This window comes from Parasteatoda tepidariorum, chromosome 3, assembly GCF_982258835.1.
Source record: "Parasteatoda tepidariorum strain Cologne lab strain chromosome 3, Ptep-v5.0, whole genome shotgun sequence".
Taxonomy (NCBI): Eukaryota; Metazoa; Arthropoda; class Arachnida; order Araneae; family Theridiidae; genus Parasteatoda; species Parasteatoda tepidariorum.
In genome coordinates this window covers 54748586-55036943 of record NC_141757.1, presented here as the reverse complement: position 1 = coordinate 55036943, position 288358 = coordinate 54748586, and the positions used below count along the sequence as shown (strand labels likewise).

General features: G+C 28.8%; 1 protein-coding gene across 2 annotated transcripts; it reads right to left on the bottom strand.

Moving 5' to 3' along the window:
• Window positions 1-104369: 104369 nt before the first annotated feature.
• On the bottom strand, window positions 104370-248972 carry LOC107453216 (uncharacterized). 2 transcript variants are annotated; one of them, XM_016069948.4, is made up of 30 exons: window positions 248619-248972; window positions 187395-188699; window positions 161090-161184; window positions 158173-158292; window positions 157323-157429; window positions 151567-151628; window positions 144082-144227; window positions 139018-139257; window positions 136988-137350; window positions 136212-136313; window positions 135450-135556; window positions 129991-130188; window positions 128137-128196; window positions 126773-126872; window positions 126146-126304; window positions 125569-125650; window positions 124337-124496; window positions 121691-121743; window positions 120190-120304; window positions 118884-118990; window positions 118687-118789; window positions 117872-118022; window positions 116316-116382; window positions 116142-116208; window positions 115770-115858; window positions 114733-114862; window positions 114570-114611; window positions 113114-113167; window positions 111836-111872; window positions 104370-105471 (listed from the first exon to the last, which is right to left on the bottom strand). In XM_016069948.4, exons 2-30 carry the CDS (start codon window positions 188138-188140, stop codon window positions 104441-104443), a joined length of 4893 nt encoding a protein of 1630 aa, XP_015925434.2. In that variant the 5' UTR covers window positions 188141-188699; window positions 248619-248972; the 3' UTR covers window positions 104370-104440. The 2 variants fall into 2 exon arrangements, with proteins under 2 accessions (XP_015925434.2, XP_015925435.2); XM_016069949.4 differs by having other exon boundaries at window positions 124337-124469.
• Between the last annotated feature and the right edge of the window lie 39386 nt (window positions 248973-288358).

Sequence of the window (288358 nt, the reverse complement as noted above, 5' to 3'; positions counted from 1 at the left end):
TTACTGTTTTTTTTTAAATTTATTTTGAGTATTGCACTTATTCTAATGATTAAATATGATATGTGTTGTTCTTTCGATAGTATTTTTTAGTTACTGATATTTCTGATGAAGAAATAGTACTAATGACATGCTAGATAACAAAAAAACCTATTTGTCGATTTTTCTGAAATTCATACAGAGTCCATTATGAGACCAGAGAGGAAAAAAAGATAACTGTTTGTAGCTAATAACAATCGTTTGAAAGAAGTAATTCTCTCGGCCTGTTATAACTTCTCCAAATCATTAGATTCAATTCATGAATAAAATAATATATTACATTGTATTAAGCTGATAAGATAGTATGACAAATAACGATAAAGAAAGATTTTGCAATATTTACAATGCATTTTCACTGATAAGAATAATATTCAATTCTTGCAAAATCAGAGTTCATTCACTTATGAAGTTAAAACTTATTTTTTGCTCGAAAAAGAAGATAGTTCAGTGATGAGAAAATTTAACGTAACAGATAAAGAGTATGTGATGACATTTTTACGAAGCTTACTTATGCAAAATCAATTCATAACTAAGTCAAAGAATTGGACTTCTCAGGTTCCGTCTAACTTAAATTGTTTGAAGAATGAAAGAGGTTATCGATTGAGGGTAAAAGTAATCGTGATATTTATTATGTTTCAAATGTAATTTATATATATATATATATATATATATATATATATATATATATATATATATATATATATATATATATATATATATATATATATATATATATATATATATATATATATATATATATATATATATATATATATATATATATATATATATATATATATATATATATATATATATATATATATATATATATACAAATTATTATGACCACCCCTTCAGTACGGCGCAATGTGCGTCGAACAGTCCGTTCAGAGACGTTCACAGTTGCTCCTTGATCCTGTTGCGCTGCACAACCCTGGCCAGTCTTCTCTCTGATCGAGCATTCAGTACCCTGTGACGACCACAAGTCTGACAATGAGACCCGGTTTTTTGCTTGATAGTCCATTCTTTGTACACATTAACAACTGCTGCTCTAGAACATTCCACAAGTGCTGCCGTTTTGCTGATACTCGTTCCGACACATCTCGCACCCACAATCATTCCACGTTGAAATTCAGTTAAATCACTTTTCTTTCCCATATCTGAGCAAGCAACACAGTATAACTGATGACTCACTTGTCCAGCATTCCCGTGATATAGTTATCTTGCCCTCTAGCGGCAGCGCTGTGACGGTCATAATAATGGTCATAATAATTTGGCCACTCAGTGTATATATATATATATATATTAAAAAAATATATATTAAAAAAAATATTGAAAAAAAATCCGGAAAAAAAGTAGAAATTTTTTTTTCAAAAATCCGGAAAATGAACGATATAATCTTTTCTTCAGCCCACACGATTATATCAGCAGAAAGATTAAAGATTATATCTTTAATTTTTTAGGACTTTATAAAAAATTTTTATCCTTTTTTTATTTTATTATTTTATTTATTTCCTTTTCCCCCAGTTGTTTGTTATTATTTTTATAATTTTTTTTATTTTTCCCCCTTTTTTCATATGTCTGTAATATTCCTTTGTTTTATCTTCATTTTGAACTTATGAGTTCTATTTACTTGCAGCTTATGCGCAATAAATGAAACTTGTTGTTTTTCTTAATTTCCCTCGTGTTTTTTTGTATTTTTTTATTTTGCTGTATATATATATATATATATATATATATATATATATATATATATATATATATATATATATATATATATATATGTGTGTGTGTGTGTGCACTATGTATTACATGGAAAGTATTTACCAAATTTTTTACAGTGTCCCAATGAAGTTCAAACTATTAAAATACGTTTCAACTAAAAGATAAAACTAAAAAATATTAAAATTTAACTAACATTTCTCGTTTACTATCAGATCAGAAACAGATTAAATATTTTAAAACAAAATTGATTAAATCATAAAAACTAATTAAACGAAGTATGTTTTTTTTAATTGGTTGAAATATTCAATTTAAAAAAGTACCTGCAGAGTATTCGAAATATCAACATTTCCTTGACATCATAAATAATCTAAACGAGTTTTTAAACACGGAATATGTAATTAAATTCACTATGACATACGATTCGCATTAATCGGATTAAAAGATAAATTTATATTCCTTAAAAAAAGTTTTAATTAACTTGCAGCGTAAAAAAAGAAACAAGCAGTATATTTAATGGGTGTTAATGGGAAACTAAGTTTAGAACATTTTTGAGCGAAAGTAAATAAGATAGCATTTTTTGTCTGCTAAAATTCACTGTTATTAAATTGTAGGAAACAAAAAACAATTAAGCGTAAAAAAGTTGAAAAAAATATATATGAATTCATTCAAAGTATCTCGTATATCTCGTATGAGAGTGTTAGTTTATATTTTTATCCAATAATATGTGCTTAATTCCATTGTGATAATCTGAGAACATTGATATATATCGAAATAAGATAGCATTTTTGGCTGCTGAAATTCACTGTTATTAAATTGTAGGAAACAAAAAACTATTAAGTGTAAAAAAGTTGATAAAAATATATATGAATTCATTCAAATTATCTCGTATATCTCGTATGAGAGTGCTAGTTTATATTTTTATCCAATGATTTGTGCTGAATTCCATTGTGATAATCTAAGAAACGTGCAATAGGAATTGACTGGCAACAATGAGTACAAAAATTTTTTAATGTACTGTTAGACAAGCATATTCTTTCTGTTGAGACACTGAAATAACAGCCAGTTAGATAATTAATGTAGGGACTATGAAAAATTGCTACGTATCAAAGCGTTTACATAAATCGTTTTTTATTGCGTTTATATAAAAAAGCTTTCATGGAGTATCTATAAAAATGCTTTTTTGAGTTTACAGGATTAATAAACATTATATCATTAGTTAAATGTTAAAGAAATTAAAGATAAGTCGGGTGAGGGAATTGATTGCTATGCTACGAAAGAAAGTCTGTTAAAAACTAACAAAATAGGTCAACATTTACCTTCTCTCTGCCTCTATAAAAACACTAACAAGCATGGTAATTTTTACCGAAACGCTTTTTTAGTGATTCTGGTAAAATGAAAAATAAAATAATTTTTTAGAACATAAATTTGGTAAGTTAGGTATAATTTGGTAATTTCATCATGATACTTTATAGCACGGTATAAATATATATATATATTTGATTATACTTACTTTTTTTTTCTACTAAATGTGTTGCAATAAAAACGATTAAAATGAAAATCGGAATTTCCGCAAAGCCATTGACATTTAAACTGAAGTCATTATAAAATGAGTGGAAACAGCTACCAAATGGACAGTTTAAATACTGCATATATTTTTTTATTTCTAGGATCATGCTTTTTGTTACCAGAAATGTCATTGCCATGCATTACGATAGTTTCATCAGAATTCTTTTCGCTGTGTATAAGTGCGTTAGAAAAAGACTCTCACTTAAAAAAAACTTCAAAAATGGACAACGTATTTCAAGATCTTTACTTTTTTCTTTCATTTAAAGATTTCTTACCTTTTCAATACAGCATAGAAACGTTATAAAAGATCCATTATAAAAGAGAGAGAGAGATAATTTAAAATTATTACCTTTAAAGCTGCACTTTCAAGTTATCCGAGAGAAACATAGATTTTTAAAACATAAATATATTTTACAAGAGAATGTCCGAAAAATATTACTATATTTGAGATTTAATTGTTTAAAAAAATGCTAGTAGAATAATGGGTTGGTACAGAAACAAGGATAAAATTTAAATAAAGAGGGGAATTTTAGAAACTACATTCTAACTTGGACAGTGACATCTTTATTCCTTGGACATGAATATATTGGAGAGTGTCAGTATGTTAAATGGCGCCATACACTTTATTTGTAAGTTGTTTATTTTTCTAAAAACATCTATCAAGTTGATAAATTTTTTAAAAGAATTCCTGAGAAATTAGTATTGCGTATTTGTGCAATTAAACCCTTATTTTTAGAACATAAATAGTTTTTATGAAAATCATTCTTTATAATTTTCTTGTATGTTTTATAACTGAGCTTTAACCCTAAAATGACCGGAGTGGTCATTTTGATCGCAAATCAATTTCGAGAGGCTCTAGGTCCTAAGATAATTATCCAAGCTAATTTGACTTTCGTGACTTATCCTAACTTTTTTGAAATCTTGAATGCATCAAAGTAAAATTTTATTAGAATATATAATGAACGTATAAAATGACGATTTACCTAAAATGACCATTTGCGATCAAAATTATCGCTATAGAGGTTCGAGTGTACTACTTGGGTTTAACATAAAGTTTCTCCTGCATTGCTTATTTTTATTTTATGTGCAACCAAGCTTGATTAGATCGACACTGTACAATTTTTTTCTCACAAAAAGCCCCCTGCTGTTCTGCATCACTTAGTAATTGTTTAAACAATTGTCAATTGTTTCTCACCAGATTGCTTTGAGGAATGAGCCCGCAAATGGCTTAAAAATAACTAATTTATCCAACCACCGAAAAAAAGTACATTTTTTTTGAAAAATCTGATTTGTATCTTATGGCACAGAAAACTAATAAAATTCAGTAAGTAGCTAGCTATTATCAATAAAAAGTGTGTGCGTTAAAATAGTATTCGTTTCACGAGAAAAAAAGATACTATGAAATTTGGATTAAATTTCTTGCCGGCAGTGGAACATTGTACTAAATATATTTTGAGAGCAGTTTGATACATGTCGAAAAGATAATGACGGAAGTAGCTTGGTGAACTTGCCGTTACGTTCCTTTGTAGGAACGAAATGTTCCGGAATCCGAATGATTCGAAAATCTCTCTCTACTATTATGGGAAAGGCTCAATTTAAAAAGCTGTTAAAATACGGCAGAATTATAGAGCTTGTCTCCCTCCTGACTTTTCTGAAAGTCTCAGTGTCTTTTCTGAAGAAAAAAAAAATAAACACAGTCAATTTTCTTTCCTCCAACACTAAACAAAAATGATCGTCTTGCCTAAAACTTATTTGTGGAAATTCCTAAGTAATTTTCATGACTAACTTTTGTTTCAAATCATATCTACAATGGTAGGTATATGCCTGGGTGTTATTACTGGCCTGGATCAACCAGAGTGCTGAATATCCGTATAAGTAGAAAATGCATAATTCAAAATAGATTTGCAATTGATATTACATGGATGATAATACAGTAGAACCTTGCTAAGTAAACATGTGATGCAATGACCACTCAATTGTATTGAACGCTTTACTGGTCCCATCCAAACTCTCATTTAGATAATGTTATTTTAAAAGCTTATAGTGAACAGCTGAGAAATTTTGAGTTCGGTTATAGTGATCTCTAATTTCATTTCTTTAATTTTTCAAAAAATTTTCAGTCCTCAAACTTTAAACTTGCAGGTGTACACACCCATTTAGAAATTTTACAGAGCATTAAGCTTGTATTTCTGCCTCCAAATACGACTTAGTGTTACAGCCTATGGCCCAGGGTATTATATCCCAGCCTGAAGTTTTACTATAGAATATAACTAGTGATGCGTGCATTAAGAAGTATGAAGAAAATAGCATGGGCACAAAATGCAACATCTCTCTTTCAGAAGCGATCGCTTTATTCGAATTTTTTCTTTTTAAATGGTGGACACTTGGGACATTGACCCATTGGCCACAAGAATGCCAGAATTGCTACTCTCTTTTCATTACCCAGTGGGCACCTGTGGCGAAGTCACGGCGATGGAGCAGCGTCACCCACGTCACACAACCACAAACCCGTTTATAGGGCGGGTCACATTCACACAATCACACACACACAAGGGAGAAAGGACATGGAGCACAGAGAGAGAGAAAGAAACATCCTTGCTCTGAGCGGGATTTGAATCTGCAACCATCGGCTCCGCAGTCAGGCACGCTAACCACTCGGCCACCTGGTCGGCTTATTGCAAAAGTCATGGAGGCAATTAACATTAACAACAATCTCTAAATGTTTCTGATAATCGTAGAATTTTGAAGAAAGATTCTAATATGGAGGACAAAGATGATGAAGACAATTTACCCATCGCTTTGTGGCAAGAAAAACAAGGAATGCACATTATCCTAAAGATGTTACGGAATAATTTGTATTTTGCGATGATTTGTCCCTGAAATTAAACAAAATAAGGTAGCTAAGTAAGACTTGTTAAAGGAAATTGAAATTTCAGCATCATCTATATCTAGGTAAAATGCGCAATAATTACTCTGACTACGTTTTTTTCAAAAAATGTTGATCAGTAAATCCTGAATTGTAGATAAGAAAATTGATGAGTTCTACTTAAAATCAAACTGTGTTCAATCAAAAATCACTAATTTCTTTCATAAATTTAAAATTAAAACAATTTTTTCTAACTTCAATTATTTCTTTTTTAAATGAGATTTTTCTCCTTTAAATTCGATTTATTATCTATTCAATATGATTGATATATTTTTTAGCAAATTATACAAAATCGCAATTCCTGTTTTCAATAATTCAACTATCATATGCTAAAAATTATTTATAAAAATATGTGGATATAGTGAACCATTTATCATATAGATATATTACTGTATTTACATATTACTGTGTAGATATATTACTGTGTCTGCAGTCTGTTTACTATAACAGGATTTGACTGTACATTAAATGTAAAGAAGATGAACAAAAAGAAGTCATGAATTAGATACTGAACTTTAGGAAGAAAATACAGGTGACTTTTACATTTAGGATGCGGAGAAAGCATAAAATTTTTAAGTACACTGGTGTGCAAAACTTAAGCAACAAGTAGTTTTTCGGCCACAGCTCCCCAACAAAGTATACGATAGCCATGAAATTGCAATATAATATGCACGTAATTCAGTAGAAAGGTCATTTGCATGCAAATTTAAGAAATAAAACGTCGTAGGTGATGCAAGTGTACGTAAACCTTGTGGGTCGGCGCGCGCAGGGCAAAGCTGTGATAAAAGGATGAAGAGCACCGTAGTTAAAGACATTAGCTGCAAGTGCAAGTGATTTGTTTTGTGAAACATGTCTTCAAGAAATCATTTAGACGACTTTACTCGAGGAAGAATGATTGGGAAGCTTGAGGAGGGGCGTAGTGTGACCAGTGTCACCGAAGAGTTCGGGATCAACAAAAGTGTTGTTTCTCGTGCTTGGAATGCCTTTAAAACTGCTGGTACAGCTGTTCGGAAGGTTGGTGGTGGCCGTCCAAGAAAAGCAACACCAAGAGATGACCGTTACATTGTCCTCCAGGCGAAAAGAAACCGTTTTCAGTCAGCGAGCGCCATATCTCAGCAACTGTGCACGGCCACAGGACGACAAGTATCAAGATTTACAGTGGCCAGACGCCTCCACAAAGGTTGCTTATTTGCTAGACGCCCTGAACGCTGCATACCTTTAAAAGTTAGCTATCGGCGGCACCGTTTAGAGTGGTGCAGAGAACACGAAACCTGGACACCTAAACAATGGATTCGCGTCCTCTTCACAGGTGAGAGTCGTTTTAGTGCTACAAGGGATTCTCAACATCAATTGATCTGGAGAGAGGTTGAAGCTCAATTTCATCCCAATAACATCGCGGAAAGAGATCGTTACGGTGGTCCTGGAGTTGTTGGCTGGGGTGGCATTATGTTGAACGGGCGGACCGAGCTTCAGATCTTCGACCGAGGTTCTGTAACTGGAGACCGCTACTGCAATTAGGTAATCCTACCCCATGTGCGTCTGTTCCGAGGGGCCATTGGACCAGACTTCATTTTTATGGATGACAATGCCCGGCCACACCGTACTGCTAATGTTTAAGAGCTACTGGAAAGTGAAGATATCACACGAATGGATTGGTCAACTTACTCTCCAGATCTAAATCGTATAGAGCATGTGTGGGATGCATTAGGGAGACGTCTTGCGACACGACAGTATCCTCCTGGTAACATCCATCAGCTGAAAAATGCGCTAAAGGAGGAATGGAGACGTTTACCCCAAGAAATCCTGGATAATCTGGTGCTTAGCATGGAGAGACGATGCCAAGCAACAATTACAGTAAGGGGTGGGCATATCCCATACTAGGGAACATCTGCCAGTTGTACTTATGCTTCTTCAGGCAATCATGTGTAACGCCACTATATGTCAAATAAAGCCTTTTTTTGTTCCATACCCTACTTTAAGCTTTATATTCCTTTCTGAGCCATTATTCTTTTACCTTCGTTTAAGTACAAAATAATGCACATCATATTCAAATTCCATGTCAATCGGATGATTTCTTGTAGAGTTATGACAAAAAACGCACTTGTTGCTTAAGTTTTGCACACCAGTGTAATATCACTGTATGAATGACAATGAAAACAACCTTTTAATTTTATGAATAAAAAACGTTATGTGTAATTTAGACGATTTTAAAATTTATATTTTTAATAAAGAATCAGTCTGGAAGATTTTCTTACGATATCCAATGATATTATTTTAAAGAAAATTATTTCGGCTGCATAAAACACTTTTAACAATTTGGTTTTTAATACTTATTCAAGCAGTTTTATATGTCATTATTAAATAACTTATAATTAAGAATCATGTAAAATAGTTTTTGAGTAATTTGTTTTCAAAGAATTCGACAGAGGGAAAAAATGTATGATCAAAACTACCTGAATACGGTAAAATTTCTTACGCATTTCTGGTCTATGGGAACACCAAAAGACTCGGCAGTTTTGGTAGCACATTGGTAATAATTGTTTTAAAATTAGCAATAACATATCGTTGTATAGTATACGATAAATCTTGGTTAATGTTGCAAAGTTTTGTAATTATACATGATACCTTAGATCATGGCATAAAAACCATTTATTCAGTTAAATTGACTATTCTGTTTTGCATATTTCATTAAATAGGTGGTAATCGGAGATATTGTTTTAAAAATCAGAATTTCCGTTAAATCTTTGCCATATGAAAGGAAAATTTACCAAATGAATGTTTTAAATACCATATATTTTGGTTTCATTAACCTAAATTATGGGGCTTTTTAACCAGAAATGTCATTACCATACAGTACGGTAATTTTACCGGAGTTTCTTTCTCTGTATGAATTCTTTCTTTTTTTATTTTGTATACTCTTTAATGTAATATTTATCATTTTGAAGCAATAAATAAAATCTAACTTATTTATTCAGTGCAATACCATGCAGTTCAATCTATCCTACTTATTGTAGAACATATGTAATAATTATGTATATGTGTTACGTATATAGATGTATAATAATTAAAATTAATATTCAAATTGTTACTCTTAAATCGTGAACCAACTAAATAAATTGACGCGTTTAAAATGGTAAAATGTTTCATTTATCATATTCTTAACTTCACAACAACTGTATATTTTCTTCTCTCTATTTTGATAAATTACTTCAAAACTAAACTATAAATATGTTTCTTAAGTTTAGCACTTATGCGTAAAATTCCGACAGAAGAAATATTTTGAGCACTTCAATACCAATTAAAATATTTTTCATAAGATATCAATTTTAGAAAGATTTAAAATTTGTTTCCCAAGTACATGCTTGGATACATTCCGTGGTTTCTTATTTCAAATTAAATTTCTTGAAAATTTTTCTTCACTTTCTACTTTTTACTTTCTGTTAGCTATGAAATATTACCAGCTATTAAGTGTTCATTCCGGAAAGAAATGCAAACTTGTATATTATAAATTCGTCGTTGCAAGAAATTTTTCATTATATTATAAATTTTCAGTTCAAATTATTTTATTTTAAGGAAATCGAAATATTCCAAACATTTATTCCCGTTTATTCATGTTTTAAATGAATATACTCACAAAAGAATAACATCCACACTGCAAACAATTTGGATCAAATTATGGTAAAAAGTACCGGTACTCAAGGTGCCAGTGTTTTTTACCGCAAAATACAGAACATGTTACGTAGTAAAAAGCTGAAGTTCGTAATTTTTACTGTAATAATTACGGTTAAAATCACTAAATTACTGTGTTTAACTAAATATTAGCGTAAAAGTTACGGTTTAATTTTTAACGGTATAATCGGATTTTACGGATGATGCACCCCAAGTGCCGGTACATTATACTATAATTTAATCTGGAATTTTGTGCTGTCTCCTCATATGTAGCTTTTTTTAAATTAAATAATTTTAATGTACTTATTTTTAAGCCATTACTGTACCGTTTTATCTTCCAAAATGTTTCAGATTCATGTCCAAATACTGCTATCTGCTTTTAATAATTACAGTGTTGATGTAAAATATCATCATCGTTAGATGATTCTTGTAGACTGTAGAAAAATTTCGAGGTTTTCTTTTACAAGTTAACTTAATTTTGGGTGGTTTTACTCAAAAAATTGGCTATGAAAATCAAAACCCAGTTACATAGTTACTGAGATAGAAACTGGTAGCTGCAAATCTCGTATGGATCGAATGTTTTGCACCGGCTATGAAATAAAATATACTGCACTTTAATAATACACCTGAACAAATTCTCAATTAGAAATCAAGTTAATTTAATAAAAATATTTTAACCCCCTTAACTCTTGTATTTATCAGATGTTTTACGCAGGCTCAAAAATATACTACACTTTAATGATACGCATGAATACATTCTCGCTGATAAATCAATTTAATTTCATAAAAATATTTTAATCATGTACATCACCGTAACTGTAAATTCCGTATTGATCGGATACTGTGCACTTTAATAATAGACCTGAATACACACTCAGAATTTAATAAAAATATTTTAATGCGAAAAAATATTTTAATGTGAGAAAAGCTTATTCATAGATAAAAAAATAATGCTATCTACTTCTGACAAAAAATGCTCTTTTGAAAAAAGGAATCAGCATTGTAGAAATGAGATCGTGTCTTGATACAATTTCCGGAATATACATGTCAGTTACAAAAAAAAAAAAAAAAAAAAAAAAAAAAAACTGGGAATTCTTTAGCGGAACAATGTGATAAAAAGAAGGAAAAAAAAGAAACACTGATTTTGACATATTGATGGATAGCGGAAGTATATGGTGTACTTGATTGATGGTGATTTTTTTCTCCCTTCAAAGTTGTATATCAGCTGGTAGATTGATTCAAAAGTGGTTTAAGCTTAAGAGATACAGCACAGATATCTATTGCTACAAGTGCGGGCATGAATAAATTACTACAAACAAAAATATTTTTTCCAAATTTATGCATGAATGTATAAATTTAAAATATAATATTCAGTAAATAAAATTAACATTTCCTTCCAATGCATAACTTATTAAATGCACAAATAGCTAACAAACATGTTTTATTATTTACCAAACAAAACAATTTATGTACACATTTGAACTCCTTTGCTTTGTATAAACGGCATATAATTTTAATTCATTTCAGAATTTGATAATATTTTATCCCATTAGATGTACATACTTTATTTCTACGAAGTAAAAATGACTATAATAATAATAAAATTAAATTTGCTTGTGTATCACTCCTATTACTCCAGAACTGTTTATGTTTGGATTCGGAGACTAGGGAAGAGGATGCTAATAGCCCGTCATTCCATAAATTATTCGAAAATTAGAATTACTTTGTTCGAGAATAATTAATAACACTATTTTTATTATAACCAGATAATATTTTTCTTTATTAAATCGTACTCACTGTACATTTTTCTATGCATCAACGAAATTTCAAGTTTCTAAGTTTAAAGATATTCCGTAATAAAGAAATATGTTACGTAAACTTAAACTAACAAAACAACGGCAGTAATACTGCTCTGAGTCTTCATTTGGGTGTTTTGGGTGGGAGAACATAAAGGGATAATATCGGTGATGTTTTCAAGCCCGCATCTATCTACATTTAAAAGGAAAGAGTCATTTGGTAGAAGCAATACTTGAAAAAATACTTCCCTCGCAAAGTATTGAAATTTGATTTAAATTTCTCATTCCTCGGCTTTGATGGGTTTCTCGTTCATTGAAACTTGCCGGTCATCCGGCATTAACGCAACTCAGTCGCGTTTGAGTTACATCAGGTTGGACCTCAGATGTGGTGAACTTACTTGAAGCTTACTGCGAGTGCTTTAAAATTGAACAGAAATCCTCGTGATATCGGTGTGCCACTCTTCGCTGGTCTTTGCTGTCACGAGCTTTTTGGTGAAAAGTTTATCTATTTTTTTAACTGTGTAGATGTGTCGATCGTCAAAATATAACGATAGACCGAAGAAATAAGACGACTGTAAAATTATCGAAAAAATACTATAAAATCAGTACACAACACAAATTTTAAAGGAAGTCATAGTCAAGATATAAAGCCATTATTAAAGTTACCATTTATACCATTATTAAAGTTAGATTATTCTTTTATTTGGCTTGTGAATATGCATTTTTGAAATGCAATGAAATTAATAACACTAAAATACTCATGAAATATCTCTTTTTATAAAAACTCATAATAACTTCAGGGTCAACGTTATTATGAAGGATTATTTCAAAATCAAATTAAGGAGAAAAATGAAATATGCAAATGTGACATAAGAAGCAGCAAATTCTGCTTGGTTTAAAAAAATGCCTTCATTAAGTATTCAGCAATCATATTTCAAAGCCATGAAAACGTCTTTTTTATGTCTCATAAAAAAAGTTGATGAAGTATTTGTATAAATATAAAAATAAAAATAAATTTAATCTTTGTTTACTTTAGTTCAGTATTCAAAAAATATATTACCACGAAACAAATTATGTTAATGATTCATACCATCATATTTTGGAATATAATTAATAAATTATAAATTAATAAATCAAAAATTAAAATTTTACGAGTAAGCTGGAATGCAATAATTTAAGACACTTCTTTTTACAATTTTAAATGAAAAACTGTTTTGAAAATGTTTAAAAAATTATCTCTTTCAAAAAAAAAGATTTAAAGCATTACTCTTTTGCTTGGGCATGAATATGTTTTATTGTAAATGTAAATGCAAAATTGCAGCATTAAATTTGCATTTACTCATTGCTTAATATTTGCCATTTATATGATAAGTGTTTAACGTTTTGCAATTCGGCCAATCTTGTTAATTTCTAGAAAGGAATTGTATATTTTTTGATAAACTAACAAAAATAAATATTGAATTTGTTTAATCAAAGTAAGTAAAAAAATACTTAGAAAAACGGCTTTTAATTTCGGCTAAACAACATTATCCACACGCCTAAAATAGGAAAAAAATTACTACCATCCTCGATTTTTAAGCAAAAGGCCAGGGTAATCTTCCTCAATTATGGTCAAGGATAATGAACTGATTTTCAGGCACTCTTTTACTTCCTGGAAAAGTTAAAACATGATAAAAAATATTTGTTTTGTAACCACTAAAACATATAAAAAGAGCTATCATTCACCATGCTTTGCCATAGATGAAAAAGTTTACCAATAGTCAAATATGATTTGCATTTTAAACCTGCAATACTTGATATCTGAAATGCTGTGCTGTGTCCCAAGCTTGCAAATATTTTACGTTCTATTCATTTATGTAAGTAATTTCTAGAGTTTCTTGTTTTCTGTATACATTGAGAAAGATGAGCTCATTGCTAATCTACAAACATACATTTATATTTATTTTTGATAGTCCATAAATTAAACGCATACCATTTGTACGCATTTGTACGTCAATTTCTCCGCATACCATTTGAAATTAGTGCATATATAATCACCAGCTTGTTGTTTTATTTTTTTCATATTAAGAAAATACCTCTAACTATACAGATCTTTCCCTCTAAATCACGATATTAATTGTTCTATTATATGCAAATATTTTGCTTTCCATTGATTTATATGAGTAATTACGCGAGTTACTTATTTTCTGTATAAAGTAAATAATACGAGCTCATTGCTGACTTACAAACATACATTTATACTTTTTGTTAGTTCATAAATTAAATTTCTTTATACGCATACTATTCGGAAACAATGCACATACAACCACCTACATTTTGTTGTTTATTTTTTTATATTCTTAATAAAATACCACTAACTATACCAATCTTTTCTTATAAATTACCAATTGCTCTAGTAATCGCAGTCAGAAATAATTTTCAATGAAATATTTTATCTTGAATACCCACTTAATTGTGAATCTTTAAATTGGACTCAAACATAAATCAAGAATTTCTTGTAAATGATTATTGATTTTAGACTGGAATTAAATAAGGAATCAATGGAACAAAATAAATTTATTGCAATATTAACAAACATCAGACAAGAAAAATGAAAAAAAGCGGGTAATCATTTTTCATCGTGAATGGTTATGATAGCATTTATTTGTAATCTTAGAATGAAAGAAACCTTAGCTATTGTCTGTGCCAAAGTCAGCTTAATTGGTCTTCCTAATTGAACACGAGAAAGTACTTCACTTTAGTCTCTTTGTTTCCTCAGGAATAGCCTTAGGATACAATCGTCCATTCCATTAGTCTGCAAATATAAACTTCAATTCATCAGTCTGATCATAAAGAAATAAATTATTTCGATACATATAAAAGATCAAGAGATATACGTGAAATGATTTCAACACGGGTGTTTATTTCAAATGTTATTTTTAAAACTACAAATTATAATTGGGATCAAGGAATGGGAATTATGAGATTTAATCTATTTCCGTTTTGGAAAATAAAGTTGAAAAGAAGAACCAAAATTGTCCACCGTAATTATATATATTTAATAAATTCCTTGGATATGGTTTCTGGGCATATTTTGAGTTTATGAAAACGCAATTTATTCGGTTTTAATTCGGTTATTTTTTCATATTGTGTCTCATACTGTAATGGTTAAGGGTACCACTAGAATGGAAAGTGTAATTTTGTTTTTTGAAAGTATAAAAATTTGATAAGGTATCCATGTATATTTATGTCAATTAATACCTATTTTTTCAATGAAATCACTTAGCGAAAACCATTGTATAACTTTTATTTATTTATTATTTTTTGGTGCAATAAGAAAAATTTTAGACTGAAGTGTAGAATCGTTATTAGCAAACGTAATTACATTTGATGAAATCTCTATCACAAAGTTTCTGGTTTCACAATGTTATTCGAATCACGATATTAACCGGACATCGAGAAAAATGAGTTAAAAAAAGTTTTATTTTTACTAAGTATAAGTTTTATTTTTACTAATAACTTTATTTTTACTAAGAGGAATATTCTTTTATCATCACTTTATCATTAATAATTTTAAGCTATATTTTATCTCCGAAGGTTGAATTCACATTACTGGCGTTAATTAAGTGGAAAATTTGGTTGTTATGCATAAACATAAGCAGAAAAAAAATAAATAAGCCAAATTATGGTTTTCGTTAAAAAGGGAAAATAAAAAGAGCTGCTATAAACGTTAAAAATATCAGCGAAACATAATTCTTCGTTAACAATTGCAATTATTTTATTTTGGTTTGTCCAACGCGTTGGGAGATACTAATGCTTTTTTTAAAAAAAAAAGCATGGCCTTCTCAAAAAAAAAAAATTAAGATAACTTTATTAGAAAAATTTTATTTATACACATTTTTAAGTAAATTGACATTTCTCTTCATTAGTATTTTACTTAAAATAAATTTATAAAGACAATCAAAATATCTAATTATGGATTATTGGTTGAGTCTAAATATAAGAATCGAAAAGTATTACTGGTGAAAGAAAATTATAACTCTCGAAACACTTTACCCTTTTTTCAGACACCTAGGATTCCGAGAAAAAGTATTTGAGAACCTCTGCTCTATTCAGCCTATCGACTGATAAACCTTTCGATTTTTTTTTCAGTCGACTTCTCTTTCTGATATTTTTTTTTAAAAATTAGCTGTGTTTCAAACTGAGAAAATATTTTGTCTACGGACAAATTTCTTATCACTCTCTGTCAAAGCTGCATTAAAAACCAAAAAACGCCCTGTTAATACGTAAATTGATTATTGTTCACGATCGGACTTCTTTGCTGATCATTCTTTTTTTTTGTTAAACAGCTAGCTTGACGAAAATATTTTACCAATATTATATTTTTTGTTTGCTAGGTCTATATTAAAATATTTTTTTTTACTATTAAATGGATTATTGGTTGGATTATTGGTTGAGTCTAAATATAAGAATCGAAAAGTATTACTGGTGGAAGAAAATTATAACTCTCGAAACACTTTACCCCTTTTACACACACCTAGGATTCGGAGTAATATCATTTGAGAACCTCTGCTCTATTCTGCATTTCGACAGATAAACTTTTTGATTTCTTTTTTAGTCGACTTTTCTTTGTGATATTTTTATTAAAAAAATTAGCAGTATTGCCGATTGAGAAAATATTTTGCCTACGGACAAATTTCTCATCACTCTCTGTCAAAGCTGCATTAAAAACCTAAAACCTCCCTGTTAATAGGTAAATTGATTATTGTTCACGGTCGAACTTCTTTGCTGATCATTTGTTTTTTTTGTTAAACAGCTAGCTTGACTATTGACGAAAACATTTTTCCAATATTATTGTTTTGTTTACTAGTTCGATATTATAATATTTTTTAACTATGAAAAAAATATGGGCCATACCCTTTTATTTTACTTTCAAATTTTATTTGATTGATGCGCATATGAAAAATTCTTTTAAAAAGTTTGATTTTGTGTTTTTACAAATTTGATTTTTGTGAAAGAATCGTTTTTTTGTCCCCATAGCTAAGAACTGTATTTCTTTTCCCTCTTATTAATTTTCAATTTATTGAAAATACAAAATATTTTTAAACCAAAATAAATTTTTTTGCATCGTTCACTGTTTATTTATCGATGCATTATTCTAACTGATGCATTATTAAGGTTCGAAGATTTTACGTGATTACAAAAACACTCGAAAGATTAATAAGGAATGAAAAAGAGATTTCAGAGATCTCAATGGTTTAAAAAAGAAGTTTAGGAAGTTTTACGTAAATGGACCACTAGTTGGGAACAAAGAGACTTTGAATTGGAGTAACTTTGCATATTCCTCCCCCTACCAAAAAAAACTACCTTTCGCTATACCCCTGTTCTCTATAACCCAACTTTTAAATTAATTAATTTTTATTAACAAGAACTTCTTCAGAATTAAAATAGACAAGTATAAGAAAAAAACTCTTCAAATACTTAGTTATATTTAATAGTGATTTTATAATGCCTTATTTCTTTTCTGATCCTTACTGTGCACTTTTCACACTTCAATGAACATGTTTTTTCTTGTACTCTTGTTGCACGTTAACTTAATAAATATTAAGAGATTAGAGTTGGTGAATAAAGAGATTAGATTTAAACCAGTAAGAAAATCATTTGCATATTTGAAACTCCAGCAGGCGAAACATTTGGTAAAAAATAACCACAAGTAAATGTAATCCCCATAAATATTTATAACCAGATAATATTAATTAGAATATTAGAATAACTAATGGTGAGGTGGATTAACTTGTTAATCCACCTCAAGTCATTATTACAAGTTTTATTTTCAATTAAATACAAATATATTAATCTTATACCATGAATGATAATGCCGGAATTTATTAGTAATAGTTTCTTAGAAACTTTGACTTAATAGTTTATAATATATATATATAAAAAAAATGAAAAAAAATGAAATCCTTGTTTGTTCTTAAATACGAGAAAAAATTTAATTTAATTTACTTCATTTTTTACTAAAAAAATATTGTTATGACACGTTAATATTTATGCTAAAAAACTTAAATTAAGAACTAAACCTAACTAAATTTAAGTAATTTGTAATTTGAATTTGATTTTAAATTTTAAAATTAATTTACATAATTAAATTTATTACTTTGATTTTTATACTTGCTATTAAATAATATTCATAATTGTAAAGAATTTTGTTAATGTTTTTACAAGCTTATTTATGCCTTTTGCCAAAGCGTAATTGATAAAATATTAATTTTGCGAAAAATAAATACTTATGTAATTTGTAAAATGAATGTGCTCTGCTCAAAAAAATAAGTGAAACATATTGAATAACTTTTGACCTAATGATTGAATTTTCATGTCTTAAGACTAAATCTTAATTATTCGTTGGTGTTAACCCCAAATATGAATATTCATTAGTGCAGAATATATTTTTAGTTAATCAATCAGACACAAAAACAGATTTTTAAAATTTGATTTCTTAAGAACTTTTTGACCGATTTCGCACAAAATTCATTTTTTACCATGTAAAATTACATTTCTTGAAATATTGTAAAAAATTGTATACTCAAACAATTAAAAATGTTTTTGACAACTAAACTGTTTCAACTTTCACGAAATAAAATAATATATATTTGTTAAAAGTTATTTTTTGCGTCGAATTGTCTTTAGATAAACGAATTTTAAAATTGCTTACACAAATTCTACAATTCACTTTAAAAGTTCTTGAGATACGGCTAAAAACGCAAAAATTGAAATTAACAGATTAACATTGAATGGTCCAAACTTTGTCTTCTGACCAAAGTATTGGGACCAAATTTCCCAGATTGCAGCTACCTCCCATACTTTGAGTTTACAAAATGATTAACTGTCGGAAAATTGCATGCTTTTTTTGCTTGACTTCGTAATTTTAAATATCGTCTACACCAATTAATTATCATATTTTAGGTCATCCCCTCAAACCATTAATATTATATAACCAATTATAGTTTGATTAAAATATAAGCAGTTAAAATAACATAGAAAAGCTATCTCGGACGTGACGAGAAAAAATGGGTCTTTCTCAGCATCAGCTAAATGAATTATTATTATGTTTTAGATTAAAACATATTTTGTAGCATTATACCAAAGGCCAACGTGAAAAATTTTTAAATGTAGAAAGAAAATTAAAATCCAAATGGATATAGCAGAAAAATAGAGACTATATTAAATGTCCTCAAGAAAAAACAATACATCATATAGTAGTAAAACAAGAACATATATATATATAAGTTCAAAATAAAGATAAAACAAAGGAAATTATAGACATATGAAAAAGGGGGGAGAGAAGTAATAATGAAAAAAATAACAAACAACTGATAAAAAAAAAGATTTTTTTTTTTAAGAAACTGGAAAATAAAAGATATAATCTTTTCATCAGCCCACACGATTATATCCGCAAAAAAGAGTGCTTATTGTTCTTCTAAACTTTCGTGTTTTCTTGTATTTATTTATTTTGCTGTATATATATATATATATATATATATATATATATATATATATATATATATATATATATATATATATATATATGTGTGTGTGTGTGTGTGTGTGTGTGTGTGTGTGTCTGTGTGTGTGTGTTGGCAAGGGCCGGCAAACGAGGACACACATAGGCAATTTCACCGTCGAACGAGGACCTCGTGCCAACCGAGGACGTCCTCGGTTAGAAAATGGTATTTTCGTACTCAGGGGGTCATGAAATAGTCCCAGAAAAATTTTTAGCAAAATCTAATTTTGTCCTCGATTGGCAGCATTTATCAAAGTTGTGTATAAAGAGCCGAGTCGAAGTGTGTATGCGTGCAAAAACGACGTCCTCGGTTGGTCGATAAAACCACACGTTCAGCGGGGGTCCTCGTTTGCACTTAAAAACCGCCTACTCGGAAACACACACCCCGGTCTTTTTCGTATTTAACGAATAAGCATGAAACAAATAAAGGAAATGCTTAAAACATATTTACGTACGATGTTAACTGATTTCATTTCATTTTTATCAGATAAATGTAGATGAAAGTTCATCAGTTAATGTATAGGAATAAATAATCGTTTCTATTTGAAATATTATCACATCCATATTAACTAGTAACTTTTCCTTAGTAACTTTTTTGGTATGTAAGAAATGCATAGAAACGTTTTCACGCAATTTTACGAGAAATTAATGATTTTCTTTACTTTTATTTCTCTGAAAGTGTTTGTATGTTTATAGCGAAGAACATGTTAATGAAAAATAATACCGTTAGCTAGTCATTATTAATTAAAATGCAGTCATTTAATGTTAAATTGTTATCTTAAAAAGCTCTCCTTTTTTAAATTATTTTTTTCTGTTAAATTCAGATGATTTTAACATGAATTACCTTTCAAAATAACAGCTTTTTAAAAATTCGCCTTAATTTTAATGTTTACACCAGTTTCGAAGAAAACCATTTTCTTAATTTTCTTGTATGATAAGACTTCTAATAATAAATTGTAATCGAATTATTTTTATTTTGTTGATAAAATAATCTAGTGATTACATTAGAAGCTTTTAAAAATTTATATCTGACATTTTCTTAGGACTAAAATATTATTTAAGTCTCTATTATCAATTAGAACTTATTAGAACTATACGTTCGAAAAAAAATAAAATTGAACATATTTTGTAATTAAATTTAATATTCGAAATAAATTGTTCTAAATATAAAAAAAACGATTAAGCTTTTTGCTTTTTAAATGGATTCTTATTGAGATTAAGCTGGAAATCAGTTTTAGATATTTTCTTCAAACTAGAACTTTATTATTTTAAAGAACTTAGCGAAAAACTTTCGTACACACAGCTTACAATACATACAGCCAAGCGAGGACCTACAATACACACAGCCAATCGTGGACCTACAATACACACAGCTAATCGAGGACCTACAATACACACAGCTAATCGAGGACCTACAATACACACAGCTAATCGAGGACCTACAATACACACAGCTAATCGAGGACCTACAATACACACAGCTAATCGAGGACCTACAATACACACAGCCAATCGTGGACCTACAATACACACAGCTAATCGAGGACCTACAATACACACAGCCAATCGCGGACCTTAATTACTCGCGGCTAATTGAGCTTTTTTAAGGGATAATGAGGAGTGTCTAATTTTATTAAGATTAGTGACTAATCATCCATATGATATTGACTTATACTTAGCGAAAAACTTTCGTACACACAGCTTACAATACATACAGCCAAGCGAGGACCTACAATACACACAGCCAATCGTGGACCTACAATACACACAGCTAATCGAGGACCTACAATACACACAGCTAATCGAGGACCTACAATACACACAGCCAATCGTGGACCTACAATACACACAGCTAATCGAGGACCTACAATACACACAGCCAATCGCGGACCTTAATTACTCGCGGCTAATTGAGCTTTTTTAAGGGATAATGAGGAGTGTCTAATTTTATTAAGATTAGTGACTAATCATCCATATGATATTGACTTATACTTTAAGGCTTTGTTAGTGATATTTTTTCCATCAGATTAATTTTAAAATTGCAAACTAACTGAAAATGCTCTAATATTAACTAATGCTCGGCATAAAAATTTTTATCTTTAGGTCATTCAGAGTGTTTTGTAAATACCACCTTTAAAAACTATTTATTTAATATTTGTCGAAATTGAAGACAAAAAATATGTTTATATGAGGTCAAAAGTTATATTAACGCAAGGTAAAAATAAAAATACAGAAATACAGTCAAAATATAACATATCACAGTACAGTGAAGCAAATGAAACAGAGAACAAGGCATTTTTGATTGGGGAATAAAACAGAAAACAGTTGAAAAACGATGGTTAAAAACATTTAAACCTCAATAAAACTTTTTTTTTTTTGCTTATTGGACATTCACACTCCTCTATATTATAGTTAGTTAGATTTCGATAGACTTTCTGTTTTTAATCACTTAAATACTAATTTACAAACCCCAATTACTTGGTTTTCATTTTTAATAAAGATTTTAAATTTACATATAAATTGCGGTTTTTACCGAACACCCTGTACTCTTATAGGTCAAAGCTTAAGAATGAATATTACAGAAACATTATGGAATTAAATTGCCAGAAAATATGCAGCAATCAATTGCAAATTCTTTATTTGAAAAAAAAAGTGTTTAAATTTGGCAAAAGACGAATCAACAGTTAACCAAAAAGATTTTATTTGTGAACAAAAACAATATTTTTTGCATGAAATTTATTTATTTCTATAACATCAAAAGATATTAGTCTTACAGTTTCTTACTGTTATCTGCGCATACTTATTGACCACAAAAATTCTATCTTGGTGTTTTTAACGAAAAAACATCTGAAAAAAGTTCGCCGTCGTCAAGAGGAATTAATAAAAATCATGATCCTACTTTTTTCTTATCTCGTTTGAAGGTATCTTTATTCGGTTCTATTTTGATTACAGAGGTATTTAATATAAATTTATTGAAGATATTTCCAACTTTTTGAACTCTCACAAGCAGTCAAAAATATAAAATCAAAGACATAAAGTCCAAAAAATAAAAGCTGAAGGTGGTGTCCCTTTATTATAATTTCTCATGATGTTATCTAATTACGCTACATTTTTTGATAAGCATGTTATCGGTTTACAATCAATAAACGATAATTAAGTTATATTTGCTTATAAATATTTAAGTATAACTACTTCCTATTAACTAGAATAATAAATAGTTGAAAAACATGCAAAATAGTTGAGCAATATTAGAGAGTTATTTTTCGCACTATTTCTACACTTTTTCTTCAGCGAAAAATATTTAAAATATTTTTATAGTAGCAACAAATTAAGTAGATAAATTGGAGTAAATAATCAAACAAATTTTTACATTTAAATTCCTAAAAAAATAAAATTAGAAATTGTTACATAAATAAAATTAATGTGGGAATTTCATTTATAGAGGATTTAAAAAAGAAATTCGGGATACTTTCATAATTATTTTTTTAATTTGATGCGGTAGCATAGCAAAAATGAATGCGTAGAAGTAATAGGGGTTGATGAGAGAATCGATCAGATCGAACAGATTTTATATATATATATATATCTGTTGGTTGGACGGTATTTCTATGAAGGTTACATAACTTAAATTAGGAATAATATTCTTAATTTTTTTTTTTTAACAGTCGATGAACAGCCAACCCAATGTAGGGTATACGTCTACCATCTCCATATCCTTCCAATTTTTAAACCAAACCAGAAGACTAAGGAACTCATGGATCAAGTTTTGTGAGAAATTTTACTTCGTGAAGGGTTTTTTGAAGTAACTAGACCGCTTTTGCGTTAGATGATGAGGAAAACCACGAAAACCTCTCGCAGTTGGACTAACTGCAAGGGGACTTTAACCCATAATCCGTCTACCACTGAGAATATTAACTCAGCTCTGAGGTCGGTGCGAGCCGGGTGCAAAATTGAAATCTACCAGGCATTGCCGGCATTCGAACCTGGTTCACCTCATTGGGTGGCAATCGTTCTATCCCCTGACCCCAACTGCTCTCCTAATTTTATTATCCTTTTGCTACCACTTAGTAAAATTTTTCTCAATTATCATTTTTAAAGAGCCATGAATGCATCTGCTATGCTAATCTGGTCTACGCCCTTAGAAAGCTAAAAACTGGTTCTAAAATTTCAAAATTAGTGCATGAAATTAAATATTCTTACTAATCAAATAGAGCAAAATTAGATAGAACAAAAATACTTAGCAAAGGTTCTCTAATTATTTTTTGTAAATAATTGGAAAGATAAAGATGTGAGTTTTCGAATGCTCGTTTAAAAAGATTGCTACCGGTTTTTAATTTTCTGAAGAACCTGGTCACCTTACGCAAAGCCGCAGTGCAGTGGTCCACATACCTCTGCAAAAAATGTGGTTTATGTAGATAATATATGAATAATTTCTTTCCTAAGACATAATTTAAGTTTCAAAATTAACATAAATGCTTGAATTTCATAATTTCATAGAATGAGACAAAGATATATTTATATATTTATATTATTATGACACAGATGATAACGCTTTACTTCTTCTTTACGAAATATATTTGTGCAATTATGCTGCAAATAACATAATGTAAAATTACAAGGGGCGAGAGAAAAAATTTTCAGTATTTATGTTCTATTTTTCTTTCATAATTCAGCATTAACCAAAAACAACTTTGCAGTGTAAGACAATTGAAATCAGCAATGGTCACCGTATAATATGAATGGCTTCCCATTTTTTCATCAGAAACTTTCCATCTCGAATTTACTGAACATAAAATAAAATAAAAATTTAATTCAAATTCCATAAGTCCAATTCTATAATTCCAAAATAACTGAGTGATCTTTTATATCCCTGAATGATCTATTGAACATTTAGTTTTATCTAATACATAATAAGTGAGAGCATGAAACCAATATATTTTAGTTGCAAATATTTTGTGTTTCAAAAAAATATTGCTTGTTAACAAAAAATTACTATACATGAGATTTTCTGCCTACGCATGATATACTTATCTTTTTCTTTAAATTTTATCGATCGTTTTAAGATTTTTAGTTGATGAGCTTATCTCTTCATTAAAAACTATCAATTTTATAAAAGAATATTCTTATGCTAGATGTCAAACGCGTTTTTCTAAGAACTAACTTTTTAAAGTTTACAAGCACACTTCATTCTTTTGGATTATTTTACTGCTTATGCACATTGTTTACATAATTAAAAATCTTGGGTTTTAATTTTACAATCGAATAGTATTTCTTACTTATCTGCCATGCGCTACAATGGTAGTTATTTAAATAATATATTTGATCGTTTTACTTGATTTTAACTGCTTCAGGAGTTGTATAATAGTGTTTAAATTCTGCCTTATTACATTATACAGCAGTTAAAAATGTTAAAATATTTCTTAAATAATAATTTAAGAAATATCTATGATGAAAATATGGCTCCTAATTGCCTGTGTTTAAATCTAGATAAAAAAAAATTTCATTCTTCAGATGTTATGTTTTCATTAAATATCATGGAAATAATAATATATATAAATTATTTTTATTAGCTGAGCATTTTTCTGAAGAAAAATGTTTACAATCCTCCTTGAAAGGAGGGGGGGAAGAACGGGGTTGTGATTGTTTACAGTGAGAGACTAAACCATTCTATGCCTGGAAGCTAAAAGGGGAGCCGAATGATTAAACTGGTTCTTCACTGTGCACATACTCCTTTTGCACAAATGACTTTAAAGAGCTTCTTTTTTAAATCCAAGAATTCCAAAATTTTATCGGAATTGGTATTACACACAAAGTGAATAAAATATTTCTTATTACGCTGCAATCATAATCATTTTTTTTTCTATTTTTAATTCTTTGATGATGTATAACTGAGTTATTCGCCAATTTTGTCTATAAGGTTTTGACGTGGGAAGTACGTTTATAAGAATTAACTACAAATAATTCATTCCCCCCCCCTTCAAATTTCCTAAAAATTAGGGAATATGACATTCCAATTTTTAGTAACTTTCTTAAATCCCCGTATTTTGCAACATTTAAGCACTAATGGAAAATAAAATATCAAATGCAACTGTTCTTCATAAATTTAGTTGAAACTATAAAATATGATAAATCAGTTACTTTAGATATTTACTAAAAAATTTAAAAGAAATAAAAATAAATTTGCATAAAATTTATTAAAATATGAACTTTGGAAATTAAAGACGATATTTATCCAAATCACACAATAGATGTGCTAAGAGATTTTTATCTAAAAATTAAATTGACTCGCTGTAAGTTTTTCGCAATTAAGATCTAGAAACAATTTTAAATAAGGTTCTGAAATGAAGCCTATTGTCTGATTCAACTGTAGATCAAATATTTAATCAAATTAACAAAATAGCGATATTTTTATTTCATGAATACATCGTTATGCTTGATGAAGGAGAGAAAAAGGTGAAAATAACATAATTAAACGTAATATATTCAAAAAAAATTATGTAATAATTTGATAGTTCATATAAGCACTTTACATCACTTTTAAAATTAAACGACATAAACATACTCAGTTCCCCACCAACCCAAGGAACTAAAATTATGGTTTGTATAACCCAAAAATGAGACTTTAAGAGACAGAGAAGTTCTAAAATGAATATATACATAAAATCGTCGTACCGTTAATCGTTGTATAAAAAAGTCGATTTCAAAAAAGTTATTGTCTCCAACAATGCAGTTTGAAAAATTTTTGTTTCGAATGTGCTTCTCATTTGCAAAACTTAAAAACGATTGGCTGAAATTTTATAATATCAAAATTTTATTGATGCGCTCTTTAATTTTCGAGTTACTTCATGTAGAAATTAAAGAAATTTTTTGTAGGATTGTAATTTAGTTTAGCGAAAATAACTGGAAGGGAAATTATTATAGGTGGAGAGTTTTCTGCAGTCATGCTATTAAGATTTAAAATTTGGAAAATTAAACTTTATTTAAAATTTATAGTTATGTTGCAAAAACAAATTCGATTCTTATAATTTTAATTATCATGATTTATATTCCATGGCGTGCTTTCAACAATAAATTAGATGCTGTCAATCTAATTATAACACTTACGAAACAATTATAAGAAAAACTGTCTTGTAGCCCTTGTCTTTATTTCAGCAATATTTGAAATGTTGCATTTTGTCAGAAATATAAGTTAAGATTTGAAAGTAATAGGGGGACTGGAAATTAATGTCGTTTTTCCTGCCCATTAAATGTTCGTTAGTCTTAAAAGCCAATTCATTCCTTTTCGATCCATGTCGATTCATTTTCTATCTGGCATTGAGAGGTTGTTACTAATGAGGGAGAATATATTACTGATTAAAAATAAAATCTTGATACGAAATATCAAATGCACCAAAAAGACATTACTTTCTGGTCCCCCTAATATTACAGATTAACCGACTTTAAAATCCCCGTTTTCTAAAATGTATAGGATTTACAAATATATTTTCATTATTTTATACAAACTTTAAAATCAATATTTTATATAATTACAAAAATACTGTATTTCGTAAACCTCGAATAACTCTCTATTATTAGATAACTGGCATCATCAGAAACACTAAGAAACTAGCAATGAAGTTTCTGAAAAAACATTCAAAAATTTACCTTTTTAAAAAAATTATTGTTAGAAAATCTCAGAGAGGGAAAACGTGGGTCATGACAGTGGATTGCAATGTTATTCCGAGTTATCCAGGTGTACCTCAACCTTCCAAAAAATTAATTACTACTGTTTTTAATCATTATACTTAAAAAGTGAGAAATGAAAGTTAGATATGGACTGGGCTACAAATAGATTTTGAATAGAAACACACTAATTTACTAAGAATATTACTTTCCTCTTAGGATAACTTAACTCCAATCTTACTTCTCTCCAATAGGATATCTTTACTTTCCGCCTTCTGTTTGTTATATGAAAATAAATGTAGCATATTTTGGTTATTACTAAACGAACCGAAGTATAAATTAATTCAAATTTTTCTTTTCAAATCTGGTATCATGCTTAATAATTTAAATAACTTTAAAATATTCCAATAACTGATATTTAAATAATGTAGTTGAAATTTTCCTGAAAAGCTTTAAATAGGAATAGTTAACAACAAATTTAACTGCAATCCAACTTAAAATTATTATTGTTATTTTTCTTCTTTTTTTCAAGTAACAACCGAATTTTAAAAATCATGAAAAATTTTGACCGCAATCAATATTATTGATCAATATTTTCCGACGTAAAGTTACCGGAAGGAATTAACGAATAAATCCAATACGAGGACAAAACTAATGAAATAAATTGTTCAATTATAGCAACAAAACAATTTACAAAATAGGACTAAATGTATCAAAAACAATGATAAAAGTACGTCTAAGAAAAGGAATAAGTATATCCTAAAATATTGCATAAGTATTTTCAAAAGAATGGTATGAGTATATCCGAAGAAATTGATTGAGCAATAGCTTAACTTTAAATTATTAGAAATCTTGAAATTACGAAGCAAAGACAGATTTATTTCGTCAATTGATAACATTTTTCAACATTATTATAGGATCACTTAATACATTTGCGTCTTTTTGCTAAAGTTGAAAATTCATTTTAAATCAGAGTTAGCAAAGGAAGAACTAAGGAACTCATGGATCAAGTATTGGGAGAAATTTGACTTCGTGGGGGACTTTTTGATGAAACTAGATTTGCGTTACATGAAGAAGAATATCAAGAAAAACTCCCACTGTAAGCCTGATTGAAGAGGGACATTAACCAATGATTTGTCTATCACCGAGGATATTTTACCTCAACACTGTGGTCAGCGCGAGCCGGGAGCAAAATTCGAATCAACCAGCCATTGCCGGAATTTGAAACTGGTTCGCCTCATTGGGAGGCAAGTGCTCTATCCCCTGTCCCACAACTGATCTCCTAATTTTATTATCCTTTTGCTACCACTCAGCAAAGTCTTTCTCTACGATCGTTTTTAAGTAGGCATGAATGCATCTGCTATGCTAAGCTGGCCTGCACTCTCAGAAAACTAAAAACTGGTTCTTAAATTTCAAAATTAATACATAAAATTAAATATGCGGAGAATAGAAGTACTTCGCAGAGATTCTCTAATATTTTTTTTAAATAATTAGAAAGCTAATGAGGTGAGTTCTCGAATGCTCTTTTAAAAATGTTGCTACCAGTTTTTAGTTTTCTGAGGACCCTGGTTACCTCACGCAACGCGGCAGTGCAGTGGTCCACATGTCTCAGCAAAAAATGTGGTTTATGTAGATACTGTATCAATAATTTCCTTTCTACGATGTAGCTTGAGTTTTAAAATTACCACAAACGCTTGAATTCCGTAGAATGAGGCAAGAAACAAGTTATATTATTATTATGTCACAGATGATAAGGCTTTACTTCTCCGTTACAAAATATATCTGTACAATTATACTAAAAATAACATAATATAAAATTACAAAGGACTGCGAAAAAAAATTTCAGTCTTTATGTTCCATTCTACTTTAATAATTTAACATAACCGAGAATAACATTGCACAGTCAGCAAATTGAAATCAACGATAATCATCATATAATATGATTGGACTCCCATTTTTTATCAGAAACTTTCCATCTAGAATTTAATGAACATAAAATAAAAACAATTTGAATCAAATTCCATAATTCAATTCTATGAATCAATAATTACTGAGTGATCCTTTATATCCTTGAATGACCTATTGAATACTTAGTTTTATCTAATACATAAAAAGTGAAAGCATGAAACCAATATATTTTAGTGGTAAATATTTTATGTTTCAAAAAAATATTGACAAAAATTAATCATAATCTTCAATTAACACTAGATTGCCTAAGGAAGTCATTTTGACTGCTTTTAATTTCAATTCGAAAAACAATGACGTATAAAATGACACAATTTCTAAGAATTTTGTGACTTTTTGAACTACATATAAATTTTTTTATTGTTAATATTTACTAATAACTCGTTTCATAATTGTAAATAATATAAAAAATGTTAAAAATTAATTTTAAACAAATTTATTGACGCATTCACAATTTAGTCATTTTGACTGCTTTTCGGCAATATAGGTACATACTAATTTTCTGTCTTTCTAGTGTTAATAACAATCTTTAACAAAAAATTACTACACATGAAATTTTCGACCTACGAATGATATGCTCTTTTTTTTTTAAATTTTATTAATAGTTTTAAGATGTTTAGTTGGTGAGCTTATCTCTTCATTAAAAACTATCAATTTGATGAGAGATGTTCTATGTTACTCTTATGTTAGATGCTATAATATTCTAATTCAAACGCGTTTTTCTAAGAGCTATCTTTTTAAAGTTTTCAAGCATGTTTTTAAATAAGTCATGAACTAGCTACATTGTCCATAATAAATTCGCACATTACGTATCTTTTTTTAAAAAAATAATAAAGTAAATAATTCTTTTTATTACTTTTTTATAACACATTGCTTCGTTTCATTAGGAAAAAGCCGAACATTTATGTACTAAAGCGAGTACACTATTTCGATATTTAACCTTAAAACAGAAAATTAAAAATTCTCTTTTAATATAATTTTTTTAATTTTATTTTTATTACAAAAATTTAAACGCATCATATAATTCGCAACATAGAAGAAGTAAGAACCACTGATACTATCTCTTATATAGTTTTCAAATAAAAAAAAATTCTTTGTACAAGTTAAGGAATTTTTCATTACTTATTTTGCGACCATTTAAAAACCATTTTTATTCAATCATTCCATGTCAACAACTACGTGTTTACTTAATTAAGCAACTATCGTAGTTATTTAATTAATTTATTCACTCTTTTTGTTTGATTCTTTTAATTTTCAAAACAACTCTGAAGAGTTAGGTTAAAAAGTGTTTAATTTGAATACTTCATAAAGCAAAAGAATAAGTAAAACAACTTATAAAAATTAAAATATATCATAAAAACTAGATGAGAAACATTCAAGTAATTTTCTCTAAAGAAATCATGTTTTATTAATACCCAAGTACAGATCTCGACAGTTTTCAGTTTATCTCTTTTTATTAGATATAATATTATCATTTTGATAATAATGTATTTCAAACAAACTCTACGTATTCCATGCATATTATGTTTAGCGGGTAGTAAAAGGGTATCCTCTTTTCTCTATTATTTTATTCTCAGACTATTTACAATGACGCGTAAGTAACACTCCCTCCTCCTCCTAGTTGAGGGGAGAGTAAAACTGGTTCTTGACTCCCGACCCCCTAAGAATTGTTTCCAAACAAATGCCAAGAGGGCTTTTGGAGACCAGTTTTTTAATGCTTTTATAATTTATAATATTATTTTTATATTATTAGTTTATTTTATTATTAATATTTCATTATTTTCAGTTTATTTGACATTATTATTTTTTTTATATTATTATTTTTATTTTCGTCTCAATGCTTTAGCATCAAAAGCATACTTATTAAAGTTAATTTTTGATATTTTTTTTTCAAATTTTGTAAAAAACTTTAAAATTAAAATCTAATTTAATTTACTTTTTAATTCAAATATATGACACAAAATAAGATTCATCGAACATTTAGGTACTCATAATTACTTGAAATTATCTTCGAATAAAGATTTTTATGAATGTGTGTAAAAACTTTTCGAATAGCTTAAAAACTTCTCGAGATATAACAAGACACGTAAAAAAAAATTAACGTTAAAGATTGCATTCCTACTTAAACTATGAGGGCCATATTTTCCATAGTGGCTACAAGGTGACCAGTGTCCTCAAAAAAACTAAACTGGTAGAAAATTTTTTTAAAAGAACATTCTAAAATTTATCCTTTTACCTTTTCAATTGTTTCAAAAATATATACATCTTTTTCAGACACTCTCGACGAGGGGCTTCTGTTCTCAGATTATTTAATTGCAAAGGTTAATCATTGGGTTTTCAAATGCACATTTTTTAAAATTTTAGCAAAAGTTTTATTTAGTTTTCTGAGGACGCTGGTCAGCTAAGAATACCCTCCATATCTTCAGAAATTCATCAGAAATCCAAATCCGATTTAAGAAAGGGTATACTTATTCAGAGAAAGTAAGTTTTTGTATCTAATTTCAAAACTTAAAATATAGTCTATGCTTAACTAGCTTTCAATACTGAATAATCCTAGCACATAAAATTGTAACCACTAGCCCGAAGTTATTCATTGAATTCGCAATTTCATTTTGCGCAATGTGCGCTTGAAGTTATCACAGGATTGCAAGAGTCTGGAAAATTTTACAAAGTGAAAGAAAATATTAAACGAAACAAAATTTTTCATTTTAATAAAATAAAAAAAATAGTCGTAAATCAAATATGTGTGTTAAAATTGTTAAAATCTTATTTTGAAAGTGGAATTGAAATTGGTGAAATTTTAAACAACAGCATTTTTTAAATATTTCTGGACCATAGTCATCCTGCCGTAACAACACGGTTTACGAAGGTTAATAAAAAATTGCTACTAAGGAGAAATTTAAATTCAACAATATTACAGAGCCAGTTTTCTGATTTTTTTTTATCCTTGTGGAATACTTCATTATTTATTAACTTTATTTACATTATTAAAAATCTTGGATTTTAGATTTACATTAAATTAGGGTGATGTAATGTTGCGATGTTAGTGTGATGCGTTAAAAAATAATTTTGTAAGAAAATTTCTTCGTTAATTAGTCGACTGTTTTATATTTGTCTGAACATTTTATACACAATAAAATTTTAAAAGCTAAACTCGTTTGAAAAGAAAGTCTGCTTCAGAGATGTCTGCTCCGAATTTCTTTATTTTAAAGACCTTAAAATGAAAACCTGATACTAAACAGACACTTGAGATAAAAAATTGGGTAATTTTCCTAAAATACGCCTATTTAAAAATTATAAATAAATAAATTTGAAAAATTACTAATCCGATCTTACTTTACTTATGGATTGATCCATTACGACCTTATGGATTGATCCATTATTTCATCGACATCCTCTTATCCTAAATGAAAAATAAGCAATATAAAATTCATTTGTAATTTTCTTTTCCTTACACATTATTGGAACATTTTATATTTTTTATCGACAATATAGTACATCCATTCTTCATACAATTTAATGTACTTTAATAGAGTGATAAATCACGTTTTGAAAGAGTTACGGTCAGAAGACTTCATAAAAATAAAAACAATAACTTATTTTGAAATTATACAAAGTAATTCAAAACTAGAAGAAATAATAACCTGGTTGGTTAACTCTAATTGGAAATACAATCCTAACTAGATACTTCTTAGAGTCTGACGCAGGTACTGCGTCAACAGTCACGCGCAAGGGCTGTTCGAAATGAAATTAAACTATGATTCTATCATTGGAAGAGAAAATATGGACTCATTTTGGATGAAGTTTGAAAATGCTAAGCTTAAATTAAATTATCATTTTCCTGTTTAAGATTTTATCCGAAGTTTCATATTTAAGGGGCCATTCTTACTGCATGCGAATATCCTATTGTAACAAGCAAGAAGTTTTTCTTGAAGCAGTTTCTAATAATTTTCACATGCACGATGAGAAACCAAATGCTAAGGAAACGGGCATTAAGTCGTGCTCAGAATCTGATGATGAGACAAGCAATGGCATGTCTTTCTGCATATGCGTTGGCATGTCTTCTAGGATCTAAGCAGTGCTCACGTTACGAAACTTACGGTAATTCCATCACTACTCAGAAAAATCATTGCTTGTTTAAAGCAAGATCTTTGGTTTGGTTTGAATTTCTGTTGGATTCCTACTTTATTATCAATATTATTATACCTCTGACAATCGTTGCCGCTTGGGTCGCGATGTAGCATCTGCGTCAGCCCCTAGAAACCTTCTAGCAATGGATTTGTGTTTTCGACACCGCGTATTTGATTTCAAACTGTTAAATGTACAGTGTCACGTACTATTATGCATTCACAATATTTCATGAGGCTAAAAACCAGTATGATAATTAGATTACGTACGGTCACAATAGTTTATGTAGAGAGTGAACGAAAATTTAAGTCCTTTGATGTTAATTTCCTTTTCTGCATAGTATGCTATATCTCATGAACTATTTAATATCTTTGCACACTATTACTGACGGTCAAATATTGTTTAAATCATGAGGTATACAAATTTGTACATCATTTTCAAAGTACGTTGTTGTTATTCATAAAATACGAAATTTTGAGTGAAATCGGCTGAATCGTTTTTGAGTGATAAAAAATTGCTTTCCTAAATTTCATTTCTCTACTAAAACTAAAAGATGCCAAAATTTCTATCATACAAGTAAGACTCAGGAGGATTTTCACAAAAAACGCAAATTTCGAAAAATTTCTTCAAAAAATTTTAATAAGATAAATGGGGTGAACAAATTTAATGTTTAGTACAGGAATTCTTCGCATAGTTTTATATAAAAAAAAGTGCAGTTAGTTATGATTTTTGCAAATTGAATCAAGGAATTCAATAATTTGAGTTCAAAAGTTTATAAAAATTATATTTTAAATACTATTTCCCCGACTGTAAATCTTGTTATTAGAAATGATTTTATTTAATATAGCTAAATTAACACAGTTAAATTATTCTGATTTATTTACTAATGTAGCAAGACTTATTTTAAGAGACATATTTAAAGAATAAAAAAAACTCAATTAGTTAAAAAAAATGTTTTAAAAAATTCGTAAAAACCTAACAAATACCTGAAGTTACCCCACAAAATCTTTGTAAATGGGTTTTTTCTGGAATACAAATCCATTTTTTTTTTTCAAACTATGTTTGAAAGCCAAGTGACTTTTTAAATAACATTTTTTTTTTTTTAACTTTTCTTATTTCCGTTTTAGACAGTATAACTTTGCATATCAGCCATAGTCCATAGTAGCCCAGTAAAAGCTGTTTTTTCTCTTTTCTTCCTTTTTTTTTTTTTTTAATTTTTTTTTTTTACAAAAAAGTGTTACATTGTTGTTGCTCTGCTACACACATTTGTAGCAATAAAACATGTACAAGCCATATTTTTGCTAATTTCTAAAAACGTAGAATAGCTATAAGCATCAAAGCTACTTGATAGCTATAAGCATCAAAGAAGTTTAATTTTAAAGTAAGACTTCTACTAATATTTTAATATGCGTGAAGTATAGTATTTGTTAACAATTAAGGAATGCAAGAATTATTTTCTGAAATATTGAATTTAAGCAACACCGCAAAAATATTATGAGAATGTTGCTCTAATATTATTATTATTTTTCGATTTAACGTTCTAACTTGCCTTTTTTTAATCTAAAAATTATTTTCAACTTATGTATAACGAAACAATAAACTATGCGTACTTCTTATAAGAAAAAAAATAAAAAATAAAGTGTTTTTCTATCAACTTAATGTCAAAGTATTTACGCATATTTACAATTCTTAATAATTTATCGCATAATTGGTTTTTTTGTTATTTCCAACCTGTGTTAATACAATATAATAATAGTTTCTAATTTTACCGTAATCATTTTCCCCCAATCTTTTTAACATACAAAAAATTTTAGTCTGGAGATTTCCTAAAATATATGTTGAAGCATTACAACTTATACTAAATATTGTAAAATAATTTTTTAATCGTAATATTTATACTTGAAACTACTATTTTTATTCATTCCAGTTAAACTGTTAAGAATTAAAAATTCCTAAATCATGAACATGATTATATAAAAACGACTAGTTTTTAAACAAGGAAACTTTCATGTGAAACGCGAAAATTTTGTAGAAACAACGTGTAAACTTCCACAATAGTTTGAAACTTATTTGAATTGTAACTCAATGAAATTTTAATCGCTCCCACGAAGATAGCATTTGTACCCTGAAGGACTTCCGTAAATAAAGTTCAAAATATTTCTATGGTCTTTCCTTTTATTTTACTTAATATGATTTTTTATTAGACGTTCGGTGCAGCGTAACCCCTTTCAGCTTTTTCTCATCAAGCTTTAAATTCAGCCAGCTAAAATGTGATCCACAATACTTAAAGTTATGTTTCTTTAATTCTTAAAAAGAATTTATTTATTCTGCTACAATGCAGTTCAAGAATGGCAAGCCTATTGGGGAAAAGTGTCACAATCAGTAGGGGAAAAGATTATGCGTGACACAATTTTCAGAATTATAAAAATGTGAAAAATAATTATATACTCTGATCAGTCGCGTCTAAATACTTTCAAATCAAATAATTTACATTTAATTAGACTAAACATTTCAATTCGAAGAAAAGTATGCAAATCTAAATAAGCTTCGTTATTTATACTCCGTACTTTTAAAATTATATCTTGTAGAATTATCTATGATTTCTTTTTCAAAGCTTAAGAATCTGCTAAAATTATTATTGTTATTGTTTTAAAAATTATTACTTCAATTTTCAAATTAATTATAAGTTCAAAGATCCAATTTTTTTTTAATAAAATCTACTGTTGCTGATATTTTCAGAGGCATTGGTCAATATTTAACCACTCAAATATATTTCTTGAAAAATACAAATTTATGCCCCCTAAAAATGCACATGCTGCCCCTGCATTTTTTTTTCTTTTTGCAGTTCCTTCAACTTCAATGCGAGCATATGTAAAATAAATATATAAGTAAATCAATAAAAAAATTAATTATAAATAAAAATTTTTTAAATAAATAAATAATAAAAAGAATTGCAAGGAGCATGTTAGCACCTATTATTTCTTGCGTTGTGAAAAACTTGTGCTTAACCAATTCAATGAGAGCAGTATTCTGCCTTACATTAATATCCTATCTAGATTGATTTAATAAGTTTACAAATTTTTAGTATAGAATGAAGTAAAAATGACAACTTTTTGCTTAATTATGTTGACTGAGTTTGAGCGTTCCTAATTGTAGTTTCAACAATTCAATTTTAAGTCATTTCAATAATTCAATTTATTTTTGAAGAAGTTAAATTGGCATTTTATTAATGTATTTTTGAAGTTGGAATTTAAATGTCTACTTGTTACATGAGCTGGAATTTGTTGTTTCTTTTCTTATTTTTGTTTTCATTGCGGTGTTAAAGTAATGCATTCGAGTAAACAAATATAAGTGTAAAGAGTGATTTTCCTAATTTTCCATCAAATAAGAAAATATACGTTTATTCACACAGTTTTAAGTAATATGAAAGTCTCTCGAAAAGGAATTTCCAAAGGGTACAGTACATGTGTTCTATTTCTACAAAAAGAGCTGGAATGCAGAAAGCGCGGGAATTTCTCCGAATCATCTTTTCAGGAATTAGGTAGGGTCCATCCATGTCCATCCGGCACCAACCTTTCTTTGCCCCAAAGCATGGGGGGGGGGAGACTTCCCTCTCTTTTCAAAATGAACCGTCAAAGAGAAGGGCCAAGCTGTTAAATAATATAAGGACAGTGACCTTTCTGTCATAAATGCAAACAGTAAACACTTTCCCTTACACTGAATATTCTAATTGTTAATGAATAATGCTTCGACACCTTTAAAATTATAAATAAAAATGCCAGTATTTATCAATGTTTCGATTTTTTATTATAATTTATTTTATTATTATTAAAATTCTAGAAGCGCCAAATTTCCCAACTATTTCTACAATTTTTTAAATATCCGAGACCCTGTCAAAGATAATTTTTAAACGAAACTATTATGTTTTTCTAGTTATCATTATTATTTATTTTTTATCTAGTTATCATCTAGTTACTTTTTCTATACTGCGCACTAGAATAATTTAAAAAAATACTAGTTAAAAATGAAAAACGTCCTCATCTATATTTTGTAGACTTATAAGACAGTGAGAGAAATGGCTAATTATAAAGCATAAGAAATAAAAAAACAATTAGAAATTGCAATTATAGGGAGACAACAGGAGGCAAAGCAAGGAAAGGAAAAGTTGCTTTAGTTATCTTATTTCTTAAAATATCTTTTTTTCCTTTTACTTATATCTTATCTTATCTTATATATAGTGTTTTATTTATAAGGATATGAAATTTTTTTCACAATGAAATAAAATATAGACCCTTACGAAGTAATTAAAAAAATTTTTCCACTATATGCAAGGCAATGCACAAAATGAAATTTAGTATTTTTTTCTCTAAATTTGAATTCTCGAATAAAAAGTCTTAAAACTTTCATTTTATTTTGAATAAAAATCATTTTTAATTAAAATAATTTAACATTTCTAAAAAAAAAAGTTGCAAATAATCCCACAGAAATTTACACTTACAACCAAACTTTAGAGCATGTATAAAGGCATGAATTTCGTGTTCTTAGGAAGCAAAACTTCAACTAATAATGTTTTTACATTCCAATAATCAGAAACTATTTAGCAGCTACTGTTAAAAAAGTAGAAACGTTTATATAATGTAAAGCATGTGAAGAAAATTTGAAAATCCTAATACATCAATTAAAATGCTAAAACTTTTCCCTCAACGAAATTATCACATTTTAAGCTACAATAAGATAACCAGGTCTTTCTTTTGAGCCGGACTTATTTATTTCATACTTTTTTCATTACTTTGTATTAATTTAGGACAAAATAAATGATTATAATATCGTGCCTTTTAATAATTTTTGGAAATAAAAAACAACATAAAACACCAGTTGTATTGAATTAAAGTCATTAGATCTAAGCTAAACAGTTAGCCATCGTAGAACTTTTTTTTACTTTACAAAATTAATAATCCATACATTTTTGAACATGAATAAAAAAAAAATGTCAGGCCACATTTTTTGGATTTCATATTTTTAACCAAATATAAATCCGATAAACTGACTTTTTTTTAGTAACTATTAAACTGTTTTTTACACTTAAAAAATACCAAAATATATTTTTGATCGTAATTAAAGCGTTAAAAATATATATACATAAGAGACACCGATGATCCATCTGGATCAAAGGGTTAAGAAACAATTATTTCTTAACCCTTTGATGCAGTTGGAAACAATTATATTGAGGAACAATTATATTGAAAAACAATTATTTCAAAGGGTTAAAACATCTTCCTTACATCGGAAAGGTTCTGGGTTCGAATACCGGACAAGGCAAGGATGTTTTTTTCATTTTCTGTGCTATCTGTCCTTACTATGGGAGCAACATTGGTTCACCTAATATGGTGCAACTGAGAGAGTGGCCAACAAATCTGCCTGAATATGACTGAATGACGAATGACAACACAGGGGGGCATTGGAGGAAAAAAATAATAAATATCTCAATCAACGCTTCTGTTTTGGATGTTCAACATTTTGTTACTCTACGTTTTGCTCTCAAAAACTATACGACTTAGAAGCGTGAAAGTTTAGCGATTTTTGTAGTGAACGATAAGGTGTTTTTAGAATGACGTTTAGAATTTAGATCTATGGGTATTTAGAATGACGTAAATTTTGTGTTTCATAATTTTTAACTTATAATTGTGTATAAGAAAGGGGTAGGTTGTTTTGCTAACTGCAACAATATTATTCCAAAAAAAAAAAAAAAATTCGATAACAAAAGAAGCTAATAAACAAATCAACTCCATTATACCAAATGATGCAGAATAGTCCAGCATAACAATCAGTTTTTGCGGCTAGTAAATATATTCCCACTTTGATTTTTGGATATTATTAAACTCCTTTTTTATATTACTCAGACTCAGATTTTAATATCTCAGAATGCTCTCAGCAGAAGAAAAGAAAATGTAATGCTTTTTATTTGTCTTTAACATTGTTAAGATTTTATTCTTTAGCATGCTTTTGTTTCACGAGTATCATTCTATGAGTATCTTCCTTTTAATATTCTTTTGTTATGCTGGCATTCCTAAATTAAATTCTTGAATAAATTTAGTATTAACAAAATTTATTGTTTTATTTCATATTTTTATTTTAATTTATTTAATATTAATCCTTCAATCTTTTTTATTTAATATTTGTTCGCATACTATTGCTAAAAAAACCTGGAAACCTGGAGTGGTAAGATCTTGCTGCAATGTAATAAATAGCTAAAATTTTAAATTTTCGTGTTCGTCGGGAGTTTTTTGCTATCTATATATTACACTGACTAGCCAGATGGTATAATCTATTTGTCCACCTGTTGTTGGAAATATGTTGTATTCGTTTCGGGATTCAGAGCAGAAAAATTACACAATTAATGACTAATCACAGAAAAAGGAATTTTTAAAAAAAATCATTTTTTTATTTAATCTGGGAATTTTTGGCTCTCATACAGCATTTGTTCGGTTAGAATAGCACTGTGATTGATCGCATTAAATTTGTTCCTGTATTTTTAAAAAATGCGTTTTTAAAGTCCTCAGTTGCCGGCGTGTATTGCAGAAGTCCGCGGTTGCCGGGGTGTATAGTAGAAGTCCGCGGTTGCCGGGGTGTATAGTAGAAATACACAGTTGAATGAATGTAAAAGTAGTTTTTGTTCATTGCTCTTCTTATTAGAAATAATTTCGCTGTTCTATATGTTTGCAGTAACACCTTGGTTGCTGATTTACAAAAATCTTAGATTTTAAGAGGTTTACATTCACATATTTAGCTTTCGGAAAAGAAACTAGTAGAATATTTAAGAGTTTCATTGATTTTGATACTTTAAGCATTCCTCTTTCTTCATTCACTACTTTGCAGTTGAAAACAACTTTAGTTATGGACATGTTATAAGTTTCATCAATAAAAAATTTAACACACTTCTTAACTAAATATTTAAAAAAAATGACAAGCATAAACAAATTTTAAAAAAAATTAACAAATTAAATAAACAAATTTTACAAAAACTATAAATCATGAGAACAAAATATCCGTGATGCGCAAGGAACTCCAGTTTTATAGGAATGGTACTGTCATTGTAGTCTGCATTGCGCGCACCGACCGCCTTTACTTCCCAAATAAGTTTATTTTTATTGATCTGAATCTGGATGAGATTTAATCTGCGACCGAGTTTAGTGCCCTAATATAAGCATAATAATGAAAAAGTATGGTATTTGAGAATTGAAGGGATGTATCTTAAATTTTAAGAAAATTTAATTTTTAAAAGCTATAAAATAGAGTCTATTTTGATATATGGTTATTAATTTTCATTCGAGTTGTCATATTTCTAGGACCAAAAAGGTTTTTAAAAAATTCAGCATCGAAACACGAAATATATATATTTTTTTGAAATAACATTCAAATAAAATGTAAAACACAAAGTATAAGCATCTCCTAACTAAATGATTTAAAATTTAAATGACTTGGAACAGAGTAATTCTGCGAAAATGCATGCTATGCGACTTTTTCTACTGAAGGTCCTCGATTAGCTGTGTAAAGTGTGTATGTTGTGTATGGAAGTCCTCGCTTACCTTGCAAAATTGCATACTTCGAAAAAATAAAAATATTTCAAATTTGAGCATAAAACTATTATCAACCATGTATTAGAATATATATACCCAAATTTTATCAAAATACACCCATTATTAACGGAGGTCCTCGGTCGCGGGTACCGGCACACACGTCCCCGGTTGCAGGTTCTTGCGTACCTGTGTGTGTGTGCGTGTGTGTGTGTGCGTGTGTGTGCGTGTGTTGGCAAGGGCCGGCAAACGAGGACACACATAGGCAATTTCACCGTCGAACGAGGACCTCGTGCCAACCGAGGACGTCCTCGGTTAGAAAATGGTATTTTCGTACTCAGGGGGTCATGAAATAGTCCCAGAAAAATTTTTAGCAAAATCTAATTTTGTCCTCGATTGGCAGCATTTATCAAAGTTGTGTATAAAGAGCCGAGTCGAAGTGTGTATGCGTGCAAAAACGACGTCCTCGGTTGGTCGATAAAACCACACGTTCAGCGGGGGTCCTCGTTTGCACTTAAAAACCGCCTTCTCGGAAACACACACCCCGGTCTTTTTCGTATTTAACGAATAAGTATGAAACAAATAAAGGAAATGCTTAAAACATATTTACGTACGATGTTAACTGATTTCATTTCATTTTTATCAGATAAATGTAGATGAAAGTTCATCAGTTAATGTATAGGAATAAATAATCGTTTCTATTTGAAATATTATCACATCCATATTAACTAGTAACTTTTCCTTAGTAACTTTTTTGGTATGTAAGAAATGCATAGAAACGTTTTCACGCAATTTTAAGAGAAATTAATGATTTTCTTTACTTTTATTTCTCCGAAAGTGTATGTATGTTTATAGCGAAGAACGTGTTAATGAAAAATAATACCGTTAGCTAGTCATTATAAATTAAAATGCAGTCATTTAATGTTAAATTGTTATCTTAAAAAGCTCTCGTTTTTTAAATTATTTTTTTCTGTTAAATTCAGATGATTTTAACATGATTTTCAAAATAACAGCTTCTTAAAAATTCGCCTTACACATATTTTAATGTTTACACGCGTTTCGAAGAAAACCATTTTCTTAATTTTCTTGTATGATAAGACTTCTTTTAATGAATTGTAATCGAATTATTTTTATTTTGTTGGTAAAATAATCTAGTGATTACATTAGAAGCTTTTAAAAATTTATATCTGACATTTTCTTAGGACTAAAATATTATTTAAGTCTCTATTATTAATTTGAACTTATTAGAACTATACGTTCGAAAAAAAATAAAATTAAACATATTTTGCAATTAAATTTAATATTCGAAATAAATTGTTCTAAATAAAAAAAAACGATTAAGCTTTTTGCTTTTTAAATGGATTCTAATTGAGATTAAGCTGGAAATCAGTTTTAGATATTTTCTTCAAACTAGAACTTTATTATTTTAAAGAACTTAGCGAAAAACTTTCGTACACACAGCCTGCAATACATACAGCCAAGCGAGGACCTACAATACACACAGCCAATCGTGGACCTACAATACACACAGCTAATCGAGGACCTACAATACACACAGCTAATCGAGGACCTACAATACACACAGCTAATCGAGGACCTACAATACACACAGCCAATCGCGGACCTTAATTACTCGCGGCTAATTGAGCTTTTTTAAGGGATAATGAGGAGTGTCTAATTTTATTAAGATTAGTGACTAATCATCCATATGATATTGACTTATACTTTAAGGCTTTGTTAGTGATATTTTTTCCATCAGACTTTAATTTAAATTAATTTTAAAATTGCAAACTAACTGAAAATGCTCTAATATTAACTAATGCTCGGCAATAATGCTCGGCAATAATAAAAATCAAGATCCTACTTTTTTCTTATCTCGTTTGAAGGTATCTTTATTCGGTTCTATTTTGATTACAGAGGTATTTAATATAAATTTATTGAAGATATTTCCAACTTTTTGAACTCTCACAAGCAGTCAAAAATATAAAATCAAAGACATAAAATAAAAGCTGAAGGTGGGGTCCCTTTGTTATAATTTCTCATGATGTTATCTAATTACGCTACATATTTTGATAAGCATGTTATCGGTTTACAATCAATAAACGATAATTAAGTTATATTTGCTTATAAATATTTTTTAAGTATAACTACTTCCTATTAACTAGAATAATAAATAGTTGAAAAACATGCAAAATAGTTGAGCAATATTAGAGAGTCATTTTTCGCACTATTTCTACACTTTTTCTTCAGCGAAAAACATTTAAAATATTTTTATAGTAGCAACAAATTAAGTAGATAAATTGGAGTAAATAATCAAACAAATTTATTACATTTAAATTCCAAAAAAAAATAAAATTAGAAATTGTTACATAAATAAAATTAATGTGGGAATTTCATTTATAGAGGATTTAAAAAAGAAATTCGGGATACTTTCATAATTATTTTTTTAATTTAATGCGGTAGCATAGCAAAAATGAATGCGTAGAAGTAATAGGGGTTGATGAGAGAATCGATCAGATCGAACAGATTCTATATATATATATCTGTTGGTTGGACGGTATTTCTATGAAGGTTACATAACTTAAATTAGGAATAATATTCTTAATTTTTTTTTTTTAAACAGTCGATGAACAGCCGACCCAATGTAGGGTATACGTCTACCATCTCCATATCCTTCCAATTTTTAACCCAAACCAGAAGACTAAGGAACTCATGGATCAAGTTTTGTGAGAAATTTTACTTCGTGAAGGGTTTTTTGAAGTAACTAGACCGCTTTTGCGTTAGATGATGAGGAAAACCACGAAAACCTCTCGCAGTTGGACTAATTGCAAGGGGACTTTAACCCATAATCCGTCTACCACTGAGGATATTAACTCAGCTCTGAGGTCGGTGCGAGCCGGGTGCAAAATTGAAATCTACCAGGCATTGCCGGCATTCGAACCTGGTTCACCTCATTGGGTGGCAATCGTTCTATCCCCTGACCCCAACTGCTCTCCTAATTTTATTATCCTTTTGCTACCACTTAGTAAAGTTTTTCTCAATTATCATTTTTAAAGAGCCATGAATGCATCTGCTATGCTAATCTGGTCTACGCCCTTAGAAAGCTAAAAACTGGTTCTAAAATTTCAAAATTAGTGCATGAAATTAAATATTCTTACTAATCAAATAGAGCAAAATTAGATAGAACAAAAATACTTAGCAAAGGTTCTCTAATTATTTTTTGTAAATAATTGGAAAGATAAAGATGTGAGTTCTCGAATGCTCGTTTAAAAAGATTGCTACCGGTTTTTAGTTTTCTGAAGAACCTGGTCACCTTACGCAAAGCCGCAGTGCAGTGGTCCACATACCTCTGCAAAAAATGTGGTTTATGTAGATAATATATGAGTAATTTCTTTCCTAAGACATAATTTAAGTTTCAAAATTAACATAAATGCTTGAATTTCATAATTTCATAGAATGAGACAAAGATATATATATATATTTATATTATTATGACACAGATGATAACGCTTTACTTCTTCTTTACGAAATATATTTGTGCAATTATGCTGCAAATAACATAATGTAAAATTACAGGGGGCGAGAGAAAAAATTTTCAGTATTTATGTTCTATTTTTCTTTCATAATTCAGCATTAACCAAAAACAACTTTGCAGTGTAAGACAATTGAAATCAGCAATGGTCACCGTATAATATGAATGGCTTCCCATTTTTTCATCAGAAACTTTCCATCTCGAATTTACTGAACATAAAATAAAATAAAATTTTAATTCAAATTCCATAAGTCCAATTCTATAATTCCAAAATAACTGAGTGATCTTTTATATCCCTGAATGATCTATTGAACATTTAGTTTTATCTAATACATAATAAGTGAGAGCATGAAACCAATATATTTTAGTTGCAAATATTTTGTGTTTCAAAAAAATATTGCTTGTTAACAAAAAATTACTATACATGAGATTTTCTGCCTACGCATGATATACTTATCTTCTTCTTTTATTTTATCGATCGTTTTAAGATTTTTAGTTGATGAGCTTATCTCTTCATTAAAAACTATCAATTTTATAAAAGAATATTCTTATGCTAGATGTCAAACGCGTTTTTCTAAGAACTACCTTTTTAAAGTTTACAAGCACACTTTATTATTTTGGATTATTTTACTGCTTATGCACATTGTTTACATTATTAAAAATCTTGGGTTTTAATTTTACAATCGAATAGTATTTCCTACTTATCTGCCATGCGCTACAATGGTAGTTATTTAAATAATATATTTGATCGTTTTACTTGATTTTAACTACTTCAGGAGTTGAATAATAGTGTTTAAATTCTGCCTTATTACATTATACAGCAGTTAAAAATGTTAAAATATTTCTTAAATAATAATTTAAGAAATATCTATGATGAAAATATGGCTCCTAATTGCCTGTGTTTAAATCTAGATAAAAAAAAATTTCATTCTTCAGATATTATGTTTTCATTAAATATCATGGAAATAATAATATATATAAATTATTTTTATTAGCTGAGCATTTTTCTGAAGAAAAATGTTTACAATCCTCCTTGAAAGGGGGGGGAGCAACGGGGTTGTGATTGTTTACAGTGAGAGACTAAATCATTCTATGCCTGAAAGCTAAAAGGGGAGCGGAGTGATTAAACTGGTTCTTCACTGTGCACATACTCCTTTTGCACAAATGACTTTAAAGAGCTTCTTTTTTAAATCCAAGAATTCCAAAATTTTATCGGAATTGGTATTACACACAAAGTGAATAAAATATTTCTTATTATGCTGCAATCATAATCATTTTTTTTTCTATTTTTAATTCTTTGATGATGTATAACTGAGTTATTCGCCAATTTTGTCTATAAGGTTCTGACGTGGGAAGTACGTTTATAAGAATTAACTACAAATAATTCATTCCCCCCCCCCTTCAAATTTCCTAAAAATTAGGGAATATGACATTCCAATTTTTAGTAACTTTCTTAAATCCCCGTATTTTGCAATAAATGCGGTTTTCTAACATTTAAGCACTAATGTAAAATAAAATATCAAATGCAACTGTTCTTCATAAATTTAGTTGAAACTATAAAATATGATAAATCAGTTACTTTAGATATTTACTAAAAAATTTAAAAGAAATAAAAATAAATTTGTATAAAATTTATTAAAAAATGAACTTTGGAAATTAATGACGATATTTATCCAAATCACACAATAGATGTGCTAAGAGATTTTTATCTAAAAATTAAATTGATTCGCTGTAAGTTTTTCGCAATTAAGATCTAGAAACAATTTTAAATATTCTGAAATGAAGCCTATTGTCTGATTCAACTGTAGATCAAATATTTAGTCAAATTAACAAAATATTTTTGTTTCATGAATACATCGTTATGCTTGATGAAGGAGAGAAAAAGGTAAAAATAACATAATTAAACGTAATATATTAAAAAAAAATTATGTAATAATTTGATAGTTCATATAAGCACTTTACATCACTTTTAAAATTAAACGACATAAACATACTCAGTTCCCCACCAACTCAAGGAACTAAAATTATGGTTTGTATAACCTAAAAATGAGACTTTAAGACACAGAGAAGTTCTAAAATGAATATATACATAAAATCGTCGTACCGTTAATCGTTGTATAAAAAAGTCGATTTCAAAAAAGTTATTGTCTCCAACAATGCAGTTTGAAAAATTTTTGTTTCGAATGTGCTTCTCATTTTCAAAACTTAAAAACGATTGGCTGAAATTTTGTAATATCAAAATTTTATTGATGCGCTCTTTAATTTTCGAGTTACTTCATGTAGAAATTAAAGAAATTTTTTGTAGGATTGTAATTTAGTTTAGCGAAAATAACTGGAAGGGAAATGATTATAGGTGGAGAGTTTTCTGCAGCCATGCTATTAAGATTTAAAATTTGGAAAATTAAACTTTATTTAAAATTTATAGTTATGTTGCAAAAACAAATTCGATTCTTATAATTTTAATTAGCATGATTTATATTCCATGGCGTGCTTTCAACAATAAATTAGATGCTGTCAATCTAATTATAACACTTACGAGCCCTTGTAGCCCTTGTCTTTATTTCAGCAATATTTGAAATGTTGCATTTTGTCAGAAATATAAGTTAAGATTTGAAAGTAATAGGGGGACTGGAAATTAATGTCGTTTTTCCTGCCCATTAAATGTTCGTTAGTTTTAAAAGCCAATTCATTCCTTTTCGATCCATGTCGATTCATTTTCTATCTGGCATTGAGAGGTTGTTACTAATGAGGGAGAATATATTATTGATTAAAAATAAAATCTTGATACGAAATATCAAATGCACCAAAAAGACATTACTTTCTGGTCCCCCTAATATTACAGATTAACCGACTTTAAAATCCCCGTTTTCTAAAATGTATAGGATTTACAAATATATTTTCATTATTTTATACAAACTCTAAAATCAATATTTTATATAATTACAAAAATACTGTATTTCGTAAACCTCGAATAACTCTCTATTATTAGATAACTGGCATCATCAGAAACACTAAGAAACTAGCAATGAAGTTTCTGAAAAAACATTCAAAAATTTACCTTTTTAAAAAAATTATTGTTAGAAAATCTCAGAGAGGGAAAACGTGGGTCATGACAGTGGATTGCAATGTTATTCCGAGTTATCCAGGTGTACCTCAACCTTCCAAAAAATTCATTACTACTGTTTTTAATCATTATACTTAAAAAGTGAGAAATGAAAGTTAGATATGGACTGGGCTACAAATAGATTTTGAATAGAAACACACTAATTTACTAAGAATATTACTTTCCTCTTAGGATATCTTAACTCCAATCTTACTTCTCTCCAATGGGATATCTTTACTTTCCTCCTTCTGTTTGTTATATGAAAATAAATGTAGCATATTTTGGTTATTACTAATTTAACCGAAGTATAAATTAATTCAAATTTTTCTTTTCAAATCTGGTATCATGCTTAATAATTTAAATAACTTTAAAATATTCCAATAACTGATATTTAAATAATGTAGTTGAAATTTTCCTGAAAAGCTTTAAATAGGAATAGTTAACAACAAATTTAACTGCAATCCAACTTAAAATTATTATTGTTATTTTTCTTCTTTTTTTCAAGTAACAACCGAATTTTAAAAATCATGAAAAATTTTGACCGCAATCAATATTATTGATCAATATTTTCCAACGTAAAGCTACCGGAAGGAATTAACGAATGAATCCAATACGAGGACAAAACTAATGAAATAAATTGTTCAATTATAGCAACAAAAAAATTTACAAAATAGGACTAAATGTATCAAAAACAATGGTAAGAGTAAGTCTAAGAAAAGGAATAAGTATATCCAAAAATATTGCATAAGTATTTTCAAAAGAATGGTATGAGTATATCCGAAGAAATTGATTGAGCAATAGCTTAACTTTAAATTATTATAAATCTTGAAATTACGAAGCAAAGACAGATTTATTTCGTCAATTGATAACATTTTTCAACATTATTATAGGATCACTTAATACATTTGCGTCTTTTTGCTAAAGTTGAAAATTCATTTTAAATCAGAGTTTGCTAAAGAAGAACTAAGGAACTCATGGATCAAGTATTGGGAGAAATTTGACTTCGTGGGGGACTTTTTGATGAAACTAGATTTGCGTTACATGAAGAAGAATATCAAGAAAAACTCCCACTGTAAGCATGATTGAAGAGAGACATTAACCAATGATTTGTCTATCACCGAGGATATTTTACCTCAACACTGTGGTCAGCGCGAGCCGGGTGCAAAATTCGAATCAACCAGCCATTGCCGGAATTTGAAACTGGTTCGCCTCATTGGGAGGCAAGTGCTCTATCCCCTGTCCCACAACTGATCTCCTAATTTTATTATCCTTTTGCTACCACTCAGCAAAGTCTTTCTCTACGATCGTTTTTAAGTAGGCATGAATGCATCTGCTATGCTAAGCTGGCCTGCACTCTCAGAAACCTAAAAACTGGTTCTTAAATTTCAAAATTAATACATAAAATTAAATATGCGGAGAATAGAAGTACTTCGCAGAGATTCTCTAATATTTTTTTTAAATAATTAGGAAGCTAATGAGGTGAGTTCTCGAATGCTCTTTTAAAAATGTTGCTACCAGTTTTTAGTTTTCTGAGGACCCTGGTTACCTCACGCAACGCGGCAGTGCAGTGGTCCACATGTCTCAGCAAAAAATGTGGTTTATGTAGATACTGTATCAATAATTTCCTTTCTACGATGTAGCTTGAGTTTTAAAATTACCACAAACGCTTGAATTCCGTAGTATGAGGCAAGAAAAAAGTTATATTATTATTATGTCACAGATGATAAGGCTTTACTTCCCCGTTACAAAATATATCTGTAAAATTATACTAAAAATAACATAATATAAAATTACAAAGGACTGCGGAAAAAAATTTCAGTCTTTATGTTCCATTCTACTTTAATAATTTAACATAACCGAGAATAACTTTGCACAGTCAGAAAATTGAAATCAACGATAATCATCATATAATATGATTGGACTCCCATTTTTTATCAGAAACTTTCCATCTAGAATTTAATGAACATAAAATAAAAACAATTTGACTCAAATTCCATAATTCCAATTCTATGAATCAATAATTACTGAGTGATCCTTTATATCCTTGAATGACCTATTGAATACTTAGTTTTATCTAATACATAAAAAGTGAAAGCATGAAACCAATATATTTTAGTGGTAAATATTTTATGTTTCAAAAAAATATGGACAAAAAATTAATCACAATCTTCAATTAACACTAGATTGCCTAAGGAAGTCATTTTGACAGCTTTTAATTTCAATTCGAAAAACAATGACGTATAAAAGGACACAATTTCTAAGAATTTTGTGACTTTTTGAACAACATATAAATTTTTTTATTGTTAATATTTACTAATAACTCGTTTCATAATTGTAAATAATATAAAAAATGTTAAAAATTAATTTTAAACAAATTTATTGACGCATTCACAATTTAGTCATTTTGACTGCTTTTCGGCAATATAGGTACATACTAATTTTCCGTCTTTCTAGTGTTAATAACAATCTTTAACAAAAAATTACTACACATGAAATTTTCGACCTACGAATGATATGCTCTTTTTTTTTTAAATTTTATTAATAGTTTTAAGATGTTTAGTTGGTGAGCTTATCTCTTCATTAAAAACTATCAATTTGATGAGAGATGTTCTATGTTACTCTTATGTTAGATGCTATAATATTCTAATTCAAACGCGTTTTTCTAAGAGCTATCTTTTTAAAGTTTTCAAGCATGTTTTTAAATAAGTCATGAACTAGCTACATTGTCCATAATAAATTCGCACATTACGTATCTTTTTTTAAAAAAATAATAAAGTAAATAATTCTTTTTATTACTTTTTTATAACACATTGCTTCGTTTCATTAGGAAAAAGCCGAACATTTATGTACTAAAGCGAGTACACTATTTCGATAATTAACCTTAAAACAGAAAATTAAAAATTCTCTTTTAATATAATTTTTTTAATTTTATTTTTATTACAAAAATTTAAACGCATCATATAATTCGCAACATAGAAGAAGTAAGAACCACTGATACTATCTCTTATATAGTTTTCAAATAAAACAAAATTCTTTGTACAAGTTAAAGAATTTTTCATTACTTATTTTGCGACCATTTAAAAACCATTTTTATTCAATCATTCCATGTCAACAACTACGTGTTTACTTAATTAAGCAACTATCGTAGTTATTTAATTAATTTATTCACTCTTTTTGTTTGATTCTTTTAATTTTCAAAACAACACTGAAGAGTTGGGTTAAAAAGTGTTTAATTTAAATACTTCATAAAGCAGAAGAATAAGTAAAACAACTTATAAAAATTAAAATATATCATAAAAACTAGATGAGAAACATTCAAGTAATTTTCTCTAAAGAAATCATGTTTTATTAATACCCAAGTACAGATCTCGACAGTTTTCAGTTTATCTCTTTTTATTAGATATAATATTATCATTTTGATAATAATGCATTTCAAACAAACTCTACGTATTCCATGCATATTTTACCAAATAAAAATGTTTAGCGGGTAGTAAGAGGGTATCCTCTTTTCTCTATTATTTTATTCTCAGACTATTTACAATGACGCGGAAGTAACACTCCCTCCTCCTCCTAGTTGAGGGGAGAGTAAAACTGGTTCTTGACTCCCGACCCCCTAAGAATTGTTTCCAAACAAATGCCAAGAGGGCTTTTGGAGACCAGTTTTTTAATGCTTTTATAATATATAATATTATTTTTATATTATTAGTTTATTTTATTATTAATATTTCATTATTTTCAGTTTATTTGACATTATTATTTTTTTATATTATTATTTTTATTTTCGTCTCAATGCTTTAGCATGAAAAGCATACTTATTAAAGTTAATTTTTAATATTTTTTTTTCCAAATTTTGTAAAAAACTTTAAAATTAAAATCTAATTTAATTTACTTTTTAATTCAAATATATGACACAAAATAAGATTCATCGAACATTTAGGTACTCATAATTACTTGAAATTATCTTCGAATAAAGATTTTTATGAATGTGTGTAAAAACTTTTCGAATAGCTTAAAAACTTCGAGATATAACAAGACACGTAAAAAAAAAATTAACGTTAAAGATTGCATTCCTACTTAAACTATGAGGGCCATATTTTCCATAGTGGCTACAAGGTGACCAGTGTCCTCAAAAAAACTAAACTGGTAGAAAAATTTTTTAAAAGAACATTCTAAAATTTATCCTTTTACCTTTTCAATTGTTTCAAAAATATATACATCTTTTTCAGACACTCTCGACGAGGGGCTTCTGTTCTCAGATTATTTAATTGCAAAGGTTAATCATTGGGTTTTCAAATGCACATTTTTTAAAATTTTAGCAAAAGTTTTATTTAGTTTTCTGAGGACGCTGGTCAGCTAAGAATACCCTCCATATCTTCAGAAATTCATCAGAAATCCAAATCCGATTTAAGAAAGGGTATACTTATTCAGAGAAAGTAAGTTTTTGTATCTAATTTCAAAACTTAAAATATAGTCTATGCTTAACTAGCTCTCAATACTGAATAATCCTAGCACATAAAATTTTAACCACTAGCCCGAAGTTATTCATTGAATTCGCAATTTCATTTTGCGCAATGTGCGCTTGAAGTTATCACAGGATTGCAAGAGTCTGGAAAATTTTACAAAGTGAAAGAAAATATTAAACGAAACAAAATTTTTCATTTTAATAAAATAAAAAAAATAGTCGTAAATCAAATATGTATGTTAAAATTGTTAAAATCTTATTTTGAAAGTGGAATTGAAATTGGTGAAATTTTAAACAACAGCATTTTTTAAATATTTCTGGACCATAGTCATCCTGCCGTAACAACACGGTTTACGAAGGTTAATAAAAAATTGCTACTAAGGAGAAATTTAAATTCAACAATATTACAGAGCCAGTTTTCTGATTTTTTTTATCCTTGTGGAATACTTCATTATTTATTAACTTTATTTACATTATTAAAAATCTTGGATTTTAGATTTACATTAAATTAGGGTGATGTAATGTTGCGATGTTAGTGTGATGCGTTAAAAAATAATTTTGTAAGAAAATTTCTTCGTTAATTAGTCGACTGTTTTATATTTGTCTGAACATTTTATACACAATAAAATTTTAAAAGCTAAGCTCGTTTGAAAAGAAAGTCTGCTTCAGAGATGTCTGCTCCGAATTTCTTCATTTTAAAGACCTTAAAATTAAAACCTAATAAAATTAAACCTAATAAAATTAAACCAACTAAACAGACACTTGAGATAAAAAATTGGGTAATTTTCCTAAAATACGCCTATTTAAAAATTATAAATAAATAAATTTGAAAAATTACTAATCCGATCTTACTTTACTTATGGATTGATCCATTACGACCTTATGGATTGATCCATTATTTCATCGACATCCTCTTATCTTAAATGAAAAATAAGCAATATAAAATTCATTTGTAATTTTCTTTTCCTTACACATTATTGGAACATTTTATATTTTTTATCGACAATATAGTACATCCATTCTTCATACAATTTAATGTACTTTACAAGAGTGATAAATCACGTTTTGAAAGAGTTACGGTCAGAAGACTTCATAAAAATAAAAACAATAACTCATTTTGAAATTATACAAAGTAATTCAAAACAAGAAGAAATAATAACCTGGTTGGTTAACTCTAATTGGAAATACAATCCTAACTAGATACTTCTTAGAGTCTGACGCAGGTACTGCGTCAACAGTCACGCGCAAGGGCTGTTCGAAATGAAATTAAACTATGATTCTATCATTGGAAGCGAAAATATGGACTCATTTTGGATGAAGTTTGAAAATGCTAAGCTTAAATTAAATTATCATTTTCCTGTTTAAGATTTTATCCGAAGTTTCATATTTAAGGGGCCATTCTTACTGCATGCGAATATCCTATTGTAACAAGCAAGAAGTTTTCCTTGAAGCAGTTTCTAATAATTTTCACATGCACGATGAGAAACCAAATGCTAAGGAAATGGGCATTAAGTCGTGCTCAGAATCTGATGATGAGACAAGCAATGGCATGTCTTTCTGCATATGCGTTGGCATGTCTTCTAGGTTCTAAGCAGTGCTCACGTTACGAAACTTACGATAATTCCATCACTACTCAGAAAAATCATTGTTTGTTTAAAGCAAGATCTTTGGTTTGGTTTGAATTTCTGTTGGATTCCTACTTTATTATCAATATTATTATACCTCTGACAATCGTTGCCGCTTGGGTCGCGATGTAGCATCTGCGTCAGCCCCTAGAAACCTTCTAGCAATGGATTTGTGTTTTCGACACCGCGTATTTGATTTCAAACTGTTAAATGTACAGTGTCACGTACTATTATGCATTCACAATATTTCATGAGGCTAAAAACCAGTATGATAATTAGATTACGTATGGTCACAATAGTTTATGTAGAGAGCGAACGAAAATTTAAGTCCTTTGATGTTAATTTCCTTTTCTGCATAGTATGCCATATCTCATGAACTATTTAATATCTTTGCACACTATTACTGACGGTCAAATATTGTTTAAATCATGAGGTATACAAATTTGTACATCATTTTCAAAGTACGTTGTTGTTATTCATAAAATACGAAATTTTGAGTGAAATCGGCTGAATCGTTTTTGAGTGATAAAAAATTGCTTTCCTAAATTTCCTTTCTCTACTAAAACTAAAAGATGCCAAAATTTCTATCATACAAGTAAGACTCAGGAGGATTTTCACAAAAAACGCAAATTTCGAAAAATTTCTTCAAAAAATTTTAATAAGATAAATGGGGTGAACAAATTTAATGTTTAGTACACGAATTCTTCGCATAGTTTTATATAAAAAAAAGTGCAGTTAGTTATGATTTTTGCAAATTGAATCAAGGAATTAAATAATTTGAGTTCAAAAGTTTATAAAAATTATATTTTAAATACTATTTCCCCGACTGTAAATCTTGTTATGTACAGTTAGAAATGATTTTATTTAATATAGCTAAATTAACACAGTTAAATTATTCCGATTTATTTACTAATGTAGCAAGACTTATTTTAAGAGACATATTTAAAGAATAAAAAAAACTCAATTAGTTAAAAAAAATGTTTTAAAAAATTCTTAAAAACCTAACAAATACCTGAAGTTACCCAACAAAATCTTAGTAAATGGGTTTTTTCTGGAATACAAATCCATTTTTTTTTCAAACTATGTTTGAAAGCCAAGTGACTTTTTAAATAACATTTTTTTTTTTTTTTTACTTTTCTTATTTCCGTTTTAGACAGTATAACTTTGCATATCAGCCATAGTCCATAGTAGCCCAGTAAAAGCTGTTTTTTCTCTTTTCTTCTTCTTCCTTTTTTGTTTTTTTTTTTTTAAATTTTTTTTTTTTTGCAAAAAAGTGTTACATTGTTGTTGCTCTGCTACACACATTTGTAGCAATAAAACATGTACAAGCCATATTTTTGCTAATTTTTAAAAACGTAGAATAGCTATAAGCATCAAAGCTACTTGATAGCTATAAGCATCAAAGAAGTTTAAAGTAAGACTTCTACTAATATTTTACTATGCGTGAAGTATAGTATTTGTTAACAATTAAGGAATGCAAGAATTATTTTCTGAAATATTGAATTTAAGAAACACCGCAAAAATATTATGAGAATGTTGCTCTAATATTATTATTATTTTTTGATTTAACGTTCTAACTTGCCTTTTTTTAATCTAAAAATTATTTTCAACTTATGAATAACGAAACAATAAACTATGCGTACTTCTTATAAGAAAAAAAATAAAAAATAAAGTGTTTTTCTATCAACTTAATGTCAAAGTATTTACGCATATTTACAATTCTTAATAATTTATCGCATGATTGGTTTTTCTGTTATTTCCAACCTGTGTTAATACAATATAATAATAGTTTCTAATTTTATCGTAATCATTTTCCCCCAATCTTTTTAACATACAAAAAATTTTAGTCTGGAGATTTCCTAAAATATATGTTGAAGCATTACAACTTATACTAAATACTGTAAAATAATTTTTTAATCGTAATATTTATTCTTGAAACTACTATTTTTATTCATTCCAGTTAAACTGTTAAGAATTAAAACTTCCTAAATCATGAACATGATTATATAAAAACGACTAGTTTTTAAACAAGGAAACTTTCATGTGAAACGCGAAAATTTTGTAGAAACAACGTGTAAACTTCCACAATAGTTTGAAACTTATCTGAATTGTAACTCACTGAAATTTTAATCGCTCCCACGAAGATAGCATTTGTACCCTGAAGTATTTCCGTAAATAAAGTTCAAAATATTTCTTTGGTCTTTCCTTTTATTTTACTTAATATGATTTTTTATTAGACGTTCGGTGCAGCGTAACCCCTTTCAGCTTTTTCTCATCAAGCTTTAAATTCAGCCAGCTAAAATGTGATCCACAATACTTAAAGTTATGTTTCTTTAATTCTTAAAAAGAATTTATTTATTCTGCTACAATGCAGTTCAAGAATGGCAAGCCTATTGGGGAAAAGTGTCACAATCAGTAGGGGAAAAGATTATGCGTGACACAATTTTCAGAATTATAAAAATGTGAAAAATAATTATATACTCTGATTAGTCGCGTCTAAATACTTTCGAATCAAATAATTTACATTTAATTAGACTAAACATTTCAATTCGAAGAAAAGTATGCAAATCTGAATGAGCTTCGTTATTTATACTCCGTACTTTTAAAATTATATCTTGTAGAATTATCTATGATTTCTTTTTCAAAGCTTAAGAATCTGCTAAAATTATTATTGTTATTTTTTTAAAAATTATTACTTCAATTTTCAAATTAATTATAAGTTCAAAGATCCAAATTTTTTTAAATAAAATCTACTGTTGCTGATATTTTCAGAGGCATTGGTCAATATTTAACCACTCAAATATATTTCTTGAAAAATACAAATTTATACCCCCTGAAAATGCACATGCTGCCCCTGCATTTTTTTTTCTTTTTGCAGTTCCTTCAACTTCAATGCGAGCATATGTAAAATAAATACATAAGTAAATCAATAAAAAAATTAATTATAAATAAAACATTTTTAAATAAATAAATAATAAAAAGAATTGCAAGGAGCATGTTAGCACCTATTATTTCTTGCGTTGTGAAAAACTTGTGCTTAACCAATTCAATGAGAGCAGTATTCTGCCTTACATTAATATCCTATCTAGATTGATTTAATAAGTTTACAAATTTTTAGTATAGAATGAAGTAAAAATGACAACTTTTTGCTTAATTATGTTGACTGAGTTTGAGCGTTCCTAATTGTAGTTTCAACAATTCAATTTTAAGTCATTTCAATAATTCAATTTATTTTTGAAGAAGTTAAATTGGCATTTTATTAATGTATTTTTGAAGTTGGAATTTAAATGTCTACTTGTTACATGAGCTGGAATTTGTTGTTTCTTTTCTTATTTTTGTTCTCATTGCTGTGTTAAAGTAATGCATTCGAGTAAACAAATATAAGTGTAAAGAGTGATTTTCCTAATTTTCCATCAAATAAGAAAATATATGTTTATTCACACAGTTTTAAGTAATATGAAAGTCTCTCGAAAAGGAATTTCCAAAGGGTACAGTACATGTGTTCTATTTCTACAAAAAGAGCTGGAATGCAGAAAGCGCGGGAATTTCTCCGAATCATCTTTTCAGGAATTAGGTAGGGTCCATCCATGTCCATCCGGCACCAACCTTTCTTTGCCCCAAAGCATGGGGGAGGGGAGACTTCCCTCTCTTTTCAAAATGAACCGTCAAAGAGAAGGGTCAAGCTGATAAATAATATAAGGACAGTGACCTTTCTGTCATAAATGCAAACAGTAAACACTTTCCCTTACACTGAATATTCTAATTGTTAATGAATAATGCTTCGACACCTTTAAAATTATAAATAAAAATGCCAGTATTTATCAATGTTTCGATTTTTTATTATAATTTATTTTATTATTATTAAAATTCTAGAAGCGCCAAACTTCCCTACTATTTCTACAATTTTTTAAATATCCGAGACCCTTTCAAAGATAATTTTTAAGCGAAACTATTATGTTTTTCTAGTTATCATTATTAGTTATTTTTTATCTAGTTATTATCTAGTTACTTTTTCTATACTGCGCACTAGAATAATTTTAAAAAATACTAGTTAAAAATGAAAAACGTCCTCATCTATATTTTGTAGACTTATATAAGACAGTGAGAGAAATGGCTAATTATAAAGCATAAGAAATAAAAAAAAAACAATTAAAAATTGCAATTATAGGGAGACAACAGGAGGCAAGGCAAGGAAAGGAAAAGGAAACGTTGCTTTAGTTATCTTATTTCCTAAAATATCTTTTTTTTCTTTTACTTATATCTTATCTTATCTTATATATAGTGTTTTATTTATAAGGATATCAAATTTTTTTCACAGTGAAATAAAATATAGACCCTTACGAAGTAATTAAAAAAAAATTTCCACTTATATGCAAGGCAATGCACAAAATGAAATTTAGTATTTTTTTCTCTAAATTTGAATTCTCGAATGAAAAGTCTTAAAACTTTCATTTTATTTTGAATAAAAATCATTTTTAATTAAAATAATTCAACATTTCTAAAAAAAAAAGTTGCAAATAATCCCACAGAAATTTATCCCTACAACCAAACTTTAGAGCATGTATAAAGGCATGAATTTCGTGTTCTTAGGAAGCAAAACTTCAAATAATAATGTTTTTACATTCCAATAATCAGGAACTATTTAGCAGCTACTGTTAAAAAAGTAGAAACGTTTATATAATGTAAAGCATGTGAAGAAAATTTGAAAATCCTAATACATCAATTAAAATGCTAAAACTTTTCCCTCAACGAAATTATCACATTTTAAGCTACAATAAGATAACCAGGTCTTTCTTTTGAGCCGGACTTATTTATTTCATACTTTTTTCATTATTTTGTATTAATTTAGGACAAAATAAATGATTATAATATCGTACCTTTTAATAATTTTTGGAAATAAAAAACAACATGAAACACCAGTTGTATTGAATTAAAGTCATTAGATCTAAGCTAAACAGTTAGCCATCGTAGAACTTTTTTTTACTTTACAGAATTAATAATCCATAAATTTTTGAACATGAATAAAATAAAAAAATGTCAGGCCACATTTTTTGGATTTTATATTTTTAACCAAATATAAATCCGATAAACTGACTTTTTTTTAGTAACTATTAAACTGTTTTTTACACTTAAAAAATACCAAAATATATTTTTGATCGTAATTAAAGCGTTAAAAATATATATACATAAGAGACACCGATGATCCATCTGGATCAAAGGGATAAGAAACAATTATTTCTTAACCCTTTGATGCAGTTGGAAACAATTATATTAAGGAACAATTATATTGAAAAACAATTATTTCAAAGGGTTAAAACATCTTCCTTACATCGGAAAGGTTCTGGGTTCGAATACCGGACAAGGCAAGGATGTTTTTTTCATTTTCTGTGCTATCTGTCCTTACTATGGGAGCAACATTGGCTCACCTAATATGGTGCAAAATAATAAATATCTCAATCAACGCTTCTGTTTTGGATGTTCAACATTTTGTTACTCTACGTTTTGCTCTCAAAAACTATACGACTTAGAAGTGTGAAAGTTTAGCGATTTTTGTAGTGAACGGTAAGGTGTTTTTAGAATGACGCTTAGAATTTAGATCTATGGGTATTTAGAATGACGTAAATTTTGTGTTTCATAATTTTTGACTTATAATTGTGTATAAGAAAGGGGTAGGTTGTCTTGCTAACTGCAACAATATTATTCCAAGAAAAAAAAATTAGATAACAAAAGAAGCTAATAAACAAATCAACTCCATTATACCAAATGATGCAGAATAGTCCAGCACAACAATCAGTTTTTGCGGCTAGTAAATATATTCCCACTTTGATTTTTGGATATTATTAAACTCCTTTTTTATATTAGTCAGACTCAGATTTTAATATCTCAGAATGCTCTCAGCAGAAGAAAAGAAAATGTAATGTTTTTTTATTAGTCTTTAACATTGTTAAGATTTTATTCTTTAGCATGCTTTTGTTTCACGAGTATGAGTATGAGTATCTTCCTTTTAATATTCTTTTGTTATGCTGGCATTCCTAAATGAAATTCTTGAATGAATTTAGTATTAACAAAATTTATTGTTTTATTTCATATTTTTATTTTAATTTATTTAATATTAATCCTTCAATCTTTTTCATTTAATATTTGTTCGCATACTATTGCTAAAAAAACCTGGAAACCTGGAGTGGTAAGATCTTGCTGCAATGTAATAAATAGCTAAAGTTTTAAATTTTCGTGTTCGTCGGGAGTTTTTTGCTATCTATATATTACACTGACTAATAAGATGAAAATAATTATAGTTACATGATGATTATTAAAATAATTTTTAAATTTTGGATAATTTAATAATACAATTTTAGAAATGTTTACAAAAAATTGGTATGTGATTCTCTAAAGTTGAAAAACAACAAACTATTGAACTATCAAATTAGTTATATCTTCTATTATATTGTTTTTAATCCCTTAAGGATGTAAATCGCGTGATTCTTTCTTCACTACCCACGGTATCAAAATTTTCTCTCTCTAGTAGCCCAAAATCACAAAGGATGGGTTTTTTATACGTTAGACTCTTATTACATATTGTATTCATATGTATACATACTCTTTAGTGCGTATACTCTTGGAGTATTTCGGGCTGCAAAAGTTCTTTCTCATTTTGAATTCGGTTAATAATCAATATTTAGATTAAAAATTATATTGTCTCATGTGAAAAAATCTCAAAAGTTCCTAGGTATGTGTTCGATGTATATTAACAATATTGATTTCTAATGATCCTTGATTCCCTAATATAACACCATTTAATATCTTTCAGTCGAAAGTTATTTAACAAGAGGCATTTTGTATTAGTAAGTGAGTGATCAATAAGAACAAATAAACTAATTACTATAATTTAGGAATATAGGAAATGAATTAATGAATGATTAGAAGGACCGGTAAATTTGCAATACGGCTATAAATCTGTGACGAAATCAATGTATTTCTGAATTGGAGAGGGGTCAGTGGCTCGTACTGGGCAAGGGAGTGAATCTGTGATTGAACTAATCAAAGAATATGCAATCAGTTTAAATTTGAATCAATTTGAAAATAAATAAATAGAAAGACTTAATGTAAATCTGCGAACGAATTTGGGAGGCCGCAAATTTTCTCGAACCTATTTTTATAACTAATTCCGCTAAATGAATTCACTAAGTTTAGTCGCAATGAACTTAGATAATAGTTAAAAACTAACTAGAATGTTCTAATCACATTGCTAGAAAGTTGTAATTTAATCGCTGAGTCAACCGTTAATGAATGTAGTTTTTAAAATAAATTGAAATAACTGGATCATCTATGAAAAATTTCAATTTTAGGTTTAAATTCATTATGGATGAATACATCATAAATATTAATTAAATGCTGATTTCGACTTAAATTTCTAAATCAGAATCTAAATTGTTCTAACTCAAGCATGATAAAAAGAAGTAAATTTAGTGTTTCCCGTAAAGTACATTTAGCTAATTATGAGATCTACTGAAATTTTCTTAATAGTGTCCCTCCGAAATACCTTGTTAGCCAACTCAATGCACGTTGCTGAAATATCTGATTTTAGAATTGCTATATATTAGTCTGAATTTACTTCAAATTTTTTTAAACAATTCTTAGAAAATTCGAAAATATGCCTGAAAGTATCATTTATTTATATTTAGTTTTTTAACTTCTGGTTCATTCGTTCAACATTGATTTTCATTGCTTTTAAAACGTACATTTACTTTTTAAAAGGGATCTATACAATAGGTTTTCGAAGCGGATTCTGTGCGAGAGTATTTAAAAGAAACCCCTCTTGACTAGCCAGATGGTATAATCTATTTGTCCACCTGTTGTTGGAAATATGTTGTATTCGTTTCGGGATTCAGAGCAGAAAAATAACACAATTAATGACTAATCACAGAGAAAGGAATTTTTAAAAAAAATCATTTTTTTTTATTTAATCTGAGAATTTTTGGCTCTCATACAGCATTTGTTCGGTTAGAATAGCACTGTGATTGATCGCATTAAATTTGTTCCTGTATTTTTAAAACATGCATTTTTAAAGTCCTCAGTTGCCGGCGTGTATTGCAGGAGTCCGCGGTTGCCGGGGTGTATAGTAGAAGTCCGCGGTTGCCGGGGTGTATAGTAGAAATACACAGTTGAATGAATGTATAAGTAGTTTTTGTTCATTGCTCTTCTTATTAGAAATAATTTCGCTGTTCTATATGTTTGCAGTAACACTTTGGTTGCTGATTTACAAAAATCTTATATTTTAAGAGGTTTACATTCACATATTTAGCTTTCGGAAAAGAAACTAATAGAATATTTAAGAGTTTCCTTGATTTTGATACTTTAAGCATTCCCCTTTCTTCATTCGCTACTTTGCAGTTGAAAACAGCTTTAGTTATGGACATGTTATAAGTTTCATCAATAAAAAATTTAACACACTTCTTAACTAAATATTTAAAAAAATGACAAGCATAAACAAATTTTAAAAAAATTAACAAATTAAATAAACAAATTTTAAAAAAACTATAAATCATGAGAACAAAATATCCGTGATGCGCAAGGAACTCCAGTTTTATAGGAATGGTACTGCCATTGTAGTCTGCATTGCGCACACCGACCGCCTTTACTTCCCAAATAAGTTTATTTTTATTGATCTGAATCTGGATCAGCTTTAATGTGCGACCGAGTTTAGTGCCCTAACATAAGCAAAATAATGAAAAAGTATGGTATTTGAGAATTGAAGGGATGTATCTTAAATTTTAAGAAAATTTAATTTTTAAAAGCTATAAAATCGAGTCTATTTTGCCATATAGTTATTAATTTTCATTCGAGTTGTCATATTTCTAGGACCAAAAAGGTTTTAAAAAAATTCAGCATCTAAACACGAAATATATATATGTTTTTGCAATAACATTCAAATAAAATGTAAAACACAAAGTATAAGCATCTCCTAACTAAATGATTTAAAATTTAAATGACTTGGAACAGAGTAATTCTGTGAAAATGCATGCTATGCGACTTTTTCTACTGAAGGTCCTCGATTAGCTGTGTAAAGTGTGTATGTTGTGTATGGAAGTCCTCGCTTACCTTGCAAAATTGCCTACTTCGAAAAAATAAAAATATTTCAAATTTGAGCATAAAACTATTATCAACCAAGTATTAGAATATATATACCCAAATTTTATCAAAATACACCCATTATTAACGGAGGTCCTCGGTCGCGGGTACCGGCACACACGTCCCCGGTTGCAGGCTCTTGCGTACCTGCGTGTGTGTGTGTGTGTGTGTGTGTGTATTCATTCATCTTATAAACAAAAAGTGGCTAACTAGAAATACGCTGCTTAATATAACTTTTTTTTAATAATTGAATCATTATTATTTTTTTTTCCTTTAAATAGTTCGTTAATATATAAATATGAAGGAATCGATATATCATAGTAGGAAGAGTCAATATGGATTGAAACCACTGATATAGATTTATTTAAAAAGCACAACCATCAATAATAGTTAGCATAACACATTTTGTTAATTTTCAATAATTTATAATTGGCGTATGTTATCCCGTTTGCTCTGCAAAATTTACCAGATCAATCTACATAAAAAGTACTGACATTCTGAATAACGGTATGTTTTGCCGTAAAATCTCTTTTTACCGGAACATGTAACGGTACAAATAATCTGATAATTTATCTAGTAATGATTTCTGTAAAGTCACTGAATCACTCTAATTAAATGAACATAACTGCAAAAATTGCGATATAATAGTTTACGGTAAAAATGCATTTTACGGTAAGATGCATTTTTACGGTAAGATGCACTTAATTATTTAAATAAAACTATTTAGTGATGTGCACACACTTCACTTAGATATAAATAAAATGTACTTTTATTTACTGTTCTTTGTCTTGCCTCTCATTTTGATTTATTGTTTTTGAAGCAAAACAATTATTTTACAGTTTTTATCTTTAAAACACTTTATGTGTTACTTAATCTCCTACTTGCATACGAAGTAAAGCTAACAAGAAGAGATAAAAGAGTTACATAAAATAGAAATCCGCTTTCTTAGCTCCCACTCCACGAGCAAAAAGTTAGAAAGCAAATTCTTATAAGAATTCTTATAAGACTTTTTTGATGGAAGGGAAAAACCTTTGTGCAACATATGCCGCAAATAAAAATCAACTTGGCGTAAAATTGAAATAGTTGTGGGATTTCCAAGTGAGAAAATAAAAGAGACGTCAAAGTTTAAACCTTTGAAAAAAAATAATAAAATAAAAAAACTGAAAAGCAATGTTTTGCGGCAGAAACTTCAACGAAAAGTTTTTATTAAAAGTTCGCCACAAATATAAACGAGTTTTGGAACACAACGAGAGAAATAAGAATCATGCAAATTTGCAAATTTCTTTCTTCAGAAATGTTTGAGTTGTCATTAAATGTATTTAATTGCTTCTTCACAATTATTCTAGACTAGAAAGATAGTAAGAGAGTTTTTCGGCTTTAATATTTTAAGAGAGAATAATGCAAGAATCTGTTGCTTAAAATTTAAAAAAAAAAATAGTCTACGTTGAAAATTTAGAGAATAAGTAAACAAATTTCAAATTTAAAAATGCTTCTGAGGAAAGTAGGATTAAGTAAGCAAGACCTCTTTAATTTCAAAACGGAACAAGTAAGAGTTGAGAGGTGGTTACTTAACATTAACTTCTCATGTTTTTCAATTTCATTGGAAAACAAATTCTGAAAAAATTACAGCACTAATAATAACAACATTTTAAAAAAACGTAGGTTCTAGTAAAAAAACCAAAATATGCGATATCTACTCCATTCATTTGGCAATTTTTCCTTTTATATAGTAACAGTTTAATAGAAATTCTAGTCCTCAAAATTACAGTTCTTATTACCAGTTATTTAAAAAAACATGCAAAATTACAAAGTTAATTTAAGTGAATACTGTATAAGTTATCATGTCATGCTCTAAGGAATCATGATAAAATTACCAACTTTTATCACATGTTATAAAGCCTATTTTATTGTTAGTTTTACGTAAATCATTACAAAAGCATTGGTAAAGATTGCCGAGATTTTTGGTGTTCCCATAAAGGCAGAAACACAGTAAATTTTACTTTATTCCGACAGTTTTCACGATATTTTTTCTTAATGAGCAAATAGTAGTCCTTCGAATTATGACAGCAAAGTTTTGCTTTTTACCTAGCTAAAAATTTAATTTTCAATTCCTAATGCTTGTACATTTACTTTTATGTCAAAAAATAAGAGTAAATGATAAAAAATTTAGCTAAATACTGACCAATGAACAATATTTATTGAATAGACACGTTCTGGACATTAAGTCTTTTTAGACTTAACAACGAGTTGTCAACTAATTGGAACTGATAACAAACGAGTAGTTAAGGAATGAGAGTAAAAATGCTTTGGTTTCGATAATCAAAAATCCCATCTTTCTATTGATCTGAAGACACAATGACTAGATATTATTTCTATTTTAGTTATTAAGTACCGTCTTTGCGCAGGATTTCGCAGTTTTTGAACTTTGACATGTAAAAAAACTATGTTAATTCAAACTTTAGTAAAATTTATCTATATTATATTCATAACTGAACTCAGACGAGTGAATTTGACCAATATTGGCATTATTTGTATGTAATATTTACGAATAATAAGTCAAAACATACCTTGCACAAAGTAGCCCCATTTGGGGGCTACTTTGTGCAGCGATAGGTCTTCAGTTTAATAATCATGTTTTTAGTAAAATATTGATATAAAATTGTTAAAAAAGTAAATTGTTGACATTTTTAAAGACAAAAACATCAAGATATGTAAAGATATTAGTTTGAAAATAATTTTCAGCGTTAAAAAAACATTTTGTTTTGAAGAATTTTTTCTTAAAAAGAATGTTTATTTCAAAACATTTGAGTTTAAACAAAAGGAAACCATATACATTTTTAAACATTGAAATGGATGAAATTTTAAAAATAATAATTACGACATATTCATTAACATTTAAAATATTGTTAAATTTGAACATAACATCCTTGAATGAACATGACAGAACTTGCTCCTCAGTTTCTGTCAAAATCACCTGATGTCCTATAAAATATATTTTTATGTGTTAAATCTTTTGATTAATTCATTAGAAAAATCTTTGCAGAGGAAAAATACTAGATTACCAGGAAGTTTCACGTGTTTCTTGTGAATTTTATTAGAGATAGTATTTCTGTGGATTTTGTACTTCCGAGAAGCTTCTGCAATCGACATACCACCAGCAACTGCTTGCAAACATTGTTGCAGCTTTTCTAAAGTGTAATCACGGTAGTTTCTCGTTCCAGGTATCTTTTTATAACGTCTGACCATTTTTCTGTCGAAAAAAAAAAAACGAATGAAATTTTGCACAAAGTAGTCCCAAAGTGCATTTTTTTTAATTTTCCGTTTATTTGTTATTAATTTTCAATTTTTTTTAGCGCTAACATGATATAATTGTTTATTAATATATAAATAGAAAATTTTGCACTTACGACAATTGTTTTATCAACGTCTTTGCATTTCACAGCTAAAGTTTCCACGCACACTTTTCGACATCCGACGTCCTCGGAAAGTTGTTGACATTGGATGAACGAAACACATTCTGAGATTGTTTTAAAATTCGAAAAAATGTTTGTAGTAATAGAAGAGACTTCTATCTTCAAATTCCACACATTTTTAACGTGAAATAAACATAATACTGAATCGCAGCACTTGAAAAATGCCAAATTCAAATTTGCACAAAGTAGCCCCGAATGACAGTATTTAATGAATTATTATCACTATTTGACTTTCTTTCATGTCCATTGTCGTCATATTAAATAGAAAAACTTCGTTGAATGTATGCATTGTGTTCGTTTGAAAAAATAACTTTTTAATTGAAACAATTTTAACTTAAAATAACTTTTTATTTAAAGCAAATTTAGCAGTCTCTGAAACAAGGTGATTTTATTTAAGAGAGCGCCATATAAAAATTCACTCTAATCATTTGGAGCACTTCCTCTCCTCTAAAAATTTACATGGTGGCCCTTGAGAATCAAAAGATTCACAGCAATTGGTATAAGTTACCAGATATACACTGTTAGAAATTTCTAAAAAAAAGTGGTTAAATAACAATTTATTTAATTGTTAAGTCACCACATTTAAACAAAACAGTCAAATAACCTTTAAAAAACAAACTGTTACGGATATTCAAACAGTTAACTGTGAGAAAATCCTTTTTTTTTTTAACTGATCTCCCCTATTACAGTTAAGCAACTAGTATTTGATCGCACTAACTAGAGTCAGATAATGAAGACACTTGGATCCTGGCAGATGAGTACTTTCTGTAGCTAGGAAAACTAATTTGTTAATTTTATAACTGACAGAACGGGGGTTCGAACCCTTGACAATACAATATTTCCACTATTCTCTTTCCCTCGAAGAGTGCCCTCCACTTCCCCAATATGTGACCCTGCGTTTTTATAATACGATACTCGTATTTACGCTTAGACGGCAGCACCATAAAGCTGATGAAATAACTCTATCAACAAAAAAAAATTATGATTTTGAAACCATGCTAGTTGTAAATAGGTAAAAATCTGTGTAGCTTCGTATTCATGATTTTTTTAACCATACCACTTATAAACGGTTTGAAAACCGTAAAGGTAAAACATGTTCTCTATTTAAACTATACTGTTAATTGGATGGACAGAGTGCTGCTGGTTATTTTACCATACTTTTAGAATTAAAAATCAAACAATTTACTATTTTCATGGAATTAAATAAATTTGTTCAATGTTTTAAATAAATTACTTGATAAAGTATTTATTATTATTACTGTAGTTGTTATGCATACAGAAATATACTAAAGTAATTTAGAAAAAAATTATCTTCATAGAATTAAACTAGTTCTTGTCACTGAAGGCACCAGTTTTTGTCACTATTTTCAAAGCAAATTTAAAATTCATAAATTTCTCGTCCATATAAAAATTTTGTTTTTATTTTTTAATGCTTAAAATTTTTACAATGATTGTGATAAATCATTTAATTTAATTTTTTTCTCCTTTTTATAGACTAAGAAGGAGTCAAATAAATTTAGAAGTTGTACCTGAAAAAGAGCCAAAAATAGTATGAAAAATAGACGATGAAAATTATCGGTAATGATTGATGAAGTAGGTTAAAGGGTCATTTCCGCAGGAAGTTCTGATGACATTTTTATCCCTCTCTATTAAGCTATTGATAATCATTTAGTGCTTTGATGGACGAAAGATGATAAGTCCTCTGCGAATTGCCAAGCTTTTAAATTTATATCATATAAATATTTAACTAAATATACTGAATTGTAATTTTTTTTACGTTTTGTTTTCAATAAAGAAATACGTAGAGCTAATTTTTTACAGAATGATTTGTTCAACTATTGCTTTATTTTATCATTAAACTCCCTCATACTTGTTACCTTTGTATCGTGTAAACTTAAAATCATGAAGATGCTTTTCAGTTACTTTTCATGTTATATTCATATATTGTGCCCTTATCATTAAAATGCTTTACGTTTTACGTGCTACTTTTATATTTTGTGTCCTTAAAACCAAAATGCTTTTAAACTGCATTATCTCATTATACTTTTAAATCTTGAAACCATGTAACATATAAAATGCTTTTTACATTGTTTTTTTTTTCTTATTTTTTCGCATCTGGTTTTATAATCATTACAATGTTTTAGATGTAAAAAAAAAAGCTTCTTTTATAATTTTTGTTCTTATACTCATTAAATTTCTTTCACTATTACTTTTTTGTGCTACTTTTATTTTTCGAATAACAATTAAAATGCTTTTAACATAGTATTTTTCTCATTATGCATTTATATCTTGAAATCACTGAATACGAAGAAAACTTTATACATGGAGGCATTGTTTCAACGCGAATGTATATATTATATGCACAATGATTGCAAATTTTAGTTTCATTAACAAAATTAGTATTACTAGTGCATTAATTTTAGTATTACTAGTGCATTAGATAAATGAATGGATTGTTACTTTAAAACAAGTTATTCATAACGTAATAATACTAGCACAAAACATTATATCGAATTGCTTAACAAATTTTCTTGTTCAACTTTCGTCATTTCCTTAATGAGCAAAAATATTTATTTAGCTGCGTTTGCCCTAGTGTCAGATCTAGGATATTGCTAATGATAATCACCTAAAATCGAAAATGACTGACTTAGTCGGAGTTTTTGAAAATGCAGTCATTCCTCTAGACATTACGATCATTTAAGATGATCTTTAAGATATATATATATATATATATATATATATATATATATACTTATATATTTTAATATATCTGATGTATATCTAGATGTATTGCTTTTATATTTATTATTTTTAATCGAGGAACCAAGTACAACATTTTAAAATTTAATTTCACTTATTTTAATTGAATTAATGATAATGCATGTAAGAATTTATTTATTTTAATTTTAAAATAATTATTTTTAAGCTTTTCCTGTTTTGAAAGAGCGGAATCCATGCTTTATTAAAGCATGCAACTTGTTAGATTCCAAATTCAGACATGAATTGAGAATGAAGAAAGAAGTAGTATATTTTTGAATAATAATATAGCAATTTGAAAGTATTCGTTTTCGCTTGAAGGATGCCACTCAGGTAGCATTTGTTTCTTTCTTTTTTATTTGCAACGAAATTCATAGTGTGAAGTATTCCTTTTATTGTTATATACACTGGTGGACAAAATTAAGAGACGGAAGACATTTTCCCAAATATCTCAAAAAATACTGAATATAAATAAGTGAAATTTGGTATGGATATAGCTTATTCCATGATAATAAAGTATGCAAATCGAAAATTAAAGTGCCAATCACTGGCAAGACCTAGTGCCAATAAATCCAATGTGGTCTGAACTTAAGGATAAAAGATGACAATAAAAGTGAGACTTGTACAGTGTGTGCTGCCTCTAGTATGGTGTATGGTCACCCCTGACAGACTAACACCATGAACAATGAGTATGCATGCTGTTAATAAGGGAGTTAAGGAGGACTTGTTGAAGACCCTCCCATTCTTCCACCAGAGCAATTTTTAACTACAGAATGGTTTTGGGGGGAGGTTGGCGCATCGCAATAGCTCTCTCAAGAGCATCCCAAGTATATTCAATAGGATTCAGGTCAGGGGATTTGGCTGGCCAATCCATTCGTTGAATATCTTCACTTTCCAGATACTCATCAACCATGAGAGCCCTATGTGGTCGCGCATTGTCGTCCATAAAAATGAACTCAGGGCCAACAGCGTCCCTGAAAAGACGCACATAGGGCTCTAGGACCTCCTGCCTGTACCTCTGGGCATTCATGGAACCATTGTCAAACACATGGTATGCGGGTGTCTTGCATGTGCGAATGAATGTGCGAAAATGCTTTCCATCTCTTAATTTTGTCCACCAGTGTATATTAATGGCAGTTCAGAAAATTCAGAAAATGTAAATAATAGCCGGTAAAGTATGAAATCATTAAACATTACTCATATAGTTTGACATTTTATACATTGCACACAAACCATCAGATCATGAAATGTGTAGTGCGTACTTTTAAAAATAACGAATATGATTTTTTTTCTTTCTAGTATTTAATCGCTAGTGATACTTTCAGAGAGAAAAAATCTCACAAAATCACCATATTGTACAGTAATGGCATTTCTGGTTAAGAAACCGAAATATACGTATATTTTAACCATTAATTTGGCAAATTTCCCGCTTGCATGGTAGGACATCACCGGAAATGTTGGTATATATATATATATATATATATATATATATATATATATATATATATATATATATATATATATATAGTTAGCTGAAATCGATTCTGAGCATTTCTAATTGCATTTGAAGCTGAATTTAGGAGACATTAATGTATTCTAGCCTTGGAAAGAAAACTATCAGAATACGGAAAAACTTACCATATTTCTGGTTCAACGTGAACAGTAAAAAGCTTCGTTAATTTTTACGGAAGAGCTATGGTTTTGGTAAATTAAGAAAAGAATATGTCTTTGTTACCAAGCTATTTGGTTGTATATTTTAATGTCCAATGAATGTTAAAACGTCTGTAATTGAATTGTCTAATTATTATAAACTATATTCTTCTTCTTCAAATTTGTTTTCTATTTTTTAAAAAGTATTACTTGATGTTTGAAATACATAAATTTTGTAACAAAGAAATTTTTGATACATAAAGTTCGTTGCGTTTTGAAGAAAAAACCTTTAAGAATAAACTTGTTTTTCTCGAAATAGAAAATTTTAATTGCTAACATAACGAAAATTAATTGTAGGAGATAAGTGAGCAGTCTCATTTTAACACAGTTGCTCTTGTGATGTTTTTGTTGTTGTAAAATGCTTTTTTTCCTCTTAATGATAGAATATGTTTAATTATAAATTTATCACGATCCTAATTTTTGTTAAATCTTAAACTTTTTTCAAAATGCCCCAGATTTAAAAAAAATGAACATCGAGGCTAAAAACTAGATCTAATCTCACTTGAGAAATATGAGTTTACACTTACAAATCATCTTGATTTTGGACTAAACAATTTTAATTCTCCGAATACTTGAAATTCTACTAATTTGAAACCATGTACCGGCTGTGCACAAGTGTCGACTCGTAAATAAAGAAAAAAAATACAAAATGTTTTTTTTCTCTTTTTACAGAAAAAAATTGGACAACTGATGAAGAAAATTTGGCAAAAAAAAAAATTTATTGGTCATGTCATCGAATTGAAGTGTTGCCGAAGTGATAATTTTATCGAAATCAGCTGTCAGTTAAAGAAGCTATAGTTGAAAGGAGTATGTCTGCGAAGTAATTAAGAGCTGTTGATGTCAGTTGTTGGTGAAATGATCGTGTTGGCGATGTCATATCTCAGTCAAATGGCCGTGTCTGTGAAGTGTCGTTAGCTATGAGATCTGTCGGTGAAGTACTTTTATTTTATTTTATAACCAGAGTTAAATAGCCAACTATCAATGTACATCTCCGCAGAATTTTAATTTAGAACACAGCCCAGAAGACAAAGGATCTCCTGGATCACACTTGGGAACAAATTATCCTTCGTGGAGGATCACGATAGACTTCCACAGTTAGTCCGACGGCTAGGGAATTCTAACCCATTACTTTTCTAACCCTAAGGATATTTCACATCAGAGTTAGAGTAGGTGCAAGTGGCGAGCAGAATTCGTATTAACCAGCCACTGCTAGAATTCGAACCTGGGCCACCTATTGGAAAGGGAACGCTCTGTGCTGGAGCCAGCGCTTCTCTCGGCAAATTGATTGTCGGCAATATAAATACGTCCCATTCAGACACTTGTGATATATAGTGTTACTATTTTTGAAGAGAAACTCGTCCCGCATTGGACTGATCTTAATGATACGGCTTCCTTTAGAACACCGAAGTCAAGAATCGCTGAGCTTGCGTACTAAGGTTGCGCGGTATCGGTCCCCATTAAACTGTTCGGCCGTAAAGTGCTCGACTTCGCGCACAGTTCGTCTGTCTACCAAAGCAAGGGAGCCATCCTCTTCGCAGAGAATCAAAATTGCGAAGGCATGTCTTCGGATCATCCTCAGGGATGTGTCTCAGACCGTCGCCAATAGACCATTGTGCGACGTAAATAAAATACATTCCTACCTACCTTGAAAAACTCGACCTTTTTAAATATAGCAATAAAGAAAACGAAGGAAATAAAAACAAAAATATGACCACCGAAGCCGACGTCTTCAGGGGGTACCGGCCTCTACCTTCTTAAAATGACGCTAGGCACAATTGGTGTTCAATCAATCTTTTTGCTTTTCCGTGAAATTCACTCGCTTCAGGATGTTTTTAATTTTTTTAAACCATCAAATATGCTAAATCTAAACACTCTTTGATAGATAAAGTATAAAAACAGAAGATAATATTTAAAAACAGAAAAATGAGATTTAAATGCCAAAAGAGACGAGTATGTGAGAGAAGGTCATTAAAATTTAATGACTTTCTATTTCAATCTTGTACTCCTCTCTTAATGGTTAAACTTTTAGTTTCTTGTAATAATTTGTATTCGGTTTCTTCTGAATCACAACAGTTTTCTCATGCAATCTGTGTTTTGACACTGAAGAATAAGGGGCGTTATTATAATAGTGAAATGAAACACATAGTTTCTAATGCTGATTACAGAACTAATTATATCGTTCATATTTTACTACAGCGTTCCCTCCCAATGTGATAAACCAGGTTCGATCCCAGATTCGGGTTGGTTCCATCAAAAAGTCCCCACTAAAGCTCATATACTAGCACCAATAATCGATAAAGGGTTCCCTCGTCACCTGAATTAGTTTCAAAAACTTTTATTTCCAAATTACAAGAAAATTGCAAAGCTATGGAGTTGAATATCGGTAGTTGAAGAATCAGAATAAGATCGGCTATTCAATGCCAGTATTAAAGGAACAAAAAGTAAAATAAATTACTACATATAACTAATGTAAAAAGCATACAATGCAAATATGATTATTGAAATTAAAAATACTTGGTAATGTAAATATTATTCCCCAGCAAACTTTCTGAAGAATTCTTATTTTAGGAATCCATGCTTATTGAAATAATAGAATTTGAAACTTTTAACATTGTTAAAGCTCAAAAACAGTTTTCGTTTTAAATTTAATAAATTTACAGAACTTTTTGCTCTTTGTCTAGGGAAATTCCAAGTACAATAAATGCAAAATGAAAAAAAAAAATTCTTGAAAAAGGAGCTTAAAAGAAATTTGAAAAACTACGGGTTTTTGTTAATAAATAAATCACATTTATGTACTTTAGAGTATATATTAATTTTTTATTCAAACAAAAACAAACGACTGTCTCAAAAAATTAATTCATTTATAACTAAATAGCTGGAAATGATAAAAAAAACATGAATGAAATAAATACCAGTACAATAAATGTAATTTTTGCTTTTTTACGGATAAATAATTTTATAATTTAATTAATGAATAGATCCGATTCAATCTTCATTATCAATCTGTATTTTAATTTATTTAGTTGTTTTAGTTTGCATGTAAAATGCATATTTATTTATTTTTCGATTTTTTAAAAATTTTTTTTTGCAAATTTATTTGCTACGTTATTAAAGTTGGAGATTATTTTTTTTTAAGTTACTAATTTTGATCGAACTTCTTCGCTAAAAAAGGAAATGGCAAAAACATCAAACAAGATTATAAGCCTTTTGACCAAGTTATGTACATTTTTTTTATCAGATGTGAATGAATGCATTTCTTATTTTTTTAATTTTTTATTTTTCCTTCATATGCCGATTAATTTTTTTTCCAGCGTTCCATTTTTGTTTCTATTTCTTCCATTCATATGCCACTTTAACCAATTATTTCCTATTTCTTGACTTGAAATCTATTTTACTGTTTCTCTTTTTTTAGCTATTGATTTGTGCATGTTTTTTATTGTGTTTGTGCTATGCAGCATTTAAATTGTTTCTTTTTTTCGTTTCTCTGAAAAAGAATATTGTATTCATATTTTCTTCATTCATACATACTTTCAGTTGGATGTGTAATTATTTTTTTCAATGGCATTAAATTTTACAATCCTTTATTTTACAAGACAGATTAATGCTTATATTGTTTCATTAATCTTAACATCTGTGTAATATTTAATTAAGTGCATGTATAATCAATGATATATTAATGTAATTATTTCATGAAATAAAAGTTGCTAGACTTTTATTTGTGTTTTATTTTGTTTTCCTTAAAAACTGTAGCGTAAAAAAAAGCATTCTAAATTAAAAAATAAAACAAATCTTGGGGCTTTTGATATTTTTCTCACATTTCAAGTTGACACAATAATTTTACTAACTTTGCAAATGAAAAATAAAAGAAACCAGAAAATTAACTAAACATACTTTTACTGATAACAGGTTTAAATTCAGGTATATCTATGCAAAAACAACTCCTTACTTTATCAATTTCTCAATTAATGATACATTAATGTACTTATTTTAGAAAGTAAAAGTTACGAAACTTGTTAAGTGCTTTATTTTGTTTTCATTAGAAAAGTTATACTAAAAATAAAGATTATAAAAAAAAAAATTCTTGGTGCATTTTGCATTTTTCAGAAGATGAGATTTCATATGTATGCTACAATTCTTCATTTAACTAGAAGCTTTGATGCTTATATTTTTTTTAATTAATCTTAATAGCCGGGTAGTATATTCATAATCAATGATATATTAATGTATTTATTTCAGGAAATAAAAGTTACAAAACATGTAATGTGTTTTATTTCGTTTTTCGCTTTTGCTAGAGAAGATATATTAAAAAAATTGGAAATTAAAAAAATATTCTAGGCACATTTTCCCTTTTTCTGAAGTTGACACAATGTTAATAATATCGCTTAAATTTCTTTGAATTTTGCAATGAAAAGTAAAAAGCTAAGGGTTAACAAAATTAATATTTATACTGATATTCAAAAGTGAAATAATATATGTTCAAAAAGTAAAGTAATATATATTCAAAAGTAACTCCTTATTGTACATTTTTATCTAAAATTATTGTCAAGAAATATTTTTCAATAATTGAGACTGTCCATTCTTTATTTACATTTTAATGGCGAATTGTTAGGTTCTAAGCTCACAAACTCAATTCAGCATTTTGATTTCATTTTAGAAAAAAAAATTACGAAATTTCATATTTATAGCTGCAAGTAAATGAAAAAAAAATATTTGGAAAAAAATAAATATATTTGACTTCGTAAAAATATAGCTGGATGATATTGTGGTAAACACAAAACAGTTACTTAAGAATAATTTTTCTTTTAAATCGTTTTTACTCTGAATTTACATTTTTAAAGTTCCATTGCCTTGAAGAAATGCCTTACAGAGTTTCTCAAAGTAATCAAACCTATCGGTACTTTTCATGATGGTGTTTATTATAATTTAAAAATTTACTGAGCCAAGTTCTAAAGAATTCTGCACCAAAAGAAAAAAAAATGTATTTGTGTTACGTCAATAAGCAGCACAATACACTGTTATAAATTTCTGGGGAAAATGCATAAATGGTAATTTATTTAATTGTTATTTTACCATATTCAAACAGAGCAGTCAAATGACCGTAAATAAGGTGGCATTAAAACTGTTATTTGTGAGAAAAACTAATTATTAACTGCTTTCTCCAAATACAATTAAACAGTCAGAATTTTACCGCACCAACTAGGACAACCTAATGAAGCCACTTAGTTCCTTGCAGCTGGGTACATACTATAGCCGAGGGTACTGATCTGTCAATCTCATGACTGACAAAACGGGATTTCGAGTCCCCTCTTTGACGACTCAATATTTCCTCCATTCCCTACAACACATGAGGAGTTTCCAGTTTCCTGCACTCCCCAGTTTGTGACCTTGGACTATTAGAAGACAATACTGATAGATCCCCGCACCGTAAAGCTCCTCTACACTAAAAATCTATTATTCCCATCTGTTACAGTTGGTGTACCAGTCAGATAAGCTACTGGAACAACATTCTACGATTCACATAATAGAACACAACTCAACTACCACCTAACTCCCATGTCCATTACCTAACAAAAAGACGACATTTCGCATGCAGAAAGGTAGACCCCGTACTCAGTTGTGGTCTACGTCATGTGGAACTCCTTCAAGGGACTGGCGCGAGCCATCTAATTGATGCTGGGTTTTTCTTGGTAGCGCATAGCCTTAAATTTCAATTTTCAATGGTTTATTAACCATACTAGTTGTCAACGTTTTCAGAACCGTTAAAGTAAAAATGTTTTTTACTGTAAAATTAACAATTAATAGGATGGAGAGTCTGCTGTCGGTTATTTTATAATTATCTAAGAAAATTCTAACTTCTAAATTTCTAGTTCTTCTAAATTTCTAGTGTGGTAGAAAAAAATCAATAGTAAACTACATATATAACTTGGACTCTATAGAAATGTAAGTAAATAAAATATCAAACTCTGCTCTTCATGTGTTTTTTATATATTGACATTCCTCTATGGAGATCCAATTTGAATAACTCGGAAGAAAACTTTTATTTGAAGTATTAGGAATACACTTGACGTTTCTCGTCCTACAAGTTTAAACATGCATTTTTCATAGCCTCATATTTTTATGTCAATCAAGATTACACGTCAATCATGAGTTAAAAAATAACTTCACGAAAAATATATCCTAAAAAAAGTAATAAACTTTTGAAATGGCTTTTTAAAGGTTCGTTTCAGTGTATTGATAAATATACAAAGCAAGTATTTTCTATACTTTTATGTACAAAAAAGTAGGCATTTCTATTTTCCGAAAATATGTTACATAAAATGCAAGAAATGCCATGAAATTAAATATAAACACTTTTATAATTGATCATATATCTTGTGTAATCTTTACGAAACAAAATTGTGAGAAAATCGTATATTCACGTTTAATTTAAAAAAGATGAAAGGAAGAGAAAAATTTACTTTACATAAATACGTAATTTGTATTTGTGCACATAAATACATTATTTTTATTGTGTAATTTTAATTGAAATCAAAAATTATAGAATTACAACATGCACATAAATTTTTAAAAGCTATCTTATTTTAGGTATTATTTCAGCTAGAAAAAATGTAGGATCAAAACTTCCAGAATATGGTAAAATTTGCAGTGTATCTGGTTCTATAGGAATACCAAAACGCATGGCTTCTTTTATCTCTTTGGAAATGATTTTTGCAAAAATATAAGTAAAATATGATTTCACAATATGTGATAAAATGTGGTAAGTAATTTTATCATGAAACCTTACAGCACGAGGTTAAAATCATTTATTCAGTTAAATTTATTTTTAAGTTTTGCATTTTCATTAAATGTGTGGTAATAAGAACTATAATTTTGAAAAGCAGAATTTCTGGCCAACTGTTACCATATGAATGAAAAAATTACCAAAAGAATGACTTAAATACCGTATAATTTGGTTTTTATTTTAAGAATCGTCATTACCATACATTACAGTAATTTTACCAGATTTTTTTTCCTCTGGGTAGAGTAATCTGACTGCAAAAAAGCAAAAAAAAATTATTTCTGACACCTATTATTTGTATTGCGATTTAAGAAAAGTTATTAATGCAGGTTTCAATGAAAATATTTTCTCATTTTTGAAACAGCGCATGTGCTTTTAATATATTGATATATGATTTCCCAGTGTCGCCATTTTATCATTTCTATAGACTGGTTTTTCTCGATACGACATCAAAATATTTACTTATTCTCATTTTGAATAAAAGCAATTGCGGGAATAAAAATAAGGATTTTTTGCACCTTCAGTTCAGTAATAGCTCACCCAGCAGAGTAAACAATCAATGATATAAGATACATTTTCTGATTTAATTTTTCATCCTAAATTCAACGAAGCAAAGCTCATGCCAATGGAATAAATAGCTCAGATTCAATAACATAAATAATTCAAAGTACAAGTTAAAATTTAAATTTTTATTAAGGTGGCTCAACAACCTCTGTGCCGTTCCCATATTCTCCTTTGTTATTTTGTTTTTGAGTAAAACCTCAGTGGAACTTATTGTGTAGCCTTAACCTCCATGACGCGTAACGGGCTGAAGCGGGAATTTGTTTTAGAGTTTAAAGTTTTTTTTCAAGAAATGAAGATAATATAGTTTATAAATTATAATAATTATATGTAAGAACATTTTGTTGATAAGCTTATTGCAACGAAAAGATTGTTTTATTTTACAATTAATCAACTGATCTTGGAAAAAAATAGTTTAACTGAGGAATATAGAATGTGAGACGTAATAAGAAGCAATTTCACTTGTTTAACAACAGTGAACTCACCCAACACTGTTAGAATATTAATTCTAAAATTATGTGAAATAACCGGCGGCAGACTATCCATCCGATTAACCGATAAGTTTACGTTAAAGAACATTTTTACAATTGCGGTTTTGAAACTCATTACAAAAAATATGGTTATAAAACCATACATATAAAACAGTATAGTTTTTTTTAACCATTTACAACTAACATGGTTTCAAAATCATTGAAAAAAAAATTATTTTGACGTAAGATCCACTCTTTTTGTTAGGTAACGGTCATTGGAAAGGACATTACACTGAAACTCCTTATGTGTTGCAGGGAATGGAGGAATTATAGTGGTGTTAAGGCTTGGAACTGAGTTCTGTCCGTCATGAGACTGCCATATTAGCCCTCTCGAAAAATATTTCATTTTAAAAAGTTTCCCTCAGTTTATAGTTTGATTATCATCTTATTTATGGTTGTTTGACTGTTTTGATTGAATATAGTGAAATAACTGCTAAATGAATTGTCATTTAACCATTTTTTTTCTAGAGATTTCTAACAGTGCAAAGTTGGGCTTTAATTCTTGTGGTTAGCATTAACGTTAATAGGCTTGATTACACTCTTAAATATTTCCTTTAAAAAAAGTTTTCCTCAGTTTATAGTTTGATTATCATCTTATTTATGGTTGTTTGACTGTTTTGATTGAATATAGTGAAATAGCTGCTAAATGAATTGTCATTTAACCATTTTTTTTCTAGAGATTTCTAACAGTGCAAAGTTGGGCTTTAATTCTTGTGGTTAGCATTAACGTTAATAGGCTTGATTACACTCTTAAATATTTCCTTTTAAAAAAGTTTTCCTCAGTTTATAGTTTGATTATAATCTTACTTATGGTTGTTTGACTGTTTTGATTGAATATAGTGAAATAACTGCTAAATGAATTGTCATTTAACCATTTTTTTTTCTAGAGATTTCTAACAGTGCAAGGTTGGGCTTTAATTCTTGTGTTTAGCATTAACGTTAATAGGCTTGATTACACTCTTAAATATTTTATTTTAAAATTGCTGAATTGTTTTAATTTAAAAAAATAACCGGTTTTGGGTCATTCTGTTTGACGGAGCTTTAGATTATTTGGAATTTATTTTCGAATATTTGGGATTTAGAAAGTAATTAAATTTAACTGAAAGAAATTGTGAATTTACTTATTATAAGGAATACATTTTGGCTGCTCTTATTTTCGTACTCGTCTAGAATCAAGAGGTGAACAGAGACTTACTTTTCCTTCTTTATTGGAATCGAGTGGAAAAAAGAAAATTTCGTGAATTGGATTAAACCATCTCTCTTATTCATATCTCTTTTAAATTGGATAGAACAGATATTTCGTTTTCTCTTTAGATTGAGCAAATATCTCTTTGCGTTTTTGGCTTAAAGAAGTATTTATTTATTTACATTACTTTACATTTTGAGTTATTTTATTTTTTATTTAATATTAAGGTTTACTTTACAATTAACTTTATTTTATATTTTTACATTATTTTAAATTTTACGCTTTACTTTATATTCTACTCTTATTTTTACTTAATACTTCGAGCTTTACTTTTATATTATGATTACGATCTTTTTAATTTATACGTTATTATTTATTTTATTTGGCTGATAACTACGCATTCAAAGACTTTGCTTCATTTTAATTTACGTTTTGCTTTATGTTACCCGTTACTTTTCTTTCTACTTAACTTTTTACTTTACTTACTACTATATTCAAGGCTTTAAATTTTATTATACTTCACTTTCCTTCATTTAAAATGCTTTTTAAAATAACACACAATATGCACTAAAAGTATTGGATAGTTAAAAGGTGAAAACTGTGAGACCGCGAAAAAACAATAATACTGGAGTTCTGAATACCCTTTGCTTCAGTTAACACCATCAATGTCAGCTTCAAGCTTTGAAACGTTGAACCAGAAATCCAGTTAAGTAATCAAAAAAATGGGTTACGAACCTGCAACTATATCCACATGCTATATAATAATTCAGATTATAGACGAATTTCATCCCTCATGAAGCTTTTATATTTAAAATGAAATATTGTATGAAGATAATAATTAATACCTGCTTATATCAAACCTCATTCTCGCACTTTTTATTTTATTTTATTCATTTATTTGTCAATTTTGAAACCTATAGGCAAGTGTCAACTGGCAAGATGGAAATCACCAGAGATAGAAAGTTATTTTTTGACAGCAATAGGTAAATAATCTTTATTTAAAACAAAAAGGAAATGAAAAAAAAAAACGGTTTACAACAAATCATTTAAAACTGCAAAAGCATTTAAATAAATTGGAATTTCAAGAAAGAAACGTAATATTTTTATAATTGAAAATGTCCCTTTCAGCACGTCAAATTTCTACTCTGTAGTTGCATTTCAATGGGCTGTAGATAAGCTGATATATTTTTATTCTCCCTAGAAGTTTCACAGTTATGATCCAACTAATGGTTGAATTTTTATTATTTTTTTTTATTCTATTAAGATGTCAATTTTCTAAGTTTTATAGATTTTTAGGCAGCAAAACGAAATATGACGTAAAGCAAAAAAGTGAGAAAAAAAATCTACAAAAGCACTTAAACTTGCACTAACTTTAACAACCATTTAGAGTTTCGGAATAAAAACACTGTGTTAAGTTCATGAATAAACATATCCCATTCAGAGTATTAAAGTTTTACTTTATAATAGCCTTCCTGTGGACTGTAGGATGGCCCGTACGGCATTTTTTACCTACAAGTCTAGCGGTTATTAATTCTTGAACCAATTATCCAGTATTATTTTTTTATTCCATTGTACTCTCTTTACATTTTTTCTACACTTCTTCTTTGTATCAAGTTTCTAATTCTTGCTGTCTTTTTTTCCATCAAAACAAAATTCAATCCTATGTTTAGCACCTAAAAATGTAAAATGTCTTTTTTAGCTCCTTAAGATTTTGTAATGAGGGAGATAAAATCATGACAACTTTTACAATAATATTACAATAGACACTTGACTATATAGCAGTGTAAATACGCAAATTTTACAACTTGTTAGTTTAATTGTCTCATTAGATACAATGCAAATTGTTACCCCGGAAACAATGCCAGATTTGTCTAAATAATAATTAGATAACAACTATATAAATACTTTTCAACAGTAATATTTTAATACACAAAAACTTTTGAAACATTCATTCCAGTGACTCAAGGGAAAGTCTCACATTTTTGGATTGCAATGTCAGAGGCGTATACGTATATACAAGTACGTATAAACAAAACGTACAAGAAAAAAATTTACATATGTGCAAAATTGCACTTTTTACGTAATGAACCCTCATTACTTCGAAACTATCTGTTCGATTGTCTCAGGATTGATCTCATTCATGCAACTTTTCCTTACTTACTATGGGGAATATACTTAACAGTTCGTGGCTGATATGTATTTTTTTCTAGATTTGTCAATTTTCAAGCCACTTTTACTGCACTGTGAGTAAAGAACGAAAAAAAACTGTTATATATCTGATAGAAATGAGCATTAATTAGTAGGTAACGGAGAAGAAAAAAAAATAGTACAGATCTTTAAAGTCATGTTTAATACAAATTTAATCCAAATTTATATGAGTCGCTAACGCTTTGTTCTATTCTGTTTAGCTTTCTAATACTCCTAGTCTGAGAATTGGCATCAAGTGACAGAATTACTGGAGCATTCATTGATGTGAGCAAATATTGTAATTACGTCAATCTGACGACATAGAAACAACACAAAAGAAGAAACTATTCTCTTTCACCTAGAGGAATGCTTGCCTTTAACATTTAATTTGGGATATAGTCTATGGAACTTTTCTTACGTCGAAGAAATGAAGGCAATATATCAGAAAGCAGAAATAAGTAATTGTTATCATTTCTAACATCACATCATACATTCTTAGGGTGGGTACAGATATATTCAATTCATTTTCTTTAGTTACGTTTCAGCTGCTGTGCCTTTTTAAATACTTAGAATACCAAACAATAAGAAATCTTAAAATTAAATAAAATACAAGCAATACAAAAGAAAACATTATGACCCACAGACAAATTTTGATAAAATTATCGAGCTGTATGGTAATGACATTTCTTGTAATAAAAACTATAATACTGATTAGTAAAAACAAACTATACAATTTACCGTAAATGAGCATTTGCAATAAAATAAAACTGAAATTTGCACTCGACATGCAATTAATAATTTGCTAAGAATACAAATAACTTTAATTTCATTAATTTAAAGTCAAAATGATTGAATTGAATTTATGTTTAAATGGCAGATTAGAATTTTATTTAAAAAAGTAAGGCATGACGATTTGCATATCACCCAAAAAGTTTTTTTAATTGTAGCACTTCAAGCTTTCTTTCATTAAATATGCTTCTTACTAGTAATTTGCGTTAGATTACTGATTTGGTTTCCAAATTACGTCTTTTATGTGTTACATTGATAAATCTTATCTTTTTAAATATTGAAATTTAATAAAGTAAATTTTTACAAGTGGCATTTATTAATCCAAAGAGTTAACACCAACTTCTAGTTTTCTTACATTAAATGTGCTTCACACCAATAATTTGCGATAGGTAACTGATTTAGTTTCCAAATTACACTCTTTATGTGCCACATTCATGAATCTTCTATTTTTAAATATTGAAGTTTAATTAACTAAACTTTTAGAAGTGACATATTAAGCCTTTATTATTCTAATATGGCCAAGATTAATTGACTTAAATTGATAAGTTTCGAAAATTAACTATAAAGTAAAATAAAAATTGACTATTACTATGAAATTAAGAAAACTTATTAAGAAAACCATCTGGAAAGTTTCAATTTATATTTTATTTCGGATAGTTATAAGAAAGTACTTAATGTTGCTTTTCATGTTTTGTTAATGTATATGTTCATTTATCTCTGGAAAACAAAAAAAAATCCTTAACTTTACTTCCTTAATTAAAGTAATGTTTAGAAAATATATCTTATTATGTTCTATACATATAATTAATATATCCTATTTTTCTATTTGATTCAACTATGGACTAGAAAAAAGACATACAACTAGAAAACTGATAAATATTAATTATGGAAATTAGATTTTTTATCTAATCTGCTAAGTATAATGAAATATACTTTATTTTTCAATAAATAGCAGAATAAAGCAGAAATAACTGCTATAATATTAACATTTGAAACACTATAAAACAGATGTTCGTAAAACTAATAATAAACCTTCATTGTTTTTCTTATTCTTGATGCCAGTTCATGAATTGCTCAATGATTTATTTGAGTTAATCTAACATATTCTTTTTAAAGTCTTGTCCCTTTTGTCTCGAATAAATAACTTCAATTAAGAAAACTTTAAGCTACACAATACTTTTATTCAATAATATATGAGGTATTTTATTCAATAGAATCTTTCTATTCAAATATCTCAGTATCTTTTCTTTAGGTATTAGCCTATTTCCTGAAAATCAATGGAAGTGATAAAGATATAAGTACCTATCATATCCTTTTCAAATAAATAATCGGATTTTATGTAGGTTGGTAGCGAAAAAATCTCCTTTAGGGAACTAGATTAAATCAAGTGATTTTTATCTCTAGAATTTTTTTCCTTTGAATTTGTATGGTTATTGTGGGTAATCATATCGTTTATTTACAAATAAGTTAAGGAATATTCTTGTACATGAGTTTATTTTGAAATGTGTTTTCTTTTCTCTTTACGTTATTTGAGTTTTTTTTCCTCGTATTTTAAGTTTATTTTTTCCCATTCCTATAGGAACATTGTTTTACCCTACGTATTGTCTAAGCTACTGATATTAAATAAAACAAAGTAAATAATAATGATAACCAAAAATGTCAGCATTTTTTTAAATTAATATGTAGCTGGTTCAAGAGTTGAAGACTGTTTGTTGTGATCCATTGTTGCACTACCTTATTTAGTTTGTACTCTTCATAGAAACACACTTTAAAAGCATACAAGCTGTATGTTTTCACATTAGCCACACTACAGTTGGTGATGTCACAGTGCAGTTGGTAAGTTGCAGCATCAAAAAATGAAGATTCAAGTACGGAACTACAAATAACAAACATACTTTGTTTCAAACATTTCTTATTTATTCATTTATTTATTGACATTAAAATAGTATTCATTGTTAAAATTGGAGGCTCAAATTTGACGGAACTTTCAACGCTTTTTACAAACCGTTTTTTGGTAAATGTTCCGTGAAAAAATTTCGTCAAAGTGAAGAAATAGCTATCGTCACTTCCTCAAGGAAATTAATTTTTTCAACTTTAAAAAAAATACATTTCGTCGTTCTAGTTTTTTTAAGGGGTCACAGTACCTTTGCAACAATTTTTTTAAAATAAAGGTATTATCATTCATTTTGAGGATACTTTACATGCTCATTTAAGTTATAATCAATAATTTATCTTCAAAAAGTAATTAAACTGTTGAATTTTTTTAAAATTTTAAAAAAAGTTGAAAAAATTCTAAATTTTTAAATCCCTAAGGCTTTTTTATTTTAACATATTTTCAAAAAAAGTTTTTTTCATAGTGCTTGCAATATTTATCTTAATAATTTTGTGCATTCATTTGTTGATATTTCAATTAGAATATTTTTTATAGATTATTTTGTAAAAAAGTAGAAAAAAAGTGTAAAAATTCCTGTTAGGTATATATAACATGCCGTAAAAATTGTAATACCTCATAAAATGCTTATTCCATGCACAGTTTAAATAAGTGTATTATACTCAAGATAAAAAAGTTTCCTTCAAAGCTTTATCTTAAATAGATAAAATTCCTTAGGGATTTAATTGAGATTAAGACACAAAATTATCATCTATGCGAAAAAGCACTTTAAAGTCAGACTGCTGAGCAAGTTTCTGTATTAGAACAATTTAAAATCATTCATAACTTTTTTAAAAATGTAGATAGAGAGATGAATTTTTTTCTGTACATTTGAAATATTTTGAAGTTTAATTATAAACAATAAAATTTTTTTTGGTATTTTCGTCATTTTTTGGGTACTGTGACCCCTCGTATAGAAAGAAAGAAAATCGTAGCTCCTAATGTAATTAACTTTCTTAACAATCACTTTCTTGTGCATTATATGGAAGCGTCACTGTAACTCAAACAATACAAGGACACATTGAACAGAGAGAGATATTACACGCATGACTGATGCGGGATTTGAACCCGGGATCACATCTCCCTCGCACAAGGCCAACTCCTTGACCCCCATACAAACTGGTTGACTTGTTTCGTCACATTCTTTTCACTCGTCTAGTCTTCATTTCAGTTTGGTCATTCTAAACAACAATGAACAGCGAAGAGGTTACTAGTTGAGGAAACAGTTTAGTCACAAACTTCGTTTCGTCACAAATCACAAGATTTCATATGAAATGATACTCAAAATTAACCACTCAAAGCTGGCTGAATCGTTAAAAGTTGGAGTTTCGTTTCTAAGAGTGTGTAGATAATGTTTTTATTTATTTCAACTTCTAAATTATGACGAGCTTATAACTCTAAAGGACTAAAAGAGATACTCAGCTATAAAGGTAAACTTTCCCGAATCGCTGCAAAAAATAACCGGCTGCTAAATTGTTTCAATTTATGCATATAAATCAGCTAGAAATTCAGTTTTGAGTAAAATGTTTAATGTTCTGTAGTGATTTTTTCTTGTTCTGAACGTAAGCTGTTTAAAATTTCATCACGCATGTATTGAAAGTGGGAATATAAAACAAACATAAAAACATCACTTTTATATACTCGTTTTTCACTAGCAGCCTTCAGCATCCAGCTGTTCCACCATCAAGGACATTCGATAGCATATATATGAGAACTTCTTCAACCTATACTACTTTAATCATTAAATTGACTCACATTAATTAATCTCAAATATTGGTTCAGAGAAATAATAGTCTTATATTTTAATTTAAAATATTATTCGGAATGAAATGATAAAGAAACTATGATATACGATTAGTAAAGGACCTCGCCATTCTTCATTGAACCTGCCGTCTTCGGTGGCACTTGTGGTTCACTTTCGTGGTGCACACTCATGCAGCTCGTAATTGATCAATCTCAAACTTTTTACATAAAATAAACGTAAATAGTGCCTTTAATTTGAAAAGATCTTTAAAAAGTAACAAAAATGACAATAGAGCTCAGAGTCACCGATTCTTAGCGTTGCATCGTTCCTATGGCTGCCTCTATAAATTTGTTAATAGCATAACACTTTGAGTACACATCAATATATGGAGAAATAAAACAGCCTCTTATTTAACTTCATGTTTGACCGTGAAAATAAAGTTAAGACTCAACATACCGTTCTACTCTGAGAACGAAAAGTAAGGTCAAATTTACCAGAACATATTAAAATTTACCGTTTAAAAGCTTCTGGATCTCAAGGAACAGAAAAAAGCTGGGTGATTTTTGCCGGATCGCTTTGGTAATGATTTTGGTAAAATCTTCAATAATATATAGTTTTATAACATGCGATAAAATTTTATTAACGTGGTAAAATTTGGTAACTTCATCATAATATTTTCGAGCAGAAAATAAAAATCATTTATTCGATAAGAGTAAATTTAATCTTCAGTGTGGTAATAAGAACTATAGTTTTGAAAACCAGAACTTCTCAGTTAACTGCTACTGTATGAAATAAACAATTGCTAAATGAATAGTGTAAATAGCGTATATATTTTTTATTAACCAAATTTATGCTTTTTTTTACTTGAAATGTATTTACTGTACGGTGTAGTATTTTTACAAATTTTTTTTTCTCTATGTACGTTTAATTCGAAAATAATTTAATTTTGTACTTCTATGAATTACACGCTACTTCCTATAGGTGTAACATATATTTTTTTATTAAAAGTCTAAGATCCCCGTTCTTAAAAAGCTTCTGAATCATATTCATGCATTGCTTTTAGTAAATTAAAGTTTGAGTACCGTGTAAACAATCTTCCAATGAAATAATAGTAATTTGTGCCCATTTCAAATTAAGTGATCCAAAAAAATAATCCTTGTTGCAAAATAATATAAATCATCCTAAAGTAATATTAACCATGTAAAAAATATATTGACATCAATGTTAAAATAAACTATTAATCTTTCTGATGTAACTAATTTAAAATAAATTCTATTTTAAAAACGCTATGGTAAGCTAAAAGAAGTTCAATTGTTCTATAGCCTCAAATTTTGAAGTCTGACAAAAGAAAAAATTCAATAAAATTCTTTTTCTTTATATCAATTCTTTTTTATCACTATTCCTTTTTTATCTAGATCCCTTTTGTGTTATCCATAAAGGTTGGTAATAAATCTTCTTTTAAATTCTCGAACAAAAATCGCACAGAATTTAAAAATATAGAAAAGAAAAAAAAGGGGAAGTGTTTTAAATCAAAATGATATTTATCAAGTATAGTTTATTTTTTGAATAGTCTAGTTTTCTCAGAGAGAAAATGGACGTGGATCTTTTAAGATGTTTTATTCTATCATTGTGTAAGATTTAAAGGAAGTATAGAAAACGTTCTAAGATAAAGAAAAGCGTGATAATTTCGTTCGACAACAATGAAATTTCATGTTGTTATGGACAATAATTTATAAATGATTTTCAAGGGCTAGTGGCTGTTGTTCATAAGTGTCTGTGTGTTGTTTCCAATTTTTTATGTTTATTTCAGTGCATATTTTGCATTTATTATCATAGCAAACCTATAATCAATTCTATAATAACTAAAGCAATATACCCGTATAAATATATACAGCGAAGAGCCATTACATTATGACCTCCCTGCTAATAGCATGAGGGACCACATTTAGCCCTTAAAACTGCTAGCACCCACACTGGCATTAATTCCACAAGGTGCTGATAGGTAGTCTGAGGTATCTGGTACCAAGCGATCACCAACTGGTCCTGTAATTGCCTCACATTGCTAGGGGGGAGCGTGGCAGCACAAATTTAGTTTTCCAAGTAGGACCACAAATGCTCTATTGGATTAATGTCAAGAGAATTTGGGGGCCAAGACATGACTTGAAAGTCACTGGAATGTTCCTCGAACCAATCCATGACGATTCGACCCTTATGACATGGTGCATTATCCTGTTGGTAAACACCATCCCCCGTAGGAAAAACTGTTGCCATGAATGGGTGAACCTTGTCTGCAACTATGTTCAAGTAGCTTACAGATGTCAGGGATTGTTCATGAAAACCTGGGCGAGGCCCATTGTTATAGATTGTATCATTGATTGCCATTGTAATGGCTCTTTGGTATATATATATATATATATATATATATATATATATATATATATATATATATATATATATATATATATATATATATATATATATATATATATATATATATATATATATATATATATATATATATGTATGTATAATAAATTAATAAAAATAAGAAAACACGAAGAAAGTTAAGAAAAACAATAAGCACTCTTTTTTGCGGATATAATCGTGTGGGGTGAAGAAAAGATTATTTCTTTTTTTCCGGTTTTTTTCAGGTTTTTTAAACAAAATTTCATCCTTTTTTTACCCCTTTTTTTCATGTGTCTATTATTTTTCTTTGTTTTATTTTTCATTTTGAAGCTTTTCAAGCTTTTTAAATAATATTGGAAAATCAACCGACAAGAAGAAGCGTAATTTCCGAAAGAAGAAGCAAAAGAAGTATAATTTCCTAATCTTACCACTTCTTAGTTTTCTATCTGGAACATTGTTATTTTTTTCTTGCTATGAAATTTTAACTAGGAAAAATATTTGTTAGCGTAACATATATATATATATATATATATATAATATATATAATATATATATATATATAATATATATATATATATATATATATATATATATATATATATATATATATATATATATATATATATATATATATATATATATATATATATTTATATATATATATATTACATATATTATCTTCGCGAAACTTAGCATTCTTTTATTTCTATAAATAAAATAATAAAAATTAAAGTTTAGCACATATTTTGCCACATGTTTAAGTACGTATTTTGTGGTCACTAAAATGTTACTTGTTAGCACTTTTTTTCTAATTTTTGAGCTCCTTGTTGAGCGGTAAAGAACATAAGATAGTTATTGACGTTCCCATTTTTAAATAAAATTGTTATTTTTGATATTTTTTGTCTGTTTACTGTCAAATTGACAGAAAAAACTTTCTTATACAATTCACGATATTACACTAAGAAAAAAGTATGGTCATATCTACTAGAATGTGGTGAAATTGACCGTGTTTTGTTTTCTATGGGACTACCAAAATGCTGGAAATTTTTACTGAAGCACTTTCAAAATGATTTTGGTAAAACTGAAAATAAAATATTGTCTTATAATCTGTGGTAAAGTTGGGTAAACCTGGTGAAACTTAGTAATTTTTTGGTAACACAAAAACCATTCATTCGGTTAAATTTAATTTTCAGTTTTTAATTTCTACAAAATGTGTACTAATAAGAACCATAATTTTGAAACTGGAATTTCAGGTATACCAATATCATATATAAATGAAATGAAGTATACAATATCATATATATATATATATATATATATATATATATATATATATATATATATATATATATATATATATATATATATATATATATATATATATATATATATGTATATATATATATATATATATATATATATATATATATATATATATATATATATATATATATATATATATATATATATATATATATATATATATATATATATATATATATATATATATACCAGCTAGAAAATTCTTGTAGAATTCCGTTGGTATGATAAATGTAAAAATATTTGACGTCTTTTCTCTTAGGTAGTTCTGCGAGAGTTTCAAAATTATAAATTTTTATAAAGCTTTATTAGATCATTTAAGCTGCCTTTGTTTAATTTTTCTTTAATACAACACAGATGCTTTTATCTCCAACATAGTTATCCTATGTTTCTAGACAAATATCTCGAAGTTGAATAGTGAAATTTGAAAAAACTGCCCCATGGTCATTTAAAAAAAATATTGTTGCTTTAACGCGTTAACTTACTGAACCATTAACGGAAGTATGTTTCTTATCCCTGTACCAGTATATTGTATACTTGCAAACAGTTAAGAAGTATGAAATGCTCAGAAAAGGAGCTCTGGGAGCGTTGCAAGAACATAAAGGTTCCACTTTAGATATTTAAGATCAAAAAGTGGAGAGAAAATGTATTTATTATTACTTTTATAACTTTACGAATTAACGATACGACATTGCATTTATGTCTACACATTTTGTAGGATTTATTCATTGTTACGCTAACAAATATTTTTCCTAGTTAAAATTTCATAGCAAGAAAAAAATAACAATGTTCCAGATAGAAAACTAAGAGGTGGTGAGATTAGGAAATTATACTTCTTTTGCTTCTTCTTTCGGAAATTACGCTTCTTCTTGTCAGTTGATTTTCCAATATTATTTAAAATGCTTGAAACTTGATGATATTATTTCTTTATAACTTATGCTTAATTAACCTTGATGGTTTCGATTAATTATTGCATGCATCAAATAAAGAGTGCGTAATATATCTAAACGTTCTGATGTAGGTTTAAATAAAAGCTCTTTATTCATTATAATTATAATTTCCGTTCAAATTTTAACGGAAAACTCTTCTGTATACCAAAAACGCATTTTTCAAAATATATGCATGTTTATGCTATTAACAAAGGGAAAATGCCGTTGTAAATCTTTAGAAGTGATTTCATTCCCTTTTTATGATTATTCTAACGATATTCTTAACGTATAAAAGGATCAAGTAATCCGATGTAAATGATCTTTAATAGAAAATACATAAGAATTTAGTGGATGCGCTACCATCCGTGAAATAAAAAAGGGAAAACTCAATTTGGCAATAGATACTTAAGAGCATAATATATCTGATAAATTTGGTCTAAAAATAAAATGATTAGTATTAGAAATATTCTTTAGAAATCTTCGAAGATACTTAAGTAACATTACTGCGAAATAAATTGCACAAAATTTTCTCCTCTGATAATTTCCGGCTATAAAGTTGTATCTTGAGTAGTGCTGCAATCATTATCTTTTGTTAAAGCCAGGCATTTTCTGACTTAATGTGAAAATGGAATAAAGCGGTGGATCCTGTAATGTTAAAAAAAGTAATACCGAGGAATGAAGATGGCATTTAATAATTCAAAATGATTCTTTCAACTAAGTATCTTTTGTAAACATTAATATGTTTCATAAAGTACTAATTTAATTATTTTTTCATATCTCACTGATATAAATTTGCTACAATTCTGTAATATTAATTTGAATGTAAAGTAGTCGATAAAAATAAGTAGCTATGACTGATATCTATATTTATATTAATTGGGATAAAAATATTCAATGTTGCTTTGAAATGTTCAAGTTTTAATTTACGTTGAACACAAACAATGACATCTAAATCCTTAATAATATCGCATGAAGCAATAGTAAGATCATTTCGAAATTGAAAAATGGAAGAGCACATGTCTTTGGTCAAAACTGGACTCTGCATCATGTGACAGGTCAGCAAATGCAATTATTTCAGCACTGTAAGAGGCAGAGCCTAAACAGAGAACAAAAAACATTGCATATATGTGATAAAATCTAGATAAAAAAATCTTTTGTGCTTTATTTTCTATTTTTAGTTATTTTCCTAGAATTAGCCATCATGGCCCTGTAGATAAACTACTGAACGGTAATTGCGAAGTTTGTTGTTTTATTCCCTGAGGCTGTTTGGAGCTCACACACCCAGCTTTAGATCGTAGATCCTAGTTTCTCTGGAAAATAAAGATAGTTGGGTTTCACAGCAATGTTGACTAAATTTCCAACATCGTTACGTCACCCTTGAAGTTGTAGAGACATAACCTCCATCACTCAGCTTGTCCAACAAACGCGCTATTAGGGAACTATTTTACTTTATTCTATTATAAAATTTTACTAAAATATTTAAAGGCTTTTATAAGTATTAAACACATACATTTTCAAAAATCAAAAACTTTTTATCTAAATGTCGTAAAATACATGATTATTTAGAATTAATAAATTATCTAAAGGAAAAAAAATTTCATGCAGGAAATCCGACAGAAAGAAAAAGATTCATTACATACTTTTGTATTTATTTTGAAAAAATTATGTAACTTTCATGGTATGTTTATTATTTCTTTTTTTTATATCTTTTGAAGCACTGAATGTGTACATCTCCGTAAACGAAAATTTTATTTATCTGATTGTCATAAAATACGTAATAATTTAGGATTGATAAATTATCTAATAGAAATAAGATACCATTCAGGAAATCAGGAAAATAAAAAGAGATACATAACATACCTTCGTATTTATTTTGAAAATATTATGTCATTTTCATGGCATGTTTATTATTTATTTTTTATGTCTTTCAATAGCTTACAAATCAAAAAAATTTACATTTCATTCTTTCAAGAAAAATCACGATATTTCAAAACGTTTTAAATATTTATTTCAATTAAACGAAAAATATCATGGCATGTATATATTTTGCATCTGTCAGTAAATTTCTTCATTCAATAAAACAAAATTTAACTGTATGTGGACTTGTCTTTAAAAGAACGTCTCACTAATTTTTTTACTTTTTTAATTACAATATACGTTTACCTATAACTTTCACACATCATTCGTAGATTAATGTCAGAAAATTCTGATAATTTGTGATTGAGAACAAATTTGTAATAATAAAATTTTATATCTTTCTGAAAATAAAGATGAAATATAAGATTTTGCACGTAAAATATTGATGCAATTCCTTTGTTAATGATTACATAATGGTTATTTTTATTTAAATAAAGAATTCTTAACCTGCCTGAGCGAAACATATGTTTGTAGTTACATATCTAATACATTCAAAATTAAAATTTCTTTATCGTTTATAGCATATAAGAAACTTAAAGTTTGCTAAATACTAAAAAATTATATTACTATAGGCCAAGAAACACTGAGACGTTAGTGTGTAACTTATATTACATAAAAAGAATTTAGGTTTCCTTATATTCTTTTGATAAATAGTTTATACGTGATGTACATACTTGCAGACATATTTAAACTTATATCATACGTACGAAATAGTTCAATTGTACGTGTTATACTCAATGTAGATATGATTCTGAACAAAAGGTGGCACTTAACGGCCCTATTCAAACACAGTTGTCATCGGCGGATGAAAAATGAGAGCAGAGTTTGAATAAAAATAGAAGATTTGGGCGATCTGTAAGAGATGTTTTCTTTCTTTTATTGTACTGAAAGGGTGATGATTGATGTTGGTAGAGGATACAGATCACCACTTGAGAAACAGAATTTTAAGAATATAAAATTTTTATTTTCTATTATTCTCCGTTGTAATTTTTTTAAAAAAAGAATTAAATAAATTTTAATGCTTTAAAAGTATCTATCGCATAGCAGTATTTATATATATTTAGAGTTGTATATTTACACATAAAGTTTGTTCAGATAATTGTAAAATCAGGAATGCTTATTAAGGTATGCGGAAGGAGCTTAACCAAAAAGGAAATTCAATTAGAAATATCACCTCAAAATATTTTTAAAAAAAAACTGCAATGTAAAAAATTCCGTTAAAAAGTACCGGCACTAAAGGTGCTGGTAAATTTTGCCTTAATATCCAGTTTTATCGAAACATGTTATAGAACAAAAACTCCGATATATAGTAATTTGTACAGTAATAATTATCGTTGAGTCACTCTTATTAAATGAGCAATATTGTAAAATTTACTGTATAATATTTATGGTACAAAAAGATATTAAGGTGAAATGGATGATGTACCCAAATAAACAATAATTTATACCGTAATTTTATCTGGAATTTTTTTATGGAAAGCTTAACATACCTACTCATTAGATTGCAACCATGAAAAGATATCAAGATTAATATAACTTTTGAGCAAATAAGATATTTTTCTTTTTTTATTAAATAAGCTGTTTCGTATTTAAAAATTTCTGCAAAACTCAGTGATTAAGTTTTTTGACTGCAGGGTGGTTTTAAATTCAAATTTTATGCTTTTAATTTCCAAAAGAAATTTAAAAAATGCATATTTTTCATATTCTACTCCCTGTACTTTCTTTTCGACAACTAAGTGCAAATTTCTCCAGGCAATAAAAAACAAAACGTTACGTTATATTGAACATTCAAAATAGTTGAGGAGGCGCATACAGTATAGAGACAGTGTTTGTATATAGAGATAGTATTTGTAAACATTTAAAGACAATATTTGGGTTGTATTTTTGATATATTGTAATGGTCGAAGCATAGTACAAAATATATATTATGAGAGGTATGTTGTATTAAAACAACGTAAATTACTGAAATTAAACTGGTAATTATAAAAGGTCGTGTCATAAATTTTTTTTATGAAATATTGTCTTTAGAACAAACGTGCCATTTGGAATTAATTTATCTTATAAAAATTTCAGAAGCATCATTAAATAATGGTTTTTAAACAATTTTTGTTCTCCTAAAAAAAGGGAACCGTTGTAATAGCTTTGTCTGTTCCTTGACGATTCCTTTTATAATACATTTTTAAAATCTTTAACCGATATGTAAAACCAATATTCATCTTAGAGACTTTTACATTTATGACGTACATGCTAAATTATTTAGCCCTATAGCTGACATGGTCACATGTTGCAATTACTAAGAAAATGCACATATTTTAAGAAATTGAACAGTTAGGGGTCTCAATTTGCTGTCTTTATTTCAATTGAAATAAAAATTTTAATATTAATTATTGTTTTTAACTTTTTTGAAAATTTTCTCTCATTTCTAGAAGTATTACACGAACAGTAGAAATGGAAGACACTTGAAGATTGAAAACTAAGGTAAATATTAATGTGCCCTTATAAAATTAACCCAACCAAACCCATTCCTTGGCTTGTTATTTTAACAAAAGCCTTTTTAATAGGGACGCTTTTTATTCAAAATAGTACGTAAAAGTCTCTTTTAAATAAATAAAAAATCTGCTTAACTTTTTCTTACAAAATAGTGTTAGATACCTTGGGCGCAATAAATAATTGACAATGAAGAAAACGTGCCCTCAAAAAATAAAAAGACGCTCAATAATAATATATTTCTTTAGTTTAATGCTTATGAAAGAGGTTAAAATATTTTTTATAAATATATGATACAGATTTTGAAGTGGAAAATTGCAACTGCTAAATATACATTCAAGTATTAGTATAAAGGAACATTTTTATAAAAAAAGACAAAAGAAAACTTTTGTAACAGAAAAAAATTAAATTTTAAATAGAGTTCATTAAATTTATACAGAATATGTGACTCTCATATTGTTATAAACTTGAAGAATATGCTAAGTTTAAAAAAAAGTCCTTATCCGACATTCTAGTTTTTTTCCTATGTAAATTTTGAATCTAATTAGTAAATGAATTTTTGCAATGATAAAAGCAAGTCTGAAACTTTGATCTTTAAAATTGCTTTACATTGTCTGGCTTCATTCCAAATTTCTCTTACGCTTTAATTTAGAACGGAGAAACTATGAACAGGAAAAAAATATAAAAGTTATTACATAAATGAGTGCTGCAACAAAATATGCATTTTCCAAAATTGAATTAATTTTCTTTTAAGAACAAAAAACCTTAAATTTCAGATGCAGAAATTAAAGCTTTTGGTTCATAATATTACATTTTCTTTAATTTCAAGACGTATTCTAAAGTACTTTATTTTCAATGCGCCGTTGAAAAGGTTTAGTTTCTTATGAGTAAATCTGCTTATAATTAATAGATGTTGACTTAAAAATACAGGGAATTATCTCTAAGATGCAATCAAACTCAAATTTCTTTTTTTCCTTGTTGATAAAACCATTCCGGCGGGAATGCGTCGAACGATTTTCACGATTTTCCTTAGTTTAAAGATCCGAATTTCTTCAAAAATATTATTCCTATTACAACGTATAGATTAGCACAATTAATCCGGAAATGCGGAGAAAGTAAGTTCACATAAACCTGTACTCTTATGTCATTCAACGAAAAAGGTTTTAAAATCTCTTATAAAAATATTAGGGAACTCTCTAAAACCACTGGTAATGTACACCAGTGTGGTAAATGTTTCCTCAAGCACTTGAAAATACCAGACAAAATGAGGGAAAAAACAGTATCCATAATTGTAACGACTTTATTAAAAAAAGTAGTAGAGTTTAACGTTATTACAAAAAGTTTCCTAACTCAATTGGAAGGTTTCTGCCCTTTTTCTATGCTAATTACTGTAACAGGCTGCGGTCAGAGAGGTCCCGAGTTTGATCCCAGTTGGTGCCAAAAACATCTCTATAGCAATCCCTTTTTATTGAAGTACAATAAGTGTTGTACCATCATACAATAAGCATGCAACTCTTCGCTTTGTCCCATGGTTTACTTTGGTCAGAATAAGAAGTTTCTGACAACACCAAGGACCGAACTAAAGAAAAAAGTTTGTGAGCATAATTTTAATTTACAGTAAGTGGTCATTCATTTTGCGAGCAGCTCTGTGTTTTATGGTCATGATAGCTTTACAGGAATACTTTTTTTTACCGCCAGTGACTGAAGCATTTTTTGCCAGTCATTGTCCGTAATCTAGAGGTCAAAATATCTTAGAGCAGTTGATATGATTTTCCGAAATTATCCATTTTATTCAAAATTGCATTTTATATAGATTCTATTTTTAAAAAAATCTTTATCTTTCTTTTAAAATTTTAAATGGTATATCAAATAATTTTGAATTTTTTTTCAGTCATTTAATCGATTTTGCAAACTTAAATTTAATCAAAGATTTTTGAATTATTTTTTTTTTAAACTTCGATGTGCGTATTCAATCTTACGAACATTTCTTTAAATTCTTATAACGGTACAAAAGAATTTATCAGAAAAGATTTTATTTTTTTTCAAAAAAAGGTTACTGTTTGATTTCTCATTAAATATACGAATAAATATAGACGAATAAATTTAAGTTTTATTCTGTTTGATATATTAACATCTAAGAATTTTGTCATTCTGGAAATGAGAAATTTCTAACAAAAAATGCGGAATTTTGTGAGGATTAATTATGGAAATGTTTTTTTTCATTTTTTTTTTGTTACGATCAGTATTTTCTTAGACATGTCGGTTCTCTCAATATCAAAAATGGGCAGAAATGAAATGAGATGCGTGACGTGGCTTCTATCTGTGAAAACCAATCTTGTTCCTTCCTCCATTTGGCGAAGCGGAATAAAAGAAAGATTTGGCACCTCATCGCCAGGACCAACGGCTCTCTTCGTTTCAAAAGTAAATTACGTAGTCGATCCTTTTATAAGCAAAGGCTTTTGATGCCAAATGCTTCTTATGTTTGATAGATCTTTGTTTATTCCAGAGTTCTTATCACTAGAAGTCTATGATTCGCCAGAAAATATGATATATTTTCTTGACTTACTACGCTTTGTTTATTTTTATGCCAATGATGTAAAATACTTTCACAGTGTAATTTTTTGTTAAAAAAGAAAAAAAATTATATACATGCAATTCTAATGTGTACAGGTGTTAGATATACACAATTGATGATAAGGGCAAATAAAAAAAACATGATATTCTAATTGATGGAATCTTTATAAAATGTGAATTTAGAAAAAAAAAGTTTATTTGCATGCGATAAAATTTCAAATATATAAAAATCAGTAACTTTTTTACTAGACATAAATTATTTGACGTTATACTTCATAAAGTGATTCTGAAATGCATCATGTTATAGCTAGATTAGAGATCTAGCACGTTTGGGGAAATATTGCTATATTAGTTACTCTTTGTTTGTTGTAATTGTAGCGTAACTACCACTATGAAAATTAAACATCAATTCACTGGTATATAAGACATGCTAACTCGATTCTATCATGAGGTACCTTTTGATAGATGACGGTTGGCATGTTCGATAACTCCGCCCCCACATTGGTGACGTCTGGACATGATTTGTACACGCAGTAACGCCCACTTCGCAAAATAACTTGATGGTAACGCCTACTTAGATGGATGATCCACGTTGAACAGTTGACTTGCTATTTGTGACTGCGACATTAACCAATCCTCCTGCTGTTGCTACTCAGTCTCTGTTGCCACTCACTTTAAGTTTAACATTTCCGTCATGCTTTCTTCTAGTTAATTTTGTATTAGAGTTTGTGAATCTGGCAGTTCTATTTTATGTTTATAATATTAAGAAAGAGAACTTACGATACGCTGCGTTTAAGAGAATTCTATACGATTTTCATCTTTATGATGTACGATTATGCTTTCAACAAAGTTGTAAATAATATATTATGTAATATATTACCACTGCGAAAATTAAACATCAATTCACTGGTATATAACACATGCAAACTTGATTCAATCATGAGGTACCTTTTGATAGATGAAGGTTGGCATGGTCGATAACTTCGCCCCCACATTATTATTTTCAGAAGTATTGCACGGAGAAGAGAATTATGGTTAAATTAGAGTACCATATGATACTGGCATTTCTGGTAAAATAATCATAATTGTGGTAAATAAAACCGAAATTTTTGGAATTTAAAACATTATCTTGGAATTTTACCTTCATATGATAACGATTTACAGATAATTCTGGTTTTAAAAATTATAGTTCTCTTTACCAAACATTTAGTAAAAAGTGCAAAACTGAAAAATAAATTCGATTAAATAGTTCATAAGTAAATTTTATTACACAAAATGTTATCCCCACGCTTTTTTGTATCGAAATATATTTTCTCAAAACTTTTAGCCCTGAATTTCTGATAATCTCTTTTTTTTTTTTTTTCTTAATGACTCAAATCATGAACGAAAATTAAACTCCTTTTGTATTTGTTGCATTAAACATTCTTTAAGTGAATAAGTATAGTATTTCGATCTGACCAAATATTCAGAAGTATATTTGCAGTTGATAACCTACTCATATTAATTCTATGATATGTAGCAGATTTTTAATTATTGCTGTAATCATGTTAATCCCATCAAATTAAGCAGAAACTAAATGAATTATATCTTTTTTTAAATGTAGGGAGAAAAAAACAGTAGGATTTATTTTAACATTATTTTAAAATTTTTTCCTTCAAAAATTATGTATTAAACTCAGTTTGTCAAGTGAATATTACTACTTAATTGGAACTCTAAGAGAAATCATGTAAACCCTACTATGTAAATTAAAAATATTTACATAGTACGAAATGAATTATAAATTAAAAATTAGATACGAAATGAATTATAAGTGAAAAATTAGATACGAAATGAATTACAAGTTAATTTTTTTAAATGTAAAAAAAAATACAGTAGGATTTATTTTAACATTTTTTTCTTCAAGAATTATGTATTAAACTCAGTTTGTCAAGTGAATATTACTACGAAATTGGAACTGTAAGAGAAATCATGTAAACCCTACTATGCAAATTAAAAATATTTAGTTTGTATTTAAAATCTTATATCCACCATTTAAAACTGTTTTCCTTAAATCAGTTTGTTTACCGGTTAAAAGAACGCAACTTTTAATTTTATGTCTCACAAATTGATGAAAAATTTAGAGAAATAGTTGTTGACAGTAAGTTATAAGTAATTGTTATTAGTTTAATGAGTATAAGTGTTAGCTTTAAATGTAACTAAATCGAAAAATATATTATCATATGTTGTTATTTTTCTTGTTTTAATTTTTAATATTATATATTTAGATGGAACAGAGTCATTAAAAGCGCTTTTATTTGACCGATTGTACTGATTACATTTAAGGCTTTTTATTTAGTAATTTGTTGTAAAATTTCGTATTCACTTGCATTTCTCAGAACAATTGAAATAAAAATATTTTTTTTGCATTAGTTTCATTATTATACTGTCTTTAAATATTACGTGCAGCAATCGAAATAATTATGATATGTTTTTCTCGGAAACGGATATTAAATCTGCGCAATATTAAAGTAACGCCTTTTGGGAATTGTGATTCTTCCTTTTTCTATAAACTTATCTGAAAGAGATATGCAAGAAAGCAAATATTTATTATCAAAAGAAGTTTGCTTTTAGCAAAATTATTATTAATTAATGTGGGGAAGATGATATTTTATTTCCCAAGGTATTAACTCAATTATTTTTATCTGTTCTGCTCTGAATAAGAACTAGTTTATACAAATTTATATTTGTTAGATAAATGAGTATAGTTATTGTTTATATAATAATGTTTTGATAAATAACTTAATTATATATCTTTTATTATTTTAACTTCCAGATCATAGATATAATACATTTGTAATTATGATTTTTATATTTAAATGAAAATGATAAAACAAAATGATAAAGTGAAAATGATAAAACATTATTTAAGCAGAAGTTTTATTTAGGTAGTAAATGCAAGTAATATCGCGCAAAAAACATTTGTATTAAAGGAATAGCAAAGAAAAATGAGAAAATAGTTAAAATTAGTAGCGAATTTGAATAACATGTAAATGCAGAAAAGGTCATAATCTGGTCTGGTTTTGTGACCATAATTTTTTAACAAGTATTACTTTTGAAATTAACTGTTTCGCTAATCAAATACATAATAAATGATAATTTTTATTTTTCTTAGACTCAGAATAATCCCTTTAAAAGAATAAATTAGCAAAGTCTCTTTTTTTCTTTTTTTTTAGGAAGTTTTTTTTCAGTTTCTTGTAGTTTCTATTGTTGTTCTGTGTTGCTTATGGAAAGGAAATAAAATGCTATGTGGTCCTATGCCAGGTACACATATTGTTTTATAAAGACAACATAACTCAGCAATAATTGATAATGAAAATACTTTCATTTGCTCCAAAAGTACTTAAGTTGGAAAAACCTTTTTATTTTGAGTAATCAAAACAATTCACCCAATTCTAAGACCCACGAATCGAGAACTTTACATCTGGTGGATCCTTAGAATAATCTCGCGAGGCACTCTTATATCGCTTTTAGAACTTATGATACAACTGAAGTCTTTATTTATTTATTTATTTATTGTGATGTTAATTTTACCGTTAAACTTTCTTGGGGTAATTTTTCTTATAACTTCAATATAATATTCTAGGAGTCTTCGGGATGAAAAGAAACTGGTTTTTAGTCTTCCTGTTTAGCTTTTAAATATTTTATGTAGCCTATAAGTGATTCTGAAAAAAAAGCCTTAGATAAATGGTCTGTAGCATCAATAATAAATCGTAAAATTAATAAAATAGCTACATCATTACAAATCGCATTTCAGAAAATATATTTAATGGAAAATATATTTATAATCTTATACATAACTTTCCGTCATATCAGCATTTAAAACATACTTATACTTAAAGAAATATTGTTTTCATGCAAGGAAACAGGTTTTGATTTTTAGAATTTCCCTTTTCTCAATAATGCTTCTCTAGATTTTGATTACGTATTTTCTCTGATTTGGGTCTTACAACTTTAATGTGTTTGCTGTTTGTATGTTTGATTTCTCACAGACTATAAAAACATATATTAAAGATGATCATTACAAAACACCTCACATGCTCAATTATAATCACAAAAGCTTAATTGCATGCAACATGTAATATTACATATTATATGGCAATCTTATTTTCATTTCCATGATTAGGTTTTATGTTTATGTTGTTAGCCTCAACAGATAATTAGGTTCTTTTATGTTACTATTATGTACACTCGCATTGAACTTCAAAGCATTCGCTAAGGGAATTAGTTTATTAAAGAAATGTAACACCAAACACGAAACTAATGCCAAGTTAAACAATCCGTCCAATTTTGAAATTCCAGCTATTTCCAACAAATCGTCGGATTTACTTTCCCGTTCCCTTTTAAACAGTTGAAACATTATCTTCCGGCAAAGAACAGCAAAATAATATCTAAATGGAACAATCCTTTGCGATTCCAAACAAATCTTCTTCCAACAAATTTCCCCAGACTTACACATACAAACCCAACGGTTTTAAGCTATACTATTTACACTTCCTCTAATTGAAGTGCAGAACTCGTATTACAATTTTGAGGATAGAAAATGGTTTCTGATCCCTACCAGCATACCATAAAGACATTTCGCTTTTCTCATTTGTTTAATATTTATAACGACGCGTTTGAGGTAGGAAAGAAAAGGAAAATCAATGTTAAAACATACTTGGGTAATTTAAAGCACCATTTTCAAAGAAGGAATACTTCTACTTCTAATTTTTTTTAAATACTATCATAAAGCTTTTCAACAAATTGCCCATTATTAAAGCAAAACTATATTTTTGTACTTAAGTTTGAATTTTAAGGAAAATTTAAGGATATAACGATTTAATATTCTTTAAAATTAATCTTGATTAATAAAAGGGTAATTTGAGTAGTTAAAGACAAAATAATTCAACTGTATTCACTGTTAAGAGATTTGGAAGCATCATGATATAGTTCAAATTTGCGACAATCTTAATTCCTTACTACGTCGACCAATATAACCATTCAAATTGACATTTTTTTAAAACTTGGTTTCATAATTTCATGATTTATTTGAATTGTTTACTTGAGTTCGTTTCATTAATTTATGTAGGTTTATTAATTTATAATTTTATTTTGCTTTTCGTGATGTCTAATTCATACTAATTTCATAATGTTTTCGAAATAAGCCACATTATCAAAGTTGCCAAAATAAATATAAGAATCTGTCTGTCTAAAGTAAATCTTAAACATCATTTTAATCAATGAATACAAAGTTAGATTCCATTTGCATTTTGTGAGTTAATTAATTTATAAAAAAAATTTACATATTTAAATTAATTCAATATATAATTTTGATGTTATAAATTTAAAAAAAACAATATAATTTGCATATACAAGTACATTTTACTTTGATTAATTTAAATTCGGAAAAAATAAGTTCATCTCTAAAAATCACATATTATTTTATAAACTAGGAATCTGCACGCATTAATCTCTGTGATTGTCCTTACTCATTGTCTTTCTGTCTTAAAAGCTGATATTTTTCAATAAGATAAAGATTATTTTCTTAACAAAACATATAATCATTACATATTTAGGTAAACTAGTTTTAGAAATACAGCAATCGTAAATGGAATGAACTGATATTTGCTTTTAAAAAAAAATCAATAGTACTTAAAAAAATAGTAAGAACAGAAATACAAACTGAGTGAAATAAGAAGAAATAGGTCAGTAACATTACTCGTTAACGAATTATAACGTAATTTTTCGTCTTTAGAACAGTTCTAAATGGAAATGATTTTTATTTCTATAAAACTAAATAGTTGAACTTTTTTTAAAAATTTCAAATTACTTGCTTGTATGTATATTTGGCCACATCTAATCTATCTTTTTTCTTTGTTTTTTATTTTTTGGGACTCAAGTACGAGTTTATAAGATAAAGGTACTATATAGAGATGTAAATAAAATTTCTAACATCATTACCCGAATAGTTATTCTTTAAAAAAAGTGAAGAAAAAAAACCCGAAAATAGCTTAATCGAAAAAGCATTAACATTGCAATAACTTTCGAACAATTTGAAACTTTGAAAAAAAAATCGTAATGCATTCGTCATTTTAAAAAGCTTTGCCAACAAGTCATATTTCAGCGTTGTAGTTTTAATTTTGCAACTGTAGAGAGTCCTGCTTGTGATTTCCTACAAAACGTTTAAAAGTTCTTTAAAAGATTCTTGAGCTAATTATCAATCGATTTTTATTTTTAGTTCCATCTTATCCCAGTACATTCAATATACACCTTCGTATTTTTATGCTTCTAAATCCTATTGTTTTTGCACAACAAATACAACGTAAAGTTGAATACTCAAAACAGCAGCTGTGGAGTCAGTTATGATTTTATTCTAGTAGATTAAAAAAAATATTGTTTATTATCATTTTGTTTCCATGAAAATTTTGAATTCTTCTAAGATTTATCCCATATCTAAACAATTTCGTGAAAATTATATTACTAATACTTCCGTAAAATACATGAATCATTGGTGTAGATTCGTTAGTAATTATCCAAAAGTTGAATCTGAGGCAAAATAATGTTCATTTCTTGATTATAATGCCAGTGTTTTTTTGTATTAGTAAATACTCAATTAATGACCATAAAGCATAATTATATAAACCATATTTTATTATTGTAAACAGATAAACATATATACCAATCTGTCGTTTAAAAAATTATTTTAAACAGTTGTTATGCTCCAACCTTTTTTGGCTTGTTGAGAATTGGGATCCATTTCAGTGTTTGTAGAATCTTTTTCCCCACCTGGCACAATCGGAGTTGCAACTTGAAGTCCAAGGGCATCCTTCTTTTTTTGAGTTGGATCAGTAGCTACAATAGGCTCATCTCCAATATCAGGAATTTTGAGGATCACAGGTTTTTTAGTGACTGAAATCTTATGTGAGGGGGATTTTTCCTGAGAGGATAATTTATTGGGATCTTGAGTTTCGGAGCTAGTGACATAGGCAAAATCCTTCTTTTCAGTGACCTTCCCATTGTTCAACTCAATGTAAGAGCTTTGAAAACCCGCAGATGATGGATTGGGGTGAAATGTGGAATATGAGCTAGTCCTCAGCGATTCACTGGCTAAGGGACATTGATCAGGACCTGTAATTTTTTTGGTACTGATAATGCACTGTTCACCGATGTCACCACTACCTACAAAGGTGGTCAAGCAGGGATTCATTAAAACTTGCTGACTTGATGTGTTGATTGCAAAATATGCTTGCTTTGTTGGCTCGAGTATATCTGGAGGTGTATCTTTCATGATTCCCAACTCATAAAACTGTTTTTGACTCTCTTGGCCATCAGGTTCCATTTCTTGAACGTCTTTGATATGGAATTGGCTACTTCGAGGGCTATCATCCAGTTGCTGTAGCTCAAATGCTGGTGAGAGAGGATCATCGGGAGCATTTTTTGCTACCCAAAGAGGATCGTTAGGATCGATATTGGCATCAATCAACTCTGTCGCTGTTACATCTTTCGATTTGGATACAATGAGTGGAGATCTCTGTTGATGGACTGTGAAATCACGCACTATGGATGCGGCGGCAGATTTCTCAACCAGCAGATGATCCACTTCTTTCCACTCGATATCTTCAGAGCCCATCTGAAAGCGCAGTTTCCTCAGTTTTTCCATCCGCACATCTACTTCAATTGTGTCTGGCATTTTGCTGCAGAATGAGTCACTCACAATTTCCGGTTTCAAGAAACCTATTTTTTGAAAAAATGAAAATGTTTTATTAGTTTCTACGAGCATACTTTTATAAATAATAGAATTAATGAAATTATTTTCAAAACAAAATCACGAGGTTATTTCGAACTCAACTCAGCAATAATCTCTACAAAAAAATACTAATTAGGGAATCTCAAAAGTAGAAAATCAGCAAAGAATATTTTTCTGCAATGTAGATACTTATTGCACATGATTGCTCACAATTTCAATAATAGATTCAATTTTTTCTCAGTTAATATGGTTTGATTTATATGAAGGGAGCAATGTTTTCCATAAGATTGTAGGAACAACCCAAAATTACATAGCATTGAAGAGCTGAAAAAACAGTTCTAACGAGATAGGAGAATTTTAAGGGATATCTCATAGGTGTTAGGATGGAAAATATGAATTCTTCCTGATCTTCCCTGAATATGAGTTTTCAGATTAGATCACTCCTAAATTGTTGACTCTGGAATTACGAAACTCTCTTTCATACATAGCTGAAAGCACCACTGGGCTGGTTAACAAGAAAAAGTCTAGTATTTCCCACCTCTCATAATGGATAGCGCCTCTAGATAAAGGGTCGCATTCATTTCATCGACAATCACTTCATCGACAGGCCATTTCATCGACACCACTTCCTCGACAGGCCGTTTCATCGACTAGGTCATTTCGTCGACAGGCCGTTTCATCGACAGGGTTGTTTCGTCGACAGGCCATTTCGTCGACAGGGTCATTTCGTCGACAAGTCATTTCGTCGACAGGGTCATTTCGTCGACAAGTCATTTCGTCGACAGGGTCATTTCGTCGACAGGGTCATTTCGTCGACAGGGTCATTTCATCGACAGGGTCATTACGTCGACAGGGTCATTTCGTCGACAGGGTCATTTCGTCGACAAGTCATTTCGTCGACAGGGTCATTTCGTCGCCAAGTGATTTCGTCGACAGGGTCATTTCTTCGGCAATTGATTTCGTCGACAAGTGATTTCGTCGACAAGGTCTTTCCATTGACAGGGTCATTTCCTCGTCAGGGTCATTTCGTCGACAGGGTCATTTCGTCGACAAGTCATTTCGTCGACATGATCGTTTCCTCGACAGGGTCATTTCATCGACAAATCATTTCGTCGACAAGTCATTTAGTCGACAGGGTCATTTCGTCGACAAGTCATTTCGTCGACAGGGTCTTTTCATTGACAGGATCATTTCGTCGACAGGGTCATTTCGTCGACAGGTTCATTTCGTCGACAAGTCATTTTGTCGACAGGGTCATTTCGTCGACAAGTCATTTCGTCGACAGGGTCTTTTCATTGACAGGATCATTTCGTCGACAGGGTCATTTCGTCCAAAAATCATTTCATCGACAAATCATTTCGTCGACAGGGTCATTTCGTTGACAAGTCATTTCGTCGACAGGGTCTTTTCATTGACAGGATCATTTCGTCGACAGGGTCATTTCGTCCAAAAATCATTTCATCGACAAATCATTTCGTCGACAGGGTCATTTCGTTGACAAGTCATTTCGTCGACAGGGTCATTTCGTCGACAAGTCATTTCGTCGACATGATCGTTTCCTCGACAGGGTCATTTCATCGACAAATTATTTCGTCGACAGGGTAGTTTTGTCGACAGGGTCATTTCGTCGACAATATTAAGAAAGGATTATTTTGTAGGCAAAGTCGTGCGTAATTTTGAAACTAGTCTTATGATTTTTTGGGTCGCATTCATTTCATCGACAATCACTTCATCGACTGGCCATTTCATCGATTAGGTCATTTCGTCGACATGCCGTTTCCTCGACAAGGTTGTTTCGTCAACAAATTTTCTTTTTAAAAAAAGATCGATATAGTAAAAAAACAAACTAAGTTGTATGAGTGGCTATTACGAAGGTTGGCGAAGTGAGAAAGGGGCTGAACTTCCTAGTATTATAAAAATCTAGGAAAAAATGCATGTGGGGAAAAATAAAATGAAAATCCAACTTGGAAAACATATTGGGAAATAATGTTGATGAAATTTTTTGTTCTAATCCTCTTCCTCATGTCCTTGTCAACTATGCTGCTGAAGAGGGAAGTTTCTGACAATTCTTATAAAATTTAAATGAAATATTATTTGAAACAAAAATCTTGTTCTCGCATTTCCAGTTTATTTTATTTCTTATTTAATTAATTATTTATAACGTTTTAGCGTTTAATAGTTTAATATGTATTTTATCCTATATGTTCCCTAAACATTTATAAGTTCTTTTACCTTATAAAATAAACTTCGTTAATGTAAAAAAAATAAATAAAAAACTTACAATGACTCCACATTCTCGGTATGCGATGCAATCGAAATGATATAAAAGATGGTTCTAAATCAGAAGAGTGGAGGAAACCTGTCTAATTGGTTTTTATGATCTAAAACATTTGGGGAAAAACGCAATTTATTACGATATAACAAATAAATTGACTTTTGAGTTTATAATTGAGGAGAGTTATCCATATGCATCTGATTTTATTCTCATTTAATGTTTTATTAAACTAAGTTCAGCAAACTTGTTTTTTTACTCAAATATTAAAATGTTTTTCTTTTCGACTTGCCAGAGAATAAAAATTTATTTAAATTAATAAAATTTGCGGTGAGAGTATATATTTCAAAGGCGAGCAATAAGTCCTTTAGAAAGTGTAATCGGAAATGGAAATGTTTTTAAATATCATGTTTGATATGTGTTCTGAAAAAGAAATGTGAATTTTTGTTACCAAAACGAAAAAAGTGGAATTTTGAATGTTGATAGAACATTTTGTGAAATTTTGCCCTTGTGGTTTTCGCTATGTGTGAAAATTTTCATAATTATTTTTTCTCATTTGTAGTCTACTGAACAAATTTGATATTTTAAATATATATGCATTTTTTATTTTCATTTTTTCTGCATTTTAGTTTTGAGCCTCCTGGCTTGTTCAGCTGTTGTTGTTGCTGTTAATTTACGTCGCACTAGAGCTGCACAATGGGCTATAGGCGACGGTCTGGGAAACATCCCGGAGGATGATCCGAAGACATGCCATCACAATTTTGATCCTCTGCGGAGGGGATGGCACCCCCGCTTCGGTAGCCCGACGACCTACGCGCGAAGTCGAGCACTTTACGGTAGCACAGTTTAACGAGGACCCATACCGCACACCCTCGGTCCCTACGCAGACTGATCCAAGTGGTCACCCACCCGCACACTGACCGCAGTCAGTGATGCTTGACTTCGGTGATCTGTTGGGAACCGTGTCTTAACGATCAGTCCACTGCGGGATTGGCTTGTTCAGGCAGAAAATAATCAAAATTTTGATTGGCGATAAGTCGTGCTAATAGTTGTCAGTAAGCGTTTGAAAATTGTGTTTTAATCCTGTGCAGAAAATCAGTTAAAAATTTATACTATTAAAAAATTGGTCAAATTTTAATTGCAAGATTTTTTTTTCTTTTTCGTAAAGTAAGAGTTATTTATTCTTACGTTTAAATTCCAGGCTTGACTTTTTGTTAATTTTCTTTTAAACAAAATGTGTCTAATTTAAATCCTACAAATAAAAAATGAATTAATTCATCATTTACTTACTACTATTATTATTCCTATTAAATTATACTATTATTATTTAATTATAATAATAGTATAATTCAAAAATAGTATAATTTGATAATATTAGATTAGAATTGAATAATTAATACTATTATTAAATCCACTATTATTAGAAAAAACACATTTTGTGAAGAGCAAACACTAACACGCTTGCAACATTACGCCCGTGCTTCTAAACATTTTTGGTAAGGTGAGTAGCACTTTAAATATTGTGGGAATCTACAACGGCCTCGGTAAATACCTAAACATCATGTTCGTGTTCCTATTGTTCTTCGAAATCTTTACTAGTAGTAACGAAACTAAGACTCAGTTCGATTGTTCGAATAAGCATATTCCTGTCCTAATGTTAACGATGCTGAACAAAAAGTTTAAAATTGCAATTAAAGTGAACATTAAGAAATTACTTTCCATCATAAAAAACCTAAAATTTTTTTTTCTGTTGTTGTTGTTCATTTACGTCGCACTAGAGCTGCACAATGGGCTATTGGCGACGGTCTGGGAAACATCCCTCAGGATGATCCGAAGACATGCCATCACGATTTTAATCCTCTGCAGAGGGGATGGCACCCCCGCTTCAGTAACCCGACGACCTGCACGCGAAGTCGAGCACTTTACGGTAGAACAATTTAACGAGGACCGATATCACACACCCTCGGTCCCTACGCAGACTGATCCAAGTGGTCACCCACCCGCACACTGACCGCAGCCAGTGATGCTTGACTTCGGTGATCTGCTGGGAACCGTGTCTTAACGATCAGTCCACTGCGGGACGATTTTTTTTTCTACTTATGCAAATATAATAATTAGGTCTATGATTATTTTCATTTCTGTGAGAATTCGACTGAAGTCTATGTTTTCGTTAAAATTTATGTAAAAATGTTCAAAATTTTTACAGCAATAAATTTAGCTTTTCCCTGCTTGAAATAGTGTCTAAATTTTCATTGTAATATATTTTTATTACTTTTAATTCTAAAAATATATTTTATTAATTTGATTTGATATTAAAAACAATTTGATTGTTAACGTCACACTATATTAACTATTGACCATGGTCCGGATATCATGCTTGGTAATGTTCTGAAGACAATCCTTACCTATCCTGAAAATAAGTGTCGAGCTATTACGATTTAGATATAGAAATGTAGATTTCGATACATCAACCGTTTAAACGCTTCTCAACTACCTATTAATTAATTTAAAAAGCTAACTTCTTTTAGTGCAATTGGAACAATAAACAGCCATAAAGAATTTTACTTTAGTATAAGATTAAATAAATGCATTTTTCTTATTAATAATAGAAATATTTAGATTAAATCTCTAAAATAGTTTCAGAATTACGCATGACACTATCAACGAAATGACCCTGTCGACGAAGTAACTTGTCGAAGAAATGACCCTGTCGAAGAAATGACTTGTCGACGAAATGACTTGTCGAAGAAATGACTTGTCGACGAAATGACTTGTCAACGAAATGACCCTGTCGACAAAATGACCCTTTCGAGGAAATGACCCTGTCAATGAAAAGACCCTGTCGACGAAGTCACTTGTCGACGAAATCAATTGCCGAAGATATGACCCTGTCGACGAAATCACTTGTCGACGAAATGACCTTGTCGACGAAATCACTTGTCGACGAAATGACCCTGTCGATGAAATGACCTTGTCGATAAAATGACTTGTCGACGAAATGACCCTGTCGACGAAATGACCCTGTCGACGAAATGACCCAGTCGACGAAATCACTTGTCGACGAAATGACCCTGTCGACGAAATGACCCTGTCGATGAAATGACCTTGTCGATGAAATCACTTGTCGACGAAATGACCCTGTCGACGAAATGACCCAGTCGACGAAATCACTTGTCGACGAAATGACCCTGTCGACGAAATGTCCCTGTTGATGAAATGATCCTGTCGACGAAATCACTTGTCGACGAAATGATCCTGTCGATGAAATGACCCTGTCGACGATATGACCCTGTCGTTGAAATGATCCTGCCGACGAAATCACTTGTCGACGAGATCACCCTGTCGATGAAATGACCTTGTCGACGAAATGACCCTGTCGACGAAATGACCCTGTCGACGAAATGACCCTGTCGACGAAATGACCCTGTCGATGAAATGACCCTGTCGACGAAATGACCCTGTCGACGAAATGACTTGTCGACGAAATGACCCTGTCGACGAAATGACCCTGTCGACGAAATGACTTGTCGATGAAATGACTTGTCGATGAAATGACTTGTCGACGAAATGACCCTGTCGACGAAATGGCCTGTCGACGAAACAACCCTGTCGAGGAAACGGCCTGTCGACGAAATGACCTAGTCGATGAAATGGCCTGTCGATGAAGTGGTGTCGATGAAATGGCCTGTCGATGAAGTGATTGTCGATGAAATGAACCAGACCCCTAGATAAACTATTGTAATTCTATGGTTCACTTGACAAAACATTAATCAACTACAACCTAACACCAATGGACATTACCAATTGAACAGCCTAACATTACCTAACTCCAATCAAATAATATTTTTATGATTTTGAAACCATGCTTGTCGTTAATGTTTATAAGCCCGTATAGTTTTAGATCCACGTTTTTTTTCCACATCAGTTGTAAATGGTTTCAAACCGTTAAGGTTAAAAAATGTTTCGAATCGTAAACTTTACTATTAGTTAGATGGGCAGAATGATATCAGTTATTGTATTCCAACTGTGTGGAAATCTAGCCTTAAAATTAAATAGGTATTAATTTAAATGCATCTTACTTTGAAATGAACCCGCTCTGCCCTTCAATCTTGGTTCCTGAAAAGAAATTACAATAAAAAGCATTCTATGCTTCATTAAAAAATAACTAGAAAAAAAAAACATTTGTCAAGAGCCTGCCATAATATTATTAATTATGTATACTTATGTATAGTCGACAAAAAAACAAATATTGTAATAACTTTTGATTTAATGATTGAATTTTCAATTCAGATATACACTTGGCTCGAGGAGCGAACCATAAAACCATAACCATAGATTTGCTGCAAAACTTCTGCAGACGTTATTTATTACAAAATCAGGCTCTGATGACGTGCTTTCGATAAATAATAATATTTCGAGGGGTTTGAATTTTTGACTCTCACAATATGAGGGAATTTTGCAACCATAATCTAGAAAATATGGTCCAAGACTTTGAAATAGGAAAGTGGTCGGAAGTTAAGCGATTAAAATGATTTTACATTCTTTCGAAATACTGATATTTCTTATTTCTATTACGTAGCTTTCGAGCCATGAACTATGTAGTATTTACGCCATTATATTTATTTTTTTTTAAATGTAATGTTTTATTAATAAAATGAAAGACATTTATCAAAAATAAGATGTTTTGCATTAATTAATTTAAAAACAATTTATTTTTGGACTTAAAAGAAAGCACTTATTGACTTAATTTACTTCAGAAGGAAATCGGAAGGAAAATCTGTATAATACTTCTTTTAATATCTTCTATCCTACATAAAATATTGAAGTTTTGAAAGATTTGATGGCATCATTTATAACTCGGATGCATTTATTATTTTTATTGTGTACTTTTATTTTATAATTTTCACACTAACGAGCATACATTGTAAGTTAAACACCTGTTTCTAGATAGTATATTAACATGACAAAATTTTGTAAGTGTGCTTCAAATAATTAGATTTGATCACTTTTTAATCCTTATTTCTTTAATTTTTAATCAAAATTGTTAACCGTGAGTGTTATCAAATATTTTTTTAAAAATTAAATTAAAGAAAAAAATTAACTTAAATAAAATGAAGCATGTAATAGTTTCAATATATGAGTAACCTCGTGTGTAAGGCTTAGTGGAAACTACTTATACCGTGGATATATATTTTATCTTAAACTTATTGCAAGACCATACGTAATTTTTTTATTAGTTGTAATTAGTTAAAGTGTGTCTATCACTCCTGTGTAATAAAGGTCATTATTAGTTAAATAATTACTAAGCCATTCTGACAAATGTAATGAAATATTTAGAACATATTATCTATATTTACCTGTTTTTCATCTTCATCTTCAATCGAATTACCAGATGAGCATAATGAATGAGCCTAAATAAAAGAAAATGCAGCTTTATTCAATACTAGAAAAAAACTTTAAACCTTTTTCTTTTTTTAAATCTCATTCCCATCCATGCAGCAAAACATGAAATGCAGCAAAATATTCAAATGTGGTGAGTTTAGCTCGAAGAATATTTAAGGATACAAAAACGGATGGGCAAAAATTAGATATCAGTTCATTAGATAAAATACAATGTAAAAAATTTCCAGTACAAATTACTGGCACCATGTGTTCATCATCATCCGTAAAATAATTTTGACCGTAAAATCCATGCTTACCGCAGAATTTTGTTTAGCAGTAATAATTATTTAACTACAATGAAACACCGATTTTATAATAAATATTACTGTAAAAATGAAGGTGCATCAGATATTTTGCTGAGTGAAATTTTTCTGTAAAAATGGATTTTATTATGGTAAAAAGTAAAGTATTTTTCATCAAAATGTACCGGAAACTCGTATTTTCATTTTTACTGTATTTTCATTTGGAATTTTTTACAGTGTATTTGACACCCCTAGGGAACTCATGGGAAACATAATTAAATACCATACCTCTGAACCTTCTCGATGCTGTTATTTTGCAAGTATGTCGCCTTGAGTTTAAATCATTTATTAAGAATTCGATTGATTGGATTGATTGGATTGACATGGTGAATTGTGTAATGCTGATTTCGGAAGCTTTGACTGTTGCTTCAATATTTTTAGAGCATTCTCATTGAGGCTTATGTCATTTGAATTTTCAGATCTAACGAGGTCCAAATGGGATGTGTGAGCATTCGTGATACCCAGTCATATGTCCTTCCCTGCCCTATATATTTATTTTACTGTTATCATCTAAAAAGTTAACAACGGCATATCATTCCTCATCATTATGAAAGGCAATACCTAATAATGAAACAGAAAGGCAATACCTAATAATACGATATGCTAAATTAAATATCCTGGTTTATTTTTGTAGCTGCCTCAGTAAGCTGCACCAATCCTCATAGAATAAAGGAATATGATAAAAGGAAAAGCAGGGTATTATGTTTTTTTTTTCTATTATTTTTTATGATTCCTATAGGCTGGCTAATTATTTGTTCCATGATTTCATTTCACAGACATATATTGGTGAAAAATATAAAAATTTAGAAGTATAAATTATTTGAAGAAATTTAATTGTTAAAATGAATTTTAAAAAATTACGCTGACATACGCCCACTCTTACAGTTAATATCTGTAGCGTTCCATAAAGCTGAATGTTTATAGTAAAAGTATTTTAAGCAATTTTAAAAAAATGTCTTGATATACAGATATCTTCGAAGTAAAGCAATAAAAACAGGGTAAAACAATCTTGTTCGCAAAATACAGTTGGTAAAAAAGTAAATTATTTTAATTATAATGTAAAACTTACGTTTTCGCTGCAAATTGTATAGCAAAGGAAGACCATAAGACCCTGGAATAGAGAAAACAAAAGGGTTAATGAAAGATTAAACAAAGTGAAGTTTATTTCAAATTTGTCATTTTATATAAATAAATATGTAGAAAAATATCAATGAAATATTTTATCAGCTCACCAAAACTCCAGAAGCGGAAGAAAAAATAAATTTATAAAGTTCATCATCAAAATTGATATACATGAAGCTAGAGGCCGACACCATCAGTAGGAATAATATGATAATTAAAGATCTGTTGAGCAAACGGGACCTAAAAAACAATAAAAACCACTCGCTCATGTAAAACAGACAACTTTTAAAAGATATTGTTTGAAAAAATATTATGATTGTTAGAAGAATGAAAATATTATATTTAACTATGCAATTATTTATGATGTCAAATCAGCCAATTTTACAGACCTCAGTGGATGAATAAACGAAGTTTGATTGAGTAATTTTGGATAAAATAAAAAAAATCCAAATATATTTCGATCAAACTGTCAAGACATCAGCTTAGAATTTCTCTCCTGACGGTCGCAAATTAAATTGCAAAAACGGCAAACGCTACGACGCGAACAGTGTAAATGTGATTTAGAGTCTTATTGATTCCACTAATTGTAAGCTATAAAAGTGAAAGAGAAAAAAAACGCAATCTTTAATTTTTATTATCAACGGATACATTTCAATGATAATTTACCTAAATTCATACAAAAAAATAATTTAGAATCTTTATCCACTCAGATTATCAACTATGTAAAAAGAGTAGTTAAAGTTAATATAATGGATATTTTATGTATTAGCAATTATCTATCAGCAGTTTCAATCTATTTTATTAGATCCGGAAAGAATAACAGAATTTTAATATATTTCTACGTAATTCAAATTCACGGAAATATTTTCAAAATAACTATTTAGATGTATTCATAAATTTGTTATACATTCCTGTATGTAACCAAGCTGAAATTTGAAAACGAGTTTCCCTCTTGTACAAAGTCTATCTTCTATCAACAGGTACAAAGTTTTAAGATATAATTTATCAAAAAATATAACCGTATGGTAATGAACTTAAATGTATTGATGGAAAAAAACTAATCTAAAGTAAAAAAAATATATATATCACGAAAATTAGGTTGTAGGCAAAAATTGATTGAAGAGAGATCTAAAAATAGTCTGTTTACCTGTTAACAGTTTTTGAATGTTTTGTGGGCTCCAATTTTCTATACATTTTAAGCTCTGTTTTCACCGTCATCACTAACATGATTTGTAACTGAAAATAAATAAATAATATGAAGTTCAGTAAATTAATTAATTAGACCACTTTATAATAACGCAATTTACGAGTAAAGTTAAATATGCACATGCAAAGTACAAGAAAATAATTATGCATATAACCAAGAGTTTAGTGAAAATAATAAGAAAATTGACGTAATATATCATTTTCTTTTTGTCAAACTAATGTATTTGAAAAAGACTGGCCATATAGAATCAATGAATACAAATAGAAAGCTTACACAAAAATACAATTTATGAAAAAACACCTTTTTACTTACCACAGTAATAATAATGACAGATATGGAATAAGCATAAAAATAATTTGTCTCCAGTTGAATCCACCAGCTAAAAACATAATTGCGCATTTAAAGATGAGTTTTTTACATAAAAAATATTTTAAATCATTTGAAAAAAAATTACTAATTGGAAATGTACTGCAATAATGTATGTACCTATTTAATCTAAATCCCTCGGGAACCTGAGCTGCAAGAGTGGCTCCAACAACTATCATCGGAATGGCTAAAATTAAAGTAAAATAATTAGGACAAATCTACTTAAATGACAGAATTAAAAATAAAACATAGCATATTTATTTTATAGTCATGGCTTTTGCTAAATTTATAGTAGCATATTTATTTTTGCTGAATTTTAATTTGAAGGTTCGATTAGTTGAGATAGCTCTCATCACATTTTGCACAGAGTAATAAGTAATTTTATGTAGGAACTATAATACTCTCTGAAGTAAAACTCTCACATTTGGAGATTCAGCAATCCTGGAGCTATATTTATTTCATTGAAGCTATATTCAATTTGGAGAATATTTTTGTCACGAAATCACGTGATTTGTAGCGAAACGCGAACTCTCAAATATATGACGAAAACGTTTCCTAAATTCTAAACCTTGTAGGGGCAGAGTTATCGACCATGCCAATCTTCATCTATCAAAAGGTATCCCGTGATTGAATCAAGTTAGCATGTCTTATATACCAGTGAATTAATGTTAAATAATCGTAGTGGTAGTTACGCCACACTACTCCCCCACCAGAATTTTATCAGGGATAGAATTTGATGAACGGTTTCCACTTAATTGCTGTACTTGTGAATGACCGAGAGAGCTGGAATTAAGATCACCGGGTTTTTGAGTGCTGGATGTAAGAGGTGTATTAACTTCACAGACGTGGTCGCTCTTGTGTTGCCTTTAGCAGTCGAGTGTATGCTGGCTGACGTTGTGTGTATGTTCGAGACGAGACTGAGCAGCAACAGAGTGAGGAGGTGGATGATGCCGCTATCACATGTAGCAAGTCAACTATTCAATGTGGATCATCCATCGAAGTAGGCGTTCCTGTCAAGAGATTGCGAAGTAGGCGTAACTGCGTGATCGAATCACGTCCGGAGGTCACCAATGTGAGGGCGGAGTTATCGACCATGCCAACCTTCATCTATCAAAAGATACCTCGTGATAGAATCAAGTTAGCATGTGTTATATACCAGTGAATTGATGTTTAATAATCGTAGTGGTAGTTACGCCACAACCTCATAGTTTGTTTATTAGGATGACGAAAATAGAACAATAACTAGGCAATTGAAAATAAGGTGACGAAACAAACCGACTGGAATATGGGAAGTCAACGCTTCCTAGCAGAAAGATCTCGGGATCGAATCCCGCTTTGAACTTATTGGGTGTAATTTTTCTCTCTGTTCTGTTTGTCCATCTTGTGTCGATAGTGTGACATTGATCCGCCTAAATGGTGCCCAAGATAAAATGATAATTAGAAAAGTTATTTTTAGGCACTTCAAATTTCATTTCTTCTTTTTTTTTGCAAAAAATAGAATGACGAAATATTTCCTTAATTTTGTTGAAATTCATTTCCGAAATTCAATAACGGCGAAAGTGATATTTGATTGTCCATTTTCTTACTGTGAAAATAAACATTATAATATTAGTTATTAATGCAACATTTTTAATTAACATTAGAATATGCAAGGTGTGGGAAATTTCCCTTCTTACCCCAACCCATAGTTGCAAGTTTGAGCTCAGGATAGCGCACTCCTTTCATTTCGACGAATTCCATGTAGACTGTAAGGCCAATACATAGTTGCATAGAGAAAGCAGCAAGCAAGAAAAACTGAATCAGGGAAATGACGTATGGGTAGTAGTCCTGAAAAGATATAATTAATTCGTTGAAAATAATACCTTTAATAGTAATGAATTTTACAATCTCTTTTCAAATAAATGGATTAATTTTCTAAATTTTGCAACACTCATTCGATAACATTTCTTAACGTTCCGTTTAGAAATGGAAAAAAAAACCTCATGACCGCATTAAAAATATAATGTTAATAGATTGATAAGGAAAAGTGTAGAATAATAATATTTTTATTTGGTAAAAAATGACTTTGAAGTGTCCAATTTCATTGCGGAATAACACGAACAAACCTTTTATGACTTTTGAAATGCTTCTAAGTTCATATATAAATCTCCAGTCATCTTTCTTAACTCAATCAAAAAATATCCATATTTTGTGACACATTCGTATAGATAAAATAAGTCAGGTAGCTGAAAAATCATATAAAAAACTTTTTTTTTCTTCAATTTTAAGACGAAAATAAAGTTTTCTGAGCCCAATACGATATTCTCTAAAGTTTTATTTTCCCTAAATATTGGGCCTTGTCATAGAATTTTAAACTTTCATGACAAAAATGGCTGTTAGCAATTCACATAGAAGTATTTATTAGTAATTTTTAAATCTATTATACCTTTAATTTATTCTAAAACATATTGTGATAAAACTAAAACAAATAATAAAAATGAAATAATTTTACCTTAGACAAAGATTCATGAAGAGCTTTGAGAAATGTACCGTAGGCACCTATTAGTGCTATACAGACTTGTAATTTCAATGCTGTTATAGCACCGCGAATTTTTCTGGAAGAAATAAGAATGTTGAGAATTAATTCAAAATTTCATAGTAGAAAACATTCAGTATCAATAGAAGAAATTATAAATAATAAAACCCTACTTCCATAATACTAGAAGGATGAAAAACGTTAGGAAAACGAAGAAGGCACATAATGCACAGCCAATTCCAGCGATTACTTCGAAGCCATCCTGGAACTGCAAATCATCCTGTAAAAAAATATTATTTTAATTGCAATTTAATACTATATTTCTCATTGGAGCATTCTTTCAAAGTTTATTTCACCAGTTACTTCATTGTTTGCTATCAGGAGAGCTTTGTCAGTAAAATCACTTCAGTACAGTAATTAAAAAAAATATTTTTCAATTAAAGTCTATTACTGACGAGGGTCAATAAAATTTTGAAGGTTAAATATTGTATGTATGTTTAGTTAGCAATTAATAAGAGCACAATTGTATTTTTCGTGATATAAGTACAAGGAAAAGAAAATTCTTGAAAAATTACCGTGTGTGGTATTGACAATTTTGTTTATATTTAATTGTGGAAATAAACCCAAAATATGCTGCATTAAACCATTCTTCTGTCAAATCTTTCATTCATATAGTAACGGTTTGCAGGAAATTCTGACTTCCAAATTAAAGTTCTCCTTACCACACGTTTAATTAAAAACACATACCTGGAAAATAAATTTAACCGAATAAATGGATTTTATTCCATACTATAATCATGAAAAAATTACCAAATTCTATCACACATCATAAAACCAAATTGTATTTTTAGTTCTCCCAAAATCATTATTAAAGAGCTTTGGTAAAAAGTACCGAGCTTTTTGCGTTCCCAAAGTGTCAGAAAGAGCTAGCACGGTAAATTTTACCACAATCTGGTAGTTTTAACTATTTGTTTTTCAGTGTAACACTGTAGTTACATTTTTATTGGCGAATTTGTGCTTGGGAGAGCATTCTTCAAGATTTTAACAGTTACTACATTATTTGTGATCAGGAAAGCTTTGTTTTAAAAATCTTTCGCTCATATTTTCAGAAATAAAAAAAGATCTTTTAATTATTTTTGCAATCAAATTGTTTGAAAAAAATTATTATTATTTTAATATTAAACATGCACTTTTATTTTTTACAGCTTATTGTGTTTGTAATTATCAAATTGTATTTCTGAAGTAAAGTAATGGGGAGCGTTTTTACATAATTGGATATTTTCTATACAAACATTATATTTTATTACGATTGGAGATTTATTATTTTTATTTTAAAGGATAGGAATGCACATGAAGTTAACAGAACAGAGTAATTAAGGAGCTTTCTTTTATAATTTGATTTATAATTAATAAGGCTTAACACTGAATTTCAGTTTGAAATTTATTTATTATTTATTTTTTATGTTAAAAATTACTTACTGGCTGTGCATAAGTAGTGAGCAGAACTGCATATGTTCCTACATGATTGCATTGGCAAAGTGAATAATTTCCAGTTTGAATTGGCTGACAACCTTCCATTGAAAATTGAACATTTCTGAAAAATATAAAGATTCTGGTATACCATTATAAAAAGTATGTATTTCTCAAAATAAAGATTAAAACTTATTAATTATCTTTAAACACAATGGATTCTTTGAGATGAATTACTTTACTTGCGGCAAAGACATCGTTCATTGCAAACATTAAAAGACTAAGCAAATGTCCTTAGAATTGCAATACCGTTTGAACTTAATAAGTTTAATAAATCTAGAAATCTAAATTTCAAATGTGATAAATCCTTTTGGAGTAATTTAAAATTTGCCCGGAATTTGGAAAAACAGACTCAAACTAAGTTTTTCTACCTAGTGGTGCCTAAAAGTAATTGTATCAGTAAAGCATAATTTCCTACAGCTTTAAGAATATTTTAAATTTAGCATTTAATTGCTTCGCAGTTTTCATTAAATATAGAAGTAAAAAGCACAATTCGACAATTCAGCGTATCAAACTGCCTTTGCCCATACATAATTTCTTTTTGGGTGATATTTATTTAGTTACTTACTTATTGGTGAAAATTATTAATTATTTTTTTTTTAAATATTCAATTTATACACATTGAAAATATAAAACAGAGGTGCTAGAAAAAATCCTAATTTCGTTTAATGCAGTTGGAAATCGATCGGAAGATTTATTCAAAACGGAGTATTGAGTTTGAAAAAGTAGTATTTACAAAATTTCTAATTATCCTTACTAACTTACTTAAGTTTTATTAATGCATAATTTTTTGTAACTATAAATAAAGAAAAAAACTTAAGATGCTGGTACAAGTGTCGAATAAACGAATGATTAAAAAAACAAAAAATTTTGTCAAATTCATTGCATTTTGAAACTAATAATCTGCCCGTCAATTTTGTAATAAAGGTTACAAAAAAAATTATGCTTTACCATTCTTTATGGTATTATGAATTCTCGAATGGAAAGTTAATTTTCATGAAATTTTATAAATTATATTTTAATTTAAAAAATTAAGTTTATAAATTACTAGTTTAAATTTATTTTATTAAAATTATATGTTTTTTTAAATTTCTTAAATTGAAAATTGTAATACTGCTCTTTTTACTACACAGTAAAATATGCCAAATCACACCGAAAATATTAAAATTTAATTACGTAAATAATACTTCTGAATTTTTATTTGTTTTACTAAACTCAGTAAAATGATTTTATTGCTTTATTTCTTTTTAGAAATTAAACGAAATTTCAATAAAGCTTTTTTTTAATTTTTTCTAAACATCTCATAAACATCTGTATCACCACAGCAATTATCAAAACTTAATTATGTAAGTAATGTTTATTAATTTTAATTCATTTCACTGGAATAAAAAAAATTCCGTTTTTAATAGTTTTTAGGGGAAAAAATTAATTGAAATACAGTTACCCTTACCCCTGAGAAAAATCTGCAACACCACAGGAAATATTCCACATAATTTGTCGATTCTGAAAAAAGTAAATGAATTTTTAGCATATTATGATGTAATTCAATTAACATTTAAAAAATAATAATTAGCATCTTATAATATATTTTAATTTAATTTTAACATATTGTAATAGTTTTTAATATATTTTGAAACTTTTCCCTCGTATGAAAGATGCAACAATTTATATTAAATAGAATGGTTTCTCAAAAGTATGGAAACTCTCAAATATCTTGAAAAATGCGCATAGAATCAAAGAGCTGAAAATACGCAATAATATTTTAAGTAATATGTTCGGTAATATTTTAATACTATCCATATAATGATACCAAACTGTACCGCTTCAATGGGTATAAAATTTAAAATCAGACGTATAATCCATATTTTTTCGTTCTGGTGTGTATTTCGCGGTGTATCTCAACATTTTTCGAAATTTCGCGGAAAAAATGGTTAAACAACAATAAGTTTAATTGTTATTTTACTATATTCAAGCAAAGAGTCATGGTGGCTCAGAGGATCAAGCGTTCGCCTTTCAATGAGGTGAACCGGGAACGAATTCCTGCGTTGGCTGGCCGATACGAATTCCGCATCTGACTCACACCGAACACTGTGCTGACGTCAAATACCATCAGTGGTAGATGGATCATGGGTTAGAGTGACCTTCCCGTCAGGCTAAGCACGGGAGGATTTTGTGATATTCCTCTCCATGTAACGTAAATGCGGGTTATTTCCATCGAAAAGTCTTCTACGAAGGCAAATTTCTCTCAATACTTGATCCAAGGCTTCCCTTGTCTAGTTGATTGGTTTTAAAATTACAAATCTGCGGGGTTGAACATTAGAAGTCATAAACCAAATATTGAGTAGGCTGTTAAACGACGATTTTAAAATAAAATATATTCAAACAAAACAATCAAATAACCATAAATACGATGGTATTCAAACTGTCAAGTGTGAGGAAAACCGCTAATTAACTGCTTTCTCGCTTAGTTACTAATTAACTGCTATCAAGCCACTTAGTTACTCGCCTCTAGGTACCGAGAAGGCTAATCTGCCAATCTCAAGACCAACAGAACGGGAGCTCGAGTGTCAGCATTTACGACAGTGTATACTCTTGATAAACCACAACCTATCTCCAAAGCCCATTACCTATTACCTAACGAAAAGCATAACTCTAATGAGCGATTAAAGTTTTTATAGTTTTCAAGCCATGCTAGTTGTAAATGGTTAAAAAAAGTACAGTTTTGTTTACATAGTTTCTTAACCATACTAATTGTAAACGGTTTAAAAACCGCAAAGGTAAGAATGTTCTTTACCGTAAACGTTACGGTTAATTGAATGAACAGACTACTACCGGTTATTCTGCTATAATTTTAGAATGAAACTTCCAACAGTAATTTCATTTTTGTAAACTAGTGTGTCAACTGTAAAGTAACAAAGGTCATAGGCAGAATGGAATAAAGATGAAACCAGACTCGGGAGAATCAAATTTTCAAAGAAACGCGAAAAAAATAGGGTCTCTTCTATCAGATCTTGAAAGTTTATTCCCTGTTCCACCCGCACTGTGTGATATTGTGGGTAGAGTTTGGTATCATAAAATTGATACTTTAAAAATATATTTCCTTTTTATATGATAAGTCGTTTTCTTCGATGCGTATTTCCTGAGATATCAGACCCTTTTCCTATGAAACCTTTGTATGGGCACTTTTCGTTCCTTTATAAGTACATAAATTTCCAAAATTACATTATTTAAATCACAAAATAAAAATGGAAGACTGTATCTGATGTAACAAATTGTAATTGGTAATAAGTGAAATTTAGCAAACATTACATTGTTAGAATTTCCATTCTAAAATTATACCAAAATAACCACCAGCAGTTTGTCCATCCAATTAACCCTAAAGTTTACGGTAAAGAACTTTTTTTACTTTCATGGTTTTGAAATCGTTTTCAACTAGTATGGTTATGAAATCACGAATACGAAACTCTATAGCTTTTTAACCAATTTCAACTGGCATAGTTTCATAACCGTAAAAAAGAAATTTAGCTTGACATTGGGGATTGGAGTTAGGTTGGAATTTATCAAAAAGAAATATTGTGGTGTCAATGTTTAGACTCAAATGCCTGTTCTTTCATTTTTAAAACTAGGAGATTAGCCCTCTTGGCTATAATATGTACGCAACTATGAGTGGCTGTATTAGGTAGGCTTAGTTAGTATGATAGAATTCTGGTTGCTTTACCGCATTAGGTGAAAGCTAATAAATGGTTTTTCTCACAGTTAACAGTTTGAATATCATCTTATTTATGGTAAATTGACTTTTTTGAATATGGTAAAAAATAACAATTAAATAAATTGTTATTTAACCATTTTTTTCCAAACAAATTCTGCCAATTTAACTGCGATGATAACAAATGTTGATAACTTAAACAATTAATAGTTTTATTTTGGAATTGAAACAGTGTTTCATCCATAATGATTTTAAATATATACTCTTATCACTGATTAGCTACAATTTGTAATTGGAGGCATTTAAACTAACTAATTTTACATAGAACAGTTACTTTAATAAAATTAAGATAAACTCAGACATTCGAGAATGTTATAAAGAAAAACTAACCACAGTGTGATTCAAATGTGCAAGACGAGCTTTAACTTTGAGACGAGATGCTCGTGAGCCAACTCTCCTTTGACCAGTTTGCATTGCCACGGCTACAATTCTAGAGTGCAACTGATATTCCATGTCAAGACCTCTGTGCAAAATAGAGCCATACCCATATCTGAATCGATGAAGAAAGAAACAATAAAAGTAGATTTTACACCAAGATATACTAAATCAAACTATGTTTTCCGTGGTAGTTCGCATTGTGATTTAGTTCTAACGTACATCATACTTTATTTTAACACTTCTTAACATTTTAACGAATGCAGAGGTTCCACTTTTAATTTAAACCCTTCAATTTTAAAGTAAAAACACAATTAATTGAATTAGAGTTAAGTTGGATTGGAAGAATGAAATAAAGTAGAAATCAACATCTGAACCTTACTATTCCTGGTTAGAAAGTAATTTTTCGCTTATTACTGCTTATCTGATTAGTATATCTAAGGTTGCTGATGATACGTTTTCATTGTTGTTTACACTTTTTTTTAACATTACTAACTTGTTTTTGATTTTGCTTATTTTGTTAGCTGATTTCAGCTTATAGTCATGGATGTGGATTAAAACTTATTATGATCCATTTGACTTTTATTCATTTGGTTCTGATAGATTTAAAGAAAAAATTCATAAAAGAAGATTATGCAATCAATCATCAATTTGTGAATTATTAAATACAATATAGAAAAATTTCTTATACAAAAATATAAATGTAAAAAAAAAGCATTTTTTTTTAAAATAATAAATTTGCAATTGATTTTTTTTTGCATCAAAAACTAAATATTATGAAAATAGTACTATCAGAAAACTGGGTGGAAATATATACTTTAAAAATAACTTCATTAAGAGAAGAAAAAAAAGTTGACAAGTGTTATGAACGCTCTGACACGGCACTCAGGGTCTAAACCAGTAAAACACGAATGTAGAAGAAATAACTTTTAGAATATTTCCGAATTTCAATCATGTCGACTTTTTCACGTTTTTTTTTAATGAAATTAATGAAGTTTTTGTTATCGAAATTTCAGTAGTATTATATTCATATATAGTTATAATATTTGTTTAAAATTTCTTCTAATTAACAATATTTTATTTCTTCTTATATGTATAAATGCTGGAACAAAATATTTTTTAACGTGCTATATCATAATTAGTATAAACAATAATGTCATTAAAATAAAGTTAATATTCTTACTTACCCATATTGTGCCAAAAATCTTTGAGGTAAAAAAGCTGAGAAATTTTTGTAAAATACAACTGCCATGCTGATAGAATCATTTACTGGAACAAATAACAAGAAACGCATACTTAATCAGCAAATAAATGTTTAAGACTTGTGTTGACAAAAAAAGAGTATATTTAAAAGTCTACAAAGATTATAAAATTGTATCAATATAATATTGGTATTCACCCAAAGCATTGCAATTTATCCGATTTTTTTCATACTTAGTTATTAAACCCTATTTATCAAGTTACCCCAATTATGAATTCTTAAAATGTTTTTTTTTAACTTTGAACGTAATAAAAGCAGAATTAGTTACTTTAGTTTTGGAAATATTGGCTCTGAATTTTTAAATTATAACTCTGTTTAAAAGTTATATGATGTTAGTATTAACATTGTTAAAATATCGATTGTAAGTGCTTAATCTTTTTTCGATTTATATGTTTTTAAACTAAGAAAAATCAGCATACAATTCAAACAATAAACTTACGCTGGAACCTTAAAATGCAATTATTAATATTTTTTTTTATTTGTTGACCGTTAAAAGAACTTACGATCTTGAAAGTTCTCTGCAATCCAAGTATTGAAGTCTAGTTCTACAGAATCAGTTAGCCACGTTGGTTGCGAGGCTTCTTTCACTTCTCTGGTAGACTTTCTACTTGGGAATCTTAGTATACGCTGACCTTCATTTTGTACCTGACCCACTTCGAGTACTGAAAAATAAATAAAAAAATATTGCTAATTAAATTTGTAAGGCTGTTTTCAGTTTTTAATATTAAATTATCCTATTGTGATACAACAACAAAAGAAAGCAAACGGTGCTTAAATAAATAAATAAATATTCCTTCAGATCCACAAGTTAAACTTTTTTTCATTTATAAATTACTTTTGCAATAATTATTAATAATTTTAAATCAATACAATATTAACATTTAAGAAATAAGTTAAAAGTTTGTTTTTCAAAAATCAAATTTTAAATCCAAATGGCACTTACAATGATTAAAGGAATATTCAAATTTTTTTTTCGGAAGATCATATGAATTACTAAACAAAACATGCAATATTTTTAAAACTAGCAAAGCTGATAAAATAAAAAGCTAATAGAAAGTTTGATTTTATGAATTTATATACAATTGCTCATACAGTAATTGTAAATAATACGAATTTTATTTCATACTTACCCAGAGCAGATCGTTGGAACATATGAAAAGTGTCCCCTGTTACAGCTGCTCCGTGTAATAAACCATGGCTGAGGATTTGTTGATGAAGTTTAATTACGTGCTGCAAATCAAATTTTAGCCTAAATTAATAGCAGATCTACTATAATAAATTACAGTAATCTACTCATCATTTCTATGATGTACTCATTTAAAATTTAACGTACTAAATATTATGTTTTTAAATGGCTTAAATGAAGTACTGTATCAAAACCATGTACACGAACATATAAGTACATGTTTCATTTTTACAAATACTGCCAATCCATTTAAACCACTTTGAAGAGCTATCGTTGATTTTCTTTTTTAATTAATACGTTTCTCAGCATTTAAAATAGAAAAATAGAAACAAATTCAATTTCTTTAATTAAAGAATAAGATTGTTTCAAAATTTATAGAATTTTCTGTTGTTGCTATTTTGTATTCTATTTTTAATAATGTATCTTATTTGTTTATTAAAGCAACTGAGTTTATTTTGAAGTGCGCTGCAAATGTATATTCATTTGCATTTTCATTAAAATTTTAAGTTCGTTATTACACAAGTAATTATATTATATATTATATATTAATTTCAGTTTCTCTATTTACCCAGTAATAATATCTTTTCCCCAATATACAATTTAGTTTTTCAATATTTTTAATTTAGAAGCTTTCGACAATCAAATGTATTTTTACTTTACTTAAATATTGCACTGAGAAATAACTAAATTTTACACAAATAAAGAAGGCAGGTTTGCTCAAAGCGCATACTTAATAAATTTCTAAATAACTTATTATATTTTCAAAACGCTTATTTGTAACTCAACTTGTCCAAATAAAACTCAAAAGCTTTAAAATTTTTGCTTACCCTTGCAGTGGTTTCACAGAAATATGATTTTGCGCATTTAAAGAAGCATGATAATTCTTCTGCAATATGATCAAAATAATTATTAAAAAGTCAGAATTGCGTTGCATAGAAAAATTTATTATAAGTATTATGTTTATTATGTAAAGCTCTTTATATTTTTTTAGTTGTTGATAATTTGCTGTGTGAAAGCAATGTAATAAGTTAAATGCAAAATATGAATAAGTTATTTTATGTTATTTAAACGAATACAAAATTGAAAAGAAATATGCACAACATTAAAAAAAATTACGGATTTTTTACTGCAAGGGTAAGCATGAAAGTATAAACTGTATTTTTCAGAAGATTAGTTATGAAACCTAAATCTCGCATCATTTTGTAAATTCAATACAGCATTCTTATAAGAATATTTATGATATTAGCCTACTGAGTTTTTAATAAATTTAGATTATTACATAAAGAAAACAAATTGCTCCTTACTTACGGACTGCTTCTGAATCAGCTGTGGTGAATCCAAAAGGAAGGAAACAATGTCCAAAAAAATCTGAAATATTGAGGTAGAATTTTTTTTTTACTCATTTAAGGTTGTATTCATCACATTTTTAACTACAATATTTTTTATGCCTGATTGATAAAGAGGTGACCTCATTTACTGAAATAATTCATAAAGATGAAAAGTATAAGCTGGGCCACACTGGGTAGAACTACCAGTTGTCTAGTTTATAGCACTCAGGGCAACTGAACTTAATTCGTCATAAAACACGGATCATTACTAAAAATGTTCGATGTAGTCAACTTCTTCAGCCAGGCTCTTGTTTTAATTTTCATTCTCACTTTGGTTCTCACCATCGATATTTTTAGCAATACGTTTACATATTTGTGGTGTTAGGTTTTTAAAATAACAAACACAATGACCTGTCTTGAATTTTTCAACTAGTTGTCTAAACAGATTATGTTAATCTTAAATTTCACCTAATTTGGAAAGTCTACACTAAATAGACGAATTACTTTTGAAATAAATTTCAGCAATTTAAATACACTGTAGACGGAGGAAAAAAATTTAGCAAAGCTATTGCTCTGCATGGTAATGACATTTCTAGTAAAAAAGAAAAATCATAATTCTGTATAATAGAATCAACAGTGTATTTGATAATTTTTCTGTTTATATGGTATTAGAATCGTTGGATATTATGGTTTTACGTATTATTTCTGATAATCACACATTTTGTAAAAATTATAAAACTGAAAATTAAATTTAACCAAATAAATCGTTTTCGCGCCATGCTTTAGATATCCTGATAAAATTACCATGTTCTACCACGCATACCGAATCCTATTCCATATTATCAATATACTAAATATCATTAATTGTACCAAAATTATAAGCAAAAATTACCGAACATTTTGGTGCTTCCATGGAGCCAGAAACACGGCACAGTAATTCAATTTTGGTATCATACAAAAAGCAAGATTGTATATTATATATATATATATATATATATATATATATTATATATATATATATATATATATATATATATATATATATATATATATATATATATATATATATATATATATATATATATATATATATATATATATATATATATATATATATATATATATATATATATAATATATATATATATATATATATATATATATATATATATATATATATATATATATATATATATATATATATATATATATATGTGTGTGTGTGTGTGTGTGCAAATAAAACTAGACTGAGTTTAATCAACATGGAGAGGGAAGCCGTGAATCTTCGTGTATAATCCAACAACAAATAGAACATTCAATTTTAACACTGGGATTATTTTGTATCAGCGCCATCGTTCATAAGTCTAATATCTATATTACATATGGTTTAAAACTAAGTAAACTTTAATACTTCTTTCAATTCATATAATTAGTAACGCTAAAAATCTGTTGTTTACATTTATTCTAATATCCTATTTATTATTCGACTAAATAATTATCTTTTATTTGTCGAACATTCGATAGCTTTTTTATAATTTTTGGCAAACACTAGATAATTCTTTCTTTTCATTAAATTTTTACGAAACTTGTTTTCATAAAAGAGTATTTTTCCATAGCAGAAAAAAATAAAACAATAGAAAATAGTATATTTTTTTACATAACTTTTTAGACTCACAGTCTATCCTTTTATTTGGTGAGAGACCTTCCAAATTGTTCTTTATTTTTAATTTATCAACAATGAAACGGTTATTTAAAAATATAAAACTCATTTTATCTATTTAGTACTTATTCAACTAGCATTTATCTTTATTAAAATGTTTTACACGTATCTTACTTGAGAATTGTTCTTGAATTGAATTTCATCATTTTTTCCATGCTTCCTTTGATAATCATGCAGATCTTCAAGCAAATCAACCACTGGTTCTCCTTCAGCAATATGGAAACGGTCCCTCATATTCCACAAATAAGCCTTCAGCTCTTGTAATAAAGTACCAACCTCTGTGATAAGGTATCCCATTCTCAAACTCTCGAACTGTGAGGGAAACGTAAATAAGAAAGATAAAAATGTGAAGTACCTTGCATATGCATCTTCTTTGAACAGAGCATGCGAAATCGATCACATCTGTCTCTTAAAGATATATTTCGAATACTCGAAGATGTTAAAGACTCATTATAAAATATTGTTTGCTTTAATTTGAAGTATTAAACTGCTGTTTGTAGAAAATGCAACACCATGAAAGAATCATCAGAATCAAATGAAATTTAATGCAGAAACGACTTGTACTGATACAAATAAATGATGAAATTTTCAAAACAAAAGAAACAAATTAAGCGTCCGAAATCAGTATTTGGTGCAGCCACCACGCGCTGCAATAAGTGCTGCTATACGACGTGGCATGGAGTCAAACAGATGTTGAATATCTGCTTGAGGAAGAGAATTCCATATCGCTTGCATGCGCAACCAAAGTTCGTCTTTGGAAACTGCAGGACGCGGATCACGAGTGAGACGCCGACCAACCATATCCCACACGTGCTCAATAGGCGACATATCCGGCGAATAAGCAGGCCAAGGAAGAAGTTGCATGCGTTGTGCTGAACAGAAGTCTCTAACAGTCCGCGCAACATGTGGGCGTGCATTATCCTGCTGAAAGATAGCTCCAGGGATGCCTTGAAGGAAAGGAACGACTTCGGGCTGTAGCACTTCACGGACGTATCTGTTGCTATTGAGATTACCCTCAATTCGTATCAAATTGGATCATCCATGATACGAAATCGCACCCCAGACCATAACTCCGGGTGTTCGACCACTATGTCGTTCAATAATACACTCAGGAAGGCAGCGTTGACCGGCATAACGTCTAACACGAACACGGCCATCATGGGTCCACAAATTGAAGCGTGATTCATCTGAAAAGACAACTTGGTGCCAATCAGCTCACCAGTCTCTGTGCTCAAGAGCCCACTGCCGACGCAGCCGTCGATGATCCGCCGTGAGGGGAATCCTGTATAATGGCACCCTTGCACGCAATCCACGGCGCAGCAGACGACGACGAATTGACGAAGCCGACAATTGTACACCTGTAGCAGTAGACCAATGTGCTGCCAGCTGCCTGGAGGAAGCTGTGCGATCATTCACCGCCATGCGGAGCAGGTGTCGATCATCGCGCTCTGACGTCACCTTCTGTCGTCCAGTGCCTGTTTTTCGAGTTGTTCGGTGCTCGTCGGTCCACTGCTTCCAAACTCGCATCACTGTGGAACTGTTCCGCTGCATACGAGCTGCTATTGCGCGATAGGAAAATCCTCCTTCTCGAAGGCCGATTATCCTCCCTCGTTCAAACTCCGTAAGTTGCTTGAATTTCTTATTCTTCCGTCGTGGAGGCATACTCAGGTCTCACTAAACGTTTGCCACTAACAAATAATCATAGACTATTTTCAACGTCCCGCTACAGCACTTTATTTATACGCTTTCAGCATCAATTCAGAGGGCGCTGCGCGCGCCACGCACGCGCGATGGCTCTGAAACTTTATTAATTTGCATAATATCCTATAATTGACATTTGCTGCGAATTTCATTTGATTCTGATGATTCCTTCATGGTGTTGCATTTTCTACAAACAGCAGTTTATTTTTAAAAATGGAATTTCTTTATTTAGCAATTCTGCTTTTTTAAATGCCTAGAATAAAAAAATATTTAAATAAAAATATTAATTTATTATTTCTATTTATACGTTTTTATCACATAGGCTGCGTTTTGAAATTTAAATATCGTGACAAAGTAAACCGCACAACACCAGGGCTAAGAAAAACTGAAAACTTTTATATACCCTGATGTAATTGTTATCACGAATTAAACTTTTAGATGCCTAAAAATGTTTTTATACTGCGTATTACGTAATTATATAAATTTATCTATCATTAATCTATTGAGAAAACTATAATTTATTTTGCGTTTTCATGGAATCCCCCCAAAAAATAGTTTATATAACCAGACAAATTTTTATTGAAATGTACATAATATGTCATTTGAAATTTAAAGCAAATAAAAAAAATATGTTAACATAGGCAAAGCACTGCATTTGTTTTTCCTTTTTTTTCAAATTTTACTACCACGCATTTAAACTCACTGATTTTTAAAGACACTGTGGGTGCGGAGTTATCGACCATGCGAACCTTCATCTATCAAATAGTACTTCTTGATTGAATCAAGTTAGCATGTCTTATATACCAGTGAATTGATGTTTAATATTCGTAGTGGTAGTTACGCAACAATACTCCCACAGCAGAATTTTATCAGGGATAGAATTCGATGAACGGATCTCACTAGTTGCTGTACTTGTGAAAGACCGGGAGAGCTGCAATTAATGTCACCAGATTTTTTGAGTACTGAATGTGAGAGGTGTATTAACTTCACAGTTGTGTTCGCTCCTCTGTTGTCTTTAGCAGTCGAGTGTATGCAGGCTGACGTTGTGTATGATCGAGACGAGACTGAGTAGCAACGGCGTGAGGAGCTTAATTATGTCGCACTCACAAGAAGCAAGTCAACTTTTCAATGTGGATCATCCAGCGAAGTAGGCGTTACTGCGTGTTCAAACCACGTCCGAAGGTCACCAATGTGGGGGCGGAGTTATCGACCATGCCAACCTTCATCTATCAAAAGGTACCTCGTGATTGAATCAAGTTACCATGTCTTATATACCAGCGAATTTGTGTTTAATATTCGTAGTGGTAGTTACGCCACAACACAAATGCATAATCATTATTCTATCCAAGATTATTTCTTTCTAAAATTACAAAGGTTGTGTTTTCGATTTTGATATGAAAATATAGACAGTAAATAAAATATAAGTAGATTAATTTAATAAATATCAGTTAAGACAGTCTTTAAAAAAACTTTTCGAATTGTGTGTTAACGTAAGATAAAATAAACTGACCATAAAAATCTCCATAAGTGTACTTTTAATTTTCCTGATTTTTTTTTATAAAACCAGTTAGTATTGTTAAGTATTAAAAAATCTTTGGATATTTATGTTCCTACTTTAATAAACTCTGTAATAAAATAAAATAATAAAATAAAAGAAAACATATTCTCTTCAACAAATTTCCATCGCATTACTCAAAGGAGTCCTTAAATCGAATGTGATAACATTCCTGATGTTGGCTGTCATCAGTAAAATATAAATGTTGGGAAAGATTTTCAAATAGAGAAAAAAGAACCACACAATTTGAATTGGCGTGCATGGGTTTAGCACTAGTGGTTTATAATATATAGTTCTTCGGGGACTCATAAAAGTAAGACGTGTTTAATTTTCTTCTTTAAACTGCTTCGATTCAGAAAATAAATGTTTGCATTTCAAGTGAATTTCAGAGGAATATGCAAAGAGAAATTTCTTTCTGCAAACATTACCCCGAAAAATGAAACATTTATTGATATTCAGCGGATGTTTTGAAATATTTTCATTCAAGATTAAAAAAACTAAACTGTAGACTGAATATAATTTATTTATTATATTTGGTTCAATTTAAAAATAAAACAGGAAGGAAAATGTAATAGGACTAAAGTTATTGAAGCGTGTTTATGGTCGATATAAAAAAACCACAAGTATTTTAAAAATTAGTAAAAAAACAGTCATGTATAAATACAAAGATTGAAGAAAATTATTCAGATTAAATGATTTTGAATTCATGTATATGATAGAATTGTACACTTAAGAGCCAAAATAACTGGTATACCTGCCTAATATAGCGTAAGGCCCCCGCGAGCACGCAGAAGTGCCGCAACACGACGTGGCATGGATTCGATCAATGTGTGAAGTAGTGCTGGAGATAATTGACACCATGAATCCTGTAGGGTTGTCCATAAACCAGTGGGAGTAAGAGGGGGTGGGGATATCTTCTGAACATCACGTTGCAAGGCATCCCAAATATGTATGCGATGTCGTAGATTTGATTTTTTACCGGATTTCCGATACTCACGGTATACTCGTGAAATGGTCGTGCATGAAAATCCATATTTCATTGTTATCTCGGAGATGCTATGTCCTATCTCATGTCCTATCTCCCGTGCGCCGACTATAACACCACGTTCAAACTCACTTAAATCTGTATAACCTTGCATTGTAGCAGCAGTAACCGATCTAAGAACTGTCCTAGACACTCGTTGTCTTATATACGCGTTGCCGATCGCATACTCATGCCTGTACTATTTTTTTGGCTCTCCAGTGTATAACGAAGGTAAGTTAGTGGGGAGAGTTTAAGGAAGAGCTTACTTTTCTCTTGGTTGGAAAAATTGAAGAAAGCAAAATATAAGAGCATTTGTTTTGGAAAGTATATCAAACTGACATACCATTCCAATGATTTGGTTCACTATGATAGAAAGCTCTATAAATAAGTTAGACTTTTATATATTTTTTTCCTACAATACGCTAAATAAGGTGACTTAATTCAAGCTCCTTTCTTATTTTTTTAAATTAATTTTCGTCAATTTGTCTGTCCTTGGTGTTTACTTGCTTTGTCTTCTTCTTCTAAACCGTTGGAATAAACTCAACTGATTCATTAACTCTCTTTTTATACAAACTAACTCTTGAAAAGAGACCCATTATTTTAATTACTGGAGTTACACTGCTAAATCAAGTTTATTAAATGTGTAAATTGTATTTATCGCTGTAGAGATGCAAATTTAAATCAAACCAGGAGACAAGATTTTAGTTATGAACCATAATCCGCTTCAGTGAGGGTATTTTAAGTGAAATTAGCCTAACTTAGCAATGCACAGGAAGAAAATTCCCCAAAAAACGTCTGCTTATTTTCCCGAAAAAAAAGAATTATGATCAATGAAAAATGAATAATTGAGAGTGATTTGCATTATAACAGTCTTCAAGGCAAGTTGGAGGATCATGTAAACTTCTCAGAATCGGAAACGTGTCTTCCTCAATGGGAAACAAAAGAACTGATGTTTCGAAAATCAAATATTTTTATGGTTGAACAATAACCTCGTTTTAATAGAGTAATCAAAACCCGGATTCTCTAATAGGAAGCGAATGATCTATTCTCTTAAAAATTCTCTTAAAGTTCTTTTAAAAGCGAAACTCTTTTCAAATTTAACTATAACTTGCATCTTAGGAATCGAAATTTAGGTTTAATCAATGTAATGGTTTTCTAAATAAAATATAAATAATTCTTTATTAAGTGTTGCATATGTCTAATAACTCACGCTCAATTATAATGTCAATTGGTAAAGATGTAGGAAAAAATATAATTTTTTTTATTAATCTTTTTCAATAGATAAAATGTTACCTTATATTTTATGACTTGGAATTCTTGAGATAAGCATCTCGAATAGTCCGGTTCACTCCAAGCAGCTTCATTTTCTTTTTTGAGATTGCAAAGTCTTCGGACTTCACCTAAAATGTTGTATGGTATTTGTTTTAAAATATAAGAGCTGCACACAAACCTTTTTTTTTAAATAATTCTTTGATTTCATTTAAGATATTTGGAAAATAACTAAAAATTTGGTAAATAACTTGCTGAAGATCCCATCTTCCAAATTTAAAAGAGAATGAGGACACTGTTGATGAATATATATTTAATTTTACATAGCATAATTCTAAATAGAATTTAAAGGATTATTTCCGTTTTATTATGCTATTTGTATGATTGTCTTCTGTTATGTTTTTTGTATGATTTGTGTTCAAATCAATAATGAATTGTTATTTACTCCTCTTAAGAAATATGCACATGTGTGTTACGTATTCCTGTTTAATAAGTAAAGATAAACTTACTATTTCCATTAACTTGGTAAACTTGTTACTTTTTTAGTGATTTACGTAGTACAAATTTATAATTAATAGCCTTATTTGGAGATCTTACTTACAATACTTTTGGACCTGCTCATATTAGCTTTCGTTTAAATTTTTTAAACACAGTGAGAAGGGGATTTATAGCATTATTATAAAGGGTATATTCATAAAGATAATTTATGAAAAAAAATATATGAAATACATTTGTTTCACAGAAAAAAATACTGTACTTTAAAATAATACATTGAAAAAACTGTACCTGTGTATCCTTTTGGACAAAACTGAATATCTTCTGTGTTGGGTGCCGTTACTGTCCATTTGACTTCTAGATATTTTTCGGGAGAACATGTGGGGGTGTGCTCTATAAAATTTAAAAGTATAGATGCAGATAAACATAAATATATCATCAAACTGCATAAAAACTTTTTCGCAATAAAATAATATTTACGTAAAATAATTAAACCTGTCAAACTTATTGATAAAAATATATGCTTACAATTAACTTCGCAGAAGTTTTGCAGAAGAAAAAGGTTAGTTAAATAAGTCCAAAATAATCCACATAGAGAAAGCATAGTGTAAAAAAGCTAATTTTAAAAAATAGCATCTGTTACACTTTCTATACCGCATTTACTTTTGATTTAATTTCATTTAAATGTGGTAGGTAATATCCAAATTTCAAATTGAATTAATAATTTTATATTAAGTTTCAAACTTGATATTATTTTATTAAACAGCATATTAAATGACTAAATTCCTTTTAAAATAGCACCAATTCGTATTCTAAATTTAAAAACAAGAACATATATTGTATTGTACATGCATTGTATATCGAATTATCAATAAGATACAATTAAATTCTGATTTGCTATCGAAAAATTATTCTGAAAAATAACAAAATTTACATGTCTGAACTGCGTGAAATATTCAAATATATTTTTGATGCACAAACTTTTCGTGAAATGTTCTTAACAGAAAATTAAGTTGTACTTATATGTATTTCATTTATTTCAACATAGATGAATAACTTTATTTTACCTCTAGACATAAGCACAGTTACAGTGCTATCTTTTCTAACCGCTCCAGCAGTACTTGTTACAATGCATGTGTACGTAGCAGATGCTCGGGCTGGATGTATAATAATACGGCTCCCTGCCGGGTACAAATCTTCCACCATTTCTGGTTCAACAGATGGATTTAAGATGCGGCCATTTTTGAGCCAGTTGTACCCAAAGTTTCCAAACACATCTTCTTCAGACAAGCATGTAATAACAATTCGTTCACCTTGAGCAACAGTCGATGTCAAAGGTACCACTTGTGGTTCAGGAACTGATACTACTGAAACCATTATACTTTTATTCTGTATTGTTCCCCAGTCAGTTACCTGACACGTAAATTCACCTGAAAATGTAAAACAAACATGATTGAAGGCATGATGTAAAATAAACATGATACAAAATAAACATGATGATAAAAAATGAAACTTCCAGAATTTTATCGCCGTACTTACTTTAAATTAATGTGTTTAAATTTTATAACTAAACTATATTTCGTCTTAAAACGTAATTTAAATTGAATAATGGTTATTCGATATATCTTTCAAATAAAAGAAAGAAAACTGTTCAAATACAAATTTAATATTTTTTACAGAAACTGCATTCTCATAAAATTTTTATTCGAACAAGTAATCGCAATTAACCTTTACATATTGTTATTTCGATAGTAATCAATAAAAATATCAAAGGAATTTAAAAAATACCAGGATATATCAATCCTTAAATAAATTTAGTCATTTATGACTTTGTTTCTCCTTTTTCGTGTATAAATCATCTTAGGTGTTATAAATAATTTAAAAATGCATTTCAATTAAGCAATAAATTAAATATGCATATTTCTTAGAGTGTCCGATGATATACAATAACACAAACATATTTCTTAGAGTGTCCGATGTTATGTCCGAAGAATTATCAGTGTATTAATTGCAACTATTCCACTATTTATCTAATTTGTCTATTTATTTTAATATCGCACCGACTATAATCAATGGTATAACACTCTACAAATCAATTTGATGTCTAAAATATTTATTGATGCTAAATCAATTTGAGAACAGTAAATTCAGTATTTCCTCCTAATGAAATGAGTAGTTTGTGACAAAAAATTTTTTATGACATTAAAATCAATAAAATCTTGAACCAAACAAGTTTTTTCTTCTATTTTGTTGTTTCGAGTGTATTAAATGTTTGCAATTTTGTTTTACTTCTGTTTTACTTTCAGATTACAATGGGACGCACAATTTCTATTTATTTATATATTTTTTTACATTTATACAAATTCTTGATCATGCCTAATTCGGGTGTGGGAATTTTGAATCTGAAATAAATTTTGCTCAAAAAGCTACAAGGTTTTTAAAATGACATTTTAAGTTTATTTTTTTGTTGAAATGTTCAAGTTTAAAAACATTATATGTAAAAGTGAGTCGCGTAAATGTTTCTACAAACTTCTAGGGGATAATGATTGGATTGGAACCTATGCCCGAAAATATAATTGTACGCGGGTGGGGATGTCTTCCTGTTATGACCTGTTTTGAAGTACAAAAAGAAATAGTTGATAATAGGGAGGCGCCTTAAACGGCGTATGACATTTACGGTCAAAGGTTTCTATTAAATTTTAGTCCTGATGATAAACCTTTACTCCTTTTATAACCTATTGCAACATTTACGTTTTCTTTTGTTATGTATACCGTCTTTAACCTATACAAATCGACTAAAAATAGACTAAAATTATCATTAAAAAAACTGTATTTTCGAGAGAGAAACCAATTGAAGATTTGAAATCAGCGATACTCAAGTAATTAGGATCTGTTAAAATATTGGAAATTTTTATTATCCAGCGTTATGATCGTGAATACCCCATAAATGATACAGTTAAGCATGATGTTTTCAATATGCTATCATACAGCCGAAATATTATGTTCTTAAATATTATTATTTTAACACCAGATTCAGTTCTGTAAAAAAAATTGGTATATTAAAATACAAACGTTTTTATTTCAAACTAGTACATACCTGAATCATGGATCGTAGCTTTTTCAAAACCTAAAATAACAGTATACTGGTCTTTTGAGTTTTTTGGAACTAAGGTTGTCCACATATTGCGGTAGGATGTTTGAACATTGATAGCAGCCCCATCCTTGAACCATCGAACTTGCATAGCACTCGATCCCTGGGTAACACAAGCAAGATTCATCTCTGATCCTTCAACTACAGGCATTTTTTCGGATGCTTCAATGCTTTGTATGCTTAAAGCTGTTAAAGTATAATTATAAATCAATTGCAATCATTATGTTTTCTTATATTATAAATTTAAATAAAGTTATTTATTTTACTCAGAAAAAATATTTCCCATATATATATATATATATATATATATATATTTATATATATATTTATATATATATATATATATATATATATATATATATATATATATATATATATATATATATATATATATATATATATATATATATATATATATATATGCATATATATATATATATATATATATATATATATATATATATATATATATATATATATATATATATATATATATATATATATATATATATATATATATATATATATATATATATATATATATATATATATATTCCTCTTTTTTTTAAAAATGTATGCTTTTTCCAATTCTTAATTTTGCCTATATTATTGTATTATTGATAGAAATAGGAATAAAATATTAACATCGTGATGACAGCAGGAATAGTAAGAAATCATATAAAAATAAACAACTCTTCACAATTTTATCATCAATAATTGATTTTTTGAAATAATTTGATTAATTGTATATGATTTTTTTTTAAAATTAATAGTAATCTTTCAGGATCTTAAGAAACAAGTTAAACTAAAAAGAAACTTGTACAATTAAAACAGTAAAAAAGGGCAATTGCTTATGAATCTCGAAAATGCATTTTGGTGAAAGACATTGGAAACATATTACACTAACCTTGTACAAAATGGGATACTAAATTAAGATAATAACGGCTGGAAGGAATGAAGCTCTTTAAGTGAGAAATTTGTTTAACGTATACACCCGAAAAAGGTCTATACTTAATTTCCTTTTTAGAAATAATGGAGCATTTAGAAGAGAATTTCAATCGAGGATTGATGATGCTGTGTAAGGCTTGTGGCATTATTGATCTTTTAAATGATCATCTATAGCACTTTTGTTTTTCCTTGGCTTCTTTAGAGTGCATGGTTAATGTTTTCTCGGAATTTAGGCAATCGAAAAAAAGTAATTGGTTTTTAAGGGATAATGAATTCTGAGGTTTCAAGATAGGAAAAAATATCTAATTATGGAAATATGTCTTCTCTTTAGATTGAAAGAATTTACTATATAAAGGATGTTGCATATATTTTAAACACAAATAATTTTGATATTTTACATGGATTCTTGTTTAGTCTTGATTTTGACTGAAAACTGTGCAACCTAACATATGATTTAAATGTAGTTTTAAGTTTCTTTTTACCTGATCAGTTATAAAGAAAACAATTTCTATTGTAAATGATCAACAATTTGCAACTTGTATACAATGGGAATGGTACTTAACGAGAAATTCTATGAACAGGAAAATGCTCGCAAAATCCTGTCATTCACTTAAAGTCAATTTCGGAAAGCGCAACAAATGTAATGTCTTAAAAAAACATCTCGGGTGGATTGATTCCAGATAATATTTGATGAGAAAGAAAAATGGATTTAATACACGCTTTCTTAGAAATTAGATAATTTATGAAATTCAATTGCATCCAGAATCAAAAGGAATTCTAAGGATTCAGAATAGAAAGAAGAAAAAAAAATTATGGATATATGTCTGCAATTTAAATTAAATGAATTAATTTAAAACAAGAAAGGAGGTTTAAAATGTTTTGATAAAAAGAATTTATTTTTTAATAGAAAGATTCCTTTTAGATTTCTTTTTTTAAAAAAAGGATATATGGCAATATAAAATTTTTGTAAACCTCATTTTGAGAGAAAACTTTACTTTAAACGTAATTGGGAAATTGTATGCATTTTTACCGAATAAATTATCAAAATAACAATGTTATTTGGAATTAAATAAAAAAGTGGGAAACAGAAAAATGCGGAATCCAGTTGTTCGCGAAATTCAAATATTTTGTTAGTACATTTACCGAAGAACATTTGTAAAGACGTTTGGTAAACTTAAGAATACAAAATGGATTTATTATCATGCTGTTTGATAGTAACTATGACAAAATATGTTAATTATATCATGATACCTTAGAGCATGGCATAAAAGTAATTTATTTGTTCAAATTTACCTTCGATTTTTGTCTTTTTATTACTCGTGTGGTAATTAGAATTTTTCAAAAAAAAAAAATAGTTTTTCCACTTAACCGTTACCCTACGAAATTAATAAAGAATACAGTCTATTTTACTTTTGTTTAACAGAATTATGTTTTCATTAACTAAAACTGTCATGACCATAAAAATATGGTAATTTTACCGGGATTTCTTTTCTCTCCATAGCTTTATAAAGAGTATTTTTCTATATCTAACTGTATTGATGGTTATATCCTTTTTATAGTCCACAACATTTAAAAAATGCTCAACATTTTGTTTAACCAAATTAGTGTTATTAAGTTTTTTCTTCGAAATCAATCCCGATAGTTCTTTTCCTTTTTAAATCACTTTTTTGTTATTTTGAATGTTATTTCCTACTTTCATAATGTTTTTATATTCTTAAGTAGCAAGTTATTGCCTGTACATGCTTAAGTAAGAAGTTTGTAATGTTTTCATATTCTTAAGTAGAAAAATAAAAATTTCTTTACTTGGTATAATACACTAGGCTAGAGTACACTTTAATGCATTTAAAACAACTTAAAAAAGTAAATACTTCTTCTGTTAATTCCAGTACATCGTTAAATACTGAATCGTCATTGTATGTGATATTGTATGTGAATCGTCATTGTATGCATTCGTATTGTATGTGATTTTAACTTTCTGTAGTTTAAAAACTATGGCTTGAATCATTAAAGAATTTACGAACGAGAAAATTTTTTTGATATTTAAAATGTTCCAACTAAGAAATAATGATAAATTTCACACGAAAACAATTATTATAATTTAAGCTAGCGTTATGTAAAACAAATTTATAGACAAGTGTTGCATTATCTGCAGATTTCAATGTACTGAAAAAGATCCCAGGCAGAATTTTATTATGTTTTAAACTGTTGTATAAATCTGAAGTTTGTGATCTGAAAAGGAATTCGTAAACAAGCATTTTTGTTTATATATATATATATATATATATATATATATATATATGCAAGTGAAACATGCACACAAAAACTATTCTTTTTATTTTTATCGATTCTAATTTATAAGCAATGTAAAAGCAAACTGTAGCAGTTATATCTTACATATATTATTTTATCTGACTTTAAGTTACTCAAAATTAATAATTTTTTTATTGAAAAAAAATAAAAATATATGTTACGAAGAGCATAAGTCTGAAAGCAAAAATTACGAACAACATTATTACTAGCAGAATTCATCAGAGAAATTTCTTTTTGTCTTTTTAATCAATAAAAGAAGCAAATAGTTTATTTCTATCTTAACTGTAGTTTTAATAAAATTACGACCTCGGCTAGATCACAACAAAAACCAATTCATACAAATGACTTTCAGAAGCACATTCTGCAATTTGTTTGGAAAAGATCTACAGTTCATATTTCAAAGTTTGCCTATAATTTTTTTTATCAAACTATCAAATCTAACCATACAAATGAAAGCAAATATCTTTCACATTATACTGTTTTCACTTTGTTCAAACCGCACAATTAAATTACAATAACAATGTCTTGATTGTAAAGGAATTCCTTCAGTAAAAAAAAAAGTACTTAACGAGTTCACACAAATCGGTAGAGTTCTTCATTTTCTTTAAGAGAAAATAGAACATTAGGAAGGAAATTTCAATCGGAGATTGATGATCTAGAAAGAATCTTGCGGCGTTATTGATCTTTAAAAGATTATCTCTAGTACTTTTATTTCTCTCGGCTGCCTTTAAAGTGTATGGTTAACGTTATCCTGAAATGTCGGCAATCAATAAAATGTAATTACTTTTAAAGGGAATATACATTTTGTGGTTGAAAAAGAACAACAATCTGTAATTATGAAAAGTTGTTTTCAGAGAAAATTGAAAATGTGCATATAACGTAATATTTAAAGTCCTATTAATTTTTTAAACAAACTATCGAAATCATTTCATTTTTAAGGATTTATATAGCTATAAATCTATTCCTTATTAAATATTTTTGTTTCTGTAAATTATAAATTTTATCCGTTCCTTAGAGCTCAAAAAAATATGCACGTATTTGTTGCATTGTTGCAATTACTTGATCTATTTTGTGTGTGAGGGTTTTAAATCTTAAACTCGCCTTGCATCTACAGATTTTTTAATCGCAATTTCGGCCTATTTTTGTCGTAAGTTTAAAAACGTTATATTTAACTGAGGATTCAGTAACTCTTATGACAAACTTCCGGAGGAGCATATAATCAGGATAAAAATTTCATAGGAACCAATAAATCCCTGTATTCAAGAAATGTCATCGTATGTGGCTAGGGGCGCTTATCTTTTATGAACTGTTAAGAAGCACAAGAAAAAACAGTTTGGTATAGGAAAGCCACCTTGAAGACACTTTGTAGGTTCCTAGAAAATTTTAATCTTGATGATGCGCCCTAACTCCCCTAGAAGTTCGTCTTAAGATTTACACAACCCCCTGTTAGATATCGAGTTTTCAAACTTGTATATTTCGACGAAAAAAAATCACACTGAAAATATCAATTTTAAAGACAGAGAGAGAACCCGACGGATTTGAAATCAGCATCTAAGATCTATTTAAAAATCTCATGTAACAGAAAAAAAAGCTCCTCAGTGATATTTAAGGACAATTGGGTATGGCAGAGAAAAGCCGTGACAAAATGCTATTTTATTTTGGAATATGTATTTGACAACTGACAATAAAATTTTATAAAATCCATCTTTGCTCTAAGTCTCTACATTTTTTTTTTAAAAAAAGCACTCTTACCTGGCTCCCATTCGAAGCTTATGTAGTTTCTATCTACGGCATACTTTCCTATGGATTTAAATTTTAAAGCTTCTTCCATTATACTCTTTGCTTGATGGCTATCCTCTTTCTCTCCAAAGAAATGAAACTGGACAACAGCCCCTGGTCTATAAAAGAGAAAAATTAAAACTATCATCGAATAATATGAAATATGAACATTAAATCTATTTAGAAAAAAAAATTTACGAATAGATCGAATTAAAAGTTTTAAATGCCTAAAATACACTACATTAACTAAAACACAATCTTTTTATAACTTTTATAATCTTTTTATAACACAGTACCTTTGCAACAATTTTTTTTTAAATAAAGGTGTAATCATTCATTTTGTGTATGCTTTACATGCTCATTTAACTTATAATCAATAATTTATCCTCAAAAAATAATTAAGTCTGCCAAATTTTTTAAAATTTAAAAAAAAATTTGAAAAAAAAAATCAAAATTTTAAATTTTTAAGGCTTTTTCATTTTAATATAATTTCAAAAAAATCTTTTTTAGTACTTACAATATTCATCTTAACAATTTTGTGCATTAATTTACTGACATATCAATTAAAATATTTTTTATAGATTATTTTTTAAAAAAGTAGAAAAAAAAGTAAAAAAATTCTTATTAGGTATATCTAACATGCTGTAAAAATTATGGTACCTCATAAAATGATAATTCCATGCATAGTTTAAATAAGTGCATTATACTTGGGGTAAAAAAATTTATTTCAAAGCTTTATCTTAAATTAAAAAAAATTCCTTAGGGATTTAGTTAAGATTAAAACACAAAATTATCATCTATGAGAATAAACATTTTAAAGTCTGTCTGATGTGCAAATTTCTGTATTAGGACAATCTAAAATCATTCATAACTTTTTTAAAAACGTTGATAGAGAGATGATTTCGATTTTCAGTGCATCTGAAATAGTTAGAAGTTTTATTATAACCTATAAAATGTTTTCGATATTTTGGTCATTTGTTGCGTACTGTGAAACCTTAAGAAGTTTCAAAACACGATTGAAGTATTCAATAAAAAAACATTTTGTAGTTGCGAAGTTTATTTTATTACAATAAAAGACAATTAGCAAAGTGTACTTTTGTCAGAGCACGTTGAAGCTTTACATCTTTTGATTTTTTGTGAAACTGTGTGTGACATTTGAGTAAGTTTGCTAAACTGATTACCAACTAGAACATAAACTATATTAAACCGATTTGAACATAAACTTCAGACATTCTTGAATATATACCAACTTGAACATAGATTTACAATTTAAGATCATGAATTGTAACAGCTAATTAACACCATATTTTAGTTCAAATTTTCCGACGTTGAAAGAATTCTTCTGATTAAGTAGTAATCTCAATTGATTAAAAACATCTACGCTAAATGAATAGCAATTTTTAAAAATTACAATGGAAAAGTTTAACTCTCCTTTTGGATGGCCCTAAGAAATACGCAAGGGCATAAATATTTTTTACACTTATGTCAGTTCTATCATTAAATGACTTACGCGCCAATAGCTCGATATATTTTCTTATGCTCATATGGTTTACTGAATTTAATTCAAAATCCTGATATGATTCAGGGAAAAAAACTCTGAAGATGCCGAAAAATATTTTAAGGAAAAATTTAGTAAGAGCAGGCAATCAATAATAAGTATCAGGAATTTCCGCTATCCATCAAAATGTCGGAAACAACGCCTCTCTTTAATCCCGTCTTCCCTTTTCTGATCCAACTCCACTTTTCTCGACAGCGTTTTGATACAGCTTTTAGTAAAACTAAAATAATAACAGAAGGAATTTATACTATACTGTAAAATCTTGTGTACATGAGTTTACTTCTTATAAGAAAAAATGCAAGCATCATAAAGTAGCAAGTGTATTGAAGTGTTAGGAAAAGTAATTTATTGGTAATACTATATTTTGCTATTAATTAATTGCCTTCCATTATTATAATTATGTCAAATATTAGAAAGATCTTATTATAGTAATGAATCTTACAAGCACTATATATTTCTCTCTAGGTCTTAATAATGGATATCCTAATATTTGGATATCTTAATTATGTAATCTCTATTCAGACATTATTCGCTTAGAAAATCTTAAAAGCAAAGTCTACCAAAAATGGAAAGCAGAATGACAAATTTTAGTTGCTTTCGCATGAATTCTAATAATTTTCGACAAGTTTTTCGCTTCGTTACAATATTTGAATCAAAGTTCAAACGCTGTTATTTTTCATTCATTCAAACAATATATATATATATATATATATATATATATATATATATATATATATATATATATATATATATATATATATATATATATATATATATATATATATATATATATATATATATATATATATATATATATATATATATATATATATATATATATATTATGGGATAAAGAGACTCATAGATAAAGATACTCTTCGTTATGACTTAGAAAGAGATAACCATTCTTCAGTCTTATACCCTCCCTACTTGAACCTAAGAACAAGTTGGGCTATTTTACATTCCGCTTTCCATTTTTGGTAGACTTTGATTTTAAGATTCTCTAAGAGAATAATGTCTGAATAGAGATTACATAATTAAGATATCCAAAGATTTGGATATCCTTTAATAAGACTTAGATAGATATAGATAGTGCTTGTAAGATTCATTACGACAATAAGATCTTTACAGAGGTTAAGCGATTAATAAATCCATTCATTATGATTCCAATTATTAAAACATGGGAATGAAATATCAATTAATTCTCTAAGAGAATAAAGCCCGGCATTTCTAGAAATAGAATTTTTTTGAAAAAAAAAACAACGCTGATTTTTGTTACCATAAGATTAAGATGTTTATACAGATTATGGGATTAAGATATCCATAAGAGACTCACCATTGAAGCATTGAAAGAGAAAGCTATTTTTTGTTCTTATACCTGAATCAAAGGACAAATTAGGCTGTTTTTCATTCTACTTTTCATTTCTAGTAGAATCTACTTCTAAGAATTTCTTGGAGAATAATATCAGAATTGAAATTGGATAATAAAGATGTCAATAAATTAGGATACCCTTTATTAAGATTTAGGTAAGACTACTGATTCCTTGGTCTAATACCATATTTGAATAAGCACAAAAATATGCTGGTTTAACCTCTGAAATTTATTTTTGCAATATTTTACCTGTAAGATTCTCTATGACAATAAGATCTTTATAGAGATCAATGGATTAATATATCCATTAATTATAATTCTCGTTTTAAAAGCAAGGAAATTAGAAACCTATTTATTCTTGCAGAGATTAAAGATCAGGCATTCAGAAATCAACCGGGTATCTGACTTTTTTTAAGAAAATTACTAATTTTTCTGTATCTATACGATTTTTGTCTCATATTTTTGTGTATAATATTTTCTCAATATTAAACGGCAGAAAAATGTCGTTCACTTAAAACAAATGTGTTGTAATAGTGGAAAACTAGCAGTTTTTAACTTGGTATGAATATACATTTTTTGTCTTCATTAGCATTTTTTATGAGATATTTATGGACTGCTCGTAATATGCAATTCTCTTTACACTGGATTTTAGACGTACATGAACAAAAATTATTTAACAGCTGTTATAAATTAATCATTTTATTTTTCATATCGCTCGTTTACCAAGAAATTCCAGGATAAGTAATTGATAATTTTTTTCTTACAATTAAACATTTGAAATTCAGAATTGCATAAATCGAGTGTTTACTGAAGAAAGAAAATACAATATTTTACTTTTAAATTTAATTTCCCTCTGATTTAATCTGAAATAAGCTGAACTTTAATAACATTTCCTTAAAGTCAATTTCTGATTTCAAAAAAAAATTCTAGGAAAAAAAATTAATCATTTTTTTTTTGTTTCTTAAAGAAAATTGCTGTTACTAAATTGATGTTGTTGAAATTCTTAATAAGAGAAATATAATTTTTAACTACGTTTCGTTACATTCCAAAAATTTAAGAAAATATAGCTTTTTTCTGACTTTCGATATCTCTTTTTCAAATAAAATATTTTTACAAACTTTATATACTACTACTGGCATGGCTTTTGACAAACACGATGGTTCTCCTTAATAACTAGCAAGCGCTAGAGCCAATTCTGACATCACCAGGAAATTCGAATGAATATAGTTAAACAGATCTCTAACAGATATCTCATGAATGGAACAATGTGTATCACATAGAAGTGTATGATAGACTAAATAATCATTGATGGTTTGAACTTAGGCTTAGAATAGTGCTGTGATAATTGGTATACTGGATACAAAGTGTTCTAATTCTGCAATTCCGAATCTTTAGCAGAATAGACTACTTCCTAGGGCTTTTCGAGCAGGGGAGTTTCAAATTAGTTTCTATCAGCCGTATTTTGTAATCTATTATCCAAATTTTAAATTGCAAGTATTCCATCTATTTCTACGTAAATAAGAATTTGGTATTTTTAGTCTTAATTTTCTTAAATTATAGTATAATATTGTGTAATTAATAATTTATTTTTGAAATGTATATGATTTAAATATATATATATATATATATATATATATATATATATATATATATATATATATAAATATAAGTTCAGAATGAAGAATAAAACAAAGAGAAATTAAAAATATATGAAAAAAGGGGGAAATAATAAGTAATAAGTAAAAAAATAACAAACAACGGTTAAAAAAAGGGGATAAAATTGTATTTAAAAAACCGGAAAAAAAAGCCTAAAAAAAAATATAATCTTTTTATGAGCCTACACGATTATATCCGTGAAACAGAGCGCTTTCTGATATTGTATCACTGAAGCCAAAGCTAAATATATTAATACAATAGTGTGAGGAGCACTCAAAAAATTTTTTCTAAAAATTACAACAAATAAAATAGAACACAAAAAGTAAAAATAACATGTAAAAATCGAAAAAAAAAAAGAGAAAACAGTAAAAATGTACTATAAAGCGAGTAGCGAGATCAGATCAACTTACATGGACGGAAATTTTTCAAGAATGATTTAAAAATGTTTTCGCAGAAAGATTGCCAGATTACAAAATATGAAAACAAAAGCCCAAATTGATTGTAACAATAGGGCTGTAAAGTGTCGTTTTTACTGCACTGCTGAAGTTATTTGCTATTCTGTGCATTGATTTGTTAGTTACCAAGGATGGGCCCGAAATGGATGTGCGCAAGGTAATATTATACTGGATAATTTTAAAAATTGACCATAAATAGTTTTAGAAAATAGATGTTTATTTAAGAAAAAATATAAAATAGAAAAGAGAAACATAAATTGCCTGTTTCGCAAATAATTTTAGCCACGGATTTGCACGAAATAGATTAGCGCATGGAAAAATTATATATATTATCAAGGAAAAAAATTTTTTAATAGATAATTTTAACACGGATTTTCCCGAAATGGATTTGCACATGGAAAAATTGTATAAATTAATAAAGAAATTTTTATAAAACAATTTTACCCACGGATTTGCCCGATATGGATTTGCACATCGAAAAATTATATAGATTAACAAAGGAAATTATTTAGTAAAGGAATTTTTAGTAAATAATTTTAACCACGGATTTGCCCGAAATGGATTTGCGCATGGAAAAATTATACAAATTAACAAAGAAATTATTTAGTAAATAATTTTGGCAATGGATTTACCCGAAATGGATTTGCATATGGGAAAATTATAAAAATTAACAAAGAAATTTTTAGTAAATATATCCACAAAAATATATGATTAATTCAATGATTTTATATAAAATTTTATTACATTAGTTGGGTATCCATTGTTTTATATCAAATTTTGAAGGAGTTTATCGATTTGATTTTTTGCGTAAATGAATATTACTACACATTCTTTTAATTCTGTTCATTTCATTAAAAGAGGTATTTAATTATTTATTATTATTTCTTATTTCTTGTATTTTATTATTTATTATATATATACACTATCTGGCCATTAATGACCGGACAACCCTCATTTCGGATACATGAGGTGCTAGTATCAAGTCAGTAGGGCGTAGGGCCGCCACGCTCCCGAATCACAGCTTTAACCCTTCTAGGAAGGCTATCCACTAGGTGTTGGTACACGGCGGCAGGTATTGCCCGCCATTCCTCCTGAAACATGGCGAAGAGCTGAGTGGTGGTTTTGGGGCGTTGTGGTCTGGCCCTCAATCGGCGCTCCAACTCATCCCAGAGATGCTCAATTGGATTGATGTCGGGACTTTGGGATGGCCAGTCAAGCTCTTGCACCCCCATTTTATCAAACCAGTCCGTGATGGCATGTGCTTTATGGATGGCAGCGTTATCGTGTTGAAACACAAACGGGCCATTACCGAACTGTTGCCACAGGGTGCGAAGCACCGAATTGTCCAGGATGTCTCTATACCCTTCTACGTTCATGGTTCGACGCACTAACACCAAGGGTCCAAAGCCAAACCATGAGAAACAGGACCACACCATAATTCCTCCACCACCGAAGTTCACAGTGCCCGGTCATTAATGGCTAGATAGTGTATATATATATATATATATATATATATATATATATATACCCCCACAGAGTATACAAAGAAAAGCAGTACGTATTCGCTCAAGTATGAGCTGTAAGACGAAAGTACCAAATTGATATCACGTCTGTATTATCTTGGGACTTCGGAACCAGAATGGTTTTTTTCATATATAATATCGTGCTATACTAAGGAAGTATGGAGTGTTCACATTTATGTGATCATGGTATTAAACTGATTGAACTGATTATTCTCCCAGCTAGAAATATGACAAACAGTGATTCAGAGTACGTACGTGTCGTATTTGGTGTATACATTTTACTAATCTTAGAGAACTTCTGTAGTTAAAGGGATCAGCAATATTTGTGTTAAAAGAACTAGTTTATTGTCGAGAAGAGTAGCCAAAATGCTGCCATCAAGTTAGATGTAGAGTACTGAAACTTATAATTATGTGAATTATATGCAAAGAGAAATTAGGATATAATGGTGCCGTTTAGTTAGGCGCGTGTTCATATCACATCACTTCATCATGAATAAAATACATGAAAAAATGTCGGAAACAGAATTACAAATTAGTCACAGAGCCTTGAAAGTTGAATTACTTTAAGAAAATTTTGAAAAATTATTTTGTTGATTTTTATTATTATTGTTATATTATTATTATTTGTCTTTATTTTTGTTATACACTTTGAAAATTTTAAGACTTAATACTAACTGATATTAATTTCAAAAATCTTATTGAATATCAATAAAAGTTGCGCTTAACTATTTTTAATATTCATTGATTTTTGAACCATAATTTTAAAAGTTTCATGTGCTAACAAATACGGTTTCACCTCAACTTAAATGAACCTGATCGTAACCTGAACCTGATCGTAAATACTAATCGTTAACTCAAAAATTTATAACGAACAATAATGATAAAATTTCTTACTGGAAGCTCAAAACTGTCAAATTTTCTGTCTTGTAAAGTCTTGGCTGGAATAGCTGTAAAAGCTGTAAGAAAATTAGAAATTAGTATTGAAAATGATATATTAATTTCAATTCAATAACCTATTAAATTAGCTGTATATATTCTGCATGTAAAAAATGAATGATAGGGCAGAATTATTGTAAAAAATGTGTTTGTAGTGGATTAAAATTTACTCGAAGAATGAAATAAAGATTATTGATTTTATAGAAATGAACTATAATTTGAAATCATGCAAGCAGTAGGTAGAAGATTAGATAGAAGATTTTGTTTTTCGTAGAAAAGTTCGTTGAAGGAATTGTTGAGGAAAATCTTTAATCGCACTTATTTGAAGCAGCTTTCTATTACGTCCGCATGCTATCAGAATGTTCTGATTGAACATTAAGTTTCAACCCAAGAATTTTATAAATACACGAATTTTATAAATACTGTTTCTCTGATTTTCTTTTCTATTTCTCCTGTCCCAGTGCACGTTCCAACTGTGCTGCTCTCTGTCTGTGTTATGTTCTAATTAACATGTTATTCTCCGATTTGCTGATTTCTGAATTTCATTACACTAACAAGAATAATGAAAAAAGTCATCAAAACTCGCTGTGGGCCAGTAAAGTTAAGGAGGTTAATGCTCCACATTTTCCTTTTCAATGTTTTATTCATGAATGATCGGAATCCATTCAAGTTTTGAATGGAATTAGTTGAATAGCTTCCGGGAGATAGAATTTCAAAAAAAAAGTCTTTTTAAATTTTCATTTCTCAAAAATTATTTGAACAATTTCTCCTAAAATTCAGATTATATTACTTAAAATTATATAGCTTTAAAAAATATAGAATTCTTTCTTTGTATTTAAAACTTTGAAAAACAAAAAATAACAAATACTTGTTAAAAATAAAATTTCGCTTTAAAGTTCCTGTAATTTAAACCACGTTTTAAAATTCAGCGCAAAACTTTTTGTTGCCTTAAACGATTTTAGAATATGCATGACAATTTTGACAATTTTCCTGAATAAAGAATCCGGTGCTTTTTTTTAATTTTCAATTTAATTATCTTTTTACTTCCAATTAACATATGTTTTTTTAGCACATAAAGAAATTGCTCTTTTTTGTCAATAGCATTTTAAATGTTCTTTTTTTAATTTATTGAATAATAAGCTTAATAAAAACTTTCGCAAAACTTTTTGTTACCTTAAACGATTTTAGAATATGCATGACAATTTTGACAATTTTCCTGAATAAAGAATCCGGTGTTTTTTTTATTTTCAATTTAATTATCTTTTTACTTCCAATTAACATATGTTTTTTTAGCACATAAAGAAATTGCTCTTTTTTTGTCAATAGCATTTAAAATGTTCTTTTTTTAATTTATTGAATAATAAGCTTAATAAAATAAGAGCGTTCTCTTTTTTCCTTTTTAAGTTTCTTATAAGATCAGAAGCCTGAGAAAAAATAAAACATAATATGATTGGAATTTGTTCAAGTAAAATAAAAAAAGTAACTCAACAAGATGAGATTTAGCATTTTTAAAATTCTAACAAAGGAGAGACAATACTTAAAAGAAAAAAAAAACCTAACGTCTCGCGATTTTTCTTTTCTTGAATTTCAACAACATTCTTGTTTCTTAAAAAATATTTAATTTTCTTTTAATGACATTAATTAATCATTGTTTCTTAATCTTAGGTGCAGTGGGACACGTTATTTTGTCTGAGAAACAAGATATCAACGGTAGCTGATGAATGAGATGCATTGACCTTTAATTACAAGGAACTGCTTCACTCATTGCATTAATAGGGGATTAATTACTTCCCTTTTAAAGGATGTTAAGAAAAAAAATTTCATAGAATTTAATTTAATTTTAATCTTTAATTAGATAAAATATCGACATTTTTTGCTATATAATAAATTAGAAAAACAGATTCTAGGGTTAAGATATTTAGTAAATTCACTTTTATGTGCAAATAAAAATCTTATTGGCCATTTATTTGCCTTTCTTTCCTAATATAAAACTTGCTCTAAAAGTAAATGTATGTCGAGAGTGGATTTGACGCCATTCTATTGCATATTTTCAAAGCGCCTGCTTTGCTCTTTATCTTTGGCACTTTTCTGTCTGATTGACCCATATTTTCTACATTTACTCTAATGCGACTAAATCATATTTTAAACTTAATTTACTTAAAAGTTTGTTAAACGAGAATAACAATTTCAAAGGTCAAAGACGTGTCTGAAAGACAGTGCTGTTTTCTAGTATTGACGAGCATTCAATAATATTCATGAAAGATTAAGGTGATCAGAAAAAAAATAAAAGGTTTAAAGTGTAAAATCGGGGGTTCCCTTGATTTGGAGTTAAATTTCGTTTAATTTTGCTGAAAACTCGTTTCTGGATATCATGATATCCTTTGCGGTATTTGCTTTCAATGTCGTCGCCTCTTATTTTTTTTTTTTAAATTCTTATGATTCCAGATAACGCAACATAGAAGAAACGTTTTAAATATTAATTAAAACAAAATATAAAAGTTTTCACGTTCATAATTCTGTGGTCGTATTTTTTTGCGTCAATTTCAGAATTTGCTTAGAGAGATCTAGATATAAGCGAACTTCAGTACATAAACTGTTACGAACGTATAACGTTTATATAGTATATTCTCTAAAATTCATCATCCAAATAGCCTTAAAATAATCAAAGTATCAAAAAATAATTTCAAAACAGCACTAAAAGAAAGAAAGAAAGAATCCTAAAAGTTTCATTAAACATACTAAGAATCTGGCAAAATTTAATGAAACTACTGTTTTTGTTAGAAATTTCTTTAAAATCATTGCTTTTCAAATCTGGGATTAGATTTAACCAAATTAATTAAATTGCAAAGTTTAAAAGCTATAACAATCGTAATAATTATCTGGTTTTTCTGCAAATGCGAATGTTAAAACTGCGAATCTATGTTTAAATGGCTATATATGTATATATACTGAGAATTTATCGTTATTTAAACTTCATATGGACCCTTAAATGGTAAAGCAGTTTTAAGAGAATTATTTTTCTTCATTTCTGTCTACTTTCAGATGCCTCTAACCTACATTTTGAAATCTACAAAAAAAAATAAATATGTTCAATTTTTTAAGCGTATACGACTAACACTAGCCATACATTTCCTTTTTCATCTGACAGCCTCCAAGCGTTCTCAGTAAATGTGTTTACGAACATGATACAAATTTCTATTTATAAAAAAATATCGAAATGCCCTGGGGTGCTTTGGAAAACAACCAAATAAGAATTTCACTGAACAAAAAAACGTAATTCTCTCACAACATATTACATTTTTCGAGGAAAGTAATTCGTTCCTATATTTTTACTGTAGAAATATATATATTGAAGATATTCAATATACATTTATATACAATCTATATAAAAGACGAGTCTGATGTAGGTAGTATAAATAAAATTTTATTTTCAAATTTCAACGCTCTCTATTTATGATCTACTGCATCTATTTATAAATAATGTCTGCATCAAGGTAAATATATTTTCAAATATATTTACATCATGGGATATAAAGCATATATTGCGTAAATTTGGTAAATTGAATAGTAAATTGAATAAAACGTATACGTAAATTGAATTAGTAAACTGAATAAAATGAGGTCAGGACATTCTAGAGAAATTTTTGAACCGGTAATAAAAGAGTTACGAAAAATGGAACCTCTTAGTGGACCCAAAGTCGAAGAATTAGAGAAAAATAATATATTTTTTTTAGGTAACATTGATTTATAATAAGAAGAACACGGAGAAAAATATCCTGATAAAATTATCGTATTGTATGCTACCAAAGTAAACGGTATTTAAACCATTCATATGGTAACGGTTTACCAGAAATTCTGGTTTTCAAAATAGTAGTTCTCATCACCACACATTTAGTAGTAAATACAAATCTGAAAAGAAAATACCGAATAAATTGTTTTTATACCATGTTCTAAGGTTAATAAAATTATCCAAACTTTACCACTTTTACCAAATTTTATCACATATCATAAAACCATATTTTATTTTTAATTTTAGCAAACTTACTACCAAAGCGCTTCTTTAATAAGTACCACTCATTTTGGTGTTCCCACGGAGCCATAAACACGGTAAAATTTGCCTTACTTTGGTAATTTTTACAGTCTTTTTTTCTCGGTGCATTTTCTTCCAGCTTTCTTACATATCATAAAATGAAGAAAAGTGTAGTTTTTATTTTACTCAACCAATAATGTTAACATAATTTTGAATTTATGTTACAACTTTTTGCACTCAGATTTAATCCTTATTAATATAGGTATTTTATTCGGAATAAAAAATAACTAAACAAATGGAGCACCTGAGTTTTAATCGATAGAATTTCCTTATAACAGAAATGCTACCTAATGTGGCTGGGGATATGCCTATAATATTGTAATTATCATAGACGATAATTTTACATAAAAAAACAGCTGCAAACACATAATTTTTCAGCTTAGGTATTTTCGTCTTTCCCTTTTTCGACATATTTTTCTTATGACAATGCATGCATGAAAAAATTTGCTTGTTAATACTTTATACAAATTTCAAATACTCTAAAAATTTACTGAATTCAAAAGCACTAAATATTACAGTACTTTTACGCAAAAAGTAAATAGATATGAAACATTGCTTGATTATTATGATTTAAGACTGAACTTTGCTGTGTACCTAGAAAGTCTGTAGGGACCAGTGTGGCAACTCCCAGATTGCTTGAGTGTAGATCAATTGGACTTTTAATCTCGTAATAAGTAATTTAGAAAAATATACATTGGAGACCATGATATCAAAATTCTGTGTTCTTTATTTGATTTGGTTAACAAAATTTTTTGATTAAATGAGAAATTGACTTTTTAATAATACATACATATTAGTTTCATAGATAATTGAGTGTCCCCTTCTCGAAAATAATAAATATAGATAAGCTGTTAATAATCTAGTTTTTTTAATGAAGCTAGGATACTTTATACCTATTGAATAGTACCTAATACAGACTTACCCAGATAGAGTTCTTTGTAACTCTACTTTGTGTTATAGGGTATTTTCCAAAATACTTTAGGACTCCTCCTGTCTCTTGACTTCCGTTATAAGGATATATTTATACACCCCTTTAAAGCTAATATAAAAATAATTTAATAAGCGCTGAAGTTGGATCTAATTTTGCAAAGTTAGAAATACTTATTACATTCAGTAGGTAAGGCCGGGATAGCCTAGTCGGTAGGGCGCTGGGCCCATGACCGAGAGTTCGTGGGTTCGAACCCCGTCGGTCGAAGACTCCCCGTGTAGTAAAGTGACTGATGCATGTTAAATCTGTCGAGTCGCAAAAGTCTTCCATGTTCCCATAACATATCAATAACTTCCAAAATTACGATTTGTGGATGAATGAATGGATGTATGAATGGGTCCGCCTTATAAACAGGTGTGACGTATGATGTGGAGAAATCGAATTCTTGGCCATAGATGGCGGCACTGAAAAACAAGAATCGCACACTCTGCCTTAAATTTGCTCGGTTTCACCAAGCAGGCTTACCCGTATGGCAAGTGGCATTAGAGTCAACCAACCAAGCAACATTCAGTAGGTTAATTTTAAATTATAGAACAATGAAAAATGATACAAATAGGGCCCTTCTATCTTTTTGTAGTGCTAAACTAGCATAAATCAATCTTTGAATGAATATAAATTTAACTAAGTGAAACTTACCGCATTTTCAATTCCTTTTTTTAGTTGATTATGACGAGTTGCATCCAAATGGGCTAAATCAACGTTTTGATCATAGAGCTTAAATGTAATTAAGTATCTTGTTCTACCTAAAGTAAAACAAAATTAAATAAGAACAATAATATTTTTAGCTACTGTTGCATGCAGTAAAAATAGAATGAGAGAATTATAGATTTTCGACACATTGCTGAAACTTAACAGTCCTGATTTTTTTCCAATTATTAGTATTTTAAAATATCATTTTTATCACACGTTAACTATTGTTTAAGAATAATTTCAAAATTAAATAATATTTCCCAAATTTTTTTTCTTAAATTTTATAATTTGAAATCCGTATGTTCGTAAAGGGAAAGTTTAAAAAATTACTTGAAACAAAGGGGGAAAAAAGAGGAAAATGCATGAATTAATGCATTACACTCAGATAACAGCGAATTTTACAGCAAATTTCAAAAATAATTACAAAATTTACCAACAATCAGCTTTCCTAACTTGAAAAACTTAGCACTTTCATCGCATGCCAGACTATTTCAGTATGACTATTTGCACGAGCGTCTAATAGTTTTACTTCAGGCTTCGCCAAAATGTTGATAGAAAAATAATTATTTTGAAAAAAATTTTCTTGTGATTCTTTTACGTTTCGAAGCGCCATCTGTGGTAGGACTTCTGAACTAAATTCAAATATTTGGTGAAAGAAAACTGGTTACTTAATCAGAATTCAGTAGAGTATGGTACTTATTTCTAAAACTTATCACAAAATAAAATCTATGTGTTTTAATATCTCATAGTAATTTTGAATTTCAGCAGAACGTCGATGAAAAAAGTTTTAAATTACCTTTTTCAACACAAGTTTTCTTGTCTTCTATTAAGTGATAGCCAGTCAAGCAGGTGCATTTATAGTCTCCATGATTTGTCTGACCACATGTCTGTGCGCATCCTAAGGCAGCACATTGAGCTAAAAATAATATGGTACTTTTTTTAATTCAAATAATATAGTTTTTGAGCACAATTTTACGTCATGAAAGATAACAGTTTGTTAATGAATGAACGAATATTTCAAAAACAGAAATCCTTTTAACATCAAAAAAAGACTGAGCAAGACATTGAGAAATTTTTTATAACTGTAAACATAGTAGTTTTTTTTGCAAAAAGAGATGTTCTTAAAACTTTATTTTCAACGAGTTAAGCGTGGAAATAAACAATTTGTTGACAGGCAATTTTATTCGGATAGTTCACTACTGCAGTTGTTAGGCTATTAATTGAAAAAAAAAACTACTAAAGCCGAAATTTTTTTTTTAACAAATTAAACAAGAATGAATTCTTGCTAAGTTTAAAAAAAATTGAATTGAGTCAAGTTACCGGTTATTAGTTTGTAGGTGAACATGAAAGTGAAGTAATATGTACTAAATAAAATCCAATTAAATTTGTTTACGCTAAAAGAAATTTTAAACTTTTGTATATTTTATACCACTGTGGCGTAACTACCACTACGAAAATTAAACATCAATTCTCCGGTATATAAGAAATGCTAACTTGATTCAATCAAGAGGTACCTTTTGATAGATGAAAGTTGGCATGGTTGTAAGCTCCGGCCCCATATTGGTGACCTCCGGACGTGATTTGAGCATGCAGTAACGCCTACTTCGATGGATAGACCACATTGAACAGCTGACTTGTGACTGCGACATAATCCACCTCCTCACGCTGTTGCTGCTCAGTTTCAATCATACACAATGTATACACTCGACTGCTAAAGGCAACAGAGGAGCGAACACGACGGTGAAGTTAATACACCTCTCACATTCAGCACTCAAGCGACTACGACCGTGAAGTTAATACACCTCTCACTTTCAGCACTCAAACAAAAAAAAACCGGTGACTCTCTCTCCCGAGTCTTTCACAAGTACCGCAACTAGTGAGATCTGTTCATCGAATTCTACCCCTGATAAAATTCTGGTGGGTGAGTATTGTGGCGTAACTACCACTACGAAAATTGAACATCAATTCACTGATATATAAGACATGCTAACTTGATTCAATCAAGAGGTACCTACTGATGGATGAAGTTTGGCATGGTCGATAACTCCGCCCCCACATCACCATGAGTTTCATACTTTAGGATAGACGAAAAATTTGAGTGGTGAGTTAACTCGTCCCCGGTCCACAATGGGTTAATTTTAGATATTCTCAACAGTGTGCAATGACGTATTTACACGTAGCTGACAAATGATGTTATTATAAATTTTATGAAAAACTTTCTATGAGGATTGTTTAACAGTTGCAACACATAAACAATGTTGTTATTGTTACCCGAAAAAGTAAACAATGTTTAATAATTTATAATTCAAATTGGTTATCAACTCATCACAAAATCAAACTTAAAATGAAACGGTTTTACAACCAGTTAGTTCTACTTTAGATGATTCTATAGTGAGGAAGAGTGAGCTTTTGGATAAAATGCTTTGCATTCTAATATTAATTTCAAGAATATCTAGGACTTTGCCTAGTCGAGCAAAGGACCAATTTTGGCTCTGCTAATTGATTACGCAAACCAATGCTAGTCGTCCAAATCACGGCCTGAATACACAATTAGTTTCGGGTAGCGAGCTTCCCTCTGTCCCGCAATATAATATACTAAGCAAATTCTATTTGTTATGTAAAGGAAACACATTACGAAATAATATTTTTATTGCATCTCATTGATCTTTTCAGTTTTGATACTCAATAATAATTTTTTATTTTGCAATGGTTATTATTTATTTTAGTATACTCACCAAACGAGATGTATTGGTGAAAACTTTACATAGCGATTTACCTTCGATGTTTTCTTTTTTTTACCGTTGAATTTTTACTTAATAATTCCTATTTGTAATATAAGGAAAACATACCATCGCTTATATTCGAATTGTATATCATTGAAATTTTCAGTTTTTATAGAGAAAGGTATCTTTTTTTTAAACTTTATACGACGGGAATACATATCATACACGACTTAAAGGAGATTTGGTGCAACGTGTATACACGTCAAACCAGCGTAACTTAATGATGCATTTCCATTTGTAATATAAAGGAAATGTACCACAAATATTATTTGTGTTGTATTTTAGTAAAAGTTTCAGTTTTGATAGTGAATGGTATCTTTTTTTTAATTTTACATGACGAGTATGCACGTCATACGTGCTGCAAAAGAGATTCAGTGCCACGTGTATACACGTCAAACCAGCGTATTTGGTTAAAACTTAATGATTCATTTTTGATGACTTTTTTTACTTACTAATTTCATTTTGTAATATAAAGGAAATATACCACAAATATTATTCGTGTTGTATTTTAGTAATATTTTCAGTTTTGATAGTGAATGGTATCCTTTTTTTATTTTACATGACGAGTATACACGTCATACGTGCTGAAAAAGAGATTCAGTGCCACGTGTATACACGTCAAAACAGCTTGATTCATTAAAACTTTAATGATTTACTTTTGATTTTTTTATTAAATAATATAGATTTTTAATGTAAAGGAAATATGCTACCAATTAGTATTTTTATTGTATCTTATTGATCTTTTCAGTTTTGATATTCAATGGTAATTTTTTGTTTTACACGATGAGTCTACATGCCATTTGCACCGTGATAGAGATTGGTAACATTGTGCATGCACGTCAAACTAGTTCGACTGGTAAAAACTTTAGGTTATGATTTACTTTAATTGAATTTTTATTTTCAAGACATAAGTATACTGCATTATCATACCTAAGAGTCTCCGATCATCTTTTCTTTTCTCGCATTTTGAACCTTCAAAGCCGGACGGACATTCACACGTTTTCACTGTAGATCCTATGTAATACCTGAAAGCAAACAGTACATTTGTTTTACCAGTTAACAATAGTTAATTAATTAATAATGGAATATTGTTTTAATTTTTTTTTAAAAAAGTGATGAAGGTTTTGCATGAACCTATAACTTATTTGCACTTAAGTAAAAGACTTAATAAGAAAATTTAAAATCTGAAGTTAGGTAAAAATGAGGCTAATTAATCATATTACATTGTAGTTAATTAAATGAGTAAGATTTAAATTTTAGCTTAGTTAAAGCAGTACGCAGAAAAAATGTAAATGGGAATATTAAAAAAAATAGCACAAAAAATGTAAATGAGGTTTTTTCTAGCTCTATTTAATATGGCTGAAGTACTAACATTAAAACAATATAATTACTAACATTAAATTTATTTGCAAATTGAATTGTGTATGTTTGTGAGCGATATACATTAGAGCGATTGCCATACAAAAATGAGGTAGTAATTAAGCGGCGTAGCTTTATTCTAAATGTAAACTCCCCCTGTCGCTGAAAAGTATTTATTAACATATTTTTAAACCATTGATTACTTGGTAGATAGTGATTTATTAATTGCTTGAACACTTCTGTTTTAAAAACACAAGGGACACAAAAGAGGAGAATTCTATGTTTCAGCTACGTTTTCTTTGAATAGGAAGCGACTACAATATGACGACAGAATCCTTAATTTACAAATATTGCCCCTAATCATCAATGTTACATAATACCAGTGCATTCTTTCGGTATCTTAATGCGCAAAAATTCTTTTAAATGCAGAGATAATCTTTCTCGTAAGTATCACCTACGAAAAGATTGTGGCTTTGCGGTCTGAAATGCAAAGTCCGAATTACGAATCTCTGACGTTGGACTACGTAGCTTGCAGCCGGTAATTGACGTAAACCTCATACCTGAATGAAGATATGCGTGAAAGGCGAAATCAGTAAAACGAGCACAGTATGTTTTGAATATAACTTGGCCGCATCCTCACAGCTTGCTCTCTCTCCCCGTCGGTTCTAGCTAGCAGTCTGACATGTTCTCGCCGGTTACCTTTTCGCAGTTTATTTCCATGCTGCTTCAATGTTAAAGTGGTTAAGTTTTATATATGTTAGAATGTTAAATTTACAAGTTTCCTAAATGTTAATAAAGATAGTTATTTATTCAAACTTAGTGTTATTTATGAGGAAACCTATAACCCGTTCTCGGAAACATTTTCATTTGGAACGCTTTCCTAGAGTTATATTTCTTTTTAGAGTTTAAGTGGGGACTCTAACAAAGATACCAACCAACCCCACAGTGGTGACCCGGACGTGAAGTAGTGACACCCTTCTGAATCAAGGAATATGTGCAATTATGGATTACTAGTTTTATTGAACGTGGCTGGCCTACCTGGTACGCAGTGAGTAATTACTTCCTGGTTAATGTTTCTCTTTTTCAGAGCTGTGCATTGTGCCATTTTTATAGGTTTTAATGTTTCTATACACTAGTGCAATTTAAATTTTAACGTATTGAATTTAATTAAATTCTCATGGACTTGTAAACAATTTGAGTTGAATTCATAAAGTACAATGTAAAATTGAATTAATGCTGACGTAAACTATTCATAATTTTTCTTGAATAATGTACTAGTTTTAATACATTTTCAAAGGCATTTAAATCGTTAACTTGATAACGTAATGGCTGAAAACGAAATAGCCAGAGTTGCATTTCGAGCTCCACCCGTTTGGAAAACCGAAATAAATTTATGGTTTCTCCAGGTGGAATCAAATTTTGTGATGTCGGGAATTGAAAAAGAATTAACAAAATTCCACTGCGTCGTTGCAGCGTTAGATATGGAAGTTCTTTCCTACGTAAAAGATATCGTTGAGGTTCCACCTACAGATAATCCATACACGGTTCTTAAGGAACGTATTGTAAAACGTTTTACACAGTCCGAAAGTTCGCGATTGAGGACTTTGTTACAGGAATTGTATTTAGGTGATAAAAAACCAACACAACTATTACATGAGATCGTTAGCTGGTAGTCAAATATCTGACGATGTTTTAAAAACATTGTTTATTTAGCGACTCCCTATTAATATTCAGCAAATATTGTCAATTAGTAAAGACAAACTTGATGATTTGGCTCAAATCGCGGATAAAATAAACGAAGTTTCTTGTTTCGGTACTTCAAGTACAGAACATCATATTTCTTCCGTTGATTTAAAAGAGTTACAATCTCAAATTTCTGAACTTTCCGAGAAAGTAGAAAAATTGACTTTTCGACAAAAAAGTTACAATGGAAGTAGATTTCGTCAACGGTCTGGTTCAAGGCCTCGTCCGAATTCGAATAATGTCAATAATACTTCGGAAAAGCAATATTGTTGGTACCATTTTAAATTTGGTAAAAATGCTAAAAAATGTGTCGGTAAATGTTCAGACTCGGAAAACTGAATTCCGCTGCTGTTTCGGTGACGACAGATAGTGGGTTAAAGTTCAGTCGCCTCCACATATTTGACCGAAAATTAGGTTTTAATTTTCTAGTTGATACTGGCTCGTTAATTTCAGTTTTTCCACGCGACCCACACATTCATAAGCAACCGACTACGGAGATAGCAATCTACGCTGAGAACGGAACAAAAATAAACACATACGGTTTTTGTAGATTAACGTTAGATTTTGGTTTAAAAAGGCAATTCATATGGAATTTTGTTATTGCTGATGTAGTGCGACCTATCTTGGGTGCAGATTTTTTAGAATTTTTTGGTTTATTGGTTGACATAAAAAATCGCAAATTGATTGATAGTACTTCGAGATTTTCAGCTAAGGGTACACGGGTTCGCGGAAAATCGTTAGGTTTAACTACGATTTGCGGAAATACTGAGTATCATAGGCTTTTGTCAAAATTTCCCGGTATTACAAATCAATCTTTTCTAAAGAGTCCTAAAAAGCACAATGTTACTCATTCTATCATCACAAGAGGTCCACCGGTTTGTGCAAAGGCTCGACGTTTAGCCCCAGACAAACTTAAAGCAGCTAAAAAAGAGTTTGACATTCTTATAGAACAGGGTATAGTTTCTCCTTCAAATAGCCCATGGTCTAGTCCCATTCATTTAGTTAAAAAAAAAGAATGATGAATGACGGGTATGCGGTGACTATCGAAAGTTAAATTTGGTCATTTTAGAGGATCGTTATCCCATACCGCATATTCAGGATTTTTCATCTGGCTTAGCTGGTAAAACCATATTTTCAAAAATTGACCTAGTAAAAGCTTACCACCAGATCCCATTGGACGTGGATTCAAAATCTAAAAGTGCGGTAATAACACTTTTTGGTCTTTACGAATACAATTGCATGTGTTTTGGATTATCAAACGCAGCGCAAACTTTTCAAAGGTTTATTGATCAAATTCTACGTGGATTAGATTTTTGTTACGCATATTTAGATGACGTGTTAGTCGCTTCTGCAACTGAAAGTGAGCATATGATGCAATTGGTGAAAATTTTCGAGCGGTTGAACTCGTTCGGTATTATTTTAAACGTCGAAAAATGCGTGTTCGGCTAAAAGGAGTTACAATTCTTGGGATTTCTTGTTAATGCTCAAGGTATTTCACCTCTACCTGATAAAGTAACTGTTATTCAAAATTTTCCCTTGCCAAAGACTGTTGAGGAATTGCGCCGTTTCTTAGCTATATTAAATTTCTATAATAGATTTTTAAAAAACGCTGCTACTATTCAGGCCCCCCTACATGATCTTTGTAAAACTAAGAAAAAAAGGGATAAAACTCTGATCACTTGGTCAGAGGCAAATATTAAAGCTTTCGACGCTTGTAAAGAATCCGTTGCGAATGCGGTAACATTAGCGCATCCGATAGTCAATGCGGACATTACATTAATGGTAGACGCTTCAGATATTGGCATTGGAGCAGTTTTGCAACAGATTGATAACGATATTGTACAACCATTAGCGTTTTTTCACACAAACTTACAAGTACGGAACGTAACTATAGTACATATGATCGTGAGTTACTTGCAATTTATAGCTCTGTAAGGCATTTTAAACATATGTTAGAAGGACGAAAATTTTGCGTTTATACTGATCACAAGCCATTGACGTACGCGTTTTGTAAAAATAATGGTAATAGCTCGCCTCGACAAGTAAGACACCTCGAATACATTTCTCAATTAACTACAGATATACGTTTCATTTCGGGAAACGAAAATTTAGTGGCAGACACACTTTCCAGAGTTTCTGAAATTCATATATCTGATAATATTAATTATGAGGAAATGGCACGTGCACAGTCTTCTGGGGATGAGTTGCATGAGGCTAGACGATCAGAGGTTTTGAAGCTCAAACCTTTCGCATTCACGCCAGATGGTTTAGAACTATGGTGTGACACGTCCACTGGCAAGGTACGCCACGTGTCACCAAATTTAGTTAAAAAAAAAAATGATGAATGACGGGTATGCGGTGACTATCGAAAGTTAAATTTGGTCATTTCAGAGGATCGTTATCCCATACCGCATATTCAGGATTTTTCATCTGGCTTAGCTGGTAAAACTATATTTTCAAAAATTGACCTAGTAAAAGCTTACCACCAGATCCCATTGGACGTGGATTCAAAATCTAAAAGTGCGGTAATAACACCTTTTGGTCTTTACGAATACAATTGCATGTGTTTTGGATTATCAAACGCAGCGCAAACTTTTCAAAGGTTTATTGATCAAATTCTACGCGGATTAGATTTTTGTTACGCATATTTAGATGACGTGTTAGTCGCTTCTGCAACTGAAAGTGAGCATATGATGCAATTGGAGCAAATTTTCGAGCGGTTGAACTCGTTCGGTATTATTTTAAACGTCGAAAAATGCGTGTTCGGCTAAAAGGAGTTACAATTCTTGGGATTTCTTGTTAATGCTCAAGGTATTTCACCTCTACCTGATAAAGTAACTGTTATTCAAAATTTTCCCTTGCCAAAGACTGTTGAGGAATTGCGCCGTTTCTTAACTATATTAAATTTCTATAATAGATTTTTAAAAAACGCAGCTACTAATCAAGCATTTCGAAAAGTAGTTTTCAAAAATCTTCATAACTTATTTCATCCAGGAGTGCAGGCAACTGTTGACTTGATCCGACAAAGATTTGTCTGGCATTCCTTGAAAAAAGACGTCTCGGAGTGGACAAAATCCTGCTTGCAGTGTCAGAAGTCTAAGGTTCAGCGACACACAAAGTCTGAACCTGGTATTTATCCTCTTCCACGATGTCGTTTCAGCCATGTCCACATAGATATAGTGGGTCCATTACCTCCATCTAAAGGATACAGGTATTGTCTGACATGTGTTGACAGATATAGTCGATGGCCAGAAGCATTTCCAATGCCAGACCAGACAGCAAATACAGTGTCTGAGAATTTCTTTTCTGGGTGGATAGCTCGCTTCGGAGTACCAGATGTAATAGTGTCCGATCAAGGCACACAGTTCGAAGGCAATCAGTTCCAAGAATTGGCTCGATTTTTTGGGTGCGAAAAGAGACGGACCACAGCATACAATCCCGTATCAAACGAAATCGTAGAGCGATTTCACCCGCAACTCAAGAACGCTATCAAATGTCACTCTACTGATCGCTGGAGTGAAGTTCTACCAGTAATTCTTTTGGGCATTCGTTCCAGTTTGAAGCCTGATATCGGCGTTTCAGTAGCAGAGTTAGTTTACGGCTGTTCTTTAAGACTGCCTGGTGAATTTTTTAGATGTCATACAACTGATTTACCACAGTATCATGATTTCCTAAAGGTTTTACGGGAATATATGAATAGATTGCGTCCTGCTCCAACATCTCGCCACTGCCACAAAGACATTTTTGTGCATAAGGATTTATTATCGACAAGTCATGTTTTTGTTAGACAAGACTGCGTGCGCAAGCCCTTACAGCAACCATACGATGGACCTTATGAAGTATTACAGCGTAATGAAAAATTTTATGAGCTCAAAATTAAAGATAAAGAGGTCAACATAGGTATTAACCGCCTAAAACTAGCTTACATTTTGAGTGGAGTTGACAATGCAAGAGAACTCCGTTCAAAACGCACTGTCCATTTTTTATTACCTTAATGCTTGTATATCGTGTTATGCTTGCATGCACAATTTTATGGTTATAACTGCATACATGGTTACTGTTACATTGTTGTAATAGTTTTTTTTCGTCTTTCAGACTGGAGGGGGAGTGCCTGTGGCGTTGCGGTCTGAAATGCAAAGTCCGAATTACGAATCTCTGACGTTGGACTACGTAGCTTGCAGCCGGTAATTGACGTAAACCTCATACCTGAATGAAGATATGCGTGAAAGGCGAAATCAGTAAAACGAGCACAGTATGTTTTGAATATAACTTGGCCGCATCCTCACAGCTTGCTCTCTCTCTCCGTCGGTTCTAGCTAGCAGTCCGGCATGTTCTCGCCGGTTACCTTTTCGCAGTTTATTTCTATGCTGCTTCAATGTTAAAGTGGTTAAGTTTTATATATGTTAGAATGTTAAATTTACAAGTTTCCTAAATGTTAATAAAGATAGTTATTTATTTAAACTTAGTGTTATTTATGAAGAAACCTATAACCCGTTCTCGGAAACATTTTCATGTGGAACGCTTTCCTAGAGTTATATTTCTTTTTAGAGTTTAAGTGGGGACTCTAACAAAGATACCAACCAACCCCACAAGATTATGTACGGAAAAGGAAGCTTTGTGGCCCTTGTTGGGGAACTATGCCTAATTGTCGCATCATTCTGTCTACCAATAAATATCATTCTTGAATAATTTAGCATAGTGGGACAGAAATCATTTTTTTTTGTTAAAAATAAATAAATAAAATAGTGAATATACTTTAACTTATTATGAGCAAGATAATTTTCAAATAAAATAAATTTCTTAGAATACGATCCTTATTTTATATTTATTTTATGAAAATAGAGATAATATTATTTTGTTGTGAAGAATGGCAATTTAAGATAGTAAGTCTGCAAATGTTTAAATATATTTTTTAATTTAGGACCGCCGTTGAACAGCCGACCCAATTTTGGATTTACAACTACTAATGTTCAACTCCAGAGGCTTAAAATTTTGAAGAAGGGACAAGGGAACACCTGTGTCAACAAGGGAACTCCAGGATCAAGTATTTGGAGAAATTTGCCTTCGTGGAGGACTTTTTGATAGAACTCGCATTTGCGCTACATGGAAAGGAAAACCACGAAAACCTCCCAAAGTTATCATGATAGCGAGGGAACTCTAACCTATGATACACCTACAACTGAGGATGTTTTACATCAGCACTATTGTCGGTGTGAGTAGAGTGCGGAATTCGTACCCTCCAGCCATCGCTGGCATTCGAACCCGGTTCACCTCATTGGAAGGCGAGCGCTCTGTCCCCTGAGCCATCACGGCTCACATATTTGTCACAGCATAAACTGCGACTATTTATTTGAAGCATTGAGTATTGTCCTTACAAAAAGTTCAAAAATGTTTACGTGAAGAATACAAACAATGCCGACTCTTAAATTGTGTATAAATAGTTTTCTTTATTTAATTTTTTAATCGTCGTTGAATAGCTGACCGAATTTTAAGTACACGACAACTAAAGTTGCCTTGTAATTTTGAACTCAGGTAGTCACATTTTCAAGTAAGTTTGACTTTAATTGTGTTGGAGCCACAAAGTAGAAAATGGTAACGGGAATTCCAATATTCCAGCGAGAAAGAAAAATGACTAAAGTAAAATAAAAAAATAAAAAACGTATCTAGATGCCAGTTAGCAAGAATCACGAATGTCCAAGTTAATATTGCCTTATATTCTATTTGAATGAAACAAAACGTGACTTATGCTGAAGGTATGCATGTCACGTAAGAATACGTGCATCTGCAATATTTAACCTACAGCGAATTTGTTAATGAAATTTAGAAGAGAATTGACTGATGAATGACCCTCTATGAAACCGTGATTATCTGAAGCCGATGATACTAAGGTGGCAGTCCACAAAAAAATTTCAATTCTCCGCTGCATATAAATATATAAATTTACAGTAACGCAAAAAAAAAATAACGAAAAGACACGATAACAAATCTATAATTGTTTAACTTCGTCTGATATTATTACACTGATTAGAATCCAGGGGATTCCTAATTATTGGCTAGATTGATGATTAGATTCCCAATTAAATTTCTTTTATTTACATTAGGGTTTGTCATGGACTTTAAAAATGTTCGTTTAGACGTTATTTTCAATTCTCAGCACTTTTTCATTTAATATATTCGAAACTATTGAAGGAGATAGTTGCAGTATTTATATTTTTAAATTGTATTTAAAGTTTTGCTTTTAATCATTTTCTTCTTATCAGTGTTAGCCTAATCAGCAGAGATTTAATTTTGATCTATGAGTTTGCCTGTGTGCTTACAAGTGGTTCGTACTGCTACACTATTTGACAATATAGTAAACAGATACTCCTGCATCCTAATAAGAATGTTTTTTAAAACTTTCACATTTTGCCATTGGATTGACATTTGAACGATGCTTATACCAGAAAGAAATTACTTTAAATCCCAGTTGCAAAAACTGATGGTACTGAAACAGCAAAATTTTATAATATTGATAAATTTCATTGGGAACATTTTCGCTTTTAATTGCGTTAAAAGATAAGATCATGTTATTAATATAATGTATGCTTGTGTAGTTTTTTCCAGCAAGTATGAAGCTCTTCCAAAAAATCCGCAAATATCATGATGGGGAGATTTAAGCTCTTATTTTATGCATTAAAAAAGCAGTCCATACTGGAAACAGAAAGTTTAAATCATAAAAAAAAGTTTTAATTAAAAACACTTCTATAACCACTTTCCTAATAATAAGATTATTTGAATAGTGATTTTTAGCTATCAGAAAGCAGTGCCGAAAGCAGCAAAGTATTTGACAGAAAATTTTATTAAAATAAGTTCCAGATTACTACCGAAGGAAGCTGTTCAACAACTTAGGCTGGTTCTGTTGCTGGTATGAAAAGTATTGTGCATACTTAAGTTTATATTTATAAGATACTTTTTTTTACTTCAAGAAACCAGAGTGGAAAATATCTTAATTTACTTTATTCCATTTAACGGAAAATATAATATTGAATTATCTCTTTCAGCAGACTTGTCCTTCGAATGTCCTTTACCAAGCAAATTTAAACTTGTTCCTCAATTTTAAAATAATCTTATCAAGCTTATTTCCTTAAGCTCATTTCATCAATTTTAAGCTCACTAAGCAATATATCAACACGAGCACTTTACTACAAGGTGATGAAAACTAACTATATATGATAACTTTAACTACGCCATAAGGGTTTTCTTTTCAAGAAAGGAAAATTCCCTAAAGGTAAATGAGCTTTGCGTACAATTTATCAGGTTGCTGCTAAAAAAATAATTTATTTAAAATGTTGAAAGAATAGAAAAAAAAACTTAACTATAAACTGTTTGCTAGAGTAGATGAGATGGATTTTCCAAAAGTTTTAAGATTGTTTAAGCACGCGTATACAAAGTTATATGGTTATTTGAATCGGCATGCAATAAATCACTGCCGTAGAAACTCTTAACCTAACTTTCCTGAAGATTGATGCAAACGCATCAATGCATGAATCCAGAGTACGAATACGCTTATTAAAATTGCAGGGGGTTAAAGGTATTTGCCGTCATTAATATTGTGAATTCCTTGAATTCAGATCTTTCCATTACCCTTCGAAAGTTTAAAGGAAGGGATTGAATAGGAGAACTGATTAATGTTGGCGTATTTAAATTTTGAAAACATGGATTTGAGAGAATTTTCATTCGCTCTACGCGTTGCTTAATCCAGCCTAAAATTGCAATTTTAAACTAAGTTTATGAGTATATTGGTTGCAGCATTTTCTAGCATTGTGGAAATATTTAAGGGGTAATATTTTAAAGTGATAATCAGGGAATATATTTGTTACGACATAATTTTATACTTCTCGTTAGGTTTATTTACTTGTTTCTCGTATTAAATGCAGGTAGATCATCCCTAATTTTAAGTAAGTATGACACTTTTTTCACATGCTGCTACGAGGGGATTTTAATCATCTTTGTTAGTATCCTCTTTTAAAAAAATATTTATTATCAATGTAGGCAGATATAAATTGATTAATGGATAACCTAATCGTCAAATCCCACAATCAGGAAAAAATTAGAACACACAAATTTATATTCAATGAACTGATAACGAGTTTTCAGAGGATTATCTTGCTATCTAACAAGGTATTAGTTATTTTTATTTTTAAAAGGGAAACAGCAAAACGTGAATACTGAAAATCATGATTGTTTATTTGAACAGTGCTTATTTCACTAGTAAACACTGTGAGTTCGAAATGATTTGCTGCGCGTAAATTATAAATTCACGTCCATTTTTTTTTCTTTTATGAATTACAATTTCCCAAGTATGGTCTGTAATTCCTATATTGTAGTTTCCATGTAATTCTGATATATTGCACGTATAATTCAAAAATATAGTTATTCGATAGTATTAAATGCACTGTAAAAAATTTAATCTGTCTTAACACGAAACACTATTTCTTAACATAAAATTGATTTGCAGATTTAACATACGCGTAACACAAAGAAAATATAACGACAAATTCAAACAAGGCCTAATAGAACAGTAGCAAATGGAAATTTAATATTATAAAATTATGTAGTAAAATTGATAGGTTTTTGAATATTAAAATGTAATAATCCTTATTGCACAATAATAGCAATAAACTTCAGCCATTTTAAACTTGGTTGTTAAAAACCTACCAGTGATAGCCCAAAGCTGCTAAAATTGTTTTTTCGGAAGCGGAAATAATTTAAGAATGATATGAATGTGCGTAGGTTTGGTGTAAACATTCTAGGATGTATGTGTTTAGATTTAACTACATCCCTCTAAGTGTTCAATTTGATGTTAGCTTGAAATTAAGTATTCCTTCACAAATATTTTTGGGTTGTAAATCACTGAATTCGTAGAGCTGTTATAATTCTTGAATACACCCTTTACTTAGACGTATTTTGGCAGATTTTTGCATTATAACTACGCTTGAAAAACTGATTGATTATATTACAAATTACGTATTTTTCGAGACATAGCTTGCTATAATTATCTCATATGTGTATTTAAAATCCTTAGATCTGATCAGTATTAGGAAAGATCAAATCTACGATCCAATTTTCTTCAATATTTTTTTTTCATGCTTATGGTCCTAAGTTCACAATAAAACTAGAAAAAAAATGCATTCAAATTGTTTTTCCCAAAAGATAATATAATGAAAAGTAGTTTCATTTTTCGTTCATTGTTTGTCTTACTAATATTTTAAAGGTCTAAAGCATACGACAGTACGTTTTTTCATAGTTTTAATTTCTCTGAAAGAAAATAGTCTTTAGCCGTCAGTTTTAAATTATGTTTGACGAAAACTATTTTCCGTTTTAAGCAAATACATGGAAAAGCTAGTTACTTATTGCTTTCGAATTATGAGTTTTACAAAGAAGATTTGATTAAAAATGAGTTTAATTTTTCAGACAATATTATCCGAGGAAAAATTATATGATGTATAGCATAGCATTAACACAATCCTTGCTTCAATTTAATTTTTTCCTAAGATAAATAAATTTGAGCTTTAATACATAGTTTTTTCATTCAAGAAAATAGAAGGAAAAAAAATACTCTGTACTTACATTTTCTTTTGAATAATAATGAAAAGTGTTCCGAAGAAATTTATGGGAGAGCGTCTTTTAAAAAATGGTAAAGTAAACAAAATCATTTTACTTCATTAAATATTTTTTACTTAGAGTAAAAATTATCTCGATAAAAAAACTAGAGTAAATAAGTTTGCAGAGTCTACCTTTCAATTTAAAAAAATGTTACTTGGAAGCAAGTTGAAATTACGGTGAATCCCATGTTTTAGAAACGTAAAACGAAATGAAAGAAAAGTTTAAAATAATTATGTTTAATCTAAGGAAGCATTTTCTTGAGGAAGAATGTTCTCTTGAAATAAAATATATAAAAAAAAGAAGGAAAAAAATGAGGGTGAGAATGAGTGAAACAAAAAAAAAAATATTCGCCTTGGAAATAGAATATAAAAGAGAAAAGCGATGGTTGCAAAAAGAAAAATGAAACGCTTCAAAAGCAGCTAATGAACAAAAGAATTGCAACAGAAAAAGTAAAACGATTTCAAAAGAACAAACTTGATAATGTGGAAAAGCGAAAGGTAAATTTTTCAGAATTGGAATTTTCTAAAAGGAAAGCGTGACTTTAATTATACAACGAAAAACAAATTCATCGGATTTGTTTAAAATCTTTATAATGAATGCGACAAAGATATAATTAAAAGTTTGTTTCTTGAATCTTAATAAAGCCATTTATATGAGTTTATTTTCCTGGATTCTCTGCATTTTTTTTCAATTTATTGTTATGCTAAATGCGCTTTCATATGCCAGTTTTATCTTTTATTCGGGTTTCTTTATTTCATTGGGTTTGTGTGTTTATTTATTAGATTTGTGCATGATATAATTAAAATTTAAGCATTTTGATAAATTGAAAAAAAAAATATCAAAAATATTTATGCATTCTATTGTTGTTATAAAAACGAAGACAATGGTTTGGAAAAACTCTAGGTGCATTTTATATTGAGATTATCATGTATGTTGCGTGTTATATGCAAATGAGATATGAACATTTATTCGTAACAAGTTCTTCAGTTTATTTTTCCAGCATATTTCTCAACTATTTACATGATTAATAGAAATAATTTTCCATGCGAATGATCCCAATTTCTGTCTTGAATTTTCCATCTCTCACGCGTACAAGAGAATACTCTATGTAAGGAGGAATTAAATCTATAGCCTAATCCATTGCTGTGCACTATAGATGCGCTGTTAGAATTTTCATTTTAAAATTATCGTAAAATCACCGGTAACAGTATGTCCATTCAATTAACTGGAAAGTTTACGGTAAAGAATATTTAATACCTTTACGGTTTTAAAGCCGTTTACAATAGTATGGTTAAAAAACTACGATTACAAAACTAAACGTTTTTGTTTAACCATTTACTACCAGCATGGTTTCAAAACCACAGCAATGAAATTTGACTGGATATTTAAGAATGCAGTCTTGTGGTGCTGCCATCCATGCGTGAATTATATTATCGTATTCTAATAGCCTTAGGTGACAATGCGCTGAAAATTCTTCAATGTTTGAAAGGAATGAAGGAATTAATGCAGTGTCAAGATATTGAAAAATTAGTCCTTGCGGCTATAATGTGTACCCAGCTGCAAGGAACTAAGTATATTCCTTACGTGGGCCTAGTTGGTGGGATAAATTTCTGATTGTTTAACCATCATACTAGATTAAAACAGTTAATAAACGGTTTTTCTCTCAGTTAACAATTTGAATAGCTTCTTATTTATGGTTATTTAGTAGTTTTGTTTGGATATGGTAAAATAAGAACTAATCAAATTGTTATTTAGCAATATTTTTCGAGAAATTTCCAAATGTGTAAAAATCAGATGTGCTTTACAACTATCAATAAAAATCTGATTTATTCTTTTTGTCTTTTGTCTCATAGTTGTGGTGTGTTTCGGATAATTGACTTATTTTCAACAATAAATAGAAGCCTCATAAAAGTTAATAGGGTGTGAATGGGGGAAGCAAAAAGAAATAATCCATTGGTTGTAATTTTGAACTACTGATATTTGGCTAATTGTAACTTAACCATTTGCTTACGGCTAATATAATAAGTGGACCAGAAAGCAGGATTCATCGTGCTGAACATCGCAACGCATGGTTAATGAATGACAAACGCGACATGATATCAGACAAATAAGTAGGAGTCAATTAAACTAGTTCTGAATATGCTGTAGTAGACAAATAATTTGAGTTCATATACTTGTGAATAAGTATTAGAGACTTTTTACTGTGATAGAACAAAAAAAAAAAAAGATTTTCTGAAGCATAAATAAAAAAAATGTTAAATTTAGTTTTTTAATGTATTTATGGGTGATGAAGTGGTGGTATAAGTTATTAGGATTCATTTCCTTCTGAGCAACTACCATTTTTTGAATAATATTTTATACAGTACATAGTAAAACATGTGGTGAGTTGTACAATGTATGAAGCAGAATTTATAAATTCCTCCCCCATGATTAGAAAGAATCATTTGGAGGTGTTGATTTTGACTGGCTTTAAAAACCTGCATATATTTAGGATAACAATGCATGTAAATGAAACAGTATCCAGCGTATACTTAATATAAGCGGCCTTAATATAAAATATCTGAATCAAATTCCTATTTTGTGGAGATCTGGGTTGCAGCCAATTCATTAATTAATAAAATACATGAATATAATATAGTGTGTATGTATATAATTTGTAAAGAAAGAGTATTGAATGAATTTGGTTTCACATTTAATCACAACTTCTAAATTTACGAAATGTATTTATTTATAAATTTATATCTGAAAAATATTACTTCATAAGAATTCAGTGATTAGTTATTTATGGTAAGAGGGTATTTTATAAATCTTAAAAATTATGAGGTGTTTGACATAAGAAATACTAATTAGAATGCAAGTTTATGCTGTATTTTTTTCTCCCCCCCCCAAAAAAAAATAAAAGAAATTTCATTTTACTTTTACTTGTTTACGGAAAGATTTCTTTATTTTATTTTTAAAACTTTAATGAATATATCCAAAATACGTGTTTGTAAAACAAGCTGCCAGAATTTATTCTGATGTGGAGAAAAAGCTGCTTAATTAGCCCACGTGTTCTTTATTACTATTTACTATATTTTAGATATTTTTTATTTCAATTCATTTTTGAATAACAAACATTTCTGAAATAATTAATTGTATATATGATACAAACATGATACAATACGATTTATACATCTAAGTTGATAATAAACGATTTTATAAATCCTATTAACTTTCAATTTTATGTAATATACTTGTTATTTTGTATAATATCTTTTTTCGAAAAAGTCATGCGTGATAAAATACAAGCAAACGAAACAAACCAAACATGATAAAATAACAAAGTATTTCTTAGTATCAACATTTAAATGCACTAAAATATTTCGTGATCCGCTTTATCATTATTTTATTTGAGATTAAAGAGCGCAGGGATATTAAGACCTAAGTGAATGTTACAGGTGCTTATTATTTTGTAAACGAAACTTCTTAAATGTCTATCGGGAAAATAAAATATATATATATATATATATAATTTTCATTTTAATCCAGGCTAAAATTTTAAGCTGCTTTTAACGGGGATTAGTTCATGGATTGACATTTTTTTTATCTATTTATAGGAATAAAAGTAATCCGAAAAATGGGACGAATTTGAACGCTTTTAATTGTAAATAAATTTACATTAATATAACATTATTAAATAAAATTAAATTAATATAAAATTAAATATGTTTTTCCAGGAATTATTTTTTATTTTTATTATTTTATTATTATTTTACTTTTATTTTATTAATAACAATTAATCTTATTACTGTTAACTTCATGCTTATTACTACTGCATACGTTTTATTGTTCCATGCAATAAATACCTGAAGTTCCGAAAGTATGCAATTGCAATTCTTGTATTTACAAAATTAAACGTTTTTATTACGAATTCTACATTAAAAACTATTTTTTATCAATTATAATTTAAATATAAATTTAGGATTTTACATGGTTAGTATAGTTAAAATTACTGCATTATGGTATACAGTGTTTCTGGCTCTTTGGACACACCATAAAGATGGGCATTTTATACGAAAGCCTTTCGCTTATGATTTTTGTAAAATAAGCAATAAAATACGATTTCATAATCTATAATAAAATTTTGTAAATGTATTAAAATTTAGAAATTTCACATTGATATCTTGAAGCATGACTTAAAATCATTTATTCAATTCAATTAAATTTGTACTTTTGTATCTTTTACTGAATGCGTAGTATTAAAAGAGATAATTTTGATAACCAGAATTTCCGGTAAACAGTTGCACCGGTAAACAGCACATTAATTTCAACAGAAGTTTTTTTCTCCGTTCAAATTTAAATTCAAATCCCAAGGGAAAACAAACTGTTACGAAAGATTCAAAATTTCTCAATCGAAAATGCATTTTGGAATTTCTGGAGTGCAATAATATTTCGAACGTTACGATTGATTTTACGGTTTTTACCGTTTACATGCAATGCTCCAAATAATGAGCATGTATTTTGAGCGACATTGAATTTAGTCAGTAATTTAAGTCTGAAAAATATTATTTTTGATATATTTAAATGTTGAAGTATTTTTATTAATTTAAAATTTGAAGTATTTTTAGTGAAATATTTTGAAGTAACATTAAAAGTATTTATTGCATTTAATTAGGTTCAGTTTCCGCGATTATTTGATTTTTTTCAGGAATTTTAGAACATAATATAATATAATTTATAAATTTAATATAATTTTTTACCCTGCTTCTAATATAATATTTACCGAAAATCCAATTTTTATAATACGAAAATAATATTTGTAAGATTTCAAAGGGATAATATATTCCACTGTTATTCCTAACAGAGTAGAATTTTTATCTTATTTTTTTTTAATTCAAAATATTAGATGTATTAAAAATGTATTTTTCCATTTTTTTTGGAACAAAGGCTTTTCAAGAGTTTTATTTTTAGAATTCAAATGAATTATTATGACACATATTCAAGATAAATATTTTTTTGAATGAAAAAGAGAGCATGATGATCATGTACAGTTTCAATTTCTTTTGACTAAAATTTGCTGATGAAAGAATGACAGAGACAAAATACTTAGAAGTAACGAGACTTGTACTCTTTTAATACTCAGTGTTTTCCTCTTTTGTTGAAATTCTAACTATTCAAAATAAATTCTTTCTGATATTGTCATAGCTCTCAGGGGGTTGTAATACTTTTAGAGTTATTTGACAATGATAGAGTTAAAATTTATTAACTAGATTAACTAAAATTTATTAACTTTATTTTCTTCAATGTGTTTTTTTCAATGCTATTACATAGATTGTTGCTATTGATAGTTTTTCCTTTATCATTCTTTTGATTTATTTCTATTTGTTTCATTGTTTCATTTGTCTCATTAATTTCTTTTTATTCGTCTCAATGACTCTTTTCATTATTTTTTCGGATTTCTAAGAGATAAAACAAACAATGGCTTCGTTAGAAAAATAAGATTTTCTGATTCAAATTTGGAAGATCTAAATATCTGTCACTAAAGCCTGGATAATCAATAGTTTTAATTTTTAAGGACAGCATGGATAAAACAAGTTATAACCTGTTACACCATTCTACGCCATTAGAATATTGTTTTTAAAAGTAAATTTGGAGAAAATAAAGTGAAAATCAAATCCTAGAGTCAAACGCAAGTAAAAAATACTAAAAAGTAAAAGCCCAATTATAAAATTTAAATGACCAAAATTTAATGAACCAACAAGATTTTTAAAAAAATCCGGGAGCAATTTGTAATGATGTCATGAACGCATAAATTGTGCTCCTTTTGGGGTATTTCAAAAACTATTCTTGGAGAATATCTAGAATATCTCATGAATGTATAATCATTTTATGCATTAAAAAAAGTTTAATATGAATAAAATTCTATATTATTTTCATGGTCATCTAAGTGAATACCATTTTGTTCTGACCGAGGATATGAAACAATCGTAACCACTGTCAATAAGAAAAGCTCCTGCCAAGCGCTCATGTCTCAAAAATGGAACAACGTTTAAAACACCTTTGAAAAAATTTTCACACACTTTTTTTATTGTCTTTAGATGCTCTGTAATAAAGAATTTATGAAATTTCAAGCTGTTTGTTTGATCCTTTCTTAATTCGGCATTCAAATAATTAATTCATTTTTGTAAGAAATATTTAATTTTTTCCTATAAGGTTACTAGCATTCAGGTTGAAAACAAAGCAATTAATATCATTTGGGTCAGTTGTGGTACTTTAATGTAAATTCAAGCTTTAATAGAAGAGTAAATGTTTCAAAAAAGGAAATATGATTTACCAATTTATATGAAAACAAAATTAAAAAAAATCTTAATTTTTTGTAATATAACAATACGACCAAGTATAATGCACAATGAAATAAAGTTTAAAAAAAAAAAAAAAAAAAAACAGTTCATTTTAACCATACCATAACAAGAAATTACTGAATTAAGATTAATTATGCTATTTTAAATATTTATAGAACAGCATTCTTTACGGATAGAGAAAAACTTGAAAGTATGCGTTTAATAAATGTATTTATTTAAACGAATGGAAAAAAAGATAAAATGAAAACAAAGCCAAATTAATGGCATTTGTTAAACAACTTCAGAATCGATTGATAAATATAATAAAAGAGTTTCCTTGGACATTTCTCTCAATGAAATTTTTCTTCATCGGGAGTGCATAATACCCCCATTAGCCCTGAAGATTAGAGAAAAGTAAATACGTAAATAAGTGCTTGGCAATTATATTGTTATTGAAAATGGATAAACATTCTTAGAAATTCAATATTTGTAAGAAAAGGAATAAGTAAACACCAGTGGTTTGTTTAAGTTTCAATTAAAGTTTTAATTGCTTCGGTTTTCGAAAATAGAAAGAAGAAAAAAAAAATTCCGATTTAATTTATTCATAATTAGAATTACATAATGGAAAATTAGAAACATAAAATGTATTACTCAAAACGATTAGTTACTGTTTTTACTATTTATAAAAGCAGTTACTTTTCATTAAAAGAAAACGCTTGTATGTATTTAATACATGCAGATAAATAAATATAGATTTTCACTGAATATACTTACAATTATACTTACTTATACATGAACAATAAAAAAAAAATTATGATTTAAATGAGTATTCATGAAATTGATTTTTACTCATATTTATAGGTAAACATTATTTTTAACTCTTATACTTACAAAAGTCCGTGTAATAAATAATTAAATTTTAAATTGGGATTAATGTTAAATTTGAGTTCAAATGTGCAAATCAAACTGTCAAAACATCCTTTAATAAATTTATTTGTGGATATATCTGTAAGTAAATTAACAGCTAAAAGCCTGAAATTTGAAAAATGTTTTTATCGATATACTGGCAGTGTTATTTATTTTTAGAAGAAATCTCGATAATGATCTGCATTAAATAGCAAAATGTAGAAGAAAAAAAAACTGAAATCAAAGTTTTGAATCAACATAATGTTACATAATGTTATATACCAACGTGACAGATCACATCTATTTCCTAGATACAATAGAAATTTTTTAGGGAGTATGAATATTAAAATAAAGTTTCAATTCAATTTTTACACTAACTACAATCAATTCTAAAGTATTTTGTTTTAAAAACAAAACATCAGGACAACAATATATACAATGAACAAATATTTACTGAAATGCTCAAATGGATGATTGGGTATGCTTTGCGCTTCGTAGACTGAGGCAAAAAACGTGAATAAATCAATTGATCAAAAATACTGATCGCAAATTATGTAAGGATTAAAAGAAACACATTTGCTTCGCTTGCAAATCTGCAATGTGAAACGTTTTAGTTTTACAATGCATTTCTGTTCTTCATTTGTATATTAATTGTACCCCTGGATTTCTGACTTTTGTATTATTTCTTTGCATTATTTCTAGCCATACAATTTCGTTAATTTAAATTCAATCTGCAATTTTATTTTGTAATCATTTTAGAAAAATGAAGCAAAAAACAACGTGATTAAAGTACAGATAAAGTTCAGAAATAGGCATACTATAGTTTCGGTTCACTAAACAAGAGTTTTCATCAATGTTTAAACGCCAAATCACAGAGAGAAAGTAAAGAGATAATCCCGTGTAAAGTTTTTTTTTTTGCTCCAATATACTAAAATAATTTCAAATTAAAATTGTTAAACAATAAACAATATACAATATTGACAATATATACAATATTAAGATAAACAATATTGTATGGCAAAAGTAAAAAAAATTAGTGTTAAAATAGATATATCTAGGAAGCAAAACAGTGCATTGGGAAACTAAAAAGCTTCGAATAGCGGAGTTGCAAACAGAGTATCTAAATATAATACGATATAAAACTATCCAGAAAATCCAGAAAGATCAGATCATGACTGAATTAGGTTAAAGGGTGTGAAGGGAAAGGGATGCCTATAACCTAATTTACAGCGCTATCTGGTTTAAAACGAACGAAGTTAATTTCCAGTTTCTCACTAACATATGCCTGCAGCTCTGTTAATAAAATTGAAATGTGTTGATTTCTGAAGCAAATATAAATTTAATCATTTTAGTATGAATTTCATTTATCTGATACAATTTACTTTATCCAGTCACGAATTGCGTTACATTTTGTTTTCATGTATAAAGAAATTGTAATATTTAAAAAAATATAAGAAACTAGAAGTTACGAAGTTGTGTAGACAAAAGTACACTGGGAGAACTATAGAATAAAAAAATAACATTGGATAATTAATTCAAGAATTAGTTTGAGAATTATTAAATGTTTAACGTGTATGAAAAAATACCATACGGGCCACTCTACAGGCTGCAGGAATGCAATTACAGAGTTGAGATTTAGCAAGCTGAAAGGACCATATTTGCTTATAAATTCAACACGGAGCTCTTTTTTTTCTTTCGTTTTTGAAATTATAATTTGTTCGAAATTTATTGCAATTTTAAGTTTTTTTCTTGCAAATACGTTGTTACTATCTTTGTTCTTCGCTACATTTTGTTCCTCTTAAAAAATCTGTAACACTTAGAGACTTAAAACGACGAAGGTATGTAGAAAAAACAAGGAATATGGAATTTAAAAAAATTAAATATCGACAGGTAGTTCAAGAATTATTAACCATTAAACCTGTTGGGAAAAAATACTATGGATGGTCAATCTGTAACCTGCTCATATGCAAAGACGTGCTGAAAACTTGACGGGCTAAAAAAGACACTTTGTTAAGGAATTTTATTAAGGAATTTTGTTTTGAAATTCCAATTTATTTGAAAGTTAAAACAAATTATGATTTTTTTCATCTTTTTTGCTTTAAATATAGACTATTTATTCATTGTTTTAGAAAATTCAATATTTCCTCTCCAGATCATAAAGTTTGAGTTTTATAAGTACACGTTCAAGTTGATCTCAATCAAAAGTAGCAGAGGGAGGGAGAATACATGTTCCAGATATAAATCGCAGATAGATACATTTATAGTGAAATTTCTAAAAATTTGAATTGTTGTAAGCAACGACAACGAGTAAAATAAAGTCCCATTTATTTCTTCTTACTTAGTCACACAATTTTCATTCCTTAGATTAATTTTTTTTAAGTGCAGATGATTACTTTTTAAATCTAATAAAACAGCAATTTTTACAATTAACCTGTTTACAAAATGTTCTTACATAAAGCTGCAATAATTGTAAATAATGAAAACAAAATAATTTGGATTTTTGAGGACATTATTGAAGTTTAAAAAAACAAATACAATTATGAATGAGGAGCAGTTACGGATTTGATAAATGGAACCTTCTAGTATCTCAAAGATAAATAATTAGTTTGACTGTTTTAAGGAACTTTTTAAGCTATTATATACACCATTATAAATTTTACAAAAAAAAAAAGAATAAATAACAATTTATGTAATTGTTCCTTTTTGTTTGAATATGGTAAAATGGTAATTTATTCAATTGATATTTTACCATATTCAAGCAAAACAGCAAATTAATCATAAATGAGATGGTAATTAAACTGTTAACTCTGAGAAAAACCATTTATTAATTGCTATCATCTAATATAGAACAAGCAGAATTTTATCGCACCAACTAAGCCCACCTAATGAAGCTACTTAGTCCCTTGCAGCTGAGTACATATTATATCAGAGAGGGCTAATCTGTCAGTCTCATGATCGTTAGAACGAGGGTTCGAATTACAGCGTTGACACCGTAATACTTCTTCCATTACTTTCAACACATGAAGAGTTTTCAGTGTTCCGAACTCTCCATTGCCCATTACATAATAAAAAGCCTAGCTTCAATGTCCTGTTAAATCTATTTTTTTACGGTTTTGAAACCATGCTTCTTGTAAATGGTTAAAATTTTTTTATAGTTTTGCATTTATGGTTTTACAACCATATTAGTTTGTTACACCTGAAGGGTGACATGAATTTCGATCAGTGAGAACTGCCTTGTGAGAGAAGCAGAGCAGTGGAAAAGAGCCCTAAGACAAGTAGAAAGACTTTTTCTAGAACTGTTTTCAGGTGTGGCAACTGCGGCTGGGAGAGATTGATTGTTTGAACAAAGAATGTGTGGGTGATATTCTATTGTAGTTTTCACGAGGATTAGGGGGCTTGCCCCCCTAATTCCTTCAGAGAGAGTTTTTTTGTCCTTGCCTGAATGTGGTAGGCAAGAAAATAATTTCTACTCAGGGGCAAGGAATTTTCCTTGTGTCTTATATCCATATACATCGTTGTGAAAGTTTAAAACCAATTTTATAGAATTGTAAAATTCTTTTCTTCAAGATGTGGTGTTTGCACCACTGTATTTAGTGTTGTTTGATTCCTCCAATAAATTATGTAAGTTGTCTTTAATTTTGATTCTGTCTTTCTTTCTAGAGCCATGTTATTTTTTCTAAAATATTGTCTTTCACTAGGATTCACTATTCTTTTTTAGCTTCCGCTATATATCTTTTTTTAGATCACGCGCCGGTCTTATATGCCCACGTGCCGGCAGTAATTATCTTATAACTTAATTCATTTTTCTTGATTGAATTATTTCCTTTCAGTTACCTGCTTGATTTAGGTAAGAAAGTAAGATATGTAATTTATAATATAGTGATTTATTTATCACTTAATTATTAACTCTCTCGAGTTAATTCCAGCTTGTTTCTTGTATCTTGGATACATCATGTGTAAACACACATGCTTCCCTTATATTTTATCTATGTTTATTTATCTCAACAAGCTATATCATAGTTGTTAACGGATTTAAAACCGTAAAGATAAAATAAGTTCTTTACCGTAAAGTTTACTGTTAATTGTATGGACAGACTGCGGCAGGTTACTTATCCATAATTTTAGAATAAAACTTTTAACTGTAGTTCAACAGTATATAACTCTATAAATTTATTTATTAAAATTTTTTCTTTAACAATAAAGAAACATTGCACAGACTATAGAATATATTATGGAATGGATAATTTAATCGGAATACATAGCTTTAATTGGTGTTATTTTGTTTATTTCAACATGTTAATCTTGTAATAATTTATCTTTCTGAATTATTTTTAACCATGGAAATCTGTTCATAATTGCACTTACTCTCACGCAAAGCGTATTTAAAGTTGCCCAAAAAATCCAACTCCAGACTAAAATGAAATATAGTTAAAGCACAAAATAGTTTTGATCGGAATTATTTCGCTATTTTCAGCGCGTGTGTTTTATGTTAATATATGTTTCGAAATTTAATTTAAAAAATATAAATTTGTACATAAATGTACTTTCTCTCACGCAAATCATCCTTAAACTAACCGCAAAATCTAATCCGAATCTAAAATAAATTTGTGTCCGTTATAGTTAAACATAACACAAACTAGTGCTAAAAATAGGGAAATAAATGGTGACTGTTTTTCATTTAGAACAAAATGTAAAAATAAGAAAAGCGAGAAAAAAAGGAATATAAAAAACTACCAAATAGTTGGGAATTTTTTTTGTCGGAAGCTGGCATTTTTTTTGTTTACTCTACCAACGAAAAAACATCCCCTGCACAGCTGTTACTACCTTACATTTACTCTTTTTTACTTGCATGCAGCCCAGTCGCCTAATTTAAAATTCTCGAGAAAAGTTCAAAAATATATATGGAGAATTTTTACAGCCACTTTTCTCTTAGAGTGCAGAAACACTTCGGAAGGAAATATCGGTATAGCACTTAGCCAGATAACGTCTTTGAGCATCGAATTCTATGAGGGCGCTCAAATCACCTCTCCGCAGTATTTTCTTTCACGTTTTATGCTCGAATAACAATAAAATGGCTGTAATAGAAAACAATTGGGATGAAAGAAAATGGTCGACGCATTATTTCAGTAAGACTTTTCAGATTTTCCTCAAAAGTAATGTGTTTGTCGTCGTTCTGTTTTAATGGGCACAAATATTGGCCACATTTGTTACATATTTTCCGGGAAAATATTATATTTGGGTTTGGTTTTAGACCGTTTTTTTAAAAAATTAACTGCACGGAAATTGTTAAGTTCATGCGCATATTGATATTTCTTAGGGGACATATACCCTTTTTTGAAGTTACTGTAAAATAAGATTATTATCATCGCATTATCAATATAATATGTAATGTTTAAAATCTTCGTTGATTAATATTATTTCAATTACAAACGCTAATTACTATATAAGAAAATATTATTATCACTCTCATATCTGGTAAACGAGTAGGTTATGCTATATTGTCACAGATCCAGTGATTGGTATTAATTTAGTGTTATTGTGAAATTGGTATATGAATATATTTCAAATTTTATTAAAAATAAAATTTTATGAATCAAATTTTATGAATTTTTCGGTATTCCTTTTTATATTTTATCCATGATTTTAAATAGTTTTAAGAAATTTTGAAACTCTTAACTGCTCTTTTTTTCTCATTTCACACGAGTTTTAAATGGAAATTAACTCACAGGTTACTATTATTGTCATATTTTTTTATGATTTAATATTGCTTTAACTAACTTACTCGAGTACTTCGGTGATTTTTTTAAAATTTTATTTGAGTAATTTGATTTACCAAATTTATATAACTTTTTTGAAACTTATACAAACAGGAGTAAATCCTGTTTGTGAACTTTACAACTTTACTTTTTAGTGAATTTGTATTCCCGTCAAGCATTGTACTGGTTTACACAGATGACTGTTCCATATGAATGCTACTTATTTGGCTCGAGCTTTGTCGGTATATCGAGCTAAGATGCGATTGTATTTTCTAGGGCCTTCATGCACTTCTCAGGTTACTGTAGCAGTAGCAATATTACACCTATTCCTTTAACGTATGATTTAACCTTAATTGTTTATGATATTTTTAACCTTTGTCCACTAAATTAGATAATGAGCAATGATTTTAAATGTAACATTAGTAGTGTAACATTAGTTGTATTATTAGCTAGTACTTTTCTACTCAATATAAGAAATTCGCATCTGGGCAGTTAAGACTGCGTGCAAGGAGCTTTGATTCGATCAATGATCCCCACAAAATTCGTAAACTACAAATCGCTTGTTACCGCTTGTCTGTGTTACTTATCTTGAGTTTAATAATTGTCACCTATTCCTTTGCAGGACTGGGCGTGTGTGCCACCGTCCTCCGTTTCTTGTTCCGGGGGTGGGGGCTATCGTGATGGTGGGTTATTCATTTCCTTAAACCCACAACGGACGGGGTGGCGCACTTTACTCTTAATATACAAGGATATCGGTCTCATTTGTTACATATTTTTGAGAAAAAAACTACTATTTTTGTTTTAGTTTAGAATGCTTTTGAAACTTTTCAAACTGGCATTTATGTCCTTTGCTATATCCACATTCATCATCGAATATTTATTTGGTAACACTACTACTGTAAAGTTACTCTAACTTGAAATAGCATCATTACATTAAATACAATAATTTTGTATTTCAGTCATTAAAATCTTTACTAGTAAGCGATAGTTCTATAATAGATCAAAAAGTCATAAGTTAAAGCTCTTGACATCCACCCATTCAGTGAAAAATTTAGTTTTCTTATACTGTTACAAATGCAATGAACGTGATGCGTTACATGTGACTGAGATAAAAAAAAAACATTAATTTAAAGTAACATGTAAAAAAAAAAAAACATAATTTTAACATGAAATTTAAGAAATTTTCCAACAGTTACATGTTTTATTTCATGCCATTTTAATAAACACAAATATTGATCGTATTAGCTGCCTTCCTGTTTAAAAATATTATTCTTTAAATAGGAACTTAGAACTATTCTATGCCAGTTACGCAATTTGTTCATAAAATTGGTACTGATATCTAAACATGGGGAAAGTCAGAAACTGATTTCGTAAGTTGATCACATAAAACCACACATCTTTATCTCCCTTGTTTTGTTACATTAAATTTTCAAATCACTGGTCATTTTTAAGACACGAGGCAAAAAAACTAACAAAGAGCAGACTTAAAATTTTAAAATTTCTTACCTGCATGTTCCTCCATTTTGGCAGCTTGAGACAGCTCCCGGTTCACAACCGGGATTGTATTGACACTCAGAGCCGTAGAAATCTGTGAAACAATGACATACATAGGCTGTGAACAGAGCAGTTGCATAGCATGAGCCAGTAAATGAGCAATGATGGTATAGACAAGCATCCTTTCGAATTGATTCATTTCTACCCACAATTTCATAAGTCATGTTGAAACCAAAAACATCAAGTAAATGTTCGCGTACTCGCATATGAATATTTCCAGATTCTCGTACCAAAAAGTCCAAAACCAAAACTGGTTTGTTACTCACTAGGTAGGTAGGTTCTCTGTCAGAACTTATCATTCCAAATTCCTTTTTGCCCATGTATAATGTGTCTGAGAAAAAAGCATATTCGTTAACTGTCAAGCCTTCTCTCATATAGAACTGTGTAAAGTAGATAGCTATGACTTTATCTGCAGGAGCTTCTATGACCCACCTACAGTTTATAGGTACCGGGTATGGCTTTGGGAAATTCGGCGTTGAGATTATTCCTTGCGAATCTCTTAGAATTCCTCCACATTTTGAGTACATAGCTTCATGCTCTTTCAATGCACTCGCTGCAATGATTTGTGTTTCATCTATTCCATAAGCTAAAATTATGTTTGAGCAATAACACATGAAACAAATGAAATACACTCTAGGTAAAGTATGGTTTTGCATCGTGGAAAATGTCACTTGTTTTGTAGGGACAAATCTCTTCATTCTAGATTTTAAACACAATTCGAATAAATGTTTTCATGCTTAACGAATCTTAAACTGTTTAACATCTTGGGCAATTTAATCCATTATCACAAAATGGATTATCTTGAATAAAGCAGAGAAGTTGTTATAATTTTTATCAGTTTTTTTTTAAAAATCCAAACGCAACAGCCGTTCATAAAATCCAAACTCTACCATCTTTAGCCATACATGCTTCCTATAATTGGATATTTTCAACCCAAGCAGTTAGATATTTTCAACCAAATAGCAGCTAGCAAATTTCTGATGCTTTGCAAGTAGCAAATCTTCATAGTATTAAATTACATTTCGTTTATCATATTATACAGTGACTTTTGTAATGATAATCATGAATTTGGAGTACATTCTAAATATATTTAGTAACATGGTTTTTTTTGTTGTTAATACATAACTCTTTCAACAGAAATTATTTATCAAGGAATCATTGTATAGTTATCGGGGATGCTTGTCTTGTATGTCTGTACCAACAAAATTCTCACAATTAAGAGATTAGTTTCAGTCGTGATAGCATATCCGTCAGCTCCTGTAAAATAAAGTTAAATCATATAAATATAATGGTGTTATTTATTTCGAAACAAATTTTAAAAGTGTTATAACGAACTTAACTAAATGAAACATAAGATACTGTGTATTCTTTTAAAAAAATGAAAATTTTGTCATCATTTATACCAGCAACATGAATATAATGAGTAGTCCCATTACATTTGTTTGAAAGTATTTCAAAAGCTTACACAAATGCCAACGCTGTTATCTGTGAAGAAAAAACGCTATGGTTGCTTAAATCGAAGATTTAAATAAATATCAAGTTAGCTGATTGTATGTTTACTACTTTTAATAGATATTTTCAGAAATATCTGAAATATGTGTCTGACATTAAGTATTTATCTTTTTTTAAACCTAAAAAAGTGATTTGCATGTACTGAAAATATGGTTTTATGAGATAACCAAGTGACTTAATGAATGCTTCTTTCTGTAATTAATGCTATCTAAAGTATGGATGACGCCCTTTTAGTGCATCATTCATAAAGTCCTTTTTACGATAAAATTCATTTTTACAGCTGAAAACAATCTTTTATCATAATACTGTAAATTATCTAATTGAATAAATATTACTACAAAATTACGGTATAATAATACCGTAATTTGTACAGTAATATTTATTTAATCAGAGTACTTCAGTGATTTTAGAGTAATTATAACTGTAAAAATTATGGTACATCAGAATTTTGCTCCGTAGCATGTTCTGGTAAAAGTTATTTTTTTCGGAATTTTTTTACAGTGTTGTAGCTTACATATCAATGCTCATTGTTTAAATACGCATTATTTAAAAAAAATAATTAAAAAGCTTGTTATCACTAATTGGTAATCGTTGTCAAGATTTAAAATTGAAAATATGTATGCAGAAATATTTAGATAAATTATATTTCTGTTATGCATTGGATGCAAGATTTAAAAAAAATTTTACTTTTTTTTCAACCTATAAAAAAAATAAATTTTTCATGGTAAATAATGCCCCCTGGAGACTCCGTGGTTAAGTCACTCAGCTGTTAATAAAAGAAAATAAATGAAACACACACACCAAAGGTTTTGATCCTCAGTGGCGGTTTGAAGCCCACTTAGAATTTAATCGATTTGTACCTAATTGTCTGCCTGGGAAGTAAAAACTGCATATCAGTAATTCCGTAGGTTGCAATATAGTTAATTTTTCATGATCCACTGCCCCCAACGAATTGTAGAAGGAAAATTTTCTTATTTTATTAAAAACTTTATTTAAAAATATAATAAATGAAGGTAGAGATTACTTAAGAGTAGCTACTGTAATTATTTAAAATAGTTTAAAATTGCTGAAATATATGTTGTTGTTGTTGTTAATTTACGTCGCACTAGAGCTGCACAATGGGCTATTGGCGACGGTCTGGGAAACATCCCGGAGGATGATCCGAAGACATGCCATCACAATTTTGATCCTCTGCGGAGGGGATGGCACCCCCGCTTCGGTAGCCCGACGACCTGCGCGCGAAGTCGAGCACTTTACGGTAGCACAGTTTAACGAGGACCAATACCGCACACCCTCGGTCCCTACGCAGACTGATCCAAGTGGTCACCCACCCGCACACTGACCGCAGCCAGTGATGCTTGACTTCGGTGATCTGCTGGGAACCGTGTCTTATCGATCAGTCCACTACGGGACCTGAAATATATGTAAAATTAACCAAGCAAATTAAACAACCGTGAGTCGGATATGCATCAGATATAAAATGAACAGATTCTACTTCCAAATATTCTCTCGGCAGAAAATGGTAATTTTTATGGTTAATAAATGTTTCGAATTGCATCGCAACCATTTATGGATTATTTAAAAATTATCAACTTCAGCAAACCATTGCGTATGCTCAGCTACATTTAATATCTTTAAGCTGCAAGCAATAGTTAAAATCAAATAAAATTGCTAAAATGTATGCATAAATGCTTGAACACATAAGAAAAAGCAAATCTGTTATTTATCAGAGACAGAATGAATAATTTCTACATCCAATTTTTCCGACGTAAAAAAATGATAATTTGTTTTTCTAGTCAAAGCAATCTGCTAAATATCAGTCCCATCTCATCTCGGACATAAAGCATCCACCACATTAAGCTTATAAGAGAGAATAAATTCACATTCATCATTTTGGATTCATTCACATAGTAGAATGTGGAAGAGGGTGAATTAGTGTCTGCAGTATCGGGATGGGCTAAGGAATGATAAAATCTCCAATGCGGATGTAGCAAAAGAGAGCACTACATTCGATGATGCGGGAGAGCTGAAAACCACGTGATGCTGTATTCCCAGAGTTGCAAAGGAAGGGAGTGATCTATTTATAGCTACTGGAGGGTTTCCAAGAAATGAGGGACCAGCTTATTGATTTATTATTGTATTTTACTATTTTTTTTTCACTTTTTTGAAGTGTCTGAAATGTGTGTTACATGATAGATAAATTCGACAAATATTATTAGAAGTGCTGTATAAGATATTAGAAACATATTATAAAACTTTATTTAATCAATCACATTAAGTGCTATTTGTGCCTATGAAGTAAACTTTATGCTCAGAAATTTGAACTCTAATTAAAAATGTGGTATGCAGGGTTTCGATTATTTTTATAAAATTTGTTAATAAGTTTTTTGCTTGCAGTAAAAAAATCGATTCTTCAAAATAAACCTTAACTACTTGATACAAGCATTTTTGTTGCTATATTAATGTTTTTAAAATTTGTGTTCGTAAAATATAGGTTTTAATACAACATATTTAGATGAATACCTCTAGAAAACAAATATTTTATGAACAATAATTTATGGAATTTATTTTCTCTTACTACAGCAGACCCGGAAACTTTGCATTTATGCTTTTCCTCAAAAACTTTTAGTGATTTTTTTCTTCTTTTGAACACTTTTCATGAAGATGAGCTTCACAATATCGTACTAAGTTTTGCATCAATTTATATTTGCCATATCAATAATAAATCATCAATACATTGCATCTACTTAGAAACTATTCAAACAGAGAATTTACTTGAAAACTATTTAAAATTTCAATATCTTTCACAAGTTTAGCCTGGTCATATTTATAAAAAGCAAATTTAAGCTGGTTAAGTTCTTGCAAAATAACCGCTTATTGTTAATATGCATTTTATCACGTGATATGCAGCAACTACACCTCTCACACGATAATATTATAATGAATAATAGGATAATTATGATAAGAATATAATACGTTAAGGATACCTCAAGATAATATTATAATGGAATAATATAATACGATAACATAAATACCATAATGCTAAAATCTGGTAAGACAATAATATTATAATCCCATAATACTATTTTACAAATACAAATTATTAATGATTTCAGATAGCCAAAACAGCATGGGCAAAGTATAAATACATATAAACTATCTATGGACTCAATTAAGCAATTAATAAAGGACGTTGCCTATTATGCAGCTTCTATGCAGCCAATTTACAAGCATGGTAGACTATTAAATCTGTTATCCATATGTTTCAGTTATCATGTGTCTCATTGTAGCTCCATTATTATTATTTATGAATAATAATAGTGCTTCATTAAAATTAATCGAAATAAATGCAGTAAAAATGACGAAAGTATGATGAATGAAATATCAAAATAACGGTTTTATAATAAAAGTACATTCACTCTCAATAATAAAACTCTCGCATTTCTGAGCTATATTTCGTAAATTATGATAATGATTTCGTCACGAAATCACGTGATTTGTGATTAAATGGGAACTCTTAAACATTTGACAAAAACGTTTCCTCAACTCGAAACCTTATAGTATCGTATTGCGGGAGATTGTTAACTATAACGGCGAAACTAGGATGATGACTAGACGATCGAAAGTAAGGCGATGGCCAGTGTGGTGATCAAGGTGCTGGCTTCGTACAAGAAAGATTTTTGATACGTTAGGTACTGCGAGTTATTTTTTTTAAAAAAAAAATAGATAGACAAGATAATTCCTTACTGTTGACAGAACTCGTTTTCTCGCAGAAGTGACGATGGCTGTTTCGTCTCTTTGAGGAAATATTTGCTTGAGCAAGTACCAAGAAACGATTTTGTCAAAAGAAAATTTCGTGAAATTTGAGTATCAATTTTTTACAGTGACTTCTTCGAGGCAATATGTTATCTTTGCTTTTTTCTCTGAAACATATATTAAAACTTAATTATTAATATAAATATTATGTATATGAAAAAATGAACACTATTAGTATCTGTAATCAGTATGAGAGATAAGACATTTATTCATAATAAGAAAAACAATGACGCATCGAAAAATTAAGCAAATACATCACTTAATTATGAAAAATGTATTCTTTTTAGTTTTATCGAACCATTTCATGATATTAACAATCAAACCAAACTAGCAAAAATCGGCCAAACCAATCAGTCCTCTAGAAAGCCGAGGTAGAAATAAAAGAAGATGGAAAACTTACAATGGAAATAGATTTGGGATAGATTTCCTCTGACATGCGTTTATTGTATGTGATCCAAGAAAGAGAGAAGAATTGAGGCATCGAAAACAAAAATAAAATGAAACCTCGATAATCTGAAAAATCCAGCGTATCATTCAGCTTTTTCGATATCATTGATTTTTCGTCGGGAAACTCATCATGATTATTTTTTTTCGAACCATTTCTTCATTTAGTCTTTTGTTCGTAGTGGTAACGATTGCCTCCTTACAAATACCCGAGTAATATGTGTGTGTGTTTTGTTTCATTTTTGTCTTGTTAAGTTTCGACCCAGTAAATATCATTTATAGACATTTTTTGATTAAGAGTTGTAGTTTTTTTCACCCAATTCAATTTTTCTAAGGGTTTTGGCACTTTGTATTATCTTTGAGTAATACTTTGTTTGCTCTTAAGCAACAAGTAAATTATTTATTTTAACGAATAGTAATTTTAATGTGTATTGAGAACAAAATCTGATTATATTTAAAAAGAAATAATAAAAATATTTTCTCAACGTTTATTTAGTCTTTTGTTCATCATGCTAAAGTTCAGATAATTATAAAAACTTTGAAATATAAGTGTAAGTTTAGCTTTATTTTTTCTTCTTAAGTTTCGACCAAGTAAATATCATTTATATGCAATTTTTATTAAGAATTGTAGCTTTTCCCCTCAACTAAATTTTCTCAGGGTTTTGTATTTTTGTTTGACATTAATTTTTCTTAAAACAGCAAGTGACTTATTTTAATGAATGATAATTTCAACGTGCATTCGGAACAAAATCTAATAATACTTTAAAAAATTTTAAAAAAATCGTATAATATAAAAATCGTATAATTAAAAAAATATTGTAATATAAAAATTTTATATTTTATAAATTATATGTTTAATAATCTTATTTGAAATGTTTACTCGAGTTACTTGCCTTTTAAGTATAAATATTTGATTAAAGAATCTCAGTATATAATTATCCAGGTTCTTCATTTTATTTTTTCTGACATAAATATAATATACAAATAATTATTCTTAAACTTAAATTTTTCCCATCTATACATTAAAAATTGTATAGTAATCTGAATGTATATGCAAGAAACAAATTAGCACGAAAACTGAAATAAAATTATGAGAATTCTTGAGAATGAGAAGAAAAATTATCTCTCTCGTCTATTTTAAAATTTCGAAATCTTTCTCTGTTATCCTGTTTGTCTTTCAACAGTAATGATGGATTTCCACTCAAACAAAATTCCCTTGAGAAACTCGTTAAATTTATCTTACTTTAACTCTGATTATTATTTATCTTCGATATTTTTCTAAATTTTCATTGAATTTCCTATGACGTAGATCTCCTTCTTTCTGCTTTCTTTCCTCTATTTCACTCAGATTACATTGTCACATAAAGTATATTAAATATTTTTTTTCCAGAATTATAGTTTTGAAACTGTCACATATCATTAGTTGTTGTAGATACAAGTTTTGTTTTTTTCTGGTGTGCTGGTTTAATATAATACACTTACTGTGAGAATTGAATTACGGGAAATGGCAATTGGATAGCTTCATTTTTTGGAAGAAACTGCGCACTCTCAGAAATAAATGTCTCCCTTTTAACGTTTAAGCCATCCTTGAGCATTATTTTGATAATTTTCAGCATCATTTTGTCAATTGTGACGAAATTCGTGACTTGTAATTTGTGACGAAACGCGAACTCTCAAATATAAGATGAAAATATTTTTTCAACTTGAAACCTCATAGTAGTGGGAGATTGTTAACTAGAATGACGATACTAGAATAAAGACTAGACAATCTAAAATAATGAGCTGACCATCTGTATGATTTTCAAAGAGTTGGAATTGGGATTCAAATTGTAATAATTCAATTGTGTGTAATTTATCTCTATGCTCTATCTGTCCTTGCTGTGTCCTATGTGGCTCCCTCCTTAAAAAGATTATCAAGAAAATTAGATCCACAAGGCACTGAAAGGTTTTTTTTAAATAAAAAATAGACTGACGAAATATTTTTTTTAAAATATTGATGAAATTCGCTTCCTCAAAGAAGTAAAAAAGGATACTTTAGCCAAGAGCATTTAACAGGAAACGGTTTCATCAAAAACGAAGGAAGTTTCGTGATATTTAAATATCCATTTCTTACAGTTCACATATTTATATCAAATTCCACAGTAATCTGGACACATAGTGTACAATATCCAATTGTACATTGTATTTTATGAGAATAGCTGTATAGTTTTTCAGGGGCAGAAACGAAATAAATTTCTTGGATCTTTGACAGTTTTCACTTTAGTCAAAACTGTTATGTTCTTTATAACCTTGAGCCCACTCTGGGGAATAATAAAAATCCTCTTCAGTTAAGTTTATTTTTTTATCATTGAAGATAACATAATTAGACTTTCCAAATATTAAAATGAAAATTCGATTTTTAAATAATGACATTTTTATTTTATTTTTATGTTTTGTGTATCTATAGGATCTTTTAAGCTCAAACGCTTATTATATTTTTTCAGTTATGTTTTGAGTTTCGTTTTTTCACAATTTTTTCACGTGTTCTTACGTTTTGCTTAGTGTTCAAAAGTGTTTCATTAGATGCATGTCAACCGCTCTAAAAATGACTGCTGATTTGAGAAATCAATAGGAAATAGATGGAGTAAAAGCAAATGTTCGGTTTCCTGTTTTCTGCTCACGTAGCTAAATATTTATTCAAAGTTTCAAAACTAGCTACAGAGTTCGCCAACAGATAGCACTAAAAGCAAAACAAAATGTTTCCGAAACAACCACTATGAATACTAACAACACGTACATCTCCTATTCAATACTCCATTTTTAGAAAAAATCTAAACCCTAAATTTCCCCTTCTATACACAAGTTTATGTTACTGTCTTAATGGCAAACTTTAAGCCGATAAGAAAGTCGAAATAATTTTTGCATATTGGGATGGATCTAAAAGTAGGAATGAATCAAAAAGGAGGGATGAATCGAAAAATAGGAATGAATCGAAAAGTAGGAATGAATCGAAAAGTAGCAACGAATTTAAAAGTATGAAAGGGACTTTTCAAGGCCTAAATCTAAAAATGAGATAGAATATTTCTAGAGTTATTATTAAACGAAAATAATCTCGATTATTTTTGTAACTTATCTAAAAACCAAACTTGTTAGGCTTATTATTGAACCTTTCTTAGATTTTCAGAACTAGAGTAAAAGAGTTAATCATATTTCACTTATATTTTCTTTTTAATTTTTGCTAAACACAGCACTAAAAAACTTAATTATAAGAGTTTCTTTGTGGGAATTTCATGTAATTTAAGATTTTAGCATTTTCCAAAGAATCTAAAACATGGTGAATTTGGATTTTTAAGATTAAGCAAAATGTTTAAGGCAAATCTCTTTTTTTTTTTAACGATTTTTCAGTTTTTATGTACCATTAAGTAATGCACAATATATAATTAAAAATTGAGCATTATTGGGGAAAATATATTTCAAAACAAGTAAAATATTTGAAAATATAAATTATAGTGAATAGTGAATTATAGTGAAAATATAAATTATTCTGTTGTAACTAAGGACTTAATGCTTGAAATAAAAATTCGGCACTTTAAAAATATTTCAGCTAAATACTACCTATTTTGAGGATTTTCTTTCGTAAACCAATTCTTAGTACAATTTTGTATTGATTATTTTCATCATTGTTTCTTAGAAAACACTGCAGATACTATATTTTTCAGCTGTTAAAATATTAAAGTTTGGTAACTGAATCTGATCAATACAAAGAAACACAACCCTGAATCCAATTTTCATGTCCCCGACACTGAATAGCCGTCAATGGCTTCTTCAGTCTGTATCCATTTAAGATAAATTATAACAGAGTAACAAGAATTTAATGTATTTCATTATTTTGCTGTAAGTATCCTTTCCTATATGCTTGCATACTCACACATACATACGTTTCATGCGACATACTTTCAGAGACAGAATTTTCCGCAGACTGACGCATGCATAAAATATTCAAGTTCAAGTATAAAACCATCTGAGGAGTTTAACTAATATAGAATGTATAATTAATATGATTTAGGTTAAATTAGTGATCCCCTCTCATTAACATTGCTCCTTAATACACTGTAACTATAAACTCTTCTCGTCATTGTATAATAAAAATGACAGATAAACTGTACTTTTAAAATGAAGTCAGATGTTAAAGTTTTAAGCGTTTCATAAAAGAATCCGATCAATCCAGACACAGAAATACTTTCCCTTCGACCCGAATTCGTTTTAATTTTCTCCGACACCAAATAGTTCTTTAAGGGCTAATCATCTAAATTTCTATTAAGCATTTCAGAGTAACATTAATTAAAAGTAATTCATCACTTTTTCAAAACGAACTTGAAACATTAAAAGTAAGTCAACACTTTTCCAAACTAAACTAGAAACAATTTGTTCCTAATATTATCGAATTTGAAACAATTCATTCGATGCTTAAAGCAGAATGATTCCTAAAACTTGGTATTATTCCTAACTTGGTATTATTCCTAAACCCATGCATTAAAGATTCATTTGCAAGTATAAAACCATCTGATGAATTTAGCTAACATGGAATGTATCTTTAAAAATATTTCAGTTAAATATATCTCTTTTCAATCTCCCCATTAAAACTGCTTCTTAACACGCTATTACAGTAAACTCTTATCGTCATTGTATAATAAAAACTACATATAAACTGTACTTTTAAACTAGAGTAAGCAGCAAAATGTTATTTTATTTCATAACCGTCGTTGAACAGCCGACCCAATTTTTTTTGGGCTTTGGAATACTAATGTTCAACTCCTCAGCCTTGGAATTTTGAACCCAATTCAGACAGCGAACTCTGCAGACAGCGAACAGCCAAACAAAAGACAAGCGAACTCCTGGTTGCCTTCGTGGAGGACTTTTTGATGGAGCTAACCCGCATTTGCGTTACATTAAGAGGAAACCGGGAAAATCTCCCACAGTTAGGCTGACGGCAAAGAGACTCTAACCTATCATCCGTCTACCATTGATGATATTTAATGTTAGGGCTGTGGTCGGTACAAGCCGAGTGCGGAATTCGTATCGACCAGCCATCGCTGGGATTCGAACACGGTTTACCTCATTAAAAGGCGAAAGCTCTATCCAATGAGTCCTCACTGGTCAAGTTACTAAATTATATGAGTAATAATGAGTTTGGCAAAGTATATGAATAATATATAAGTTTGGGAAATGAATCCAACCAATCTAGACGCAGAAATTCTTTACGCCCAACCGGATAGTGATAAAATCATAGTATTCGGCCGAATTCATTATAATTGGCTCTGATAGCGAATAGATGACTAAGGACACTTCATCAAAATTTTGATTAATCAAAGTAAAATTAGTTCAAATTAATTCATTATTTTTTCATGACGAACTAGAAACGTAAGTCTTGAAATGTAATTTTCGGAGACTTACCCATACATTAAAGATGCATAAACAAATATAAATCCATTAGATGAATATTTTTTGAAAAAAAGTGAACACATCTTTAAAATTATTTTAGTTGAATGTAGGCTTTTACGAGTTTTTCTCTTCAAAACCCGTTGTTAATACACTATAACTATAAATTCTTTTCGTCATTGTTTCTAATAAAAACGCCACAGAAACTATACTTTCAGTCTGGAGTCAGCTGCTGAACTCTTAAACGTTTGATAAATGAATCCGATCAATCCAGACACAGAAACACTTACCACGACCCGAATCAATTTTAAATGGTCCCGACACTGAATAGTCGTCTAAGGCCGCTTCATCTATCACTCAAACGGGTTCCACAGCTGGGATATTTCAGAAGAGTTGTTATAGAAAAGCGAAGTCTTTTTAGTAGATTTAGGGTTCAATTTTACAGAAGAACTATCAAACCAATTTGCTTTCTTTTGAGGGTAAAAGTTTGCTGCAGATTAGACTTTTATCCTGTTAAATCATTCTGCACTAGTTTTTAAAAACTAAATTATCCAATGAAGGTTTAAATTAAACTTTAGGGTTCTGCAAAACAAAAACGGATTAAAATCGTTGTAAATAATTTAAAGGTTTTTTAAACTTTTAAACCTTCATTTTTAGAAGAGTAACTTTATTTATGCCAAAAAAGTTATTTTAGTGTGTTGCGATTGTGTATTTACTTCATTTATTTGTATTTAACGAATGTTTACCTATGGTTTAATATATTTTAAATTCTGATCTTTATAATTGAATTTTATCATATTACTAAGCTACATATTGCAGAATGTCTACTTGCATGCTTTTAATCATCTTACTGTGTTAAGTTAACAAGCTTGAATTAACAGGTCTATGCTGAAATAGTGACGTGTAATAGTAACGTGAAATAGTGACGTCAAATGTGCAATAAAAACTCAATCTTTATCGATTAAATTGTAAAAAAATAGTTTTATTAAAAAAATGTGATAAAATCTTATACACAGAGAAAAACAAATCTTTATAAAATTATCGTATTATATTGTAAATTTATTTCAAGTGAAAGGAAGAGGAAGAAAAAAACTTTTTTGGTATTGGAAAACAAAATACACGATATTCAAACATTCATTTCATAATTTTTTCCACTCATACAGTAACGATTTGCCAGAATTTCTGGTTTTCAAAATCATAGTTCTTATCACCACACATTTAATAAATAAAATACAAAACTGAATAGCGAATTTCACCAAATAAGTGGATTTCACGCCATGCTCTAAGGTATTATGGTAAAATTGCCAGAATTTTCCGCATTAACAAAATTTCGTTACATATTTCGAAACCATATTTCACTGCGAATTTACAAAAGTCATTAACAAAGCGTTTCGGTAAAAATTACCGTGTTCACATAGAGACAGAGACACGGTAAGTTTCGCCATAATCTGGTAGATTTAACCATACTCTTTCTTTGCAGTGTACATAAGTTGTATAGTAATAATTCCTTTAAATATTAACGAAAAAATTTAAAAATAATTTACTAAAATATTAATTTAATCATAGCAGAAATATATGAGACTGTTAAATGTTTTTTGAAACTCATTTCATTAAACTTAACCTGTCGGTTAAGAAAATTACTTAATTTCTGTGTTATTTGCAGCGAAATCTCTAACTTTGAATTAACTATACACTTTTTTTTCTAATAAATTAATTATTCTTTGGTATAAGTGATTCCTTTTCTTCGACAATAATTTATATTACAAAAGACATATTTTACAGAAAACCGTATGTTTATTACACGCAACTCTGCCGAAAATTTGAATCATATTTTCTTAAATTTATCATTCATTCATGATATATTTTCACTTATTGAAGGAAAATATTTTTATATTATTATTATATTAAAAGAGAAGAGTTATTCTGAATCCGTTTGAGTCAGAAGAGTTATCCTTGAGAGAGAGAAAAAAAGCATTTTTACAATGAGTTATTCGGATTCAGCTCATTGACAATCAAGAGATTACTTTTAGTTTTTGAAGGATTTTCGAAAACCGATTCTCCGTGGCTAAATATTTATATTTCTTGGATCAACTGAAAATTTTATGAAATGGTAAAAAATTCTATGCTGAACTTTTAAATACGGAATTAAAAAATAGTAAAAATTTTGAACTTATTAATTTCAATAATAATATTGTCATTAAAAAAATTTTAGCCTTTTACAAGAGATTAAAAATTAAAATTAGCAATATATAATTTCCTTACTTAAGTATCAGTCCTAAATTTCATAAAATTCCAGTAAAATTTAGAACTATCACATGTGGGTCTAATACTTATTTAACTAAACCTGGTACCATTTTCTCTAACTTCTTAAATAAGTTTATTAACTATATTACAAAAGAAGGTTTCTCTTGGATTATCACTAATAATCAACCGATTTTAGATTTCATCAAACATAATAAAATTAATTCTATTGCGACTTTTGATTTCCAGGATCTTTTCAATAGCATTCCCCTTTCTAAACTAAAAGATGTCCTTTTGAATTATTACTATGATTTTAAAAATATCCTTTGTTGCGATTTTGATTATTGGGAAATTCTGATTAATTTTTGTCTTTTTAGTAATTATCTTTACAATGGAAAGGATATTTTTCTTCAAATTAATGGAATACCACAAGGATCTAATTATTCATCTCTCTTAGCTAACTTATTTTTGCATTATTATGAAAAAAATTATACTCTTAGTATTAAATTTGTTTTTAGATATATTGATGACTTAATTATCTTTAATTTCCAAGATTTTACTGTTTTATTGTGTGATATATACCCTGAGGAATTAATCTTACTCCGTAATCATGATGATAATATTAATTTCAATTTTTTGAATTTGGGTATTATGAATGTTGAAAATATCTGCTTTGTTGATTTTTACGATAAAAGAAATGATTTTAATTTTAATATTAATAAACTAGTTACTTGGAATTCTAATGTTTCTAGGAGCATCTATTTAAATATCACTTTTAATGAAATTAACAGAATTAAAAGAATATGCAGTAATATTTATTTATCCAAAAAACAAATCGATAAACTCTTTCAAAATCTGATAAAAAACCCAACTAGTGTAATAAAATTTTATATAAAATCATTGAATTAATCGTATATTTTTGTGGATATTTTTGTGGATATATTTACTAAACATTTTTTTTGTTAATTTTTATAATTTTCCCATGTGCAAATCCAATGCCAAAATTATTTACAATAATTTCTTTGTTAATTTGTATAATTTTTCCATGTGCAAATCCATTTCGGGCAAATCCGTGGTTAGAATTATTTACTAAAAATTCCTTTACTAAATAATTTCCTTTGTTAATCTATACAGTTTTTCCATGTGCAAATCCATTTCGGGCAAATCCGTGGGTAAAATTGTTTGCTAAAACTTTCTTTATTAATTTATACAATTTTCCATGTGCAAATCCATTTCGGGCAAATCAGTGTTAAAATTATCTATTAAAATTTTCTTTCTTGATAATTTAAATAATTTTTCTATTTGCTAATCCATGTCATGCAAATCCGCGGCTAAAATTATTTGCAAAACAGGCAATTTATGTTTCTCTTTTCTATTTTATATATTTTTTTTAATAAACATCTATCTTCTAAAACTACTTATGATCAATTTTTTAAATTATTCAGTATAATATTACCTTGCGCACATCCATTTCGGGCTTATCCTTGGTAACTAACAAATCAAAGCTCAGAATAACAAATCACTTCAGCAGTGCAGTAAGAACGACACTTTAAAACCATCTTATTACACTCAATTTGTGCTTTTGTTTTCATTTTTTTGTTTTCATATTTTGTAATCTGGCAATCTTTCTGCGAAAACATTTTTAAATCATTCTTGAAAAATATACCGTCCATGTAAGTTAATCTGATTTTGCTACTCGTTTTATAGTTCCCTTTTTAATGTTTTTTCTTTTTCTTTTATTTTATTATCTGTTTTTACATGTTATATTTACTTTTTGTGATCTATTTTATTTGTTGTTATTTTTATAAAAAAATTTTTTGAGTGCTCCTCACACTATTGCATTAATATATTTTGCTTTGGCTTTATTGATACAATATCAGAAAGCACTCTGTTTTGCGGATATAATCGTGTGGGCTGAAGAAAAGATTATATCTTTTTTTTTCCGGTTTTTTGTCCGGTTTTTTTAAATAAAATTTCATCTTTTTTTTAAATAAACTGTTGTTTGTTTTTTTCTACTTATTATTTCTCCGCCCCCCCCTTTATTTTTTTTCATATGTCTATAATTTATCTTTCTTTTAATCTTCATTTTTAACTTATATATATATATATATATATATATATATATATATATATAGATAGATAGATAGATAGATAGATAGATATAGATATTTGGTGCACATAAGTTTTAGTGTTATAGTACATAGTAAAATAAATAAAATATTATTATATTTTTTATAGCTGAGAACATAGTTAAAACATAATGCTTTTTAAATTCTGAAAAAAAGTTGTGGAGTTTTGGGCTCATATAACTATTGTATAGCATTGCGCATGATATACTATAAATAATATGACAAGTATATACGCATTTAAAATGTCAAGTAGCCATATATAATGTCTCACGTATATTATTGCTTAATATTACAGAAGGAAGAAAAATATAAGTCTTAAAAGCTATTTATACTCAAAAATCAAATAAAAATTTTATTAAAGAGGTCGTTGATTGATTAATACTTTCGTCAAATCAATCTTTTTCAAGGAAAGTAGAAAATGATTGAAATGATGAGTTACAGGAAAAGAAGTCGAAAGTGATTTTTAGTTTAAATTACTTTTCAAAGAGGGAGAGAGCCCGTATGCAATCCATTTTTAAATTCAAATAATGATTTATCGCTGAAAATATTTTCCATTAGTTGAAGAAAGTTTTCTAATAAAAATATATCTTTTGTTGAATTAAAGTTGAAATTAAAATACAGCAGAAACATTGTATTTTATTTTAAATACACTCCGTCACTACTGAGGCATTATAAAAAATAAACATTTTCAAAAAAATGCTTGCAAAGCAAAATATTTTATTTTATTTTATAAAAGAAATATTTAAAACATTTTGCCTTTTTATAAAAATTAATGGAATAATGTTTTTTTGCCTATGACAATCAGTGACACTTCCTTCAAATAAAAGCAGCAAAAAAAAAGTTCAAGCCTTTCCACCATTCTGATTTTCATATATATATCTTTCTCTCTTAATTGACATTTGTAGTAAAATAAATCATAATTCTGGTTCATGAAACTAAAATCTATGGTATTTAAACCATTCATTCGCTAACAGTTTCCGTTCAGATGATAACGGTTTACTGAAAATTCTGGTTTTCAAGTTGTTATAGTTCTAATACCACATATTTAGTAAAAATATGAAAATGAAAACTAGATTTTAAAAGCTAAATTGCTTTTATGCCACGGTCTAAGGTGACATGATGTAATTACCAACTTTTACCACATTTACCAAACTTTATTGCTTATTATAGTACCATATTTTATTGTTAATTTAATAATCATTATCAAAGTGCTGCAGTAACAATTACCGAAGAATTTGGTGTTTATATGGAATCAGAAGCACTGTAAATCTTATCACACTCTGGTAATCAATATTCTAGCTAGGCCATACTTTCTCTCAGTATAGTCACCAATAACTATTCCCGTATTCTATTACACACGTACGAGTCTCAGAGTTGAGGGCCATATTATAAACATATATCAGTAATCATAAATCTGTAAATTTATCTTATTTCTGATATGTAAGAATCCATTAAATTTCGCACATGACAAGCAAAATATCCACCTCACATATGTTGTTTTTTAAGTATTATTCATCGGTATGTATTTATCGGTAGAAATTTATAACTTCGTGGTTTCTTGTTTACGCAAGCGGATTTTGAAAATCAAAATGTAAAAAAGTAGCCTTTCTTCGAATATTTTTGAATAACATTTGACCTTTGATTCAAAGTGGCAACTGAAAGTATTTCTATTGAAATAGTTTGCGTGGTAGTAATAAAATACAAAATAATGATCTATTCGCTGTTTTAACACAATTAAATAAAAATGATTTTCTCAAACTTTCTAAAACATCCAATAGTTTTACATAAAGGACAAATAGTTGAAAGTTGATAAGAACAGCCAGCCGATATTCTGGTTGGAGCTAAACTGATCTACCTAGAAAATCTCTGCATTTAACAAGATAATCATTGTTTAGCTGTGTACAGTATAGCATTTCTGAAAAATCATAGCCCCACTAGTACCACTATGACACCATTACCCCACTTGCAGTGTAAGACCAAGTACACATGTTAACTCTAAGGGGAATTTAAAAATACACTAAAATTTCAGTGAGAAGGTAGAAGGCATTTGTAGTTTATATGACAATTTAAAAAAAATTCCGTATGTAATTTACATATGATGAAATCTAGGCCGTAATCATATATATATATATATATATATATATATATATATATATATATATATATATATATTGAAATTAATATAAGTATTTCTTATGAAAACTAGTTATGAAAAGATAGGAAAAAATAATAATTGGTTAAAACTAAATCGGTTAATATTGCGGCGTAACTACCACTACGAATATTAAACATCAATTCACTGGTATATAAGACATGCTAATTTGATTCAATCACGAGGTACCTTTTGATAGATAAAGGTCGGCATGGTCAATAACTCCGCCACCACAATATCATTAGAATTTTCCGCATTTTCAAAACTGTACTAAACCCACTTCAGTTGTTCACACTTATGTGAATAAGATAGCAGTTGGATATAATACCCATAAATGTTCTTTTAAAAAAAAATATTTTACTTTAAACATTGTCTCTTTTTTTTTTATTCCGTTCAATAATAAGCTTATCCTAAAGATATGAACTTAAATATATTACAGAAATTCGATTATTACTTATTTTTTCCAGAAATAAAAAAAAATGATTCCATCAAAAAGAGATAAGAGTTTTGAAGACTCAATTACATATTATGCTTTTTAATAGCTATTTAAAAAGAGCTATCTTTGGTAATTTTTACGATACATCCATTATAACAAAAGTAGGCAATATTGAGAAGATAAGGCAGTATTTTGAAATGAACAAAGAGATAAAGTTATTCGAAAATACTGAATGTCAAAAATAGAAAAAAAATAAAACAATGCTTTTTTAAAATTATTTCTGAAAGGAATTAGTCTTATTTTCTGTGTTTAAATAAGAAATGAACAGTCTATTTGTAAATAAAAAAAGGATAATATATAAACATAATATAAATATATAAGGATTTTAGAAACTTGTAAATTCAATTCTAAATTTCGCTCAGCTTTTCTTTTGTTTAATGAGTAACTAATGTTTCTTGCATAAATGATAACGTAATGTAATCAAATAAAAATCATGTCTATTTAATACTGATAAAAAGAAAAAATAGGAATTATGTACTTTAAATATCATAATATGTACAATTTTCATCTTTATTTTATCAATGTCTTAAAAGATGTTTTACAAAAATAACACTTAACCCTGAAGATGCAGTCATTTTAATACACGAAATATTCGTCTTTATTCATTACTGAAATAATAAAATGTAAGGACTAATTTAATTCAACGAATATATAATAAATTTTTTTAATGAAAAAGATGCAGAATTATTTATGAAAACTAAGAAATATTCTCAAACTCAAATTCCATTAAAGGTTTTAACGTCAAAAGATTCTGGTTTCAAAATCAACGTTTCAAGTCTTTCAGAAGTTAAACTACAATTATTAAAACTTGCCAACTTTACGTATCTTTCGAACTCAACTAAATTAAAGAATTTAAATAGTATCAGTTATATTTTTATTCGTCAGATTTACTTTAAAGTTCTCCGTATTTACTTAAATTTTCATTAAAGAAAAAAAACAATTTAACTAATCTTCTTGAATGTATATATATATTTAATCAAACAAGTAAAAAGCACATTTTTGCTTAAACTACAATTTGTTTTCTTCATATTTTAGAAAGTACGCTATAACACGCAATTATTTGCAATAGTTTTCTCAGATTCTTAGAATATTTTGCGTCTTTGCATTAATTTTCACCAAGGTTGTTCTCGACAAAAAAAAGTTGAAAATCCCCGAAGGAAAATAACGATAAATATTTTTCTCTAAAAATAAGTTTTCTAGAGGCGACTTCTTCTGTTTACTTATCACTTTAATTTTTTTCTTGTATTTCTATTATTATTTTCATTTTTAATCTTAACCTTTCTTTTTCTTTTGAAGTGTTACTTAAAGTCTTTGTCGTGATTAGCTTGCCAGTAATTTTCTTTACAGAAAATGTTTATTTTAAAAACAATTGCAGTTGTTTTCCGTGAGATAAAACTTGTACTTACCAAATTCCATTTGCAATTTTTGCACTCTATAGTATTAAATAAATTCTTGTTAAAATAAACAAAAAATCTCCTTTTTAATAATAAAATTATTTCTTTTAACCATTCGTAAGGCCATTAGTAGAAGAATTCTCACCAGCTTTGAAATTTGAGCGGGGAAAATTTGTCTTTGAAAAGACACTGAGAAGAAAGGTATGGTCAAAACTGCCAGAATATGGTAAAATTTACCGTGTTTCTGTTACTATGGGACCACCTAAACAGTCGACTTTTTTATCGAAGCGTTTCTAAATGATTTTTATTTAAAATCACATTGAAATATAGTGTTATAATGTGTAATAAAAATTGATAAAGGGGCAAAATTTGGTAATTTTATCATGATACTTTAAAGCATGGCATAAAATATCTTTATTCGGAAAATTCTTCTTTTTAGTATTGTATTATTTACTGAATAATAAGGAATGTATTTTTAAAACTAAAAGTTTTGTAAAACGAATATCATTTAAAGGAAAAAATATCAGAAAAAAAAAATAATTTGAAAGAAAAAATATAATGCTTGAAATACAGTATATTTTGTTTTTATTACCAGAATAATGGATTCTTTTAGATTTTTTGCAAGAAATATAATTACCTTGCAGTACAGTAATTCCACCTGACTTTTTTTCTCCGTGTATGATTTGTGTGGCTAAGTTTCACTTGGCGTCAAGAAAAGAGATTAACTCTATTGAGCCGTTATCTAGTGTGTTATGCGTTCGTTCATTTCTCCTTCAATTCATTTACAGTTATAAACACAGAATTCATAATTTGGTTATTTTTAAGCTCAGAAACTCAGGTTAAGCGCAATTTATTACAATGGTTGACATTTAAAAATCTCTTACAGTCTTCCCACAAAAAAAAAATTGATCTGAAAATTAAAATCAATTTTAGAAAATAAGCTAAATGATTTTTTTTCTATAAAATCAATCTCAATCCCAAAATAGTTTCAATAAGACACTACTGAGGCATATAATTTGTTGAAATATTTACGAATTCAGCTCAGTTGTCATTTCTGGAGAACAGGAGGTTGAAAGCTACTATTAAGACAAGTAAATCATTGTTAAATATGTTAGTCAAATTGACTGATATGTTAGACTAATAGTTTCGAAGTTATAAGGATTTAAAATATTAAAAGTATAATTATGGGTACAAAATACATTTACTCATCTGATATTTCTCTCTAAGGAAGTGAAGGGAAAAGCAAGTAGTATTAAGAAATAATACTTTGAGAATTTTAAAAAGTCTTACGTAAGTACATGAAGAAAAGAATTCTGTTAAAATCACGGTACTGTATGATAATTATATTTCTGATGGAAAAGAAAGCATAATTTTGGTTATAGAAACCAAACATACGGCATTTAAAATTTTCATTTGGCAGTTTTACTTTTATATATTATTGGGTTACTAGAAATTCTGGTTCTCAAAATAATAGTTCTTATTACCAAACATTTGGCAAATGCAAAATTGAATAGTAAATTTAACCGTATAAGTAGTTTTACGAAGTTTTATCACATTTACCAAATTTTATCACATATTATAAAACCATATTTACAATAAATTTTACCAAAATCATTGGCAAAGTTCTTCGGTCGAAATTACCGAGTATTTTGGTATTCCAATAAAGCCAGAAACGCGTTATATATCATATTCTGTAAGTTTTGACTATGCTTTTTTTTCTCAGAGTAGAAATCTATTATTTTTTGCCAACTGCAATTTAATTCAGTTACTTAGAATATTCAGTACTGAAAAAATCACTGAAAATATATCTAAATGCCATGGAATAATTTTCCGTGATTCTATTTAGATTGTGGAAAATCGATATTATATTTACTTTTAAAAATACTTAAACGATATTCGATTAAAAAGTTTGGCAATTTTCCTCTTCAAAAATTAAAATTTTTTTTTGCATGGAATTAGTTAACATTTTTTAAATTAAATATCAACTAACCAAAGGCTTATGGTTCTAATTTTATTATAAATGAAGGGTTTCTATGACTTCCAGTTGTTTTTATCATTTTATGAAAAAACTATATATCTGGAGAATAACAAAGACTTAAAATTCATCGAATTTAAAAAGACTTGGTATAATAACAAAAATAAATAACGAGACGAATGAAATAAATAATTTTAACATTTTCCAAATATTACTTGTTATACCCTGCAGAATACATTTACGCAGTATTATAATCAAAGGTAATATATCAAATAACACAAAGATATGTTATAAAATAAAAAATTTAAAGTTAGGTATTTGTGAAATCTTATCAATTTTAGTTTTTAGCTCTTGAATGAAATAAAACAAGGAATTGCATTCTGTAGAAAAGTAATTAAATCTACGGAAAGATAAATTACTGAGGGATAATTTTTATAAACATTCCGCATAAAAATATAAATGTTTATTACACTAAGTCTCAAACTTAAAATAATTACACAAACAATTCGAAAAATTCGTTTATCTATAATTACCTGAAGAAATTAAATTTTATATTTAAAGCTAAATTTTACTTCTTTTTATAAAAACTAAATGTAGCAAGTAATTCACTTAAATGAATCATAATAAATTATAAAACAGTAATTGAAATTTTCAAAAACAAATAACTTTTCTTAAAATAATTCCAATAAATATAGAAGAATGTATAATTTTTCTTAATTAATTTTGTAGCTAAAAAAGAAATTATTTATTCAAAATTAAAATATCATATTACAAGTATCTCAACCTCAATTAATTATCCCTGTTATGAATGTGAATAAGAATTTTAGCTTGAAATGCATATGATATTCTTAATTCATAGACCAGTTTCTTAGTTACAGATTTTAAGTTTACCTTATCACATATTCATCTAAAATAACTCAATATTCTTCCACGGTATTCTTCATGAAAATAGTTTTATTTTCTCTAATGAAAAGAGGTCTTTTTTCTTCTCTAAAATGTGAAAGATAATAAGGAAAAGAGTCAATAAGGACGATCCGTCTGAATCCATTAACTTTGATTTTTGAGCGAAAAAATTAAGTAATCTGAATCAATATGCCAGGACCACCGAGAAAAGGAGTAACCGGGGTAATCACTTTCTGATCACGCTTCCCTGATTTCAATTTTAAATTAAATCACGCCCATGAGATGAAGTGCATTAGAAAAATACGATTTTATTTTAAAGTGGCTTAAGTCCTTTAATTTTAATCTTTATTTTTAAAAAAAGATGTTTTTGACTCAAGGGTTCAAAATGCTGATCAATAATTTAAGTTGGAGAAAGTGATGAAGTTCAAATCTGAGCAAAATAGTAGTTATTTCCTGTATTTTTAAAAGTCTAAAACAATATTTTATACCTCAAGATTTGATTTTATGGTAGATAACTATTGATTGCTCAAGTATGCTAAAAATTATTCAGATTTTTATTTTTTCAAAATCAGTCTCAAATAAATGCATTTTAATGGTTGTAGAGATAATTCACAATCATTGCAGAGTGAGAAATAGAAGTTTTCAAAATGAAATTTATTGAGAGGAAAATTATATTCAAATTTAAATCATTTTATTAAAATATAAGAATAACTTTTGATATAACGATAGGATTTTCGTGTACTAGGACTCAATTTTAATGGTTCAAAACTGTGGTCTCAATTATGCCACTTAATTAGTGCATTCGATACGTTACATTACGAAATCGGAAACTAATGCTTGCGGATAAAGCCTCTAAAAATTTTTGTATTATGTGTAAATTTTTTTTCAAAAAATGCGTCTAATGATAGTTTAAATAAAAGTCTAATGATATTTTCTAGCAGAAGAAGTTAAAAGTTAAAATAAAATAATAAAGAAAAGGATTTTAATGTAAGACATATTTTAAGAGGATTAAACACTAAGGATTAAATTAAAAATATTTTAATGGAAATAAGAAAAGATAAACAACTTGCGAAAGAATATCTTTTGGCGAGAAAATAGCTAATATTTATCAACTCATTTAAACTACCCCCCTTTGAAATGTACTTTCTGCTTTCTTCCTCTCACATGACGAATTTGTTTTTAAAGGCTAGGAGCTTGATAATTGATGTCGCTGAAGAGGGGTTGAATTTTTCTGAGCAATTCAGGCTGACCTATTATAACAAGTCCTAGAATGTCAAGATCCAATCATTAGATCAAAAGTTAATCAGGATGAACCTGTTTTTTTGGCCCAATGTAGTTTCTATAACATTAATATTAATATTGACGTACGTTAATGAAAGATAGAATACAAGGAAATGACGCAAAATATCATAAAGATGATATTAACCAAAAAAAATTTTATTTTGACAAATTTGAAATTCGTAAACCTTTCACGAACTGAATAGAACTTTACCCTGTTCTCGAGTTACCGCTGATATTTTAATTATGTTTTGTACTATCGTCAAAATAACTATATAAACTAATGTAGTACTCACTTGACGGCGGCATTAAAATTTAACTTCTCTAGAAAAGAAAAAGAAAAGTTGGTGTTAAATTAAGAAAAAAATATGGTCAAAAGATACATGGTAAAAGTTATCATGTTTTTGGTTTTATGGGAAAACCAAAAAGTTAATTTTTACCGAAACGCTTCGGTAATGAATTTGGTAAAATTGACAATTCAATATGGTTTTAAAATGTTTGATAAAATTTATGAATTTTATCATAATACCTAAGAGAATGGCAAAAAAATCCTTTATTCAATTAAATTTATTTTATAGTATTTCGTTTTTTGCTAAATGTGTGGCAATAAGAACTATAATTTTGAAAAACAAAATTTCCGTTAAACCGTTACCATATGAACGGCAAAATTATCAAAGGAATTGTTTAAATATCATATATTTTGATTTTATTACCAAATGTAATTTTTTTTTTACTAGAAACATCATTGCCAAACAGTACGGTAATTATACCTGTCTTTTTCTCACTGCAAAAGCATATTATAAGTCAGTCAATTTCGTGGTTAATACACAAGGATAGCGACTCAGCTTCAGAATTATGAACAAACTCTCATTTCATACGCACAATTGTCTTCCTCTTGCTTATGTTTCGTGAAATGTGGCGAAACATGATTCTTCATCAAACTTGATGAACTTATTTAAATTGAACCACCTTGAGCATCAATATTTATAGCCTTTAACTTCAATTATTATCTTTTAGAATTGCCGTAGATCAAAAGCCAGAATTATTGATCCAAGATCATGCATTCAATCTCAATTATATTATATGAGAAGAATATTAGAGTTTTGATGAATTTTCTCATAGGTGCTAAAAATAAGACAAGATACATTATTTGATATGATCTTATAAAAAAAAGCTAATCTTCTTTACATCACAACACGGTCTTATATCACTAAATGAGATTTTTTATGGCGGCTTTAATGTTTTAGTATTAGTTGCGCGATAAAAAAAAAATGCAAGAACTGATGCTCAAAATAGTTCTTTAGCACACAATTAGAGGTACTAGTTTGTTTCGTGAAAACATCCAGTTATTATAATGAGATTTTTCTTAAGCTATACTAAGAAAACATCACATATCTTAATGTATCTAAACGTATGCTTATCTTATTTTTGATTCGTTAATATATATTTTATACACAAAGACTTTCTACCGATTTTTGCTTTCTGGATGATTAACATATTATAATTATAGAAATAAAATTTTCAACTCAAATATTAACCAATCTAACTATTTGAAAACAAATAAGGAGGCACCCCCAAAAAGTTTTTTCATCACGTTATTAACTAAAGCATTTAAATGTGTACTTCAATAATAACTCAAATAATACTTCAAATAATATTTCTCCCGCATGAAATTTTTACAATATATTAGACTGTTAATTTGATTACAATCTAACTTGAAACTTTCAATTGTTTTTAAAAAAAAATTAAAAAAACGCCTTTTAGTTATTAACTTAAAAAATGTCAGTTATATAAAATATTTGTTTTTTTTTTCTTGCATACTACATGAATTTCTTTTTATTTAGCTTTTGAAGAAATAATTCTATTATAACAGATCAAATTTTTCTAAAATGGAGTTTTACTACGCATAAAAATCATATTTGTAAAAACACTTGTACAATAATTGTAAAAAAGTGTGTAAAAAAGGGAACATCCTGAAATATTTTTGATCTAACGACTAGATTGATTTTCACGTACAGGAATTAAATCTTAAAGGTTCGAGAGATCCTTAATCATGCTAATTAATTAATGCAGCCCATTTTCTAGTCTTGTCAGGAAAGCGGTCCAAGTTTTTGTCTGTTCCCGAGACAAAACTATTCGGACCATATTTTCAGTCTACCCTAGACATTTCAAGGGTCGAAACTCGGAAAAAGGTATATTTATTCAGGAAAAGTATATTTTAATTTGTCTGATTTCGTAACTAAGAATATATCACCTGCACGAGTTAATTAGATTATTTATTGTTAGTCCCTCTTGTCATTAAGATATAATCTTAGTACATGAAAGTCTGATCATAAAAGTAAAATTTATTTAGCTTGTTTACTGTATTTAAAATAATATTGACATGAAAAATATTTTGATATATAAATAATAACTTACACAATTTTTCAATACAGATAAAAACAACTAAATTTTTAAATTAGCGGTACAGATTTTGAGACAAGAAAACAAAAGAAAATTGAGCAAACAGAAATTATATGAATAAAAAAATACTTTTTGAAAGAATAAAAATGATTATATTTTCAACTCATTACGAAACCCATGAATAATATTAAGTTTTACATCCCGCAGTGTAATGGAAAAGAAGCATTCAGTACAAACAGTTTTAGAATATTTTTGGTTAATTTATCATAGGGAGGAAAAATAGAAGTTCCTTCTTATGGAAAAATTTAAATCTTTTGGCAGGTATAACGTTTTCCATTTCTCTGAATTCGCTAGCAATACTTTTTACGGTCTATTTGAATTCTTTTCCAGCCCCGAATCATTCAAATTCAGAGTCTTTCGCATTTTTCGATTTTAAGGCTTTTCACACAATCTGTGCAAATTATTCCCTGTACATAGCTTTTATGACATAGTCAAAGACAATCTGTATGGAAATAAAATTTTATTGTATGAAAAATGTGAAATTTATTGACCATATTAATAGGCATGATACAGACATTTTTCTTTTATCGCTACATAAAAAAGGTTAAAATAATGTTCTTTATTTTTAAGAATAAAAAAAATTTAATTCTTCACATTTTTAAATAAATGCAAGGTAAATGCATTTTTTTGTCAAATGCTTTCAGTTACCAAAAATATGGTAATAAATTTTATTGTTATACTATTCCAGTCTCGATTGATTGTTTACTGGGAACCGGAGTTACACTAATTGTCTGGAAATAAATTAGTTATTTATCCATAAACTATACTTTAAAATATAATATAAATATAAATCATCGAAAATTTTTCCTGCCATTTACAAAAATACTTTTTTTATGATTTGCAATGAAAATTTGAAATTTTTTGCTAGTCTAAAACGTTTGCTTTCTGTTGACATAATATTATTTTTACTTAAATTTTAAAATGCTATGTTTTATTGATGAATTTTCATGAGCTTAAAATTTGGGTCAAATATTTCTACTTGTAGAGAGTTTTACTCACTTTGAGATAATTAGCGAACGGAGACTAAATTGGTAATTAAGCTTCTGCAAAAGTAATTAAACGTGGGGAGTGATTGAAAATATTGTAACTAAAAACTGATTTAGAGATTAAAAATAATTTATGTAATTGTGAAAAAAAACTAAAACAACCAAACGATCTTAGTTTTCGTTAACTACTATAACTATCTTTGAATCTCAACTACTATAGCGGGATTTTGAATCTCAACGTTGACACCATAATATTTACGCCATTCCTTCAATGCCTCAATGAGGAGTTTACATTGCCTTTTTCAATTGGTTATCTTGGACCATTGGAATATGAAATTCTCATTCAAGTTAGGATGGCAGAACCAAAGAGCTGCTTAACTCAAAGGAGTCTGGTATTTTCCACTGCAGATGGCAACACCAGATAAACTAAATAACTCACATTTCACGATTATCGTGAAATTTGGGTTAATTAGATACGATAAATAAACTTTACTTAATTACAACCTAACTCTAATGTCTATTTCGTAACAAAAAGTCTAACTCTAAAGTGCAGTTAAATCTCAATTTTAGCGTTTTTAAAACATGCTAGTTGTAAATTGCGACAAAACCGTATACTTTTGTATTCACGGCTTTTTCATTCATACCAGTTGTAAAGGTATGAAAAACGTAAATGCAAATAAATATTCCTAACCTTAAATTTCACGGTTAATTGTATGGGGAGATTGTTGTTTATTTTACGGTAACTAAAGTATGTAAATTATAACAGTGTAGTGTCTATGATTTCGATAAGTAAAATAGTTTTTTTTTATTTTCGTTAAAATTATTGTTCCGTAAATGTCAAAATTGACCACATAAATTGCTGTTGTCTTAGAGAAAACCATACATACATCCTCCACAAATTTGAATAGCATTCAGGTTCACTTATTTACTTGAAAAGAGATAAGCAATGCTTTCTAGTACATAAATATTAAAGTTAAAAAATACTAATAATTTAAAAAAGTTTTCGAATCTGAGCATTACTTAAGTTTCAAGTTTAATATTGAAACAAGTGTTTCTTATCTTATATTTTAATATTATTTTTAATACAATAATCAAGGTTTTTTTCCCTTAAAAGCAATTTAAAATTGAAAAGAAAAACATCTAAATAGTTGGAAAAAAAATACAAGGATTTCCCAGAAGGTTTTTACTTATTTTTTAATATATAAATCACATTGTATTTAATCTCTTTTAATTCTTCTAGTAATTAACTTTTAATTCGAAGCATTAAAATTAGTTATTCATATTTAAATATCTGGGTATATATATATATATATATATATATATATATATATATATATATATATATATATATATATATATATATATATATATATATATATATATATATATATATATATATATATATATATATATATATATATATATATATATATATATATATAAAAGAAAAAAAAGCATGTTTCTTAATAAAATTGTTGTAAAAGACGTAATGATTTCAGTCCTTCTTAAAAGCTCAAAAAAACAAATATTCATGCTTAAATGGCTGGTTAGGCCACATTTATTATTTTTATTAGTTAATTTATTTATTTCGAACTTTATTTCCAAGTTTAACTATGTGGCAAAGTTCAAAAAACATACTTTTATCTATAAATAACATAAAATATTTGTTGAAACATGTTCCTAAAACTTAAAGTTTTTTCCTGAAAACACCCATATGTTTTTCGTTAATAGCTGTAACACATTGTATTTTAATTTTGAAGTGAACAAAAATAGTTCAAAAGAAGTTAGAAATAAATATAAGTTAAGTATCTTTTTCTATAAATTTAATTCAGAGTTAATATCCTCTTACTATTTCAAGTAGAGGATAAAAGTTTCTTCTTGATATTTTTTACTTAGTTCACATTGTAAGAGCGATGAAAAAAATATTGGTTTTCAGTTCGATATTATCTCGAAAACGGAGAGAAATTACTTTAAGTATCTAAAACGGTCTTCTTATCAAAACTATTGAAGATAAGTTTTAAGTTTCAGCTAAACATATGTTTTATCTCACAGTTGTTTGATACTTTTAAGGATCCTTTTCAGAAATGTAAAGAGAAAAATAATTAGAATGTCCAAAATGCTTACATGGTCTTAGTTTTTCAATATATTAAAAAAAAAAATGAATAAAATGTTACAAATTAACTAATACATAAGAATACGTAAGAAAGAACTCAGGTTAAATTAAATAGACATATATCAAAACTAATATGTAAAGATAAGTTGAAAAAGATCTAAAGGAAGTTTAAAAAGGAAACAAAAAATACTCTATTACGGCTTAAATTAAAATATATTAAACAAAAATAATTTCTGACATTACATAAGTAATTCTATATTATGCTTTGAAATTTGCGGTTGCTGTTCCTAGCGTGTTTCATTTAACTGTTTTAATTTCATCTCCACTACAATTTTTTCAGATGAGCCTTGTAACAGTACTGTTTTTAGAAACTATATTTGGCATGCATAGCAATTCGTTTAACATCGAGTAATTATTACATGTTGAAATCAATACGCAAAAACTTTACACCATTCTGTTTCTTAGTATTACATTCATATAGCTATTCTATACGTTTACGATATTTTCCCTAGAAGAAAGCATTATATACATAGAAATTTTTTTTATCTGCTTAACTTAATCGACGTTAGATTTAGGTTGAGCATGAGTTGCGCTTTTTCAAATAAACCATGAGATGTGGCTAAAATGGTTCAACTGGTGGTGCCATCTATCGTGAAAGATGGTAAATACTAGAATTTTTTGAGTATCAGCAGCTCTGGGTTGCTACTATGTAAGCGTGATTGAGAATTTTGCATTTCAAAAGTCCAGGATTACCAATTAAGGGGTGAAGGAATCTGGAAACTACCTGTGTGTTGAAGAAATTAAAGATACAGCGTGGTATCAACGCTTCAACTCAAATACTCGCTCAACTGGTCATAAAATTCTCCTTTTTGGCTGGAATATGTACCCTGCTACAAGGTACTGTGGGTCTTCAGATGCTGCTCATCATACAATTAATTCTCCACGATTTTTCGGCTGCTGCTGTTGTGTTAGGCATCTGGTAATAGAAAATTAAAATATGAATTCTTAATCCTTATCACAATGCTTAATTTCCATATTTTGAAGAACACGCATTCGATTTTAATTGTCTCTTTGCCGAGTTGTCGCGGATGAAATTCTGGTTGTTTAACCGCATTAGATGAAAATAGTCAATAAGCGATTTTCCTCACAGTTACAGTTTCAATACCTTTATGGTTATTTGATGGTTTCAGTTTAATATGTAAAAATAAAATTAAATAGCTTTTTTTTATTTAACATTTTGAATAAATGGAACTCTATTTGAAATGTTACATTTGAATTTTTTGCTACAAATGTAAACAGCAATTCGAAAAAATGAAAAAAAAAAGTATGTTTGACAGTGGATTGCGTTACCATAAAACTTAAATATGAATTCAATTTTTTAAATGAAGCAAGAAATGTAATTTTGTAATTACTAATGATGAATGATTTTGTAGGAAAAAATATTTTATTACAAAACTGAAAGAAAACAGGAAAAGAATGATTTATAATTGTTGGTGTTTTTATGTTATGACAGATAATGCCAGAAAAACCTAAGTAATTTTGATAATGCATATAACATGATTATTTTCGCATCTGAATGCTTAATGTTTCGTAGCATAATTCAAATTTTTTAGAAAACGACGATGCGAGAAGCTAAATTATTTACTATTTGGAATGAAATACACTATTTTTTTTAATTTATCTTTTTTGTAACACCTCAAATGTTGAAAAAAATAATTCTGAAAGAATCATTTCTCAAACTTTTTTTAATTATTCATATTTTATCGTTTTAAAGTGGTAAAACTTTGATTTACCTAATGCACATAGTTATATTTATTACAATTTTAATTTCTTCACTATATCTTTTTTAGGAGCACAAAAGTCTATTTAGGTATTAATCTGAAATAAAGCAAAAGTATAATTAAATATAACAAAAATTAATCGCTTAATTATTATTATTTAAATCCTGAAATAAACTGAAAAAACTCTGGACCAAATTATGGTACCGGACCGAAAAATTAATTTTACCTTAAAATATATTTTCACTGTAAAATATTACTTCCTAATTACTAATTACTATAGCATTATTTATTTAATTACACTTATTCAGTGATTTTATAGTAATTATTACTGTAAAAATTACTGTATATCAGATTTTTTGCTGCGTAACATTTTCCAGTAAAAATGAATTGATCGGTGAAAGTAGTCCGTATGCCGTAATTTCATACAGAATTTTTACAGTGTACGTTAATAAACACATTTTAGTTTCTTAATTTATTTGCAGAGAAAGTAATGAAATGATGCTTTTGCGTCATTTCGTTATCAATCATATTATTAACTTGCTGCAATAATTGCTGCGATAACAATTAAAAGAAACAACTATCTGAAATTTGCTTTAAACATAGATGTATGTCTTTACAAATAGGGTCTAAATCCAAATAAGTAAAAGTAATAATGTTATATTTTTTTTTCATTTATGTTCGAAGCTGCATTTGTAAATCTTTTATGATCTTTTACCGTGAATTCCAAGTTATAAAAGACCGCGCTATGATTTTCACATAAAAATATATACCGAGATAAGAGTACAAAAGAGCGACAAGAAATATCCCGAAGATATACACAATATTTTTTTCCAAATTTAGGAACGTTTCAACTGTAGAAAATAAGAAATTGACAAAGATCTGTCAAACACAGGAAGCAGTTGGCAGAAAGAGCTTTTGCTAGTAAAGGGAGAGTCCACGTAATTCACTCTTCAAAAGAAAGGAAGAAGATGGTCTGTTCTGACGCTGAGGTGCCAAATCATTCATTTTTTACGCTCCGTGGAATGAAAGGAAAAAGCTTGCTTCTAGAGGAGAAGGACGATGTCACGCTTTCCATATTTTTCTTGGTTTTTTTATACGACGCATTCGAAGAAAAAAAAAAGAGATTTGGAAATATCCTGAATTAGATGAAGCATCCGAGTTCTGATTGTACATCAACGAGGAAGTAAGCACTAATGCATTTACAGATATTGCTTTTCTATTTAAAGGAAAAAGAACCATTTGATATAGGCTAGCAAATGTTTCGGTTTCTCAAAAGAAATTTATGATGTTCGCATTTTGCAATGGAGAAAGAAATTCAGCTACGCAGCAACCTACGCCATGATAACTTTATGATTATTCATATTTATGAATGGAGAACAGACATTTTTTGCACAGAAAGTATGTATGAATTTAGCAATTTCTTTTTACTTGCAAGCGATGTCACGCTTGAGTCATCTAATCAGGTTTTACGCACTTGCGTGACGTCACTTGCAGATATCCAAGTAGGTATTTACCAAATATTGATTCAGCTTGATAATGCACCCAAGCCTTAAAGCTGTACCGTTGCACGCAACCACGTGATAAGTTAAACCCATATGATTAGTATAAAGTTGGTGGCTGGGTGGCGCAGTTGGTTTGTCGTCGGCCTTATCGTCGGCGTCTTCATTTTATCTTAGTAGTCTTTATCAAATGAATTGATTTTTCTGAATTGAATAACACTATTCTCACATATAGTTACTCACCTGAATAGGCTTAAGCGTTCTTAAAAATAGAAAATCGAAACACTTACTTATGGACTAAATATTTTTAAAGAAAACCCAACAAAAATGTATCCTATCTGATATATATATATATATATCTGTATATATATATATCTGTATATATATATATCTGTATATATATATATATATATCTATATCTATATATATATATATCTATATCTATATCTATATCTATATATATATATATATATATATATATATATATATATATATATATATATATATATATATATATATATATATATATCTATATATATATATATATATATATATATATATATATATATATATATATATATATATATATATATATATATATATATATATATATATATATATATATATATATATATATTACTATTCAATAAATGTCATTTAAAACTTTGTAACTGCAACTTTTTTGACATTTGTCGAGATATCTTTTATATTGATGCCCTTCCATTATGTTTATAACTAAACCAAATAAACTAGGAAGTTTAAAGTCTGCGGGTTCGATCCCCGGCCCAGACACTGGATTTTCGAGATGCAGAAAACCCTCAGCGGCCATGTCGTATGATTATGCGGCATATAAAAGATCCCTGGAGTGCCTTATTGGCTCTTGGCATTTTCGGCAAAATTAAATTCCTTGTGCATTTTAACATCCTAATAGAGTCTCAGTGCTGTCATCTAGTGTGGCAGAAACTAGACGTCCAAATTAACACGACCAACGGTATCTCACTGTTTGTGGTGGTCCTGAAAGAGTGGATACCACCTCTGGAGAATGCTCGAGGTCAGCTCATCGGCAAACCGATTGTGCAGCTCATTGGAAATAAAAAATAACAAGTTCAAAGTACTCAATTGCGATGTTAGAATACATGCATTCGGTACTAAATCCTTATATATAATGAATCAGGTCAGACTAACTATCCAAAAAATGACCATCACAACTAATTGGACATCACCAAAAAATGCACTAGTTCTTGACTTTATAAATATTCTCATTTTTAATTTTCATCATGTTGCCAGTTATCTAGCAAGACCATGATACCTCGTGTTTTGAGTTAAGATCTGGTCAGACAGATATTAATCTAGATGATAAAATAAATAATATTTAGATAGATGATTACAAATCTGGAAAATAAATTGGTGGAAGTAGAGTGTCTAGGCTTTAATAACGTTTGACATTGATATTTTTTGCTTATTTGGTTAATGCAACTAAGAATCAATCCACAAAACAAACAAAAGAACAAAAATCGGAAAATTAGGTAGTATTTGACATTCTAAAATTCTACATTTTTATACTGATTCCACCAACCTGATAAAACCATGAATTTTAATGCTTTAATAAACTTCTTGACAGACAAATAATCATTTAGACATAATCTTGCAGACATCAAAGTCCAAAAACTAGAGAGGGTGAGACAATACTTCATACCCAAATATTCTGTGCTTATTTAACATATTACGTGGATGTAAATGAGATGTTTCAAAATACAATTGGATGGTGATATTTGGTAATACTAGGAATTCAGAAATAGTAGCATTCTTCAATTTCAAATTGTTATCTTCAACATGGCGTAGAAATGAATTTTCATATTTTGAGTAAACCTCTTATCAGACAAACAATGGTTTAGTAAAAGTATATGTCAAATCAGAACACTAGGATGAATGGAGCTTATTTTCATAGCTTACATTGCTCACTATCAGTATTGTTCGCTGAGAGAAAAGAAATCAAGATTTGTGTTGCTTCTCGCTTAATGTTTCGATGCCAAATATGGTGCTTGACCACACAATTCTGGTGAGAAAGTGTTAGTTACCAGTAACAAGTGAGTTACAGTGAGTGTGAGACGTAGTTGCCACCAAGCTTAACAAAAATGTATTCGAATTATAAAAATAACTTCTAAATTGTAAAAATGTTACAACGGCTTTGTACTTTTTTTAATTTTAAGTTACTTTTAACTTAGCGACCGTTCTCTGGAAGAGTTTTTTTTTGTAATATCAATAGGTAGATGGCGTGTTTTAGGTAATTATTGCATTTGATGCAAAATTGTTGTGAAAATAAACATACGCATTTTCTGTTCATTTATGTTTGCGAATAATGTGTTTTTTACATGTTTTTCTGGGGCTTACTACTTAATAATAATCGTTATTTTCAGCAATAATACTATTTAAAATTTTATTAACCATAACAAAAAATAATAATTGTTCAAATATTTCAATGAATAAAAGTGAATATAGGTAGCTTCGAATTGTGTTAATTTACTTTAATTTATGCTTATAAAATAAATATTAAATAATTCTTCAGTCCTTAAACTTATCCAATATAAAATACATAAAGTGAATTCCATTAAAAGAAATAAGGTATTTTTGAGGCTGTTTTGCGATTGAAAGATGCAAAAAAATACACCTAAGGTAGAAAATGAGGTTATGTTTTGCACCAAAAATAGCCTCATTAGTAAACCTCAATTTCTGCCCCAATTACACATTACTAAATTAACCTTTGAATATAAATAAGAAATAATTTTGGTTTAGATCGGGTGAAATTGTTTACACCTCAAATACACGTAAGTTCGCGAAGTGTAGCGAAAATAATCCGTACACCTCAAATACATCCTCCCTAAGCTGATTGCTTTAAGGAAGTTTTCCATCAACAACTAAACAACCTCAAATGTGAATAAAACAACTTCCTCCACTTCGACTATACACCATGTCAGGTTAACCTTTTAGGATCGTGTTTTAAACCAGCTTCGAGAAAACTTCAGATCAACTTAGACACTTTAAAACAACCGCAAATAAACCTCAAAAATATCTTAAATTTCTTTAATGGTTAATTAATATAAAACAAATTTTCTATCTCAATTTTTTTCCATCTATTAATATACCTTATTGAGGAGCAAAAATTTAGTATTTTGTGCTTAATATTATGCTACTTTCAACAGCCTAATGACCGATTCAAGCTTTCATCAATCATCAAAAGTATAATTTATTTTAAAAATCATTCGTATAAAATATCAAAATCAATAATATGAATTAAATACCGATAATTGTTGATATCGAAGTTTTGTCCAATTACGGGTATTGGATCAAGATAAAAAGTAAATAAGAGGCTTAAAATAAAGTAATCTTCATTTTCTACTTAGCTCCATAAGAATTAGTTTTTACTCGTTATTTTTTATTATGCCATTTTGCTTTTTCTTCTAATAGGATTCTCTCCTCATTTTTTTTAAAAATACTTTTATCAAACTTCTAACCTATCCAGCCGATCCATTAGCTTTCTACTACAAGTGATGGGGTTTTCTTCATCATTTCTCTCAGAACTTTAGCCGATGATCAATAATTGAGATGAAAGAAGAAATATCTCCAATAAGCTTCATGTCTAATGACCTTTTGACCTTTTTCACTCAGCTATTAGCTGTAATGTTTAGTTACATAATATTTCCAAAGTTTTCCTACTTTTTTTTATGTTATTTTCGAAACATTTATCGGTGTCGACGGGTGTTTAAAACATCATAAGATGAATAAAGTATAGTTATTAAATATTTTTTTTTTTAAAAAAGGAGAAACTTCTTTCTAAATATAAATCAATTAATGATGTCTGCTGTCATTTTTGTTTTATGCAGAGCTGCTTTTACTAAATGAAATAAAGTATTAATGATTTCATTCGTAACTGTTTGGTTTTTTGATCAATTTAAAACTTTTTTTTTCGTGAATGAAATATTTTGTATACGAGTCCCTCTATTTTGTAAGATAATGCTTAAGTAATTTCTTTAATTATTTCTGTAATTTTGAAAATCTTATCACCATGAAATAATGTGATTCGTGACTAAACACGAACTCTTAAATATATGACGAAAATGTTTCCTCAACTCGAAACCACATCGTAGTGCATTGTGGGAGATTGTTAAATTAAATGACAGAATGGTAGAATGAAAGCTAGACAGTCGAAAATGAAGTGACGAATTAAGCTGAGTGGGTTTCATGGTGGTCAAGGAGTTTGCCCGTACCCTGATAAAAAGGGGCTCAAATCTTGTTTTCGAGATGGATCTAATTTATCTCTATTTGTTTTCTATGTCCTTGTGTATAGTGCCACATATATGGGTCCTGCGTTAAAGTGATAGTTAGAAAATATAGATGCATTAGGAACTACGAGACTTTTTCATGGGGATTGAATAACGAATTATTTCATTAATTTTTACTAAATTTGTTCCCTTACAAAATTGAAGCAGTGACGATAGTTATTTCTTCACTTAAACAAAATTTTTGCTTGTATCATATTCTAGAAAATGGTTCCATAAAAAACGAAGAGAGTTTAGCGATATTTCAGTATCCATTATTTACACTGGCTCTTCAGGTTATGGTTAAAATCAAAAGGAGTATACCAAGATACTAATTTAGTATATAAAATATTTAAAACTATATGTGTACCAAAGTTATAGGATAAATATCAAAATGCTTCAAAATATACAAAAAGATTTTTTTTCTATATTAAAATATATTACTATTCTTATTTAACTAAGAAGTCTAAGTTGATCAGTTAAAAATAAAATAAATGGTTAGAACTAATATATACATATTTTGATATTTTCAGATGTATTTTGTGATTTTCAATGGAAGAGATCTATACCCGAATTTAAAATAGATTAAAATCCTTAAAAATAAGTTTATAAATTGCAAAAATTTCTAAATTTGAAGTTTAAATGCTAGCTGAATAATAAAATTTATGCTTTTTATGAAAAACATATTTATTCCAGTTTAAAATTATTGTTAAAGCAAATCGTGGCAGTAAATAAACTAAACGTCTGGAACATCAATATGAGAAAACATCATCTTATTTGCATGACTATTATCAACTCAGAATATATAGACATACTTTAATTACAGATATTTTATTCTCGATGTCTAATCTCTGCTCAGTGCTGAACAAAAAACAAAACAAAATTAAAAGCTATGGACAAATTATTCCATTTACCAGGAGTTTCTAAATTCAAATTAGTGTGCTTTAATATTCTCATTTCATTTATGTCATATCTGATTTTTTTTTTAAATTTTTTAAAACTTATTCTTTCTAGTTCTGTTTTTTTCCAATTGTGTTTACTGAGATAAGCAGCTTACGTACATTTTAAATTCATCTCTTATCAAAAAATAATGTATATTTATGAAGGACGAAATGATTAATCCGTATTACTGTTAAAGTCATAGATTTAATTTTTAGTCTATGCTTGGTTTCATCATTTATTTTTCTTCCGAAATTTTTTGATAGAAATACAATTCGATTCATGTAAGTGGAGTAAAGTATTACCATTAAAAAATTAATTATATATTTAGATTTTTTATTAATTTATAATGTAGAAATAAATGATTATATAACTATAATTATTGTTCTCCTTTTTAATAAAAAAATCAATATCTAAAGAAATAGGCATATTAATTCTGAACAAGAAAAGTTATAATTTTCTTTCTTTCATTTTATAGATTTGCTTTATGCAAAAATTCTTTTGTTGTAAAAAGAATTCGACTGATGTACTAGTTATATTTTATTCAGCAATTATGGAGGACCATTTCGAAGATTTTATGAAGGAGTCCTTAGAAGTTTTTGAGCATCTCAATTCTTCAATGAAACAACTTTCCACGAGAGGAAATTATTTCTTACATTTTTTAAATTGAGCAACAAAAGTGTTTGCAAAGAATTAAAAGTTCTCAAGCTTGTATTAAATTATTAAAAGAAAATCCTAACATATTTAATAAATGAAATGCACCTTAATTGTTTTCAGTATTATTAACTTTTCTTTCCCGAGTTCATTTCGCAACAACAAAAAAAGCACTGTAATAATATTTTAGTTATTAGAATTTTATGTCGGTCTGATAAAAATAGGATAAAATTCATAAAATATACATTAGGAATAGAAGAGGAGTAGAAAAAAGAAACTACCCAACAATTCATTTTATGGTTTGCTCGGGGGAAAGGAGCTGCATTATGATGTTCAAGAGATCTGACGGCAGTTGAAAAAGTCTTCACACAAGGAAAATTAATGACAGAGACGAGGGTAAAAATCCATCAATTGACTGAAAAGAAGAATTGAGTTTCGGAATAAAATTTCAAAGTTAAAAATTTTCGTGATTCAAAACGGCCTTCCATTAAGTGTAGGAAAGTTAAAAAGAAGAGCTTTGAGAAGGAATACTAATATTTTTCATTTTTTAGTAAATTTGCTTATATTTTCTCAAATACAATACTTTATTTGAAATCTTAGTAACGTTTTCAGATTTAAACGATTTTTTTTATTGTTACCTCATTTATTGTCATATTACTTAAAACTACGAAACTAAGTATCCAACAATCTAATATATTTTATATATATAATATTTCTTTCTAATATATATATATATATATATATATATATATATATATATATATATATATATATATATATATATATATATATATATATATATATATGCTGGATTATGATGCAAATAAGAATGCTTGGATGACGACCGCAATTTTTACTAAATGGCTGAAAAAGCTAGACAATGCTATGAAGAGTCAAAAACGAAGAAATTTGCTAAATTGCCGATAAAACATTTTTGGAAAATGTCAAAGTTCACTTTTTTCCTGCAAACTGCACAAGTGTGTTTCAGCCATTACATTTGGGCGTGATTAAGAATCTAAAATTGCAGTATAGAAAGCAGTTAATTCAACTCGCTATTCAAAGCATTGCAGAGCCTAATCCCAAGAAAATAACTGTTCTCCAGGCAATGAATATGATTTCGTTGGCACGGTCTCAGGTAACAACCACAACTATAAAGAACTGTTTTAAAAAAGCCGGATTTGTCCATCGAACAACCGAATATACTGGGGGAGAGGACGTAAGAGATGATGATACAATAATCTATGAGGATGATTGGAACTTGCTCGCAGCAGAGGCAACTTTTGATGAATACATGGATTGCGATGAAGATGTAGTAACGTCAGCGATTTTCACTGTTGATGAGCTTATACAGAACACACAGTCAGAGCCACATAGTGACAGCGAGGATGACGTGGAATGTCAACAAATTGTTCCACCTACTTTTCAAGATGCAATGAATTCCATTGAAACACTAAGAACTTATTTTCTTTACCACAATACCAGCGATAAATTTTTTCAGGACCTTGATTCATTGCACAGGTCATTAATTAAAGCTCAACGTCAATCATCACATCAAACAACCGTAGATAATTTTTTCTGTAAACTTAACGGGAAATGATTAAAGTAAAAAAAAAATTGGATTATCAAATAAATAAAGGTAATGTAAATTCAAATTGCTTACTATAATTTTTCTTCTTTTTTTTCTATGGTTATCTGTTTGTTTCGCTTTGTCCAATTTATAAATTTATGTAAATCAACGCATTAAACATTAAAATTAACTGTAAACAGAGTTAGTTTCTAGTTTTGGAAGTTGAAATCGATTATACGACGTTATCGCTTATACGACGTTTTTCGGTGTTGTCCCTTCAGCGTCGTATAAACGATGCTCCATTGTTATATATATATATATCGGTATATATTTTCCTTTTAATTTTTGAAATAATGCACATCTCAGTGAAAAATTACAAACCTTTCAATATTTGCATTAATATTTCCACGATGCTTATTGAGAGAGTTTCTTTAAGTTGTTTATTGAATTGCTCTTTTTTAGTTATTTATTGAATTGTTTTCTGTTTGGATAAAATCAAAATATATTGACACATTTTTCAATTATCATAATCTTTATATTTACGAAATAAATTTACAAAATAAATAAATTTCCTGTCCAAAAATTACAAAATAAAGTTGCTTCTAATCGTTTAATGATAATTATTTACCTTTAGTAAAAATACTTTTCGTTAAAATTATAAATCAGGTGTTGGCCCTTATTAGTTTGAAAAAGTAATAAATAACGCTGTTGTTCAGAGAGCTAAGGCAGTTGGCATACTATATAATTTTCCTTGAACGATCTTCCAAAGACTCCATTAAGAAGCAGTAGTGTTTTTTTTCTCCTTAGAATAGATAAAGGATTTTATAAAAACTAAACTATGAAAACTCAAACTTTGTTCATATATTATGAAGTGTCAAAGAAAGAATTTCTAAGCACCAACATAATTCTCTTCCCAATTTGAAATCCTCGACTTACAGCATATTATAAATTATTTTTCCAAGAAAGAACAAAGACTTCATGATTTGGCTGAGTTTACCAATGCTGCATTCGTACTCCAAACTAAGCTTTAGAAGTTTAAAATGAATTGATGATAAGAAATTAAACACGTTTGTTTTTACTACAAATACTTCAACATATTATTCTTGGATCACAAAGATGTCAAGTATTTATGTAAATCAATTTGGCAATTTAAGAAAAATGACTGTTATTAGAATGAATAATTTCTATCAAAATACGATAAGGTAAATAAACTTAGAAATGAAAAAAAAAATGAAATACATATTTAATTATTAATGTTATGAAATGTATTAGGCCTTTATTAGATCGACCTTGTAGCCTGCACTGTAGGAAGAAATTCTGAATCAAATTACGGTAAAAAGTTAAAATTAGATTTTATCGGAATATGTTACTGAACGAAAATTCAAACATACGGTGATTTTAAACAGTAATAATTACCGTAAAATAATTGAATAACTCTAGTTAAATAAATATTAAAAGAAAAATTATGGTACTATTTAATGGTATAAATGGATTTTACGCAAGATGTATAACACTAAGTGTGCTGGTATTTTATACCGTAATTTGATACGGATATTTCAAAGTGTGGGATTTATTGCGTAAATAATAATTATTTGGTTATTGTTCAATTTCTATTTAGAAAATTTAAATGCAAGGACATTTATTTTTTATTTTAATTTTTATTTTAATTTTTATTTATCTATTATTTAAAATTCATATTTGTTGCAAAAATAAGATAATAGTGTTTATTGTTCTTAATTAAACAAATCACTTCTGATTAAATATAATGATAGAATAACATGTTTTTCAAAACTTCAATAGTCAGTTTTGAGAATGTTTAGTAGATTTTTATACAATCTAAAAGAATAGTTTTTGCGTGAAGAAACATTTCAAAATGTCTTTATAAAAGGATTTAGCGACAGCAAGCTGTTTCTTTGGATTGGGTCTTTTAAAAAATAAAATCATCACGGAGGGAAGCATCGTCTATAACAAAATGTTCATGAGAAAAAGCAATTCGAATATACGATAACGTGAAATAAATGTTTCCGAAACAATGAAATGTCAAAAAGCGGACTTTGTTTTCGAAAAACACTTTGTTGCCTTGATATTTTACTAGAATTTTATCTTAACAAAATTGTGACTTTTTCTCCGCTTGTGCCAAAAAAAAAAATCTTGCGTTTTTGTATTTTATTTCATGTCTGATAACATTTAAAAAAGTATTCTCTCAGTTTTTAGGAGATTTTTGTAACTAGAAAGAAGTTCAGGCTTTATTATTGAAATCAAATTTCGAAGTGATTTGTCTGTATTTTTTTCTGCGTTGATTCCATTTATTATCATACATGATATTTCAAAATATACTTTTAAAAAACACCTGCAGTTTATTGCAGCAAATTTCTTTTTGATCTAGAATCAAAATGTCTAAACAAAGCCAAATAAAAAAATAAAACTATATGTTTTAACAGAATTTTTTTTAAGCTTCTTTTTCGCTAAAAATGTTTTTCTTTTTAATTTTGTACATTGCTATTTGTATTTGGATTTATACCAACCTCACTTTTCTTTATAACGTACAAGGGGAAAGCATTTTTGGTACATTTACCGTGCTGTATAATTAAGACATTTCTGATAAGAAAAACTAATTTTGGTAAATAAAACCAAAATATTGTATTACCAAAATCATGTTGTTTTTTTGCTAGAAATGTCATTACCAAACAGTAATTTTACCAGGATTTTTATTCCCCTTGCAATTTTCCATTCTTTCTTATATTGATAAAAAGAATGCTTATTTTTATGGTTTGGTTTGTAGATGCAGTAATTACTTAATTTACTTTTCATTTTGTCTTAGTAGTCTTCATCAAATAAATAGATTTTTCTGAATTGAATAGCATTACACTGTTAAAATTTTCATTCTAAAATTATGGTAAAATAACAGGCGTCTGTCCATTCGATTAACCGTAAAGTTTGCGGTAAAGAACATTTTTTTCTATAATGGTTTTAAAACCATTTAAAAAAATTAAGGTTATAAAACCATGAATACAAAACTATACGGTTTTTTAACCATTTGCAACTAGCATTTTTCGAAAACGTAAAAAAATATATATATTATTTAACTAAACATAGGAGCTCGGCTTTTCGTAAGGTAATGGGCATTGGGAGTGCCGGACACTGGCAAATCTTAATGTGTTGAAGGGGATGGACGAAATATTGTGGTGTCAACACTAGGACTCGAACATCAGTTCTGCCGGTCATGAGATTGACAGATAAGCCCTCTCGGCTGTCATATGCACGCAGTTGCAAAGAACTAAGTAGATTCATTAAGTGGTTCTAGTTGGCGCGATAAAATTCTGGTTGTTTAACCGTATTAGGTGAAAGCAGTTAATAAACCAAACTAGACAATTCGATGACTATTTTATTTATGGTTATTTGACTGTTTTGATTAAATGTGGTAAAATAACCATCCAATAAATTGTTATTTAACCATTTTTTCCGAGAAATTTCTAACAGCGTATTCTCGCATATAGTTACTCACCTGAATAGGCTTAAGCGTTCTGAAAAATAGAAAATCGAAACACTCACTTATAGACTAAATATTTTTAGAAAAAACCCAACAAAAATGTATGTTATCTGATATCTATATGTATATATATTACTATTCAATAAATGTCATTTAAAACTTTGTAACTGTAACGTTTTTGACATTTGCCGAGATATCTTTTATATTGATGCCCTTCCATTACGTTTATAACTAAACCAAATAAACTAGGAAGTTTAAAAAGTATTCTCAAAATCATAGTATTTCGGAAATTGAATTTATATAAGTCATCTCTAAGGAAAAGATTCAAACCCTTTTAGCTTTTTTTTCTCCAAGTGGATTGAAAAAAGATACGGTCGTATTAGGTTCAAGTCAAATATTTCAAACCTTTCAGACCAGAAAGCTTGATGTGACAATTTCCTATAGAAGTCTGAGGTTATTACCAAGATCTCAAATCGAAAGTACATACGAAGAGCAAGTTCTTATCTTAAAGGATCAGCTGAACAAACAGCAAGAAACTGGTTTTTATTCATTCGTTTGATTTTGCACCTGCACTAGGTTAAGAAGTTTTCCTTAAAAAAATCGATTTCTGTTCCGCTGAAAGAGTTTGAAAGCATAAATAAATGGGCGTATACTTATACCTTGGAAACATAGTTGCAGAGACAAATATGGATATAAATATTACAAGAAATCTTAAATTACGTAGTTTTAGTTTTTAGTCTGCCTTGAAATAGGTGATAACAATGCATGGTTTTGCTTTCCTCCAATTAATTTAAGTAATTTTCTAGCTTATTATAATAGAACTAGTGACTAATATATTAAAAGAATTCGTGAACAATATATGATTAATGAGTAACAAATAAATTGTACTTATATATTTTAGTGTTTCTGTTTACTTTATTTATTCAAGCAGGAAGCAAAATATTTTAAATCACTTAATTATGATAAACTAATTTTACGCATGCTGTCTCTCTGTAGCAAATTTTATGTTAAAATTTCCATAACGTGATAATTCATCTCCTACTATTTCGTTCATTATGCGCATGTTCATTTTTTATAACTGGAAAAGAAAAAAATTATATTTGTCGATTACAGTAAGTTTTTATTTAAAACACAATTTTTGTAAATTTTTTATTACATGCAGTGCATGACATCTAATATACTTGATCTCTTTTGCAATGATCTTTGAATATAGTAAGATTAATATTTGAATATGGTATTAAATTAGTTGCAAAGAGCAATCCGTATAAAATGGGCATGGGAGAAGCATATTGTAAGAAACTGTTCATTTGTAAGGTCAATAATATGAGGAAAGCAGCAAAAATTATTTATAAAACTGTAAAAAACTGGAATGGTAGTGTAAAGAGATACAAATTATTCTCAGTTTAAAAGAATAAGTCAGTTGAATTTTAAATGCTTACATAGCATAAGAATTCAAGAAAGAAGCTTAAAGCACAGCCAATATTTATCATCATTCAAAGAAAAGGCAAAAACATATTTTAACAATGCCAATTTTAAGGCAACTATAAGGAAGCCATCATTAGCAATATTTGTTCTTAATTTTGAAAACAGACATAAATATCAGTAGATATAAGTTTTATTTAGATACTTGGAATGTACGTGGGAAGAAAGTTGGTAACAACAACAAACTAATTTTTTGTGAAGAGCAATCGCATTCTTTCAAAAACTGGTACTTTGAAGCTTATTAAAATTAATAGACGTTCTAGTTTTTAATTTTTTTGCAATTATTATAGCTTCATTTACATATGTTAAATTCTTACTTGTCTTCAAGTATTCTTTCGTTTTTTTTTTCTTTTCCTTCATTCCTATTTATTTTTTTTTCTCGCTTTTCACTGCATTTTTTTGCTCTGCTTCCTACAGTAATAAAACTCAGAATTTCGCTAATACTTAAAATTCTTAGAACTTGAATTTTTTTAATAAAAAATGCGTTATCTATTTTTTGCGCTGCAAACATTTTCAAACTTGAGAATACTAGAAATAAAGCTATTGTCATTACTAACATTGAAAATCAAAAACAGTATTTTATTTTCTGTATATCCTGTTTTTTAACACTTAGAGCTACATTGTTAAAGTTTAATATTTGAATACTCATATAAATAACTATATATGGACTCGGGCATAGATTTGTAATAACGCGTAAACGTTACAAAATAAAATGTGAATGTTTGTTAGTAACAGCAACAATATCGCTCTTACAGATTTTCTCAAGTAAGAAAGGTGGTTGAAAATGCCACTATTTTTCAATTGCACAATCGTTCTTAACATATATTTATAATTAAGTGTGATTAGAAAGTAGAACGTGTGACTATTGTTAAAAACACGCCATTGCATTTATACAAAAAAAAATGCATCTTTGATAATTATGAACTAGATATACTGTATACCAGTATATAAAATTCTGCTCTGCATAAAACAGTTTAGCAACTGCACTTCTTAATTTTACAAAAAAATAGATTATCAAATTAATAGGAATTGTACTCGAAAATTTTTTTGTTAGTTTAAATTTCGAAATATATTTCAAATTAAAATTCATACCTTAGATAATACTGTTCTTACAAAAAATAAGCAATAAATTCCTCCAAAGGTAAGTTGTGAAAAATTAAAATATATTTATAATTTTGATAAATCTTATTGCCTTCTGCAATAAAAGGATTATTGCGATATGGCTTTGACTGTAAAAATATACTTAACATTGCGTACCGCTCACAGTTGTCCTTATATGTTTTCTTTATACAGAATGCTTTAAGAAAACAACCACTGGCAAATTCATTACAATCAGGAAATATATAGTCAATATAATTAACTGCATACAGAGTCATCAAATCAAGTCGAATCGTGCATCTTGGACATTTATTTCGATATCAGATGATAGTAACCCCACTAAACTATTGACTTTAAAGAAGCCTAGAAAGTGAGGAAAGAAATCTGATGAAAGGAGATGGCTGGTGGGTATTATGAAGGACTATAACGAAGATTAAAAGTTACTATTTTGAAACATCATGCATTTGACAGGAGCTAATGTAGAGAAGAAAAAAAAGCACGTTGCGGATGATTCTGACTTGCTCTGGGCAACAGTGACAATAATGTCACGGAGATGATGCGGAAGTAGATGAACATGTAAAAGAAGAAGATGGAAATGCAGAATCAGAAGAAAACGCAAAATCTGACTTTGGTAACAATTCCCCTTTACAATACTGTCACGCAATATTGTAAAGGAGAATTGTAAAAGTATATTATATACGAATAATCACTAACAGCTATGTAATTAGCTATTTAATAATTATAACTAAACGTATTTGTTATATTTTATTTTATATTTTATAACCGTTGTAGAACAGCTCACCCAATTTTTGGGTTTACGACTACTAATGTTCAACTCCGTAGCCTTTTAATTTTGAGCCCAATCCAGAAGACAATGGAACTCTTGGATCAAGTATTGGGAGAAATTTGCCTTTGTGGAGGACTTTTTGATGGAACGAACCCGCATTTGCGTTACATGGAGAGGACGATCACGAGAACCTCCCATGGTCAGCCTGACTGTAAGGAGACTTTAACCCATGATCCGTCTACCACTGAGGATATTTCACGTCAGCATTGTGATTGGTACAAGCTGGATGCGGAATTCGTATCGACCAGCCATTGCCGGGATCGACCCCCGGTGCACCTCATTTGAAGGTGAGCAATCCATCCCCTGAGCCATCGCAGCTCACGTATTTGTTACGGTATAAACTGCGACTATTTGTTTGAAGTCCGATTAAGTAAGTATTGTCCTTACAAAAAGTTCAGAAATGTTTACGTGAAGATTACGAACAATGCCGACTCTTATATTGTGTATAAATAGTTTTCTTTATTTTATTTTTTAATCGTCGTTGAACAGTTGACCGAATTTTAAGTACTCGGCAACCAAAGTTCTACCCCATAGCCTTGTAATTTTGAACTCAGGTAGTCTTCGTGGAGGACTTTTTGAGGGAGCAAACGAACGTTTGCGTTACATGGAGTGGAAAAACATGAAAACCTCCCGAGATTAGCCTGGTGGCCAGAGGACTATAACCAATGATCTGTTACCCACTGAGGATACTTTTCGACAGCACTGTAGTCACTGCGAGCCGGGAGTGGAATCGACCAGCCATGGCAAGGATTCGAACCTAGTTCACCTCATTAGGAGGTGAGTGATAAATCCTCTGAGCCACCACGGCTCCATATAAATAGTTACACAAAATACTGAATCAAAGGTAATATTATAGTTTTTAAAAGCTACAATCATTTAAAATTAAAAACAAAGCATCATTAGGTGCATGTGCCTCCCAATGAGGTGGCCCAGGTTTGAATCCTAGTCTTGGTTGGTTGATAAGATTTCTGTTCCTGGTTCACTCCGACCACAGTGCTGAAGTAAAAAAAACCGTAATGGTGGAAGGATCATAGACTGGAATCTTCTGGCCGTCAGGCTAACCGCGCGTTGTTTTGCCTCTCCATGTAACACACATTACATAATGTGGATTAGATTTAAGAAACACTTATCCGTAAGCATGTCCCAATAATTGATCCAGGAGTCCCTTTGTCTTCTGCATCGCACTCAAAATTACAAGACAACGGAGTTGAACATTGATAGTAGTAAACTCCGAATTGAGCCAGCTGTTACACGTCTGCTACATAATAAATTAAAAACAAATAAGATTGTTTTACTTTTTAATTTTAAGTTGTATTTGAAAGAAACCTTCATTCAAAATCCGTGAATCAAATTACAAATTACTTACAGCAACCAATAGCAAATAAAAAATTCTCTTTTTTAATTTCTCAGCTTTAAAACTATTGCGGTGTGAATTAAAATGCATATATAAATATATATATATATATATATATATATATATATATATATATATATATATATATATATATATATATATATATATATATATATATATATATATATATATATATATATGTCTCTCACGTAACATTTCAAAGTATAGCGCATCCAAACAAAATACTTCAACTGAGTATTATATTAAAGTTTTGTCTCAAGAATTGTATGTCTTTGGAATTTAAGTAATTAGTTCTTGCATCTTACCCTTATCTAGCTTTAATTAAATCTTAGAACTCTGGAAATACCAATTAATTGCCAAGGGAGCATCGAGTCCACTTTAAGTGTCATTTGTTAAATCTGTCAGAACACACGTACTGCAATACTAATAGTATTGCAGCGATGAACATGGCAATTTAAAGCAGGCCATATCGGACATTTAAATTTCTAAGCGAGTGAAAATAGTGGCTTTTAACTAGGAAAGGAAACATAACTGACAGCAAATATATTGAAAGATTTGGAAAATGACAGAAACTGTTCATTAAATATTTCCATTCAACGTAGATTAAAAGCTTTTATTACGCGATATAAAATATTCAATAAAATGGATGAGATCTGTAAAAGCGAATGGATCTTATTTTGGTTTCGATGACTTATAATTTTATAAACCATAAAAATTACGTATCATTTATTAATATTCTATGACTATGTTATTTTTATTTCCCATGAATTTTGATTTTGAAAATACTTGACATTATATTTTATCAAAACTGTTAGTATGACAAATATAGAAAAAAAAATAGTCCAATATATTTTCTTAAAAAAAAGTACGAAGCACAAGGAAAAAATTACCAGTGAAAAATGTATTTACTTTCAATAAATGTATTTTTCTATTTTATTTATTTATATTTTTGTCTCCCGAAATATACCTAATATTTTGTCAAAACTATAGCGGGCATGTCAAAAGCCTGATTTCGTCAGAGTCACTGTTTAATCAAAGTATGTACGTTTTCATGTCAGATTCCGTATTTTAAATTATCGATTTTAATTAATTAGCATATTTGAGGTAGGCCTCTTCAACCATTAAGATTGCATATTGCCACTCTATAATCCAGTTATTAGGTCAATAGTTATTAAATTGTTCTATTTTTTACGCACTGCACAAGGCTTATAATGAGTATTTAAACTAAAATTGCGTTTCATAGCTTATCATTGCATAAAATTAATGTATATATATTGCGTATGTTGTACATTAGTAATGTAAAAATATTATTTGATATTGCACCAGCTCGAACTGCAGCACCCTGTTCGAAACTTTAAAACATCAGCAATAATTAAAATTTTGAACAATTGCTAATTGCAACTACATAAATATATTATAATTCAGTTCATAGGAGCGTAACTACTATCGATACAGTGAAAAAAAAATATGGTCAAAATACCAGAATATCATAATATTTACCGAACTTACCCGAGTTCCTGGCACTATAGGAATCCCAAAATCATGGGTAATTTTTACCGAAACGTTTGGTAATGATTTTGGTAAAATTAACGATAAAATATATTTTTATAATTTGAGATAAAATTTGTTGATAGAGTAGTTGTTGAGGTAAAATTTGATAATTTTATCATTCTACGGTAGAGAATGGCATAAAAACCCTTATTCGGTAAAAATTGCCTATTGTGATGTGTGGTGCATAGAGAGGAATTAAAATAACCGGCTAGCTAACTTTTTATTTTATAGGATACAACATGACTATAGTTAGCACTCATCACATTCACAAACATAATATATAAAACATATATGAAGAAGTAAAAAATAAGGAGCTCTGCATGGCTAGCTTTCTACCAGTCGTTCACACTCTCTCACTGTCTGAGTTTTTCTTCTAGCTTTTCGCTAGGGGGCGTTGCTAGTTCCAGTTTCTCCACACAATCAGTTTAGTTATTTTTACTATATGAGTTGTTATCTATAGATTTTAAGACCAGAATTTTCCGGAAACCGTTACCATATGAACGGAAAAATTACCAAATGAATGCTTTGAATACCGTATAATTTGGTTTTTCATCAAAGAATTATTTTTTTTTAACCGGAAATGTTATTGTTATACAAAACGGTAATTTTACCAAAATTTATTTCTCCAAAAATTTTTAATGTACCAAAATTATAATTTCATTTTGAATTCACATCGGTGTTAACATGACAATGGTCTAGAATAATTTTTGAATAAAACATTTAACAATTCCTGATAAAAAATTATTGTTAAAAATTGTAAGGTAATTTTCAAAGCTCTAAATATGGTAATAACAGAAGTTGTCTCAGTCTACAGATGTAAATTAACATCACTGTAAGAACAAGCAATTTTATAAATGAATATATATTTAAATTATTAGATATTCAGTTTTATTATACATTTATTCATTGCAGACAGTTTTGATTCTCTCACAAATACTTTAGAAAATCATTTTGAACTTTCCTTTATGAAATTCTCCATATCTTGTATAGGAATAAAATTTTATTTTTTTATTAATTCACTTTTATTAGATCGCAATTTATTTATTTAAAGAAAGTATAAGTTGCCTATATCAAGTTATAATTTATAATTTGTTGCTAATCAACATTAATTATTAATCTGATGATAATCAATCTGATGATGATCAATTATCAATCTGATGATGATCAATTATCAATCTGATGAAAATAAATTTAAAATTAATTTTTTTTATGATTATTCCAGCGAATTATGTCATACTTTGTGATAAAAAAAGGAAAAACTAATTAAAGTTTCTTCGAAATACATGAAATTTTAAAAATTATCTTTTCTAATGAATCTAGGCTAATTCTAATACCGCCTCTAAGTCTTTGGATTGCCCTTAATATACAGCAAAAATAAATTATTCCGGATAAACTGCTATAACATGTTTGACCTTGATTAGACGTTTAGGAAAAGAGGCGTTTTCGTGAAATCAATTTATATCCTGGATACCTAATGAAGCTTTACTACAGGAAAATGGGATGAGGAATGTGATTAACGATGACAGACTTAATTACAAGAGATAGCCATTATCCACTTCAATGATTGGTCATGTATTCCAGATTCCAGGGTACTCATTGGTCTGAAGCTACGACTAAAGGCATAGGAATGTTTCTTTGAGAAGTAAAGTATTCCCCTTTATCATATTTATCTTTTCCTATTTATCATATTATACATTACTCCTGATTCTACACATATATTAACAATTATCAGATATATTAAGCTCCAGAATTAAATATTTTATATTTAAACTCATTATGAGCGATGTCCTTCTCCAAGGCTAAACATTATAAATTAAATAAACGGCAATGCTTAGTTAAGAATGTATTAAAAGTGATTAAAGTGTCTGGAAGTTTTTCCTAACAAAATAACTGATTTTTTTCATGCAAAATATGTTAGGACCTGCTTTATTCTTAGTAATTTGACACCAAGTATAAGAAAATGCTTAGAAAACGTCGAATGTTAAAATTAAATATTGAAACAAACTCGCTGAAATCAGAACATAATACGCTCATTTTATAAAATAGAACAATCTGAAAGCTTATGTCTTTTGCATTAAGTTTTAATTCAAAGTTTTGTTTTTAAATCTGTTTTTCTCAATTACGTATTTTTACTTTGTACGCAAGATTTTATGACTTATAATAAGTTTATGAAGTTAAAATTTGGAATTAGTTAGAGTATAACATGTTTAAATGATTAATTTTTTAATATTTAACATTTTTGGAGTCAACAAAATTTTTTCAAGAAAATCTCAAACAATATTTTTCATAACTTTAAAATATAAAAGTTATTTTTCAAATTCTTCGAGCTCGAATGGTTTTCAAAATTAATAATTACTAATAATTAATAATAACTAATAATTTTTATAACGACTTTTACCATATACGCAAGCAGTCATCTTTAGCAAGATGTTAAAAAAAATTAGCTTATAAAAAAATCTTTTCATTTTTTCTTAAACAGGTTTAAAATAAAGTCCTGTAAAAATTTTTAGTGAAGTTATGAAAAGTAATAATTAACACATTCATTGAACTTTCCTTGATAAAATAAAAACCATCTAGACAATATATTTGAAAAATTAAAAGAAAAATAATTAAAATATGCTGTACTAGCATATAAATATTTTTCGCAATTTCTTTTTATTTGAGCACATTGCGTATAAAGTTATACATATTTCATTGTAACCAGAATATATTTTATTTAAAAGGAATTCCTTATCATTAACTGCTGAGCCGAGATTAATAGAACAACCGCCCAACATCCGATGGATATTTTTAATAGAATTTATCAAGAATAATTTTAATAGAATTTATTATGTATCACAAGAAAGTATGGAAAGATGTAAAGGTATAGTAGAATTTTTCTTACGTAACTAAAGATTTATAATTTTGCATATACGTATTAAAATGTAAATATGTAAATTAATTTCAATATTATTTTTAAAAAAATTAAAATTCTAGTAATAAACCGATATCAAAAAATATTTGTATCATTTAGATTCCACTTTTCAATTTAACAAATAATGTTCGTTTTTTTCTTTTTTTCGAATTATTTTTTGTAATTTTTAGAAATAATACTAAATATTTTTATGATATAAAAATAAAGTTGTAATTTAATTATTTTATCAATAGTTGACTAAAAAAGAAATTATTTGTAATATGTTTTAAATTAAGATTTAAAAGATCTGCGAGAATTAAAACATAAAAAATGAGGTGAGTTAAAATATAAACAGCATAAAAATTTAAAAGCTGGAAAAGAATTTATCACGCTTCTATTACAAGTTTGAGAAGAAGACTTAAATAATAAGTGATGAAAAAATAATTCGTAAAATGATTTTACTTTAATAATCATAAATGAGTTTCTAAAAAAAAGATTTTGTAAAGATTTTTCTAAACGCAGTCACTGAAATCATTCTTTGCCATGGAAGAAGCCGGAGGTGTTGCTCATTTTACGTTGCCTGGTGAGCAACTTGTCACAAAGTAGCGGAGGCGAGCAACATTACCCCCGAAGTATTGCCACAGATTCGCGTTCATAAGGTGGGCCACTTTCCACATCACACAAAGCAGAGGATAACACACAAGGAGAAGCATCCATGCCCTGAGCGGTATTTGAACCCACACCTGTTGGCCTCATAATCATCAGGTGGACGAACCGCTCGGCCTCCTGGCCAGCATTTTTTCATAAAGAAAAACATTATAATATAAGTATTAGTAAGAATAACGTGCCTAACAATAAGAGTTAAAAAAGTTTTGCAACCATTACAAGGTTCCAATTTAAACTCTGTTATCGTGTTTTTGAACTTTCTTACACGGTACTATGCGTTATGCAAAAACACAGGAACTAATGACTAAAGCTAAGATCTGGTGGCAACAATTTTCTATGTTGATATTCGTCAGAACACGCAAAAAGTGTTTCCATTAACCACTTGTTGGAATTAAACATTTTCATCGTTAACTGTCGTGCTATTGACATTTTCACTAGAAAAATCAATTCAAGATATTAGAGAGGTCTGACATCCTCCCTCAGGAACCAACAAAACCAGTAAAAGACTTAAAGAAGCTGCAAGTGATGCTATGTGAACTTTCAATAGTATATGTTGCACAAAATCACAAGAACTGATAACTAAATAAGGATCTAGTGGCAATAATTTTCCCTCTTCAAATACCAACTGTAATAAAGAGCAGAAGGTTATTCGCTCAATTCCGCAATATTATGGTTCTAATCGATCTAAAACACTGTTCAATTTAATACTTTAAATTAAAATAACACAGTAGTTTGACATAGAGACCAACTTTTAACCTAGTGCCTGACGCAGTATAGCCATTTCTGGCTCTTGTGCCAATAAAATTCAACTAACCAACTAATACTTTAAAAATAGGGTTATAAATTTGTACCAGTTACGTTATATGTTCTACGTTAATTCTATTATATTCCTTATTCTACATTCTGATTTATTTATGAAACCTGGTTTTTATAAACGCACAAAAATTATTCAATATTACATAAAATAGAACAAAAATATTGTCAAATCGTAAATTGCTGGTATTTTGCATTGTATTTATATTTTGATGTTCACTTTCAACAAAATTCACTTTTAACAAAAAAGTAGACTTTTTGTAACTGAGAGCTTACTATCGATTAAAATTTGAAAACTAAAATTTTACTTTAAAAATATTCTTTACGCTGTTAAAAATTATCTGCATCATTGGCATTTTTTTCTAAATTAAAATCAATATCATTTTAAGTACAAAATATGAATATTATTACTTTTCTAATACATTTTTTCAATTATAATACCTTAAAAATATGTTTTTATAAAATCAATTCTTTTTAAGTATTAGTGATAAAAATGTTCACAATAATTGAGCAAACAAAAATTACAGTTGTATGAAACTTCGATTATAATCCATCAGTATAAATTATCCAAATTGAATTTTATTTTCAATTGTTTCAGGTGACGTAATATTCATTTACTAAATAAGTTAGAAGGAAAGCCAATTATCCTTAGCATTCAAAACAAACATAACACAGCATCAACAGAACAAAACATGCATCTGCATTTAATAAACTTGAGACCCGTTTAACGTATGTCATCTAATAATAAAACATCTATAATTTATCATCTAATTAGCTTACTTCCGGATAGAATACAACAAATATGGCTACAAACAAAATAATTAATGCTGAAAATACCATTTGAAATGTTCCAGCTCGTTTATATGAAGTTTCTATATTAATAAAATATTTATGGAGTAATAATTTAATACAAGCAGCTGCGGTAATTCTTTTTTATGACTGAGAGTTCGAAAATCTGTTTAATTAGGTTTCATATGACATATATCTGTTTTGCTCACGGATGATTTATTATTACAATAAAAAATATTGAAGAATGTAAAAATCACTGTTGTAGGTAATATCTTTTCACTACTGATTGAATGATTAATTGTATTAGCTATCTACATTTAAAGTCGAAAATTTTTTATATCAAATTATTCTTCACGTAATTAAATGAAGATCTTTTGCTAGTAAAATATTTATAAAGTTGCAAATAAATACTAGTAGCTTTGTTTTTTTTATTTTATTAATAACCCCCTGATTGTTAAAAAAAACTGTTTCAGATCAGATTTGATTTTACACTTAGACAATTTTTTATTACAATAAAACTTTCAAACAATACAAAATATTAATGAATATAGAAATGCATACCATTCCGCTGAACGTAATACCTTTTTCGACACTACTTAAACTAAACACTTTTTAGCAATCAAAATTTGAAGTGAAAAAGTTTTCTTTTCAAATTATTCTTAGCGCTATTAAAAATCACTTATATTCCGAGTGAGGGTAAAAGTTAAATTTAACTAAAGGCGTCATATATTTCTTTATTGCAATAAAAAATATTGAACAATATTTGATGAATTTAATTACATTGATGAATCTGAAAACGCATTCTATTGAGCGTAATGCTTTTTTAATACTACTTGAATGAACAAATTGCGCAATTAAATTAAAAAAAGTTTTAATTTAATTGCGCAATTAAAAATTACTTACATTAAAAGATTAAGTCTTACTAGAGACCTTATTACAATAAAAATTACGAATATTACAAAATATTGATGAATCTAAAGTTGCATAGTTTTGCATTAAACGCATTACATTTCTTGCTACTGCTTGAAAGAACAATTTTACTAGCATTACTTCAGTAGCAATTTTATTAGCACTCAAATTTGAAGCAGGAATAAATTTATTTAAAATTATTCAGAAAGCTATTAAAAATTACTTTCATTCAGAGTAAAGGCAATAGTAAATATTTACTTAAGGATTCATATATTTTCTTAATTTAAATAAATATCATCAAAATTATATGAAGTCAATGCTTTATTCATGAATTTCTAGAATGCGATAATATAAAATATTGCATTTGTCTAATTCATATTTTCTCAAATTATATCTAAAAGTGTCCATGATAGTTATAAAGGAAGCAAACTTTAGATATACTATAAAATTAGCATTGTTCTTCAATAAAATAAATCATATGATTGTAAATTTATCTCTAAACTTCCCAGGTGAGTGAGATAATACAAATTTACTTAACAAGCTTCAAGAACAGCCAATTATATTTTAGAACTCTTTTCCAAAGCAGTGTCGAGAAAATAAAACAATTGTAATTTAGATTACAGATTCTACTCCATATATAGAACACATCATTATTTAACATCTAATTAGTTTACTTTTTGAAATCATACGCGGAAATAATTAATAATGGAAACACTTGAAATATTTTAGCCCGGATGAGTGAAGTTTCCGTTTCAATAAAATATTTATAGAGTTGTAAATAAACACGAGCAGATAATTCCCTTTGAGACATAGCAGAGAGATATCTTTGAAGTAAAAGAAGAAGCCCCCCGTATTGTTGGGATTAGTTCTGCTGTGAGATGTAGAACGTTCGAAGTAGAAGAAGGGTGAAACGGAGAATCGGATCAGAAGGAGAAAAGAATTGATTCTTCCGGAGTTCAGAGGATTAAATTGCTCAGCAACCAGTTCTGTAAATGGTATTTCACCTGTAAGACTTGTTCTTGTTTCGATAAATAACCTTAAGAATGACTTAAGGGAAGAAATGTTTCTTCTTGAAATAAGACTGCAGCATTGGGAACTATTATGGCGTAAAAATGGAAGAGATTTATACTGAAAAATAGCCCTTGATATGGCTATTCGGATAAGATCAGCTCGTTCTCTAACGTTTCGTAATACAATTCTTTAAAGCCTAGATTTAAAATATATATATATATATATATATATATATATATATATATATATATATATATATATATATATTTGTTTTACAAATATTTATGTCTGAGCAATCTGTATATCTGTATCTTCAGTGTTTTACGTCCAACGTTGCATCGAATAATACATTCTTAAAAGGGGAACAAAAAGGACAAAAATGATACCGAAATACTACTTTATCTATAAAGAATTAGTAATACTAAGTATTATACGATTGAAGAGTGCTTATTAAACTAGTTAAAAATAACTAAACTTTACTAGTTAAAAATAACTATTAAAAATAAGCTATTTATTTACAGTATTAAATTTTTCGTATATATATATATATATATATATATATATATTATTAAGTTCTGTTATTTGTAAAGTGCTCAAAGACTTGTTGAAAAATATTAACAATTAATATGTATTATTCTTAATGCAGAACATATTTAAATCAATCCATAAGTGATCATACGATCAACATCATACAGAATAACATTAACTTAACAAAACACTCAGTAAACATAAGACATTTAAAGCAAACCCAAATAAGTAAAAGCTTAATTTACTAATAATATGATAATGTTGAACCAGATTAATATAACTATTGATTAATAATGTTTAACTATATATAATATAATATATAGTTAAACTATATGTTTAACTATATTTAATGTAACTATTTATTAATATTGTTTAACTAGAATAAGAGCCCAACAAGTAAGCCATGAAACGAATAATTTGCATTTTTCATAACCAAAGCATCTATCTCTCAAATTTCATTCTGAAAAGTTTTACCATACTATGAAAATTTATGTTTTTAGAAGTAGTTTTATATTTTTCATGTAAACTTCAAAGTAAAAGAAGTGAATTTTCTAAAACAGGAATAAAAATTATTTTGCATATTTTCATAGTAAAAATAAATATTTTTCATGAAAATAAATAGCATTTTCCTATATACTAGTATTTGCATAACTATCAAACCCTTTTTTTTCTTCAAACAAAAATTACTGAAAAATTATAAACAGTTTTAATATAAATGAGAATTTCGTAATGCATTTATTAAAATATTTCGTTTTCATCTACATATGTTCTAAAGTATATCCCTTTGAAATGTTTTCTAAATAAAAACATTTGTAATGAAAATATTTTATAAATGAAAATATTTGTGAAGGAAACATTTCATTTGAATAATGAAGTCACTAATTGATATGATATAATATTTGATAAAAATTAAACTACGTCTTGTAAAAATCAAATATTTATCCTTATTTTCCACTGCGTTTAATTCTGATAAATTTTTTATGATTATTTGTAGCTGTGTTACCAACAACATTAAAACTATTTTAATAAGGGATTCCGAAATTTTTCCGGTTATAGAAAAATAAATGATCGAACTTTTTTCGGCGGAACTTCGACTTTGTACATATTAAAATACATATAAATAATTGCAAGCTTATTATTCAAAAATAAATATGAGGAAAGGAATTTTTTTCATAGTTTTGTTCATTTGCAGTTTTAAATTAGGTTTAATATTCGACAGTTGAATTCCCAATCCTGGAGCTATATCTAATTTAGTTTAAAATTTGTTTCAGGTGTCAATACATAAGCTTAAAAGGAAATAAATTAGCCGAATTTTGATTTTTGGTGAAATAAAAGATAAAAAAGAGTTTTTATAACCGTTGAAAATAGTATCCAGAGAAACATATTTCCTTATTAATGAATATTTTATTTAGATTTGAAAAGTCGAATTGGAAATACCAGTGCAGGTTTACCAGTTATTAAATATATTGTTAATAGATAAATGAAAATTGAAAAATGAAATTCTGTTTCGCTTTTATTGGCATTTTAATTTAATTTTATACAGTGAAATGAAATTTCGAAAAAAAAATTATAGGTTATTAATAAATAATATACATCTCTTATTACTAATAATATAGATTTCAAAAATTATTACCGTGTAATAAAAAAGTACTTTTTTTCGGAACCCTATTTTTGCTCTAACGGAACACCAGTTGGGAACCACCCTGAGAGGAGATTCTTGACCCTGATCGTTTCGCTTACCACATAGAGTGATTTTTGTTCCTTGATGTCAAATTAGGTGTTATATCTGAATTAAAATACATTTAGTTAAAATATACCAAGACATCCATGATCCATTGGGTTAGAAATTAAACCTGTTCATTTAGCTCTACAGCAATTGCAACTTTATTTGCATTGTTTTTTAATTCATTTCTAAATTTTTAGTAGTTTAAAATAAAAAAAAGGAAATTATTATGTTATAAATATTACTTTTCCGCATTACATATTTTCACAAATTCCTTGTAATGCTTCACAATTTTGAATTCATTGCCTTAATTTCTTTACTGTTTAATGAATGCACATTAGTTAATAAGTTTGGGTAACAAATTAACGATGTGTATCCTAAAATGTTGCAATAAATTAGCATTATAACTACGAAACACTTCTTTTAGTTTAAAGCCTTTAAGCTAAAATAAAAATCAAAATTAAAAATATAATAATAACAGGGAATACTATGTAAGAAATTATTATAAATAAGCAATACATTTGAGATTAAATTGGGGAAGAAGAAATGCATTACAAGCAAACAATATTTTCGTAACTCATACTAATTTTCTAATTTTATATTAATATTAATTGTGGATCTTCATGTGAGAAAACATGATCATACAATCTTACTTTCTGGCCAATAATATATATATATATATATATATATATATATATATATATATATATATATATATATATATATATATATATATATATATATATATATATATATATATATATATATATATATATATATATATATATATATATATATATATATATATATATATATATATATATATATATATATATATATATATATATATATAATAATAAATGCAGAGACAGAAAGTTTACTTTCTCAAAACATTTTGAACATTAGTTGTTTAATTGTTTAAAAGAATATTATTACTTTTGTTTAGTTGATATGATTCAAATCAATTAAAAAAATATTGCAATAATGTAACTCTGAGTTTACCTCATATATAATTAGTAATTTTGTCATATTCGTATGTCATTATATGGGTTAAATAAATTGAAAATTAAATATTGTTAAGCGATTTCATATGGTTTGGAGTAATTATCAGTTACTGTATGAATGACTTGAATAATTAAGATATAATACTTGGTTGAAAATCACTAATTAGAAAATTAATTAATGCTTCTATGTTTCGAATACTGAATATTGTAATTCGCAATTCTGTGGTATATGACTAATCTTTTCAAAAAGCTAAACACACTGTGCTTTTAAAAGTAATCAAATAATAAAGCAATAGTAAAAAACATAAAAAAACTTTCCTTTTGAGATAAATATTAAATAAAACTAAAAACATTCCCTTTAAATAATAATTATATTTACAACAAAATTCTGCGTTAGACGATTTAAAAAATATCGAAGCATGAAAACGTGTTTAAGCAGGTTTACACAACAGGTATAATAAACTGAGCCGATATAATCGACCAGACTACCATAGAATTTCATAATTTAGAGTAATAAATAACTCTATTTCATAATCACATATTTTGTTTCGTTTTATTCCATTCTTAACCATTGAAAAAAATTGTCACTAATAATTAATTAAGTAAAAACGAAAATAAGCATAAATCGTAAAAAAAATAATTTAAATTTTTCATTCATTAGTTATATTTCATAGTTTATAATCAGTAATATATCTTGCTTTTATAAAATATATGTTTACTAATAACGCTAAATCTTTCCAATTAAACTAATTCAAATAACAATATAATTCGCTTTTGGGAAGAAGCATATCTTTTCATAATAAAAATAACACAAAATATCAATTTTAACATCACGAGAAATTAGCAATTCAATATATAAATACAAATAATTATTGTAGGTAAAGTTTCTAAAATATTTCAAAAAACAAATCTCGAACTTACCAGATAAAACTTAAAACTTCATTCGAAGTGCTTCAAAAAACTCTCCCACAGTTTTCATTTCACACAACTTCTCCCAATTCAATAAATCTCCTCATTCAGTCTTTCGATCCAAAGATCTTTAATACAGTTTAATGGGAGATAGTACATCAGTCTCACACCGAGGAAAACAAATGGCAAAATAATAAAAAATAAAAACTTATGTTCTCTTCTAAATTCTAGTTCGTCCTTTATAAGCTGCATTGAAAAGCAACCGGCCTATTCGGCTGCATACCGATGGACTGGATCAGTAAAAGGCCTGCATGGACCGGGGAGTTGTGAAAGAGAGGGCGCACGCGCTATAACCCATCCTTTTCTGGAGTATCTTTTCTCTCCGCATCTTTCCAGAGATAGGTGATGGATTTCTTTGGGAATATTCTTGCTCGCGAATAAAAGGAACTTGTCTTTATTCTTTGAAAATATTCACGTCGCACTAACTTTTAGTCTTATTAAAAGTGTGTGGTTTAAAGCTCTGGTTCTTAAATGTTTAAGCAGATAGTTATTGTAGCTATAAACTGCAGATTGCTTTTAAAGCTTTAAGATTTTAAAATATCGTGTTTGAAAATAACGTTTATCAAAGAGACTACTGCGTTCTTAAGAATTGACATTACAATAAATGTAATTTAAAAATCATCTTTATATTGCCACATCAATTCGGGAGTATTTTTTCTCTCTTCATGTGATAGATAAATCATGAATTGTTTTTTGTGAAGAGATGTACTTTTTTATTAATTAAACAATACCATAGAATACCATAAAAATATACTTAGAATGCAATAACACATAATAGTTAGAATACCTTTACTCACTAACATTTAGTCTTATTAAATGCAATTTAAAGATTTAGCTCTTATATTATTTATCATTACGTTTTAAGTGTTGAAAGCTCGAATTGCACTTTAAAAGACTAATGATTCATTGTCAAATATTTTTCCTTAATTCCAATATCACATATATTATTGCGATTTAAATATAAACTATTCCATAAATTAAGTTTAAACATCGATTTTTATAACTACACGTACATAAAGTTTAGAGTACCCTTTTTTGGCATATTTTCAGAGATAGATTTTGAATTTCTTTGGAAATATTCTTGCTAGAAAGGGAAAAAAATCTTGTATTCCTTATTCGAAAATATTCGTGTCACATTAACAGTTTTGTAAGATTGTGTAGTTAGAAGTTTTACTCCTTGTTTAATTGTGTGTGCAGTTTTTGTAGCTTTAAAGCACAAACTGGTTTTAATTCTAAAAGTTTATGATACTTGACCTTTTGATTAATTTCACCGAAATAAATTAGATTCTAAGTTTTGAAAATAAATAACACGATAAATTGAGTTTAAAAATCATCTCTTTAAGCCACCACAATTAAGTTTATCTTTTTTCCTCTGCATCTTTCTAGAGATTTGGTGCAGGATTTCTTAAGAAATATTCTTTCTCGAAAACAAAGAAAAAATACATATATTTTTCTTAAATTTCAATGTATATTGTATATGAAAATAAAATTAAATGAAAATGTATTTAAAACTTGTTTTACCATATTTAAATTGTTTATTGTTTTCAAAAATATTGATGCCTAAAATTATCTTTGAAAAAATGAGGTACATAAATACTTGAGAAAAACCCATCTGTTTCTGGAAATTTGTTCGAAAGATATATTTAAAATAAAAAGTTGTTTTTATGGATTCATCTGACTGATGCCTAGCTTTAGTATTATATTAACATATGGGGACTACTTAAGAATGCATTATGAATGCGAGAGGTAGTTAGCTATAAATATTTATTACATATATCTACAACTTTCGAATTTACATCTTAGTATCGAAAATTTTATTCCTTAAATTTAAAAAAAAATCAGAATTATTGTCACATCTAAACACTTTTAAATACTTCAGCGCATGGGTTAGTTAATTATTGATCTCAACATCCAAATTTGTAGATAATCCTCTGTATATGTTGGGAAGTGTTTATTTTTTGATAAACATATGAATAGGGGGAAACTTATGTCGTATGGATAAGCAACAAAATTCTACTTCTATCTGAATTTAGTGAGAGTACTAAAGACAGAGCTAAAGGTTAAAGTTTATTTAACCTGGGTTGTGAGTAAAGAGTGTGTTTTCCTCTTCTCTACTATTTCATACATCAATTTTAAATTACAGGTAGAATTAGCGGTATGAAATGATGAATATTGTTGAAATAAATAAAGTTTTATTTGGCAAAATTAAAAAAATTTTTTTCGTAATTTTGATATTTTAAGACACAAAAGGACATCTTAGGGCAGGGCATAAATATAATTTTATTAAATAGTTTCATAGATTATGTAATTAAATGTACATGCACAATGCTTTCGCTATTATTGCTTTCGAATTTTAAATTATTTTGTTAACGTATTGTTGTTTAATTATACTCAATACATACTCATTTATTTATTATTCTACAGTAGAAAAACAAACCGTTATTTTTTGATAATATTTTCAAGACTTTCAAAGTCCAACATCAATATTAGTACAATTCGTGCAGCAACTGCTGAATTAAAAATAACCTTTACAATTTGAATACCAGCAATTTTATAAATATTTGGTAATTCAGACATTCATCAATAAAATACCAATTTCCTTTGCAAAAAAACGCATATTGATGGTAATCGTCAATTGCAAATTAAAATTGTGCGTATTGATTTAGAAAGACATTTTTTCAGAGAAAAATAAAATTATTTTGAAATTGGTATAATTTTAAAAGTTAATAATGCAAGTTAATACTCTTTCAACTGTAGCTAAAAAGATTCTTCATGGATGCAAATATTTGCATTTTTAAGATGTTTGGTTATTATTTTTAACATACCATAAGGAAATAATGGACACAGCACACTTTCTAATTTTTCTGCAGTAAGAAAAACTACTGTAAATATAAATTTTTCACGAACGGAGTTAAGATTATTTTGTGCTACTTCTGTAGATAGTTTTTATAGTTAAAACTGTTGAAAAAGCAAAAGCAAATGTAAATGAATAAAAAACTCTAAGTAAATGTTTGCTTTCATTTGAATGAGTTTAAAGATGATATTTTTAATATTACTATGTATTACGTTTGCAGTATCGCAAAATATGAAAATAAATTAATCATTCTAATAAATTAATTCTAATAAATTCTAATAAATTAATTCCAATAAATTAATTCTAATAAATTCTAATAAATTAATTCTAATAAATTAATTCTAATAAATTCTAATTCAAATAAATTAATTCCAATAAATTCTAATTCTAATAAATTAATTCTAACATTCAGAAAAACTTTTTGCTAAAACAAATATTATATTAGGACTTAAGAGCATCTGAAAATTTATAAATATTTTTATAATTAATAGTTAAGTAATGGATCATTATATCATGTTTCTAGAAACGTTGCTTTTTATTGAGAAATAAATTTGAATTTATATAATAAATTTTCTTTAAGCTGCAGTGAGAAAAAAGTATAAAAAAATCTAACAGAATATGGTAAAACTTATTATGTTTCTGGCTCTATGGGAACACCAAATTGGGTGGTAATTTTTACTGAGGAGCTTTGGCAATGACTTTTTTTGTAAAATAAACAATAAAATATGGTTTTATTAAATTACTGCTTGGTGGGAAATTTTTTTATTTTGGTAGTTTTACCATGATACCTTACAGTGAGCATTGCATAAAAATCATTTATTCGATCATATTTACTTTTCCTTTTCGTATTTTTACTAAATGCATAGTAATAAGAATCGTAATTTTAGGAACCAGATTATCTGGTAAACCATTACTAAAAGAATAGAAAAATTATCAATTGAATAGTTTAAATACGTCATATGCTAATTTTATTACCGAAATTACGATTTTTTTTCTTAGAAATGCCGTTTGTGTAATAATTTTAAGTTTTGTAAAATTTGTACAGGTTTTTTTAATTAATTATTTGACTTTCTCCTATTCAATTTCGATTTAAGTAGAATTCTCGTACTAATTATTGTACACTAATTGTACTGCTTCATAGTACAATTAATTGTACTTAAACATGCCTTCAAAATAAAATACAGTTACACCAAAAAATAAATATTAAGTGATTTAACATTTTGACTTGATAGAAAGCTAAATCATTGAGAACCCTGAGATTGTTCTTTGCAATGAGACGGTTCCATCTGGGGGTAATCAGAGACAATGACACCCGATGTGTGTTGCTTTTGTCCAGTTTATTCCGTTGCTTTGTTTTGGTTGCTGTTACTGCAGAAAATCCCGCTTCACACAGATAGGTTGTCAGAAAGTTTTAATGGAACACAGATATTTTTATTTTGGGGTATAAGCCTAGAAATTAAAATTCAGTTTCAAAATTAAATGGGCTGTCCGGTACCATTTGATCCACGGACCGGAGGTTGGGGAACACCGCCCTAGCTCCCTGAGAAGTTTGTCGCAATTTTTATGCAATTCCCTGTAATATATAACTAATTAAAACATATATATTATGACAAAAATTTGAATAAAAATTCAATTTAAAAAAATCTGTTGCCTTAGGTGCAAAACTAATTTAAGATTTAAAATTATGATTATGCAAAATCAAGTATTCGTCTAAAAGCAAAAAAATAAAAAATATCCACTCTAATAAGCTGATAAATGAACTTATCATTTCCACAGAAGGAAACTTTTTTTTGTTTGAAGGGAGGAGGAAATTCCTTAATATTTAAGTATTTAAAGTTAATTAAAAAATAAGTTATAATTAAATAATATGCAATTTTCGGTTCGGATTAGTACTAAAATAGGAGGGTGAATATTTAATTGTAGCTGTACTGAACTCAGAAATCAATGCACGTTTCATTTTGTAAATGATAAATCAGATTTATTTCGTGTTTTCTTCCAGTCTTCTGAAGTTTCTATTTCATTACCGTAACGAAAATTCTACCAAGAGACATTGTTTTCGGTTGTCAAGCACGTAATGATGGTTGTCGGCATACTTTTGTTTTCTTTCTTACTTGACGCGGAAAACGTCAGTAAGTAATGGCATGATATTATTTCTCAGTAAGAATGCGTCAAGATTGTTGGAGAAAAACAAGTCACTAATCTCTAATTTCAGAGCAGAAACGAAAAGAAGAATTCTTCACAATATGTTATTGATGGATAAATATGTGCTTGCAGAAAAAAAAATTCGAATTATTTATAAGAAATGGAAGAAACAAAATCAATACGGTATGGATTATTTTTCAGCTATTCCTTTAAAATAGTGTTCCCCAACCTTTTTATCGCCGCGAACCTGTCAACGTTTGATAATTTTACCGCGGACCACTTGGGGGGAAGACGTCGATTGTTTATATTTTAGCTTATTTTGATTTATTAATTCTAATTTAATTGTACTTAAACATGCCTTCAAAATAAAATACAGTTACCCCAATAAACAGATGGTTTGACGAGGTGGAAAAAGACCTTAGGACTCTAAAAGTCCGAAACTGGAGACAAAGAGCTAGAGACAGACGACTTTGGAGGAAAATTGCTAGTGAGGCCATGATCCAACAAGGACTGTAATGCCAGGGAGTTAGTTACATCAAAGAATAAATGTAAAGTGATTTAACATTTTAACTTACTAGAACGCTAAATCAATGAGAATCGCCTGAGATTGTTTCTTTGCAATGAGACGGTTCCATCTGGGGGTAATCGGAGACAATGACACCCGATGTGTGTTGCTTTTGTCCAGTATATTCCGTTGCTTTGTTTTGGTTGCTGTTACTGCAGAAAACCCCGCTTCACACAGATACGTTGTCAGAAAATTTTTATGGAACACAGATATTTTCATTTTGAGGTATAAGCCTAGGAATTTAAATTCAGTTTCAAAATGAAATGGGTGGTCTGGTACCATTTGATCCACGGACCGGGGGTTGGGGAACACCGCTCTGAAAAACTTAGTCCTGTTTCAGCATCAAGTTTGTTATTTAGTACATACCTTACTTTTTTTTAATTTCACTTAGTACTAATAACTAAAATTAATAAAGAATCATTGCTGTCATTAATACACTGAAAAAAGTTCTGGTAAAATTACCGCACTGCATGGTAATGACATTTCTGGTAAAAAATAATACATAATGCTGGTTAATAAAACTAAAATACACGGTTTATGAACCTTTTATTTGGATAACTTTTCCTTTTATTTGGTAATGGTTTGTTGTAAATTTTTGTTTTGAAAACTTAAGAGCTTATTATCACTCATTTAGTAAATAATAAAAAAGAAAAAAAAAGTAATTTAACAGAATAATTGCTTTTTATGCCATGCTCCAAGGTTTCACGATGAAATTACCAAACTTTATCACATTTTCTAAAACCATATTTTATTGTTAATCTTACCAAAATCATAAAAAAAGCTTCGGTAAAAATTTTTACCGAGCTTTTTTGTCTTCTCATAGAGCCAGAAACCAATAATTTTGCCAATTACCGTGTTACCTTAACTTTTTTTCTCAGTGTAGTATGGAGATTTGACACGCTATAATTGAATAATTAATTTTTCTTCTCGGTACATAATTTTATTTTTTATTTCAATTAACGTTGATTTAAATAATTTAGTATCATATAAAACCATTTTAAATCCATAACTATAAACACAATAAACACTTGATTTCAGATAACAATATTACCACGTTTAACATGCTGATCATTGATTTTATTTGACAAAATGAATAAAATTTAATTAATGACTTAAGAAAAGGCCAATCATGTTTTTTATTTAATAATGAGAGCGATAAGCTTGAAAAGCTCACTGATATTATCTTAAAATCGAATCATCTGTAGATTAAAATAAAGAGGTTTGTAAGTAAATTTTTTAAATTTTAAGTGAAGTAAATTGGTCTAAACCAATTAGAAAATGTCATCCTCTGAGAAACACTCCCAAAAGATTAATAGAAAACTTTTTTTAATAAATATTAAGATCGTGAACTAAAGCTGCACTTTACTTTCCATGACCAAATTTTATAACTCTTTCACAAATGTTTCTGGTGTTAATAAGAGAAACACCTAGGCAAATAAACTTTTTATTCTATTACTAAAGCTGTTTAAAAACTCAGCATGTTTTTAAATAATAGATACATATAGAAAAACACGTCATATATTAAATTAAAAAATCAATGAGCTAATATTCAATGAAAATTTTCATTTTGAATTTCATCTATTAGTGTAATATTACAAAATTTTTTTTTTGTCAGTTTGAAATATCTAAAAAATTCAAACAAAAATGAATAGAAATGCTTAAAAATAAAGTTTTATTGAAAATCGTTAGTGCTTTTATTAAAGAAAGTTCATTTTAATTCTTTAAGCATTATTTTTTTTCGTAACTAATTTAGGTTTATGATTTGTTTAAATGAATGAATAAGTTTACAGCTACAACGGCTTAATTGGAAAAAAAGGTGAGCACTTTTTTCTTCTAAATTTAGAATTTTAAAAAAGATACTTTGTGTAAAAGAATGGCTTTTCTTAATATTCAACCCTGACGCGAATGCTTTTTTTACGCAGTATTAGAACATTAAATCTTAAACTAATGTTAAGTTTTACTACCTTTGTTTTATGAAAACCAGGACAGGAAACAGCTGAAGCATCCACTACCCAAGTTTATTTCAGAGAGGGTGCACGTAATTCTGAAATGATTACGAACCTCGTGTAGATAATGCTTGTGTAATGAGCAGCAGACTCTCTGAACCTGAGAACTAGAACGAAAGGATGATGTAAACTGTGATTTAATGGCGTAGAAAAGTTTTAAAAATCCAATTTTCGTGATGGACTACGGATGCCAAAACCATTATCATCTGCCCTTCAGCCTTTTGCTTCAGACACGATCAATGTTGATACAGAAAAGGAGCGTGTTGTACAGACTAAGTGACTGATCGCTACAACGGATGTTTGGTTTCCAAATAATAATTGCTTATCTATTGCGTGAAGCAATTATTCCTCGAAATTTAACTTCGTAATAATAGTTTGTGGAAAGTAAGCTGTATGTCAACTAGAATGTTTGGTGTAAAATTGACAGCAGAGGTTTTGTCGAATTAGGATTCAAATTTTCTTTTGATGACATCTAAGGTAAAATATATTTAAGTATTTAAATAACGTTAAGTATTAAGTAACGTGAAGTATAAGGTATTTGTAACCTGTGTAGTTACTTTAGTTGAATGCCCTTGGTGATTGCAAAATTTGTCGAAAAGATTAATCTTTTTATTCATATTTACCAATTTTTTATCGAATATTTAAAAAAAAGCATTCTAGCTTGCACCAGAATAGTTATCAGAAAAATAAGTTAGTGAATACGAACAAAGGCAGCAAGAAGGGTAAGTTATTTGAGAAGAAGATAGTTATTTTCAGTTTAGATCCTCGCTATTGTTTTGAATATCATAATTTCTCATTTTATGAGGGATACTAGAAAAGATTTGGAAGTTAATTTGTTTTTATTGTCATATATATTCATCAGCAATTCACTAATTCAAAATTTTTTTTCCCTGATTCCTGTTAGGTTTAAGTTAAGAAAAACGTCCTATATTTTCATATACTCTCAGAGGAGCCTAAAAGTCAACCAACATTGAATAAGCAATTTCTGAGAAATCTACGGAAACTTCTAGTGTTAATGAGTAACTTTATCCTGTAACTTTCTAAATTAAGTACCAGAAATTTGAAACTTAATAAAATTGCATATGCATATTTGGTTATTTGCATATTTGGTTAAAATTCCATTTGCATATTTGGCGTATGCATCACAGCATACGCCAAAGGAAATAAATTTCGCTTAAAAATTATTTGAAACTAATGGAATAATTATGGCACGATGGGCAATTTAGGTGATGGTGTGCAGATTCCATGCTAGTTAGACACGGCATCTATACAGAAACTATTATTGGATTAGAGCATTTGTTAGCAGAGGTTAAGATTTTATATTAAGACTGCTCAGTGATTGATGGATTTTAGCTCGATCAAGATTATATACCTATACTATACAGTTTAGGCCAAAATATGTACAAACCAAATCTCTCCCCTATACTGAATTGATCCTGTTCAAATAGCCATTTTGTGTTTTTCCATTTTTTTCCTAATTCTGTGGCAAAATGATCATAATCAGATTAAATTCATGATTTTGAGACTACAGCAGCGTAGATAAATTTAGATTTCAATTTTTTTTCAACAATAGAATATTTACATCGATAAATTTAGCGAAAGGTGAGAATAGTGCAAATGTTGATGCACCATTAAAATTTGTACCTAAACTTTTATTACTAAACTTTTAGTAAAAGAGCTTTTTGAATTTTGCTTTTAAGGAAGTGGAGATATTTTATAACTACTCTTCAAAGTTAATACCATCGTTATTTAGAAGGAAAAAAATACTAGAAAAAAAAGTTCTGTAGCTTTCTTATCGTTAATTTTTTAATAACAATTTCTTTAAGAAGACACTTAATATATTTCTTATTAACAGCAGATGAAAAAGGTTTTCATAATGAAAAAATTTGAAATTGCTAAAATATGTAATCCATGCAAATTAGTAATTTAAGTGAGCATGAAATAGGATACTATGAAGCACTTTCACTATAGCTTTTCAGCTTATTTAAAAGAAATGCTGATAATGAAAAAATATTAGATGGAAATATAATAGTACATTTGCGTTGCGCCAATAGAATGAGGGCTCATGCCGTAATTCTCTGGTCTGGCTGTTTTAAAAACATTCTACAGACCTCCCATCGTTTTTATATATATATATATATATATATATATATATATATATATATATATATATATATATATATATATATATATATATATATATATATATTAACCATGGCATCCAATTAGTTTTAAATTGAATAGTACTTTCAGTAGTCTTATCTCTTTCACTCAAAACGCAGAAGCAATTACTTTCATTACATCTGGAGAAAATAAACATGCCCTCGGCCTTTAAGGTCGTGGGTGCATCCTCGTGTAACGAAATAGAATGCGTATATTGCAGGTTAAATATTTGTTCGAAAGCTATAATTCAATAATTTTGCTCACTACAAATTTGTTTAAATCAATTCTAAATTGAAAATTATGCAAATATTGCTAGATTTATTTTAGAAAAAAATTATTTATAAATTTTCCTTACAACATATATAAAAGCCTGAATAAATAAAATAAGTAAAATGAAGGGATATTGATCCTGAAACGATGTAAAATAAATGCTCAGACCAGAATAAATTCAATCGGAAAACATATTTTACAAACGTCAAGGTTTGGATAATTGAAATTGAATCTTGAATTTATTTTTATTTCATCCAAAAACGAAGAATTAAAATTTAAATGATGTTACTAATAAAAGCCGGACCAAAATTTCTGTTTGCCGTTAATAATCTATTTAAATCAAAATAAATTTCAAGGAATCTGTATTTGTGCGTGTCATAAAATGTTGTAATCTCCAGTCAGAAACTTACAAATGAAACAACTACATTCCCTACAATCACATTTAATCTTTTAAAATTTAAATTCGGCATTAGCGACAAATGAAAGAATCTAAACACATGCATTAAATAAAATTTGGTTTATACTGTTCCGTATTTAGTTGGATAACAAGCTTGGCTGATTTGCGCTTACACTTGATTAGGGAAAGTAGCAAATATGTTCGTTTCCCTTAAACATTCTTTTTCACTAATAGCGGTTTCGGGAATTAGATTCCAAAATGATCATTAGTATTTTTCTAATAATTTCTCGGAATGCATAATACTAGTTTGTTTGAAAATGTGTGTTAGAATTTAAGCTTTTTAAGGATTGTACTTTTGTAAACTAGGCCATTTTTGGGTATTCTTAATATTTGACGAATTAAATTAAATTTTGATGTCCACAATAATTTCTTTGTCTTTAAATTTTTAAAATATTACGCTTTTCATAAAACAATTACCATTGTGGAGAAAGTAGTGTGTTTTTCTGTGAATAGATATCGAGAGTTTTATACATAGACTGTTGCTTTTTACGTCTAAAATAATGTTATAAGCAGTTATTATTTCAGCGTCACAAAATAATGTGAACGTTTATAGAGAATACGATGTGCCTCCGAGTGTATAAGTATTAAAAATTTATAAATGAACTGTTATTTTTTTATTATAAACTATTATAACCGGCGTCCAACTATCAATCCGATTCTGATTGAACTCCATTGTCTTCTAATTTTGAATATAATCCAGAAAACAAGGGAACTACTGAATCAAAGATTGGCACAAACTAATCTTAGCTGAGGACTTTTTGATGGAATTAATCCGCATTTGCGTTACATTCAGAAAAATTAGCCCGTAGGCAAGGAAATTCCTACCTATGATCTGCACAACACTGAGGATATTTGAAGAGCTTACTGAAAGAGCCGACTAAGTGGCAATTAGTAAATGAGCGTTAAAGTTCCTGTGTTCCTCCCTTTTGTTTTTTAGCTCAATCTTTATGTATTTAGTGCATTTGTGAAGACATAACTCTCAAAATTATGGGGTTCTATTTTTTTATTCTAACTCTTTCATAAAAATGGATTTTTATGATTTTTGAGAATAGCATTTGTTTGTTTTCACGGAAAATATATTTGGAAGATAATTATTGCGATGAAATTATTATTATATCATGGAGAATTTATATTATTGCATATATTTTGGCTTATATTCATGAAATAAACTTTTAACAACCTTAATTTCAAACGAACTGGCATCAAATTTTACAGATGTTCACTTTCACACATTATTTTCAATTTTTCATTAAAAAATTGCAGTTTTATGCTATAATGACAGATTTAAATTCATAAAAATGTTGATAAAATAGTTTTCGATCGTGGTGAATTTCTCTATCATGATTAGTTACGTGACTCTCATATTTCTTCATTATTTAGATTACCAATTTACGAATTTCGGCGTTGAATACCAAACCACTCGGAGAATATGCAACTCTTTTACTTTCATTTTCAACTTCTTAGCCTTGAATATAGACGTCATAAAACACCTGTTGAAAGAACAAGGTCACATTCACCTTCAAAAATAAGTTTTTTATGCGAAACTAATCAGTATTTGCGAAAATAGAGGTAAAAACAACTAAAATCTATTGTGATTACCCCGATGTTATTTGAGCTCTGATATGTTTCTACCGAAGTATAATTTGCAACAACAATCCTTGATGGCTGGGGGCAAAGTACAGTTTAACTATCTATCTCTGTGATTCTTTCATATGTATACTTAACCTACCTTCGCTGAGCCATGCCGATTTCTATGAAAAAGTTGCCATTAATTTTGTCAAATATATTAATCTTATCATTTCGGAATTAACACGTAATATTTTACGTATGCGCACACGGCTTAAAGATTGTTAAAGAGCTCTTTTTTATTTTCAATTTAAGAATAATAATTCGAAAAATTGTCAAAAAATGAAATAGGTATTACGGATATTATTTTAATTGAGGACGTTCTAATATGTACTATATATACTAATACTCATATCACGATACCTACTATAAGTACTGAGGAAATAGGCTTTTACAGCCAACCGAATGGACAGAGTACCGAGAAAATTTAGATTATGGTAATTTCAACAATTCGGACTCTTAGGTTAGTCTCGAACAATTATGTCAAATGATACTGAACATTGGTTGCCTTCACTCTGAGAAAACGAACTTCTAAAAATAAGTTTTGCTTAATTTAGCAATACAACGCCATAAGGAAGTGCAAGAAAATGATATTTTTTAATTTATTTAATTGTGCCGTATATCCCTTTCAACTTTGTGCATGATTTCGTAGTGCTGCTCATTATCGATTCATAATTTTTTTAATTTTATTTCAACCCATAAGAAAAACGAGTATTCAGCTAGTAGCAGCAATAAAAAACTGAAAAAGTTGCATAAGAGCGAAATAATGTTTTTTTACAGCAACTTTGCTTAGGAAAAAAATAAAATTTATTACCAGGGCAGTTTGTTTAAAACGCAAACTGATGTGAACTGGAAACGAAACAAAAAATGTATGTTAAAGCCAATTAGAATTTATTTTTTCGTGTCTTTTGTAATTATTGATTCATAAAAAAAATTTTTAATGACTTCCTAATGTATGGAAGCTTCTGTTTCAAGTTTTTCCTCCTCCCTGCGCCTTATCATTTAATGTGAAGCAAGTGATTTTTTCTATCATTGTTCATTGACAATTTGTCGACTAGTTACTTAACCGGTTCTTCCACCGAGCATTAATTGAGTTGTAATATAAATGAACATTGTACATTTAAATGAGACAAAAATAAGAACTTTCCCCTAGAAATCTCAATTTTATTTAAAAAAATTATCACTCATCAGGTTCTTCCACCAACCTCTTCATTTAACATCACTGTGGTCGTGGCAAGCCGAGAGCAGTATTCGTATCAACCAGCCGCTGCTGAGATATGAACCTGAGTCACCTCGTTGGGAGGCGAAAGCTCTATCCTCTTAGCCACCGAGGCTAAGCATTGAAACTATTGCTGCTAACAGTTATTGCTTCAAGAGGAAATTAATGTCAAAATAATATGAATAAAATTTAAATAATGTTGTGTCTCTTTGTAAGGAGCCACGGAAAGTTTTATTTATTAAAAATCTAAGCATATTTTAAAAACTCGCGTTCGAAAGTTTTAAAAGTAGTATTATGCGTCAAAAAATATCATCAATCCCAATAAGCTGGAGTAGTTTGAATCTTATATTTTCTTATTAAATAATAGCGTTTTTGTTAGAAAATACGTATATTGATAGGCAATTGTGATGAAATAATTCGTATTTCAGTAGTAGGTACCAAACATCAGCATATTATTTGAAACTGACTGAAATTTTCTTTATTCGAAATTAAATATTTTAAGAAAATATTACTACTTTCTTTTTACTCAGTAAATTCTGCATACTTTTATATAAAAAAGAAATAAGCGATTAGAAAGTAGTTCTAAGATTGGTGAATGACTTATTAAACTGCTAATAAAGAATATTAGAACGTCTGCTAGATATGTACAAAATGATCAAAATATTAAATTCAATTCATATTTTGATTCAATTATTGGAACATTGAAATTTAATTGACTGAGGAACTAAATAATAGTCAATAAAAAAATAATAAGTTAAAAAAAAACTTTTATTACTCCAAACCAACACTTATTTTGGCTTTCTAATTCATGATACACGGCGAATTTGGTGACCTCTGCATTGTTTGGGAAAGCGATAAAATTTGCTTTATGTACTTTAAAATCTGGCGAAATTCGATGGGCTATTGCTTCTTAGAAATTTTGTATTTGCATTTTGGAATTAGTAGTATGATTTCGGCATTGCAATAGTTTGGCGAGAAGTCAACACTTGATTTCGGCATTGGAGACATTTTTAATAATCGTGCCAAGCGTGTAACGTATACTAAAATTGTACCTATATTTTTTTAAAAATTATTTCATAGTAAAATTAATTTAAAGAAGTTACATTAGGATAAATTTGTCTTTTTAATTATTTAAAATACATTCACATTACATGGGTAACATATATACAAAATAAAAGTTGATAAAATGTATAAATACAATAAGACATTTAAACGCAGTTTAAAATAGTAAACTCAAAAACGTTAGGAATAACTACCAAAAAGTAAGGGGGGCGTGGGGTAATGTAAGTTAAAATATGAATAATTATTAAAATTTGATAAACCAGGATAAGAAACTTGCATGTATGCCATTGAGTTTGAAGTTCCCTGAGCAGCAAATGATACAAATAGGGTATGGAAATTTTTAAAACGAATGAGTTTAAAATCTGTAAGTCACAGAAAAAGAAAAAAATCAGCACTTATAACATGTGAGATTTAATATTATGTAGTTTATTATGGCCACTTTGTTTTTGCAAAAGAGATCTGATGAACTGACGGACATGCCAAAAAAAGGAATAGAAAGAGTTTAGAGTATAGAATCAGTATATTATTGCCAGGAATCCCACTATGGATACCCTGTAAAGCAATATGAAAAATCCATTCTTATATTGATTAAATAATAAATGTTAAACAAGGCATAGTGAGTCTCACCTTTAAAATGCCCCAGTTGGCGCAAAACGTATATTCTGACATAAAAAAACAAACGTGCGAGATTTGTTAATTAGTGTACATACACTATTTTGTTTCTAAGCATTTTCTTTATTTTTCTAAAGTAGAAGTTAGTTTGCATAATTAAATGATTTTCTTTGTTTTTATAAGCCAAATCCTCATCTATGAGGACATAAAATTTAAACAATTATAACATCTACATATATTTTAAAGGCTATCTCAATTTAGGTATTATTTCACTGAGAAAAAGAAAAGGGTAACAACTAAAAGAATATGGTAAAATATATCATGTTTCTGGCTCTATGGAAGCACCAAAAAACTCGGTAATTTTTGGTAAAATTAGCAATAAAATATGATTCATAATAAATAATAAAATTTGCTTATTTTATCATGATACCTTAGATTATGGCATAAAAATTTTTTATTTGGTAAAATTTACTTTTCAGTTTTATATTTTATAATAAATGTGTGGTAATAAGAACTATAATTTCTAAAACCAGAATTTCTTGTAAATGAATACCATGTGAAAGAAAAAAAAACAAATGACTAGTTTAAATACCCTATAATTTGGTTTTATTAACAATAATTATGTGTTTGTTTGTTTTTTTTACAAGAAATGTCACTGCCATATATTACTGTAATTGTATCAGAATTTTTTTTCCACGTTAAATTCATGCAGAGTATTTATCAAAAATTTGAAATTTAATATGCACTGGCGATTTTAGAAAAAATAACTTTCACTTTTAATTATTCTTTCTTTGAGCTGTAATTAAGTGTTTATTTTATATTAAGTTACAAATTCAATCTCTTTTCATATAGAAACTAATAAATTTGCGCAATCTGTAAGTCATATTATTGTGTATATTATTCTTATTATTGTTTTAATTATTGTGTACATTACTTCGAAAATATGCGCAATACCTCAAAATGCGATGCAAAAGTCAAAATTTCTGTCTTTTTCTTTAAATACTAGACTACTATATCTCAATTACTATTTTGGGAGTTTCACAGGAAATAACAAGCAAGGTATGGTAGCTTCCGAGGTAATTAAAATTTCTCGTGCTTATCATTGAATAAAAATGGCACATCCATAGTTCTTTCCTTGCAAATATTGAGTTGCAAATACTTTTGTATTTAACAGGAAAATAGTTTTCCAAATCTGGCTTTCGAAATTGAAATCCAACTTTTTATTTCATGCCTGGATTCAAGTTTATTAAAAAGAAGTTTTGCGCACTTACATCTCAAGCAACAACTTTATTTAGAGCAAATACTAATATTCTAAACTACAAATTATTTATGTTATCCGTAGTGCTTTATTAAGCTTTAAATTAACAACTATATCCAAAGAAAAAGACAGTTCCATCTTAAATTTGTCTAAAGTATCTATTATTGACTGCAAATAGAATAAAAAAAGCGTATCTTTGAAAAGAAAAAAACGAAATTGTTCTTTTTCGATAACGTGCAAAAGTGAAACATCTGCGAAAAGTTATGTTGTTGATTTAATTTAGTTAAGCGTTTTTACAAACGAACTTGGAATCGAAAAACCATTACGTTAAAGAAGAGAGAAATGAAAACACGGAATTAGATTTAGCTGATTCATGGATTTTAAGAATGTTTCGCTGAACAAATTTGCTGTGAAGATTTTTTTTATTTCAAGAAATGACAAATGGAAACGAAATATTTAGACATAGCTAAATATTTCATTACGACGGATTAAAATTTTAAAAGTTAAAAATATATTTTAGTTAATACATGAAATATTTTAATGTAGTATTTATTTTGTAAAAAAATATTTTAACGTGCATCACAGTAAAATATTATTTATATATCTCTCATTCATCTCAATAAGAAATTATTTTACATGCATATATCAAAATTAAAATATTATTTTAAAATGTCGTATTATATAGTTTACATTTTCAGAAATGTTGATAAAAGGATGAGAAAAATTAAAAATATTCTTAGAATACAATTAAAAAGGAAAAAAATGCATGTGTAAGGCTCGCATAAGTTCAATTTTATCACAGCGTTGAAAATTTTAACATTTATGTAAAAAAGGTGGCAGCAGATTTGATACATAAATAGAAAGCTTCGCTTTCAAATATTTGTCGTTGTTTATTATTGTTTATTAAAATACTTTTCTTTAAAATATATTCTCGCTTCTTATTTTTAATTCATTTAAACTAAATTCATTGTCCTTCAACTATACCTTATACATGTGTATAAATAATATTTTTATTATAAATTAAACACAAAGAAATTTAACTGATGTATAAAACAAAAGACATATTTTTAATTTGTGAAATGTGCTCGTTTTACCTACATTTGTATAAATATAGCGTGGAAAAAAGTAAATTCCACGTAATTATTTTGATAAATTACAAGTAAAAATATTGCAACTCACCGCATGATTTATAAAATCGCAAGTTTGGTATTCGATCTACTTTTTTCCCTGCTCTGTTTTGACTGAAAGTCAATATTTTCGCATATAGCCTTATCAGCATGCATATTAAATAGCATTTTACTTCTGTGTTGTACTCCATCTATTTACTTGTATCTATGCTACATGTTCATTTGTTGCAATTTGTTCGGGGACACTAAAATACGTGTACATTAATTGTTTATACCTACTCGAGCTCTTTGAAAGATCTTCTGCTTTGTTATTTTTCGTGTCGATGATGTTTGCAAAGTAACTAAGTAGTGTAAAGCCATTTGATTTTTGTTTTTGTTCAATATATTTATGATAGTGTTGATTTCATCAAAATTATTGAATTGAATCCTTAAGTCCTTACTTTTTCACGAATCAACCTACTATATTTATTTTATAATAATCAAACACTTTTTTGCAAAATTTCCATAGTCAAGCCGATTTTAAAACCAAATTTTTTTTTTACTCACTGATCTTCCTCGGTTGATTTAGTATATTTGTTACTTTTAATGTACCCAATTGTTTTGCCCATTTTCTTCAAATATTTTGATTTGTCACTAAAAATGTATTATTAGGTAAATATTTGTAAATTAAAATTTAAAATATTTTAAATGCCTATGCAATTAAATATTATTTTTCGGATAAGATTCATCTGTATATAAATGAATTTTATTCTTGGGATTTTTTTTATTCACGTTAATAATTTTAGGAATTTGGCGAGGATTAACATTAAGTGCTTTAACTTCAAATTTTTCTCCTTTAATATACCCAAACTTATATACTAAATATTTTAATGTACTAATCTGCTGTTATACCTGTACCATTTTCAAATTTAAAAACTTAATCTGTGTTTGATACACTGTGAAAAATGTTATTTTTTCTTGTCGCAAAAAATGGTGGCATGTACTTTTCTCTCAAGTGTTGTAGTTTAACACCATAAATAACTCACAGTTCTTACTGTTATATTAAGAACCAAGGATTGTACGTTTTGATATTCCGTAAAACTAACATTTATAACAATAAGATATGATACATATGCGTGTTTCTCAGTAATTTATCGTCTTCGCTTCAAATTAACTTATTGGGATATGTTTCTTGAACCATTAAAATTTCTTCCTAAACAGTGGAAATCAAATGATTAGACAAAAAGTTAATCAAGATAATAATAAATTACGTATCATTAGTGACTTTTATTCGCAATTACATTAAAATACTATACGGAGAAAAATATTCTAGCGAATTAAATAAGATGTATGATAATGAAGTTTCAGGTAAAATTAAAGCTATGATTCTGGTTAATAAAACCAAACTATATGATATTTAAAGAATTCATTCTGTATCTTTCATATAGTAACGGTTGATCGGAAATTCTGGTTTTTAAAGTTATAGGTCTTATTAAAACGCATTTTGTACGAAATACAAAACTGAAAAGTAAATTCAACCACTTAAATGGTGGTTATGCCATGTTCTAATTAATTACGATGAAATGATCAAACTTTACCACGATTACAAATTTTATCAGGCATTAGAAACTATATTTTAAAGTTAATTTCACTAAAATGCTTTTGTAAAAGTTATCGAGCTTTTTGCTGCTTCCATAGAGCTAATCACGGTAAATTTTACCATATTCTGGTAGCATAAACTTTTACCATATTCTGGCCTGGTGACACGACCGGACCTTTTTTGCCGTGTATGCATTTTGCTCTGACAAAAAATGTTTAGATTCATTTCCTTTTTTAAGTGCATCAATGGTAAAAATTTCATGTTATTTATTCTAAAAAGTAGCTTTGAAGATTGAACATTTTATTCAAAATGAGCTTAAGAAATGTAAAAAATTTTTCTCACGAAACTTTTGCTTTAAAATTAAACATTTCAAAAATATTACAAAAAAATAAACATAAGAATGATGTAAAGAAAATATTACTCACTAATAAGTGGCGGAAAAAAATTATCTTGTGGAATTGCGTCCTTTTTAAAAAAGTTTCCTGTTTTATTCTTATGTCAAGGAGGTTAAAAAAAATGCTTAGAGAAACCGAAGATTTTTTTTATCAATAAAACAAATAGTGTAAAAGTGATCAAATCTATTTCAGTTGAGTACAGACAGAGTTTTTTAACATCCAATACAGACTGAAATGATTTAGATGGATATTTAAAACGGGCAATTCTGACATATGCTAATCTCTTTAAAACTGTAACAGGTGACCGTGCGTATCTTTGCATCAAATTGACAATTACGTTAACATATTTAATATTATATTTTAAAAAACTATTTTGAACAAACATAAATATATAAAACAATTAGGTATTTTTAATTGTACATATCATGATTTCTCTCAATGTAAATGTTACAAACTAAGTTTGGAATCCGGTGAAATGCGTAAGTTGAATGCAACCTAGTTCACGCAAATGATGAAGACTCGGAAGAGATAAAGACATTTAATAAGTCCTAATTAACTAACATAAAACAAAAATACTTAAATGAATAAAAAGTAAAAGATACTCATTCTGCATAATAAAAGAAAACAGCTACAGAAGCATAGAATACTGTGCTAGTTGAAACAAGAGAAGTGTACAGCGTGTGAGATAAATGTTCCTTAAATACTGATGAAATTACTTTGCATAGATGCCGATAACTTAACTGACCTCCAAGTAACTTGGAACGGCTTAAGACCCTCGTAAAACAGAACCGGTAGGATTTAAGCAAATCGCACAAGAGGCAGATATGTGTCACGGTGTTCTGGGGGGCTTCTATTCCCGAAATCAAATATGTCTGCGAGTTCAGACCACTGCGTTTTCATTTAATAGAATACATAGACATTTATAGAATGCCAAAAACTAGCCAGAAAGGCAAAAACACGGATAAATATTTCACACTTAGTCTCGGAACTTTTTAGTATGACCAATGGCAAATCCTCTCGCAAAAGTTCTTTCCTAATCTAATTATTATAATTAATTTGAATCGTGATTTTTTATTAATAGTTGATAAAAATTATTTGTTGCAATAAGTGGGCTCATATTTTATTTTATTTTATTAAATAAAATTAATTCATTAAAGAATGTATAATACTTAAATTTTAACGAAGCAAAATTTAAGTTTTTTTATCAACATAAGTCTTTCATTTAACTTTAATTTCTAATCTATTTGAACTTTATCTGAAAAGCACATGATGCCACACTATAGAACGTTCAAGTAAATTATGTTTATCATATTTCATACCTCTTACACTTTTTTCAGCTCGAATTTTACATATTTTCTTAACATGTACAGAAAAGATGTTTTACTACATTTTAAGCAAAATTAATAACATCTGCATAACCTACTGCAGCATAGGCGTTTAAAAACGAAATATAAGGAGAATAAAATAAAATAAAGTTAAATAAAAACTCTTTAGAAGCGCAAAAATGTTTCCTTGTTTTTTAATGTGATTTCTTGTTCTGTTTTATTCTCAAGGTGGTTGGAAAAACTACTATTCAGGAAGAAACTGTTTTTTTTTCTCTCGAAAATAGATTGAACAACAGGGGTTTTATCACGCGCAGATGAAACAGTGCAAAGCTTTCTTTTATATTCTGCAATGAAATAAAAAGAATTGCTTCTGTAGAGTAAGGAGATGGACAATTGTTGGCGGATTATTTTTAGTATTCTTACAAGAGTGATAAATTCAACTCGAAATAAATTAAGTTTTTATTATTGTTATTTATAAACTTTTTTTTAAAGTAATATTTTTTGTTGCAAAAACTGTCCTAAGAGTGTAAGAAAGTAATTGAATTTTGTTTTCTCGTAGCTTTTTTTTTTTTTAATTCTTTCCTCTAAATTTTAGCTTTTTAAAAAAGTATTAACATTGAATATATGAGTAGTTTTTGCTGCTGTAAAGAGTAGAAAACTGAAGAGCTAGGACTTTATCACTGCAATATTTTAATGAAAATACGCAATAGTTTTTGAGAATCATCTGCAAAAATGCGTTACAGATAAAACTATTACAGGTATAAGTATCGTACTGTATGTTAATGGCTATTCTGATAAAAAAGATTCTGGAATTAAAAAACATAATGTAATGCGTTTAAAGTATTATTTTGGTAATTTTTTCCTTTCAGATAGTAACAGATTACTGGAAATATTTGTTTTTAAAATAACAGTTCTATTACTCATAACGTTTAGTAAAAAGGACCAAATAAAATGAACAGTGTCAATGACATGATCTACAGAGAGTTTTTTTTTTGATTCACGCAAGAAAGATATTCCATTATTTTCATAATTCAGATAAATTATTAGTATTCTAGTGTGTCTAAAAACTTAGATTTTTATAGAATTGTAGCTCTACAAAGCAAAAAAGTGATAAATTCATTGAAGGGAATTACTTCAGAACTTTATCTTTCACCTGAGCATCTATGTTTTATTTAATTTTTGAAAGATCTATAAAAAAGAAACATTTTTCTAACAATAAGAAACTCAGTCTCAGCTCGTTTAGAAACGCTTTTTTAAAATTAAGCTCACACGCTTTCAGCTTTGCGAAAGTATGCGTTTTTCTTTGTAATTTATTTTAAATGTATTATCATGAATCATCTATCATTCAAAACAAATTTACCATCGTTTCCATAACCATATCATTTTAAATAAATACACACTTTCAAGAAGGCTGAAAAAAGTTAAAAATACCTTTTTTTATCAGAGCATTATACATTTATTAAAAAAAACTTAACATAAAATGACTTAATGATCCAAAAAATTACATAAAACAAATACCAAATGACATTCCTTGGCAGAAAAATGAAACCTCCTCGTTAACTCCAAGAAGATTTACAAAATTAAGAAAAACGACGTCTGCAAGAAGTTCTTCAATCTTCAGAAATGTTTTAAGCAAACAAAGAATTCTTTCATTTGGATAAGTATGTGTTTTAAACAGTGTCAATGGCACCGTCTACAGTGAGTTATTATTATTATTATTTTCTTGATTGACACTAGAAATATATTCCGTCATTTTCATGATTAGATTCAGATGAATCATTAGTATTCTAGTGTGTCTAAAAACTTAGATTTTTATAGAATTTTTAGCTTTACATGGCAAAAAGTTATAAATTCATTGAAGAGAATTACTTCAGAACTTTATACTTCACCTGAGCATCAAAACATAACCATACATTTTTAAATAAAGACACACTATCAAGATAGTTAAAAAAGTTAAAACTAGACATAAAACACACATTTTTTATCAGTAGCATTTATTTAAAAAAAAAACTTAACATAAAATGACTTAATGATCCAACAAATTACATAAAACAAATACCAAATGACATTCCATGGTAGAAAAATGAAACCTTCTCGTTAACTCCAAGAAGATTTACAAAATTAAGAAAAATGACGTCTACAAGAAGTTCTTCAATCTTCAGAAATGATTTAAACAAACAAAGAATTCTTTTATTTGGATAACACAGTTACTCACTCCGTGTCTCTGATATCTGTGTCCTGCACTCTTTCAAGTTCATAAAAGATGTATTGTATTCCCCCACTCGGGGAAGTCGTATATCATCAGTCGAGGCATAGTTCTTACTTATATGGGCCTCGAGGACAAGAAATTTCTTTTTCCTTCCTTCCAATCCCTCTTCATATAAATGATGACCGCGATCTTTCGCATAAAGGCAACTTCCTTTGCATTAATCATGCGCATTATTGGCTTGAGATAATGCGTGTTCTGGAATAAATTGCTCATGAGAACAAATGTGATTTAATAGGGAGGTAGTAATAAAAAATTAATTCACATAATGTTGAATGACTTATATCTTTTATCTACTGGGATGATAAAAAAAGGCTATGTTTTAGAAATGTAGGGGATTAATCACGTAAAATGCATTGCTGTGTTTCTTTTCCTACTAATATTAGAGCAACGTTGTATTCTTTAGAATAAGCATAGAGCTGGAATTGCTTATAGCATATCACAAGCAGACATGTTTAACGTTTTTTATGCTATAAAAAAGTAGTTAATGTCGCAAAATTAAAGCAGGTGTGTTAAACTTTGTTTAACATTAGAGCAAAAAAATGTTTTGGACTGATCTTAAAGAAACAGCCAACACCCACAGAAGCCACCTTACCACAACTACCACACCCACTCTATATGTCCCGAAAATAAACCAAACTACCAAAATAAGGTGCTCAATCAATATCGTTGTTCCTTATAAAATTATTCAAACACGTTCTAACCAAATTCCCTATAATTGCTCTTAATAGTCACCTCCTCCTAATAGTCCATTAAAAAACTTTTTTTAATATTTAAATTATTTTTTTATTTCAAATTCAATATAAAAGAATTTTATTTTTCATTTCGTAATAGTTTTCACATTATATTTTATGTTTTGAAAATTTTAAAAACTCCAAATCTCGTTAAACAAATGTGTTTTGTTGCAGAATCTTTTGTCATTTTTGTTTGCCCTTATGCTAATCCCTAAAATAAAAAATAATAAACGATAATAAAACGAAATAATAAACGAAATAAAAAATAATAAAACGAAGATCAATAGTTGCGTAAAATTTAGTCCATGGGACACGTTGAAAGTCAAGGTAAACATTTAAAAACGCTATTTTTAAAATTTTATTTCAGTTACTAGTGTTCAAAGTTCAAATTCGTTATTGTATGCTTTTATGCATTTTTAAAACTACTTGCCAAATTTGTGTTCAATGGAGCTTTTTCTCATATATAGGCTGATAAATAATATAGAACGTAAGGAAAAACATAAATATATTGCAACAGCATAGAAAAGATATAAGATAAAAACCCAGAACATATTGTCATAGTGACGTTATAATAAAGTCAAAAATAGTAACAACGTGTAATATGATGTTACTTTCTCTTATGGTATCACATAAAGATCTCTTGAATATATGCTGGGAATTTCGTCACTTGGTAAACACAACTATACTTTTCTGGCGCTATTGTCACTGAGTAACTTTGTTGCAACTTTGATCACTTGAAAGTCAGACAGAAATCATTTCAGGACTTGCCTTACAAAAGTCTCAGGGGGTATTTCTTGCTTTCTTATATTTACTTTTTAATAAATTTGTAGTCGCGTGCATACTTTGATACTCAATCGTTGCAAAATCCATTAAAAAAAGCCTTATTTTTAACAGGTATCTATGTGTTGTTCTCCCAACCCATTAAGCGCCAAGTCTCCCATTTTGGGAACCTTGGTTTAAGAATTTTTTTCTTGCTGAGTAATCCACATGCATATTTTTTATATTTTTTTATCGACTGTTGAAAGTTTTTAGTTTTATTAGAAATTTTCACAGAAGGTTCGAATTGTAAATTGTTTGTTTAGAAATTGCCTAAATGTAATCAAAATCGCTTTTTTTACTTCAAATGATAATAATTTCAGAAAAAAAATAATTTTTCAAGTCGAGAAATATTAAAATATGGAATATACAAAACAATTGTTCTGTCTTCATATAGTCGCAAACAAAATTTTAAAAAATTTATTTAGACCGATTTTACAGTTGTTTATTTAAAGAGGTCCCAAAATGGGAGACTTGGCATTCTGTGACTAACACCATCCTCAACACATTTACATAAAGGCCAATATTTATGGATTCTTTTTCGTCATACTTAGTACCCTCTCTTTTGTTGTTGAAGGTCAAATATTATCAGTGCAGGTGTTGAATTGCTCATTGTGACCCCTCCCATTATCCATTCTGTCACATAGAATGTTTCAAACTGTAAGATAAAAAAAAAAAAAAATTCTCAGTATTTTGATCTAATCATTCGGTGAGTGTGGTTCTTTTTTTCTTCGGAACTTTTTAAAAGTGGCTCGCAGGTTTTTAACTGTGCAGCAAGCATTCATTATATGGAAACATTAGATACTGATAAATTCTCAGGTCATAAATGTAGTTTTACGTGCTTGTAGTATTATGTCTGAGTTATAACAAAGAGTGTTAGTGTTGTAAAATGGAAAAACAATAAAATTGTATTCCTGGCATCAAATTTTGAGGGAATTGAACCAATAGGACGTGTAGAACGTTGGTGCCAAAAGTCCAAGAAGAAAACTGATTCACCTCAACCTGGAATAGTTGCCTCATATAATCAGAACATGGGTGATGTTGATATTCTTGACCGATTTCAGTTCTTACAGACCAAAAATAAATTGTAAAAAGTGGTGATGGCCTTTTTTTACCAACATTCTTAACATGGCTGTGGTAACAGCATGGAGGGTTCATCGTGAGGTTAATGCACAGATGTCAAAATTGTCATTTCTTCGCGATGTAGTCATGGGACGGACCGGAGACATTGCCTAATGAACTTGGACCACATAGACAAGTAAATACCAACATTCGATTTGATGGAGTTAATCACTTAATTACACAGGCTGGTAAGCAGTCAAAATATGAGTTGTGCAAAAAGAACACTTCTTTGTGTTGTGAAAAATGTAAAGCAATGCTTCACAAAAAGTGTACAATTTTGTTTCATACAAAAATGTAGAACAGGCAAATTTGAAGAATAATAATAAAACTGGTAAAAATATTTATGAAATATTTTGCTTCTTCGTTCAAGCATGTTTATTTCAAATTTAACTTTATTGATCCCATTAAAATAGATTTGGCGATTTTTATCAAAATATATACAAGTAATGAATTTAAACGTTTAACTTGTAGCGTAGTGTGTAAGTGAGCTATGTTAGCCCCATTAAACGCCAAGTCTCCCATTTTGGGACCCTATTATATCTTTTAACCAATTAAATTTTTTTAAAAAATTTAAAGCTCATATGATTAGAAATGTCTATTACACCTTAAAACATACCAAAATTCCAATTTTTTATCAACGGTTTATATGGCGGCGTTTAATGGGTTAAAAAGATTTTGAAGACTACACCAATTTGTTTCAATAGTTTTAACTGAACTTTAAAAACTGGTTGACATTAATATGACTGACTTTGAAACCATAGAAAATTAAAGATTTGCATTAAACGTTTAGCTACCGGAATATAATTTGTAATTATTGTAATTATTGTAATTTTGTAATTGTATTAAATTTTTAGCTAATTAGCTACCGGAATATAATTTGTAATTTGATTATTGTTGTAGAAGGACAAATGTGTTAAAGATCTATCGCTACTTCAGTTCACAAAGTTTTCGTCCGTTAATACCACGCAGAATAAAGAAAAATTCTGAATCCAGAATTTAATACTAGCGTTAACTTCATTCCAGAACCAAGTGTCTTCAGTCCCTCGAGATAGGTAAGTGGATAAATCTTTTCCTAAACAAGATCTTTAGCAGAAACTTTTAAAACTGTTAACGTGAACTCCATAAAGAAGTTTACGAGAGAGGCATTGAAACCTGTGAAGGTTTTAGAAAGAAAGAAAGAAAAAAAAAACCTCAGCTGGAAAAGATGGCATGAGTTAGAATTCTTTAATTTTAAACTTTCATCGAACTTCTGATTTGGAGTGTGCGTGTTCTGGAATCGATTTCGCTTAGTTTTTTTTGAAAAATAAACCCAAAGTTGTTTCACGGAAGTTTTATTTGAAATAGGCTCTTGATTTAACGTAAGTGGACTTATAATTATTTTTCTTTTTCTCCAAAACTCTAAACCAAGTAAAGCATTTAATCGAAGTATTCTGAATCGCTTATATTTCTATATTTTAGTTGTTTTATTTTTCTATTTCTCATTTCTCGAAATATTATTTTCTGGTTATTCATTAAAGTTTCATTTTTACTAAACTCAATTGTTGTGTTTAAGCAATTGTTGGATATAAGTTTGCTTGTTCATGCACTACGTCTTATAATTTATGTTTTATTATGAAATGAAACTTTTTCTACTGCAGAGTTAAGTTAAGCTCTTATTCCTCCTGGACATGTGTTTTAAATTTTATACAACCCTAATTTTTAATTGCATAACTGATATATTACCTTAATTTATGAAGTTAGAACTTCTGTACAGTATCTAAAATTAACTGGAAAAGTATGAATTGATGAATATATCACATACTGCGTATGCATTGATTAGAATACTAAATGCAAACTGGTGAAGTTTGAAACGATGAATATATTTCACGCATTTCCAAGTGATTCTACATAATGCTAATAAAATGACCGGAAATATTATTTACAGTAACTAGGCGAATATTATATAGTAATTTTCATATTAAATACTTTGCTCAAAAACCCCAAGCATTAATTTTAAGGACCAATTCCATAGGCATTTTATATTTTTATATTATTCTATATTTAATATTTTTGCGTCAGCGTTTCGTACACTGACGGTAACACATTAAACAATATTTCATACCTATTATTATAATTGATAGCTATTGAAATCAAAAGGATTTTTTTATTAAAATAAACTGCAATGGTTAATATTGATTTTATATATTATTTTCTAGGATTTCGGCACACACGTGTACTTCTTGATATTTTTTTTAAATACTAAATTTAAAAGACCTGGTTTGTTAAATAGCTTTGCGTGCGCTTACGTACAATTTAAATGGCTAATACCATTTTGTTACGATATTAAATTATTTGTTTGAAATGGTTGAATACATTCAAGACTTTAAGTTATTATTATTTGCAATTAAAAAAATGCAAACAAGAAGCAACTTTTCTTCCCAAAATACATTATAAAATTATCATAAAATATAGAGTCCTTGGCAATAGGTTTTTTTATCATGCGTTGTTTTTCTTCTTGAACTAATTTAAATCTCATTGAAAATATATAAACATGCAATTATTTTCATTAGTGCAATTAATTATTTAATAAGCTTATGAAAAAAATTTAAGTACCGGGATTATTTAGGTTTCAGAATTAAAAAAATGTATTCCTAAGCCAGAAAGGACTAACTTTTTTCAATTAGCCTAAAAACTATATTACGGTTCATCATTTCTAGGTATTCAGTATGCCACTTGTAATAAATACTTCTTTTTCAAAAATAATATATAAGCCATTGCCTTTATTTTAACCTATAGATTTACATTAAATAATTATATTTGTTTAGTTGAATTAACTTTAAATCTCAATTAAGTTATGTTATTAACTTCAAATCCGAAAAGAGTAGTCTTTTTCAATCGATTATATATTATAGTATTACAGGTAGGTGAAACAATCGTGTCTTTAATAACCGACGTATGCAATTTAGTACACTTTTACAACACATATGAAGGTTTAAATATAGATGTGAGACCATCTCAGGAATAGTCAAACGTTCAAATTCGAGGAATCTGAACATTTTTGATACACTCTTTTTAAATACTTTTTAATGATTTTTAAATGTTATTTATTTGTTCAATAGCAAGAATTTGTTGCTTTATGCATGCAATATTCTATTTTCATCAATCTTTATCAGTTGGTGGTTCCACTACAAGCTTGCTTCGCTCCCCAACCCCTTACTGGTATTTCTTAATAATTTTCATTTCTTGTCAATAAACAGATTGCTACATTAAAAATATTATGTATCATATAATCTTTTTAATAATTTATTTCAGTGTTCATTGAAAAAATGTCTGATTAAATCAAATTTGAGTAACTATAATTAATGGAATAGCATATTTTATTGGATTTATTATTATTACTCATTTTTTAATCTATTATTTGTGCAACTATATTGTCTATATTGCATTAAATACTAATATACATCTTTATATAGATTAGATATACACCATAGATTCCATTCAAAGTTTGATATTATCGAGTACAAAAGGAACCACAAGCACTAAGAGAGCAGTGCAATGATGAACTGCTCTCCTTAGCCGCATCGCAAAAGCTCTTGGCATGCTTACAAAGCTCCTGGCTGGAATGTTCAAGATATTTCCCATCCTTCTTCAACTGCCGTTTTTTAACTTAAATCATCTCCAGGAGACGGATGCACTGGTCTTGGAACTATCATTTGAGCCTAGTAGTATCCAACCCAGTAGCTTTTGTATGTGTTAAAAGAGAGCATCTTGCGGAAGAGGCAGGTTGACACAATGGGTGCAGCTTTTTTTTTTAATATATGTTTTTTTCTGAAGCCGTGACGTATTCATCACTGCTAGCACGGTCATGTAGCAAACTTATGAGCCTCTCCAGTAATTTCAACATCCCATTCTGCTCTGTAAATCTATTAGCGAACAAGAAAAAAAACTTGATATTTGGATATGTGTTTCCGGTATGTCCCATGTCATCCTTTGGTTTATTCCTCCAAAGAAGAATACAGTGCCCCATCCAGTTATAATATGAAGAAATGGCAAGGTGATGCAACGTTACGACAGCAAGATTTCTCCGCGTCAATAACCGCAAATATTTTGGAATCCTTTTCTAGTTCATAAGCAATCCACAACTCTCCAATGTTTAGAGCTTGTGCCGACAAAATAGCAAATCCACATTGCGCAATAGTTATTTTGTATATCCTTATTGTACAGATAAATAAAGAAAAATTGAGTGTCTGCTTTCAAGTGATTGTATGAAGATAGTTTCATGAATTCCTGAACATTTATGGTAAAATTTGTCAAGCATTGCTACCAATACCCATGATCAATTACTTATACATGAAAATAGCTGTTAAGGTCGTAACTAAGAGAGAAAATAATTCATTCTTATTTTCAATAACTCGTAGTAAGTCGTCTTCTTATTTCTGTTTTTAGTTTTGTGGAATATATATATAAATCACTATTTAGATTATTCATCCTCTCACAGTATTGTTTGCATCAGTTAACAAGTTTTACTATGGGTATGAATTCATTATCTCTACAAGGGGTACAAGTATGTATAAAAGTATATGATACAAGTTCAAATGTAATTCTCATGTCAAATCATTCACAATACGATTTTCAACGAAAATACTTGTTTGTATTTTTTTTACATTTCAGATACAGTAGTAATCCTTCCTTTCTAACGATGGCAATTACAATCCAAACAAAAACTTAACAGCAAATCTCTAAACTTTAGCATTGCAAACTGAGCGAGTCTAGAGTCAGTGTATAGTATTAAAAATATTATTGTTTTAGGAAAGTGGTTCTTTTATTATACATTAACTTAAAATTAATGATATTAAACACTATAAATACTGCCCAAAAATAAACATTAAAAAAGTATGCACCCATACTTCATTTTAGTAATAAAACGTCACTCAGACGTTTAGTAATAAAACGTCAGACAATATATAGGTCCTCTCTTAAAAAATTCAAATATTCTGCAAATAATATATCAGTCAGGCAATTTATAATAAATAATTAATGAAATATAATAGATTTCGATAGCACTTTGATATTACAGCACTTTTTCTTACATGAAATAACATAGAACTGTATTATCTCATTTTTTATTAGTGTTCAATATTGCATACCAAATAGTTTCTTCTACCGTAGTTTAAAAATCTTTGTCAAAATATATTTTTCAATGAAATTTTCAACTTTGGTAAAAACTGCACTATTCTTAAAACGTAGCTAATGATAAGCGTAAGGAAAACAAAATAGCAAATCGGTTTTGAATCGCAAGAATGTAGTTCGAAAGATTTTCTAAGCTTCTGAAAGACGAAAAAATTCAAATGTGAAAAAGCAAACATATGTTTGGTTTACTTCCATGCAAAAGAAGAATTTTGTTTTTTTCCTTGAAGTAAAATATTTCGGGAAGAATTTATTTTTTTATGACAGGAAGAATGCTGATTTGTGTCTTTTTGTTTAATAGAGAGAAAGAGAAAGCAAGGGAAGTTTCGATTCTCCCAACTTTATTCTTTTCTACATGTTTATTCACTGGGAAAAGTGTTCGACAGGAAAATGAGATTTTCTTTGAGGAATGGAGTTTTCACTTGAGCGTGAAAATCAGTTTTTCTTTTGCAAGATGAAAGTGGGAAGAGGGTGTGTATCCACTTTTTCATTTTTAGACACACGCAATGGTATTAATGTCTCAATGCTTGACATTTGCAATAAGAAAATATTTACTGCATTTGCATATTTTTCAAATTTCTTTTTAATGTTTAATTTATTGTGGTGTATAATTACAGCTTAATTTACTCAAGAACGTATCGTAGATCTGCAGTGGTTGTGTGGATATAACACTCGCTTCCCAATGAGACGTACCAGGTTTGAATCCCAGTGATGGCTGGTTAATATTCGTCTCGCATCGACCAAAGTCATTTTGCAAAATTTGGTGGTTGACGGATCATGGATCGACAGACTGTGGTTGATGGATCATGGATTCGAATTCTTTTTCCTCGAATACTGGAGGTTTTAATGGCTTTTCCCTTGCATGCTATTCCAATTCGAATTAGTTCCATCAAAAAGTCCTCCACGGAGGCAAATTCATTTCAATGCTTGATGATAGAATTTTTCATGTCTTCTGGGTTGGATTCAACATTACAAAGTTAAGAGCTGAAAATCGACAGCTTTTAACTAATAAATAGGTTGGCTGTTTAACGCCGTTTATGAAAAAAAAAGGAAGTGCTGTTATCAACTAAAGTTAAATAAAAGAGGGGCAAATTACATTAAAATAGGAAAAAATATTTATTCATATTTCACTTTAGAAAAATCTTAAAATCTTAGCTTAAACTTTATTCATAACTTTTACTTAAAAGTTAGCATTTTCAATTAACGTAACCGGATGGAAGATTTGATCAGTTCTAAAAAATTAACGAGTTTCACTTGTTATTGTGAGAAAAAGAAAATATCAGTCCAGATATGAAAGGCGTTTTCTCCTGATGTTGAATGAGATTGGGTTACTTATTTTCGTTTAAACTATAAGGACAATTAGCAGTTAATTTTGGCTTGACACAAAAGTTATGTTAGCATAAATAAAGTAGAAATCAGTAATAAAAATTTAGAAAGATAAGCAATGATGTTTAGATAGAATATATTTATTATAAAAAATCTGAATGAAAAGTTTTCCGATTATTTATTTTTAAGATAAACAAGCCTTGAAGTCTAAATTAATGAGAAATAATGAAATTGAAAAATATCATCTCTTTAAATATGTATTTTGCTAAATAATTATGATGCTTTTTTCAAATATAGTAATAACTAAAAATTTTTTAACAAAAGCCATTATTATTTTCTAAAATGCAATCTAGTCGTACAAAAATTGAAATTTAATTTCAGCATAACTTGAATGGAAAATCTAATACAAATGTATTCCTATGCTTTACTTTAAAAAGCATCTAAATTAATTAAATTTAATAGTTTAAAAAATCTTTAAATAAGAATGTCATTAGATTGACTATGGGTAATTTCTGTTAAACTTATATAAATTCATATTTTGTGTTTAATTTCTTACTGATCATTTAAAAGATTTAATTATTTAAATGTTATTTAAAATCTATAAGTTAACACAAAAAAAATTTCTTTTAAAATTAAACTTTTTGGAAAAGATCTACATAAAGTCTGTTGTGACAAACATGAGTCTTAAAATTAATCAGAATTTTTCAGAAATAAAATCACCTATTAGAATATTTTTTATTTTAATATTGCTTTGTTAATTGGATTACAGAATAGAAACCACGATAAAAAACAGTATTAGATATTTTAAAAGTAAAATGCTGTTACAAGTCAACTTCACACTTTTTCTTTTTGTTTTATAATAAAATACCGTTTTTAGTCACAAATTCTTCTTAGAGTTTTCATAAAGTTTCTGCGCGGAGAAAGCAATTCTATTAAAATTGCCAAAATGTATTGTACTGATATTTATGATAAAAAAAAACATAATTTTGGTTAAAAGAACCAAAATATAACCTCACTTTATTTAAACCATTCTTTCTCTAGTTTTTCAGTTCCTTCGATAATGATTTAATTCCAGTTTTCTCTAGTCTATATTCTAGTTTTCAAAATTATCTAATAATTCTAAGTACCCTAATAAAGTTACCAAATTGTATCACAATAGAATCATATGTAAAGGTAAATTTTAATAAAATCGTTAAATCACAGCTTCCGTAAAAATCACAGAGCTTTTTATGGATCTCATACACCCAAAAATAAGATGCATTTAACCATTTTCTGGTTGTTTTGAGCATATTTTTTTCTCAAAAATAATTATCAACTTTTATCAAATAATACACACATAAAATTATACACCGAAGAGCCAGTACATTATAACCACCCTCCATCTATAACAATGGGTTCGTCCAGGCTTTCATGGTTTCTCGCCCAGGAACAATGTTTACATGGGGCACATTAGGACCCAAAATCCTCATAGATCAATCCCTGACGTTTGCAAGCTACTTGAACATAGTTGCAAACCAGGTTCACCCATACATGGCAACAGTTTTTCCTGCGGGGGATGGTGCTTAGCAACAGGATAATGCACTTTGTCATAAGGGTCAAAACGTAATGGATTGGTTCGAGGAACATTCCACTGACTTTCAAGTCATGTCTTGGCCCCCAAATTCACCTGACCTTAATCCAATAGAGCATTTGTGATTCTACTTGAAAAACCAAATTCATGCTGCCACGCTACCCCCTCGCAATGTGAGGGAATTGCAGGACCAGTTGGTGAGCGCTTGGTACCAGATACCTCAGACTACCTATCAGTACCTTGTGGAATCAATGTCACGGCGGGTGCTAGCAGTTTTGAGGGCTAAAGGTGGTCCTACATGTTATTAGCAGGATGGTCATAATGTAATGGCTCTTCGGTGTATATAATCGGATATGCATTGTGTCAAATGCATCACTTTAAATAACAGAGTACACCGTACAGCATAACGTACAATTCTCTTACTTTAAATAGCAATTAATCTAACGCTCTGATTTTTGTTTTCTTAAGATGAAAGGTTAAAAGTTTAAGGATAGTGTTTTAAATTAGCCAATCAATTTATTTCCATCTATGAATTAAACTACAAAATCATCTGTGCAAACTTACATCCTCTAAGTGAATTTATTCTTTTGAGAATTTCTGGGGGGGTCGAAATCAATGAGATCATTCAAACGACAACAACCAAAGTGCTTTGATTTAAGCAAAGCATTATTTTCGGCAAACATACATCAAAATGTACACAACGATTATCCTTATCAATAGCTGCTAAATTGTACTAATTGCTGCAACTTGTTTAATTGCTTTTATTTATTTCACAATTTTTGTAAATAGCAAATGTAGCATATAAAAATCATAGAAAAGTTACTGACAAATTTGAGAAGAATCTTAATTAATAGCAATAATTAAAGCATTTGGCAGTGACTGTATATATTTTTCTAATTATTAGCAGGATTTAAAACAAAGCAAAATAAATAATTAAAATCATAAAAAAGCCAAGTATGTAGAAACTTTATTATTTTTTTTGAAATTAAAAAAAAAATCTTAAGTTCCTTTTTGTCTGTATTATTCTTAAACTTTTTTTCTTCCATAAGCAAGAGACACATTTTTGAATATTTTTCTCCAGAGTGAAATGAACTTTATAAAGAGATTTTCTGCAGAAGGCACAGTTCTGAAATTTCAATTTAGGTGCGCCAGGATTTTTTCTTTTCTTTTCTGTATTTATGCCGCTGACAACAATAAAACATTTCGTGACGGACGAAACTAAAAGATTGAGAAAAGAAAAAAAAAATGCTTTACATTTGAAATCCAATTTAAATAGACTAAACTAGAAACGAAAAATGAAATGCATTTGTTAAAAAAATACTTCGAATAGATTTTAAATTTACAAATGTAAAGAAGAATATAATTCTCTCATAAAATAGATGAAGAAGCCTTTCACTGACTATATTTGTCTTGTTGTTTTGTTTAGTTACATCCTTTATTTTATTGAAAATATGTTCACAAGTCACATAAATAGTATAGTAAAGCTTCTAGTAAATATACTCATATTTTATGCAGAAGATTAAACTTTTTCACTCGGAAACTTACGGTTGTTCAATCTGAAATTTTTATTTGTATTATTAAAAGCACTTAATTTTTTTTTAATAAAAAATCTATTTATTAATGTAATTTTACTTTTCGAAATTGTTATTTTCTTAATTAATAATATTTTGTTGCATTTATACAAATACTTGATCTTGCCTAATTTGGAAATGGGGATTTCAAATCTGAAACTAGTTTTTTACTTAAAGCTTCAGAAGTGTTTTTAATGCATTTCCAGTCTACTTTTTGTCGAAATATACTAGCTTATAAACGTAATGTACGACAAGGGACGCATAAATGTTGCGACAATTTTCCTGGGATGTTGGGGCACATCATTAGGATTAAAGTTGCATACAGAGCCATGCTCGGAAATGGCTTTCTAATCCTAGAGCTTTTAACGACCGGCTCATTTGCTTAGAATTTTCTTAAATAATTTAAAAAACTTAATTATTGTATTTTTTTCAAATTGAATTTGAAAAAGCTTAATTGAAGTTGAAAAAGCTTAGAAGAAATAAAAGATTGCATTAGATATTCCAGCCCAGAGGAAAATCTCCAAAAAAAAGGGCGAGACGTTAAGGGCCACGGGATTGTAAATTAGCAAAAGGGAAGCATATCCATCGTCATTTGACGACACTTCCAGGCAGTGAATTTACAAACCAGTGGCATTTAGCGACTCGCTCTCTTTTTTGGAGGTTCTTACTCTTGGCTGTAGTTGGTCACCATTATTATACAAGCCTTTATTTCTTTTCAAATGTTTTACTTGCTTTCAAATAAAAGACAAATATCAGTATTTTTTTTATATAGGAAAATGCCATTAGTTGTTTAAAACTACTGGATTGAAAAATCCCATCCTTAGTAAAAACTGTTTTTTCCTGGTCTTTTTATACGGTATGGTACTTTAGTTTACGTCGTACTAAAGCTGCACAGTGGGCTACTGGTGATGGTCTGAGAGACATCCCCGAGGATGATCCGGAGATAATATACACACGTCACATCCCATTTAGCAGAGAGGACATATTCACACACCATCCATATATTCGTAGATCGTAATTTGGACCTGAACCAGATCACGATCAATTTACGATCCACGGCTGCAATATGGAAACTTGGAGACTTTGCGATCTCAACAGATTTAGAGTGCGCCAGTTACCATTTTGGACACGAGGTGTCTTCGGCCGGTGGGGGCCAAACTCACGACCTCTGGACATGGACAAAACGCCCTACCAGCTACGCTACCCCGGCCCATCGTGGGCTTTTGAAAAGTTCATAAAAGGGAAGTGAAACCATTCCCTTACAATAAAATTCTCGGGTCCTATACAATTTTAACCCTGATGATATACCCTCACTGCCCTAGAAATTTGCTGAAATATTTATAAGTCCCGTCTTATATGTAGCGTTTTTAAACTTGCACATTTCAACAAAGAATGTCATTTGAAAAAAATAGCTTGGAGAGAGAAATTGATTAAATTTTTAAAATCAGAGGTACGAACGTATCAAAGATCGGTTTAAAAGTTTCATGCAAGAAAAAGTTTCCTCAGTTATCAATATAAAAACGTTTTAAGTGAAAGTATGTTAATAAACAAAAGTAGTATGCTCACTATACTGCCCTTACATTGTGCTGTTTACTTTATGTTTATTTAAGGCAATTCTAATAAAATGATTCCAAATGCATTTTTAATTTAATAGAATACAAAATAAGAGCTAATTTTTGTTTTGATATGAAATTTGCAACTATCTACGTTTCTAAATGGGATACAACGTAACAAAGGGAAAGGTTCTATAGGAAAGGTTCTATAATTTCCTAACACCAAAAACAATGCCATTGCGAATTTATAATACAGAGAGATAATTAAAAATTTTTTTCACTTTCATCTCAAATAAGGTTTGAAACAAATTTATTTATAAACTAAAGAATTAAAATTATTCGAAAATGCATTTTTTGAAATAAAAATCCTTTGTGTCACTTTTTCACCAACCATTTTTAAAAATTTTAATTTTTGTTTTCTGCATTTATAAACGTTTATATTTTTAAAAGCATTTCAGTTGAATAAATTTTAATCTTATTCACAACACGAGATTTAAATTAAATTTTTTTCATCTAAAAATGTCTCACATGACACTTTTTTTAAATAAATTATAATTAAACTCAAAGGTAATAAATCTGTTTTTGGTTTTTAATGTTTTCTTTTTTAAATTTAGTACATTTGATATCTTTAATGAGTACCACTAAACCTGGGCACACACTGGATTCTTCTATAGTTTTTGATGCAGTTAAAAGAAATTTTTAATCATCTTACTGAAAGTACGTTTAATATGTAAGAGAAAATTAAAAGAGCTAAAAACTGAAGCAAAGACAGATACAATTTCAAAAATTCTTACAACAAAAGTTTCATCACGTGAGTAGAAAAAGAAACCAGCAGAGTTTTAGCAATTTATGTCGAGTTAGAATTTATCATTTTTTTTTAAAACTGCCACTATAATTCTCCAAGGACATTTTGAAAACTTCAGAATACCAAAGCAGTTCATGAATCGAAGTAACTAAGGAATTCCGAAGTTAACATTTGGAAATTGGATAAACCATTCGGTTAATGAACAGCAAAGCAGAGATTTTTTTAAGAACTCTAATTATTTTTAAACTCTCTAATTTTCGGTGAATGATAACGTAAATAGGTTTATTATTAAATGTATACTACGTGAAAAAGGGAAAGAGGATTTTAATTTGTCTTAAAGTGCTTCGGGAATTCAAGTCATGCGTAGTAAGAAAACAAAGTGAATGAATAATTTCTACCAGTGAATAAACAAGAAACAAATACCCAGTAAATTAACTCCATATATTTTAACTATGTCTTTCTTAATGATGTCGATATGCAATACAAAATAATTATTTTGGAAAATTTCATTTATTTTCATTTGGAGTATTATTTGGGTATCTATAAAAGCTAGAAGTTATCTAGAAAATAATGAGTCGGAATAGTAGTAGATTTATAAGTTGTAATGAGTAGGTAGCTTTTTTTTTCTTCCTAAAAATGCCATATATAATCTTCTTTATGTTGAATCTATTTCTAGTTGAGACCTTGTGTGCCACATATGTTTTGGATGCTTAGCTCAAACTTATTCTCTTCAAGATACCTCCTGAAGTACTTCAAACTTCTATCGAATATCAGATTCTTGAAGGGAAAGTTTTCCTTTTGAAAATTGCTCCGCATTGAGCAGAATTATTAATGGAAGTAGCCTTAAAGAAAAGCATTGTTCACTTTTCATCTGGATGTTCTTCTTCTCTCATCACATTAAAAACAATTTTCCCTTTTTATTCATATGCATATAATACCCAATTGTGTCCCTCCCAACTAACCCTTTAATCATCTAAAAGACTTTCCTTAAAAGTTGCCAGTACTTGGAATAATCTCCAACGCCACGATCATTTCACTATCTCTAATAGTTTTACTGAAAAGTGTTGCTTCTGGAATATTGAACTGAATCGATGCCTTTCTCAGACTGAGTTGACTGACTGACCTTAAAGCTTCTAAAACCTTGCAGAAATATGTTGTGGAACAAACAAACCTCTCAAAGTTCTTGCTTTCAACAATCATCTTAAATTTCTTCACATCGAAAATGTTAGAAAATTAATCTCCTACTTTTGAAATTCTAATACAATATAATTTTATTTTAAACAAAATAATATCTTAATACAAAGAACAATATGTAGCATTAGCAGCTAGACTCTTATGCATTATAATGATCCCTGTTGGTCAGTCAGCTATTATTAATTTTTTCACTTCAGCTCTTACGTATTTCTAGAAATTTACAACATTATTATTCATTATGTTTCCTAATTTAAACTTGTGATGTATTCCAAAAATAATTATAAATTTTCATTGCAAATATTTCGCATTGTCATTTTAATAAGTAAATATAATTTATATATCAGCCGAGAATAGAAGTAATGTAGCTAATTATAACATTTATAAATGCAAGCCGAGTTATAGTTATGTTATTATCTTTAATTTAGCTGTTTGAATTTGAAGCATTCTACGTTGCAGAGCTACGAATCATAGTATAACCGTAAAAAATCATAATAATCACTAACTGTTATTATCAAACTAATCATTCACTGATTTTTTGTCCAATTCGAAGTTTCTTGGTTCGAAGGTGTTGTTTGTAAATTTGCTTGAAATAGGATGCATCATATGACATATACAATTCAGCATGTTTTCAACAGAATATCATGTAACCAGGTAATACAAAACAAAGTCTAAAGTTAAATGTCCTTAACTGTAAGTTAGTAAGCTACTGCTCCCATTAGATCCAGAGAAAAAAATCATATATTTTTCAAAAATATCTAGTAACTGTTAAAGACTGGGGTGTGTTGGTTCACTTCAAGTCTATTTCACTACATTTTATCTACAGAAATCACTAAAAGCTAGATGTATATGCATAGTCTAAGCCCAAGGTGAGAGAATTGAAAATCTCAATTAGGATATGAAAAGCTGCTA

Bases quoted from the DNA above. Each gene is read 5' to 3' on its own strand.
- LOC107453216 (XM_016069948.4), bottom strand. From the start codon at position 188,140: ATGAAGAGATTTGTCCCTACAAAACAAGTGACATTTTCCACGATGCAA. The intron at 114,863-115,769 runs GTAAACAGACTA...ATTGTTTTTTAG, and splicing joins CATTCAAAAACTGTTAACAG to GTCCCGTTTGCTCAACAGAT. The intron at 105,472-111,835 runs GTAAGATGCATT...TTCAAAAAATAG, and splicing joins CAGAGCGGGTTCATTTCAAA to GTTTCTTGAAACCGGAAATT.